The following is a 262,641-nucleotide window of genomic DNA, read 5'->3' as shown; positions in this document are numbered from 1 at the left end:
ATACAGGAAGAAATATGGAAGTGAGACAGAGATTGGGTGAAAAAAGAACAGTGTAAATCAGTGTTGAGGTGAATTGGGCATATGGAAAGGGTGAATGAAAAAAGAATAGCAAAAAATGGCATGGAAGTAGAAATGAAGGGAGTAAACATTCGAGGAAGACCAAGAATGAGGTGGATGAAGAAGGTAAAAGGGACATTGGGGGACAATGTCTGTCAAGTAAATCAGTCAATTGTTGCTTTGAGTTTCACTAAATGGAAAACTGGCAGCCCCATAGTGGCTGGCAACAATCCACAGAACCTCCCACAAATATCTTTGGGAAGAAACGTTGGCTTGTGTTTATCAGTGTATTTACTAATTGTAGCATATAAGAAAGGAGCAGTGTTCATTGGGTCTCATCTCCTATTCTCTAATATGTTGTTATACCTAGCCTCAAATTCATGTACTGTTCCAATTTAATATATGTCCTTGATTTCCAGTTATATTTAGATAATTCATGTATTGTTTGAGCTTGGGCTATATCACTTCCTAAGCTATTCCAAGCATTTATACATCTATATGGAAGACTGTTTCTTCACATCCTTTAGATATGTGGTCTTTCTTAATTTGTTTCCATGACCTCTGAAAGCCCTCCCATCTTTAATCAGGAGATCTCTCTGTCACTGCAATCTATCCCCTTTAGTGACCTGAATACTATAATTATATCACCTCTTTATCTTCAATCCTTTAAAGTAGGCAGACCCAATGCTTTTTATCTTTCCTTTGTATTCTCTCAAATTTGCTTATATCCTTAATTCTGTGTGGGGATCATACTACTGACATATTCCAATCTTGGATGTATCAGGGTTTTGATGAGTTTTTTCATCAGCTTTTCATCCATATAGAGGAATGCCACTGATCTTCTGCAGCAGTCCATACTCTCCCACAATCCTGCTGATATATCTGTCAGGTAACAGGTTGTCTTTTATTAACACTCCCAAATCTTTCTCTTTTGCTTTTGTAATGTGTTCACTTCTCAGAATATCTTAAGGATGGTCTTTTGCCACTACAGTATACCCTCACTTATTCACGATTCACCGTTTGCGGCCCCGCATATTCGCAGAGTTTGCTCTCAAAGTTTTTTTCATAATTTTGGCAATTTTGTGAATTTTTTAGTCCGTTTTTTTAACAGAAAAATGCTCACACTTACCCTAACTGGTAAATAATTTTAAAATAACAATGTCAGTTAATAATTTTAATATAACTATGTCAGTAAATAGAAAATAGAAAATTATAAAAGAGAGATGATACAGTATAACTGGTAAATAACTTTAAAATAACAATGTCAGTAAATATAAAATAAAAAATAGAAAAGAGAGATGATACAGTATAATGTTTTATAATGTTTTTAACTTATCATTACTATGTATATATGCTACATTATTACTGTTTTTACTTTATCATTACATATTACTACATTATTACTGTATTAATGAGTAAGATTGTCTTTAGAATGTGTTTGGGAAGCATATTTTAGCGTATATAACATCATACATAGGTGTTTTAAAACTGCATCAATAATTCGCAGATTTTCGGGATTCGCGGAAGGGGAAGGAACATAACCCCCACGAATAGCAGGGGGATACTGTATTGCCTATTTTCAGTACTCTGTGGTTTTTGGTATTGAACTACATTTCCCATTCTTGGCTTCATGCAAAAATAGTGCCTAAATCATTTTTGCAATAGTCTACATCCCCATTTTTCAATTTCCTCATGATTTTTGTGTCATATGCAAACATATTGGCAACTTGTTCCTTCTACCATGTCATTGACATAGACAAAACAGTGTGGGACTGTTTCATTATTACTGGCTCAAAGTGATAAGGAGAGGAGAACAGTTGCCAGTCGGCAGTTTTCCACATATGAAAAAGTGTAAGAAATGCAGTTAAAGTTGAGAAAGAGCTATCTTGGGTGCCAGCCTGGAGACCCTTGTGCCAGCACCTGATGGAGGTGAGGGGGTTGACAGGTCTTGAAAATGGATTGCTTTGCTGTCCATCTTGCAGGACCACTACATACTGGCACTTGTCTTTGGTCCCTCAGTTGAGTAAAGAAGGGAGAGAGTGCAAAAGAGGAGTGAATAGAGAGAGAGATTGTGAATTTTGTTATTGTCACCACTGTCACTACCCGTTGCAGTAATTCTCTAGAGTTGTTCTTGTGAAAAATAGTTCTTAAGGCCCCATGCCTATTCTTCTCTCAAGCTTGAGGGGTGAATTAAATGAGGGTGATTTTTTATCTCTTCATTTTGCTACTTGGTCTTGTGATCTACACCCAGAGAGTCCCGTTGTAATCCCTCTACAATACGTCAAGCCACCTTCGTTCTGATGTCACTATTTCATTCATCCAATATCCTTTTCTCAAACAAGTGCCACTCCTTAAGGGTGTGACTTTACCTCCCTGCGCCAATAATTTTTCTCCACTTTTTTCTCCAGTCAGAGAGGCTGTTATAACTGTTTCAAACGATACCACCACATAAGCATTATGTCGCAACGGAAATGGCTTGTATGCGTACAATTTTTGCTACATCAGCGTTATTACAATCAGTCACCTCTGTTTATCAATATGCAATCTATATTTAAACACCAGGCGACACTCTCTGTCACTCTGCAACTCAGCATTGTTTATATATACAAGGCGTGAGCAAGCGCGTGGATGACTTAGCCCTTCCTGTCGGCCGTTGTTTTTAAACTTTTAGTCATAATATTAGCATATGTCTCCACCTACCCCTCTACCTACTCAATTGTCTACCTCTATCGGCCTCTTACAGGGCCCGGCAGCTACCTTTGGTCGTCCCGACCAATGATTTCTGTTACCCTCTTACAGGGCTTGCTAGTATAAGAAGCTAATCTACATATAGTACATATTAAAGAAATAAGCAGCCCTCCAAAATGCACAAAAATAATTCAAGCAGATACATGGTTAATGGGGTTTAACAGAGTCAATCTCCGGAATACCACAATTGAAATCAGTGCAGACAATAACATTGAAGAAAAAAGTACACCAAGAATAACTATTGCAGAATAATCATTTGAGGGAGATCTTGACAATGATCTTCTCTTAATTTTCAAAGGAGGTGAGAGTTCAGGCAATGTGAAGTTGAAATATATGAATCTTCAGTTAAATGCATGGTATTAAGGGTATTAGCAATAGTGGAAATAGGACCTCCATGTAATTCACAGGTATCAACAACTGAGATAAGACCTTCAACCACTTCCAATTTAGGACTTAGTCCCTTACAGTTAATTGAAATTTTGGTCTTATTAGGGAAAAATAGATAATGGGATCCTTGTATGTTACTATGAGAAATCTGGTCTACCAAAATTTTCTTATAATGACAATTATTCATCACAGACACATTTCTAACCAGAGAAGCTTCACATGAATTTTTTAAAGCTTCCCGAAACACAAAAAGAGAAGAATGACAAAGATAAAGATTCTTATTAACTCTTTTACAATCATTTAATTTATCATTAGAGATCATGCTCTCTTTTAGATTGTCTACAGAAAGGATGTAGTTGATTGGATCTGCAACTGGAGTATCCACTACATAATATGAATTGTTTACTTTCACAGGGAAGGGTATCAATTTAAATAAGTTAAATCTTAGGTTGGAAGAAAAATGAATTTCTTATCACTAAAGAAATATTTAAATTGGAACTTAATAATGGGTAATATAATGCTACATTAGCTTCCTCAAAGAAAGGTTCAAAGTTCCAATCCTTCTTTGCTGATTGTATTGGCTGCTTGTTATTGTGGCAAAGTAGCATGCAGTTGATACTTTAGGGTCTATATGGGGCGCCCCTACGGACCAGAGCCACACATCATTTTGTCTATGATAGAGGAAAACTCTGTTCATAGAGAAATGATGACACTTTTATACTACAACTGTCCCTCCGTTATGCTGTCCCCCAACCCCTTGTTTACTGTCCTGTACCATTTCTCTGAGTATTCATTTTTCTGTGGTGGGGGAAAAGAATACTGTCAGCAAGTATTCCCACTTGGATTGTAAGAGGCGAGAAGAAAGGGACAGGGATTGGGACTAGGCATCCTTCTCCTTGTAGCCCCACAGGGGACATTCCTAAAAGAAAAAGTGAAGGCATAAGAGGGTCTGGGAGTTTTCGGAGCTGCACCCTAAGGTTTGGGTCTTTTAATGTGCGTGGATGTGGTACAGATGAGAGTAAAAGGGAAGAGATAGGTAGTATGTTTGTGAGAAGAAAGATGGATGTGTTGGCTTTGAGTGAATCTAAGTTGAAAGGGAAGGGTGAGTGTAAGTGGGGGGTTATCAGGAGTGAAGAGAGAATGAGGGAGGGAAGGGGTGGCTATTCTAGTAATTGAAGAGATAGGTAAACGTGTAGTGGAGTGGAAGGAGGTTTCCTCAAGGATAATGTGGATGAAGGTGAAACTGGGAAAGGAGATGTGGGTTTTTGTAAGTGCATATGGGCCTGGCAGTGAGAAGAGTGCAGAAGAAAGGGAGGCCTTTTGGATAGATTTAAATGAATGCATAGAGAATTTAGGGAGAAATGTCAATGTAATAGTACTGGGAGACCTTAATGCAATGGTCCAATTGATGGAGTGGTTTGGAAATGTGGAGTTCCAAGAAAGAATCGTAGTGGAGAGTTGATGGTGGAAATGTGTCTAGAGAGTTGATGATAGCAAATACAGTGTTTCGGAAGAAAGTCAAGCATAAGTACACATGGGAGAGGGTGGTGGATGGAAGGGTGGTAGATAGAGCATTCATGGATTATGTAGTGGTAAATAGGATTATGATAGGAAGAGTTAATGATGTACATGTGCTAAGGGGAGAGGGTGGGGGAATATCAGATAATTTTTTGGTGGAAGGTAAGTTGAGAGTGGAGGATAGATGGAGAAAGAGGAAAGGGGAAAAAGGTAGGGAGGGCTTAGAGTGAACTCTTTAAATGAAAAGGAGGAGTACAAGAAAAAGCTGAAGGAGGAGTGGGAGGGAGTGAAGGATAGAGTAGAGGTAGGTGTGGAGAAGGAATGGGAGTCACAAAGAAGGGAGTCACAAAGTGTGCAAGAATGGTGTGTGGAACAAGAAGGACAGGAGGAAATAGAAGGAAGGGTAGTGAATGGTGGGATGAGGAAACAAAGAAGGTTGTAGAAGAGAAGAAGCGAGCTTTCACAGATTGGTTACAAAATAGGACGAGGGAGTCATATGAGAGGTACAAAGAAAAGAAAAGAGAAGTCAAGCAAAAGGTAAAGGAGGCAAAGAGGAGAGCAGATGTGAAATGGGGTAAGAGTATGACAGAAAATTTTGAAAGTAACAAAAAGATGTTTTGATAAGAAATTAAGAGAGGAAGAGGAGGCGAATCAAGTAGAGAAGAAAAGGTAAAAGGTGCAGATGGAGAGATGATAATGGAAGAGAAGGCAGTAAGGGGAAGATGGACAGAATATTTTAGGGAGTTGCTAAATGTGAAGGAGGATAGGGAGGGAAAGATAGCTGCAGTGGGGAATGCTAAGAAAATGAGAGTGAGGAAAATGGAGGAGAAATAAGGAAGGATGAAGTGAAGACAGTTGTTAAGATGATGAAAGCAGGTAAGGCACCTGGTCTGGATGGATGCCAAGCAGAATGTCTAAAAAAAGGAGATACAGTGATGGTGGACTGGCTGGTGAGGTTATTTAATGTTTGCTGGAGAGAGGGTAGAGTGCCGGAGGAGTGCCTGTATAGTTCCACTTTACAAAGGAAAAGGGGACAAGTGTGAATGTAGTAGTTTCAGAGGGATTAGTTTGTTAAGTGTAGTTGGGAAGGCTTATGGGAGGATCTTGATTGAGAGGATTAGGAGAGGAACAGAGGGAGTAATTGGTGAGGAACAGTGTGGATTTAGGACGGGTAGAGGTTGTGTAGATCAGATTTTTATGGTAAGACAGATATGTGAGAAAGCTATAGGAAAGGGGAAGGATGTTTTTTGGGCTTTTATGGATCTGGAAAAGGCTTACGATAGGGTAGACAGAAAGGCACTGTGGGAGGTTATGCAGATATACGGGATAGGAGGAAAGCTTCTAGGAGCTGTCAAGAGTTTTTATGAGAGTAGTAGAGCTTGTGTCAGTATTAGAAATGGAGAGAGTGAGTGGTTTGAGGTAAAGGTGGGACTTTGTCAAGGATGCATTATGTCACCCTGGCTGTTCAACTTATACATGGATGGGGTAGTGCAAGAGGTAAATGCAAGGGTAGTGGGTCAGGGATTGGAGATGTTTAAAGAAAATGGAGAAAAGTGGGAGGTGAGCCAGCTGTTGTTTGTGGACGATACTGCGCTTGTGGCAGGATCGGAGGAGGGAATGAGGAAGTTGGTGACAGAGTTTGGGAGAGTATGTGATAGAAGAAAGCTAAAGATAAATGTGGGTAAAAGTAAGGTGATGAGATGTAAAAGGGGTGAAAGCGGCAGTAGACTGTAAGTGAGCATAAAGGGAGAACGACTGGAGGAAGTGGATAGTTTTAGATACTTGGGTGCAAATGTGGCAGGAAAAGGTGGAGGTAGAATGTAGATTGAGAGAAGCAAGTAAATGCCTTGGTGGATTGAAGAGAGTAATGAGGAATAGACATTTGGGAATGGATGCTAAAAGGAGACTATATGAAGGAGTGATTGTGCCAACAGCACTGTATGGGGCAGAAACATGGAACATAAGAGAGGAGTAGTTTGAATGTGTTTGAGATGAGTTGTCTGAGAAGTATGATGGGGGTTACTAGACTAGATAGAGTGAGAAATAAGGTGAGGAGGAGAACGGGTGGAAAGGGAGCTGGGAGATAGGGTTGATGAAAGAATATTAGGATGGTTTGGACACATAGAAAGAATGAGTGAAGAAAGACTAGTAAAAGAGGTATGGAAGGCAGATGTGGAGGGAGTGAACATGAGGGGACGTCCTAGGATGAGGTGGATGGATGGGGTGAAGGGGGCTTTGGGGAAGAGGGGAATGTCTGTTGAGGAAGGACGGGAGAGGACAGGGGTGAATGGAGAATGGTTGTATATGGATGATGTTGTGATGCATGAGGTGAAATGGGCAGGGGGATATGAGATGGGGTAGTATGTGTGAGCAAAATTTGACGCAGCCTGAAAGGATTTCTCCCCGTCTCCTTTTATGCAATGGGGGGACGGAGAGGGGGGGTCGCCGATTTAGGGTTGATTCACACTATCGGTCCGGTCGCGCTCCGCTCTCGGTCCGCTCTCGCTCCCGTCATTGCCCCTCCCTCGACACCAGTAGAAGTCTTACCATCAGTTACGAAGGATGTGTGACTTTTCTGACGCCGAGTTGGCAATAATCGCTATTGCACTTGATGAAGAAGAAGGAAAACAAAATAGAAAAAGAAAGATTGTGGGTTCATCCTATGTTGCAAGATAGGAAGACTGAAGGAGAATTTCATACTCTGCATCCTCGTCTTATTGATGAAAGTAAATTCCACAGCTATTTCAGAATGAACAAAGGAACATTTGAGAAAATACTATCCAAAATTGAGGATGACCTGAAATGTACCAGAAGATGCTGCACTTCCTGGCACTGATGTGCTTGCACTATACGTTATAGTGGGAGATGAGGCTTTCCCGGTGAAGAGAAATTTGATGAGGCCCTACCCAGGTTCACAGACTGAACATAAGGTAGAGAAGAGGATTTTTAATTATAGATTATCTAGAGCCAGGAGGATAGTTGAGTGCACATTTGGTATTCTAGTGCAAACCTTCAGAATATATTTAAGGAAACTTAAAGCTATGCCTTCTAACGCTAATGCAATCATTAAAACAACATGCATACTTCACAATCTGATACACCCAAATGCTGTTGCATTACCAGATACTGTTGTCATGCCTCCATCAAACACAGTACGTCCAATGAGAGGAAGAGGGGGAAATGCTACAAAGGAGGCTTTTGGTGTGAGAGAAACACTGAAAGATTATTTCAGCTCCCCAGCTGGTTCATTGCCTTGGCAAAATGATAAAATATAAGTAGACAAACAAACTTGTGTAGGAATATTTGTTGAGCGAGCTAAGGAGATGCATTTCCGCATTGGATAATAGTCTGTTATCATACATATGGAATTTCTTTCTTCGGTTGATAATGTGTATATATATAGATATATATATATATATATATATATATATATATATGTATATATATATATGTATATATATATATGTATATATATATATATATGTACATATATATATATATGTATATATATATGTATATATATATGTATATATATATATATGTATATATATATATATATGTATATATATATATGTATATACATATATATGTATATATATATATATATATCTTTTTTTCTTTCTTTTTTCTCAGTACCTTGGCAATATGATTCAAACTTACATTCCTTTTAAGGACAGACGTCCCCCAAATCAGGCTCGCCCAAAGTGGCTCGACAAAGAAACTGAAAAAAGTATAGATAAAAAGAGACAGGCTTATAAGAAATATAAGTGCTCGGGTGCATCTAATGACTATGAAAGTTATGTATCAATACAGAGAGATTTAAAAAAGACAATAAGAAAAAGAAAACGACAATACGAAATGAACATCGCTGATAAATCCAAAGATAATTCCAAAGAATTCTATAGTTACATTAGAGATAAAAAGGTTCTTAGGAATCACATTGGTCCACTATTATCTGCTGACGGTCAACTTGAATATTCAAATGAAGGAGTGTGTAATATCTTAAACAATTATTTTAGCTCGGTATTCGTAAACGAAACACCTCAAAGTGAATTCCAAACTGAAACCTGTGAAAAGTCTGGGGTAAACTTACTACGGTGAATATAACAAAAGAAAAAATTAAAAGGTGTATAGAAAAACTCAAACACCAGGGCCTGACGGTTGGCATCCAAGAATTTTAAAGGAAATGAAAAATGAGATTGTTGTTCCATTAGAAATTATTTTCAAGAAATCCATCATATCCGGAGATGTCCCAAGAGAATGGAAGCTAGCTAACGTTACTCCCATATTCAAAAAAGGTGACAAAAAGAAGCCAAATAACTATAGGCCTATAAGTTTGACTTCAATCGTAGGAAAAATAATGGAAACTATCATCAGAGATGCTATCGAACATCATTTAGAAAGTAACCGTTTGATAAATGATAGCCAGCATGGTTTCAGACCGAAACGTTCTTGCGTGACTAACTCACTCGAATTCTACAACACAGTTATCTCGAATTATGACAAAAGAAACAATATAGATTTAATATATCTAGACTTTGCAGAAGCTTTTGATACCGTCCCACACGAAAGACTACTTACTAAATTAGCTTTGCATGGAATAAGTGGTAGCCTATTAGGTTGGACTAGTAATTGGTTGAATGGTCGAAAACAGAGAGCTGTTTTAAATGGAAAAACTTCTGGATGGAAAAGTGTTGCAAGTGGAGTTCCTCAGGGTTCCGTTCTTGGGCCACTTCTATTCATAGTATATATAAATGATATAGACCATGGACTAAAATCTACTGTTTCCAAATTTGCTGATGATACAAAACTGTGCGGAGTGGCAAATGATCACTCAAACCAATTAGATATTCAAGAAGATTTAGATCAATTACAGCAATGGTCTGTAAAGTGGCTAATGAAATTTAACACAAGTAAATGCAAGGTAATGCACATAGGTAAAAATAACTGTAAGTACGATTACAAGTTATTTGGAAATTCGTTAACAAAAGTGGACAGTGAAAAAGATCTCGGCGTAATTATCAGTAACGACCTCAAATCATCCAAGCAATGTACTTCAGCCTCTGAGAAAGCAAATAAGATTCTGGGACTGATTGCGCGATCTTTTGATTTCAAAAGTCAATCACTCATTAACAAGCTATATAAATCGTTAGTTCGTCCACATTTGGAATATGCTGTTTCCGTATGGTCACCGAATCTCATTAAAGACATTGACAGACTGGAAAAAGTACAACGGCGAGCCACAAAACTGATTCCAAATATCAAAAATAAATCATACAAAAATCGACTAAAACACATGAATCTATTTTCCCTAAAAAAGCGTAGACTCAGAGGTGACTTGATACAGGTCTTTAAGATTTTAAAGGGAATTGACAACATCAAACAGGGCCGTTTCTAGCTTTGTGGGGGCCCTAGGCAAGAGGCAGTTAGGGGCCCTCAAAATCATCAATGATGTCTTTATTCAACATGTCTTTCCCCACTTCATGGTTGATGCTGATTATTGCAAGACCACTGAGTCGCTCCTGCCCCATAGATGATCTTAAATAGGTCTTGATGAGTTTCAGCTCCGAAAAGCTCCTCTCTGCTGAGGCCACAGTCACAGGCAGAGTACAGGCAATTCTCAGTGCAACCCACAGATTGGGATACAATTCCTCAAAATGTTTTTTGTGGATAAAGGTGAGGAGCTCAAGAGCAGTCATTTCGTCTGAGGGCAAACTTGGTAAGTGTTTAACTTCCATAGCCAGTTCCTTTCCATCAATGTCACTTTCATTTCCAGAGGTTAATGTCTTGCATAGTTTGTCACACTGGTTGTTCAATGACTGATCATCCAGTTTCTGGAAACTGAGCAGCACTCCAAATTGGTCTCTTACTTCACTCAGAGTTTTAAATCTATCAGTTAAGGATTGAATGGTAGTGTCAACAACAACATTAAAGAATGTTATTTCTAGCCTCTTCATTGCATCTGCAATGGGCTCATCTGCGACCTCATAAGCAAAGTGTCTTTTTGTACTTCTTAATCTCTTTTCTTTGAGTACAGCCTCTACATTCATTTCCTCACACATATCCTTAGCAGAGATTTGAGCTGAAGTGAATCCAATTCTTCTGTAGTTAGTCAGAGATGTTTTCGCTTTAGTAAGGAGGTCAACTGCCACATCAAGCTGCATTTTAGGAGACTGCAGGAGCTTACTGACATGGTTCACAATGTGTAGAATGTCATATCATATGACTGTGTAAATGATAAATCGGTATGCCCCCACCTCTTCTGCCAGATTTTGGGCTTCAACCTTGGCTGAGGATCATACACTTCCCTGACCTTCAACAAAGCTTCCCTTATATTAGAGGCCTGATACCGCACAGCTTCTATGCTATTAATACGGCTCTCCCATCTTGTGTCACTCCAGGTCTTGAGTGCAACAGTGACATAATCTTTTAGGATTGCCCATCTTTGTGGTGAGGCTGAAAATAGGTTGTACAGTTTCTGAACAGTGCCGAAATAGCTAGTGGCATCTATTGAAGCTGTTGCTGCATCAGATATCATCAAGTTTAGGGAATGTGCTCCACATGGAACATAGAGTGCACGAGGGTTCTTCTCAAGAAGTCTGGCTTGAACTCCTTTGTTTCTCCCTTTCATGTTGGCACCATTATCATATGATTGTCCTCTGCAATCTTCAAGGAGAATATTCAGTTCCGTCAGTTTCTTTATAATTAGAGGTGACAAACCAAGACCTGTTGTTTCAGAAGCAACAAGGAACCCCATAAAATGTTCCTTAATTTCTGGTTTCTTATCCATTTTGACAGTCCTTATGACGAATGACATCTGTTCTTGATGGCTTACATCGGGAGTACAGTCCAAAATAATTGAATAATATTTGGACTGTTTAACTTCAGTCACCATTGTGTCCATTATTTTAGTACTGATTGAAGCAATAAGTTCATTTTGGATGATATTTCCAAGGTAGCTGGAATGACTGAACTGGCTACTCTCAACACGCTCAATGTGCTGCTTCATGACAGAATCAAATTTAGCAAGCAGCTCCACCTCTTTTAGAAAATTCCCATTATTCTGCTGGTGTAACGTGTTTGATGAACCTCTAAATGCAAGATTTCTCTCGGCTAAGGATTGAATAATGGCGATTAAGCGAGTCAGGACATCTCTCCAGCGCCTCTTTTCAGCCTCCAATAGTGTTCTTTCAGCTTGGTCTATTGTCTTTCCAGTTTGCAAACGGAGTTGTAAATCTTTCCAGGTTGCCATGTGCCTTATGTGTGCTGGACTGCTTTCATGACTTTTCAAAAGTGTGCCTATGTTTTTCCAGTCTGTCAGTCCTTCTGTCACTAACTTTTGTTCTTTGGTTGAAAATAATTTACAACAAAAGCAATAGAGAGCATTTTTTGTTTTTGAGTAGATAAGCCAAGTCCGCTTCATCTTTTCTCCATTAACCAATGTTCTACAAAAATAATGATAATGAAAACTTCTTCTGTCTTCTTTTTTGGGAAATGTGAAATCAGAACTAATCTGAAATGGCCCTCTACCTACTGCATCCGTTCTAAATGCATCAGACAGAATGGTTGGCCAGTTAGTAGCATCTAGTGGTTTAGAATAAATGGGAGGCTGCTCAGAAGTAGATGATGCCTTCTGTGGTTCTGGGGAATGTAGTGGTCTTGGTGGCAGTACAGTTTTCTGGACGATCCTGATGAATGTGATGGCACTGGAGCATCCTGTTCAGGAAGTTCAGAAAATTCCTCTGGCTTGCTGTCTGGAGCTCCAATATATTTTAGAATTGATCCTGCAAAATTACAAATTTCCTTAGATGATTAGGCGTTAGTCTAAAATAATACTCACCATTCAGAAAACATAATAAAACCAAACTTTAATATGTTTCTTTAAATTATTGAATAAATGATAATGAATTACCTTTTTCTTTTGACCATTTTTCTTCGTCAAATTTCTTTTTCTTTCGTTTCTCTGCTCCGCTGAGATAAATTCGTCTTGATGCCATTACGGGAATGATGATTGGCGAGTCTTAGAGTCTAATGTAGGCCTAGCACAGAAATCTGTTAAGTGAAAACCTTATAAATACATGGAATCAATTTTACATACATGATATTCGAGTAGAATAAATATGATTATTTTTATCAGTGTAGGCCTAACACAGATATCTGTAAAGTGTAAACCTTTTAAATACCCCTTAATAAAAATAATTCTACATACACGAAATTCGGGTAGACCTGAAAGGTGAACAGATGGGTGATTGTTGAGCCTGTGGTTATCTTAATATTATATACGAACTAGAGAAACGGACCACACGACAAACGGAATAGAATTCATGTATTTCTGTCACTTCCTTTTGAGCTAACCTCGGTCCTGCCATCTAGTGTTTTTTTTCATTAGGTAGGTGAAGTGAGAAAATAAATAATCATAATTTTGATAATAAAGAAATAAGCGAATAAATGAATAAGGGATTGGATAAAATATCGATACAAAATAAACAAAATTGAACATATGAACATATATGAACATTGAATATTGAAAAAGGTGGAAAAAGTAAACATTCCATAGAATACAAAAATTTCCTATTGTGCATACAAATATAATAAAAGGAATTCCAACTTACAGTCACAGAACACACAAACTTACAAATTTACACTATCAGAAGCTAAGCATGAAGCGACCAAAGAGTAAACAAGAACGCTGGTGATGCCAATTCCAGTGACAAATAAAGCCAAACAATTGGACAAAGAATAGTAAGCTAATGGCCAAAAAGAGTTTGTAATCAACAATTAATAACATCTGTAGCCATAAGCCCTAGCTTAGTGAACACATAAATGAATAAATAAAGCCAATTAATGCTTACCATATTATATCTTTAGATTAAATAAGATGTAGGTGATTTTTAACACGATAGTATTTTTAGTAGACGATCAAAACATTTCAAACAATAACAAACACTGCAAGAGGCGTGTTGTTTATTTGCGTCGGCGGGCGGGAGAGGCACAGGCTCATATTTGACCTTCGGTAGCGTTACCTAGCCATTGGGCCGGCCGGGGGCCCCCTGGTAGGTTGGGGGCCCTAGGCAATCGCCTATACCGCCTATAGCTAGAAACGGCCCTGACATCAAAAGTGACAAAATTTTCACATTGAATGAGAATCAGACAAGAAACAATGGTCTCAAACTGTCCGGAAATAGATTCAATTTGGAAGTAGGTAGAAACAACTTTGCCAACCGTGTAGTTAATGAATGGAATAAACTTCCTGCACAGGTAGTGCAATGTAGTTCAGTTCGAAGCTTTAAGAATCGTTTAGATAAATACCAAAGTAAGATGCTGTAATGATTATAATTTATCTTATTTGTTTTTGTTTTGTTATCATTTGTCTGTCTGATTTTCATTTATTATTAGTTATATGTCAATATATTGTTATTTACTATTTACCTGATTTATTTATGTATTTCATTTGTTATTTACATTATTATAGTTTTTTATTTATTGTTTTATTATTATGCTTTTTTTTCGCATCCGACCTAGATATGGACCAAAAGGTCTCCTGTCGGCATGCCCCGCCTTTGTAATCCTTTGAAAATTGTTTAGTGAGGATATGAAATGCATTTCCCCAGTGGACATTAGGCTATTGTATGGAATTTCTTACATTCACAACCCAGCTGCCTGCTTATTTCAACACAGCTTCTTCTTTTCGCCACGTTATCACTGTAGTGCAGCGAAGTCAGGTCATACAGCTCTGGTTTACCTTTTGACTAATTCTATTAGCATTTCATCTGAATCCACAAAATTAAAGTAAGTTTTGTAGGTTATATTTTATTCAGTTGGTGCTTATGTATATCCTAGCTGTACGCATTGTCATTGTATTAGTGATAAATAAAAAGAAAACGTATTTTCATAATTTTTCTAACTTTCTCATGATCCCATTGTTGTGTTTTCTTTGGATTATCCATGGTTTGGTAGGACAGAAGGTAACACTACTTGCTTATATGAAGGCTGAATCTCGACTGGAGTGGAGCAGAAGGAGCAGGACCGTGGCAACTGAGTTCACACTGGCGCTCACGGGTCGCTCTCGGTCCGCTCTCGCTCCAGTAAAAATATTTTTTTTATGGAACCGTGACCGGAGCGAGAGCGCCAGTGTGAATGCTTCCACTGAAATTAATGAGACAATATTGGACCGGACCGAGAGCGGAGCGGGAGCGGACCGCGACCGGACCGATAGTGTGAATCAAGCCTTAATGAAGCGGCCTTGCTGTGGATGTGCTGTGCCTTGCGGCACTGCTTCTGACCCAGGGCAGTGGACAAGGTGCAGGGATGACCCGTCATCCAGGAGGTGCTAAGATAAGAGGAAGGGTGGAGGGGTGTGGAGTGTATTTAGGGATGGAATGGGTGGGGATGATTTTATGCCTTTTCCTTTTTGGCTACCTCCCTTGTAAGGGAGAAAAAGCCTTGGTATATGTATATGTATGTATAAGTTGAGGTATTGGGAGAAGAGAAGATGTTACTTGACCTGAATTTGCCAGAACTAAATCTTGTACAAAAGATTCCAACTGAACTTGCATCTCAGATAATTTCAAATGCATAGTATTGAGTAATAAGAAAAGTTGCATTGTATTCTCCTGTTCACTTTGTTTTAAACTGAGATTCTCTAAGTTATCTGAAATTTCAGAGATCATTTCCTCAATGTTTTTAATACTTGTTTGTAAATCATCAATTTTTGTAACCTTCTCATTCAATTTATTCATAGAAATTTTTAAATCAGCAAGGAAGGCAAAATTGGATATTCCCAATCCAGCAAGAGCTCCTAAAGCCACTACTAACATACTTCTCTTTTGTCTACCATTTCTTTTGAAATTTGAATCTATGACATCAAGTTTATGTTCTATGTCCTCTATCTTATTTTCAAGTTTCTTTTGAACATTCTTACTGGAAATGCTCTCTTTTAACAATTTCAACTTCACTCTCAAGGAGTCAACATTATCTTTAATTATTGTTACATTCTTGTAATCAAGAACTACCCTTATAAGCTTGTCAACCAATATTAGGTTACCTTGATGTTGTACCAATGCTCCAGGACGAATTGGATTCCAGTCCAGGGCACTCACCAAGCATAGAAAAATTAATATTGCAGCCTTCATCTGTAAAATGCATCAAGATTAATATTCAAATCACAAAGAATATTATTGAACTCTTCTGGTTCATTAAAATTGATACATAGGGTATCACAACAATCATCTTCATAGATCTGCAACCTAACCTTTTTCATGTTATCTAAATAGCCTATCAATTCTTCCTTGTTTTCTATATGGATTAAATAAAATTTATTTCCACCTGCAGAATCAGTTACCCTATATGGACTGGAGTACCTTGGTGAAAGTTTATCATAGGGTGAATGTAGTTTGACCATGACTAAATATCCTATTTTCAAATCTAGTTTATGTGCTATTTTGTGTTGTTGCTTTTTCATCTCTTGTGAATACTCCTGCATATGTTCCTTAACTCTTTGGTGAATACTTTGAAAAGTATTTATTCTGTTTGATATATAATCATCTATATTATACACAGGTTTCTGATCTGCAGTCAAAATTTGATATGGAAGAGTTTTGTCTTCCCCCAAAATTATAAAATGAGGTGTATCTCCTGTTGCTATACTAATTGGGTTGTTCAGATTACACTTAACACAAGGAATCCAAATATCCCAGGTTATACTATGAGGACTTATCATACTTCTAAGACATGTAATTATTTTCTTATTTAACCTTTCTACAACTCCATTACTTTGTGGATGATTCACTAAGATATTGACTTTCTTGATCTTAAATAAACTACATAATTTTTCCAAGATTTTGTTATTAAATTCAGTTTCATTATCTGAAACTAAGATCTTAGGTGTAGTGAAATTACAGATTATCTGATCATAGATTACTGAAGCAATAGTTTCAGCTTTCTTATTTGGAATGGGTTGTAAAATACAAAATCTTGAAAAATAATCAATGGCAACAAATACATATTTATATCCACTCTCAGACATAGGTAACTCCAATGTATCAATGTGAACTCTTTCCCAAGGTTTCTGTGGAATGGGATAGGTAAGTATAGGAGCAGGTTTTGGTGTATTTCCTTTCACCTTAACACATTTCAAACAATTTTCAATATAATTATATATATATCCTTCATACCTGGCCAAAAGTATTTAAGTTGTGCTTGTCTATAAGTTTTATCCTTTCCTGGATTTGAGCTACAATCACTACCATGAAGTAACTTCAATATCTCTTTTACAAGAGTTTGAGGTATTACTAACTGATTTACTGGACCTCTAGAAATATATTTTCCACTTACAATTGTTTTTCTATACAAAAGTCCATTAATCAAATTAAATTCTTCTATCTTATACCCCTTTGGTAGTTTTGGAGGATCTCTTGGGTTCATCAGGTACTTGACTAATGAATCGCATGTCTTATCATCCCTTTGATCTCTTATTAGCATTTCCTCCTCTAAAGTTACTAACTTCTATACTACAAACAAAATCAACCCTGTCATTGGTTGGCTAATATTTCTAGAAAGTGCATCTGCCGCAACATTCTTTCTACCCGGAATATATTCAAATTGAACTTCATAGCACTGAACCATCTAGCAAGATTCTTATGCTTAAATAAGTTCTGAATAGCTGTATGATCAGTCCAAACTCTGATTGGATATCCTAAAATCATATCCCTGAAACTTTCTAAAGAATAAATTACTGCTAAAGTTTCTCTTTCTGTTATAGAGTGGATTCTCTCTGCACTATTACAAAGTCTTGAAGTGTAAGTTATTGGTTTCAAAGTTCCATTTCTCTCTTCCATCAATATGCCTCCTAATCCTATGTCAGATGCATCAGTGCAAAGAATGAATTCTTTTTCATAGTGAACTCGTGAGTTTATCTTTCAACTTGTCAAAAGCTTGCTGTTGTGCAGGTCCCCATATGAACTTTGAGTCCTTCCTCAACAAAGGACTTAATGGATTAGCAATGTCAGCATATCGTTGAATGAATTTTCTATAATATCCTGTCAATCCCAAAAAGCTCCTAACCTTGTCTACATTGGTTGGAACTGGAAAATTCTTCACTGCCGCAACTTTTGAATTCACTGTACTAAGTCCATGTCTATCTATCTTATGAAACTGCCCTTATATGGACACGGTTCTGGTGCGACAAGATATGATGATGATGTCCCAAATAAATAACACTGTCTTGCAAGAACTTACATTTTTCAAGTTTCACTTTCAATCCTGCTTCTACTGGTCTTGAGAATATAAGATCTAATTTCTTAAAGTGCTCAACTGCTGTCTGAGAATTTGTTTTAAAATATTATCTAGAAATACACTGGCAGTTCTTTCCTAACAATCCATCTAGAATTGTATTCATTAATCTCATGTAAGTTAATGGACTATTACATAACCCAAATGGCATTTGCTTGAACTCATAATGTCCCGTTGGAGTAGAAAATGCTGTGAACTCTCTTGAGTCTTCATGCAACTCTATTTGCCAAAAAGCAGATTTGATATCTATTGTGCTAAAATACCTATTCTCAGTTCCCAAACTTCTCAAAATGTCACCGATTACTGGTAATGGTAACCTGTCACGAATGGTGTGCTTATTCAATTCCCTATAATCAATAACTGGGCGCATAGTACCATCTGATTTTGGTACTAAAATCAAAGGAAAGTTCCACTCACTTTTACTATGTTCAATAATATCCTGCGATAACATTTCAGTGACCAGTTTACTATCGCTAATTTAGAGTGAGGAACTCTGTAGGCGGGTATGTAAATAGGTTGTGTTCCTGGTTTTAATTTAATCTGATGTTTTAAAACAGTTGTTTTGCCTAAGGCGTCCCCCGGCAAAGCAATTGCTTTATTGTGCTTCACAAGCAAAGCAACTAAACTTTCATCCAACTCAGGGCAATTTGTAGGCTCTAACAGATCTTTGTATTTTTTTCTTAAATATATTTCTTCTTGAACTGAACAGATTGATGGAATTTGTAATTCTACCTCCTCACTACTCTCATTTAAAATCTTAATGGGTTTTGTACACACCTGAAAACATCCTATTTGTGTACCTTTCCTTAAAACTATATCTTTATTCATAGTGTTAATTATTAATATTTCTACTATGTTCTTATTTGACTTATAAATCCCTGAGTCCAACTTCAAACCTTTTAATCTAATTGATTCTGGGATTGTAATTATTTCAGAGTCTACAATAACTCCCTTCAACTGTACATTCACCCTGTTAATTGCTCTGGGGTGTAATAACGTCGACTTTATTACGCCACCATCCACAATTTGCAAAGCTTTAGTAGTAGTTGATAATTTAGTAATTTCTGGGATTTCCTGAACATCAGAGTTGGGTTCACTACAAGTTGCTTTACTTTCTGTTGGTCTGGACCGCTCGGCCTCGTTATCTAAAGTAAAATTGTTATATTTCTTATATATGTCTAGGGATTCATTGATTCCTGTCACTGGTCTTAAGTCTGGTTGATTTAAAAATGGGATTAACTGTGATTTCACTAAGATCCCTAAGTCAGCAGGACATATGACCATGTTCTCTTTTCTCATAGTTGCAAATCCTATCAATAAGTCTCCTGGAAAAACAGATTCTTCTACAACTATCACTGGAATGTGCAAATGTTCATTTGTATATAAGATAACTTCTAGCTCAACCTTACCTAATGTTTTTAATTGATTTCCAGTTACTCCTTGCAATGAGTAACGGATTGGTTCCAATATTTTCACTCCTGGTTTCAACTTTACTGGTAATTACATTAACTACAGATCCTGTATCAATAAATATTTGAATAGGCTTATTGAACACTCTACCAGCAATGAGAGGTCCTACAGAAGTTCTTCCAATAGTAATTATCAGTTTGTCAGTTTCTTTCACCCTACTCTTATTCCTATATTTAACACAATACCGTCTATCGGTATATATGTGGGGAGTTCTAAAATATTGATTTATTCTGTGTCTGGGGGTTTTCCTCTTAACTCCGGGTGCACACGAAAAATTCTACATTCATGAGTTTTATGGCCTATTCTTTGGTGTCACAACTTTGGGTTGTGACACACACGGCCTACTATTTCTTCTCATTTTCTTACGTCTGCTCTCAAACCAGTTACCAAATACTTTCGCTCAAATGCCTAGCCGACGCAGGCTCCACAGTTTTTCGTCTCCTTTCAGCCCTTTTCGACTATCAATTCCCTCTACTCTTTGGAATAACCGGAACTCTTAAGGCCTCTAGCAACTACTTGATATTTTTCCTTCTCCTTATCCTCATTAACTGTTGCGCCAATTTGGCAGTCAATTACAATGCCTTAACGAATTTGAGAGAGACTTCTAATTGCTCAGGAAAACCCTCCCTTTAGTTCCAGGTGTCTACATATGCCTGCGAGCAAAGACACGAATGTTTAATATTAAGTGTGGGATTCCACAACCTCTCAAGTTTACTGTTCCTTCTTGCAGTTGTAAGTTGCTACTTTATGAATAGAATTAGTGTATTACATCCAAGAGTTACCGTTCGAATTAGTTCTAACGGTTTCACCCCCCCTGCGCGCTTGCCATTTATTGTTTAGGCTAGTTTTAATTAGACTAGTTAGGATCATATCTTCCACTCTCGTGAGTAGTGACTACCCTCAAGGAACAATTAGAACTGTTTCAACTTCCACATAAACATTGCACTGCGCTCCCTTCAAATTAGGGAATGAAAACGAAGAAAAACGGCAAAGGTGTATGCCATACAGTGTATGGGCAGGCAGTTGACCCTTCAGTGACTGACCAGCAGTTCGGCTTGGGTTCACACAGAGTGAGGTGGGACACACGTGTCCTCGGAAGGTCCAAATGTGCATCATTCTCTCGTAGAGTGGCCACTGCGAATTCCACTCATTAATACGAACTGTTTAATCACCGTCAATCATACACGGCTGATTAATTATAAGTGATTAGTGACTGGAGAACTCGTGAATATCAGTGCCACGGCATTCAGTGCCACCGTGACCAGGAACATGGCGGCGAAGAGTGTCGCCTTCAGTGACTACCAAATTTAATCCTTATGCAGTATCGCCGTTAGAAGGTGCAGAATCGCCCCTTCGGGACATTCTGACCGGAAAGGAACTGGCATAATTACGGAGAGACGCCTGCGGAACCGATCTCACCTCCCGCCGTGAAGTGCCACCCCACGAGGACAGTCAGTTCCCGCCGAGCTCAACCACAAAGGCATCCTCACACCCCAGACGCATCCTGCCGGAACGAGGGACCCGCGCCTATTTAAAGACATCCCCGCAACCAGCAGAAGCCCCCTAAGGATGGTAGCAAGTAACGATATTGGTGTTTCACTAAATAGGACCCATAGATAGGCGCGCAGGGAGTTAGAATACTGTAGGAAGAATTTATTATCTTTTAGACCAACCTTTATAGATTTGAGTTGCATGCCAACAAGGTTTGATTGTAGAAATAATCTGGATCATTAAAACTCACAATAGGATGATCTGTTTGATTAGCCTAGGACGGTCTACTAATGAGTTGTCCCACCCCTCTTTGAGTTACATACACGCGCGCCGAGAAGGGAGCGCGCGTGGTCCCGGTCGGTGACTCAAATGTCCTGGACTTCGGCTTCCCACTGCGGCTATCCTTCCCCCTTCATCCCTCACTTAAGGTAGGTATTTCCCACGCCCCCACAACCACCACCTTCTCCTTCCACTGTCCAGGGATTTTGTGACATTTGGTGATGGATACAGAATGGTGGGTTTCTACACTGATATTCATCATGACCCTCATATTTGCAATTTCTACAAATAATTCCATAAAAACAGTCTCGTGCTTTGTGTCCCCAGGTATTACAATTAAAACATAGGGTTCTAGTATTCCTGGATGGACTTCTAACATTCCGTCTATGTCCCATTCCGTACCACAGGGACTTTAAAGTCCCACTTTTTAAAATAATGATATATGTATATCTTTTTCCAGCAATATTGTTTTTGGATTTGGAAAAAGAAAGGTCTAAGCTAATTATTTTTATCTTCCCAGTCAGAACTGACATCATAAAGCTATACACTGCTCTTAGGAATGTCCGAAAAATCAAAGGAATTTGTGAAGAGACTAAAAAGGTAAGTTTTCTAAAATACCAGTCAATATGATTTAAAACTTTTTTAAAGGATTTTAGGCTATTACATCAGGATCAGATATATATAAAAAATGTTGAAGAAAAATTTAGCACAGTGGCCAAAATTTACATTTGAAATTCTTGGGACTTTAAAGTCCCGGTAAATTTCCGAGGGCTTAGATTTTTTTTATTTATTTTTTTTATTTACACGTATTTTTGTTGTTTCAGGTCAAAAAATCTCACTACTAATGAAATTTTGGACCTGCTGGAAACACTGATGATATCTTGGAGGAAAAGAACACAGGAGAGTACCGAGTCTACCTGCAACCACCCGTCGACCAGAAGGGCGACACTGATTGAGACGACGATGTGCACGATGAAGATGAAAATGTTCAGCCAGTTAACCCAGAAATCTTACCTCGTCCTGTTCTGCTTGCTCCTGCCGAGGTGGGCATAAGAGCCACCAAGAATCCACAGATTATCGACATGAGAGGACTCAACGAGGATGATGAAGATAGCACCCGTCTTGGCACATGTTCAGGCACAGAAGACCAAAGGAAGGAGAGTGAAGACAAAGGAAGTGATGATGAGAACAAGACTCATGGGGTTGCTTTCAACAAGCATGAGCACAACTACCTCAACTTTGTGAGGGATCTGGTGGAGGGGCTCATCAAATGCCACGACAAGCATTCATCTACCATCCCAGTGCAGATGTCGGTGTCTGCGCAGTGGCGGATCCAGGATAAGAATTTGGGGGGGGGCTAACCTGAATTCCTTCCTCTGAGTAGTCTGATGTATTAGAAGTCTGGAGTATACTTAATAAGGTTTTTCAGATTTTTCTGTATTTTAGACATATATAATAGAATAAATATTCGTTTTATATTGTTACACGCTTTGCTAGTCAGTGATAAGGCACTGGCACGCGTATACTCTCGCATAGACAGAAATTATTGTAGGACCCGTGTGTAGTGTTAGTGCACATGGACTCATGGAAGTAATAAAAAATAGAAGTAGCTTCAAAAACAGAAATACAAACAAAAACGTGTATGAACTTCTGAACCTGTTAATAAAAGTATTTAAATTACATTAATAACACATAGCATTGTTCATGGGATCTCACACGAACATCAGCCTCCTTTTTTTTTGGGGGGGGGGGCAAATACACTGATTACACTGTCTATTTCTGTCAGAATCTTTCACCAGTTGTGTCGATTCTTGACTGTCCATTCTGGTCATTCTCCCTTCCTCCACTCTTCGCGCTTCGGATTTTGAGTTTCGAAGTTTCGGAGGTTTGAAGCTTCAGAGTTTCCAAGTCTTGGTATTTGATGCTTCAGAGTTTCGAACTTCGATTACGCAAATTGGTGATACTCTCGCAAACCACTTAGTTTCTTCAAACTGTAATTGATGTATTAGTTAATGAGCTGTTTATGTATATGTATAATTCAGCCAAATTTTACGAGTCACAAGTGATCTGTGACACTCGCCCACACAAAAAGATATTGCTCCACGCAATGTCTAACCAATTACTCCAGTAATAATTACATAGAGACACTGATATGTAATTCAATTGAAATCTAACTGCACAACTATAATATTCTATAAAAGTACAATTACTACACTTTTACGTCTTTCTCGAGCAGTCGGGACATCAGGTCAGCTCCAACATTTGAACTTCCTTTGATGTACCGGATGACCACGTTGAACTGCTGGAGGTACAATGCCCACCTCATGATTCGGGCGTTGGCGTTCTTGGAGGTCCTAAGGCTCGAAAGAGGCAAGTGATCAGTCTCTAAAATAAATTTATCTCCGTAGAGGAAATAATAATACTTTTTGATGCCCTCTACAACTGCAAGCAACTCCTTTTCCACCGCACTACAGGTATAGTTCAACTCCGCTGGCTTCAGCTTCCTACTATGATAACTAACAGGAAAAATATCCCCCATCCCTTTCTTGCATCAGGATAGCTCCAATGCCTTCTTGGGACGCATCGGTCCGGAGGATGAAAGGCTGGTTGAAGCCCGGTAGTTGAAGTATCGGCTCCTTGCAGAGGAGGTTCTTAAGTGTCGTAAACGCTTCCTCCTGTTCAGGCCTCCATGTCAACTTATTAGGAGCATTCTTGTTGAGAAGCTCTGTGAGTGGCAAGGCGAGGACAGCAAAATTCGGAATGAACCTGCGGTAGTAGCCCACAAGTCCCAAGAACGATCGGACCTGTTTCTTCGTGGTCGGCCGAGATGCATTCTTGATCTTCATTATCTTGCTATCCTGGCATCCACATCGTCCTTCGCCTAAGGTATGTCCCAGGAACTGTACTTCCTGTTGGAAAAGTTCGCATTTAGACGGCTTGACTGTCATATTCACTGAACTAAGTCTCTTAAGTACCTTCTCCAGGATCTCCAGATGTTCCTCGAAGGTAGAAGAGTGGATGAGTATATCGTCCACAAAAGCTTCCACTCCATGGATGCCGCGCAGAACTTGACGCATGGCACGGTTAAAAACTGCTGGGGAGTTGGTAAGTCCAAAAGGTAGTACTTTGAACTGGTAAAGTCCGTTGGGTATTGCGACTGCCGTGACCTATTTGCTTCTCTCCTCCAGCGGAATCTGGAAGAATCCTTTCGCCAAATCCATCTTGGAAAAGATTTTGGAGTTGGCGGCCTTTGCAAATATTTCCTGCTGATTGCTCATTGGCTCTGCAACCACCTGGGTTACTGCATTTACTCCGCGGTAATCTCCACAGATTCGTACACCTCCATACTTCTTGCGTACAACGACTATAGGACTGCAGTAGGGAGACGATGACTTCTCTATGATGCCTGCAGCTTCCATGTTGTCTATCTCCTTCTTGACCGCATCCACCAGACGAATGGGTATCGGGTATGGCTTCAATCTGACGGGTACGCTGCTCGTCAGCTGTATTTCGTGGCAATCCACCTTGGCGACTCCAGGCTTATCGGAGAACACTGCTGAATGTCGCTGGAGAATAGAATTTATACGTCTCTTCTGCTCTGGACCAAGCCTCGGAGGTACTTGCACATCCTCCACCGTTTCGCCTTGAATAGCTTCACGGGTAAGGGGTGCGCAATCTGTCAATTCCTCAACCTCTGGTATAACCACGGCAGCAGAGACCATCTGCGACTGCTTAAACTGGCCTTCGACAATCTGCAGACACTCGTACTGTTCAGGTGATAGCACACGATCTCCCCTATTCAGCAAACATTCTTGACCAACTGCCGAACATGTAACTTGAGGTGTGTAATATTTCTTCAGCATATTAATGTGGAACCTCTTTTGGTCTGGTCCCACTTGCACCAAGTAGTTCAAATCATTGAGACGTTTGACTACTTCAAAAGGTCCTTGCCATTGCGACAGCAACTTGTTGTGCGCAGTGGGTAGAAGGAGGAGGCACTGGTCTCCTTCCTCGAGGATCCTCAGCTTAGTTTTCTTGTCGTAGTACGCCTTCTGAACTTCCTTAGCTTTCAGTAGCTCTTGCTTTGCTACTTCACAGGTCTCTCGTAGTTGTTCGGCCAAGTCCAGCACATAGGCATAAGTTGTCTTCACTGCGGGGTCAGGCTCTTCTTCGTCCCAGAGTTCTCGCAGTACTTGCAGAGGACCACGAACTGACCTGCCGTAGACTAACTCAAATGGTGAGAACTGTGGTGAAGCTTGGGGTACTTCGCGGTTGGCGAATAGTAGAGGGGCGATAAATCGTGGCCATTCCTTAGGTTGCTCTGCTGCCATCCGCTTCAACATCTTCTTGAGGGTGCCATTGAAACGCTCACAGAGTGGTAAGGGTTAGTCCTGAGCCCTTTTACAGCCAGTAGCCTCAGCAACTCCTCCATCATGACTGAAGTGAACTGGCTCCCCCGGTCGGACAACACTTGCTTAGGAATGCCCACGCGACAAAAGATTTCGCACATTGCTTCGGCGACAGTTATGGTTTCAATATTGCGAAGGGGTACTGCTTCAGACCATCTCGTCGCGAAGCCCACGCAGGTAAGGGTGTATTTGGCTCCGTCAGCTGCCCTTGGAATGATAGGTCCAACGATGTCCACAGCCACTCGCTGGAATGGCTCAGAGATCAGAGTGGTGCAGGCTTCACTCGGCCGCGATCTGTAGTCTTCTGACATACGTCACATGACCTCATCATCCTCACTATCTCTCTGCCTATCCCAGGCCAGAAAAATTGAGACTGAATTCTATCTTGAGTTTTCTGTACTCCCATGTGTCCACCTAGTGCAGCATGATGACCCAGCTTAAACACTGCCAGGCGGTACTTCTCTGGAACGACGAACTGTAGTCTCGAGTCCCCGCTTGGATACACCGTACTGCGATAAAGTCTTCCCCTTTTCTTAAGGAATCTGGTTTCCGTTCCCCGAGAAGTTCTGCAATGTCCCTCTAGAACCTTCTTACAAACCATGGCAAGTGTGGGATCGGTCGTTTGCTCGGCAACTACGTCCTCACTATTTGCAAGATCTGAAACAGATGAAAGTATCAAAGGTTTTACCTGGTTGGTTGCTCTGGCGGCTCCTCTGGTAACCGCCGCTGCACAGGTTTGGGTGGTGTCTTCGTGTGAGCCGTAGCTAAGGGGCAGATCACCCGAGTCCCGTTGATAAGACTCACGGTTACATAATTTCCAGTGTAACTGTCAGGGGTTACAAGCCTCTCCTTGACACAACACACCGTCGATCCGTTGTCCCTTAAGACTTCCGCGGTGACACCATTTACCTTGCCAGGCTGAACCAGGAGCCCTGTACCTCTGAGACTAGAACTCAATGCAGCTGATAAGTACACGTGTTGGGGAGTTGACACGGAACCGGCGGTGACACACTCTTCTTGCGGAATAACCTTTGGGGAAAATTCCTCAGGTGCTCCTCCGTGGTGTACTGCTGCTGCTGCAGCGTGCTGATTCTTCTGACCCTTGTGACCCTTCCAACCACCTTGAGAGTAGGGCTGGTTCCTCACTTGCTGTGGTTGGCTGTGAGGAAAAAAAAGATTGAGTAAATATTTGTGGTTTCGACTGCTGTGGAGATGACTGGTAACTTATTGTGGTGTTGGGCTTGCGTGTTAGACCCTTGTGGTGTCTGAGAATGTACAGGGGGAGGCAACTTCTTGTGAAGTTGTTTCCTCGTGTGGTACCCGTAAGCTGCGAAGTGTGCGTCGGCCAGGTCAGTCATTTGCTGGAGGTCCTTTACTTTCTGTGTCTTGAATTTAGCCACCAGCTCCGTGGGACACGACTTTTCCAGCTGGGTGCGCAGCATCAAGTCGCGCAGACCCTCGACAGTCTGCGGAGTCTCGTCCTTTTCCATCCAATGGTCCAAGTAACTCTTCAATCTAGCGCAGAACTGGGCTACCGTCTCCTTATCCTGCAACATAGCTCGCTGATATTGGTCACGCGCATCCTCCAATGTCTTACCATAAGCTAGAAGTAATGCTTTCTTCATACCTTCATAATCTCGCATTGAGGAGTCAAGACGGTGGATAATGTCGAGAGGTTTCCCGTCGAAGAGGTTCATAAACTCGACCTTCTTAACATCTTCGCTCAATTTGTACGTAGTCGCCACCATCTGGAACCTGTCAATAAAAGGCTCAATCGCTTGACCTACCTCATACTTTGGAATGTTGAGCCGGTGTGTAGAGAACTGGGTGTGAGCAACAGGGTTGACACCTGGCGAGCTGGTACCATCGGTCTGAGGTTGGGAAAGTTTGAGCTGTAGCATCTCCTTCTCATGCAGCCGTTTCTCCTTTTCATGTTCCAACTTTAGTTTCTCGAACTCTCGTTCCTGCGCTCTGTCGTCCCGAAGTTGCTGTTGCCGTTTTCGGACGTACTCCCGGATTTCCTCAGTATCCTTATACCCCAGGGTTTCCGCCTCACTCGTCAATTCCTGCACGGACATGGCTCTCACACTTCTGTAATCAACTTCAATGTTACAATAAAAGTTTTACTGCCAGAGTGTGAATAACGCACAAGAAGGCCCCACGATGGGCGCCATTTATGTCAGAATCTTTCACCAGTTGTGTCGATTCTTGACTGTCCATTCTGGTCATTCTCCCTTCCTCCACTCTTCGCGCTTCGGATTTTGAGTTTCGAAGTTTCGGAGGTTTGAAGCTTCAGAGTTTCCAAGTCTTGGTATTTGATGCTTCAGAGTTTCGAACTTCGATTACGCAAATTGGTGATACTCTCGCAAACCACTTAGTTTCTTCAAACTGTAATTGATGTATTAGTTAATGAGCTGTTTATGTATATGTATAATTCAGCCAAATTTTTACGAGTCACAAGTGATCTGTGACAATTTCAATATTGATTTCATTGTAAACGCCGAGTAGCGCCAGGCCGTTGAGGCTATCTTGACCCATAGTATTCCTTAGGTAGGTCTTCAGTCGCTTCAGGGTTGAAAATGAACGCTCGGCCTCTACGTTCGAGACTGGGAGCGTGATCAAAACTCGGAGGAGCTTGGCCAGGTTCGGATACATTCGGGTCTGGGCGTGGGCAAGGGCATCTCCAATGGATTCGAACTTCATTGTTGTTGAATACCAGCGCTCTGCTTCCACCTTCACGAGGCTCAAGGTCTCGATGTCAGCCTCATAAACCTTTGCCGCTTCCAGTACAGCAGCAACATCTCCGTCAGCGCTGCTGAGCAGATTCTTGATCTTGAAGCCAACAGGAATAGTATCATTCCCGAACCGGGTCTGCAGCTCAGTCAATACATGGTCGAGGAATGGGACATATACACAGTGGCGGCGCTGGGGGGGGGGGGGTTTTGTAAAATTGGCCAGCCCCCCCCCATTAGCCCCCCCCCAAACTGAAATGAGCAAATTGAAATTTTAAAACACTCATTGAAATAATTTTAAGTGGAATTTTTAATTGCCAGGGCTAAAAATTTGTCAGCCATCAGTGCTAGCCCAACCATTAACCTCCTCCCCTTCTGAAATGAGGATAATATATGTGTATTATCATATTACTATTAGCCCCACCAAAAATTTGCTCAGCCCCCCCTTAGCCTCCCCAACTAAAAATTCGTGGCGCCGCCGCTGCATATACAGATCTTCGGTAATACTCCCTCAGCTTCTGGAAGAGTAAATTCGCTCGCTGCGTTTGGCGCTTGCAAACTCGAGGTACATGAATGGTGTCATGACTCGAAACACAATTCTTGAAACACAAAACCACTTCATTTGTGTTCTAATGGGACATAAACTGTTTTGTGTAAAAAAAATTCATTGATCTTGATGCATTATTTCTATGGGTGGTACGGACTGGGTTAAACTCTCTAGAGTTCCTATGTTGGCCCACTGTCATTACATATGGGTTTATTATTCTGGTCTCACTGTACCTTTGAAGAAGATGATCTACTTCCCCTAAATTTAGGTTTGATCTTAAATCCTTATATAGCTTTTCTGCCGTTAAATCATCGGAATTTTTTGTTAACAGTCCAAAAGTGATCAATTTTATTATCCGAGAAACTTCCATTCTATCACTAGAACTTTCTATCCAATCTGAATCTTTCAAGATAGATTTCATGTCTTTTGACCATCTATCTAATCTAGCTAAGTATTCTGTGTTTGATCCACTTGTTCTAACTTCTTTGATCATTTTTACCAAAGACCTGATAAGATCCTGGTCACATTTGGACATAATGCTTTCTTGTAAGCTTCATATTTGCTGGAAATTTATGATAAACCTACCTCTACCTTTCTCAGGATCTATATTTTCCTTTAAAATTTATATTTTCCTTTTTTCATCTGTTACATTTTTGCTCACGATTAAGGTATCCATTTGGGCAAGGAACTTATTAACTCCTTAAGTGTTTACTTCCCATGTGAATTTGGGAATATTAATATTATAGGTATGAACCTCATGCCTAAGTATGGAACTGTTATTCATACCTTCAGTAGTTGATTTGACTTGACTGTCTCCACGTTGTCTTCCTTACGTACGTCAATCTTGAAGTAGTCTCTCGTCAGTGTCGACGACGTTCATCAACCTCGTCGCTCATCAGCCTCGTCGTCTCTCGTCTTGAAGATCGCCTTGAAGGTTGTAGTTGTTCCGTGGTTGTGGTGCGCACTATCTCCAGTCTCTTCGATTGTGGTGTGCACTATCTCCAGTCTCTTCAGTTGTGGTGTGCACCAGCTCCAGTCTCTTCGGTTCGTCCCTCGCTGTCCACCACTGTCGCCCCCGCTGTCCGCTGTCACTGCCCGTTGCAGTAATTCTCTAGTTGTTCTACCCCGTCTGGGGTATTGGCTGCTTGTTATTCATGCAAAGTAGCATGCAGTTGATACTTTAGGGTCTATATGGGGCGCCCCTACGGACCAGAGCCACACATCATTTTGTCCATGATAGAGGAAAACTCTTCATAGAGATATGATGACACTTATACTACGACTGTCCCTCTGTTATGCTGTCCCCCAACCCCTTGCTGCTGTCCTGTACCATTTCTCTGAGTATTCATTTTCTGCTGTGGGGGAATTCCCTGTGGTGGGGGAAAAGAATACTGCCACCAAGTATTTCCACTTGGATCGTAAGAGGCGAGAAGAAAAGGACGGGGATTGGGACTAGGCATCCTTCTCCTTGTAGCCCCACAGGGGACATTCCTAAATGAAAAAGTAAAGTCATAAGAGGGTCTGGGAGTTTTCCGACCAGCACCCTAAGGTTTGGGTCTTTTAATGTGCGTGGATGTGGTACAGATGAGAGTAAAAGGGAAGAGATAGGTAGTATGTTTGTGAGAAGAAAGATGAATGTGTTGGCTTTGAGTGAAACTAAAATGAAAGGGAAGGGTGAGTGTAAGTTTGGGAGTGTAAGTGGGGGGTTATCAGGAGTAAAGAGAGGACGAGGGAGGGAAGGGGTGGCTATTCTAGTAAGTGAAGAGATAGGTAAACGTGTAGTGGAGTGGAAGGAGGTTTCCTCAAGGATAATGTGGATGAAGGTGAAACTGGGAAAGGAGATGTGGGTCTTTGTAAGTGCATATGGGCCTGGCAGTGAGAAGAGTGCAGAAGAAAGGGAGGCATTTTGGATAGATTTGAATGAGTGCATAGAGAATTTAGGGAGAAATGTCAATGTAATAGTACTGGGAGACCTTAATGCAATGGTCCAATTGATGGAGTGGTTGGGAAATATGGAGTTCCAGGAAAGAATCGTAGCGGAGAGTTGATGGTGGAAATGTGTCTAGAAAGAGAGTTGATGATAGCAAATAGAGTGTTTCGGAAGAAAGTCAAGCATAAGTACACATGGGAGAGGGTGGTGGATGGAAGGGTGGTAGATAGAGCGTTGATGGATTATGTAGTGGTAAATAGGACTATGATAGGAAGAGTTAATGATGTACATGTGATAAGGGGAGAGGGTGGGGGAATATCAGATCATTTTTGTGGAAGGTAAGTTGAGAGTGGAGGATATATGGAGAAAGAGGAAAGGGACAAAAGGTAGGGAGGTGCTTAGAATGAACTCTTTAAATGAAAAGGAGAAGGAGTACAAGAAGAAGCTGAAGGAGGAGTGGGAGGGAGTAAAGGATAGAGTAGAGGTAGGAGTGGAGGAGGAATGGGGATGGTTCAAGGAGGGAGTCACAAAGTGTGCAAGGATGGTGTGTGGAACAAGAAGGACAGGAGGAAATAGAAGGAAGGGTAGTGAATGGTGGGGTGAGGAAACAAAGGTTGTAGAAGAGAAGAAGCGAGCTTTCACAGATTGGTTACAAAATAGGACGAGGGAGTCATATGAGAGGTACAAAAAAAAAAGAAAAAAAAAAAAAAGAGAGAGAAGTAAAAAACAAGGTAAAGGAGGCAAAGAAGAGAGCAAATATGAAATGGGGTAACAGTATGACAGAAAAATTTGAAAGTAATAAAAAGATGTTTTGGAAAGAAATTAAGAGAGGAAGAGGAAGCGAATCAAGTAGAGAAGAAAAGGTAAAAGGTCCAGATGGAGAGATGATAATGGAAGAGAAGGCAGTTAGGGGAAGATGGGCTGAATATTTTAGGGAGTTGCTAAATGTGAAGGAGGATAGGGAGGGAAATATAGATGCAGTGGGAAATGCTAAGAAAATGAGAGTGATGAGTGAGGAGAATGGAGGAGAAATAAGGAAGGATGAAGTGAAGGCAGTTGTTAAGATGATGAAAGCAGGTAAGGCACTTGGTCTGGATGGATGCCATGCAGAATGTCTAAAAAAAGGAGGTACAGTGATGGTGGACTGGCTGGTGAGGTTATTTAATGTTTGCTGGAGAGAGGGTAGAGTGCAGGAGGACTGGAGGAGTGCCTGTATAGTGTGAATGTAGTAGTTTCAGAGGGATTAGCTTATTAAGTGTAGTTGGGAAGGCTTATGGGAGGATCTTGATTGAGATGATTAGGAGAGGAACAGAGGGAGTAATTGGTGAGGAACAGTGTGGATTTAGGACGGGTAGAGGTTGTGTAGATCAGATCTTTGTGGTAAGACAGATATATGAGAAAGCTATAGGAAAGGGGAAGGATGTTTTTTGGGCTTTTATGGATCTGGAAAAGGCTTATGATAGGGTAGATAGAAAGGCACTGTGGGAGGTATTGCAGATATATGGGATAGGAGGAAAGCTTCTAGGAACTGTCAAGAGTTTTTATGAGAGTAGTAGAGCATGTGTCAGGATTAGAAATGGAGAGAGTGGGTGGTTCAAGGTAAAGGTGGGACTTCGTCAAGGATGCGTTATGTCACCCTGGCTGTTCAACTTATACATGGATGGGGTAGTGCAAGAGGTAAATGCAAGGGTAGTGGGTCAGGGATTGGAGATGGTTAAAGAAAATGGAGAAAAGTGGGAGGTGAGCCAGCTGTTGTTTGCGGACGACACTGCGCTTGTGGCAGGATCGGAGGAGGGATTGAGGAAGTTGGTGACAGAGTTTGGGAAAGTATGTGATAGAAGAAAGCTAAAGATAAATGTGGGTAAAAGTAAGGTGATGAGATGTACACGGGGTGAAATTGGCAGTAGACTGGAAGTGAGCATTAAGGGAGAGCGACTGGAGGAAGTGGATAGTTTTAGATACTTGGTTGTGAATGTGGCAGGAAAAGGTGGAGTGAAGGTGGAGGTAGAATGTAGATTGAAGAGTGTAATGAGGAATAGACATTTGGGAATGGATGCTAAGAGGAGACTGTATGAAGGAGTGATTGTGCCAACACCACTGTATGGGGCAGAAACATGGAACATAAGTGAGGAAGAGAGAAGGAGTTTGAATGTGTTTGAGATGAGGTGTCTGAGAAGTATGATGGAGGTTACTAAGCTAGATAGAGTGAGAAATGAGGAGGTGAGGAGAAGAACGGGGTTGGAAAGGGAGTTGGGAGATAGGGTGGATGAAAGAGTATTGGGATGGTTTGGACACATGGAAAGAATGAGTGAAGAAAGACTAGTAAAAGAGGTGTGGAAGGCAGATGTGGAGGGAGTGAACATGAGGGGGCGTACTAGGATGAGGTGGATGGATGGGGTGAAAGGGGCTTTGGGGAAGAGGGGAATGTCTGTTGAGGAAGGACGGGAGAGGACAGAAGACAGGAATGAATGGAGAATGGTTGCATGAGGTGGAATGGGTGGGGGGTGGGGGGTGAGGTAGTATGTGTGAGCAAAATTTGACGCAGCCCGAAGGGATTTCTCCCCGTCTTCTCCTTTTATGCATAGGGGGACGGAGAGGGGGGGTCGCCGATTTAATGAACCGGCCTTGCTGTGGATGTGCTGTGTCTTGCGACACTGCTTCTGACCCAAGGCAGTGGACAAGGTGCAGGGATGACCCGTCATCCAGGAGGTGCTAAGATAAGAGGGAGGGTGGAGGGGTGTGGAGTGTATTCAGGGATGGAATGAGTGGGAATTATTTTATGCATTTTCCTTTTTGGCTACCTCCCTTGTAAGGGAGAAAAAGCCTTGGTATATGTATGTATGTATGCTCTTGTGAAAAATAGTTCTTAAGACCCCATGCCTATTCTTCTCTCAAGCTTGAGGGGTGAATTAAATGAGGGTGATTTTTTATCTCTTCATTTTGCTACTTGGTCTTGTGATCTACATCCAGAGAGTCCCGTTGGAATCCCTCTACAATACGTCAAGTCACCTTCGTTCTGATGTCACTATTTCATTCATCCAATATCCTTTTACTTCTCAAACAAGTGCCACTCTTTAAGGGCGTGACTTTACCTCCCTGCGCCAATAATTTTTCTCCTTCTCCACCTTTTCTCCAATCAAAGAGGCTGTTACACTGTTTCAAACGATACCACCACGTAAGCATTATGTCGCAACGGAAATGGCTTTTACGCTTATAATTTTTGCTACATCAGCGTTATTACAATCAGTCACCTCTGTTTATCAATATGCAATCTATATTACAAAACACCAGGCGACACTCTCCGTCACTTTGCTCAGCATTGTTTATATATACAAGGCGCGAGCAAGCGCGTGGATGACTAAGCCCTTCCTGTCGGCCGTTGTTTTTAAACCTTTAGTCATAACATTAGCATACGTCTCCACGTACCCCTCTATCTACTCAATTGTCTACCTCTATCTACCGGCCTCTTACAGTTATGTATTATTATTTGTGATTGTGATTTGGTTTAATGTCTCGAATTCCCCCTATCAGGAAGCTAGGATGGTGTCTATTAGTCTGGTTGAAGCAAACTCTGAGGGAGAAAGTTTTATTTGGCAATGAATTTGGGTGCCAGTGTTATGATAGGGCTGGCTCTAAAGGCAAGAAAAAGTGGGAGGGGATGAGACGGCAAGGGAGGTGATGACTGAGTTACAAGTCATGTACCAACTAGGTCTGCTTGCAGAGGAGGGGAGGAGGAGCTTTATGTACACAGGCAGATCATGACCTATGCTCCTACAAAGGGTATGCGTTCCTCAATAAATCCAGTGTTCATCATCACGTGGATCACATGGCTGGCCAAGGTGCAGGTTAGTCAGCCATTGCTGGTACTGCAATTGTTTCCTCAATGAGGCTTTGTCCCACCCGTAGGCCTCAAGGAAGCTTTGGGTTAAGTCATGCAGCTGAATGGCGTTAGCTTGTCCCATGAGACCACTTGTGGGTCAGTAAGGTCATGGGACGGCCAGAGAAGAGGTGAGGATGGGAGGAGTGAGGACTACTTCCTGACACACCCCCAGGGAAGTTGAGGCTGGAAGTGAAGTCATGTGGAGCCTTGACAAGAAGCCGTCAAGGGTTTTGTCCTCACAATGGGGCCGGAACTTGAAGGCAGGGGGTAGAGGTAGTCATCAGATTGCAGGGGTAGCAGCAAGTGGTGGTCCATTTGCCACAGGGTAGCAACCCTCATGGTGCTCGGCCACTCTCATGGGACTAGAGTTGTCCTGTACATTGTGGATGTAGTCAAAGAGGTTGGTGCATCTCGGGAGGCTGCTGAGGGATCTTGTACTTGGAACACGTCCTGGGATCACGTCGTACTGTGGCATTGGAGCATGGTTGCAACATCTCCCTGAAAAGATAGACAATTGAGAATGGTCATGATTAGTGGGTGGGGCGTTAGGACACCCAGGATATTATGTTTCATCGGCAGACAAGAGGCAGCAGTAGATCTAGCAGACAAGTGACAGCAGTTGATCTGCCAGACAAGTTGCAGCAAACTAGCAGTTGAATGGCGGCAGATACCTGGTGTAGGCAGTCAGGAGACCTGGCAGGCAGTGACAGCAGTCGAGCTAGTGGGCAGGTGAACTGACAGACAAGTGGCGACATATCTGTGGTAGACGAGTGTAGGCAGTCGAACTGGTAGGCAGCAACAGCAGGCAGATTGTCAGTCATGCTGGCAGGCAGCAGAAGCAGGGAATATGGCAGATCAAGTGGCAGCAGTCATGTGGCAGATGATCTGGCAGCTGGCTGCAGTCAAGTGGCAGACAGCAGTGGCAAACAATCTGGCAGATCAAGTGGGAGCTGGCAGCAGTTGAATGGCGTCTGTTGATCTGGTGGTAGTTGAGCAGTAGAGCTGGGGATTGGGGGCCCCAAACGTTGGTCACCCAATATTAGGCTGGTTGAAGCAAACTCTGATGGAGAGAGAGTTGGTTTTATTTAGCAGTTAATTTGGGTGCCATTGTTAAGATATGGTGAGAAAAAGGGGGAGGGGACAAGATGGCAAGAGAGGTGACAACTGTGAGTTCCAAGTCGTGTCCCACCTTGGTCTGTTTATGGGGGAGGAAGTGAGAAAGCAAGGAGCAGTGAACAAGGCTCACTGCTATGCTCCAAGGTGATGTGAATCTTTGATGATTGTACTTACATACATACAAATACCACAGGCTCTTTTCCCCCTTACATGGGGGGTAGCCAAAAAGAAAAAGGCACAGGAACCACTCCCACCCATTACATCCCCTATATATTCCACTCCCCTCCACCCTCCTCCCTCCCTATCATCTTGGCACCTCCCGGATGACGGGTCATCCCTGCATCCTGTCCACTACCCTGGGTCAGAAGCAGTGTTGCAAGACACAGCACATCCACAGCAAGGCCGCTTCATTAATTCGGTGACCCCCCCTCTCCATCCCCTCATGCAGAAAAAGAGAAGACAGGGAGATATCCCTTCGGGCTGCATCAAATTATTTCTCATACATACTTCCTCACCCCCGATCCCCCACCCACTCCCCCTCATGCATCACAGCATTATCCATACACAACCCTTCTCCATTCACCCGTAACTTCTGTCCTCTCCTATCCTTCCTCAACAGACATTCCTCTCTTTTGTAATGCCCCTTTTACCCCATCCATCCATCTCATCCTAGAACACCCCCTCATATGCCTTCCACACCTCCTTCACTAATCTTTTTTCACTCATTCTTTCCATGTCTCCAAACCATCCCAATACTCTTTCATCAACCCTACCTACCAACTCCCTTTCCACCCCTGTTCTCCTCCTCACCTCCTCATTTCTCACTCTATCTAGCCTAGTAACACCTATCATACTTCTCAAACATTTCATCTCAAACACATTCAAATTCCTTCTCTCTTCCTCTCTTATATTCCATGTTTCTGCCCCATACAGTTCTGTTGGCACAATCAATCCTTCATATAACCTCCTCTTAGCATCCATTCTCAGATGTCTGTTTCTCATTACACTTTTTAATCCACCAAAGTATGTACTCGCTTCTCTCAATCTACATTCTACCTCCACCCCCACTCCTCCCTTTCCTACCACATTCACACCCAAGTATCTAAAACTATCCACTTCCTCCAGTCTCTCTCCCTTAATGCTCACTTCCAGCCTGCTGTCACTCTCTCCCCTTGTACATCTCATTACCTTACTTTTGCCCACATATATCTTCAGCTTCCTTATTTCACACACCTCAAACTCTGCCACTAACTTCCTCAATCCCTCCTCTGATCCTGCTACTAGCATAGTGTCCTCAGCAAACAACAACTGGCTTATTTCCCAACTTTCTCAATTTTCTTTAATTATCTCCAACCCCTGACCCACTACACTTGCATTCACCTCTCGCACCACCCCATCTATGTATAGATGGAACAGCCAGGGCGACATAACGCATCCCTGACAAAGTCCCATCTTTACCTCAAACCATTCACTCTCTCCATTTCTAATCCTAACACAAGCTCTACTACTCTCGTAAAAACTCTTGACTGCTCCAAGGTCTATATATACCAGGTCTAACCACTTCCGACCGAATTTCGAGTGTTTTGGCGCAGTGGGCCCGTGACGTCACCTGGCTGCTCAAAGTGGAGTTCGCGCGTCCCGTCGCTGTTAGTTGTAGCTGGTCCGTTGCACGGGCCTGTTGCTGCCTCCGCTCGCACCGCTCCACGCAATTAGTTATATTCTGACAATGAAGATCTATATATACCGGTATATACAGATCTTGAAAATATGGCTTATTGTGCCATTAAGGGCTGTGGCTCAAACCAAAGATGAATTAGGTCAAATGTTAATTTTCATCGTTGCCCTGCAAATACACGCACATGTGAACGTGTACACATATAAGCACACACGACGATATCTCCTCTTCCCGTAAAATACAAGTATATAAACACACACACACACACACACACACACACACACACACACACACACACACACACACATGTGAACGTGTACACATATAAGCACACACGACGATATCTCCCCTTCCCGTAAAATACAAGTATATAAATACACACACACCTCAGGGACAACATACGACTCGGTGGCGCGATTGGTTAAGAGTCAAGCTTATACAACCGAGGTATCGGCTGTACTTAGTTCGAATCCTGCCCACGGTTGATTTTTTTTCAGTATCGCTGCGCTTCGAGTCGTTACTCCAACTCTCGTGGGCGGGGAGTTGGAGATGTGTGTGCGTGTAAGTTCATAGATCGGACATACGAGCTCTGAGCTCTCTTCCGGGAGGGAAATAGCTGTCGATCACGAGTCCAATACGTGATCCAAAAGACCAAGATGAATCATACACACATGTGAACATGTACACATATAAGCACACACGACGATATATCCTCTTCCCGTAAAATACAAGTATATAAATACACACACAAACACACACACACACACGCACACACACACACACACACACACACACACACACACACACACACACACACACACACACACACACACACTTGCAAACCTATCATACGAGGAGAGATTGGCTAAACTGGAGCTACCGACACTGGAGCAAAGAAGAGAGAGAGGAGACCTACTGACCATCTACAGAATCATGAAAGGCACAGAGATACTTGATAGAGAAGAATTACTAAACTGGGACAAGAGAAACACAAGAGGACATGGAAGGAAATTAAGAAAACACAGCTATAGAAGAGAACTGAAGAAAAACAGTTTTCCACATACAGTTTTAGACACTTGGAACAAACTGGATAATGAAATAGTAAGCGCAAAAACCATTCACGAGTTTAAAAGCAAACTAGACACTGAGAGATACAATGGCGGGACAACACGAGCATAGCTCCCCTTCCCGCAAAATACAACTAGGTAAATACAACTAGGTAAATACACACACACACACACACACACACACACACACACACACACACACACACACACACACACACACACACACACACACACACACACTTGCAAACCTATCATACGAGGAGAGATTGGCTAAACTGGAGCTACCGACACTGGAGCAAAGAAGAGAGAGAGGAGACCTACTGACCATCTACAGAATCATGAAAGGCACAGAGATACTTGATAGAGAAGAATTACTAAACTGGGACAAGAGAAACACAAGAGGACATGGAAGGAAATTAAGAAAACACAGCTATAGAAGAGAACTGAAGAAAAACAGTTTTCCACATACAGTTTTAGACACTTGGAACAAACTGGATAATGAAATAGTAAGCGCAAAAACCATTCACGGGTTTAAAAACAAACTAGACACTGAGAGATACAATGGCGGGACAACACGAGCATAGCTCCCCTTCCCGCAAAATACAACTAGGTATATACAACTAGGTAAATACACACACACACACACACACACACACACACACTTTCGTCGAATGGACGGCGAGAATTGGTGTACCGAAGAAAAAGGAAAATCTACGTGGATCTCAACGTCCAGGAAGTGCCTTATTGTATTTATAGGGAAGGGGAGTGCTCGTGGAGTAGTGGGGGAGTGATAAGGAAGGAGAAGGGAAGGGATTATTGAGGAAAATGGAGGGAAATGAAGAAGAGAGGGACATGGTCCAGGAGGCCAGGCGTCTTGTAAACAAGAGGCGGACCGACAATAATGATTTTGGTGACGACGGGATTAGAAGTATAGATAAGAGCAGCACAGTGGAAGGTGATGATAGTAGTTTCCAAGGATTTAAAGAGGGTGGGGGGTGATACCAACCTCCCCCGATTGGCAAGACTAGAGGAGAAACTTGATAAGATGACCGAACATTGGGAAGACAGGTTCAGTAACGTAGCCAAAATTGCGCAAAGAGTTGAAAAATTGGAAGAACTAGAGAAGGCAAACAAAAATTCAACTAATGGAATAGAAGAATTAAAAAGACAGTTAAAAAAAGTAAAAGAGGAGAATGAAGAATTAAAGAGGAATAATAAAGACAATAAAGAGGCCATAGCAAAAGAAGCACAGGCTTGGGAAAAAAATCCAGGAAAGGGGTAAAGTTGCATTTACTGACATAATTAAACAGCAAATGAAAGAACACTATGAAGACTCAGTTATCAAAGTGATGAGACAGAAGGAGAATATAGTAAGATACTTGGTAGACAAAAAGAAATGTATAATTATATTAGGAATGGAAGAGAAACATAACCTAAATAGAACCACAATAATCAATGAGGAAAAAGAAAAAGTAAGCAGTTTACCAGAATTAGTTCAGGAAGATGAACCTGAAATCATGAAACAAATTGAAGAGATGTATAGACTCGAAAAGTATAGTACAGATAAGACCAGACCATTTAAGATTAAATTCAGGCCACAAACGACGTGCAGAGAATATCTTAACAAAAACAGGGAAACTAGAAGCAAGTGAACAATATAAAAAGGTATGGATAGAAAGGGAAAGGAATAAAGATGAAAGAGAGGAGGAAAAAATGAAAAGACATAAAGCTAAGGAAAAAAACGAGAACAGAACAGTCAGAAAAAGAGAAGTTCTATTGGAGAGTAGTGAATATGAAAGTAAGGAAATACAACATACTCGAGAAAAACAAAAGGGAAACAGAGAATACAATGGAAGTGACAGAAAACTAAGAGTGTCTTACACAAATATAGATAGATTAATAACAGAATTGAATGAGCTGAATGATTATCTGAAGGAAAAAGAATCGGACATAATGGAAATTGTAGAAACGAAATTAAAAGGTCCACTACCACCCAACAGTATAGGACATGATGCATATAATTATTGGATTAGAAACAGAGAGACAAAGCAAGGGGGTGGAGTTATGTTCCTGACTAAGAAGGATATAAACGTGAGGTGTGTCACATATGGAAAGAATACAGTAGAGATGATTATGATCGAAGTGGAAGACATAGATAAGAAGAGCAGAAAGCTTGTGATAAATTATGTGCCTCCAAAAACAGTCTCGTGGGAAGAGAGTGAACATAAAAGTATGTTAGAGGACACAAAGATAGCATTAAATAAGATAATGGAAGATGGAGGAAGAATAGTTATGATGGGCGACTTTAATTGCAAAGTCTGCTGGGAAGAGATGACAGTAAAGGGTGGACACGGCTCATGGGGAAATGTTCTACTCGAGATGATTATTGAACATACAATGACACAGTGGATACAGGAGAACACTAGGTATAGAAATGAAGAAGAACCATCGAGACTAGACCTAATAATTACATCTGAACCTAGAATAGTGGACAAGATTGAATATAAAACACCAATAAGTAAAAGTGACCACATATTGATTGAACTGGAACTAAATGAGGAAAAATACATGAAAAGAAATGAACAATATAGAAAAGGAAGAATGATGTATGAAAAAAAAAAACTTTGACAAAATAAGAGAATTCTTTCAAAAAGAAAACTGGGAAGAAATATACAAAGAAGAAACAACAGTGGAAGAGAAATGGAATATTTTGACAAAAAAGAAAAAAACACACACACACACACATATATATATATATATATATATATATATATATATATATATATATATATATATATATATATATATAAAAGGAGTGGAAAAGTATGTCCCAAGACAAAAACAAGAAAAAGAATATGTTAAGTGCTGGTACAACAAAAGTTGTAGGGAGACAATAGACAAAAGAGACAAAGCTTGGACCAAATTGAAGAATTACAAAAGATATGAAAAATGGAAAATATATACTTATTATAGAAATGAATATGTACAAGCGTGCAGGGAGGAAAAGAGAAAATATGAAAAAGATGTCATAGAAAAATGTAAAGATCAACCAAAACTATTCTACAGATTTGTAAACAACAAACTGAAAAACAAACAAGATTTGGAGAAATTAAGACAAGGAGGAGTTGAATACACAGAGGAAATAGAAATGGTGGAAATTATGAACAAGCATTTTAAATCAGTGTTTACAAGGGAGAACATACAAACTGAAGAGATCGAATGGAAAGAGAAAGTCCCTCTTATGAAAGAAATAGAAGTAACAAAGAATGAAATAATGAAACACTTGAGTAATCTTGATGTCAGAAAATCGCATGGATCAGATGAAATAGCAAACTGGATTTTGAAAGAATGCAGGAATGAACTGGCAGACGAAATACATAGCATAATAAACAGTTCCTTCAAAGAAGGAAAAGTTCCAGAAGATTGGAAAAAAGCAAATATAGTACCTATATATAAAGGAGGAAATAAAGAAGACCCTACCAACTATAGACCAGTCTCTCTAACAAGTACAATAGCAAATATTTGTGAAAGAATTATCAAAAGTAAATGGGTAAAATATTTAGAAAAAAAAAACAACGTGTTAAATCCAAGGCAATTTGGATTCAGACAAGGACGATCATGCGTCACCAATTTAATATGTTTCTATTCAAGGCTAATAGATATAATACAAGAAAGAGATGGATGGGCTGATTGTGCATTTCTAGACCTAAAAAAAAGCTTTTGACAAAGTACCACATAAGAAGTTGCTTAAGAAATTAGAAACTGAAGGAGGAATACAGGGCAAACTGCTTAAATGGATGGAAGACTTTTTGCAAGAAAGAAAAATGAGAGTAGTAATAAGAGACAAACACTCAAAATGGGATGAAGTAATAAGCGGTGTTCCACAAGGAACAGTTCTGGCCCCAATAATGTTTGCTATATATATTAATGATATGGATGAAGGAATTGAAAGCTATATGAGCTTCTTTGCAGATGATGCAAAACTACTGAAAAGAGTGAACACGGAAGAAGATTGTGAATCACTACAGAGTGATCTAAATAAAGTACAGGAATGGAGTAGGAAGTGGGAGATGGAGTTCAATACAAAAAAGTGTAGTATAATGGAATTTGGAAAAAGCAAAAACAGAATAACAGGATCATATAAATTGGGAGAAGAAGGAATAAAAAAAAGTAGAAAATGAGAAGGACCTGGGAGTCATTGTTATGAATAATATGTCACCTGAGAAACATATAAATAAGATTTTTGGAGAAACTTATAATTGAATAAGAACAATCAAAGTGGCATTTACATACCTGGATGAAGAAATGGTGAAGAAAATCCTAATCACCCTGATAAGACCAAGATTGGAATATGCAGCAACGATGTGGTCATCAAGTACAAAAAAAAAAAAAAATGTATAAAAAATAATTGAAAGAATACAAAGAGCAATTACAAAATTGGCACCAACACTCTCAAAACTATCATATGAAGAGAGACTAGCAAAACTTGAACTACAGACACTAGAGCAAAGAAGAGAGAGAGGAGATTTGATAGCTATTTACAGAATCATGAAAGGCATAGAAATTACTGATAGAGAGAATCTGATAAAATGGGGTGATAGATATAGAAGAGGACACGGAAAGAAAATAAAAAAAGACAGCTATAGAAGAGATGTGAAAAAGAACAGCTTTCCTCACAGAGTAATAGACAGTTGGAACAAGTTAGATGAGAAAGTGGTGTGTGCAAAAACAATACATGAATTTAAAGATAGTCTAGATAAAATGAGATATGAAGACGGGACACCACGAGCATAGCTCCCCTTCCCGTAAAATACAACTAGGTAAACACACACACATATGTGAACGTGTACACATATAAGCACACACGACGATATCTCCCCTTCCCGTAAAATACAAGTATATAAACACACACACACACACACACACACACACACACACACACACACACACACACACACACATACTCATCGACACGCTCATCGAAGCAACACCGCTCGTCGTCGCTGTCGTCGCGCGACCAAGAAGAAGAGGATTTACGACGAAAAAGGAAAACCTGGTTTGTACTGTAGGGGTGGGGAGTGAACGTGAGTGCCCGAAATGGTATCTATGCAGTGCTAGTTAATTGTGTTAACTCGAAATTAGCAAAAATGAATGAAAACGACTCGAAAGCCAGTTGCGAATCAGAGCCATCTGGCGGCAATCCACTGAACCGCGATGTAAACAATCAACAAAACACGTGTTATGACAATGATTTCTTAGGGTTTGGTAAGTACGAAAGAAAGAACTTAAGTAGATTATTAGAGATAGAGAGAGAGATGAGCAAAAATAGGACTCGGTGGGAAAATGAAATCATGGACTTAAGAAAAGAGGTCATTGGTTTAATTGATTGTTTATCTAAGACTAACCATGAAATTTCTGACCTGAAAAAAGCTAACTTGGATCTTACAAACGAAATTAAAGAAATGAAAAGAGACATAAATGAACTGAAGAATGATAATGAAAAGAAGAAAACTAATTATAATAATAGCGAAAATCTAAAGCAGGAAGTGAACAACAAATTACAAGAATTGACACAAAAGATCGAAGAAAACTTAGGTGGGGACAGTATCCAGGAAATTAAGAAGTGGAAAGAAAATATTGAAAATAAAGAAATTGCTTTCAAAGAAATAGTCAAGCAGCAAATGCAAGATAATGCAAAAGACACAATCATTCAAGTGATTAACGAAAAAGCAAATTGGGTCAGGGACACAGTAGATAGGAAGAAATGTATTGTGGTTTATGGGCTTAAAGAAAAACAAGGATTGGCGAGGTACATGAGAGAAAAAGAAGAAAAAGAGACAGCAGTAGAAATCCTTAATGAAATTCAGGGGGGAGATAGTGATTCAGGCACAGACTTAGAAGAGACTTACAGAATTGGTCGCTATACTAAGGATAGGAATCGACCTCTAAAGATAAAACTAAGGTCACAAGTGGTAGTAGAAGACATATTTGAAAAAGTAGGTAACTTGGCAAAGAGTGAAAAATACAATAAGATATGGATAAAAAGAGAAATGAGTACTGAGGAATTAGAAAAAGAAAGGGCGCTAAGAGAAGAAGCAAAGGAAAAAAACTTGAAAAGATCGGAGACAGAATGCAAAGAATTCCAGTGGAGAGTAATAGACTTGAGATTAAGACAATGGCGCTTCAAAACGAACAAAACAAGGGAAGAAGAAACCAGGGAGAAGGAAGAAAATTAAAAGTGGCCTATACCAACATTGACGGACTAATTTCGGGACTGAACGAACTCAATGATTATCTGTTAGAAGCAAAACCAGACATAATGGGAATTGTAGAGACTAAACTAAGAGGTGAAATACCATCCACTGTGATCGGACAAGGTTTATACAACTACTGGATAAAAAACAGGGACAAGAAACAGGGAGGGGGAATCATGTTCTTGGCCAAGAAAGACCTAAAGGTGACAAAAATTGCAGAGGGCAAAGGTAATGCTGAATTGATCATGATAAAAGTCGAAGGCAAGAATATGAAAAGTAGAAAGTTTGTGGTGACTTATGTGCCTCCAAAAACAAGCGCTTGGAAAGAAATTGAACATACAAAAATGCTAGATGACACAAGAAAATCACTCAATGAGATACTAATGGGTAAGGGTAATCTGGTAGTTATGGGGGACTTCAATTGCAAAGAAATTTGTTGGGACAGCATGACAGTGCAAGGAGGAGATGACTCGTGGGGCAATGTACTGCTAGATATGACCATGGAGTACACAATGACCCAATGGGTCCGTGAAAACACAAGGTACAGAAATAATGAAGAGCCATCGAAACTAGATCTAATATTTACAACAGAGCCTGAAATAGTGCATAAAGTCCAGTATGAGACACCAATTGGAAAGAGTGACCATGTACTCATCGAAACTATACTAAAGGAAGAAATAGACATAGAGAGGAACGAAAAGCATAGGAAAGGAAGACTGAGGTACAACAAAACAGACTTTACAAAACTAAAGACATTCTTCCGGAATGCAAACTGGGAAATATTTTACAGGGAAGAAACAGCAGTGGAAGAGAAATGGAATATATTGATGGAAAACTACAATGAAGGGGTAAACAGGCATGTACCAAGACAAAAGCGAGAGAGAGAGTACATTAAATGTTGGTTCAACAAAAGATGCAGTGAGGCAAAAGACAGAAGGGACAAAGCTTGGAAAAAGTGGAGAAAAGACAAAAAACAAAGCAAATGGCAAATTTATGTTAACTATAGAAATGAGTATGTTAATGTGAGAAGAGAGGAGAAAAGGAACCATGAGAAGGATATTATAGACAAATGCAAAGAGCAACCCAAACTATTCTATCGGTATGTGAATGGTAAACTTAAAAACAAACAGGAATTGGTGAAACTATGCCAAGGAAACATAGAATACACAGAAGATTTAGAGATGGCCGAAGTCATGAACAATCACCAGAGAGAAAATACCGAATTGTGACATAGACAAAAACAAGAAATCTCCCCTCATGAATGAGTTTACAGCATCACTAAAGGAAATATCAGAACATTTATCAAGGCTGGATGTCAGAAAATCACATGGCCCGGACGGTATTGCAAATTGGATTCTAAAGGAGTGCAAAGAAGAACTAACAGACAAAATACACATCTTAATAAACAGCTCACTCAAAGAAGGAAAGATACCCGAGGACTGGAAAAACGCTAACATTGTACCAATACACAAAGGAGGAAACAAAGAAGAACCCACCAACTATAGGCCAGTATCACTAACAAGCACCATTGCCAAAATTTGTGAGAAAATAATCAAGAATAGATGGGTAAAACATCTGGAAGACAATGACATATTAAACCCAAGACAATTCGGATTCAGACAAGGAAGATCATGCTCCACAAACTTAATATGCTTTTACTCAAGACTAATAGACATAGTGCAAGAAAGAAATGGATGGGCTGATTGTGCATTCCTAGACTTGCAAAAAGCCTTTGACAAAGTACCACACAGAAAACTACTAAAAAAACTGGAACACATAGGAGGAATACAGGGAAACCTACTAAAATGGATAGAGGACTTTCTGACTGGTAGAAAGATGAGAGTAGTGCTCAGAGAAAAATATTCAGACTGGAAAGAGGTGATCAGTGGAGTACCGCAAGGATCTGTGCTGGCACCAATAATGTTTGCTATCTATATGAATGACATGGATGAGGACGTGAACTGCTACATGAGCTTCTTTGCCGATGACGCCAAACTGCTAAGGAAAATAGAAACTGATGAGGACTGTGAAGCACTGCAAGAAGACCTAAATAGGGTATGGAACTGGAGTCAGAAATGGGAAGTGGACTTTAATACTAAGAAGTGTAGCATAATGGAGTTTGGAAAAAGCAAAAACAGAATATCAGGAAAATATACAATTGGAACCAAAGAAGTAAAGAAAGTAGGATCCGAAAAAGATTTGGGAGTAATTATCACGAACGACTTGTCCTATGATATACAGATTAACAAAATTGTCGGGGAGACTTACAACTTGCTAAGATCAATAAAAGTGGCGTTTACATACTTGGACGAAGACATGATGAAAAAAATATTGGTTACATTGATAAGGCCTAGATTAGAGTATGCAGCGACATTGTGGTCCCCCAGTACCAAAAAGAATATAAAGAAAATAGAAAGAATCCAAAGAGCAGCTACAAAAATGGCACCTGCACTTGCAAACCTATCATACGAAGAGAGATTGGCTAAACTGGAGTTACCGACACTGGAGCAAAGAAGAGAGAGAGGTGACCTATTGACCATCTACAGAATCATGAAAGGCACAGAGGTACTCGATAGTGAGAACTTACTTAACTGGGACAAAAGAAACACAAGAGGACATGGAAAGAAAATAAAAAACATAGCTATAGAAGAGAACTGAAGAAAAACAGTTTTCCTCATAGAGTTTTGGACACTTGGAACAAACTGGACAATGAAATAGTATGCGCAAAAACCATTCATGAGTTTAAAAACAAACTAGACACTGCAAGATACAAAGGCGGGACAACACGAGCATAGCTCCCCTTCCCGCAAAATACAACTAGGTAAATACAACTAGGTAAATACAACTAGGTAAATACACACTGATAATAGCAATGAGCTAGAGAGAGAGATAACGGGGAGAAATTTATAATAAGTCCAGTCTTCCGTAGCGTTTCACATTTTTCTTCAGTGTTTCACAAAGAGAAAACGGAAGCAGCCAGATGCCGTCAGAAGCTGCGCAGAACGGCTCAAACGGTTAGACCTGATGTATATAGATCTTGGCTCCACCATGACTAACTTGCAATGACGTAGCGTTTCCCTTACGGCGGGAAACTTCTCAGGTCTAGCAACTGAACTTTGTTATACATGCAAATTAAGTACAGATTATACAATAAATCAAATGACAAAATTCTTACTATACATTGCATTGTACATTCAATTAAAAACAACACAAGATGCACAATAACAAATATTTATATTTCAACATTATTGTCGTTTGTGTTGTAAATTATTTAGTTTCAGTTGCTTGGCGCGGTAATCAACAGGCGACATTTATCGGGAACAAATCCTGAGTAAAAAAGCTAGTATTACAAATTAATATAGACATCTGTGGTTGCGGCCTCAGTTAATTTAGTGAATTGATAGCTGTAGAATTAGGATTAAGATTGAAATACAACAATTAAGCATATCAAGCTGGATGAAAATTGTATTCTAAAAGCTTAGTATATGAAAGCATGCATAACAAATTATAGTCTTACTTTTTCCATTTAGATAGAGTGGTCTATCTTTTTTGTTTATGTATACGAAAACATTATATGAAGCATTATGTAAAGGACTCGACACCGTAGTTACACCAAGCTGGTTGACTACCCCCTCTCGGGAATGTCGAGTTACCAACATATCATTTTCATGATTGCTCCTTTTATTTACCACTTGGTGACTTCTCCATCTTGAATATTGGTTCTGGTGCATTACCCATCTCTAGTTCCCATGTATGGGGATTGTATAATATATATATTGTGCAACATTATCACACCAGTTAAGGTGAAATTGTATCCCACATAGACCCTTGGCAACGAGAGGTCAAAGGTCACTAAGCTTTCGGCGCCAAGAGGGGCCCCTATAACGCAGTGCAAGTCAAAGTCCAAGTCCAAGAGATGTAACTGACCAGAAGTGTTAATGATTCGTGACTGGGAAGTGATATGAATTTACTCCAATCACAGACCTCATATATATTTTATCGTGTGTAGTGCTTATACGACGAAGCGTGTGTTAAACCAGTGAGGGGATTCTATGAGAGAACCACTCCCCTCAACACATACCTTTATCCTTCTCCCCATTCCCATACTTATCCCCCATGCCGCGCCCGAAATCGTCGCACACATCACCGTCATGAACCAGAACAAAGGCGAAAAAAAAAAAAAAAATCACCAAGTGGCCCCAAGGCCACGGTAAGTTGCAACTTGACAGTTACATGAAATATCCAAACAAACCTGAATGATTGAAATTATTACATATTCACAAATATACATGATGCTTTGTGATGCCATTGTACTTCTCAGGGTTCGATGAGTCCCTGCCGATTACAGGTATATAGTTTTGTTGTTGCTGAAAGTTGTATATAAGTTCACACAGAGTACCTCAGAATTAATTCGGTGGGACGGTCACCTAGATTAACTTACACCGTCAACATTTCATATTAAAAGGGATGGGAAATCTGTCGGAAGTCATACTATTCTCCACAGCATTCCCACTTTTATAAAAATCGGGTGGAGACTTAAAGAAGTTTGCAGGAGTGACATAGCAGAGGTTGGGGCAGCCGTGCTAGTCACGGAATGGTATGAGGAAGGCATTTTTTCAGCAGTGGGGTCAAAATGGCTGATTGATTGATTGAGAAAATGATCCATATATGCTACCCGACCCCTACCTATTGTTGCGCCACAGGGCGTCGGTCATGAGACTAGCACGTCATCAGACACTAGTGAATCACAGCATCTGCAATGTAATGCGTGTGATCCAACTTATGAACTCTTACGTACAATGCGTCACTGCCATGGTGTTAAAGAACGCCATTAATGTACATGCAATGTGTGTGTGTGTGTGTTCGCGTTTCTACCCTGAAGATGTCTTGATAGAGGTAAACTTTTAGTCTTCCGTCTATTTTACTTCCCAGATGTTCCTCGCACATACACTATATATATATATATATATATATATATATATATATATATATATATATATATATATATATATATATATATATATACACACACACACACACACAACTAGGTAAATACAACTAGGTAAATACATATATATATATATATATATATATATATATATATATATATATATATATATATATATATATATATATATATATATATATATATATATATATATATATATACACACACACACATTTTGAAATAATATCATGCAAGTTGATATTACTATTACAAATAATTTAGGAAAAGTTTGTATTTATTTCCATCCAATTACGGCATGACAATGACAACACATACAAGCAATGCCAACGAAAGTGCCACTATTTCAGATATTACTACTAATGCAAGGATACAAATAATGACAGGCATTAGCCTAATTATTAAGAGTTGAAGAAAAGCAGTATTAGCAGTAATAGGTGTTGCTTGTTATATTGCTAGCACCTCACAATGATATTTTTAATATTACGTTTTAATGCGATAGCTGGTAACATTGTTTATCTTGTACGTTTGGAACATTCGCAAGCGAACAGCCAGGACCTGCAGGAGACAGCAAGATTTTGTGTTTTGCGTAGTTCACTAAGACAGTAAGACCTTTATATTTTTAGGGTTTCGTATATACCTGGGTACTCATAGTAGATATAGTAATAGATGTAGTGTATATTACTTATTGATTTCGTAGTAGAAAGTAATAACAATGTATGTACGTGTTGTGTGTAAAAGTATGTACGTGTTGTAGAATATCTGATAAGATTTGCTTCTCATTATTTTGATCTGTGTTCGTTTTTACAGAACATGATCCAATTTTTTTTCTGATTTTTGTTAAAGTTGAAGAAGGAATTCCCTGTATATAAACATTTCTCGCCATATAGTTCAACAGATTCCGAACTTGGAATGTTGATGTATGGTTACATTACAAGTAGGAAGAGTTCACGTTAGTTCTCATGCCCCCAAGGACAGAATTTTTATTTTACCCCTTTGCTGCATTCTTCAGACCCAGGCAATGGGTGGGGGGCAGGGATAGTTACTCATAAACAAGGAACAAAGATAGACAGGAAAAAAATCGTGATTGGTGGGAATGGGATGGGTACCTTGGCTGGCCACTTCGTATAAGGGCAAAAAAGTAATTTGATATATATTATATAGATTATCTTGAAGGAATGGTGATGGAATACTTAACATATTTGCTGCCTTTGGTAGGTGGTGTTATGGAAGTGATATAGCATGACCCAGTGACAGAATTCTCAGTTGTGTGGTGTACTGGATATAAGGGCAGATCAGGTTGTAGGATGTGTAATGCAGGTGGACTTAGCAAATCTAGGACCCATCCAATTTGGACAATGTCACTCATTTTACCACCATTATGAGTGTAAGGAAAGCTGCTTAGGGATGATCTTGTCATTTAGAATGTGAAAAGGTCCAAACACTAAGATATTTTTGGCATAATTTCCAGAGATCTATACTGTGCCTCATTTTTCTAATTATTTATCAGCTTGGTTCATCAAATACTCCAATTTTTCTTAAATGAAAATCTGTAAATACATGGTTTCCATGGTATAAGTTTCTTGGCTGTAATGTATGTGCTCCCCTTTGACACTCAGCATGATCATCCATGTAAACAGTAATAGTGGAGAGGTAAGGAAAGTGTGTATTGTATATTATTTTAGAAATGAAATAGTGCAGTTATTCCTTTCTGCAGCAATATTGTATCAAAAGGAAATTTGATAGATAAGAAAGTAAAAATACATGTGCACAAAATCAAATCATTGACCTAGGATGGATTGAGTTATGTTAGGTTTGGTTGATTTCTCATGAAAAGATGTCAGAAATCTGTTTTATTCATGCAATTCTACTGTTAATTCTACCAAAATTCACTTCACTAACCCTAAGAGAGAGTGGATTGTCCCCCCCGAGAAAAAAAAATGAAAACGAGTTATCAGGTTCACATGAATCACATTAAACCATTGATTTCTGACATCCTTGTTTTGGTTAAGGAAAGGGGTAGCCCTCTATAAAAATTCTTTACCTTTATATATATTTATTCAGAAAAGTACAAAAATATTGTCAATATTTAATTGTTGCAAATTACATTTTATATCCTTGTAACCATATTTGCCTCTTAAAAAATGTTTACCATGGATGGGAAAAATAAAATCTCATTTGAATTTCCTTTTGTTTTATAGCAAATTATGTCATTTTGTTGTATGATGATGATTTTGTTTGTTGTTTTGTTGGTGTTTTAGGACCTACCTTGTAAATTTCAAGTACTTGTTTAGGTAGAATGTGAAAGTATATGGTTTGTGTATCATGGCTCAACAATAGTATATGGGCTTGGTGGACACCTTGTAAATTTGAGACTAACCTTCAGTTTTTTCTTTAGATATTATGCATATTCCATGTGCATCCCATTTCCCTTTCACATCTGTCTTATTCTTGGTCTTCTATCAAACTCACTCTATCCATTTTGGCTTCTCACAAAATATTTTTACTAGTCTTTCCTCGTTGATTCTTTCCTTGTACCTAAACCACCTCAGCACTCACTGTTCCCAATCCAATAACTTCATTCTTATAACATTGTATATCTTATCACTTCACCTAAAAAATATTCAGTCTATATCTTTTTTGCCACCTTTATATTCCAAGTCTGCTTCATAAAACCCAGTGAGTACAACCATACCTTCATTCAAAGCTTAGACCTGATAGGCTCTCAAACTTGATTGGAAAAAAGACAAATGTGGTACCAATTCACAAAGGTGGTAAGGAACAATTAAGTTATAGGCTGGTATCACTGACCAGCACAATAGTGATATTATGTGAAAGATCAATCAACCAAATATCTTGAAGAGATGAACTCTGACAATCAGATTGGCTCAGATCAAGTAGCTTATGTGTCAAACTTTTTAAGTTCTAGAGAGTGATTGAAGTGGTGCTAGAGAAAGAGTGTACTGGGTGTGGCCAATTAAACCAATTAAGAATGCAAAATACTATATTATTCAGAATTGGATTAAGCACTACAAAGGATAAAGCACTGCAAAGACAAACATGCGGTCGCTTTGTAAGCCAAACCAAGGCTGAATATGATGCCAATTGACACGAACAAGCTCAGACTTGGCGGAAAAAACATACAAGCTTAAGGGGATCGTCCATTAGAAAATCGAACTTTTTTAGTTTGGGGTGAAAGTGGCTGAGATTTTTTCCTAGTAACTGTCTTGTCTCAGAGAAGATACCACCGAGTTTTCAAGTCATTTATGCTTATACTTTTTTTATTGTGACTTTTTATTTTTATTTTCGAGGGGTAATTTTTGAAAATTTTGAAATTGATTCAGAGGATAGACCTTTGACTGGATATTGATTATTTTTTGTCTTTATAATGGGCTAAGATAGATGAAGAAACGGAGGCAGAATTATGATGTTCTGATCAGTCTATTATGAGAAAAAAAAATCCAAAGTTGATGAAAAAAAAAAAAATCAAAATATATATATATGAAAAAATCCTACTAGTCCTTGACAGAAGGACATAAATCTGCCTCCAAATGTTCTCCCAATTATGCTGAATCCGAAAAGGATTTGTAGTTAAAAATCAGTGAAGGCGTTTTGGATTTGAATCAAGTTAAATGTGCAAAAATCAAGTTTTTCAGGAATGAGCGTCATAGTTTTTTTGTTCATGGTTACTGGTCCCCTTTCATCATTTAGGATGTTATGGTGTTGAAAGGGTATCATAGGCACAACCCTACTCTTTGTTGCCAGCTTTTGATTAATTACAGGTTTATATGATGAATCCAGTTAGTATCCACCAGGGTTATATTGCACTTTTCCTTTTCTTGGCGCGATGCATCTTTGGCGACAGACGATCTTTATCTGCCATCCTAAGCTGTTTTATGGCATCACTGGTTGTTGTCCCTCTTGCTGATGGCATATATGCAAGTTCATAACCAAAGATGTGGTTCAAAACTGTAACTTGAGCACAGAATTGAACTCTAGCTGCTGATGCAAACTTCCTCTTTGAACTCAAAGCCCAGATCTTTGCATGGAAGCTTTCACTTTGGTTTTGTGTCCTTTCCTTGAGGCATTTCTCTAAAAGCTCTGTAGAGGAGAGGACTTGATGGATTTCCGCTTCTCAGTGGGAATCTTCGCCAGGAACGGCTTCTTGACTCTGTGAGACTCGGGTTCCTCTTGCCTGGCTAGTGCTCTCTGGAAAAAAAACACCACGAGTCTCCTCCTTAGGACAGTAAGAATGCAATGGCTTCTCATCTGTGCTGACAGAATGCAGGTAGGAGGCCATGATAGCTTTACGCATTGTCTGAACGTCAGTATTCACACAATCACGTATTGCCTTCCCATAATACTGTGTCAACTGTCACACCATCTGTCACAGCATCTGTCAACATATTAGCTCGTATGCTATTATTTATCATACAAAAGCATAAATATTGTGGAAAATACACAGCTTCTTTTGTTAGCAAATATATGTAACAACAGAAAACGTAATATGCAGTACGCAGTGCACACGACCCAGCCACAGTAGGGTGGGGGGTACTGTATTATATTTTTTTTAGATAGTAAAAATCAAGATACAGCTTCCATACTCAGCCACGAGATAGCTTATGAGCAACACTTTTAGAGGAAATATTTTCAGAATTTCGTAATTAAAAAAAAAATGGTGATTTTCTGATGGATGATCCCCTTAAATGAACACTTGGTTCTCACAATATATTAAATGTATAATAATACCCCGTCTGGGGTATTGGCTGCTTGTTATTGTGGCAAAGTAGCATGCAGTTGATACTTAAGGGTCTATATGGGGCGCCCCTACGGACCAGAGTCACACATCATTTTGTCTATGATAGAGGAAAACTCTGTTAATAGAGAAATGATGACACTTTTATACTATGACTGTCCCTCTGTTATGCTGTCTCCCAACCCCTTGTTACTGTCCTGTACCATTTCTCTGAGTATTCATTTTCTGTGGTGGGGGAAAAGAATACTGCCAGCAAATATTTCCATGTGGATCGCAAGAGGCGAGAAGAAAGGGATGGGGATTGGGACTACGCATCCTTCTCCTTGTAGCCCCACAGGGGACATTCCTAAACGAAAAAGTAAAGGCATAAGAGGGTCTGGGAGTTTTCGGACCAGCACCCTAAGGTTTGGGTCTTAATGTGCGTGGATGTGGTACAGATGAGAGTAAAAGGGAAGAGATAGGTAGTATGTTTGTGAGAAGAAAGATGAATGTGTTGGCTTTGAGTGAAACTAAGTTGAAAGGGAAGGATGAGTGTAAGTGGGAGGTTATCAGGAGTAAAGAGAGGGCGAGGGAGGGAAGGGGTGGCTATTCTAGTAAGTGAAGAGATAGGTAAACGGGTAGTGGAGTAGAAGGAGGTTTCCTCAAGGATAATGTGGATGAAGGTGAAACTGGGAAAGGAGATGTGGGTCTTTGTAAATGCATATGGGCCTGGCAGTGAGAAAAGTGTAGAAGAAAGGGAGGCCTTTTGGATAGATTTAAATTAATGTATAGAGAATTTAGGGAGAAATGCAATGTAATAGTATTGGGAGACCTTAATGCTAGGGTAGGAAATGGTCCAATTGATGGAGTGGTTGGGAAATGTGGAGTTCCAAGAAAGAATCGTAGTGTCTATAGAGTTGATGGTGGAAATGTGTCTAGAGAGTTGATGATAGCAAATACAGTGTTTCGGAAGAAAGTCAAGCATAAGTACACTGGGAGAGGGTGGTGGATGGAAGGGTGGTAGGTAGAGCGTTGATGGATTATGTAGTGGTAAATAGGATTATGACAGGAAGAGTTAAGGATGTACATGTGCTAAGGGGAGAGTGGGGGAATATCAGATAATTTTTTGGTGGAAGGTAAGTTGAGAGTGGAGGATAGATGGAGAAAGAGGAAAGGGACAAAAGGTAGGGAGGGCTTAGAGTGAACTCTTTAAATGAAAAGGAGAAGGAGTACAAGAAGAAGCTGAAGGAGTGGGAGGGAGTGAAGGATAGAGTAGAGGTAGGTGTGGAGGAGTAATGGGGATGGTTCAAGGAGGGAGTCACAAAGTGTGCAAAGATGGTGTGTGGAACAAGAAGGACAGAAGGAAGGGTAGTGAATGGTGGGATGAGGAAACAAAGAAGGTTGTAGAAGAGAAGAAGCGAGCTTTCACAGATTGGTTACAAAATAGGACGAGGGAGTCATATGAGAGGTACAAAGAAAAGAAAAGTCAAGCAAAAGGTAAAGGAGGCAAAGAGGAGAGCAGATGTGAAGTGGGGTAAGAGTATGACAGAAATTTTTTAAAGAAATAAAAAGATGTTTTGGAAAGAAATTAAGAGAGGAAGAGGAAGCGAATCAAGTAGAGAAGAAAAGGTAAAAGGTGCAGATGGAGAGATGATAATGGAAGAGAAGGCAGTAAGGGGAAGATGGGCAGAATATTTTAGGGAGTTGCCAAATGTGAAGGAGGATAGGGAGAGAAAGATAGTTGCAGTGGGAAATGCTAAGAAAATGAGAGTGATGAGTGAGGAAAATGGAGGAGAAATAAGGAAGAATGAAGTGAAGGCAGTTGTTAAGATGATGAAAGCAGGTAAGGCGCCTGGTCTGGATGGATGCCATGCAGAATGTCTTAAAAAAAGGAAGTACAGTGATGGTGGACTGGCTGGTGAGGTTATTTAATGTTTGCTGGAGAGAGGGTAGAGTGCCGGAGGACTGGAGGAGTGCCTGTATAGTTCCACTTTACACGGGAAAAGGAGACAAGTGTGAATGTAGTAGTTTCAGAGGGATTAGCCTGTTAAGTGTAGTTGGGAAGGCTTATGGGAGGACTCTTGATTGAGAGGATTAGGAGAGGAACAGAGGGAGTAATTGGTGAAGAACAGTGTGGATTTAGGATGGGTAGTGGTTGTGTAGATCAGATCTTTGTGGTAAGACAAATATGTGAGAAAGCTATAGGGAAAGGTAAGGATGTTTTTTGGGCTTTTATGGATCTGAAAAAGGCTTACGATAGGGTAAACAGAAAGGCACTGTGGGAGGTATTGCAGATATTTGGGATAGGAGGAAAGCTTCTAGGAGCTGTCAAGAGTTTTTATGAGAGTAGTAGAGCTTGTGTCAGTATTAGAAATGGAGAGAGTGAGTGGTTCAAAGTAAAGGTGGGACTTCGTCAAGGATGCGTTATGTCGCCCTGGCTGTTCAACTTATACATGGATGGGTTAGTGCAAGAGGTAAATGCAAGGGTAGTGGGTCAGGGATTAGAGATGGTTAAAGAAAGTGGAGAATAGTGGGAGGTGAGCCAGCTGTTGTTTGTGGACAACACTGCGCTTGTGGCAGGATCGGAGGAGGGAATGAGGAAGTTGGTGACAGAGTATGTGATAGAAGAAAGCTAAAGATAAATGTGGGTAAAAGTAAGGTGATGAAATGTACAAGGGGTGAAAGTGGCAGTAGACTGGAAGTGAGCATTAAGGGAGAGCGACTGGAGGAAGTGGATAGTTTTAGATACTTGGTTGTGAATGTGGCAGGAAAAGGTGGAGTGAAGGTGGAGGTAGAATGTAGATTGAGAGAAGCGAGTAAATGCCTTGGTGGATTGAAGAGTGTAATGAGGAATAGACATTTGGGAATGGATGCTAAGAGGAGACTGTATGAAGGAGTGATTGTGCCAACAGCACTGTATGGGGCAGAAACATGGGACATAAGAGAGGAGTTTGAATGTGTTTGAGATGAGGTGTCTGAGAAGTATGATGGGGGTTACTAGGCTAGATAGTGAGAAATGAGGAGGTGAGGAGAAGAATGGGGGTGGAAAGGGAGTTGGGAGATAGGGTTGATGAAAGAATATTAGGATGGTTTGGACACATGGAAAGAATGAATGAAGAAAGACTAGTAATAGAGGTATGGAAGGCAGATGTGGAGGGAGTGAACATGAGGGATGGGGTGAAGGGGGCTTTGGGGAAGAGGGGAATGTCTGTTGAGGAAGGACGGGAGAGAACAGAAGACAGGGGTGAATGGAGAATGGTTGCATATGGATGATGTTGTGATGCATGAGGTGGAATGGGTGGGGGGATGAGGTAGTATGTGTGAGCAAAATTTGACGCAGCCTGAAGGGATTTCTCCCCGTCTTTTCCTTTTATTATGATTTACTACGACTGTCCCTCCGTTATGCTGTCCCCCAACCCCTTGTTGCTGTCCTGTACCATTTCTCTGAGTATTCTCTTTCTGATTGGGGGAATTCCCTGTGGTGGGGGAAAAGAATACTGCCACCAAGTTTTCCCACTTGGATCGTAAGAGGCGAGAAGAAAGGGACGGGGAGAGGGACTAGGCATCCTTCTCCCTGTAGCCCCACGGGGCACACATCCTAAAGACAAAAGTGAAGGCATAAGGGGTGCTGGCGGGCCTCGGGCCAGCACCCTAAGGTTTGGGTCTTTTAATGTGCGTGGATGTGGTACAGATGAGAGTAAAAGGGAAGAGATAGGTAGTATGTTTGTGAGAAGAAAGTTGGATGTGTTGGCTTTGAGTGAAACTAAGTTGAAAGGGAAGGGTGAGTGTATGTTTGGGAGTGTAAGTGGGAGGTTATCAGGAGTGAAGAGAGGGCGAGGGAGGGAAGGGGTGGCTATTCTTGTAAGTGAGGAGATAGGTAAAGGGGTAGTGGAGTGGAAGGAGGTTTCCTCAAGGATAATGTGGATGAAGGTGAAACTGGGAAAGGAGATGTGGGTCTTTGTAAGTGCATATGGGCCGGGCAGTGAGAAGAGCTTGGAAGAAAGGGAGGCCTTTTGGATAGATTTAAATGAGTGCATAGAGGGTTTAGGAAGGAATGTCAATGTAATAGTACTGGGAGACCTTAATGCTAGAGTGGGAAATGGTCCAATCGATGGAGTGGTTGGGAAGTGTGGAGTTCCAGGAAAGAATCGTAGTGGAGAGTTGATGGTGGAAATGTGTCTAGAAAGAGAGTTGATGATAGCAAATACAGTGTTTCGGAAGAAAGTCAAGCATAAGTACACATGGGAGAGGGTGGTGGAGGGAAGGGTGGTAGATAGAGCGCTAATGGATTATGTAGTGGTAAATAGGATTATGATAGGAAGAGTTAAGGATGTACATGTGCTAAGGGGAGAGGGTGGGGGAATATCAGATCATTTTTTGGTGGAAGGTAAGTTGAGAGTGGAGGATAGATGGAGAAGGAGGAAAGGGACAAAAGGTAGGGAGGTTCTTAGAGTGAACTCCTTGAATGAAAAGGAAAAGGAGAAGGAGTACGAAAAGAAGCTGAAGGAGGAGTGGGAGGGAGGGAGTAAAGGATGGAGCAGAGATGGGGGTGGAGGAGGCATGGGGATGGTTCAAGGAGGGAGTCTTAAAGTGTGCAAGGATGGTGTGTGGAACAAGAAGGACAGGGGGAAATAGAAGACAGGGTAGTGAATGGTGGGATGAGGAAACAAAGAAGGTTGTAGAAGAGAAGAAGCGAGCATTCACAGATTGGTTACAAAAGAGGACAGGGGAGTCATATGAGACGTACAAAGAAAAGAAAAGAGAAGTAAAGCAAAAGGTAAAGGAGGCAAAGAGGAGAGCAGATGTGAAATGGGGTAGGAGTATGACAGAAAATTTTGAAAGTAATAAAAATATGTTTTGGAAAGAAATTAAGAGAGGAAGAGGAGGCGAATCAAGTAGGGAAGAAAAGGTAAAAGGTACAGATGGAGAGTTGATAATGGAAGAGATGGCAGTGAGGGGAAGATGGGCAGAATATTTTAGGGAGTTGCTGAATGTGAAGGAGGATAGGGAAGGAAAGATAGCTGCAGTGGGAAATACGAAGAAAATGAGAGTGATGAGTGAGGAGAATGGAGGAGAAATAAGGAAGGATGAGGTGAAGGCAGTTGTAAAGATGATGAAAGCAGGTAAGGCACCTGGTCTGGATGGATGTCATGCAGAATGTCTGAAAAAGGGAGGTTCAGTGATGGTGGACTGGTTGGTGAGATTATTTAATGTTTGCTGGAGAGAGGGTAGAGTACCGGAGGACTGGAGTAGTGCATGTATAGTTCCTCTTTACAAGGGAAAAGGGGACAAGTGTGAATGTAGTAATTTCAGAGGGATTAGCCTGTTGAGTGTAGTAGGGAAGGCTTATGGGAGAATCTTAATTGAGAGGATTAGGAGAGGAACAGAAGGAGTAATTGGTGAGGAACAGTGTGGATTTAGGATGGGTAGAGGTTGTGTAGATCAGATCTTTGTGGTAAGACAGATATGTGAGAAAGCTATAGGAAAGGGGAAGGATGTTTTTTGGGCTTTTATGGATCTGGAAAAGGCTTATGATAGGGTAGACAGAAAGGCACTGTGGGAGGTTATGCAGATTTATGGGATAGGAGGAAAGCTTTTGGGAGCTGTCAAGAGTTTTTATGTGAGTAGTAGAGCATGTGTTAGGATTGGAAATGGAGAGAGTGAGTGGTTTGAAGTAAAGGTGGGACTTCGTCAAGGATGCGTTATGTCGCCCTGGCTGTTCAACTTATACATGGATGGGGTGGTGCGAGAGGTGAATGCTAGGGTAGTGAGTCAGGGATTGGAGATGGTTAAAGAAAATGGAGAAAAGTGGGAGGTGAGCCAGCTGTTGTTTGCGGACGACACTGCGCTTGTGGCAGGGTCAGAGGAGGGATTGAGGAAGCTGGTGGCAGAGTTTGGGAGAGTATGTGATAGAAGAAAGCTAAAGATAAATGTGGGTAAAAGTAAGGTGATGAGATGTACAAGGGGTGAAAGAGGCAGTAGACTGGAAGTGAACATTAAGGGAGAGCGACTGGAGGAAGTGGATAGTTTTAGATACTTGGGTGCAAGTGTAGCAGGAAAAGGTGGAGTGAAGGTGGAGGTAGAATGTAGATTGAGAGAAGCGAGTAAATGCCTTGGTGGTTTAAAGAGTGTAATGAGAAATAGACATTTGGGAATGGATGCGAAGAGGAGACTGTATGAAGGAGTGATTGTGCCAACAGCACTGTATGGGGCAGAAACGTGGAACATAAGAGAAGAAGAGAGAAGGAGTTTGAATGTGTTTGAGATGAGGTGTCTGAGAAGTATGGTGGGGGTTACTAGGCTAGATAGAGTGAGAAATGAGGAGGTGAGGAGGAGAACAGGGGTGAAAAAGGATTTGGGAGAGAGGGTTGATGAAAGAATATTAGGATGGTTTGGACACATGGAAAGAATGAGTGAAGAAAGACTAGTAAAAGAGGTATGGAAGGCAGATGTGGAGGGAGTGAACATGAGGGGACGTCCTAGGATGAGGTGGATGGATGGGGTGAAGGGGGCTTTGGGGAAGAGGGGAATGTCTGTTGAGGAAGGAAGGGAGAGGACGGAAGACAGAGGTGAGTGGAGAATGGTTGTATATGAATGATGTTGTGACTGCATGAGGAGGAATGGGCGGGGGGGTGGGGTAGTATGTGTGAGTAAATTTTGACGCAGCCCGAAGGGATTTCTCCCCGTCCTCTCCTTATATGCAAAGGGGGACGGAGAGGGGGGGTCGCCGATTAAATGAAGCGGCCTTGCTGTGGATGTGCTGTGTCTTGCGACACTGCTTCTGACCCAGGGCGGTGGGCAGGGTTCAGGGATGACCCGTCATCCAGGAGGTGCTCAGATGAGAGGAAGGGTGGGAGGGGTGTGGAGTGTATTTAGGGATGAAATGGGTGGGAGTGTTTTTATGCCTTTCCCTTTGTGGCTACCTCCCTTGGAAGGGGGAAAAAGCCTTGGTATATGTATGTATGTATGTATGATTTAATGAAGCAGCCTTGCTGTGGATGTGCTGTGTCTTGCGACACTGCTTGTGACCCAGGGCAGTGGACAAGGTGCAGGGATGACCCGTCATCCAGGAGGTGCTAAGATAAGAGGAAGGGTGGAGGGGTGTGGAGTGTATTCAGGGATGGAATGAGTGGGAATGATTTTATGCCTTTTCCTTTTTGGCTACCTCCCTTGTAAGGGGGAAAAATCCCTGGTATATGTATGTATAATAATAAATAAACAATGTTGCAAATAGGTATGTACAACAAACAAGGAATATTATGTCACCATTACATGGCTTGGCCACCACCACTCTGTGACCCCACCGAGCAAACAAGAAAAACAATTGACCACAGCAATACAAAATGGACAACATATACATCTCCACACACACCACAAAGGAATGACAAAAGTGTGGAAAGATATTGGCTCATCAGCACATCCTATACATAAAAATAATATAATTACAAGACATAAGGACAATACATAGGAATACATACACAAAACAAGAAATACACAAAGGAACTGTACACAAACACAAGAAATACACAAAGGAACTGTACACAAACACAAGAAATGCACAAAGGAACTATACACAAACACTAGAAATACACAAAGGAACTGTACACAAATACTAGAAATACACAAAGGAACTGTACACAAACACTAGAAATACACAAAGGAATTGTACACAAACACAAAAAATTAAAAAAAGAACTGCACACAAAACTAGAAATACACAAAGGAACTGGTGCCAGTTAAACACAGGAAAACACCGCAATTGCCGGATGTCTGGGACATTACACTTAATAGCTAAACATTACAAAATGCAATTCAAGACATTACACTTAAGAGCTAAACAATAGTTACACATTATACCTAGGAAAGGGACACAAAAATGGTAAACATCACAAAGAATACAAGACATCGTGAATACATCATAAGCAATACACAAATACAGTTTAACCCCTTCCATACGGTGACGCACACGTAGGCGTCATGGGGAGCGAGTGTATTCGCGAGGCTGCCATATCGGCGTCTTGATTATATTTATTGTAGTCGCCCCTCCATAATGACATTTTTTCTAATTCTTTTGTAATCGCATTTTCTATGGTTATCAAAATTCACGGGTGAAGAGAGAACGATCGATATAAGCGGTGACTATATTTTATGATGTGAGTATTATTACGACACGTACGGCTGCCATTGGCTGCTGCCACCGAGATCTAAGTCCATGACGCCTACGTGTGCGGCACCGTATGGAAGGGGTTAAGTAGATACAAAGATCCTGAACTTACTAGGATGTAATTGTTCTGTTACAAAAAAAGGGACCTGCAAATCTATTGAGCTTAGATTGGCAGTCAGGCATGCTTTTATACACATGACCCCCAATGCTAATTTTAACAGGCTTAGCATGTACGAGGGGTGATCAAAAAGTAATGACAGTGATACCATATATTTTCACGGTACAGAGGTAAATCCAAATAGTGGCCTCTATGCAACGTTCCATCCTCTTTCGCCACTTCATGAAGCACTCACGGTACTCAGAAGCCGATATACCTCGTAGCTCTGAATTGACTGCTCGCGCCAGATCTTGGATGCGATGAAACAGCTTCCCTGCGATCGCACCCTTGATCTTTGGAAACAACCAAAAATCACAGGGAGCAAGGTCAGGCGAGTAGGGTGGGTGGGGGAGAAGTGTGATCCCCTGCTGCTCCAGGAACTGCACAGTGAGGCGAGCTTTGTGGGGGGCAGCATTGTCATGGTGCAGCAAAAGGCGCGATCGGCGACGGGTTGGTGCAGTCTTGGCCTGATATTCCAGGACTCGAGGAAGGACATGATCAGTGTAGTACTGGGCTGTGATAGTACACTGTTGAGGCATTACATCCACACACATTGGTCCTTGTGAATTGAAGAAGATGGTGAAAAGGCGCTTCCTGCTGCAAAATCCTTCCTTCAGAATCTGAGGTCGAGGTTCTTCATCACTCAACCACACCATGTTAGACTGCTTGTCTCTGGTGGTGAAGAAAGAAATCCAACACTCATCTCTGGTAGCTACATCTGAGAACCGTTTCGGACCATTTGGCTCGAATTCAGCCAGCCATAGATGACAAATCCGCACCCGTTCGCTCTTCTGCTCTTCCGTAAGCAAATGAGGTATCCATCGAGCACACTTCTTCCTCAGCCCTAAGTGTTCATGCACGATGTCATGTGCACTCCCATAACTGACACCGAGCTCCAAGGATATGAATCGAAGAGTAACAGTTGGATCTTCGTCAATGATGGCCCGCGCACGGACCGTCGTTGCTTCGGTCACGGATGTCCGAGGGCAGCCAGGACGATGATCATCTTCTAGCTGCAATTTTCCGGCTGCGAAAGCTCGAATCCAGCGGGAAACAGTTTCCAGTGATGGAGTAGACTCGGGAAAAACTTGCAACAATTCCTCTCTGATCTCCGTTGCTTTTTTCCCGAGTTTCCACCTTGTGAAGGTGTAGAATCTGCAGCCTTCTTTCGAAAAATCCATGTTTCCGGTTAGAGAGGCAAACCAACAATGACGCAATCGCACAGCGCAACGATAAAATGTAAGCTAGACAAACAGCGACAAGCTCAAACATGTAACAACAGGCAACACTTGCTGCCCCTTGCTCCCCGCCCCCCCAACACTTATAGTCTCTCAGCTACGAGTCCGACTGTCATTACTTTCTGATCACCCCTAGTAGATGGTGGTTTTTTAACATCTTGGCCTTGGAAACATTAAGTTGACTTCTAACTGAACTATAAATAGAATGCAAAGTGTGGCTTTGGAGTTGGCCATAGTCATCAATATTGTAGAGGGGATGAGAAGGACTATCAAGCACATCATAAGGGAGCCTTTTTTCCACTCCATAGATAACATAATGAGGCGTCTTGCCTGTAGAGACATTAATGGTGCTGTTAATACAAGCACTGACATGGGGAAGCCAATCCTCCCAAGATTCATGAAGGTTACTAGCAACGTGCCTGAGTATGTCTAAAATCTTCCTATTCGTCCTCTCCACAAGACCATTGGATGCAGGATGGTAAGCAGTCACGAATGTTTGCGTGATGCCGTAACGCTCACAAATGTTCGCTAAAACCTCATTCCTAAATTCTGACCCATTGTCACTAAGGAGCACTGAAGGAGTAGTGTATGGACAAAAACATGAGAAGCTAAAGCAAGGGCTACTACTGGAGCAGACTTGTTACGTAAGGGAAGCAATATTACAAAACAACTAAAGTGGTCCACACACACAAGGACGTACATAGAACCTTGAGTACTATGAGGTAGTCGTAAAAGGTCTATAGTCTGAAAAAGGTGAGAAGGAGTAGGGTACTCTATAATAGGAGCAGTATGTGTAGAACCTTTGTTTTGGGCACAAGAGCTACATTGGGCTACATTAGAGGTAATGTCTAGTCGCATTTTTGGCCAATAATACTTCTTACATGCCATAGCCAGGGTTTTGTCACAACATGGGTGACTGGCCTGAGGGCCATCATGAGCAAGGGACAGAACAACAGGAACTAGGGAGTCGGGGATCACTAGTTGTGCCACATCCTGCTCAAACACTTGCACATTACGAATAAGAACCTTGTCTTGCAAGGAAAATTGGGACAGGTTGCATCATCACCAGACTCAAAAGCATAGACAACAGCAGACCAAACAGGGTCCTCATGTCAATTACTGTAACAGCAGCAGCAGGGATATTATGCGAAAGTGTATCAGCAACATTGTTTCGCCCTGGAATATGTTAACCCCTTCCATACGGTGCCGCACACGTAGGCGTCATGGACTTAGATCTCGGTGGCAGCAGCCAATGCCAGCCATACGACGTGTCGTAATAATACTCGCATCATAAAATATAGTCACCGCTTATATCGATCGTTCTCTCTTCACCCGTGAATTTTGATAACCATAGAAAATGCGATTACAAAAGAATTAGAAAGAATGTCATTATGGAGGGGCGACTACAATAAATATAATCAAGATGCCGATATGGCAGCCTCGCGAATACACTCGCTCCCCATGACGCCTACGTGTGCGGCACCGTATGGAAGGGGTTAAAGGGTTGTGTTAAATTCTTCAGAGAAACCATCTGGCTAGGCAACCTGTTAAATTTCTGCCTTGGAAAAGCTAAGTGACAGCAGTGTGGTCCGTGTAGATGGTAACAGGATATCCAAATGCTTTAAAGCCCACACCACTGCCAAGGCCTCCAGATGAGTGACAGAGTACGAGTAGCGAGACTCAGGCTTGTTAAGAATGTGACTAGCATATGCAAGAACATGGGGTCTACAACCATCTACTTGTTGCATGTGGGCGTACTGTGTATCTCGACCTTGAGAAGGCTTTAGATAAAGTACTTCACAGTTGACTTGCATGGAAAACGGAGGATTGAGAGGCAAACTACTTGAATATATGAAAGATTTTTTTGACAGAAAGATACATGACAGTAGTAAAGGATGAGGTGTCAAGATGGAAAGTAGTAACAAGCAGTTTCACAAGGTTCATTGCTTGTACCAGTAATATTTCTTGTCAATATCAATTATATGATGGAAAGTACAAGTTATGCCAACACTTGCAGATGATGCAAAAATCATGAGAAGAGTGAAACTAGGAGGGTTATAAACTATTGCAAAAAAGATCTAAACATTATTTTTGCATGAAACCAAAAATGGAAAATGAAGTTTCAATACCAAAAAATGCAGTGTGTTGGAAATGGGCAATAGTGGCAAAAGACCATCCTTAAACAATTCCTTAGGAAGAACCCATTACAAAAACAAAAGAGGAGAAAGATATGGGAGTGTTGATAGAAGACAACCTGTCACCTGAAAAACATAGCAGGATTGTGGGAGAGACAAATGAATTGCTGCAAAAGATTAGAGTGGTTTTTCACTATATGGAGGAAAAAAAAAAAAACTTGAAACCCTGATCCATCTGAGACTGAAATGTGCATCAGTAATATGGTCCCCAAACAGAGTAAAGTATATAAACAAGGTTGAGAGAATACAAAGGGCAGCAACCAAACTGGTCTCCAGCCAGGCAAATAAATCTTACAAGGAAAGACTAAAAGCACTGGGTCTGCCAGCTTTGAAAGATTGGAGAGAAAGAGGTGATATGATCACAGCATTCAGGTCACTAATGGGGATAGAATGCACTTATAGAGATATCTTGATTAAGGATGGGAGGGCTTTAAGAAGTCATGAGAATAAAGAAAGAATACATATCTAAAGGATGTGAAAGAATACAGTTTTCCATATAGATAGAATAGGTTGGAAGGTGATATAGCTCGAACATAACATGAATTCAAGCCTAAATATGATAACTGGAAATCAGGGATATAAAGTTGGAACAGTGCATGAATTTGAGGCTAGGTATGGTAAATTGGAGAGTAGGAGATGGGACCCAATGAGTGTTGCTTCTTTCCAGTATACTGCAATTAAATGCAGCCTTCTCTTCATTCTAGCCAAGATAACCATTTGTAATAAAAAAAAAAATTCATTCCACCCAGACGTGTAGTTGCATCCTATATATTCACCCTCCACTTTCACCCCATTGCATATGTAATTAGAGGGTACATTTGTATGACATAGTCTCATCACCATGTGATTTGTGAATATTAAATGACATTTATTTTTCTTTTCTTTTTCTATTTTAGGGAAAATTTTGTGAAGCTGCACCTGTGAAAGCGAGACAATGGTAAGATTTATGTGCAATGTGCATTAACCCCTTCCATACGGTGCCGCCTACGTAGGCGGCATGGGGAGCAAGTGGATTCGCGAGGGTGCCATATCGGAGTCTTGATTATGTTTATTGTAGTTGTCCCTGCGTAACTGACATACTCTCTAAACTGGCTTCATCACATTTTCTATGGTTGTCAAAATTCACGGGTGAAAGAGAGAACGATCGATATAAGCGGTGACTATATTTTATGATGCGAGTATTATGACGCAACATCGTACGTCTGGCAGCTAATGCTGCCCGCGAGATTTTGGCCCGGAGTGAAGTGGTTAAAATGTTGATAAGGGATACTGGTATATGTTGTAATATGGCTTTTCAAGTTCAGTTAAAACATGAGCAGTTATTACCACAGGAACAGATGGTGGTGGTGTTGGTAGTAGTATTGTTGGAAGGGATAGGTAAGATTTTGGTCTGTAGTTTCACATTAAGATGATGTGATAAGGATATGCCACATAAGATGGATAAGGTTCCAAAATCACATTTTTAAGAAATACACAGCTGGTGGTTACTTATAATCATTTCCAGTCATATATCTGGCCATAAATACAAAAATACTGGATATTCCAGTATAATAACAATTAGGTTCAGTAGCATTTTTCACATGAAATAGCTGACAGCCAGCGACTGCGTTCCTTTATACAACTTTCAGCCAGTGGAAAGCCCCACACTGATACAACACACCCAGAAAGATCTGTGGGAAGTTCTGAGAACTCCTGCTGTCACATTGGGGCTTTGAGTTTTCCAGTTTGTGAAATTCAAGGCAATGAATGATGATTGATTGTAGCAGTAGTGCTAAAATCATGAAACACTGAACTTCCATAGTAGAATTATAAGTGGGTTCTTTGGCAATGGTTGAAATTGCCTACTTTTAACACTTGGAGATTATTTAGTTGTATAATTCAACTCTTGGTTGTTGATTGAACATTTGAACCTAATCATAGAATAAAAGATGTACAGTAATTGATGGGTGCACGGTAATAATGGCACAGGTAAAAATGGCACGGTAAAAACGGCACAGGTAAAAATGGCACATGAAAAAATAGGTAAAAATGGCACAAGTGAAAACCAGTTTTGAATCAAATATATTTTATTAATATATCACATATAACCTTTTATTTACATTTATTATATTGGTAAAAAAAAGAAAACTGTTTTACCTCCATTTTATAGGTTTATACATTTAAATTTTATGAAAAACAATTATAGTAAAATGAAATATGTTTAGACATGAGAACACTGTTTTGATAACTAGAATCTTATGTTGTGACCAAGTCCACGTAACACTTGATCAAGGTTTTTCCTTCTGTGTAGTCTTTGCATAAATTCTTTAGTCTTTGTTGTAGATCGACATATACTCTCTTTGTTTTCTTCCTGGGTGGTTCACCAACTGAGTTTCTTGCTATCACTGCACTCACAACAGCTTCTTCATTCTTAATTGTTCTTATAAGTTTCCAGATAGATGGGTGCTGGTAGCCTACAAGATGATAAAACTTGTTGTTCCAGCCTTCACATAGGTTGTTGGTTCTTAGACAGTCATTCATGGTAGTTTGATGTATGTTCCAAAGTTCTGTAGGAAATCTTGCTGGAATACGCCGAAGGTTTACTGCTGGAATGCCTGACTGGAAGTTCCGTCTTCTTCTCTGAACATATGTACCAGAAACATAAGTTTGGTCGAAGTACTCTAGCAGGGGAGCTGCTTCATCAGGACATCTAGCATTGAGTAACTGCATTCCCGCTGGAACATCTTCAACTGGTATAAATGCCAATGAGTCGATCTGTCCACAGAAATTATGAAAGTTTTCACTCTCTTTGTAGTGGTTGGTGAGGCCAAGGTCCTGTATTTTTCTCCAGGTACTCTGAGTCAGGTGGTAGAAACAACCTTGTGTGCGTGTTTCCGGTCCAAAAACATTGCTGATAGCTTGGATGATCGCCTGCTCGAAGTCAACAATTATGACTGTTGGGTCTGGGTAGAGCTCAATCTCGTGGCAGTGATCCATGATTGCTTGTAGCAGGGTTTCATATGTATCTTGTGTTTTAGTCTGCAGACAAGCAGAAACTGCAGTATTACCAATTGAGGTGCGTATTACATAAAGCTGTAGAAATCCTAGTGGAGCCATTGCATAATTGCCATGTATCAGCAGAAACAAGTAACCGCAGGGATTCATCAGAACCAAACGCAATGATGCGGTTGCCAGTGTCTGGTCCATTGTCGAGGAACAAAAATGGTTTGGGCTCGGGAGCTGCAGTAGTTGTCCATTCTCCAGTAAGTTTCAGATCCTCGAGTCGTTCTGGTACTTATGGATAGCATTTTGATCTTTGGTTACGCAATGTTCCTTCAGCCGATAAGTTATCCAGGTTATTGCTGTAAATCTGGCTAGGTCTATCTTCTGTTTCTGCTGCTTTTCTCTTCATGTTGTTGATGCATTTTGTGGCTGAAATAGCTCCAGAATCAGGAGCGTGGTTGTGGTCATTAGCTGGTACAGGATCAGTCATATCAAGGCTGGTGGTCATGGTGCCTTTACAAAAATATGTTCTCCTAACACATCTCCATCTGATAGTAGTTGATCTTACAATCTGTTTCGTATACATGTATCCTTGGAAGCAAATCTTCTCTTTTCCTTTGTTACTCACTATGACTTCCATGATGGGGTTGTTGAAGAGCCACTTTTTTGATCAGTGGTGTGTAGTGAACCAGGAGTAAGGTATTTATTTTGTTAAGGATCCACTGGGAGAGCTTGAAGTACAGACGCTCCTCAACTTACGTTTTAGTTACGTTCCGAACGGCCGAACGTAAGTTGAAAATGAACGTAAGTTGTTAATGCACATTCTAGTAATGTATGACCGTTCATACTGTACTATACATCCGTTAATTCTATTACCGTATCTTATAAAACACCCCTAAATCATTAATTATACACATAACATGTAAAATACAGTAAACTTCCACTTATCCGAACTCCAAGGGGGATTAGAAATGTCCGATTAACCGAAATGTTCGGTTAATCCTACTTTGTATGTTTCGTTCCCGTGGAGTTTTATGCGTTAATGTCGGCTGCAATATTCGTACCTGTAAACTTAACATACACATGGAAATGCTTATAATAGTTCATAAACATATTCTATAGAGTATAAACAGACGATCGGGTGTAAACATGGAGTGTACTGCCACCGTGTGAGCACTTAGTGAAGCTCGGGGGTGGCGGAAGAGGCGGCGGGGTGTTTGAATATTCGGTTGAGATCCAAATACGTTCGGTTGAAGCGATGGCTCCCGTATTGAGAAAATGTTCGGTTAATGCGATTATTCGGTTAAAACGCGTTCAGATAAGCGCAAGTTTACTGTAACATTAATTTCAAATCAATTAAATTCAAGCAACATAAATTGAGATGGTGAAGGTGGAGGAGGAGGCAAGGCACGTTCAGTCTGTCGTTTGTGCCATGTAAACAATGGACGCAGCGTCATGTGTAAGTATCGTTTGAACTACGGAGAGCGCACTAAACTAAAAAATTCACTCAAATTTTTTTTTACCATTTCTTTTACAGTCAGTTCAAACGTAAAATAAAAAAAACGTAAAACGAATGAACGTAAGTAGAGGGGCGTCTGTACTTTCCAAAGTTCATCAAGCTGTTCCAATGAATTTCCCAAGTACATCAAGCTGAAAGAAATCTTGTTTGTTACAGGTATATGATATATTATTTTATTTTTTTATTAAAAAATATTAAAAAAAAAATTCTAAACACTTTGCCATTTTTTCGCACAAAAATTCACTTGTGCCATTTTTACCTATTTTTTCACTTGTGCCATTTTTACCTTTGCAATTTTTACTGTGCCATTATTACCTAAATTCTAATTGATGTCAGACTTAATTTCTGTAACAAGGTAGAAATGTAATTTTGCTTATGGTAATTCTATATTTGCATATATATTTGCTAACAGCTATTGTTTCCTGAAAGCCAGAACATATTGATCCTTGTGTAATAATATAATCAACATACATCAATGCATAGTGATACAAAATCTGTAAAAAAAATTAAAAATCGGTAAAATGTTCTTGCCAAACCCAGTGATATTCTTCATAAGTACCCACTCAAATTTCTTGATTGTAGACTGATAATGTATTTGTTACTATGTATATTATATTGAAGGCCTTGATGCTGGATGGAGGGAAAGTAAATAAACCAGAATCAGATGAATCAAGTATTGCTTCAGACTTCAGTATTATTCCTGAGTCCATGAATGTGAGTAAAACATATTTGTTTTAGGTTGTGATTCTGTACATTAAGTGAAAGTGCTAACCTTTGAAACACAGAGGTCTTTTCAGTTATATCTGTAAAGAAATTTTAACATTAGAATATTATTATATTTAGTAATAGCTGTATATTGCATTCTTTGCATAATTTCTTCCCTTACACTTCAGCACTTCACAGCCAGGGAAGGGGTTGATGAACAAAGAGGAAGCAACATTTTTGTAAAGTCAGAGGAAGCTAGATCAGCAATGCAAGGATCAACAACAACATTTGGAAAGGTAGAATATATTTAATTTTGGAAGCTTAAAAGTGCTAGTAGCCATGCACATTAGATGGGGACAATTACAAATATGTGTATAGGGAGTTGTTGTGTTCCTATGATACTTCGTAAATTGATTTTTGGGGTAGATTGGAACCAATCAAAGTAAGCACCAATAGCTCATATCCAAAATTAGTGGGGTTGCTGCTTTAGAAAATTTTTAGCCATTGTTTTAATATGTTAAATGAAACTAACATATAGAAATGCCTTCATAGAGAGGACTTATTAAAGTGGGACAGAGGAAAAACAAGAGGACATGCAATGAAACTTAAAAAGGATAACTACAGAAGAGACCTGAAAAAGAACAGCTTCCCACACATAGTGATAGATATATGGAACAAATTGGATGAAAAAATACATACATATATACATATACCAAAGGCTTTTTCCCCCCTTACAAGGCAGGTAGCCAAAAAGAAAAAGGCATAAAAACCATTCCCACCCATTCAATCCCTAAATACACTCCACTTCCCTCCACCCTCTACCCTCCCTCTCATCTTGGCACCTCCTGGATGACAGGTCATCCCTGCATATTGTCCACTGCCCTGGGTCAGAGGCAGTGTCACAAGACACAGCACATCCACAGCAAGGCCATTTCATTAAATTGGCGACCCTCCCTCTCGATCCCCTCATGCAGAAAAGGAGAAGACGGGGAGAAATCCCTTCAGGCTGCATCAAATTTTTCTCGCACATACTACCTCACCCCCCATCCCCCCACCCACTCCACCTCATGCATCACAACATCATCCATATACAACCATTCTCCATTCACCCCTATCTTCTGTCCTCTCCCGTCCTTCCTCAACAGACATTCCCCTCTTCCCCAAAGCCCCTTTCACCCCATCCATCCATCTCATCCTAGGTTGCCCCCTCATGTTCACTCCTTTCACATCTGCCTTCCATACCTCTTCTCCTACTCTTTCTTCACTCATTCTTTCCATGTGTCCAAACCATCCCAATACTCTTTCATCCACCCTATCTCCCAACTCCCTTACCACCCCTGTTCTCCTCCTCACCTCCTCATTTCTCACTCTGTCCAGCCTAGTAACCCCAATCATACTTCTCAGACACCTCATCTCAAACACATTCAAACTCCTTCTCTCTTCCTCTCTTATGTTCCATGTTTCTGCCCCATACAGTGCTGTTGGCACAATCACTCCTTTGTACAATCTCCTCTTAGCATCCATTCCCAAATGTCTATTCCTCATTACACTTTTTAATCCACCAAGGCATTTACTCATTTCTCTCAATCTACATTCTACCCCCACCACTCCACCCTTTCCTGCCACATTCACACCCAAGTATCTAAAACTATCCACTTCCTCCAGTCGCTCTCCCTAAATGCTCACTTCCAGTCTACTGCCACTTCCACCCCTTGTACATCTCATCACCTTACTTTTACCCACATTTATCTTCAATTTTCTTCTTTCACACACTTTCCCAAACTCTGTCACCAACTTCCTCAATCCCTCCACTGATCCTGCTACAAGTGCAGTGTCGTCAGCAAACAACAGCTGGCTCGCCTCCCACTTTTCTCCATTTTCTTTAAACATCTCTAATCTCTGACCCACCACCCTTGCATTTACCTATCGCACCACCCCAACCATGTATAAGTTGAAAAGCCAGGGCGACATAACACATCCCTGACGAAGTCCCACCTTTACCTCGAACCACTAACACTCTCCATTTCTAACCCTGACGCATGCTCTACTCTCGTAAAAACTCTTGACAGCTCCTAGAAGCTTTCCTCCTATCCCGTATATCTGCAAAACCTCCCACAGTGCCTTCCTGTCTACCCTGTCATAAGCCTTTTCCAGATCCATAAAAGTCCAAAAAACATCCTTACCTTTTCCTATAGCTTTCACACATATCTGTCTTACCACAAATATCTGATCTACGCAACCTCTACCACTCCTTAATCCACCCTTTTCCTTGCCAATTACTCCCTCTGTTCCTCTCCTAATCCTCTCAGTCAAGATCCTCCCATAAGCCTTTCCAACTACGCTTAACAAGCTAATCCCTCTGAAACCACTACACTCACACTTGTCCCCTTTTCCCTTGTAGAGTGTAACTATACAGGCACTCCTCCAGTCCTCCGGCACTCTACCCTCTCTCCAGCAAACATTAAATAACCTTACCAGCCAGTCCACCATCACTGTACTTCCTTTTTTTTAGACATTCTGCATGGCATCCATCCAGACCAGGTGCCTTACCTGCTTTCATCATCTTAACAGCTGCCTTCACTTCATCCTTCCTTATTTCTCATCTATTTTCCTCATTCATCACTCATTTTCTTAGCACTTCCGACTGCAACTATCTGTCCCTATCCTCCTTCACCTTTAGCAACTCCCTAAAATACTCTGCCCATCTTCCCCTTACTGCCTTCTCTTTCATAATCATCTCTCCATCTGCACCTCTTACCTTTTCTTCTCTACTTGATTCGCCTCCTCTTCCTCTCTTAATTTCTTTCCAAAACATCTTTTTTTTACTTTCAAAATTTTCTGTCAAACTCTTACCCCATTTCACATCTGCTCTCCTCTTTGCCTCCTTTACCTTGTGCTTTACTTCTCTTTTCTTTTCTTTGTACCTCTCATATGACTCCCTCGTCCTATTTTGTAACCAATCTGTGAAAGCTCTCTTCTTCTCTTCTACAACCTTCTTTGTTTCCTCATCCCACCATTCACTACCCTTCCTTCTATTTCCTCCCATCCTTCTTGTTCCATACACCATCCTTGCACACTTTGTGACTCCCTCCTTGAACCATCCCCATTCCTCCTACACTCCTAGATCTACTCTATCCTTCACTCCCTCCCACTCCTATCTCAGCTTCTTTTACTCCTTCTCCTTTTCCTTTTCATTTAAAGAATTCACTCTAAGGACCTCTCTACCTTTTGTCCTTTTCCCCTTTCTCCTTTCTCCTTCCACCAAAAAATGATCTGATATTCCCCCACTCTCTCCCCTTAGCACATGTACATCCTTAATTCTTCCTTTTATACTCCTATCTACCACTACATAGTCCATTAATGCTCTATCTACCACCCTTCCATCCATCACCCTCTCCCATGTGTACTTATGCTTGACTTTCTTCCGAAACACTGTATTTGCTATCATCAACTCTCTAGACACATCTCCATCAAAGAGGTGTGGAAGGCAGAGGTGGATGGAGTGAACATGAGGGGGTAACCAAGGATGAGATAGATGGATGGGGTAAAAGGGGCACTTGGAAAGAGGGGAATGTCTGTTGAGGAAGGATGGGAGAAGATAGAAGATAGGGGTGAATGGAGAATGGCTGTCTATGGATGATGCTGTGATGCATAGAAGGGAGTGGTTGTATGCATTAATTATATTTTGATGCAGCCCGAAGGGATTTCTCCCTGTCTTATCTTTTTCTGCATGAGGGGATGGAGAGGGTGGGGGGAATCGCCAATACAATGAAGTGGCCTCTCTGTGGATGTGCTGTGTCTTGCTACATTGGTTCTGACCCAGGTCAGTGAGTGAGATGGAGGGATGACCCATCATCCAGGAGGAGCCCTGAAAAGAGGGAGCGAGGGGTGGGGAATGGGAGTGAAATGTGGCGATGAAATGTGTGAGAGTGGATTTATGCCTTTGACTTTGGCTACCTCCCTAAGGGTGAAAAGCCGTTGGTATACGTATGTTAAAAAAAAAAAAAACTTGGCAGATGTTATTGATCAAATTTAGTGAAAATAGGGGGTACTGCTGTTCTGCAGTGCATATACATAAAAGATGCCTCGGGTAAACATCTACAGTATGTCACACATGCTAATGCTATAGTAATGCAAAATCATAAACTAATATGGGTAGGCAATCTTTGTAAGTGTGTGTGCCATAATTGGCTTATCTTTGATGCTAAGACTTTCTCACATGCCAACCAAAGTTGCTGGGAATGTATTACAGATGAATCCAGAAATACTGGAATGAAAAGGGGGGGGGGCTACTGGTCTGTAGGTTCCATGTGTTGAATAAAACATATATGGATAAAAGGTCATACTAATTACTGACAACAACTGTCAGCTCCACTGATATTATTAGTAATTAGTATTGCCATAAGTAAATTAACATAAAATTATATATGCTGCTTGTCGGTCATTTTGAGTTACTTGTTGGTCCAAATATGTTACTTGTCATTCGACTGCTAAGTCTGCTGTCTGGTACAGGGCTTGTTGGCAAAGAAAAACTTATTTCTTTACTTAATTGTACACATATGATGTAGTAGAGATAATATTCACCACAAAAAACAAGCATTATGATAATGTATATGCTGCTTGTCGGTCATTTTGAGTTGCTTGTTAGACCAAATATGTTACTTGTTGGTCCCGATTGGTCTTTAGTATGACAGCTCTGGATGGTCTGGGCAGCTCTGGACTGTGTACGGATGGCTCTAGCCAGTAACTAGCATGACCTGTTGTGGAAGATGAACTAACGGAATTCTGAGGATGGACCTATTTTGAATGTTTAGTAGGACTAGGATTAAATATATCATCTTTTATGAGCACATTTTGATCTTGCCAAAATTATCTAGGCTAAGGGGTAGTTCTTTTACTGTGATTAATTCCTATCACGTTGTATAGTAATGAGAAATAGACATTTGGGAATGGATACTTAGAGGAGATTGTATGAAGGAGTGATTGTACTGACAACACTGTATGGGGCAGAAACATGGAACATAAGAGAGGAGTAGTTTTAATGTGTTTGAGATGCCTGAGAATTATGATAGGGGTTACTAGGCTGGATAGAGTGAGAAACAAGGAGGTGAGGAGAAGAACAGGGGTGGAAAGGGAGTTGGGAGATAGGATTGATGAAAGAGTATTGGAATGGTCTGGACACATGGAAAGAATGAGTGAAGAAAGATTAATAAAAGAGGTGTGGAAGGAGTGAACATGTGGGAACCTAGGATGAGAAGGATGGATAGGGTAAAAGGGGCATTGGGAAAGAGGGGAATGGCTATTGAGGAAGGATGGGAGAGGACAGAAGATAGAGGTGAATGGAGAATGGTTGTGTATGGATGAGGTGGAGTGGGTGGGGGATGGCGGGTGAGGGAGTGTGAAAAATAAATTGATGCACCCTGAAGGGCCTTCTCCCCCTTTTCTCCATTTCTGCACTAGGGGACAGAGAAGGGGGGGGGGGTTACCAATTTAATGAAGCGGCCTTGCTGTGGATGTGCTGTGTCTTGCGACACTGCTTCTGACCCAGGGCAGAAGGTAAGATGCAGGGATGACCAGTCATCCAGGAGGAGCCAAGAGGGAGGGAAGAGAGTGGATGGGAGTATGTTGGAGATGGAAAGGGTGGAGTGGTTTTTATGCCATTGTTTTTTGGCTCCCTCCCTTGTAAGGGGGAAAAAAGCATTTGGTATATGTATATTCACTTTTTTTTTTTTTTTTTTTTTTACAATTTTCTCAGCCTCATGTCAAGTACTCTTAAAAAAAAGTAAATAAAATAATTCGTTTCAGTCTGTTCTCTCATTGTCTTCATTTGCTTAATTTCTTAGTGTCTTTTCCCTCTTTTCCTCATCACTCATTTCATTTTTCATTAGTTAATTTTTGTCATTTTCACTATTTGCCAGCTTTGTAGTTTTTGATAGCACTGCTATCATTTGAAACTGCTTGATTTTTAGTGGTCTGTATTTTTTCCTCTCCTTTAGAGTAATGTACCATTCTATGTACCTCTTCTATTTCTTTGTCCATTATTTGTCCCTCTTGTATCTCTTTCAGAATATCTTTTGGAATTTCTTTCTCATTTTCTCTTTGGTATCAAGGTACATTATGTTTTTCTTTAGTACTTTAACCCCTTCCATACGGTGCCGCATACGTAGGCGGCATGAGGAGCAAGTGGATACGCGAGGCTGCCATATCGGCGTCTTGATTATATTTATTGTAGTTGCCCCTGCGTAATGACATTCTCTAAACTGTCTTCATCACATTTTCTATGGTTATCAAAATTCACGGGTGAAAGAGAGAATGATCGATATAAGCGGTGACTATATTTTATGATGCGAGTATTATTACGACACCGTACGTCTGACAGCTAATGCTTCCTGTGAGATTTTGGCCTGGAGTGAAGAGGTTAAACTACTATGCACGTTTTTTGTATCCACTGTCTCTATCTCAATTCTTTTTTTCCTTAATTACCATTTCTGTAGCATTTTCTTACACTTGTTGAAGTTGTTGCTGTACTATTTCTTAATTTTTTTTTTTTTCTTGTTCCATTTTCCATTGATTTTTTATTTCTTTGAGAACTGTTTCTTTTATTGTTTCCAACTTTCTTGGTCACCACTTGTATTTGTTCTTTCACTTCTTTTTTCAAAGCCTTTTTTGTTTTTGCCTTCATTTTTCATTCTTTCGTCTTCACATTTGACTATGTTTAATTCCTTTTTTAGATCATTAAGTTCTCTGTTAGTTTTGGCATTAGATTATTTTTAGCTGGTTCACTGCTCTGTACATTGCCCTGTATTCAGCTTTCAGATCAATTAGTTCCTCTATCAATTGTACAATCTCCCGGTTTCTTAGGACAATTTTATACCTAGATTATATTTCCAATTCTAAACCTCTACCTAGTATTCCACTTTCTTTTATAAACCCTTAAAATATATTATCACACAAGACTTCTTTGGTATGACCCCCAACGGTGATTCCACTCTGCTTATATCCAATCTTCTCTTTGTTGGTTCACTTTTTCGTCTTTCTCTTTCATCATTCTCCATTTTGTGTATTTAACAATAATGTTGAATTTACTCTATTTTATCATTTCAGTTACTCGATAAACGCAGCTCTCTATCCCAACTAGTGTGTGAGAATGATTGATTTTAGTAGTTTTAGTGTGATCAGTTTGTTGAGTAGTGTAGTTGGAAAGGCATATGGGTTTTAATTAAGACAAGAACAGATGGAATAATTGGTTAGCAGTGTGGGTTTCAGAAAGGTAGGGGATGCCTCTCTTTCTCTCTATATATATGTATATATATAAATTTATTTATTTATTTATTTTATTTATATTTTTTAACAAGTACAAGGAGGTGAGGTTTTAGAAAAGGAAATAGAGTGTGGGGGATGGATGGAGGATGGGTTGCCCTGGCTATCTACCTCCCTTGGGAGGATGAAGAAGCCTTTTGGTATATGAATAAATAAATTTATTGCAGTAGTTTAAGAGGATTGGATGAAGAGATAAATTATTGAATAAAAGAAACTACAGTATATATGTAGATTTGTATATATATTTTTTATTTAATTTTTTTCTAGGTACTTTTTCAAGATATACAGGCAAGCTACACAGCTGATTCAGATATTGCAGTATGCTATGTGTTAACGAAGGAAGTTGCTGCCAAACCATCTGATCGGGTGGCAGTTTATCGGGTTGGATTTGGCTCTCCGCAGGATTATCTTACTTATGAATGGGCACCTGTTCCCTCAGATGAACATGATAACATCCCTCTTACTGTTATTTTCAAAGGTTTGGTGGTTTATTTTTATACTGACTTGACTTGAAATGTAAAGTTGAGATATATCTTGTGTTGGTTATATATAACATTCTAACTTTTCTTTCAGCACGTAACCTTCCTTTGGAAGCTGGTGAATTTTTCCAATTCTGCTATGTAACTCATGAAGGGCAGATTGTTGGAGTATCAACTCCATTTCAGCTACGTTCTGTAGGAGAAGTTGGAGGCGAAGAAGTTTGTGATGAAGAAGAAGAGGGGATGGTCATGATCCGAACAAATGAAAGTGTACTTCATGATAAAATTGCAAATGTAATTATAAAAGATTTTGGAAGGGGTTCATAATCCAACAGATTTGACAGTTTTTCCTTATATGCTTTTTGGTCATGAAATCACATATCCATGAATATTCATATCCATGAATATTTATATAGATTAAATTTTTCTCCTCTTGGTCATTAAATATACATCTTACATGAGAAGGTGAATGTAAAATATGATATTTCATTAGTGCTGATATCTTAGATTCTTAAGGAGACTACAAACTAGGGTAGCATGCTATTTGCTTTTGCTACATTGTGTAGAAACAACTTTGGTTACAATATTCTAGATTTACATAACATCTCAACAATGTGTTTTAACACTTGTATAGGTACTTCTCTTAGTTTGTCATTCAGTTTCTTAATAGCAAAAGTAATTGGACATTTGGAAATAAAAAAACAAAAGTTTGTAACAAAAGTAATTTTTACTCAAAATTATAAACGCAAGTAGCATGCTAGTGAGAAATGCCTAGTGTGCTGCCACCTTTAGTTTGACAAAAAAATATATATAAAAATTATTCATAAAATTTTGTATAATTTCATATTATTGCAGTTGCACAAGATGAATGAAGCATTACTTAGTAAAACATCTGAGATGAAACAAAAAGTAGCAGATCTTGAACGCTTGCTTGAAGACAAAACAAATCAGTATACAGTTTCCCAGCACCACCTGCAGGTAATAAATAGATTTAATTCTTACATATAGTTATAAGGTGAAGCACTGTATATTTTGCACACACATTCTTGACCAACTGAGTGATCTGAGTTCGAGTCCTATCTAGAGCTGAAAAAATTGTCAGCATTGCTGCACTGTGAAGTGGCACTTCAACTTTGTTTGGCAAAGAGTTGGGTGTGGTCACAGCATTACTCATAGATTGGGCAATATATGAGGTCTGAGCTCTCACCCAGGAGGGTAATAGTTGTTGATCACGAGTCCAACACATGATCCAAGATCATAATGAATCACACACACACACACTTTCATCGGATAGATGGCGAAGATTGGAGTTCTGAAGAAAAAGTGAAATTTTCGCGGATCTCAACTCAAAGGAAGTACCTTATTGTATTTACAGGGAAGGGGAAAGCTTGTGGTGTAGTGGGAAAGTGAAGAGAAGGGGAGGGATTACTGAGGGAAATGGAAGGAAATGAGGAAGGGGAGGACTTGGTCCAGGAGACCAGGCGTCTTGTAAACAAGAGAAGGACCGATGATTTTGGTGAAGGGATTAACAAAAATATAAAGATTAGAAAATACAGATAAGAGCAGCACAATGGAAGGTGAGGATAATAATTTCCAGGGATTTAATGAGGGTGGGGCGGATACCAACCTCCCCGACTAGCAAGACTAAAGGAAAAACTTGAACAAATGACTGAACATTGGGAGAATAGGTTCGGTAACAGCAAAGATTACGCAGAGAGTTGAAAAATTGGAAGAACTAGAGAAATGAACGAAATGAACATCGCTGATAAATCCAAAGAGAATCCCAAAGAATTCTATAGTTACATTAGAGATAAAAAGGTTGTTAGGAATCACATTGGTCCACTATTATCTGCTGACGGTCAACTTGAATATGCAAATGAAGGGATGTGTAATATCTTAAACAATTATTTTAGCTCAGTATTCGTAAACGAAACACCTCAAAATGAACTCCAAACTGAAACCTGTGAAAAGTCTAGGGTAAACTTACTCGCTACGGTAAATAAAAAAAAATTAAAAGGTGTATAGATAAACTCAAAGTTAATAAAACACCAGGGTCTGACGGTTGGCATCCAAGAATCTTAAAGGAAATGAAAAATGAGATCGTTGTTCCATTAAAAATTATTTTCAAGAAATCCATCATATCCGGAGATGTCCCAAGAGAATGGAAGCTAGCTAACGTTACTCCCATATTCAAAAAAGGTGACAAAAAGAAGCCAAATAACTATAGGCCTATAAGTTTGACTTCAATCATAGGAAAAATAATGGAAACTATCATCAGAGATGCTATCGAACATCATTTAGAAAGTAACTGTTTGATAAATGATGGCCAGCATGGTTTCAGACGGAAACGTTCTTGCGTGACTAACTCGAATTCTACAACACAGTTATCTCGAATTATGACAAAAGAAACAATATAGATTTAATATATCTAGACTTTGCAAAAGCTTTTGATACCGTCCCACATGAAAGACTACTTACTAAATTAGCTTTACACGGAATAAGTGGTAGCCTATTAGGTTGGACTAGTAATTGGTTGAATGGTCGAAAACAGAGAGTTGTTTTAAATGGAAAAACTTCTAGATGAAAAAATGTTACAAGTGGAGTTCCTCAGGGTTCCGATCTTGGGCCACTTCTATTCATAGTATATATAAATGATATAGACCATGGACTAGAATCTACTGTTTCCAAGTTTGCTGATGATACAAAACTGTGCGGAGTGGCAGATGATCACTCAAACCAATTAGATATTCAAGAAGGTTTAGATGAATTACAGCAATGGTCTGAAAAGTGGCTAATGAAATTTAACACAAGTAAATGCAAGGTAATGCACATAGGTAAAAATAACAGTAAGTACGATTACAAGTTATTTGGAAATTCGTTAACAAAAGTGGATAGTGAAAAAGATCTCGGCGTAATTATCAGTAACGACCTCAAATCATCCAAGCAGTGTATTTCAGCCTCTGAGAAAGCAAATAAGATTCTAGGACTGATTGCGCGATCTTTTGATTTCAAAAGTCCATCACTCATTAACAAGCTATATAAATCATTAGTTCGTCCACATTTGGAATATGCTGTTTCCGTATGGTCACCGAATCTCATTAAAGACATTGACAGACTGGAAAAAGTACAACGGCGAGCCACAAAACTGATTCCAAATATCAAAAATAAATCATATGAAAATCGACTAAAACATATGAGTCTGTTTTCCTTAAAAAAGCGTAGACTCAGAGGTGACTTGATACAGGTCTTAAAGATTTTAAAGGGAATTGACTACATCAAAAGTGACCAAATTTTCACATTGAATGAGAATCAGACAAGAAACAAAGGTCTCAAACTGTCTGGAAATAGATTCAGTTTGGAAGTAGGTAGAAACAACTTTGCCAACCATGTAGTTAATGAATGGAATTAACTTCCTGCACAGGTAGTGCAATGTAGTTCAGTTGGAAGCTTTAACCCCTTCCATACGGTTCAAAATCTCGCGGGCAGCAGCCAATGCCAGCCGTACGACGTGTCGTAATCATACTCGCATCATAAAATATAGTCACCGCTTATATTTATCATTCTCTCTTTCACCCGTGAATTTTGAAAACCATAGAGAATGCGACTCAGGGCAGATTAAGAGAGAATTTAAAAAATAGGGGCGACTACAATAAATATAATTAAGACGCCGATATGGCATCGTTGCATATTCAATTGCTCCTCATGCCGCCTACGTGTGCGGCACCGTATGGAAGGGGTTAAGAATCATTTAGATAAACACCTAAGCAAGATGCTGTAATGATTATAATTTATCTTATATTATTTGTTTTTGTTTTGTTATCATTTTCTGTCTGATTTTCATTTATTATTAGTTATGTCAATTTATTATTATTTATGTATGTTATTTGTTATTTACATTATTATAGTTTTTATTTACTATTTTATTATTATGATTTTTTTTTGCATCCGACCTAGATATGGACCAAAAGGTCTCCTGTCGGCATGCTCTGCCTTTGTAATCCTTTGTAAGGTGAACAAAAACTTAACTAGAGAAATAGAAGAATTAAAAAGACAGTTAAAAGAAATAAAAGAGGAGAATGAAGAATTAAAGAGGAATAATAAAGGCAATAAAGAGGCCATAGCAAAAGAAGCACAGGGTTGGAAAAAAAATCCAAGAAAACAGTGAAGTTGCATTTACTGACATAATTTACAGCAAATGAAAGAACAAACTGAAGACAGTTATTAAAGTGATGAGACAGAAGGAGAATATAGTAAGAGACTTAGCAGATAAAAAGAAATGTATAATTATATTAGAAATGGAAGAGAAACATAACCTAAATAGAACCACAATAATCAATGAGGAAAAAGAAAAAGTAAACAGTTTACTAGAATAAGTTCAGGAAGATGAACCTGAAATCATGAAACAAATTGAAGAGATGTATAGACTCGAAAAGTATAGTACAGATAAGACCAGACCAATTAAGATTAAATTCAGGTCACAAACGACGGCAGATGATATCTTACAAAAACAGAGAAACTAGCAGCAAGTGAACAATATAAAAAGGTATGGATAAAAAGAGAAACGAATAAAGAGGAAAGAGAGGAAAAAATGAAAAGACATGAAGCTAAGGAAAAAAACGAGAACAGAACAGAGTCAGAAAAAGAGAAGTTCTATTGGAGAGTAATGAATATGAAAGTAAGGAAATACGACATACTAGAGAAAAACAAAAGGGAAACAGAGAATACAATTGAAGTGGCAGAAAACTAAGAGTGTCTTACACAAATATAGATGGATTGATAACAGGATTGAATAAGCTGAATGATTATCTGAAGGAAAAAGAACCGGACATAATGGGAATTGTAGAAACAAAATTAAAAGGTTCACTACCACCCAACATATAATTATAATTATTGGATTAGAAACAGAGAGACAAAACAAGGGGGGTGGAGTTATGTTCCTGACTAAGACAGATATAAACATGAGGTGTGTCACATATGGAAAGAATACAGTAGAGATAATTATGATAGAATTGGAAGACATAGATAAGAAGAGCAGAAAGTTTGTGATAAATTATGTGCCTCCAAAAACAGCCTCGTGGGAAGTGAGTGAACATAAAAGTATGTTAGAAGACACAAAGATAACATTAAATAAGATAATGGAAGATGGAGGAAGAATAGTTATGATGGGCGACTTTAATTGCAAAGAAGTCTGCTGGGAAGAGGGAGACGGCTCATGGGGAAATGTTCTACTCGAGATGATTATTGACCATACAATGACACTGTGGATACAGTAGAACACAAGGTATAGAAATGAAGAAGAACCATCGAGACTAGACCTAATAATCACATCTGAACCTAGAATAGTGGAAAAGATTGAATATAAAACACCAATAAGTAAAAGTGACCACATATTGATTGAACTGGAACTAAATGAGGAAAAATACATGAAAAGAAATGAACAATATAGAAAAGGAAGAATGATGTATGAAAAAACAAACTTTGATAAAATAAGAGAATTCTTTCAAAAAGAAAACTGGGAAGGAATATACAAAGAAACAACAGTGGAAGAGAAATGGAATATTTTGACAAAAAATTATAAAAAAGGAGTGGAAAAGTATGTCCTAAGACAGAAAAAAAAAAAAGAATATGTAAAGTGCTGGTACAACAAAAGTTGTAGGGAGTTAAAAAACAAAAGAGATAGAGCTTGGACCAAATGGGAGAAAGACAAAAGACCTGAAAAATGGAAAATATATACTTGTTATAGAAATGAATGCTTTTACTTGAGATTAATTGAGATAATACAAGAAAGAGATGGCTGGGGAGTGCATATTTTTGTATCTGCTGAAGACATCAGAAAGTTAGAATACAAAGAGCAGCAACAAAGTTGGCGCCTACACTGACAAACCTGACAAACGAACAAAGATTGGAAATATTACATCTGTCATCACAGGAACAGAGAAGAGAAAGAGCGATTTGTTGACCATTTACAGAATTATGAAAGGGATGGAAATTCTCGATAGAGACGACTTATTAAAGTGGGACAGAAGAGAAACGAGGACACGAAAAGAAGCTAAAGAAGGACAGTTACAGAAGAGACCTGAAAAAGAATAACTTCCCACATAGAGTGATTAATGTCTGGAACAAACTAAACAGAGAAACAGTGAGTGCCAAAAGTATACACGATTTTAAGAATAAAGTGGATGTGGAGAGATACGAAAACGGGTCACTATGAGCATAGCTCTCGTCCCGTAAAATACAACTAGATAAATACACATACACACACACACTTTTGTCAGATGGACGGCGAGGATTAGAGTTCTGAAGAAAAAGTGAAATTTTCGTGGACCCCTGTATTGTATTTACAGGGAAGGGGATAACTTGTGGTGTCATGGGAAAGTGAGGGAAAAGGAGAAGGGGAGGGATTACTGAGGGAAATGGAAGGAAATGAGGAAGGGGAAGACTTGGTCCAAGAGGCCAAACGTCTTGTAAACAAACGGAGGACCGATGATTTTGGTGATGAGATTAACAAAAATGTAAAGATTAGAAATATAGATAAGAGCAGCACAATGGAAGGCGAGGATAATTCCAGGGATTTAATGAGGGTGGGGGGGATACCAACCTCCCCCGATTGACAAGACTAGAGGAGAAACTTGATAAGATGATCGAACATTGGGAAGACAGGTTCGGCAACGTAACGAATATTGCGCAGAGTTGAAAGATTGGAAGAATTAGAGAAGGTGAACTAAAATTTAACTAATGAAATAGAAGAATTAAAAAGACAGTTAAAAGAAGTAAAAGAGGAGAATGAAGAATTAAAGAGATAATAAAGACAATAAAGAGGCCATAGCAAAAGAAGCACAGGGTTGGAAAAAAATCCAGGAAAACAGTAAAGTTGCATTTACTGACATAATTAAACAGCAAATGAAAGAACAAACTGAAGACTCAGTTATCAAAGTGATGAGACAGAAGGAGAATATAGTAAGAGACTTAGCAGATAAAAAGAAATGTATAATTATATTGGGAATGGAAGAGAAACATAACCTAGATAGAACTTCAAGAATCAGTGAGGAAAAAGAAAAAGTAAGCAGTTTACTAGAATTAGTTCAGGAAGATGAACCTGAAATAATGAAACAAATTGAAGAGATGTTTAGGCTCGGAAAATATAGTACAGATAAGACCAGACCAATTAAGATTAAATTCAGGTCACAAACAACAGCAGAGAATATCTTAGCAAAAACAGAGGAGTTAGCAGCAAGTGAACAATATAAAAAGGTATGGATAAAAAGAGAAATGAATGAAGAGGAAAGAGGGAAAGAAAAAATGAAAAGGAAAGAAGCTAAAGAAAAAAAAACGAGACCAGAACGGAGTCAGAAAAACAGAATTCTACTGGAGAGTAGTGAATATGAAATTGAGAAAATGGACCCTAACAGAGAGAAACAAAAAAGAAACAGAATACAATGGAATTAACAGAAAGTTAAGAGTGTCCTACACAAATATAGATGGATTAATAACAGGACTGAATGAACTGAACGAGTATCTGAAGGAAAAAGTACCGGACATAATGGGAATTGTAGAGACAAAATTAAAAGGTCCACTACCACCCAACAGCATAGGACACAATGCATATAATTATTGGATTAGAAACAGAGAGATAAAACAAGGGGGTGGAGTTATGTTCCTGACTAAGAAGGATATAAACGTGAAGAGTGTCACATATGGAAAGAATAGAGATGATTATGATAGAAGTAGAAGACAGAGATAAGAAGAGCAGAAAGTTTGTAATAATCTATGTGCCCCCAAAAACAGCCTCGTGGGAAGAGAGTGAACATAAAAGTATGTTAGAAGACACAAGAATAACATTAAACAAGATAATGGAAGATGGAGGAAGAATAGTTATGATGGGCGACTTTAATAGCAAAGAAATCTGCTGGGAAGAGATGACCGTAAAGGGTGGAGAAGATTCATGGGGAAGTGTTCTACTTGAGATGATTATTGACTACACAATGACGCAATGGATTCAAGAGAACACAAGGTATAGAAATGAAGAACCATCGAGACTAGACCTAATAATCACATCAGAACCTGAAATAATGGAAAAGGTAGAATACCAGGCACCAATAAGTAAAAGTGACCACATATTGATAGAACTAGAACTAAATGAGAATAAATACATGAAAAGAAATGAACAATATAGAAAAGGAAGATTGATGTATGATTTTTTTTTTTTTTTTTTTTTTTTTTTTTTTTTTTTATATATAAAATAAGATAATTCTTTTAAAAAGAAAACTGGGAAAGAATACACAAAGATACAACAGTAGAAGAGAAATGGAATATTTTGACAAAAATCTATAAAAAAGGAGTGGAAAAGTATGTCCCAAGACAAAAACAAGAAAAAGAATATGTTAAGTGCTGGTACAACAAAAGTTGTAGGGAGTTAAAAGACAAAAAAGACAAAGCTTGGACCAAATGTAAGAAATGCAAAAGACCTGAAAAATGGAAAATATATACTTGTTATAGAAATGAAGATGTACAAGCGTGCAGAGAGGAAAAGAGAAAATATGAAAAAGATGTCATAGAAAAATGTAAAGATCAACCAAAACTATTCTACAGATTTGTAAACAACAAACTGAAAAACAAACAAGATTTGGAGAAATTAAGACAAGGAGGAGTTGAATACACAGAGGAAATAGAAATGGCAGAAAATATGAACAAGCATTTAAAATCAGTGTTTACAAGGGAGAATATACAACCGGAAGAGATCGAATGGAAAGAGAAAGTCCCCCCTATGAAAGAAATAGAAGTAACAAAGAATGAAATAATGAAACACTTGAGTAATCTTGATGTTAGAAAATCACATGGACCAGATGAAATAGCAAACTGGATTTTGAAAGAATGCAGAAATGAACGGGCAGACAAAATACATAGCATAATAAATAGTTCCTTGAAAGAAGGAAAAGTTCCAGAAGATTGGAAAAAAGCAAATATAGTACCTATATATAAAGGGGGAAATAAAGAAGACCCTACCAACTATAGACCAGTCTCTCTAACAAGTACAATAGCAAAAATTTGTGAAAGAATTATCAAAAGTAAATGGGTAAAATATTTAGAAAAAACAATGTGCTAAATCCAAGGCAATTTGGATTCAAACAAGGACGATCATGTGTCACTAATTTAATATGTATCCATTCAAGGCTAATAGATATAATACAAGAAAGAGATGGATGGGCTGATTGTGCATTTCTAGACCTAAAAAAAAGCTTTTGACAAAGTACCACATAAGAAGTTGCTTAAGAAATTAGAAACTGAAGGAGGAATACAGGGCAAACTGCTTAAATGGATGGAAGACTTTTTGCAAGAAAGAAAAATGAGAGTAGATGAGAGACAAACACTCAAAATGGGATGACGTAATAAGCGGTGTTCCACAAGGAACAGTTCTGGCCCCAATAATGTTTGCTATATATATTAATGATATGGATGAAGAAATTGAAAGTTATATGAGCTTCTTTGCAGATGATGCAAAACTATTAAAAAAAGTGAACACGGAAGAAGATTGTGAGTCACTACAGAGTGATCTAAATAAAGTATGGGAATGGAGTAGGAAGTGGGAGATGGAGTTCAACACTAAAAAGTGTAGTATAATGGAATTTGGAAAAAGCAAAAACAGAATAACAGCATCATATAAATTGGGAGAAGAAGGAATAAAAAAAGTAGAAAATGAGAAGGACCTGGAGACATTGTTATGAATAATATGTCACCTGAGAAACATATAAATAAGATATTTGGAGAAACTTATAATTTGATAAGAACAATCAAAGTGGCATTTACATACCTGGATGAAGAAATGGTGAAGAAAATTGTAATCACCCTGATAAGACCAAGATTGGAATATGCAGCAATGATGTGGTCACCAAGTACAAAAAAATGTATAATTTTTTTTTTTTAAAGAATACAAAGAGCAATTACAAAATTGGCACCAATACTCTCAAAACTATCATATGAAGAGAGACTAGCAAAACTTGAACTACAGACACTAGAGCAAAGAAGAGAGAGAGGAGATTTGATAGCTATTTACAGAATCATGAAAGGCATAGAAATTATTAATAGAGAGAATCTGACAAAATGGGATGATAGAAATACAAGAGGGCACGGAAAGAAAATCAAGAAAGACAGCTATAGAAGAGATGTGAAAAAGAACAGCTTTCCTCACAGAGTAATAGACAGTTGGAACAAGTTAGATGAGAAAGTGGTATGTGCAAAAACAATACATGAATTTAAAAATAGTTTAGATAAGATGAGATATGAAGACGGGACACCACGAGCATAGCTCCCCTTCCCGTAAAATACAACTAAGTAAATACAACTAGGTAAATACACACTCACACACTCACACTCAAGAGAGTAAGAACTGAAGAAGATTGCAGATCGCTGCAAGATGACCTGAATGAAATATGAGAATGGAGTCGGAGATATGAGAAGAACTTAAACATTAAAAAATGTAGCATAATGGAATTTGGAAAAAGTATAGAGTTTCGGGACAATATAAAACTGGAAACAAAGAAATAAAATAAATTCAGAAAGGGACTTAGGAGTAATCATCTCAAGTGACTTGATACCTGACAAATATGTGAAAAAAATTATTTGGAGGGACTTACAACTTCAGATCAATGAAAGTGGCCCTCGACTACATAGATGAGGAGATGGTTAAAAAAATAGTTGTTACGCTGATAAGACCGAAATTAGAATATGCTGTATCAAAGTGGGCACCTAGCACAAAAAAATAACATAAGAAAGTTAGAAAGAATCCAAAGAGCAGCAACAAAAATGGCACCTACACTGTAAAATCTGACATATGAACAAAGATTGGAGAAATTACAGTTGTCAACACTAGAACAGAGAAGGGAAAGAGGCGATTTGTTGACCATTTTCAGAATTATGAAAGGGATGGAAGTTCTCAATAGAGACGACTTATTAAAGTGGGACAGAAGAGAAACAAGACATGAAAAGAAACTAAAGACAGTTACAGAAGAGACCTGAAAAAAAAATAGCTTCCCACATAGAGTGATCAGTGTTTGGAACAATATGAACAGAGAAACAGTGAATGCCAGAACTATACACATTTTTAAGAACAAACTGGATGTGGAGAGATAGCTCTCATCCCGTAAAATACAACTAGGTAAGTACACACACACACAGTGAAACAGTAAATGCCAGAACTATACACGAGTTAAAATCTAAACTGGACATGGAAAGATACGAAAATGGGTCACAACGAGCATAGCTCCCGTCCCGTAAAATACAACTAGGTAAATACATGCATGCACATACATACATACATACATATACCAAGGCTTTTTCCCCCTTACAAGGGAGGTAGCCAAAAAGGGAAAGACATAAAAACACTCCCACCCATTTCATCCCTAAAAACACTCCACACCCCTCCCACCCTCCCTCTCATCTGAGCACCTCCTGGATGACGGGTCCCTGCACCTTGCCCACCGCCCTGGGTCAGATGCAGTGTCGCAAGACACAGCACATCCACAGCAAGGCCGCTTCATTTAATCGGCGACCACTCTCTCCGTCCCCCCTTGCATATAAGGAGGGGACGGGGAGAAATCCCTTCGGGCTGCGTCAAAATTTGCTCACACATACTACCTCACCCCCCACCCCCGCCCATTCCTCCTCATGCAATCACAACATCATCCATATACAACCATTCTCCACTCACCTCTGTCTTCCGTCCTCTCCCTTCCTTCCTCAACAGACATTCCCCTCTTCCCCAAAGCCCCCTTCACCCCATCCATCCACCTCATCCTAGGACGTCCCTTCATGTTCACTCCCTCCACATCTGCCTTCCATACCTCTTTTACTAGTCTTTCTTCACTCATTCTTTCCATGTGTCCAAACCATCCTAATATTCTTTCATCAACCCTATCTCCCAGCTCCTTTTTCACCCCTGTTCTCCTCACCTCCTCATTTCTCACTCTATCCAGCCTAGTAACCCCCACCATACTTCTCAGACACCTCATCTCAAACACATTCAAACTCCTTCTCTCTTCTTCTCTTATGTTCCACGTTTCTGCCCCATACAGTGCTGTTGGCACAATCACTCCTTCATACAGTCTCCTCTTTGCATCCATTCCTAAATGTCTATTCCTCATTACACTACTTAAATGTATATTTGAACTTCCTTATAGGTTTTGGAAACAAAGATGAAGAAAGAAAGCAGTGAAAAATGTGAATTGATGGGGCGTCTTGGACAAGTAGTTGAAGAGAAGGGAAACCTTGAAGAAAAGGCAAAGTTGTTAACCAAACAAGTTAAACAACATGAAGATATTTCAGTACAATTTAACAAGGTAAGTGTATCATTGGTAGATTTATTTTAGATATATCAATCAAAAGAAAAACGATTTGAGTATTTGGATGGGTGTAAGGTTAGTGTATGCTTTGACTCAACCACTTCAGTTATAAAGGGGAAAGAGCTTCTTGGTGTATAGATGTGTATTTCTGTATTATTCAGAGAATAAAAATAAACCTCATGAGGTCAGTGGACAAGATAGACATCAATCTGTTGTCCCAGGTCTCTCTCTCCGAAGATCCTTGACTCCCAAATAACTGGCAACAGCTATGGGATTGGCCCACAAATCACTTAAAGAATAGGTAATGTGTAGTTGTCTTGGTAAGATGAGAATAGGTCAATGTAGGATGTCTTCTTGCTGTGTGTGGTGATTGCATCAGGGATATTTCTCTGGCCAGGCTTCGTCCACAAGGAATTAGAATAAAAGGGGTGGGTGAAAGTTGGGCTCTTAACTTAGCTGGATACCTCCCTTATGAAGGGGTAGAAGTCTTTTGGTATATAGCCATAGATATGAAGGATTTTAACATAACATAAAAATGAAGGAGACTACACGAGACCATAAGGCCTACACTAGGTAGTTCCATGTCCATTGCCACCTGTCATCCCCATCCATAAAGTTGTTTAACCATTTCTTAAAACCACCAATATTTTCAGTGCTCACTACATGGTTACTCAATCTATTCCATTTGTTGACCACCCTATTAGTAAACCAGTTCTTGCCTATTTCCTTCTTAACCCCTTCCATACAGTGCCGCATACGTAGGCGGCATGAGGAGCAAGTGGATACGCGAGGCTGCCATATCAGTGTCTTGATTATATTTATTGTAGTTGCCCCTGCATAATGACACACTCTCTAAACTGTCTTCATCACATTTTCTATGGTTATCAAAATTCACGGGTGAAAGAGAACGATCGATATAAGCGGTGACTATATTTTATGATGCGAGTATTATTACGACACATCGTACGTCTGACAGCTAATGCTGCCCGGGAGATTTTGGCCCGTACTGAAGAGGTTAAATCAAAATTTGTCCAATTTAAATCCATTACTGTGACCCCTGCCCTGTTGTCATAATATGATGACTTTGTGGTGGGGGAAAAGAATACTACCACCAAGTAATTCCACTTGGATCATAAGAGGCGAGAAGAAAGGAACGAGGATTGGGACTAGGCTTCCATCTCCTTGTAGCCCCAAAGGGGACAATCCTAAAAGAAAAAGCAAAGGCATAAGAGGGTCTGGAAGTTTTCCGACCAGCACCCTAAGGTTTGGGTCTTTTAATGTTCGAGGATGTGGTATATATGAGAGTAAAAGGGAAGAGATAGGTAGTATGTTTGTGAGAAGAAAGATGGATGTGTTGGCTTTGAGTGAAACTAAGCTGAAAGGGAAGGGCGAGTATAAGTTTGGGAGTGCAAGTGGGAGGTTATCGGGAGTGAAGAGAGGGCGAGGGAGGGAAGGGGTGGCTATTCTAGTAAGTGAAGAGATAAGTAAACGTGTAGTGGAGTGGAAGAAGGTTTCCTCAAGGATAATGTGGATGAAGGTGAAACTGGGAAAGGAGATGTGGGTTTTTGTAAGTGCATATGGGCCTGGTAGTGAGAAGAGCGTAGAAGAATGGGAGGCTTTTTGGATAGATTTAAATGAGTGTATAGAGGATTTAGGGAGAAATAGCAATGTAATAGTACTGGGAGACCTTGATGGGGTAGGAAATGATCCAATTGATGGAGTGGTTGGGAAAGAATCATAGTGGAGAGTTGATGGTGGAAATGTGTCTAGAAAGAGAGTTGATGATAACAAATACAGTGTTTTGGAAGAAAAGCATAAGTACACATGGGAGAGGGTGGTGGATGGAAGGGTGGTAGATAGAGCGTTAATGGACTATGTAGTGGTAAATAGGACTATGATAGGAAGAGTTAAGGATGTACATGTGCTAAGGGGAGAGAGTGGGGGAATATCAGATAATTTTTTGGTGGAAGGTAAGTTGAGAATGGAGGATAGATGGAGGAAGAGGAAAGGGACAAAAGGTAGGGAGGTGTTTAGAGTGAACTCGTTAAATGAAAAGGAAAAGGAGAAGGAGTACAAGAAGAAGCTGAAAGGAGGAGTGGGAGGGAGTGAAGGATAGAGTAGAGGTAGGTGTGGAGGAGGAATGGGGATGGTTCAAGGAGGGAGTCACAAAGTGTGCAAAAATGGTGTGTGGAACAAGAAGGACAGGAGGAAATAGAAGGAAGGGTAGTGAATGGTGGGATGAGGAAATAAAGAAGGTTGTAGTAGAGAAGAAGCGAGCTTTCACAGATTGATTACAAAATAGGACGAGGGAGTCATATGAGAAGTACAAAGAAAAGAAAAGAGAAGTCAAGCAAAAGGTAAAGGAGGCAAAGAGGAGAGCAGATGTGAAGTGGGGTAAGAGTATGACAGAAAATTTTGAAAGTAATAAAAAGATGTTTTGGAAAGAAATTAAGAGAGGAAGAGGAGGCAAATCAAGTAAAGAAGAAAAGGTAAAAGGTGCAGATGGAGAGATGATAATGGAAGAGAAGGCAGTAAGGGGAAGATGGACAGAATATTTTAGGGAGTTACTAAATGTGAAGGATGATAGGGAGGGAAAGATAGCTGCAGTGGGAAATGCGAAGAAAATGAGAGTGATGAGTGAGGAAAATGGAGGAGAAATAAGGGAGGATGAAGTGAAGGCAGTTGTTAAGATGATGAAAGCAGGTAAGGCACCTGGTCTGGATGGATGCCCTGCAGAATGTCTAAAAAAGGGAGGTACAGTGATGGTGGACTGGCTGGTGAGATTATTTAATGTTCGCTGGGGAGAGGGTAGAGTGCCGGAGGACTTGAGGAGTGCCTGTATAGTTCCACTTTAAAAGAAAAAAGGGGACAAATGTGAATGTAGTAGTTTCAGAGGGATTAGCTTGTTAAGTGTAGTTGGGAAGGCTTATGGGAGGATCTTGATTGAGAGGATTAGGATAGGAACAGGAGTAATTGGTGAGGAACAGTGTGGATTTAAGACGGGTAGAGGTTGTGTAGATCAGATTTTTATGGTAAGACATATGTGAGAAAGCTATAGGAAAGGGGAAGGATGTTTTTTGGGCCTTTATGGACCTAGAAAAGGCTTATGACAGGGTAGACAGAAAGGCACTTTGGGAGATTTTGCGGATATACGGGATAGGAGGAAAGCTTCTAGGAGCTTTCAAGAGTTTTTATGAGAGTAGTAGAGCTTGTGTGAGGATTAGAAATGGAGAGAGTGAGTGGTTCGAGGTAAAGGTGGGACTTCGTCAAGGATGCGTTATGTCACCCTGGCTGTTCAACTTATACATGGATGGGGTAGTGCGAGAGGTAAATGTAAGGGTAGTGGGTCAGGGATTGGAGATGGTTAAAGAAAATGGAGAAAAGTGGGAAGTGAGCCAACTGTTGTTTGCTGACGACACTGCGCTTGTGACAGGATTGGAGGAAGGATTGAGGAAGTTGGTGACAGAGTTTGGGAGAGTGTGTGATAGAAGAAAACTGAAGATAAATGTGGGTAAAAGTAAGGTGATGATATGTACAAGGGGTGAAAGTGGCAGTAGTCTGGAAGTGAGCATTAAGGGAGAGCGACTGGAGGAAGTGGATATTTTTAGATACTTGGGTGCAAATGTGGCAGGAAAAGGTGGAGTAAAGGTGGAGGTAGAATGTAGATTGAGAGAAGCGAGTAAATGCCTTGGTGTATTAAAAAGTGTAATGAGGAATAGACATTTGCGAATGGATGCTAAGAGGAGACTATATGAAGGAGTGATTGTGCCAACAGCACTGTATGGGGCAGAAACATGGAACATAAGAGAGGAAGAACTGTCTAGTTTCTGCAACCGGGATTTATTGATAATGTGTGATTTCAATTTTACTGACATTGATTGGATGACCCTTGAACATGGCCATATAGGTAGTCGCTTGATTGATTTTCTTGGTGACAATTACTTATTTCAGCATGTAAAAGAGCCCACAAGATATGGAAACTTACTCGATCTATTGATCACTAGCCGCGAAAACATGGTAACTGATGTAGAAGTCGGTGAATCTGTTGCAAATAGCAATCACAACTTAGATTCAAACTCCGAAACAATTTTAGAATAGATACTTGTGTTTCTAAAATACCCAATTTCAGTAAAGCTCAGTTCATAGGACTACGTCAGGAGCTTCAGCTTACAGATTGGGAGGCAAAATTAAACGAAAGACCTGTAGATCAGATGTGGGAAATATTTCAAAATACGCTCACTAAGATGATTCAAACTTACATTCCATTTAAGGACAGACGTCCCCCAAATCAGGCTCGCCCAAAGTGGCTCGACAAAGACTGAAAAAAAGTATTGCTAAAAAGAGACAGGCTTATAAGAAATATAAGTGCTCGGGTGCATCTAATGACTATGAAAGTTATGTATCAATACAGAGAGATTTAAAAAAGACAATAAGAAAAAGAAAACAACAATACGAAATGAACATCGCTGATAAATCCAAAGAGAATCCCAAAGAATTCTATAGTTACATTAGAGATAAAAAGGTTGTTAGGAATCACATTGGTCCACTATTATCTGCTGATGGTCAACTTGAATATTCAAATGAAGGAATGTGTAATATCTTAAACAATTCTTTTAGCTCGGTATTCGTAAACGAAACACCTCAAAGTGAACTCCAAACTGAAACCTGTGGAAAGTCTAGGGTAAACTTACTACGATAAATATAACAAAAGAATAAATTAAAAGGTGTATAGACAAACTGAAAGTTAATAAAACACCAGGGCTTGACGGTTGGCATCCAAGAATCTTAAAGGAAATGAAAAATGAGATTGTTCCATTAGAAATTATTTTCAAGAAATCCATCATATCTGGAGATGTCCCAAGAGAATGGAAGCTAGCTAACGTTACTCCCATATTCAAAAAAGGTGACAAAAAGAAACCAAATAACTATAGGCCTATAAGTTTGACTTCAGTCGAAGGAAAAATAATGGAAACTATCATCAGAGATGCTATCGAACATCATTTAGAAAGTAACCGTTTGATAAATTATAGCCAGCATGGTTTCAGACGGAAACGTTCTTGTGTGACTAACTAACTCGAATTCTACAACACAGTTATCTTGAATAATGACAAAAGAAACAATATAGATTTAATATATCTAGACTTTTCTAAAGCTTTTGATACCGTCCCACACGAAAGACTACTTACTAAATTAGCTTTACACGGAATAAGTGGTAGCCTATTAGGTTGGGCTAGTAATTGGTTGAATGATCGAAAACAGAGAGTTGTTTTAAATGGAAAAACTTCTAGATGAAAAAATGTTACAAGTGGAGTTCCTCAGGGTTCTGTTCTTGGGCCACTTCTATTCATAGTATATATAAATGATATAGACCATGGACTAAAGTCAACTGTTGCCAAGTTTGCTGATGATACAAAACTGTGCGGAGTGGCAGATGATCACTCAAACCAATTAGATATTCAAGAAGATTTAGATAAATTACAGCAATGGTCTGAAAAGTGGCTAATGAAATTTAACATAAGTAAATGTATGGTAATGCATATAGGTAAAAATAATAGTAAGTACAATTACAAGTTATTTGGAAATTCGTTAACAAAAGTGGATAGTGAAAAAGATCTCGGCGTAAATATCAGTAATGACCTCAAATCATCCAAGCAATGTATTCAGCCTCTGAGAAAGCAAATAAGATTCTAGGACTGATTGCGCGATCTTTTGATTTCAAAAGTCCATCACTCATTAACAAGCTATATAAATCGTTAGTTCGTCCACATTTGGAATATGCTGTTTCCATGTGGTCACCGAATCTCATTAAAGACATTGACAGACTGGAAAAAGTACAACGGCGAGCCACAAAACTGATTCCAAATATCAAAAATAAATCATACAAAAATCGACTAAAACATATGAGTCTGTTTTCCTTAAAAAAGCGTAGACTCAGAGGTGACTTGATACAGGTCTTAAAGATTTTAAAGGGAATTGACATCAAAAGTGACCAAATTTTCACATTGAATGAGAATCAGACAAGAAACAATGGTCTCAAACTGTCCGGAAATAGATTCAATTTAGAAGTAGGTAGAAACAACTTTGCCAACTGTGTAGTTAATGAATGGAATAAACTTCCTGCACAGGTAGTGCAATGTAGTTCAGTTCAAAGCTTTAAGAATCATTTAGATAAAAGCAAGATGCTGTAATGATTATAATTTATTTTATATTATTTGTTTTTATTTTATCATTTGTCTGTCTGATTTTCATTTATTATTAGTTATATGTCAATTTATTGTTATTTACTATTTACCTGTTTGTTTATTATTTAACTATACCTATGCATTTATTTATGTATTTTATTTGTTATTTACATTATTATAGTTTTTATTTATTGTTTTATTATTATATATATTTTTTTTGCATCCGATCTAGATATGGACCAAAAGGTCTCCTGTCGGCATGCTCTGCCTTTGTAATCCTTTGAATATGTTTGAGATGAGGTGTCTGAGAAGTATGATGGGGGTTACTAGGCTGGATAGAGTGAGAAATGAGGAAGTGAGGAGGAGAACAGGGGTGGAAAGGGGGCTGGGAGATAGGGTTGATGAAAGAGTATTAGGATGGTTTTAACACATGGAAAGAATGAGTGAAGAAAGACTAGTAAAAGAGGTATGGAAGGCAGATGTGGAGGGAGTGAACATGAAGGGATGTCCTAGGATGAGGTGGATGGATGGGGTGAAGGGGGCTTTGGGGAAGAGGGGAATGTCTGTTGAGGAAGGACGAGAGAGGACAGAAGACAGGGGCGAATGGAGAATTGTGTGAGCAAATTTTGATGCAGCCCGAAAGGATTTCTCCCCGTCTTCTCCTTTATGCATGGGGAGACGGAGAGGGTGTTCACCGATTTAATGAAGCGACCTTGCTGTGGATGTGCTGTGTCTTGCGACACTGCTTCTGACCCAGGGCAGTAGACAAGGTGCAGGGATGACCCGTCATTTAGGAGGTGCTAAGATGAGAGGGAGGGTGGAAGGGTGTGGAGTGTATTCAGAGATGGAATGGGTGGGAATGATTTTATGCCTTTTACTTTTTGGCCACCTACCTTGTAAGGGGGAAAAAGCCTTGGTTTATGTATGTATGTTTGCATCACCCTTGTTAAAATCTTTGATCCACTTGAACACCTGTGTTAGATCACCCCACACTCTGTGTCTTTCCAGAGAGTGTAAGTTAAAGTGTCTAAGCCTCTCTTCGTAAGGTAATTTTCTGAGGCCATGTATCATTTTGGTCATTCTCCTCTGTACTGAGTCTAGTGAATTGGTGTCCATTCTATAGGATAGAGACCAAAACTGTACAGCATAGTCAAGGATGGATCTAACACTAGAGTTTGATAATTAAAGGTTGATAACTCGTCTGGGGTATTGGCTGCATGTTATTGTGGTGTTGAAAGCTGTTCAGTAGCATGCAGCTGATATTTAGGGTCTATATGGGGCACCCCTTCAGATCAGAGATGAGAGTAAAAGGGAAGTGATAGGCAGTATGTTTGTTAGAAGAAAGATGGATGTGTTGGCATTGAAAGTTGAAAGGGAGGGGCGAGTTTGAGTTTGGAACTGTAGTTAGGAGGGTGTCAGGAGTGAAGAGAGGATGAGGGAGAGAAAGGGTGGCTATACTAGTAAGTGAAGAGATAGGTAAGCATGTGATGGAATGGAAGGAGGTTTCTTCAAAGTTAATGATGATGAAGGTGAAACTGGGAAGGGAGATGTGGGTTTTTGTAAGTGCAGATGGGCCTGATAGTGAGAAGAATGTAGAGGAAAGGGAGGCTTTTTGGATAGAAAGTTTAGGGAAAAATAACAATGTATTTGTATTAGAAGATCTTAATGCTAGGGTAGGGAATAAACCAATAGAAGGAGTGGTTGGAAAGTGTGGAACTCCAGGAAAAAATTATAGTGGTAAGTAGATGGTGGAAATGTGTCTTGAAAGAGAGTTGATGATAGCAAATACTCATACAATGTTTAGGAAGAAAGTTGAGCATGAGTACACATGGGAGAGAGTGGTGGATGGAAGGATGGTAGATAAGGATTTAATGGACTACATAGTGACCATGAGAAGAGTAGGAAGAGTTTTGGATGTACATGCTCAATGGGGGGAGAGTGGGGGAATGTCGGATCATTTTCTGGTGGAAGGGAAGTTGAGAATGGAGGATAGATGGTGAAACAGGAAAAGGACAGAAGGTAGGGAGGTGCTTAGAGTAAACTGTTTAAATGAGAATGAAAAGGAGGAGTACAAGAAGCTGAGAGAGGAATGGGAGTGAAGGATAGAGTAGAACTAGGAATGGAGGAAGAATAGGGATGGTTCAAATTGGGAGTCACAAGGTGTGCAAAATTGGTGTGTGGAACAAAGAGGATTGGAGGAAGTAGAAGGAAGGGTATTGAGTGGTGGTATGAAGCAAAGAAGGTGGTAGAAGAGAAGCAAGCATTCATAGATTGTTACAAAATAAAACTAGAGAATCATATGAGAGATACAAATAAAAAAAGAGGTGAAGTAAGACATAAGATAAAGGAGGCAAAGAGGAGAGCAGATGTGAAACGGGATAAGAGTGTGACAGTAATAGAAATATGTTTTGGATGGAAATTAAGCGAGAAAGAGGAGGCAAATCAAGTAGAGAGGAAAAGGTAAAAGGTGCAGATGGAAAGATGATGATGGAAGAGTTGGCAGTAAGAGGGAGATGGGCAGAGTATTTTAGGGAGTTGCTAGAAAGGGAGTTGATAGCAAAATACAGTGTTTTGGAAGAAAGTCAAGCATAAGTACACATGGGAGAGGGTGGTGGATGGAAGGGTGGTAGATAGAGCATTAATGGACTATGTTATGGTAGAAAGGAGTATAATAGGAAGAGTTAAGGATGTACATGTGCTAAGGGGAGAGATTGGGGGAATATCAGATAATTTTTTGGTGGAAGGTAATTTGAGAGTGGAGGATAGATGGAGAAAGAGGAAAAGAGCAAAAGGTAGGGAGGTGCTTAGAGTGAACTCTTTACATGAAAAGGAGGAGAAGAAGCTGAGAGAGGAGTGGGTGGGAGTGAAGGATAGAGTAGAGCTAGGAGTGGAGGAGGAATGGGGATGGTTCAAGGAGGGAGTCACAAAGTGTGAAAAGATGTGTGTGGAACAAGAAGGATGGGAGGAAGTAGAAGGAAGGGTAGTGAATGGTGGGATGAGGAAACAAAGAGGAAAAGGGCAAAAGGTAGGGAGGTGCTTAGAGTGAACTCTTTATATGAAAAGGAAAAGGAGAAGGAGTACAAGAAGAAGCTGAGAGAGGAGTGGGAGGGAGTGAAGGATAGAGTAGAGCTAGGAGTGGAGGAGGAATGGGGATGATTCAAGGAGGGAGTCACAAAGTGTGCAAAGATGGTGTGTGGAACAAGAAGGATGGGAGGAAGTAGAAGGAAGAGTAGTGAATGGTGGGATGAGGAAACAAAGAAAGTTATAGAAGAGAAGAAGCGAGCCCATGGCATAGGAGGAAAAGTGTTAGAATGGATTAGAGCTTGGATTAGTAACAGAAAACAGCGGGTCACCATATATGGAGTAAAATCCAGGTGGAGCCATATTATCAGTGGGGTTCCCCAGGGCTTGGTTTTGGGGCCCTTGAAATTCATTATGTACATAAACAACTTAGTCGATGGGATAAATAGGGATGTTAATAAGTTCGTGGATGACACTAAAATAGGACGCCTAATTAGGTCAGGAGATGACGCAGAGATTCTGCAAGATGATCTTAACAAATTGTTCACATGGTCGGTGATATGGCAGATGACCTTCAATATTTCTTAGTGTATTGTGTTAAATATAGGGCTACACAACCCCAAAAATAGATACAGCTTAGATAACACGCTTTTAGAGAAAACTGAGTGCAAGAGAGACTTGGGAGTTCTAGTGAGTCCGGACCTTAAAACCAGAAAACAGTGCATTAGTGCCAGGAATAAAGCTAACAGAGCATTAGGTTTCATTGCTAGGACAGTAACAAATAGAAGTGCAGAGGTAATTATCAAACTCTATCTAGCGATAATTAGACCCATCCTTGACTATGTGGTATAGTTTTGGTCTCCGTCCTACAGAATGGACATCAATTCACTAGAATCAGTACAGAGAAGAATGACCAAAATGATACATGATCTCAGAAATTTGCCTTATGAGGAGAGGCTTAGGCACCTTAACTTGCACTCTTTGGAGAGATGCAGGGTGATCTAATAGAGGTGTTCAAGTGGATCAAAGGTTTTAACAAGGGTGATGCAAACAAGGGCATCATACTAAGACAACAGGGCAGGACTCACAGTAATGGATTTAAACTGGACAAATTTAGATTTAACCCCTTCCATACGGTGCCGCACACGTAGGCGTCATGAGGAGCAAGTGGATTCGCGACGCTGCCATATCGGCGTCTTGATTATATTTATTGTAGTCGCCCCTGTGTTTTTACATTCTCCCAAATGCGCCCTTAATCCCATTCTCTGTGGTTTTCAAAATTCGCGGGTGAAAGAGAGAACGATCGATATAAGCGGCGACTATATTTTATGATGCGAATATTATTTCGTTACGTCGTACGGCTGGCATTGGCTGCTGCCCGCGAGATTTAAGTCCCGTATTGAAGTGGTTAAGAAGGAAATAGGCAAGAATTGGTTTACTAATAGGGTGGTCAACAAATGGAATGGACTTAGTAACCATGTAGTGAGCACTGAAACTATCAGTTGTTTTAAGAAACAGTTAGACAACTTTATGGATATGGAGCTGCCTTGTGTAGGCCTTATGGTCTCTTGCAGTCTCCTTCATTCGTATGTTCTTATGAGATTGTATGGAGTGATTGTGCTGACAGCACTGTATGGGGCAGAAACAGAACAGAAGAGAGGAGGAGTTTGTGTTTGAGATGAAATGCCTGAGAAGTATTGTAGGGGTTACTAGACTGGATAGAGTGAGAAATGAGGAGGTGAGGAGGAGAGTGTGGGTGGAGAGTTGGGAGATGGGGTTGTGAAAGAGTATTGGGATTGTTTTGACACATGGAAAGAATGAGTGAAGAAAGACTAGTAAAAGAGGTGTGGAAGGCAGAGTTGGGAGTGAACTTGAGGGGGCGACCAAGGATGAGATGGATGGACTAGGTAAAAGGGGCATTGGGAATGAGGGGAATGTGTGTTGAGGAAGGGTGAAGACATAAGATAAGGGTGAGTGGAGAATGGTTGTGTATGGATGATGCTGTGATGCATGGGTGCGGGAATGGGCAGGAGTATGTTTGAATGATATTTTGATGCAGCCTGAAGGGATTTCTCCTTGTCTTTTCTTTTTCTGTGAGAGGGGAGAGAGAGGGTGGGGGGTCGCTGATTAAGTGAAGCAGCCTTCCTGTGGATGTACTGTGTCTTGCTACATTGCTTCTGACCCAGGGCAGTGGAAGAGAAGCAGGGATGACCTGTCATCCAGGAGGAGCCAAGGTAAGAGGTAGGGGATGGAATGGGTGTGAGTGGATTTTATGCCTTTGTTTTTTGGCTTCCTCCCTTGTAAGGGGGAAAAACTTGTTATATATATGTATATGATACAAATAATATTCTATCTTGTTTCAGATAAAGAATGAGAAGTTAGCAGTTGAGGAGGAGTTACAACAAGTCAGACAGTCATATAAAGAAGCTAAATGCACTCTTATGAGTTCACAGGACCAATTGCAAAAAAGTGAAGAGAGTATCAAGGTAAGGTTGTTTACATATATACTAGAGGGCCTTTTCTCTTCAGAAGGAGAATGGCCAAGGCAAAACACACTTCCACCATATTCATATTAAAACCTATTAAACAACCCTCCCATTGTAGAACCATATGAATGAAGAGTCTGTACCTCGCCACACTGCTCAGGTCAAGAACAGTGCAGCATGACCTGACAGTTTTAGCTGGTTTACCCTATATTGCTTAATTATCTCTAAATACCAAAGGCCCCTTATATTGGAAGTAGCCAGCCAAAGCATGCACCAATATGTGGGATACAAAATGTTTATTCTATTTATATATCAAGGGTTTCTTCTCCCATATAAAGGAGGTAGCCAGTTTAGGCATGCGCCCACTCCAACCACCACTCTTGTGCCCCCTCCCCTTTCCTCTCATCTTAGCTCCTCTGGAATGAAGGTTCATCCCTGTCTCCTGCCCACTGCTTGGATCAAAAGCAATGCAGCAAGACAGTTCATCTATGGCAGAAAATAGAGAAGATGGAGAGAAGCCCCTTTAGGCTGCATCAAAATATTTGGCACTTACCCTATCCCCTGCCTGCTGCCTTCCTTGCTCAACAGACATTCCCTTCTTGTTCAGAGTCCCTTTCCACCCATCCATTCATCTCATCATCAGTTGTCCCCTCAAGTTCACTATCCACTGCTGCTTTTCACAGCTCGTTCAGTAATCTTTTCCACTCATTCTTTGCATCCCAACATATTACTGAACATTTGGATTCCACATTCGTTTTCATGGATGGCTCAAAAACAGATGCTGGCGTCGGATATGGAGTTTTTAGTGATAATTTTAGCTGCAGAGGAGCACTACCAATTGCAGTATCAAATTTTACAGCAGAGCTATATGGAATTTTAACCGCTTTAGAACACATTATAACTCTCCAGACATCCAACTTCACAAACTATTGTAATTCAAAATGTGCATTACAGGCAATAGAAATCTTCAATGGCGATAATCCTCTAACAATGAAAGTCTCACAGTGGGTGTTTCTACTACAATGTAGAGGGATCACTATATCATTTTGCTGGGTTCCAGCACATGTACATATATATGGAAATGAAAAAGCTGACCAACTAGCAAAGTCAGCAGCAACCAGTCTGATCCCTAAACGGTGCACAATACCATATAGAGATATCCTTCCTAGCATCACGAATATTATCCATAAGTCGTGGAAACAACAGTGGAATGAAGTGGGACATAACAAAATAAAAGAGATCACCACAAATATACAACCTTGGAAATATGAAATTATGCCAAGGAAATGGGAAGTAATTATATGTCGTCTCCGCATAGGACATTCAAGGCTTACCCATGGATATCTCATGAGTGGTGAAAATCAACCATACTGTGAAGATTGCTTAATCCCCATGACTATTAAACATTTGCTGGTTGAATGCCCTAATCACAGAGAACTGAGAGAGTGTCACTTCCCAAATAAGAAAGAGAGAGATGGTAACTATAATTTGGGCAAGCCACTGGGAAAAGAACTGCAGTTTGATTATGAGGGAGTCATTAAATTCTTAAAAGAAGTTGTTGTTGTTGTTGTCGTTCCCTAGACTGTCCGAGCAGTCCCGTCTCCCCAAGGAGCGTATGTTGTGTTGTTTGCGTGCATGATTGTGTATAATGCAGTCTTCCATTATGTGTTGTATGGTATGGGGTGAAGTGTTACATCCTGGGCAGCTGTTCACAACGCGGTCATCCAGCCTCTTCTGGTAGCTTAGAAGTGCTGGGTGGTGACCGCACCGCAGTCTGGCCAAGTGGACTCTGTCCTTTCGTGGGAGAGAGGATTCAGAAGGGTGGATATCAGGGTGTCTGGAATGCAGCAGTGTGTTGTCTTTCAGTGTGTTAATGGAGCGGTGAGTGATATGATTATGAATATGTTTCCGGAGGCTGGTATTTGGTGGTTGTGGAGGAAGAGAAGAGAGTATCTGTGCGTGATAAAGGTCTTTGGGTGTTGTTTTAATGTTTCTTGGTGTGTGTGGGTGTTCTGCTATGTAGTGTAGCGGGTGTGATGTGTTTGTGGTGGCTGCAGCAAGTGTTTGTGTGCCTCTCATGTCGAGGTGGTCCTTGACTTTGAGGACTTTTGTTTCATGGTGTAAATGGTCTGTAGGTGTTGTATTTGTGCAGCCTGTAATTGTTTTTAGGGCTTTGTTTTGTATGATTTGAAAGGTGTTGTGGTGTGTCTCACTGAGATTAGGAGCCCATGCAGGACTCGCATAATTCAACACTGAGCGTATGCATTGTTTGTATATTGTTATATTAATTTCTTTGTTTTGTCCAAATGTTGTTCCAGTGATTGACTTAAGTGCGTTAAGTCTAGGTGTGCATTTGTTTTTTATGTTTGTGATGTGTTGTTTGAAAGACATGGATGTATCGTATGTTACACCAAGAATTTTCGGTGTGTTTGTGTGTGGTATGTTGTTGATGTAGAGATGAGATATGTATTTGTGTTCTTTTGTCCAGTTGGTGAGAAGTGTTGCTGTAGATTTGGTTGGAGCTATTTTGAGTCTGTTTGTGATGAACCATGTGTTGAGTGTGTCAAGGTATGGCTGGATTATTTCTGCAGCTTTGTCTGTGTTACGATGTGTGCATGTGATTGTTATGTCGTCTGCGTAGGAAGAGATTTGTATTTCTGAGTTGTCTGGTGTGGGTAAGTCATGCATGTATAGATTAAATAGTGTGGGGGATAGAACTGAGCTCTGTGGTACTCCGTTCTTAATGTTTCTGATGTGTGATGATTGGCCATTATATGACACGTAAGCATTCCTACCTGCCAGATAATTGGCCTACCATCTTTTGGTGTTATTGTGCATGTCTGTGTTATATATTTTATTTGTTAGGTTGTGGCGGGGGATAGCATCAAAAGCTTTACTAATGTCTAATGTTATAAGAAGTGTTCTTTGGTGGGGCCTATCTGAATTGATGCCAACTAAAATTCTTTGTGTGAGGTTTGTCAGAAGAGTGTTTGTGGAGTGTAGTGGCCTAAAACCGTGTTGTGAGTCAGCAAGGGGAATATGTGGTGTGACAAGTTTAAGTATTAGGCGTTCAATGACTTAAGAGGGGGTGCAGAGAAGTGTGATTGGGCGGTGCGATGTTGGGATTGTTGTGTCTTTGTTCGGTTTTGGAATGGTGATTATTTTACCATGCTTCCAGATGTCGGGTATAGTGTTGTGTGAATAGCTGTAGTTTGTAATGTTTGTGAGTGCGTGTATACCTTGTGGTCCAATGTGTTTTAAGTGGATGTTGCTTATGTTATCAGGGCCACAGGCAGATGAGTGCTTGAGACTATGTATTATGAGTTTTGTCTGACTGTCTATGAAGGGTGTATAATCTGAGTCTGTGGGAAAGTCTTTCTTACGTCGAATGGTGCGTCGGTCGTCAGGGTGAGAAGTGAGATGGCTTGTCTTTGCAAAATGACGTATGAGTGCGTTTGCTTGTTGTCTGTTTGAGGGTAGATTATCTGTTGTTGTGATTATTGCTGCGTGAGAGCGTGTAGTGTTACTGTTGGATAGTGTAATGCTGTTGAGTGTTTTGTACAATTTGCTGGTGTTTGTTTTGTGATCAAGTGTATTGATAAAGTTTTGCCAATTTTGTGTTTTTTGTTCATGTATTTTATTGGCAATCACAGTGTTTAGTGTTTGTATTTGGTCTGCTATGTTTTGAGGGATAGGTGTGGGGGTATCGTGTTTAAGTGTGTCACGTTGTCTGGTGAGGCCTTGGATTTCTGGTGTGAAGTTGGGGTTGTGTGATTTTCTGTTGCCTCTAGGGATGTATCTGTTGTCTGCATTTTGTATGATTGTATTAAAAGTGTGCACAGCATTGTTTATGTTTGTGATTGGTGTACTGTTAAGTGTTTCAAAATGTTGTTCTGTCTCTTCAGTGAAAGCTTCCCAGTTAGCTCTCTTGTAATTGGTGTAAGTGTGTCTGTGGCCAACTGGGGTACATCTTGTTTTAGTGGTGATGATGATTGGAAGGTGGTCAGAGCCAAGGGTTCCGACCACTCTCCATGATGTTGTTGGGGTTAGGCAGGGGGAGCAAAAGGTGATATCAGGAGAGGAGGGAGTGTAGAGGGCTTGGTGTGGGATATGTGTATGATTATGTGTGTTGTTCATATGTCAATGAGTCAAACTGAGTCTGTATATCAAGCCCTCTGTCTGTGTCAGGGTTGTCAACATACCAGGCAGACGACTTGGCGTTGAAGTCTCCACCCATGATCGGGTTGGGGATTGAGGCTAGTTGGCTTAAATGAGGCCTGAAGGTGTCTGGAACTGTGGGGGATGATTGGGGGGGAATGTACATGTTAACTATTGTCAGTGTTGATTTGTTGCCTGTGCGGATTCGAATGGATTGGATTTCTGTTGTGTTATCTGTGGTAGGGAGGAGAATTTTGGTTGTGGCACTTGTGTCCACAAAACAGATGGAGTGGTGGATCAGGGTGATGAGTCCACCGCCATAGCCGTCAGTCCGGTCTTGTCTGATGGTGGTGTAACTATGAAATGATGGTGTTTTGTGTGAGTGTCTTAGTTTTGTTTCTTGTAAAATCGCAATGTGTATGTTGTGTTGTTTAAGAAAGTGTTCAAGTTCATGTTTTTTCGTGTTAATACCGTCAATGTTGTGTTGTAATATGTTGATGTTGTGTGTTTTGTATGTGTTGTATGTTGCCGTTTGGGGTTGAGGTTGGGGTGGTAGTGGGGAAGGTGTAGGATCTGGGTCAGAGGGGGGGAAAGGAGAGATCGGGGACAAAGGAAGGGGAGTACTAATCGGGGGTAAGGGCAAAGGGAAATTGGGAGTGGGTAAGGGTGCTGGCTGTGGTTGGGGAGGTGGGAGTGGGGTTACTGGAGGGCAGGTAGAACATGTCCAAGTGTTTGTGTATTGGTTTGTGTCAGCAAGTGTTGTACAAGTGAGGTGGGCCCAGTTTTTGCACATATTGCACTGAACTGAGCCCTTTGTCTGTCTGCTCGAAGTAATGGGTTTAGAGCATGTTGGGCATGTGTATTTTGTGGTGGGCCCAGGATTGCTCTCTACATCTCCAGCTAAAAGTAGAAGAAGAGGGGTGATCGCCGGAAAATCACCCCTCGGTGCAGAAAAAACATAACATTGCATGTTGGGAAAAAGGATTGTGGTACTCCCCAAGGCAGGCGTAGCTCCTCTTGGGGATCGGTGCCACCTGCGTAGAGCTGATGGCCAGGGGTGGTTGCTGCTGTTTGGCCCACAACTCTTGGGGTTGGGGGGTGGTCCCATGACGTAGACGCTGCAGCTCCAGGACCTCTTAAAAGGAGTAAACCAACTTGATCAAATTTAGTAACAAATACAAATTAATATTGAAATATAATCCTACCACTCTCATTTCATTGGATATACTACATATATGTATTTACTTAATCTTTTCAATTTTTTCCTGACCAACACTAAGGGCCTAGTTAGACTCTTTGGACTGGTTTGTCCTAAAATATGTAATAACAATTATTTACTATATACCTGTTTGTTTATTATCTATACCTATGCATTTATTTATGCGTTTTATTTGATATTTACATTATTATAGTTTTTATCTATTATGATTTTTTTTTTGCATCTGACCTAGATATGGACCAAAAGGTCTCCTGTCGGCATGCTCCGCCTTTGTAATCCTTTGTAAAAACCAAATAGCTTTTAACTCTATTCAGATCTTAACATAATTTAACACCATATATAACCATTACACTATTTGATAACTAATACCTGATACTGAATTCAGATTTATTAATATTTACCTTCATCTATACATAGTAAATCACTATTATTATTATCTATACCCAAAATTGAATCTTAGAACTTAACCCCTTCCATACGGTGCCGCACACGTAGGCGTCATGGACTTAGATCTCGGTGGCAGCAGCCAATGCCAGCCGTACGACGTGTCGCAATAATACTCGCATCATAAAATATAGTCACCGCTTATATCGATCGTTCTCTCTTCACCCGTGAATTTTGATAACCATAGAAAATGCGATTACAAAAGAATTAGAAAGAATGTCATTATGGAGGGGCGACTACAATAAATATAATCAAGACGCCGATATGGCAGCCTCGCGAATACACTCGCTCCCCATGACGCCTACGTGTGCGGCACCGTATGGAAGGGGTTAACAATTCGGCGTCTATGACCTCTGCAGTTATGACGCCAGATAACCTTTAATCAATCAATCAATCTTTACATCCCAATAATCTTTCATCAATCCTATCTGCCAGATCCCTTTCCATCCTTGCTCTCTTTCTCACATCCTTATTTCTCATATTATCCAACCTTGGAATCACTAACATACTTCTCAGATACTTCATCTAAAGCACATTTCAACTTCTCTTTTCTGTCTTTCTTAGATAACAAGTCTCCGCCTTATACAGTGTTGTAGACACAATCACCCCGTCATTAAATCTTCTCTTTGCACTCATTCCCAGATGCCTATTTCTCATGACACTTTTCAATCCCCTAAGACATTTACTTCTCCACCTCCATTTCCTGCCACATGTGACTGAAAATATTTAAAACTATTCACTTCCTCCAGACTCTTTCTTTCAAGACTTACTTCCAACTCACCGAACATCTCGTCACATTTTACCCAAGCTTACCTTCAAATTTCTCTTTTCTCACATACCTACCCATACTATGTCATTAACTGTCTGAATCCCTCCTCTCACCCTGTCACAAACGCAGTGTCATCCGCAAACAACTACTGGCTTACTTCCCACTTCACTCTCTCTAGCCATCTCCCCATGCCCATCACCCTTACATTTCCCTCCCGTACCACCCCATCCATGTACACACTGATTGGCCATGGTGACATGACATAGGCCAGATGCAGCCCCACCTTTATGTCAAGCCACTCACATTCTCCATTTCCAATTCTAACAAGTCTGCTCTCATAAAAAATTTTGACTACCCTTAAGAGCATACCCCCAATCCCATATCTGGATACCCTCCCACAGTGCATTCAGGTCTACCCTGTCATAACCCTTCTCCAAATCTGTAAAGGCTCTAGAAACATCTTACCTTTTGCTAAAACCTCACAAATCTGCCTTACAACTAAAATGTGATCCAGGCATCCACTACCTTTCCTAAACCCACACTGCTTACCAATTATTCCATCAGTTCTTCTGATCCACTTAATTAAAACCCATATGCCTTTCCAGCTACACTCAACAAACTGATAATGCTAAAACTACTACAATTACATTTGTTCCCTTCCTTTTGTAGAGTGGAACTATATAGGTGCTCCTTATAGACACACATTAACATCTTCAATACAATTCAAATTCTTGCATGTAGCATCAGCTGCCTGAGGTATGATGATTGATGCATCACAATATTCACATTATAGAATATAAAGTCACTGATGTATTACTCATTCTCTTTCACTGAGTAACAATAAAAACAGAAAATGTGATCAAGCAAGTTCACAGAATTCAGGGGTCACTTAGCTATGATTACAAATTAAATATAATCAAGATGCTGACACCAGCATCCTTATGTACCCACTCACGCCTCATGCATCATATGGAAGAAGTTAAACAACCTCACAGACCAGTCCACTATAACTGTACCTTCCTTTTTAAAACACTCAGCATGACACCCATCCAACCCAGGTGCCTTACAAGCTCTCATTATTTTCAAGACTCTTTGTACCTCATCTTTTCTTATATCACTTCCATTTTCCTTCCCCATCACTGTTATTCTCATGGCCACTCACTGCCATAATCAGTCCCTCCCCAACCAGATTCAACAACCCTGTAAAATGTTCTACCCATCTTCCCTTTATCACGCTCACATCTGTCCATCTGCACCTTTTATGTTTTTCTGTCTGCCTGACTCAACCCCCATCACTCTCTTTAACTTCCAAAACATGTTTTTATTCTTTAAAAAAATTTCTGTCATACTAATACACCATTTTGCATTTGCTCTCCTCTTTGCCTCCTGTATTTTATGATAATTAATGGAAGAGAAGGCAGTATGGGGAAGATGGGCAGAATATTTTAAGGAGTTGCTAAATGTGAAGGAGGATAGGGAGGGAAAGATAGCTGGAGTGGGAAGTGCTAAGAAAATGAGAGTGATGAGTGATGAAAATGGAGGATAAATAAGGAAGGATGAAGTGAAGGCAGTTGTTAAGATGATGAAAGCAGGTAAGGCACCTGGTCTGGATGGATGTCATACAGAATATCTAAAAAAAAAAAAAAGTAGGTACAGTGATGGTGGACTGGCTGGTGAGGTTATTTAATGTTTGCTGGAGAGAGGGTAGAGTGCCAAAGGACTTGAGGAGTGCATATATAGTTCCACTATACAAAGGAAAAGGGGATAGGTGCGAACGTAGTAGTTTTAGAGGGATTAGCTTGTTAAGTGTAGTTGGGAAGGCTTATGGGAGGATCTTGACTGATAGGATTAGGAGAGGAACAGAGTGAGTAATTGGTCGGAATAATGTGGATTTAGGATGGGTAGAGGTTGTGTAAATCAGATTTTTATGGTAAGACAGATATGTGAGAAAGCTATAGGAAAGGGGAAGGATGCTTTTTTGGGCCTTCATGGACTTGGAAAAAGCATATGACAGGGTAGATAGAATGGCACTGTGGGAGGTTTTGCGGATATACGGGATAGGAGGAAAGCTTCTAGGAGCTGTCAAGAGTTTTTATGAGAGTAGTAGAGCTTGTGTGAGGATTAGAAATGGATAGAGTGAGTGGTTCGAGGTAGAGGTGGGACTTTGTCAAGGATGCATTATGTCGCCCTGGCTGTTCAACTTATACATGGATGGGGTAGTGCAAGAGGTAAATGCAAGGGTAGTGGGTCAGGGATTGGAGATGGTTAAAGAAAATGGAGAAAAGTGGGAGGTGAGCTAACTGTTGTTTGTGGACGACACTGCGCTTGTGACAGGATTGGAGGAGGGATTGAGGAAGTTGGTGACAGAGTTTGGGAGAGTGTGTGATAGAAGAAAGCTGAAGATAAATGTGGGTAAAAGTAAGGTGATGAGATGTACAAGGGGTGAAAGTGGCAGTAGTCTGGAAGTGAGCATTAAGGGAGAACGACTGGAGGAAGTGGATAGTTTTAGATACTTGGGTGCAAATGTGGCAGGAAAAGGTGGAGTGAAGGTGGAGGTAGAATGTAGATTGAGAGAAGCGAGTAAATGCCTTGGTGGATTAAAAAGTGTAATGAGGAATAGACATTTGGGAATGGATGCTAAGAGGAGACTATATGAAGGAGTGATTGTGCCAACAGCACTGTATGGGGCAGAAACATGGAACATAAGAGAGGAGTTTGAATGTGTTTGAGATGAGGTGTCTGAGAAGTATGATGGGGGTTACTAGGCTAGATAGAGTGAGAAATGAGGAGGTGAGGAGGAGAACAGGGGTGGAAAGGGAGTTGGGAGATAGGGTTGATGAAAGAGTATTAGGATGGTTTGAACACATGGAAAGAATGAGTGAAGAAAGACTAGTAAAAGAGGTATGGAAGGCAGATGTGGAGGGAGTGAACATGAGGGGACATCCTAGGATGAGGTGGATGGATGGGGTGAAGGGGGCTTTGGGGAAGAGGGGAATGTCTGTTGAGGAAGGACGGGAGAGGACAGAAGACAGGGGTGAATGGAGAATGGTTGTATATGGATGATGTTGTGATGCATGAGGTGGAATGGGCAGGGGGATGGGGGGTGAGGTAGTATGTGTGAGCAAATTTTGATGCAGCCTGAAGGGATTTCTCCTCGTCTTCTCCTTTATGCATGGTGGGACGGAGAGGGGGGGTCGCCGATTTAATGAAGCAGCCTTGCTGTGGATGTGCTATGTCTTGCGACACTGCTTCTGACCCAGGGCAGTGGACAAGGTGCAGGGATGACCCATCATCCAGGAGGTGCTAAGATGAGAGGGAGGGTGGAGCTTGTGGAGTGTATTCAGGGATGGAATGGGTGGGAATGATTTTATGCCTTTTCCTTTTTGGCTACCTCCCTTGTAAGGGGAAAAAAGCCTTGGTATATGTATGTATATATGTATCTTATGATTTGCTTCCCCTCTCTTTTTCTTGTAAGTTGTCCATTTCCCAAGAGCTTCCTTGCAACCAATATCAAAATGCTATATGAAGGTATGTGACTGGTAAACTAAAAGATCAACACGAAATAGTAAAACTGCATCAAGGGAATAATAAATATGTAGAAGATATAGAAATGGCTAAAATTGTGAACAAACATTTTACATCTGTATTCACAATTGAAAGTACACAAAATTGGGATGAAGGACAGAAAGATCCCCCCCCCAATGAAAGAAATAACTGTGACTCAGAAGGAAATAAGGGACCAAATAAAAAACCTTGATGTCAGAAAATCACATGGTCTGGATGAAGTGAAGGCAGTTGTTAAGATGATGAAAGCAGGTAAGGCACCTGGGCTGGATGGATGCCATGCAGAATGTTTAACCTCTTCAGTACGGGCCAAAATCTCGCAGGCAGCATTAGCTGCCAGACGTACCATGTCTCGTAATAATACACTCATCATAAAATAAAGTCACCACTTATGTCAATTGTTCTCTCTTTCACCCGTGAATTTTGATAACCATAGAAAATGTAATGAAAACAGTTTAGAGAGTGTCATTACGCAGGGGCAACTACAATAAATATAATCAAGACGCCGATATGGCAGCCTCGCGTATACACTTGCTCCTCATGCCGCCTACTTATGCGGCACCGTATGGAAGGGGTTAAAATAAGGAGGTACAGTGATGGTGGACTGGATGGTGAGGTTATTTAATGTTTGCTGGAGAGAGGGTAGAGTGCCGGAGGACTGGAGGAGTGCCTGTATAGTTCCACTTTACAAGGGAAAAGGGGACAAGTGTGAATGTTGTAGTTTCAGAGGGATTAGCTTGTTAAGTGTAGTTGGGAAGGCTTATGGGAGGATCTTGACTGAGAGGATTAGGAGAGGAACAGAGTGAGTAATTGGTGAGGAACAGTGTGGATTTAGGACGGGTAGAGGTTGTGTAGATCAGATCTTTGTGGTAAGACAGATATGTGAGAAAGCTATAGGAAAGGGGAAGGATGTTTTTTGGGCTTTTATGGATCTGGAAAAGGCTTAAGATAGGGTAGACAGAAAGGCACTGTGGGAGGTTATGCAGATATATGGGATAGGAGGAAAGCTTCTAGGTGCTCTCAAGAGTTTTTTTGAGAATAGTTGAGCTTGTGTCATGATTGGAAATGGAGTGATTGAGTGGTTTGAAGTATAGGTGGGACTTCGTCAAGGATGTGTTATGTCGCCCTGGCTGTTCAACTTATACATGGATGGGGTAGTGCGAGAGATAAATGCAAGGGTGGTGGGTCAGCAATTGGAGATGGTTACAGAAAATGGAGAAAAGTGAGAGGTGAGCCAGCTGTTGTTTGCGGACGACACTGCGCTTGTGGCAGGATCAGAGGAGGGATTGAGAAAGTTGGTGACAGTTTAGGAGAGTGTGTGATAGAAGAAAGCTAAAGATAAATGTGGGTAAAAGTAAGGTGATGAGATGTACAAAGGGTGAAAGTGACAGTAGTCTGGAAGTGAGCATTAAGGGAGAGCGACTGGAAGAAGTGGATAGTTTTAGATACTTGAGTGCAAATATGGCAGGAAAAAGGTGGAGTGAAGGTGGAGGTAGAATGTAGATTGAGAGAAGCGAGTAAATGCCTTGGTAGATTGAAGAGTGTAATGAGGAATAGACATTTGGGAATGGATGCTAAGAGGAGACTATATGAAGGAGTGATTGTGCCAACAGCACTGTATGGGGCAGAAACATGGAACATAAGAGAGGAGTTTGAATGTGTTTGAGATGAGGTGTCTGAGAAGTATGATGGGGGTTACTAGGCTAGATAGAGTGAGAAATGAGGAGGTGAGGAGGAGAACAGGGGTGGAAAGGGAGTTGGGAGATAGGGTTGATGAAAGAGTATTGGGATGGTTTGGACACATGGAAAAAATGAGTGAAGAAAGACTAGTAAAAGGTGTGGAAGGCAGATGTGGAGGGAGTGAACATGAGGGGACATCCTAGGATGAGGTGGATGGATGGGGTGAAGGTGGCTTTGGGGAAGAGGGAAATGTCTGTTGAGGAAGGACGAGAGAGGACAGAAGACGGGTGAATGGAGAATGGTTGTATATGGATGTTGTGATGCATGAGGTGGAATGGGCAGGGGGATGGGGGGTGAGGTAGTACACCAACATGAGCATCCTCTTTATGCTCGCTAATCTCTGCCTCCACCCTGCGGCTCATGCTACGAGTAACAGCACATGCAGGGAATATGCCCGGAATGTCTGCCTCTAGTTGGGAAGTATTATTCTCGGCAGAGGGACACGAGGAGACTATGGCATTAGGTAACATCGTGCCCCCAGCGAGGTAATTTCCTATCAGGAGTGAAACTCCTTCTACAGGTAACTTGTCGACTACTCCTACCTGGGCATAACCTGTCCTAACATCTGACCGCAAGTATACTTGGCATATAGGGATACGTGACCCGCCTGTTAAACCGTTCACAAGGACCCAATTCCCAGTATAACATGCATCTATCAAAGCAGCCACATCTTTTGTAATTAGTGATAAGACTGAGCCTGTGTCTCTCAGAAGCTTGATAGATGCGGGTGGGCTATCTTGATCAAGGGCCACTGAACCAGAAGAACAGAATGGTTCAAATGTTGATAACATAGGTGGGGAAGGATTATCTGGGACAACTGATGGGCTAACAGCAGTGAGACAGGGCTCCAAAAAACTTTCTGATTGCTCGGCCACACTGATCGAGAGAGAGGGGGACCCTTGGAGAGGAGCCTTTCTTTGTTGTAGTTTGAAACATTCATCAATATGATGTCCTGGCCTTTTGCAATATTTGCAATATCTCCTGCCTCCAGTAAGGGTAGATCCCCTGGTCTCACTATCAATGGGCTTACCTGAGGTAGATGAAGCAGATGATGAGTGGGCTGGCGGTCGAGGAGGCTGTGGAGGTCCGATTGGCTTGGAGTCCCTAGTGGGGGGGGGGGGGGGGTCTGGGGGGGAAGCTTTGGGGCAAGGTAGGGTGAGACCTGGAATGCATTCTAGGATTAGTTAAATGGTAATAGTCAGCCGCTGGGCCAGCCTCTGCCAAGGTACGAATACCTCGCTGATCCAAGTTGGCTCGCACATCTGGAGGGATATTATTTCTAATATCCTCCATCAATATTAACCCTTTGAGTTTCTCCAGGTCTACGTAAGCCTCCTCGCTCTCCACCCACCGGGTGAACAAGCGGAGCTTTCATTGGAAGTACTCCACGTAGGTCTCCTGGTTGGATTTCCTACATTTCTTGAATTGTTGCCGGTAGGCTTCAGGAACAAGCTGGTATGCTTGTAGAATATTGTATTTAAGTACATAATAATCACTACTCTGACTCGGAAAGTGCAATAAATGTGTCGAGAGCTTTTCCTGAGAGGGCACCATACACCTGCGTCCACTGGCTGAATGGCCATTGGTACATACGTACCTTACCTCTTCAGCTGAAGGCGCCTTTACGAAGTTCTCCAAGTTGAACATGTTGAACTAATATGTTGGAAGACAAGGAATAACAAAATGTTGCTTATTAGCTAGTTGGCAACCAATTGAATTAATGAAATCCGTATAATAGGGATTGGCCACACGTATGGTAATGCAACTGTTAGCTGGTATCGCAAGAGCATGGAATAATGGCAACAATTCAATAGCTTACCACAAAAAATCTCTGCGATGAACCACAACCGTATGGGCATTCTAACAATATAAATGCACTAATGGCTACTATCCCGGTCGTAAGGCCCCCACTTGTTACGCCTCCCATTAATGCCCACTCTTAATTGGAGAAACAATCCTACCTCCAATCGTTGACGAACCAGATTGAGACTAAATGGCAGGGTAACAATATACTGCATATCGAATATAAATCTGTGCAGTACTTTCAAGCACGTATGTCAATAGTTTTAGGTGACCGGTGGATAACTCAAAGGGGCAAGGTTAAGCCAAAACGATGGTGTTCTAACAAATTATTTACATTTCACTTAGCACTACACACACACTTATTTTATGCCTACCCGGACCACTTGTTACCACTAGGGTCCACCTAACACACTTAACCTAGGGATTATAGAGGAGCGGGAAGTGTCCGCTATATACGGGTTCAGAAATCAGAGAGAGAGAGAGGGTAAGAAGTAGTATACCTCGTGACTGCGGTCACCATGGGGGGCCGCAGTTGCCAACTCACAAACCGTTATCATTTATTTTATTACAGGCAGGGTGAGTGGAATAACATAATACACATACAGAGATCATTAACATAATAAGGTACAATATACAATATGAACAATATCCTAGCTAACTAAAATAAAAGGATAACAAAGGAATAATACACACGGAACATAGAATATTGTATTTCATATGATCGGTAATTCAGGAAGACGAAAAAACTAGGGCGTGGCTACAACTACCCGAAACAGGTGGTAACATGGAAAGTACATCTATTACAAAGGAACACAGACTTGCGGCCACGCAACACTCTCCCTTAATGCTCACTTCCAGTCTACTGACACTTTCACCCCTTGTACATCTCATCACTCTTCGTGTGCAACAGAAACGCGGGGGGACGTTTGGAGTCTTTATTAATAAGTGGGTTATGCGTACAGAGGTGAGTCACAATAGGAGAGCCACATGCTCACCGTAGGACGGACAGTTCTAGACTGACTTAGGTGTACGTCGTATTCCCTGCGCAGAGGGAAATCTATGCCACGTCCTACATATCTATCAATGGGGGCCTTGTGCCCAAAGAGTCCTTGTAAACCTATGGTGCCCTGCTCGTCGTGTCGAGCGCCAGGGCCCAGGATAACACTACACCACACCTCCCCACCCTCCGCCCTCGCGGGCGAGCGGCGGAGGCGGAAGTGGGGGGATCTGCGCATGAGGACGGCATGTCCTCCACCAAAGGAACGCGACGGGGCGGCTTCTTTCAAGACCTGTGGTCGCTCCTGGAGATGGCGGGGCGTCAACGCGCCGTCGGACAGCGCCGGGCCTCGTCAGCGGAAGGGGCGGTGCGGATCTTCCAATACGGAGGGATGGAGTTGGGTAGGGCGCGGTAGTCGGACGGAAGCCCGGAGGTCATGCAGGTCAGCGGGTGACCGTAGGCGGGGCTTATCCGTGCCGTGGCGTGGTCTTCAGAGCGCTCCGTCGGTGTCGGCGGCTGGCGACGGGTCGTGGCCGGTATTGCCGGTGACGGAGTTTCTGTCGTGAAGAGGGGGATGAGCGAACGCTGGTCCGTCATCCGCGAGAAGTGGGTCCATCCAAACGGGCATGGCTTGCAATTGGGTGCGGCCCAGATGGCAGCAAGCGTCTCCAGTGCTAGTGGCGTAGGTTTCGGGATCCGTCGGAAACCGTAAGCCACATTGGACGAGGCGGGAGTGCGCGGTATTTCAGTCACGCATAGAAACTGCGTCGGGGGGCGGAACCGAAGGGGGTCCGCGCACGAGGACGACAAATCCTTCGCCGAGCGGAGAGGTCGGCCCGGTGCTCGAAGGGCGCCAGTACGGGCGGTGGCGATAGAGCTCGCCTTACGATGGGCGTGACGATACCTTGATGCACCATTGAGTCAAGTCTTCCTTCGCTTGAACCTGAAATGCGAGCGGTATCTGCCTGGGCGTGCGGGCGGCGTGGGGCGTCGCGTCGGCTTGCAGGTGGGTTCTCACGAAGGGGGGGGGGACCATGGTCTTTCCTAGGGCAGGCGATGCTGGGGTCGTCCTTAGAGACCAGCACGTCACTAAAGTACCGTAGGAAGATGTCGCGAGTGGCGGCCGGGAGCTGTCCATGGGCAATGTCAGCTCGGCGCACCTGTTTGCGTATGTCATCGCCAGAACAGGGTCCGGAAGCGTGCGTTGCGGGGGTTCACGTGAGATACGTCGAGCGCGTCGTCGGCGCCAAGAGCGGCGTCCGTAGGCTGGCTCCGGATATCTCCAACGTGCCTAGGTGCCGAGTGCCTATCCCTGTGATTCCGCACCTGTGTTGTCAGGCATTACGGCACGGGCACTGACAGGTGACGGGGGGCGGTCACCCAGAAGTGTCCTGTTGGGGGGGAGGGGGTCGCGTGAGATACGTCGACCGCATCGTCTGCGTTGAGAGCGGCGGCTGCAGAGCTCTTGATATCTCCAACATGCCTAGGTGCCGAGTGCCAATCCCTGCGATTCCGCACCTGCGTTGTCAGGCGATACGGCACGGGCACTGGCAGGTGACGGAGGGCGGTCACCCAGAAGTGTCCTGTTGGGGGGGAGGGGGTCACGTGAGGTACGTCGACCGCGTGGGCCTATCCCTGTGATTTACACACCTGAGAAGGGCAGCGCATTGCGGGCGCTGACAGGTGGTGGAGGGTGATGGCCCGGAAGGCATTAGGACGGCAGGTGCCAGTCCTCCAGGGAGAAGGGGCGGAGAGTGCGTGCGTCTGGCAGGGGACCCCTTGCATAGTGACACGATGCATGCGTGCAGGTCCTACTGGGCGTCCGAGACGGTCCCCTTCAACGCCTCCGGTGGGTGGCAGTGGTGTCACCTCCTCATGCGGTGACGTAATTACCACAGGTGTGCAGAGGCAACGTAGCGGTTCCTAAGCTGGGTGGGTGTGGCCTGTGCGAGTCAGCTGGGCGAGTGGCACTCGCGGCGAGCACGGCGAAGCAGGACAAAGGCTTCCTTGTTCGCGTGGCCTGCTTTGGCCTGGGGCCCGTGCAGGGTGGAGCAGTGGGACGAAGACCTCTTTGTTCGCCCCACTATGTGTACGAAGGCACGCCACTATCATTATCACACGATTTTGCATGGTCCCGTGCATGCTCACTGTATCGGCACTGCACTCACGGTCCAGCGTGTTCACTGTCGCCTATGGTCTAGTTCCGTCAGTACGCGCCACCGATTCACGTATCATCCCATGTTTCATTGTTGCACATTGCAAGCAATTGCAAGCAATCCTCACTGCGCCATCTTCGTGTGCAACAGAAACGCGGGGGGACATTTGGAGTCTTTATTAATAAGTGGGTTATGCGTACAGAGGTGAGTCACAATAGGAGAGCCACATGCTCACCGTAGGACGGACAGTTCTAGACTGACTTAGGTGTACGTCGTATTCCCTGCGCAGAGGGAAATCTATGCCACGTCCTACATATCTATCAATGGGGGCCTTGTGCCCAAAGAGTCCTTGTAAACCTATGGTGCCCTGCTCGTCGTGTCGAGCGCCAGGGCCCAGGATAACACTACACCACAATCACCTTGCTTTTACCTACATAATTTATCTTTAGCTTTCTTCTATCAATACTCTCCCAAACTCTGTCACCAACTTCCTCAATCCCTCCGCCGATCCTGCCACAAGCGCAGTGTTGTCTGCAAACAACAGCTGTCTCACCTCCCACTTTTCTCCATTTTCTTTAACCATCCATGTATAAGTTGAACAGCCAGTGCGACATAACGCATCCTTGACGAAGTCCCACCTTTACCTCGAACCACTCGCTCTCTCCATTTCTAATCCTGGAGAGAGTGAGTGGTTCGAGGTAAAGGTGAAGAAAGACTAGTAAAAGAGGTGTGGAAAACAGAGGTGGAAGGATTGAATATGAGGGGTCGATCTAGGATGAAATGGATGGATGGGGTAAAGGGGGCATTGGGAAAGAGGGGAATGTCTGATGAGGAAGGATGGGAGAGGACAGAAGATAGGGGTGGATGGAGAATGGTTTGCATGGATGATGCTGTGATGCATGAGGTTGAGTGGGTGGGGGATGGGTGAGGGAGTATGTATGAGAAATAAATTGATGCAGCCCAAAGGGATTTCTCCCCGTCTTCTCCTTTTCTGCATGAGGGAACGGAGAGGGGAGGTCGCTGATTTAATGAAGCTGCCTTGCTGTAGATGTGCTGTGTCTTGCAACACTGCTTCTGACCCAGGGCATTGGGAGAGATGCAGGGATGAGCCATCATCCAGGAGGTACCAAGATAAGATGGAGGGAAGAGAGTGGAGTATGTTAGGGATGGAAAGGGTGGGAGTGATTTTTATGCCTTTGTTTTTTGGCTACCTCTCTTATAGGGGGGGGGGGAAGCCTTTGGTATATGTATGTGGCAGGAAGGGAGGAATAGAGGTGGAGGTAAGTTGTAGATTGAGAAAAGCAAGTAAATGCCTTGGGGGATTAAAAAATGTTATGAGAAATAGGCAACTGGAAATGGATACAAAGAGGAGATTGTATGAAGGGGTGATTGTATGGGGGTAGAGTCTTGGAATGTAAGAGAGGCAAAGAGGAAAAGTTTAGATGTGTTTGATATGAAATGCCTGAGAAATATGCTTGGAGTTACTTGGTTGGATAGAGTGAGAAATGAGGAGAACGAGAATGAAAAAGGAGATGGCAGATAGGGGTGATGAAAGATTATTGGGACTAGGGTGTGCTGGTTCCATTACTATCTGTTTGACCCCAGGAATGTGGGAAATGGCATCAGCATCGGCAAAATATTTTCAATGCTGATACTGAATCCTGTTCTAAAAAAAAAAATCCGGTTCTCACCGATGTCGATTCACCAAAAAAGTGCCAATTCTTGCCAATGTTGATTAATTGGCACACCCCTTAAAAAAAAAAAAAAAAAAAGTAAGGAAGGCAGAGTATAAAGAGTGGAAAGCAGTTGCCAGATGTCCTCCACATGTAAAAATGTGTAGGAAATATAGCTGATGTTGATAGAGATAGATCTTGGGCTCAATCTAGATACTGAGTGTCAGCCCTCAGGGACACCTCTTGAGGGAGATGAGGGAAGTGACAGGTTTTGAAAATGGGCAACTTCACTAACCATCTTTCAGGACCACCACATGTGATATCCATCATTGGTCTTTCCAGAAATTATTGTACTTGAATGTAAGACTGAAATAATTTTTTCTTTCTTTTTTTCAGAGGCTGTCTGAAGAACTTTCTGATGTTAAAATGGATTATGAAGGTGCTAAAAAGGACCTGGAATTCTGGACTAAAAGTGCTGCAAATGACCAGAGTGAGAAGACTTGTCTTGCCCAAAAATATGCTGACGTATGTATTTCATTGGGATAAGCCGTAATGACCTTGTCAGTTTGCAAAAATTGTTCTTATTACCTTATGTAGAAGATTGTAAAATTGGTCATCAACAGACTATCACTTGATAATACTTAATGAATGTTTCATTTTCATAGGCAAATAGAGAGATAGTGCAACTATCAAAAGAGTTGGATACAAGTAGGAAGACAATTGCAGACCTGGAAGACAGATTGTCTTTTACTGTTGTTGAATTGGCAAGTATTTGTTGTATATTTTATGATTGTGATTAACTAGAGACAGGGTTGGTCATCAGGAGATCTTAAGTTTATGCTGATATTTTAAGTCCATCTGCACTCTATACTCCTCTCTACCTGACTTGTCCCCACACTCTTTTTCACTTCCTTCTAAAACATTGTCCATTAATGACCTCACATCCACCCTCACCTCCACTATTCTGTTCCATGTATAATTATGCTTATCTCTCTTAAAAAATGTGTTTCCTATTGGCTCACTTTCCTGACAGATTTCAAACATCTCTCCACTATAGTGCCTATCTAACACCCTGTACCTTGCTATTACTCCATCTGATAGCTCATCTCCTCTAGCATAGGTATCACTAACCACTTCTAAACACCAGAGTTGGATGGGTGTCATGGGAAATGTCTGAAGAAGGGAGTTATAGTTATGTGGATTGGCAAGCGAGGTTTTTTTAATGTGTCTCAGGATGGGGAGAACCTGAGGACTGGAAGAATTGCTTTTACAAAGGAAAAAGGGACAGTGTGATTGTAATGGTTTTAGAGGAATCAGTGTGGTGAATGTAGTTAGGAAAGCTTATGTAAGAGTTTAAATTGAGAGGATTGGGAGAGGAACAGAGGAAGTAATTAGGGAGGAGTAGTGCTGGTTTAGGAAAGGTAGGGGATGTGTGGGTCAGATTTTTGTGGTAAAGTAGAATTGTGAGGAGGCTTTGACAAAATGTAGGGATGTATTTTTGGGGCCTTATGGATTTTAAAAAAGGTTATGACATGGTAAATAGGAAGCCACTTTGGGAGGTATTGTGGATATATTAGGTATGAAAAATGCTGTTAAGGGCAGTCAACTTTTATGGGAGTAGTATTAAGAGGCTGTGTTAGAATTGGAAATGAAGATAGCCAATGTTTTGTAGTCAAGGTTGGGGTGCTGCATTAGGGCTATGTCATGTTACCATGGCTGTTCAGTATGTATATAGATGTGGTATTGAAGATGAATGCAAGGGTAATGGGCAGGGGACAGGAGACATACAAAGGATTACAAAGGCGGAGCATGCCGACAGGAGACCTTTTGATCCATATCTAGGTCGGATGCGAAAAAGAAAATCATATTAATAATAAAACAATAAATAAAAACTATAATAATGTAAATAACAAATAAAATACATAAATAAATGCATAGGTATAGTTAAATAATAAACAAACAGGTAAATAGTAAATAATAATAAATTGACATATAACTAATAATAAATGAAAATCAGACAGACAAATGACAACAAAACAAAAACAAATAATATAAGATAAATTGTAATCATTACAGCATCTTACTTAGGTATTTATCTAAATGATTCTTAAAGCTTCGAACTGAACTACATTGTACTACCTGTGCAGGAAGTTTATTCCATTCATTAACTACACGGTTGGCAAAGTTGTTTCTACCTACTTCCAAATTGAATCTATTTCCGGACAGTTTGAGACCATTGTTTCTTGTCTGATTCTCATTCAATGTGAAAATTTGGTCACTTTTGATGTTGTCAATTCCCTTTAAAATCTTAAAGACCTGTATCAAGTCACCTCTGAGTCTACGCTTTTTTAGGGAAAACAGATTCATGTGTTTTAGTCGATTTTTGTATGATTTATTTTTGATATTTGGAATCAGTTTTGTGTCTCGCCGTTGTACTTTTTCCAGTCTGTCAATGTCTTTACATACATACATGTACCAAATGCTCTTTCCCCCATACATGGAGGGTAGCCAAAAAGAAAAAGGCATAGAAACCACTCCCACCCATTCCATTTCCTATATATTCCACTCCCCTCCACCCTCCTCCCTCTCTCTTATCTTGGCACCTCCTGGATGACAGGTCATCCCTGCATCCTGTCCACTGCCCTGGGTCAGAAGCAATGTCACAAGACACAGCTCATCCACAGCAAGGCCACTTCATAAATTTGGCAACCCCCCCTCTCCCCTCATGCAGAAAAAGAGAAAACGAGGAAAAATTCTTTCGGGCTGCGTCAAATTTTTCTCATACATACTTCCTCACCCTCCCATCCCCCACCCACTCCCCCTCATGCATCACAGCATCATCCATACTCAACCCTTCTCCATTCACCCCTATCTTCTGTCCTCTCCCATCCTTACTCCACAGACATTCCTCTCTTTTGTAAAGCCCCTTTCACTCCATCCATCCATCTCATCCTAGGACGCCCCCTCATATTCACTCCTTCCACCTCTGCCTTCCACACTTCTTTTACTAATCTTTCTTCACTCATTCTTTCCATGTCTCCAAACCATCCCAATACTCTTTCATCAACCCTATCTCCCAGCTCCCTTTCCACCCCTGTTCTCCTCCTCACCTCCTCATTTTTCACTCTATCTAGCCTAGTAACCCCTATCATACTTCTCAGATATATCATCTCAAACACATTCAAACTCCTTCTCTCTTCCTCTCTTATATTCCATGTTTCTGCCCTATACAGTGCTGTTGGCACAACCACTCCTTCATATAACTTCCTCTCAGCATCCATTCCCAGATTATTTCTCATTACACTCCTCCCTTTCCTGCCATGTTTGCACCCAAGTATCTAAAACTATCCACTTCCTCCAGTCTCCCTTAATACTCACTTCCAGTCTGCTGCCACTTTCTCCCCTTGTACATCTCATCACCTTACTTTAACCCACATTTATCTTCAACTTCCTTCTTTCACACACTTTCCCAAACTCTGTCACTAACTTCCTCAATCCCTCCTCAGATCCTGCCACAAGCACAGTGTCATCTGCAAACAACAGCTGGCTTATCTCCCACTTCTCTCCATTTTCTTTAACCATCTCCAATCCCTGACCCATTACCCATGCATTTACCTCTTGCACCACCCCATCCATGTATAAATTGAACAGCCAGGGACACATCCCTGACGAAGTCCCACCTTTACCTGAAACCACTCACTCTCTCCATTTCTTATCCTGACACATGCTCTACTACTCTCGTAAAAAAATGAAATGGGTAAAGAAAATGGAGAAAAGTAGAAGGCGAGCCAGTTGTTGTTAGCTGATGACACTATACTTGGCAGGGTCAGAGGAGGAATTAAAGGAGTTAGTGATGGAGTTTAGGTGGGTATGTGAGAGGAGAAAATTAAAGATATATGTGGGTAAGGTGATGAGATGTACAAGGGAGAGGATGGCAGCAAGTTGGAAGTAAGTCTTAAAGGAGAGAGGTTAGAGAAAATGGATGTCTTTAGATATTTGTGGTTGTGTGTGGCAAGAAAGGGAGGGGTAGAGGTAAACTGTAGACTGAGAAGTAAATATCTTGGGGGATGAAAGAGTTTCTTGAGAAATAGGCATCTGGAAGTGGATGGAATGATTGGGTTGACAGCACTGTATGGGGCTGAGACTTGGAATTCAAGAGAGGCAGAGAGGAAAATTTAAATGTCTGATATGAAATGTCTTTTCCCTGCCTTACTCAACAGACATCCCCCTCTTTCCCATAGGGGTGTTGGGAAAGAGGGGGATGTCTGTTGAGGAAGGAAGGGAAAAGCCAAGATGGGTGAGTGGAGAATGGTTGTGTATGGATGATGCTGTGGGTGGTGGGTGGGGTGGTTAGGGAGTATATGTGAATGGTATTTTGAAGCAGCCCAAAGGGGTTTCTCCCAGTCTTCTCTTTTTCTGCATGACAGGATGGAGAACTGGGTTCACCTATTAAATAAAGCAGCCTTGCTGTGGATGTCCTCTGTCTTGCTGCATTGCTTCTTATCCATCATCCAGAAGGAGCCAAGAAAAAAGGGAGGGAGGGGTGGTGAATGGGAGTGTTGTATGTGGGGATGAAATGGGTGGGATTGGATTAATACCTTTTGACTTTGGCTACCTCCCTTGTAAGGGGGAAAAAGCTCTTGGTGTATGAGATAAAATGAGAAGTATGCTAGGGGTTACAAGGTTGTATAGGGTGAGAAATGAGGAGGTGAGGAGAAGAGCAGGGGTGGAAAAGGAGATGGCAGATAGGCTGATGAAAGATTATTTAGATGATTTGAACACATGGAAAGAGAGTGAGTGAAGAAAGAATAATAAAAAAAGGTGTGGAAAGAAGAGGTGGATGGAGTGAACTTAAGGTGACAACCAAAGATGAGATGGATGGATGGGGTGGAAGGGGCTTTGAGCAAGAGGGTAATGTTTGTTGAACAAGGAAGGGAGAAGGCAAGAAATGGTGGTAAGTGGAGAATGGCTGTGTATAGATGATACTGTGATGCAAGAAAGGAAAGATACAGGGTGGGTAGGGAGTGGTTATGTGTGAATGATATTTTGACACAGCCCGAAAGGATTTCTTACTGTCTTCTCTTTTTTCCCCCGACACCCACTCACCACAGAGGGATCAGGAAGAGGTTGTTATAGAAGTGGTTAAAGACAGGTTCATTGGAACAGCATAAAAGGATAGCAGTAATGCAAATGTATCATCATTTCACTATGAATAATTACTGTTACTGTAGACAAATGATGTGTGACTGGTCCACAGGGGCACCCCAAAGAAATCCTCAAACTATTGCTTACACATTACTATTCAGTCATTAGCACAATATTAAGTTATAAAGCTTGTTGCTTTTTGCTATTAGAAATGTTTGACCTAAGTATTTAGAATTTGTTTGCTATACTTGTACAGAGTGCAGAAATATTTGACTTTTGCTTATTTTGAACAAAGGGCGAATGCTTACAAGACAAAACATTCATGCATGTATATATAAACAGACAAGTTCCAAGGATGAATTGGGGAAAGTAAGTTTGCAAATAACGGATGCAGAAAAGAAGCACAAGATTTCTGAGGAAAGGCAGCTAGTAGTTGAGCAGGACAATGAGCAGCTGAAACAGACCATAGTTGAACTGAGAGAACAAGTTTCTCAGTTCAAAAAGTTGCAGGTCAGTTGATTTAATTTATTTTGTTTATTTATTTCATTTTTTTTTTTTTTTTTTTTTTTTTTTTTATATATATATATATATATATATTTCTCCCCCTCTTGTCAAACCTTTAAAATGGCCATGGTTGTATAATTTATTGCATATTGAATCGGAAAAACTCCACAGACACACACACATTTGATAAGGTACCACACAGAAAATTGCTATAATAACTAGAAACAATAGGAGGCACATGTGGAAAACTATTGAATTGGATGTAGGATTTCCTATACGGAAGAAAAATGAGAGTAGTTCTCAGGGACAAATATTCAAAATGGGAAGAAATGAATAGTGGCATCCCACAGGGGGTCAGTATTAGCTCCGATAATGGTTGCTATATATGAGGAGCCACGTGCTGTAGGGGCTCAAGCGCCAAATTAGGAATTCTGAGTAATTAAGCGTTAAAGTATGGGTACATATTACGGACATTATTTACACGTATTTTTTTTTTTTTTTTTTTTTTTTTTTTTTTTTTTTTTTTTTTTTTTTTTTTTTTTTTTTTTTTTTACAGACAGAGACAAATCGCAATAAATACATGAAATTCACACAATATTAGTCACACTCACCATTCCAGGGAAGATGTTGTGCCCACGTAACTTGAATAAAGGGGGGGGGGATTAGTAATCGAGGAGGTCGTCCGGCCCCTCATGCACGTCTACCTCACTCTCCCTTCCTTCCTGGGACTCGAAGAGGTCGTTGTAGAATGACCTGTATTCACCAGGAACAAACTTCAGAAGATCCTTCAAATCAGATGTCTTATCCTTGGTGAGAGGAACACCACGGGGGTACTTCAGGGGCAGGTCAACGTTGCTTAAGTCAAACCTTGGGTCGTACTCCCCCTTCTTTTTCTGCATGACCCACAGAAAATCATCCTGTTCTTCACAAAACCCCTTCATCACCATGATGCCCCTTCGCTCCTCATTAGAGACAGTGAGGACCTTAGCAGACTTGAACCCGAACTGAGCCTGCTTGGCCTTTGAAACTTGCGCTCCCAGGACGGTGAAGTCGAAGAAGTGGGTGGAGTCCATGGGAATGACGATGAATGGCTTCTTCTCACTCGCTGTCTTCATGATGTCCATGTAGTGTTTGGGGGTGTATATCTGATGTCCATGTAGTTTTAACTCCAAACGCCCAAAGTCACGGTCACATGGCATGTAAGAATGACCTGGTTCCATGTAGCGGTGTTCAATCCTGGTTAGTAGTCTGGAGTGGATGAGCCTGAGGTAGTAGGAGACAAGGTTCACATTCTTGTTCTGGCCGGAACAGTTGTCGGTGAAAACAATAAGCTTCTCAACCCCATCGTCCATGAAGTGAGACAGGTAATACTGAAGACAGCTGCAGACCTCTGATGACCCCCTCTTCGCCTGTCCCTTGTGCCACACAAAAAAGTACCCCTGCTTGGTCTTGAGATTGTGAATCCACAGGTTGTATGTCCATAGCTTCCTCTTCTAGTACTGTGCACCCGATGTAAGTCTAGGGGTAGGGAGGGTCTGCTGAAGTTCAATGGCAATACACGAAATCTTCGGGGTTTTTTCGGCACCGTAGGCCTTGAGAAGTCTCTGGGCGACCTTAGCGTGGGTGTCATGGACGGTCTTCTGAGCCTTGAGTATTTCCTTCTCCGTGAAGTTTTTCTCGTCCATCAGCATCTTGAACTTGATTGCGTACTCATCACAAAAGTTACAGGTGTCTGCTTGGGGTGGAGTAGTGCTGATGTTAAACTCACTGTTGAAAATATCACGAAACATGTGTTCATGTACCACAGAATTAATTAACTGCTTCTCCTCGAGGTCGTCCTTGTAGGCCTTGTACAGCGAGATGAGAGTACTGCCAGGGGGGAGGTACTTCCGGTTGGGGGCCTTTGTACGACTGTAATGCGAAGAACACAGTGGTAAGGCCTTAATAAAGTTATGCACCAGGTCTTTTCTTACATCAGCAACCTGGTTCCACTTTACTATACTTCCCCGTTTGTCTGCTGTAGGAGTTCCTGTAGGCGAGGCTTTGGTCTTCACTGAAACGTTCCTTACACGTTTATCACTGATGCCGTGAATGTTGAGAAAGGCTGTCTTACAAACAGTCACAACCATCCCACTCACTAACACGGAATAGTTGCGTGTGCACTGTCTCTTGGACTCGGTAGACCCATCCTGCTTCTTCCTAGGACGCTTCACAGGTGTCTCAACTACTCGAAAGGCAAGGTAGTTACTCTGGGCATCGTGGTTTGCTAGATCCCAGTAAGCTTTGAAGATTGCTTCCACGTTGTCATCCCCTATCTTGGTGAAACACTTAGCAGGGCAAGAGCAGGGACTCCCAACCCTCCTTTCCCCAACTTTCTTTTTGGTGGTGTGGCTGGTGTACGCCTCACCCCTGTTACATTTCGCCTTATTTTGGTTCTTTATCCACTTATCAGGACACCGTTGCCGCTTGCGTGACTTAGTGGAAGCCTCTTCTTCATGTTCTGATGCACTGGAGCTGTTATCAGACGATAAATCCATGGTAAGAGTGAAAAATAACACAACACTCGCGAAAGCACATGTGGCTTGGCGGGAGCGTGACTAGTACCTCGGAGAACGTGATTGGCCGGGCGAGTGGGTGTGCCTGAATATGGACCGCTCATTGGCCGAGCACTTGAGCCCCTATGCACCGCTACCGACAAAGTCCTCTGCTCAAAAAACAGGTTTCAGTATGCAACTCTAACCCCTCGATACAGTGGGAATAAGGTAGAGAATCCTATCCCAGTCTATTGCCCCATGATCTAGAAGAGATGGAGCACCCAGAACATGCAAAAACCTGAAATCGCGGGAACTGGCACTTGAGCCCCTACAGCACGCGGCTCCTCATATGTTAATGACATGGATGAAGGTATTGAAAGTTACATGAACTGCTTTGCGGATGATGCAAAGTTATTAAAGAGAATAAACTCCGAAATAGACTGTGACTCATTACAGAGTGATCTGAACAAAGTCTCAGAGTGGAGCAAGAGATGGGAGGTAGAATTCAACATCAAGAAGTGCAGTATAATTGAATTTGGGAAAAACAAGAATAGAATATCAGGACAGTATAGGAAAAGAAGTAAAGAAAGTAAATTATGAAAAGGACCTAGGAATAATCATCATGAAAGACATGTCACCAGATAAACATATGAATAAAATAGTCAGAGAAACATACAATTTGTTGAGATAAAAAAAAAAGTGGGAGAATCAATCAGAGACAGATCTCCTTGAAATAGAAAATCAGTGGAAACAGGAACGTGAAAATCAGAAAATACATTAAAAAAAACAGTACAACAGCAGGTAGAGGAAAATTCAAAACAGTAATTAAAGTACTGAAATGGAAAACTGGGTGAGAGATGCAATGGATAAAAAAAAATGTATTGTGGTTTATGGTATCAAAGAACACATATACAAATACCAAAGAGAAAAAGAAGTGAAAGAAATTGTGAAGGAAATTCTGAAAGCAGTTCAGGATGAAGGCCAAGAATTAGATAAAGAAATTGATGAGGTGCATAGAATGGGCACATACTCAAAACTATAGGCCATTGAAAATCAAACTAAGGACTCAAATGATAGCTGAAGAGATACTATAGAAAACAACAAAACTAGCTAGCAGTGAAAATTGCAAAAATGTGTGGATAAAAAAGGAAATGAGCAATGTGGAAACAGAGAAAGAAAAGACACTAAGAAATGAAGCTAATGAAAAAAATGAGAAGAATGGAGACTGACAACAAAACAAACAAAAAAAACAAGTTTTTTGGAGAGTACCGAATCTGAATGGTACATCAGAAAAAAGGAAACATAAAACAAATAAAAGATGAAAATAAAAAATTAAAAATGGCGTACACAAACATGGATGGTATGGTTTCTGGAATAGATGAATTAAACAACTATCTGTTCATAGAGAAACCAGACAATGGGAATTGTGGAAACAAAATTGAAGTGTCCTCTATCATCAAGTATGGGGCATGGAATAGAATGGATATACAGGGCTGAAATGTGACAAAGATAACAGAAGAAAAATATAATATGGAAATGATTATGATTAAAGTTGTGAATAGTAATATGAAAAGTAGAACATTTATATTAGTATATGTGTCCCCAAAAACACAGGCTTGGTCTGATAGTGATCATTCCAAATTACTGGAACACAAAAAATGCATTGAGTTACTGATAGGAGGAAACATGGTAATTATGGGTGACTTTAATCCAAAGGAAATAAATTGGAAAGAATGACAGTAAAAGGTGGAGAGGAACTCTGGGGCAACACTCTACTTGATATGACCATTGATTACACAATGTAACACATGTTTTGTTTATTTGTATTTTTTCAGGTTTATGTATGTATTTCGTGTCACTGAATCCAAATATCACATTAGTTTTGACGTAACATCGATATTTCTTTATTTATTCTTGATTTTATATTTTTTGTTATATACGCAACCTTTCTCTACAGTAGTTAATTGATTCAATCTACTTTAGCATTCTAAGGATAATTATACAACATCTAGTATTTTTTTCATAATATGAAGTGTAAGAGCTACAATATTAGTAAGAACAAAATAAACAACACAACTTTGCACTGCAAGTGTTTTGATGACTCTTCTCATGATTAGAAGTGCTTTGACGATCGAGATTTTCTAGAATGCATGCTTTTGTCTTTTCTGACTAGTGACCATATGTAATCTCCCATCATAGCAGTATTCCATCGTCCTTGATATCTTCTTTCCATAGTTGCGATATCCTGATGAAATCTCTCGCCATGCTCCTCACTGACAGCCCCCAAGTTTTCGGGGAAGAAATCTAGGTGAGAATGCAAGAAATGTATCTTCAAAGACATACGACAACCAAGTTTCCTGAAGTTCTCAATAAGCTTTGCCACTATTTGTTTATAATTAGGGTCCTTGTGATTTCCTAGGAATCCACAAACTACATCACGAAATGAACACCAAGCTTCTCTTTCAACTTTCGTCATCGCTCTTTCCAGTTTCTCCGACTTCAACATTTTGTTTACCTGGGGTCCAACAAATATACCACCCTTGAGCTTAGCCTCAGATAGCTTGGGAAACATGAGACAAATTTCTTGGAAAGTTTCGCCTCCAAAATCCAAAGCCTTCACAAACTGTTTAATTAACCCTAGCTTGATATGAAGTGGGGGTAATAAAACTTTTTTCGAATCTACTAGAGGCTGTCTGAGAACATTTAACATTCCTGGCTGCAGTTCAACTCTTGGGGGCCAATGAACTTTATTATAATGATCATCATCAGCCCTGCTGTCCCATAAACAAAGAAAACAGGAATACTTTGTGTATCCCCCTTGTAAGCCAAGCAAAAAGGCTAGCATCTTGAAATCACCACAAACATCCCATTTGAATTCAGCATAATTTATTTTTTCAAGAAGCTGTTTGACATTATGATAGTTTTCTTTCTTCTGTACTGAGTGTGCAAGAGGCAAAGATGGGTTTTTATTTCCATTGTGGAGCAATACTGCTTTGAGACTTCGTGTTGAGCTATCTATGAACAGTCGCCATTCTGCAGGATCATGTTCGAGTCCAAGGGCTGTAAACAAACCAGTAACATCCTTACAATAACACATATCACTAAAGTCATAGTAAATTTTAAATTCTTCATGTCGTTTCCGGTACACAGATGTCCTGCAGTCTTCTCCTAGTAGATTCCATTCTTTCATCCTTGATGTAAGAAGCTCAGCTCCTGACTTAGTAAGACCTAAGTCTCTGATTAAGTCATCTAGCTCACTCTGACTTGGAAAGTGAGGCTCCGAAGTCGTTCTTGGTGCGAAATCTTCGTCTCCCATTTCATGGCTGCTGCTACCTGCTGACCCTTCAGATGAAATTTCCATTGCATCTTCCATCTGGAAAGAAGCAAATAACTAAATATAGCAACTTCAACAAAGACGAATAGCATTAGTATTCCATATATCTTTAGGAAAGTGAATGTATATTAAGTACTTAATATTGAAGTTAATTAAAAGTAAAGAGAGTATGATAAAAATAAACTTGCATTTTCTGGTGGTTGTGGTACTGGTAAGCTATCATCATGTGGGACAGGTGCTCTAGATGATGGTATGTCTGGATACTGCAGAGCTTGTCTTCCTTTCACTTTTCTGTACTTCGTCACATCAATCATACAAAAGTAGCAGTCGTCGTGATGGTTCTTCGGCTCTCTCCATATTCTAGGAATGGCAAAAGGCATTGCCCTTCCTGTACCTCTCAGCCATCCTTCTAGAGTAGATCCGCAGCTTCCACATATCACATGAGGTGCCCATGGCTTGTCCTGGTCACCCATGGGCATTCCGAAATAGAGTCTGTACACTATCCACACTTTAGCACCTCTCACGATCTTATGTAGTACTTGTATCAGGAGAATTTTCACATCCTCTAGTAGCCATCTTAACAGGTAAATAGTTCAGTCATTGATCTGAAAGAGAAAATTAGATAAACATTTAGTAGCAGACCACATAATAATTCCAAAATATACATGGTAACATTGAAATTATATGTATTTCTATAATGGTCGATGATACAGAAAAAATAATTGCATATTTGAAATCGGCAGGAAAAATGGATTAATAAACAATAACAAAACAATAACAATAACAAAAACTTTTGAAGAAAAATGTTACGTTGTGTTATACATTGACTCAATGGGTCAAGGAAAATATCAGATATAGAAACAATGAAGAACTGTCAAGGCTAGACTTAATATTCACATCTGAGCCTGAAATCATGGACAAAATGAATTACAAGACACCAATTGGGAAAAGTGACCACATACTAATAGAGTTCGAACTAAATGAACAAAATATTGTGAGAAGAAATGAGAAACATAGAGAAGGAAGATTAATGTACAACAAAACAGACTTTGTAAATCTTAGAAAAAAATTACAAAATGCTAACTGGGAAAAAAAATTCAAATGAAGAAACAAAGATGGAAGAGAAATGGAACATAATAAAAGAAAAATACACGGAGGGAACAGATAAATATGTACCAAAGAAGAAACAAAAAAGGGTTTACATAAAATGTTGGTATAACAAAAAGTATAGTTAGGCTAAAGATAGAAGAGACAAAGCCAAATGATGGAAAAAAGACAAAAAATGACTAAATGTTTACATATGTCAAACTGAGAAACGAATATGTAAATATACAAAAAGAAACTATGAAAAAAATATAATAGATAAATGCAAAGACCAACCTAAACTATTTTACAGATATGTAAATGATAAACTAAAAGACAAATATGAAATAGTGAAACTGCTCGAAGGAAATAAAGAATATATAGATGATGTAGAAATAGCTGAAGTTATGATGAGGCAGCTTAGGTCTGTATTTACAATTGAAAGCCCATAAATTTGGGAGGAAGGACAGCGAGAAAGGTCCCCTGAAATGAAAGAAATAACAGTAACACAGAAAGAAATAAGGGACCAAATAAAAAACCTTGATGTCAGAAAGTCACACGTGCTGGATGGAATTGCAACTTGGATATTGAAAGAGTCTATTGAACTAATGGACAAAATACACAAGATAATTGACTTCTCACTCAAAGAAGGAAAAGCACCACAAGATTGGAAAAATGCAAATATTGTACCAATATACAAAGGAGCCAAAGAAAATCCAACAAGCTATAGACCGGTATCCCATACAAGTACAGTAGCAAAAATATGCCAAAGAGTTATTAGGAATAAATGAATTAAACACTTGGAAGAGAACAAAATACTAAATCCTAAACAATTTAGTTTTAGAAATGGAAGATCGTGTACCACAAACGTAATATGGTTTTACTCAAAACTAATAGAAATAATACAAGAAAGAGAAGGATGGACAGATTGTGCTTTCTTGGACTTACAAAAGGCTTTTGACAAAGTACCACATAAAAAGCTACTAAGAAAAATTGAAATAATAGGTGGAATACAAGGAAAGTTATTGGAATGGATGAAAGATTTCTTGAATGTGAGAAAAATGAGGGTGATACTTAAGAGACAAGAACTCAAATTGGGAAGATATGACAAGTGGAGTCCCATAAAGCTCTGCACTGGCTCCGTTAATGTATGCCATTTATATATAAATGGAGTCCCACAAGGCTCTGTACTGGCTCTGTTAATGTTTGCCATTTATATAAATGACATGGATGAAGGTCTGGAATATTATATGAACTTCTTTGCAGATGATGCAAAACTACTAAAGAGAGCAAGTACAGAGAAAGACTGCAAATCAGTTCAAGAAGACCTGGACAAATTCTGGGAATGGAGTCAGAAGTGTGAAGTGAACGTTGACATTAAGAAATGTAGTATAATGGAATTTGGAAAAAGCAAAAATAGAATATCGGGTTAATATAAAATTGGTACAAAGGAAGTTAAAAAAGTCAACATGGAAAGGGACCTAGGAGTAACTATCTCTAATGACATGACACCAGACAAACATGTCAACAAATTATTTGGAGAAACTTTTAATTTATTAAGATCAATGGAAATACCCTTTGACTACATGGATGAAGAAATGGTAAAGAAAATATTAGTTACACTGATAAGACCAAAATTGGAATATACTGCGACACTATGGACACCTAGTACTAAAACAAACATAATGAAACTAGAAAGAATTCTAAGAGCAATGGCAAAGATGGCACCAACACACTCTAATTTGACATATGAACAAAGGTTGGATAAACTAAATCTGCCAACTTTGGAACAAAGAAGAGAAAGAGGTGATTTGCTAACCATCTACAGAATTATGGAAGGGATGGGAATTCTTAATAGAGATGTTTTACTAAAGTGGGACAGAAGAAAAACAAGAGGACACAAAAGAAACTTAAGAAGGACAGTAACAGAAGAGAATCTGAAAAAGAACAGCTTTCCACACAATGATAGATATCTGGAACAAACAGAATGAGGAAACAGTGATTGCTAAAAATACACAAGATTTTAAGAACAAACTGGATGCACAAAAATACAAAAGCGGGTCACTACGAGCATAGCGCTCTCTTCCCGTAAAATACGACGAGGTAAATGGGTAAAAACACATGGATACACTTGTGATGCAGTGGTAGAGTTCCCAGCCTCAACTATGGTGGTCTGGGTTTGAATCCTGCCCAGGGCTGAAATAATTTCAGTATTGCTCCACTGCAAGTTGTTACTCCAACTCTCGTGGGCAGGAAGTTGGGGGTGTGTGTGCATGTAAGGTCACAGCATTACCCATAGAGTGATAATTTCCCATAGAATGGTAATTTCCCTCTTCTGGGAGGGAAATAGCTGTCGATCACGAGTCCAACATGTGATCCAAGACCATGGTGAATCATTGTCAATGTTAGGGACATTTGATTTTATATTTATTTGTTTATCTTTACTTAATTTTATTCTTTTTCTTTTATTGCTCTCTGAACAGGAAAGTGCTGAGAATGGCCGTGAAGCTGCAGAGAGGATTGCATGTGATTTAAGTCAGAGACTACAGTCAGCACAGACTGAGTATCACAACTTAGCCCACACAAACTTAAAACTTGCAAAGAAACTTAAAAAACTTAGGCAAACCTCTTCAGTGCAGGTAAGTTATAGATCTATATAGAACATGACATTAATTAAGAATGGGAAGTACCATAACTTTGCCCTTATACAGTATAGAAGCTTAGTTTGATAGAATAATTCAGCCAAGATTTGTTCTGGTAATGTATATTCTTTGAGGAAGTTGGTGGCAGAGTTTGGGAGAGTACATGATAGAAGAAAGCGAAAGATAAATGTGGGTAAAGGTAAGGTGATGAGATGTAAAAGGGGTGAAAGTGGCAGTAGACTGGAAATGAGCATTAAGGGAGAGCAACTGGAGGAAGTGGATAGTTTTAGATACTTGGGTGCAAATGTGGCAGGAAAAGGTGGAGTGAAGGTGGAGGTAAAATGTAGATTGAGAGTGTAATGAGGAATAGACATTTGGGAATGGATGCTAAGAGGAGACTGTATGAAGGAGTGGTTGTGCCAACAGCACTGTATGGGGCAGAAACATGGAACATAAGAGAAGAAGAGAGAAGGAGTTTGAATGTGTTTGAGATGAGGTGTCTGAGAAGTATGATGGGGGTTACTAGGCTAGATAAAGTGAGAAATGAGGTGAGGAGGAGAACAGGGATGGAAAAGGAGCTGGAAGATAGGGTTGATGAAAGAATATTAGGATGGTTTGGACACATGGAAAGAATGAGTGAAGAAAGACTAGTAAAAGAGGTATGGAAGGCAGATGTGGAGGGAGTGAACATGAGGGGACGTCCTAGGATGAGATGGATGGATGGGGTGAAGGGGGCTTTGGGGAAGAGGGGAATGTCTGTTGAGGAAGGACGGGAGAGGACAGAAGACGGGTGAATGGAGAATGGTTGTATATGGATGATGTTGTGATTGCATGAGGTGGAATGGGCCCCTGCGGGGGTGGGGGGTGAGGTAGTATGTGTGAGCAAAATTTGACACAGCCCGAAGGGATTTCTCCCCGTCCTCTCCTTTTATGCAATGGGAGGACGGAGAGGGGGGGTGACCGATTTAATGAAGCGACCTTGCTGTGGATGTGCTGTGTCTTGCAACACTGCTTCTGACCCAGGTCAGTGGACAAGGTGCAGGGATGACCCGTCATCCAGGAGGTGCTCAGATAAGAGGGAGGGTGGAGGGATGTGGAGTGTATTCAGGGATGGAATGGGTGGAAATGATTTCATGCCTTTCCCTTTGGCTACCTCCCTTGTAAGGGGGAAAAAGCCTTGGTATGTGTATGTATGTAATGTATATTTTCTGGTAAATTGAACTTCTGTTATATGATACCAGATATGGTTTGATACAAGAGACTTTTTTGTAAAATTAGAGCATTTCTGGGCAAATACTTCATGACAATGTGCACTGGTGGTGTATCGGAAGTGTGCTGGTCTTGCATTTGCTTATTTGTGCGTTTGAATCCCTCACTTCTCCCCAGTTCCCAGCAGTGACTGTTATCTCTCCCAACAGTCCAGGTGCATAGCTATAAAATGTCTGCTTTGGCCACAGCTATGCACCTCCTGGCAGAGGCTCCCTGTCTTCATGGGAACATCATGCACGCATGACTTTTTACTCAATATAATCAATGTTTCCTTAAAATTGAGGAGTTTCTGGTAAATTCATTGGGTTAACTATTCACATAATTTTGTTGCATTACCATATTGCTGTGGATGAGCTGTGTCTTGTGATACTGCTTCTGACCCAGGGCAGTGGGCAAGATGCAGGGATGATCAGTAATCCAGGAGGAGCCAAGATAAGAGTGAGGGAGGGGGATGGATGGGAGTGGAGTACGTGGGGATGGAGTGGGTGGGAATGGTTCTTATGCCTTTGTTTTTTGGCTACCTCTCTTGTAAGGGGGAAAAAGCCTTTGGTGTATGTATATTATAATTCTTTACTCCTGTAAATACGGTTATGTTAGATTGAACTTCTATTGTACAGGTTGAGTGTTCTTTATCCAGGATTTCTAACTATTCTAATTATATACGAAGGGTTTTTTCCCCCTTATAAGGGAGGTAGCCATGTCAAAAGGAAAGTATCCACTCCCACCCATGTGACTCCCATCCACCACCCTTTCTTCCCTCTTATCTTAGCTCCTCATGGATGATGGGTCATCTCTGTATTCCACCCATTCCCTTGGGTCAGAAGCAATGTATCAAGACACAGCACATCTACAGCAAGGCCACTTTGCCACTTCACTTAATTGGTGACTCCCCCTCTCTGTCCCCTCATGCAGAAAAAGAAAAGATGGGGAGAAATCACTTTGGGCTGCATCAAAATATCATTCACACAGAACCACTTCCTCCCTTCCTTGCCTCACAGTATCATCTATACACAGCCATTTTCCACTCATCCCTATCTCCAGCCTCCTCCCTTCCTTGCTCAACACCTTTTTCACCCCATTCAACCATCTCATCCTCGGTTGTCCCCCAACTTCACTCCATCCACACCTCTTTTACTTATCTTTCTTCACTCATTCTTTCCATGTGTCCAAAACAAGCCCAGTACTCGTTATTCAACCCAATCTGCCATCTCCTTTTCCACCCCCACTCTCTTCCTCACCCCCTCATTTTATCACTATCCAACCTTGTAACTCCTACTCTACTTCTCAGACATTTCATCTCAAGTGCATTTAAACTTTTCTTATCTGCTTCTCTTTACCTCTTGAATATGGTGATGCCTTTGTATGTGTAATGAGCCATGAGTAGGATATATGAGGATGTTGGCATTGGCTCCCTTTTTATTTTGTAGGTATAGCTGAGTGACCCCCTGTACTTGTATGAGGCTGGCTAATGAAAGAATTCTAACTGTAAAATTTGTATTAATCATTTTAATAAGCACTACAGCAAAAGCATGTATATGCTTAAAGACGTAATAAAAAACAGGCAGACGCCAAGCTTAGGCAGGAAAACTCTTGAATGAACAAGCAGAAAATTTGGTTCTTACATGTTTATTCATAAATACAAACAAAATACACATACATATACCAAAGGCTTTTCCCCCCTTACAAGGGAGGTAGCCAAAAAGAAAAAGACATAAAAACCATTCCCACCCATTCCATTCCTAATGCACTCCCCTCCACCCTCCCTCTTATCTTGGCACCTCCTGGATGACAGGTCATCCCTGCATCTTGTCCACTGCCCTGGGTCAGAGGCAGTGTCGCAAGTCACAGCACATCCACAGCAAGGCCCCTTCATTGACTTGGCGACCCCCCCCTCTCCGTCCCCTCATGCAGAAAAGGAAAAGACGGGGAGAAATCCCTTCAGGCTGCGTCAAATTTTTCTCACACATACCCCACCCCCTATACCCCCGCCCATTCCACCTCATGCATCACATCATCATCCATATACAACCATTCTCCATTCACCCGTCTTCTGTCCTCTCCCATCCTTCCTCAACAGACATTCCCCTCTTCCCCAAATCCCCCTTCACCCCATCCATCCTTCTCATCCTAGGTCGCCCCCTCATGTCCACTCCCTCCACATCTGCCTTCCATACCTCTTACTAGTCTTTCTTCATTCATTCTTTCCATGTGTCCAAACCATCTCAATCCTCTTTCATCAACCCTATCTCCCAACTCCCTTTCCACCCCTAATCTCCTCCTCACCTCCTCATTTCTCACTTTATCTAGCCTAGTAACCCCTATCATACTTCTCAGACACCTCATCTCAAACACATTCAAACTCCTTCTCTCTTCCTCTCTTATGTTCCATGTTTCTGCCCCATACAGTGCTGTTGGCACAATCACTCCTTCATACAATATCCTCTTAGCATCCATTCCCAAATGTCTATTCCTCATTACACTTTGTAATCCACCAAGGCATTTACTTGCTTCTCTCAATCTACATTCTACCTCCACCTCCACTCCACCTTTTCCTGCCACATTCGCACCCAAGTATTTAAAACTATCCACTTCCTCCAGTCGTTCTCCCTTAATGCTCACTTCCAGTCTACTGCCACTTTCACCTCTTGTACATCTCATCACATTTATCTTCAAATTTCTTCTTTCACACACACTCCCAAACTCTGTCACCAACTTCCTCAGTCCCTTCTCTGATCCTGCTACAAGCACAGTGTCATCCACAAACAACAACTGGCTCACTTCCCACTTTTCTCTATTTTCTTTAACCTCTTCACTCCGGGGCACATCGCACGTCTGGCAGCATTAGCTGCCCAACGTGCGATGTTGCGTCATAATAATCGCATTATAAAAAATAGTCAGTGCTCAATCGTTCGTTCTCTTTCACCCGTGTATTTTGATAACCATAGAAAATTGATGAAGCCAGTTTAGAGAGAATGGAAATTAAGTAGGTACTCTATCGTTCACTAGGTACGGGGTACTGGTTTGTGTAAACTCATATTAAGTTTATACCCCTTTATTCAAAGCCTTCAGGTTTCACAGTTATGGTATATACACTGTCAACTGTTAAACAGAACGATACAATATCGGTTACATAGATAACTGTTTATCACACCTCTTGTTGCACAACACCCGTCATCGTCCCAACTGGTGCTCTCGGCCACCTACCCTGGTGGTCATTGGCCGGAAGTGACAATCTCAGCACTTTCTTGTGTTGGGTTTAGTCTTTAGATTTACATTAATTTCGAGAAGGTCTGTTGTCTCACATGGGTGGTGCAACTGCATTGATTATGTATTGTTGTCTATTATCATACATGTTAATTATATATCCAGGGGAGGATCGTTAGTATACGTAATATCGTATGTCAGTACTGGGTGGCTACTAGATTGATCGCGTGTGTTCGTTCGTGTGTTTGGTGGTCGACGGTGTTGTCGCGAAGCCAAAGGATTGACTCAGCGATTTATGGGTTCCACTGAGCCTCGTGATGTTTGACTCAGCGATTAATGCCCGAGGTGGACAGTGAGTTAAGGAGAGGGTTATATGACTGGGGTTATATTACTCGTCGTGTATATGAGCCGTATACATATCGCTCTCCCCCTGGGGTTAGGTGGCTCCCGGCACCTAGGTTACATGGTTTACAAAAGTATTTATATGGGTAATACATCGAAAAAAAATTTCAGACACACAAAATCCTGTGGGATTAAAAATGTGAAGATGGGGGGGTGTTGTTGAAGTGAATCTGAGGTCCCAAGGGGGATCATGAACTGTAATTAAGGGGTAGCAATGTTGTGTCTCAGAAGTGTCTCACCAGATTACATGTTATATTAGATTTCACATGAAAGGTTACACTATATCTTTGATAACCCCTTTTAAATCACTTTCTAAATGTTATGGTTTTTATGGTTTAACACTATCACTGTGGGGGGGGTGTCGTTTTCTAAATAATGTTCTATGGTCAGTTTGGTGTGTCACATCTCTTTCTAACTGTTATGGCGTTCATGTGTTTTAGTACCAACACTGTAGGGAATGTCATTTTCCAACCCAGTTCTATGGGTAGTGTGGTGTAACACATCGCACTTGTTGGTAATCACAATAGATATATATATGTATATAAAGTTTCCCGTGAGGAATATTATGATATTCATGAACGTGGGTGAGACACAGCATAACTTAATCTAGGTTTACAATAATTTGGGTATGGGGGTTGAAAGGTTTTGGAAGGTGTTACTTCGTGCAAGAGAATTTGGTTAATACCACCAGTATAAAGAGAATGATTAAGAGGGAAAGGGCTGTGGAGGTATATGGCAGTACCTCTAGTGTAGGTCAAGTGAGTCCATTTCAAAAGTAGTCGATGTTTAAGGTGGGTAATTAATGATGTATTTAATTTTGGAGGATGAAGGTTATGTCTCAGTGAATGAGGATATGTTTATCTGACTCTCGCTAAGGTTATATTGGTCGGAAGGAAGTAGAGAAGTTTCAATAGATATGCGGAAAGGAGTTCTTATTGGAAATGGGCCATTTTAACCTCCACTGATAGATACATGACGTCCTGCATCTTCAGGGGCGAGAGCTAGAGTGCATGTTTAGTTGCGTCGACGCAGAGTCATGGGATGAGACTTGCGTTTTGGTGATTGGTGTGTGTCTGTGGTAGGTGGGTTGTGGATGGGAGGTGAGATTGGGTCGAGGTTCAGTTTGACCTTTCTCAACTTCTCTCCATGTATGGTGAAGGTGGTGTGATCGGAAGGATCTGTTAGTAGGAAAACATTGTTAGGGAGTGAACTTGTGACTGTGAAGGGGCCTAGGAATTTGGGTTTGAGTTTGTTTGTCCTACTTGAGTCTTTTACCATGACTGAGTCGCCAAGTGCTATGTCAAGTGGAATTGACTGTTTGTGTTGTTTTGTCTTTGTCTTCTCTTGGGCTTCTTTCAGGTTTGCTCTAACTTGTTTGTAAATGGTTTGCATGCCTCTTTTGATGCAGTGTGCGAGGTTATCTAGGTTGTATAAGGGTGGGGGTGGTTGGTTGAATATTTGGTAGGGTAGGCGCATTGGTTTGCTGAAAATGATCTCATGTGGGGACATCTTTGTTGCGGAATTGACTGTGCTATTGATACTGGCTTGTACCTGTGGTAGCCAATCTTCCCAACTGTCCATGAGGTCGCTGACCAAGGGTCTGAGCACCTCTAGGACTTCGCGATTTGTTCGCTCAGTCAGACCATTTCCCTGTGGGTGGTATGCAGTGGCAAATGTTTGGTCAATGTTGTAGAGGTGTGCTATTTTGCGCATCACCTCATTTTTCAATTCTGATCCATTGTCAGATAACATTGTGTGTGGTATGGTGTATCTACAAAAGATATTGTTGACTAGGGCTTTGGCTACAGTCTCTGCTGTTTTGTTTTGGAGTGGTATTAAGATTGTGTATTTAGAGAAATAATCAACTGCTGTGAGTGCATAGTTGGAACCTTGATGGCTCGTTGGCATTTTCAGTAGGTCAATGCCAAGTGTTTCCCATGGCTCAGCAGGGAGTGGGATATCTTTTATGTTGATTTCCCTCGGGTTAGGGCCTCTGAATTGGTTGCAAGTTATACAAGAATCTATGTGTGTGGTTATATCTCTTTTCATGTTAGGCCAGTAATATGTGTGCCTAGCAGTGTTTAGTGTCTTATCTCTGCCCGAGTGGCCTCCCATTGCACTGTCGTGCAATATGTGTAGGACCTTGGGGACTAGGGCTCTGGGGATAACAGTAACCTCTCTTGTATTAATGGTTCTCCTTATGACTCCGTCGACCAGTTTGAGTTCCTCAATAGGGACAGGTGGTCGGGAGTGTAAGGGGGTTTGTGAAATGAGATGTTGTTTTATTGGGGACCATATTGGGTCACTGTCTGTTTCATTCCTAAGTTCTCGCATGGGAATGCATGTGGTTTGGGTGACAGGGTTGATGTGGTTTTGTCTGCTCAAGGAATCTGCCACTACATTAGCTTTTCCAGCTAAGTAGGTTATTTTGGGATCAAAGTCTAGTAAGGTGGTTTTCCATCTAGCAATTCTTCCGTGAAGGTCTTTTGTGTTGAAAAGGTAAACTAGGGGTTGGTGGTCTGTAAAGATGTTTATATTGTACCCTAGAATGAGATGTTTAAAGTGTTTGAGTGCCCAAACGATAGCTAACCCTTCTTTGTGTGTTGTAGAGTAATTATTTTCAGCTTTGTTGAGGACTCTACTTGCGTAGGCTATGGGGTGCTCTTTGCCGTTGTCGTCTTTTTGTTGTAAGACTGCGCCTATTCCTACAGAGGAGGCATCTGTGTAAAGAAGGAATTCCTTCTTCATGTCAGGGAAAACTAGTACAGGGGCTGTGGTGAGTGCGTGTTTGAGAGTGTCGAAACTTTGCTGTTCTGCTTCTGACCATTGAAATGGCTCGCCTTTCCTTGTGAATTTGGTCAGAGGGGAAGCAATATCAGCAAAGTTTCGGATAAAGTGTCTGTAGTATGATGCAAGACCTACGAAGCTTCTAGTTTGGGTTGTGTTTTTGGGTGTTGGGAATTTGTTTATAGCTTCTATCTTGTCTGTGTTGGTATGGATACCTCTGGCATCTACCTTATGTCCTAGGAAGGTGAGTTCCGTCTGTAGGAATTTACACTTTCCTAGTTGGACTTTCAAACCTGTGTTTTTGAATCTTTTTAGGACAATCTCTAGTGTGTGAAGATGTTCTCTTTGTGTGGGGTTGTAAATGATGAGGTCGTCTAAGTAGACAAACAATGAGATTCCTATCATGTCGCTGAAAATGCGGGTCATCAACCTTTGTTGGGTTGAGGGGGCATTCTTAAGGCCAAAGGGCATACGCTCAAAGTGGAAATGCCCTTTATAAGTGGAGAATGCAGTTACGGGTTTTGATTCCTCTGTTAGTTCAACCTGCCAGAAGGCTGACTTAAGGTCTATTGTGGAAAAAACAGAGTTCCCGTTGCCAATGCATTGTAGTACATCTTGCATGGCGGGGAGGGGGTGTGGGTCAGATTGAGTTAGGTTATTGATTTTCCTAAAATCAACAACAGGGCGTAAAGTTCCGTCTTTCTTTGGGACTAGGAAGAGGGGACTGTTCCATGGGGAGTCTGAATGGGAAATGATGCCTTGGTGTATCATCTCTTGGACACTGTCATTGACTTGGGATTTCCTACTGTGAGGTATGCGGTAAGCGGGGGTGTATGAAGGGGGGGTGTTAGGGGGAATTTGGATGTGATGTTTGATAATATCACATTTGCCTAGTGGTTCACCTTCTAAGGCTATAGCTGATCTATTCCTTTGTAGGAGGGTTAACAGTTCACTATGGGTTTCTCCGGTAGCTGATGTCGTGATTTGGTCTGGGTGGATAGGGGGGAAGGGGTTGTGTTGGTCTCACTTGGTTGATGTGTTGTGGCAGTGGTTCCTGGATAGGGGAATTATGGAGATGGACTGCGCAAATGTTTGTATTCTTCCTGATTTTACGGTGTTGGTCTGACATGTTTGTTAACATAGCTAGTGTATGTTTATTGTCTGATATTGTATCCCAGGAGGACTCAATGGCTATGTTGTTAAGCCTGGACGTGTCTGAGTCGATTATGACGTCCTGATGTTCAATTGCACCGGGTATGTATAGTGGGACTGTTATTGAATGTCTAGGGGGTATGATGACTGTGTTAGACATCAGTGCCTTTGAGGTGACATAAGGGGGTGGTCGGAAGGAATAGCTGTTAGTGGGATTTGGAGTATTTAAGGAAGGTAGACATGAGAGAGGTTGTGTGTCTGAGTCGGGTGTCTCAGGAACTGTTGACTCATTATTTACATCTCGGAAGGAGATTTTGTTAGTCTCAAAGTCTATCTTAGTTTTCCAAATCCTCAATGACTGTAATCCTATTATACCTTGTTGATCAAGACTCCATTCATCAGCTATGTGGAAAGGTGTGAAACCTACTTTGGAATCGTTCACTTCTATGCTCAGATCAACCATGTCGTGAAGTGAAATGGTGCTCCCTTCTATTAGGAGTCCTTCCATATTGGAAAATTGAATTTGGGGTGGGTCATTTAATGCTTCGTACAGAGCTCTTGGGATGATGTTCAGGTTTGTTCCTGTATCAACCATCATGTCAACTTTAAGTTGATCTACACTCACTTCTAGGGTGAGGTAGTTGTGTTGTGTATGAGATATTCCTATGGTGGTTTGGTGCGTGAGGCTGGTACACGTTCCCCCAATCGGTGGTGTTGGGTTGTGCGTGTTGTGTGGGAGGGAGCTGTTTGTCGAGGGGTGGTGAATGGTTGGTTAGTTCTCTGATGAGGTTGTTGTTGTGATTTCTGTAGGTAACACTCTTCGTTGGAGTGAGTTGTTGTTTGGTGTAGGTTGCAGTATTTGTTTGGATGTGTTGGTGTAGGTAGGAGTGGGTGTTTAAAGGGGGGTGGAACTTGTTTGTTTTGATTCTGAACTTGACACTGAGCATTCGTATGCGAGGTAGTAGCATGCACTGAGCAAGGGATGGGGTGGTGTTGTACCTGCGGGTGTTGTTTTTGCTGTGTCCAACACTGGGCATCGGTGTGGGAAATGGTTCCATGAACTGAGCGTGGCGTGGTGCCTGTGTTTGTATTTGTTGTTTTTGTATGCAGTCTTTTGTGTTGTGACTGGTTGATGAATGGTAGGAGCACCACTTAGAAGGTTGTCCTTGATTGGTGGGAGGGGGCTGCTGTGAGTGAAGGCTATTTAGTCTGGGGAGATGGTTGGGGGTGTCTAAAGATACATTGCAAGCATTCATGATATCTAAGATATAGGTATAAGCTAGAGGGTTTCTAGTGTCTAGTTCCCTTTTGGAGGCTTCCTTTAAACACTTTGGAGGGAGTTGGGAGAGAGAGGAAGCTATCTCAAGGAATGTTAGTAGGTGTTTTGTTGGCATTACATTTTGACCAAATTGGTCAGTGTGGGTCCAAGGAGAGTTATTCTCTAGGTCCTCTCTGACCTCTTTAATTCCGTTTGCTACGAAATCCATAATGTTCGTAACGGAATGTGGTTGGACTCTAGTGTTATTGAGGAAAGTGATAAGGAAGGATATATTATTTGCTTGTTTATTGTGAAAGACCTTAAGAAGGTGGCGTTTATATTCCTGATATGTGATTCCACATGCAACTAAGCTGTCTAGCATCCTTGCCTTTGAACAGCAAATGTCAGATGGGTCTATTTTCTGACGGCACAAATTTATTTGATCTGTCTCAGAGTATTGTGTGTTCTTTGAGAAGAACAGGTCACATGCTGTCAAGAAGTCTGTAATGGATAGTCCACTATCCTGGGAAAAGGTTGGGATTTCTGTGAGGGGGGTTATGGTTTGATAGTTGTTAATTATTGTTGGTTGAGGTTGTGGGTAAGGATAATATTGTGGGTTTGGAGGAAGGTTAGGTGGTGGTTGGTGGTATGGTGTGGAGTGGGTTTGACCAGATGGGGTATGGGGGGAAGGAAAGGGGAAGTTTTGGTACTGCTGCTGAATGGGAGGGGGGTTATTATGTGTTGGGATATGGGGGTTGGATGGATTATGGTTTATAGGAGGTTTTGTTTGCATATTTGGTTGGATGGGAGGAATGGGTGGTTGTGGTTGTGAGGGGTGAAAGGGGTCTACTTGAGGAGGCTGGTTGAAAGGTATGATATTAGGAGGAGTAATATGAGGATTTGGTTGGGTGGGTTGTTGTGGTTGAGAGGGGTTGGAGGGGTCTACTTGAGGAGGTTGGTTGAAAAAAGGTAGGACATCGTTCTCATAAAGAGGGTCTATTGGGGTATCTGCATTAGGATTAGTTTTGTCAGGATTATTTAACTGGTCATTGGTTAACTGTTTAGAGGTATTGTTAACCTGTGGATATAGGTAAAAATGGTCTGGTTTGTCATTGTCAATTAAGTCTACTGTGTGTATTTCCTCTTTGTCACTGGATATGTCCTGTCGTTGTTTTTCTTCTCTAGATCTTGACAAGACGCTATGTATCCTTTGTAAAACTTTACTTCTGGTGCCAGTGGCCATGTTGCCAAGTCATGTATTAGTTAATAGTTAGTATGTATTAGTTAATAGTTAGGTTTGATTTGTAATCTAAGAAAAAAAGGACTGTTAAAATATGAATAATATAGGTATATAGTAACTAAGGGTAATATGTTATGCTTAGATAAGGGAGGGGGGGATATGGGATGTCAACATTTATATATGGGTTACATATAAGAACATATAATTATAAATGGTAAAAAAGGTAAAAATATTGTAATAATAATAATGGTTAAATATAGTGCACGTTATAGTATAATAATCGCTGGTTAACAGTAGTAATTATGAAGGGTAAGTTACATTTATAAAAATGTCTAAGTTCTATGTAAAATATAAATGGAGTTTAGACAAGAATTACTTAACTGTAAGAATACATATAAATGTGATATTATGTAATAGTCAAATCTAGTAAAGTTATTGGATATCTATAAATATGAAATTGTATTAGGAATATGTGAAATTGGTATTTGATAAGTTGTAGTGGTTGAAAATTAGAATTTACAAAATGCTTGAAGCATGTTATCTTCTTTCAGCCAAATAATGTTATGACTGTTTGGTGAGTGACATTGAGTGCAAGATATTAGATACAATGGATAATATTTAAAGCAAAAATAAAGGTATATAGTGTAAACACAAATTATGTCACTGGAAAAAAAATGCAAATGAACATAATAGTATGTATGCAAAACAGTGGAATAGTCTTACTTGGAATATTATTTGTTAATTGGACACTGCACTCGTAAAATGTAGACAGGTTTGTAGTTATCGCCAGGTGGGGCTGTAACTAGGCGTAGACTTCTTTGTAGTTACGCGTTGAGAGAGGCGTGCGTCACCATAGTAATAGTACGTCACCATAGTAATAGTACGTCATCATAGTAATAGGGTACTGGGTTGAGTGGTGTGTGTAGGTTTACCTCTAGATGAGGGGAGCGCCTCGTTGATATTCTCGTAAAAAAAGGAGAAGCAGTATCAGTGATTCTGGAATGGATAGGTAAGGTAATAGTAGTAATGATACTATTACGTATTTGAAAAAGGTAGTGGTTGGGTTACCTTATTTAGAGGAGGGTAGTTATTGTCGAGTCGGCGGCGATAACGTAGGTGTGCAGGGTGTGGTTTTGCTGCCACCAGGTGGTGAGAAATTTTCACCACCGCTTCTTTTGGAGGAACACAATTGGTGCAGAGGGGTGCGCAGGATGAGTCCTTGATAGTCTTTTTTTCTGGTAGTTAGTTTGTTTCTTTGGAGACGTGGGCGCGGTCACCGCTTGCCAACAGTAATATGTATCGTTCACTAGGTACGGGGTACTGGTTTGTGTAAACTCGTATTAAGTTTATACCCCTTTATTCAAAGCCTTCAGGTTTCACAGTTATGGTATATACACTGTCAACTGTTAAACAGAACGATACAATATCGGTTACATAGATAACTGTTTATCACACCTCTTGTTGCACAACACCCGTCATCGTCCCAACTGGTGCTCTCGGCCACCTACCCTGGTGGTCATTGGCCGGAAGTGACAATCTCAGCACTTTCTTGTGTTGGGTTTAGTCTTTAGATTTATATTAATTTCGAGAAGGTCTGTTGTCTCACATGGGTGGTGCAACTGCATTGATTATGTATTGTTGTCTATTATCATACATGTTAATTATATATCCAGGGGAGGATCGTTAGTATACGTAATATCGTATGTCAGTACTGGGTGGCTACTAGATTGATCGCGTGTGTTTGGTGGTCGACGGTGTTGTCGCGAAGCCAAAGGATTGACTCAGCGATTTATGGGTTCCACTGAGCCTCGTGATGTTTGACTCAGCGATTAATGCCCGAGGTGGACAGTGAGTTAAGGAGAGGGTTATATGACTGGGGTTATATTACTTGTCGTGTATATGAGCCGTATACAGGTACGACTACAATAAATATAATCAAGATGGCAACATTGGTATCATCGAGTACCCACTTGCTCCTCATGCCGCCTACATAGGCATCACTGATGGAAGTGGTTAAACATTTCCAATTCCTGACCCACCACCCTTGCATTTACCTCTTGCACCACCCCATCCATGTATAAGTTGAACAGCCAGGATGACATAACACATCCCTGACTTAGTCCCACCTTTACCTCGAACCATTCACTCTCTCCATTTCTAATCCTGACACTTGCTCTACTACTCTCGTAAATACTCTTGACAGCTCCTAAAAGCTTTCCTCCTATCCCATATATCAGCAAAACCTCCCACAGTGCCTTCCTGTCTACCCTGTCATAAGCCTTTTCCAGATCCATAAAAGCCCAAAAAACATCCTTACCTTTTCCTATAGCTTTCTCACATATATGTCGTACCACAAAAATCTGATCTATGCAACCTCCACCTGTCCTAAATCCACACTGCTCCTCGCCAATCACTCCCCCTGTTCCTCTCCTAATCCTCTCAATCAAGATCCTCCCATAAGCCTTCCCAACTACACTTAACAAGCTAATCCCTCTGAAACTACTACACTCACACTTGTCCCCTTTTCCCTTGTAAAGTGGAACTATGCAGGAACTCCTCCAGTCCTCCGGCACTCTACCCTCTCTCCAGCAAACATTAAATAACCTCACCAGCCAGTCCACTATCACTGTGCCTCCTTTTATTTTAGACATTCTGCATGGCATCCATCCAGACTAGGTGCCTTACCTGCTCTCATCATCTTAACAACTGCCTTGACTTCATCCTTCCTTATTTCTCCTCCATTTTCCTCACTCATCACGGTCATTTTCTTAGCACTTCCCACTGCAGCTATCTTTCCCTCCCTATCCTCCTTCACATTTAGCAACTCCCTAAAATACTCTGCCCATAATACACAAAATACACAATTATAGTACCGTATTTTTCGGACCATAAGGCGCGGGCAAAATCCTTAAAATCGGCCAAAATCGGGTGGTACGCCTTATGTGTGGCTTCAGTGCAAAAAAATGCCTCGGACAGTGACGAATTATTTTGACACGTTTCGTAGCTAGCCTGCCGACGGTGACAGTGCATAGGCCCAGCAAAAGTTACAACCAAATTATAACCAAGATGCATGTATCTTGACAAAAAAATTGCAAAAACTTTGACAGTTTTTGAGTCCATGCCACTGCATTTATTCGCTATCATGGCTATGATATGATAGCATCCACAACACAGACAGCCATTTTGCATTGGTCTAGTCTCACTCCACTCAGACTGTAGTCATTTAGGTATTTTTTTTTAGTTTCGACCATGGGCGCTATATGGCAATATAAAATTAATTATTAATTTTGTAGATTAAACGTATCAACGTAATATGCAATTTTGTGGGCGGAAATGAAAAAAAAAATACCTTGCTATAAGCAAATATGCTAATGAACGAAGTCGGTAGCATAGGATCGGGACGCCAACGTCTCTCACGACGACGACAACGAGGACGAGCCGGATGGCATTTAATTTGCAGGTAATGATTTATTAAACACAGGTTAGGTTAGGTCAGACGAATTTATCACACCTTTCATTTCTTCGAAGTTGGCATCTATCATAAACATGGCGTACCATTCGTCCGACACAACTTCGTTACTTACGACATCAGTTTTCGCACCTTTTTTTTTTATTTCCGCTCACAAAATTGCATATTAAGTTGATACATTATAATTTACAAAAAATTAATAATTAATTTTCTATTGCTCTATTGCGCCCATGGTTGAAACTAAAAATTACCTTCATTTGTAATCTTGTGTTTTTAAGTAAATAGAGAATTCCGGGAATAAAACTGCTAATGTTGGTTTTATTCCCCACAATTCCCGTAACGTGTTTATGTTGTTTTTTAGGGGTATTGGCAGGGCAGACCAAAATAGAAATATATATCATTTTATTTTTGTAATTTTGCTAAATCCCAACTGTCATGCCCTAAGCTCAGTTTTTGTGTGTTACATCAAACTCTAAAACAGAGTTTGAGTAATTCATACAATCCAGTCTCAGAGAAGAATCGCCCCTTTATAGATACATCCAACACGCCAGGATAAAGAAAGAAGATATAAAAAATCACTGAAATATTTACTAACACAACTAGTGAGAATATCTCTTACTTACAAGTACCGATAATGCGCAGAGGTCGAGTGCGGAGGGAGCAGCGTGGGTGACCTCACCCCCTGATTTATACCCCAACCGCACAACACAAGTGCTATTGCCCAATGCCAACTTATCTTAATATACATTTCCTATCCCTATCCACCCAACTCCACACATCCATTACTTCCTTTATTTATGCATGGAGAGGGTTCACAATAATTCCCTAGCTTATACCTTAACCTACAAGACAATGAGGTAGAAAGGAGGGGAGGCACTACTTCGCCTTCTTCTCGATTCACGCGCCCCTTGACCTCAGCTAGCGGGCGGCGTTGGCTTCGTATCACTCCGCCGCTTGCCTACGAGAGCTTTCGCGCGCGTTCCAGGTCAACGGCCTTAGCGGACAAGGAGTCATTGTTCATTCTCACACAAAGGGGTAGCATAACACAGTGTAATTATGCTCAAGGAATAAATATGTCACATCACGAGTATGAACCCAGTGTGACGTGACATACACCCCCTTCACCAAAAAAAAATGTTCAAACCTGCGAAGCGAGGGTTGAACATTTTGTGTCTGGGCGTGATAGGGCATCAGCGATCATGTTACTCTTCCCTGAAATATGTTTAAGATTTAAATCGTGACCCTGGAGTGCTAGTGCCCACCGAGCCAACCTATCACTCTTAGTCTTCCCTTCTATAATGTACTTAAGAGGATTATGATCACTAAGGACTATTACCTTACCATCTAAAAACACCTGGAATTTCTTTAGCGCTAACACGAGGCTGAGGGCCTCCTTCTCAATTGTGGAATACCTAGTCTGATAATCCTTGAGGACTTGAGACATAAAAGAAATAGGTCGCATGGAACCATCCCTTTCCTGAGCCAACATGGCACCTACAGCCACTTGGCTTGCATCGCATAAGATGAAAAAGGTCTTACTATAGTCTTGCACTCATCAATAGCTGCATTTGCGCCTTCATTCCACCTGAAAGGGTTACAAGAGAGCATGCGGGTCAAGGGAGCGGTCACATCAGCGAGGTTTGGACAATACCTTCTATAGTAGTTCACCATACCCAAGAATCTTCGGATCCCCTTCTTCGTCTTTGGGACCTGGAACTCTGCAATGTCCTTCACCTTAGCTTCCACTGGTGAGATGCAATTCTGGCCAACTTGGTGGCCCAAGTACTCAATGGTACTCCTGCCAAAGGAGCTCTTTTTCAAATTTACGGTGAGATGGGCTTGGGCCAACCTGCCAAGCAACTCCTTTAGCCTGTGAAGGTGATCCTCCCAACTGTCAGAGAAAACTACGATGTCATCTGAGTAAGCCTTGACACCGGGTAACCCCTCAACTATCCAATTGACCAGGCGCTGGAAGGATGCTCTGCTATTCCTCATTCCAAAGGGGGTAACTTTATATTGAAAGTGCCCTTGTGGAGTAACAAATGCGGAGACCTCCGATGCTCTACTTGTAAGGGGGATTTGGTGATATCCCTTCATTAGATCCAGCTTGGACAGGAACCTAGCTGCTGCAACCTCCTCAATGAGGTCATCAATTCGTGGAAGGGGGTAGGGGTCTGCCTTGGTCACAGCATTCAGACGGCGGTAGTCAAGACACAATCTCCACTCACCTCCGGGTTTCGGAACCAACACAGCAGGCGAAGCCCAGGGGCTCGTGCTTGGTTCCACCAACCCTTGTTCCATGAGCTGCCTGACTTCCTCCTCCATGATTCGCTTCTTCTGGGGTGACAGTCTATACGGGGCTTGCCTCATGGGTTTCGCTCCATCTTCTAGGACGACGTCGTGGTGTATCGCCTGGGTAACGGTGGGGTATGGGGAAAACACATTGGCATTCTCGCGTAGCAGCGCTCTGACCTCTTCCCGCATTTCTCCCTCTAGTGAGGATAAGGACTTCTCCTCCGCCTCACTAGTGTTTGATCTGTCCAAATCATAAAACAGATTTAGGTTATCAATGTCTGAATCCAGGCTTCCATCATCTCGTCCCATCTCGATTACCCCAATTGCACCCTCTTCTACCATTCCCCTGAACTCTTTAAGGAGGTTAATATGTACTTGTTGGACCCCAGACTTTCTCATTGGATTTATTAAGACATAATTATGGCCCCCTTTCCTTTCAAGTACCTTGAATGGTCCCTCATATTTTGGATGTAATGATCTTTGAGGGGATAGTACAAGCACATAATCCCCTGCCTTGAATTCCCTCTTAACAGCTTTCCTATCATAGTATTCCTTATAATTCCCCTGAGCATTTTCAAGGTTCCTTTTGGCTATTTGTCTAATTTTCCTCAGTTTTTCAAAATTTGCACCCACTAAATTAGCGTATTTGACATCTCTGAAACCCTAGACAAAAGTTGTTCATACAGGGCAGCGAGGGGCTCCCTCGGGGCCCTACCGAACATTAAGTAGAAAGGGGAAATCCCTAGTCCCTCATGTGTGGTTATTCTGGATGCATACAATAAAAGGTCGATACCCTCATCCCAGTCCTTCTCAAATTCCAAGATGAAGGCTCGGATCATACGTTTCAAGGTTCCATGGAACCTTTCAAGGCTCCCCTGACTTTGGGGATGATACGCTGAAGCGACTACATGCTTTATATTGAAGTTCTCCAGAGCACCCTTAAAAATCCCACTTAGAAAATTTGTGCCTCTATCACTTTGAACCTCCCTAGGCATACCCATTTTACTAAAATAAGACATTAGGGCCTTCGTTATTGTCTTGGCCTTAATATTTGACAAAGGGATCGCTTCAGCGTATCGAGTAGCTATGCACATGATGGTGAGGAGGTACTGTTTCCCCGACTTGGTCTTTGGGAGGGGACCTACACAATCGACAACCACCTTGGAGAAAGGTTCCTCAATGACTGGTACTTGGCACATAGGAACCTTTCTCGGAGTATCATTGGGTTTCCCCGTTACTTGGCACACCGCACATTGATTGATTAGTTCCTTGATATCCTCTGACATCCGAGGCCAGAAGAAGTGCGCCGATATGGCCTGTTTGGTTTTTGAGATCCCAAGATGGGCGCATGTGAGTTCATGTGCGATCTCAACTATCTTCCTTCTCATCGCCCGCGGCACTACAATTTGTAATATATTATCCCCTCCTACCTTATCAGGGGTCCTGTGTCTTCTCAGGATCACGCCGTTTTCAACGATGAATGCTCCCCTGCCATTCTTCTCCTCCTTTTCCACACTTCGGCGTATATCTTCTAACCCAGGATCTTCATGTTGGAGTCGGATGAGTTCTTCCTTGCCCATGGCCATCCCATGGATAACTTCCTCGGCCAAGGGTTCCTCTCCCTGGCCTTCCGCTCCTTCCTCATTCGTTGTCAGTCTTACTTCTCTCCTCCTGTGTTGGGATTCTTCTGAGGATGCGTCTTCATGGATATGGTCGAGCAGGGGGTCTAGGTCCAATTCCCCTCGTTGCTCCTCCTCTCGCGCCTTCTTGGCTTGGCTCGGCTCCTGGTGATGAGGGCCACAGGATCTGCCATATCAGCTCTGCTGCCGTCATTCTGGGTGTGCGTCAGTTCGGGTAGGGGTCTATCTACAGTCTTGAGTCGAATAGGGACCGGTTTGCCTATGTCATTTCCTAGTAGTACATCTATTCCCTTCACGGGGATTTCTGCTACTCCTACCTCTACATCTGCTGTCTGACCTTCTAACTCCAATGACATTCTAACTAAGGGCGATGATTTTGTCACTCCTCCTGCTAGTACCATAGAGAATTGACCTATACTCTCCCCTTCTAGATCCGGTATCAAGTTTGGCCTTATGATGGTGCGGGCTGCCCCTGTATCCCGAAGAGCCTTCACAGCGATCTTCTTCTCACTCCTTCCTATTCCTATGTTAGCATCCTTCACATAGGGCAACCACTCCGGGCTTACTTCCCTGCTGCTTGTCTCGTCTATTCTACCCTTTCCTATGGGGTTATATGCTACCTTCCCCTCGGTCCTTTCACCATTCTGCCCTGGTTTCTGGTCTTGTGTATCCTCGCTGTATTTCACCATGGGGCAACTCTCCATCCCTTGATCCAGCTCCTCATGAGGGGGGCACCCTTTTCCCTTTTCCGGGCGTAACTCTCTTTCCTGTACACAGAAAATCCCTTGTTTGGACTGCTTCTCTCCCATCTCTTGCCTGTAGGTTTGCTCAGACCACCTAGCAAAGCATTCCTGTAATCTGTGCCCGTACCTTCCACACCTGGGACACCTTTGTGTCTTCCTCCAATTATGTCCTACCTGAGGTCTAGCATACCTTTGGCTCGGAACCGCATTCGCGCCTCTATATTGTCGAGTGGTACTTCCTTTTTGACCCTGACTTTCGTTAACCCGCAACGAGAAATTCTCAGCAAGCCTAGCCGCATCCATTAAGGTATCACATTTCTGCGTGGTGACATGCAGTCTGGCTTCATTGCTTAGCATGTTTATGAATTGTTCTTTGACAAATACTTCTAATACATCCTCAGCACTGACCGCATTTTCAGCACGCATCCATCTCGCGAGATCGCCCTTTAGTTTCCTGGCCATGGCGACGTAGCCCCTGCTGACATCCTTTTCCTCTTCCCTAAACTTCTTCCTGAAGTACTCCAGGGTAACCTCATATACCTTTGATATTTCATCTTTAATCTGACTATAATTATAGACTCCCTCCCCGTCAAACATATTATACACTGCTAATGCCCTAGGGGGGTGGTTTGATCTTATCATGACTGGCCAAATGTTCCTTCTCCATCCTAATTGTTTAGCCAGGCCTTCAAATGACGAAAAAAACAAATCTGGGTCCTCTTCATTAAATTTAGCTATAATGTGAGAAGCTTTAATGATATTGTCGATGTCATTTCCCCCACTACAGGTCCCCGCTTGTTGGTGAGTGTGATGTCCTGTTCCACACCCACTCGTGTCCCCCCATGTCTCCAGTCCTCTCCTAGGATAATATTCGTTCCCCGATTCTACTCTGGGATCCCTACCTATCCTAAACCTGTCCATATCGTCTATCATGTCGTAGTAGTTTCCCCTCTCTTGTGGGAACCGTTCATAACCAATCCTATCTGACTCCATACTATATCTTCTTCCCATTTTTGGGGTCTCCCTACCTTCCTCTATAATAGTGTCTACCTGTTTCTTGTGGTGTGTCCGGCCTTTGTCTGTATGTATATTCCCTTTCCTTACTGACTAGTCTACCCCCTGATCTAACCTCACTTTTTCTATCTTCTATGTCATAATTTCTGGATTGGGGAACTTCCCCATAATAATGAATTTCTGTCTCTTGCATCCTACGTATGTTCCCTTCTACTTCACCCTCACTAAAATTGCTCCTTGCGTTATAATACCTAATGCTGTCATTTTCGTCTTCCCCCAGTTCGAAGTATCTCTCGCTCCTTAGCCTCCTACTTTGTTCGAATTCTATATCACCAGTGTGAGGGCTCCCTCTCCTGCTTTCTATGTCACTTTCCCCTTCTCTCACCTGTGGGAATCCTTCAAAACTAGGGCTACTCCTAGAACTAGCTGGGGTGTTTGGGTGAGACATCGTATAAAAGAAAGAAAACAACTACAATACCATAGGTAACGCGTTGCTGAAATGTAAACAATGAAGCCAATCTGCTTGCGTTTGTATGATCGATCACGGTTTTGATCGCTTGGCGGCTTGCGTTTTTACTTGAAAATAATTTCTTAATGCTTTTGCATACACTAATTCCTCTATCTGGCGGCGGAGTGTATCCCGGTCATGAGGCCCCCATTTATGTCATGCCCTAAGCTCAGTTTTTGTGTGTTACATCAAACTCTAAAACAGAGTTTGAGTAATTCATACAATCCAGAGTCTCAGAGAAGAATCGCCCCTTTATAGATACATCCAACACGCCAGGATAAAGAAAGAAGATATACAAAATCACTGAAATATTTACTAACACAACTAGTGAGAATATCTCTTACTTACAAGTACCGACAATGCGCAGAGGTCGAGTGCGGAGGGAGCAGCGTGGGTGACCTCACCCCCTGATTTATACCCCAACCACACAACACAAGTGCTATTGCCCAATGCCAACTTATCTTAATATACATTTCCTATCCCTATCCACCCAACTCCACACATCCATTACTTCCTTTATTTATGCATGGAGAGGGTTCACAATAATTCCCTAGCTTATACCTTAACCTACAAGACAATGAGGTAGAAAGGAGGGGAGGCACTACTTCGCCTTCTTCTCGATTCACGCGCCCCTTGACCTCAGCTAGCGGGCGGCGTTGGCTTCGTATCACTCCGCCGCTTGCCTACGAGAGCTTTCGCGCGCGTTCCAGGTCAATGGCCTTAGCGGACAAGGAGTCATTGTTCATTCTCACACAAAGGGGTAGCATAACACAGTGTAATTATGCTCAAGGAATAAATATGTCACATCACGAGTATGAACCCAGTGTGACGTGACACCAACCGATTTTTCTCATTCAACAACGAAAATGTTCAGTTCTGAATGCACTCACATATGCATGATTATCCGATGACGAGACCAGGTGCGCCTTATGTAAGGACGGGGAATAGCAAATTACGGGTGCACCTTATGGTCCGAAAAATACGGTAATATACTTTATACTTTTATGTAAGGGGAAAACAAATATCTCTTGATCTAACTATATACACTCACAATACTCACAATTATATGGTGCTTACATGTACACTATATTGCTCGGTCACCACCACTTGGTGACCCCACTGAGCAAATGAGAAGAAATGACCAGGCAAGACAAAAGCAAATTGTACATAATATATTTCACCTACGCAATAGTGTAATTACAGAAGTGTGGAAAAGAATTATTACAATATATAGCATGCCCTAATACATAAACACACATAATTACATGACATATAAGGACTATACATAGGAATATATACACAAAACAATACAAGAAAAATAATTACTGCATACAGTTACAAGAAACATACATAAGAAATGTACACAAACATAAGGAATATGCAAAAGAACTAGTGCCAGTTAACATGAGATAAAAAGATGGCAATTGCCAAATGTCCGGGACATAACATGAAAGGTAACGTAATACAAATCAATACACTCGGTAGATAAACAAGATATACATATCATACAAACAATACACTTAATAGAGAAACAAGATACAAAATACAGGTCAAGACAAGCATGAACAATAACATATGCAATGCACACATACAATTATGAAGACATAGGATCCCTTGAGTTGAGATTAATTGTGAGGGGTAGATATAGAAGAGAGTTTGTACAGGAGCCTTGGTGTTGAGTAAATGCAGGAATAGGCACTCTTGTCACCTTAAGTCTGTCAACATGCACCAATTTGCTCAGTCCCTGGGAAGGATAAAAAACCCTGAATTTATTTGAATGCAACTTCCCAGTAACTAACAATTGACCTGTAAATTTACAATTAAGTTTTGATTGGCAGTCAGACATGCTCTTATACACATGATCACCAATACTGATGTTAACAGACTTAGCCTGGATATGCTGGTGTTTCAGCATCTTGGCTTTGGAGACTGTAGCACAGAAGCTTCAATGATAGCCGAATCCTGGAAAGCATCAACGTCAACTACTTCATAGGAGCCTAAGTGACTGCTAGGAGAATGACAGGAGCACCCATGACATATAACATAACTGTGGTAACATGATCCTCACGAATAGTGGAGAGTCCCTTCCAAAGCAAAGCGACGAACACAAACAGGCTGAGATAAAACATCAGACCCAGTCGGAGTGCCTGAAATATGCACCGGAACTCAAACTGCACTTGAAGGTCCAATACAATGCTCTCCTATAACAACAGTAGCACAAGAAAAAATAGGAGAGTTAAAGCGAGGAGTTCCTTTCAAAGGCAACTGTATGACCAGATCATGTACAGGAGGGGAGTCACAAATGGAAACTGGTCTATCTGTTGCAAGAGTAACAAAATTACAGAAAGTCACTACACGGTAACTAGGAGATATATCAATGCCATGTGCCATAAGAGCATTGATGCCCAAGAGGCAATCACACATAAGAGTAATACCAACTACAACAACAAAAGTGACGAGGGAAAACTGTAGCATGTGAAAAAAACCTTAAGGGAATGCAAACAGACCCAAGAATAGGCAAGGGGGAAACTTGTACAGAATGCAAACTGTTATTAAAAGTAGATAAAGGGAGGTTGTACAAATCCCAGATACCATAATAAACTTTTCTACTTATTAGACTACATTCTGCACCAGTATCTACAATGACTGAAATAGGTGTATTCTCAGTAAGAAATTGGAAGGTGAGTAACTGAGAACACTCAGCAGCCACCAAGGGAATGATCTGTGACCTAACACTACTGGTCAAACCTTTGGGTTGTGAAATGGGCACATGTGAAAATGGGACGAAGATTGTCTAGGTTGATGAGAGGTCTCACTCTAAGTTTCAAAACCTTGAAACACTGATCAGTCGATTTGTGTACATGACACTTACAATGAAAACAGAAATCACTGGAATGACCTGACTTGTTACAATAGGTACATGTGAGTACATGAGGGGTAAATGTATAGGAATGGGAGCTGTGAGTAGGAACTGAAGACCGAGGGGGTGGGGGAGAACTAGGAACATTGGCATGTTGCTGAGCATTGCTAATACACAAGGAACCCTAAGTTTACATAAAATCCTTGTTGCAAAAGATAGTAGGGTCTCATCTGTCTTATAGCTGAGAGAAGAGGCAGCTGTCCTCACAAAAGGTGCTAAGAAAATTATGTATAAAAGAAACTTCAAAATAAGGCGGAACCTGTCTAAAGGGATAGTGCCATGATCAACCCACTCTGAATGGGAGAGAGAATCTAAGGCTTCAACTACAATTTTACTGGCCTGGGCCTGAGCATGTGTATAGTCAAGAGTGCCTAATCTGGATGTAAGAACATCAGCCAGCTTAAAACACCATTGAAAGGAATTGCCTTCGGGATATCAGAAGAAATTTTAAGGAAATTTGACTCGAATAGATTATAATTGTAATCCAAAGACTGGTCGAGACATGAAGCAGATAAAATCTCAGAAATCAGTGAATGGCACAAGCTGTGACCTCACAAAAGCAATTTTCTCAGACCCCATTGAAACATTAGTGTTTATAATACAATCTTTGCACTGGTGAATAAGATCACTAGATTTATATTGGGGATCACCCAAAAAATTATGAACAGAAGGGTACTGATGTAATAATGTGAAAGTATGAGCCATTGTAGCAGATGGATTTGGGGAATGAAGGATGGTACCTTCTCTTTAGACATATTAAAAGATAACCCACCTCATAGTAACATCAAAGTCAAAACAAAGAAAATACAGTTAATAATGGTGAACTCAATGAATCACACCTTGAATCAAAAGTATGGCCAGAAAGAATGTAAACAATATTCTTTCTGATACACAAAGCAAATGTTATTAATACAACTATTCACAATTTAGGCACATAAATACACTACTGTATGAATCACAATTTCAATATTCACAATGAAAGAATTGTAGAAAATAAAATTTCTAATAAAGAAAAACATGACCAACATGAAGTGACGTCACAATGGAAACAAAGCTACCAAGACAACACACCTGGCCAGAAATGTAATTATATTAATTCACTATAACCAGAATATAATATGGCATTGCATGCAGAAACAATAAAAAAAAAACCATATAAGCCTGAGTACAATGAAAAACACTAAAAAGGGCCAGTCACTGGAGAAAGCAGCGAATGCAATGGAAGAATTAACTGACAAAATATATAATATAATTAAATCATCAATTAAAGAAGGAAAAGTACCATTGGACTGGAAAAAAGCAAACATTGTACCAATTTATAAGGGAGGTGATAAGGAAGATCCATCTAACTACAGACCGGTCTCACTAACAAGCACAATAGCAAAAATTTGTGAAAGAGTGATCAAAAACAGATGGGTTAAGTACCTGGAAGAAAAATCTATACTGAACCCAAATCAATTTGGATTTAGACAAGGGAGATCCTGTACAACAAATATGATTTGCTTTTACTCAAGATTAGTAGACATAATACAAGAAAGAGATGGATGGGCAGACTGTGCTTTTCTGGACCTGCAAAAGGCATTCGATAAGGTACCTCATAGGAAACTAATAAATAAGATAGAGTCAAAAGGTGGCATCAGAGGAAAATTATTGGAATGGATGAAAGACTTTCTGATTGGGAGGAAAATGAGAGTTGTAATTAGAGAAAAATTCTCCAACTGGGAAGAAGTAAAAAGCGGGGTCCCGCAAGGATCAGTACTGGCCCCGATCATGTTCGCTGTATACATTAATGACATGAATGAAGGCGTGGAGTGCTATATAAATTTTTTTGCAGATGATGCAAAATTACTTAAGGTAAAAACGGAAGAGGACTGCAACTCATTGCAACAAGATCTGGACACAATATGGAATTGGACTCAAAAGTGGGAAGTAAAATTCAATATTAAGAAATGCAGCATAATGGAATTTGGCAAGAGTATAAATAGAATATCAAAAGATTACAGAGTTGGGGAAGAAAAAATAAATAAAACAAACTATGAAAAAGATCTTGGAGTGATGATTGGAAAGGACATGAAACCAGATAAGCATATAAACAAGATGTTCGGAGAAACCTACAACTTATTGAGAGCAATCAAAGTGGCATTTACCTATATAGACGAAGAAATGATAAGGAAAATACTTACTACACTAATAAGACCAAAACTCGAGTATGCAGCATCACTTTGGACACCCAGTACCAAAAAGAATATTAAGAAACTAGAAAGATTACAAAGAGCGACAACAAAACTAGCACCGACACTCGCCGCACTAACATATGAGCAAAGACTATCCAAATTGAACCTACCAACTCTGGAACAAAGAAGAGAAAGAGGAGATTTGCTAACTATCTACAGAATAATGAAAGGAATGGAAGTTTTAGACAGGAACGACCTATTAATGTGGGACAACGGTAAAACAAGAGGACACAGAAAAAAATTGAAAAAGGATAGTTATAGAAAAAACTTGAAAAGGAACAGTTTCCCACACAGAGCGATAAATATATGGAACAAATTAGACAACAAAACAGTATGTGCTAACACTATACAAGATTTTAAGATAAAACTTGATGCGGAGAGATACAAAGACGGGTCACCACGAGCATAGCTCCCCTCCCGTATATTACAACTAGGTAAATACTGTCCGATAGGATTGCGTAGAGATTCAGGAATCCTATCCCATCGGGGCTATATGCAGATGATGCACTCTGTAACAAGAGGTGACCCATTGATGAATGGAGATGGATATGATAGAAAGTTCATAGAGCCGATGCACTGTTAAAATGAAAACCACAAGGGACTATAAAAAAAAAAAAAAAAAAAAAAAAAAATCGGTGCATCCAAAGAAAATTGTTCCTGCACTAAGTACGCAAAATTTTGTTTCTATTCATTAGTATGAATTGGTCCAATGGCACTGAATAAAATCTCCTGGGTGACCTGGCTGCAAAAGAAAGGGAGAGAAAACAAACACACAGCACCATGAAATGGGCTAACCAGAGTTCTTGAATGTACAAAGTTTAATGTAGTGTTTCGAAATAAGAAATCACAAAAGAAACTTTTTCAATATTGTTTTATGCTGCCACCAATTGTACAAGTGTAGCTAATGAAAGAATACTAACAATATAAAATATTGTACCACACAAAAAGCTACTAAGAAAAATTGAAATAATAGGTGTACAAGGAAAGTTATTGAAATGTTTGGAAGATTTCTTGAATGGGAGAAAAATGAGGGTGGTGCTTAGAGACAAAACCTCACCTTGGGAAGAAATGATAAGTGGAGTCCTACAAGGTTCTGTATTAGCTCCAATAATGTTTGCCATATATATAAATGGTATGGATGAAGGTGTAGAATGTTATATGAACTTCGTTGCAGATGACACAAAACTACTAAAAAAAAGTACAGAAAAAGACTGAATCACTACAGAGAGACCTGGACAAAGTCTGGGAATGGAACCAAAAGTGGAAAGTGAACTTCAACATCAAGAAATGTATAATGGAGTTTGGAAAAAGGTAAAAATAGAATATCAGGACAATATAAAATTGGTACAAAGGAAATAAAAAATGTTAGCTCAGAAAAGGACCTAGGAGTAATTATGAACAAAGACACCAGACAAGCATATTAATAAAATAGAGAAACCGCGGGACTGCTCGGACAGACAGTCTAGGGAACGACAACAACAACAATAGAGAAACCTACAATTTACTAAAATCAATAAAGGTGGCCATTAACTACTTGGATGAGGTAATGGTAAAGAAAATATTAGTCACACTGATAAGACCAAGATAGGAGTATGCTGCGACACCCAGCACAAAAAAGAATATAAAGAAATTAGAAAGAATCCAGAGAGAAATGACAAAGATGGCACCAACACTTTCTAAATTGACATATGAACAGAGATTGTCCAAACTGGAACTAACAACCCTGGAACAAAGAAGAGAAAGAGGAGATCTATTGGCCATTTACAGAATCATGAAAGGCATGGAAGTCCTTGACAGAGAAGATTTATTAAAGTGGGATAAAAGAAAAACAAGAGGGCATGAAAAGAAACTCAAAAAGGATAGTTATAGAAGAGATCTGAAAAGAATAGTTTTCCACACAGAGTGATGGATGTCTGGAACAAATTGGACAAGGCAACAGTGTTTGCCAATACCATACAAGAATGTAAGAACAAACTAGATGCTGAAAGATATAAAGATGGGTCACACACCCAAATCACAATCTAAGCTTTTCAAAACAGACCACCAATATCATTATTCCACAACACTCCTAACATCAGCCTCCCACAGAAAAATATTTCCCATAAGAACTGAGAGCCACACTAGTACATTTGGGATCAGGACTCGATCCAGCAACAAGATTGTATAATAGCACAGAATAGGGCTTGTCACAGAACAAACTACCCCAGATGCAACCATCACGGAGAAGATGCTGAGCACCTTATCTTAAACTGCATTCACTAACTATTTCTAGATGATAACACAATATTTCTTCCTTGAGTGACCTATGAGCTTGTCCAGTGGCTATTGCTGGTTACTTGGGAGACCTTGGATCTCAGAGATGTCTGGGGGCAACAGATTGATTGATTGAATGACTGTTGGCAACATGATCAGCCATGAGAGTGCACACCAAAGACAAGTATAGACATATGTTCAGTTTACTAATATTTTTGCTCTGGAACTGAGCAGGTGGATTTGCACCATCACCACAGCCAGATAGAACAAGCAAATTTTAAGTATCCACAACTACTATGTGTTTCTGTAAATGCACAGGTGTCTGTACATTTCTTGCAGTTAGTATGCATTGCCTTTACACTTTATGCTTGGGAAAGTTAAACATTGATTACATTTTTTATTCTTTGCAGGATGGTGATACAATGAACCAGTCCTGTATTTCCAGAGCAAGTGACTGGTATAAGGTGTCAGAGATGGCAGATGGATTGCAAGATGAAGATGCTGAGGATAAGAGAAGTAACTTTGATCAGGAGAGGCCTGTAAATACATCTGTCATGCAGCAGTCTTGCTTGTCAAACTCATGTTCTGCAGTCACCCACAGCACATCAACAGATGAAATTAATGAGACGGTCAAACGTAATATGCAAGTTATCCTTCAAGAGCTTACTTGCCAAATAACTTCACTGAAACAACAATTGGAAAGTAAAACTACTAGTTCAGCTTGTAGCTGCCATAATCTCAGCAGTGGTAATGTTAGTGGTGCTGAATATAAATCGGAAGTACCAGGCAGTGGAAAAGAGCAGGAAGGTAAAGACAAACAACAAGGAGTGGAAAAGGAATCTAAAACTTGTATTCCTAAAAGTAATGCCAGTGAACCACAAGTGGCTGCAGCAGACCAGCAGATGCTATATGGAAGTACATTCCTTCCAGCCCAGCGCACAGCTCCAGTTTTTCTCCCTGACAATATCAAAGTTAAAATGGGAACTGGAATATTTAAGAACACCTTGCCACAACAGCAGCAGCATGAAGGGGGACAAGGTGTGAGGGTGAAAACTGTCCTCCCGTCTGCACCTCCCCTGCCATCAAACGTGTGTGCTGCTCAAGGCCAAGATTCAGAGTACCCAAAAATTATCCCAGGTGTCACTGGCACTGCTATGTCTGCATCATTGAAAGTTACTTCACAACCAACTATTACCTCTGCCCCAAGTGCTCTGCTGGCTACTGATGGGGCAGAAAATATGAAGTCTTCAACACTTCCCCCTCCATTGCTTCCAGAGACAACACCAACAGCAAGACAAGCAGCAGTGTTACGTCATCTGCAGCCTCAGCCTCAGACAGCACACCCATCTGGCCCTGAGTCTGATGATGAAGATTTTCATAGTACTGGAGAATCTGCTGATGTTCCTGTCAGTAGCAATGGACCTGATAGGACTACTGGGTAAGATATATGTTTTTGCAAGATGTAGTCATTAATATTACATAGATAATACTGGAAGCCAAGGCTTGTATCCATCCATCACCCATTTCTTTTCCCTATTATCTTAGCACCATTATACATATACCAAGGGCTTTTTCCCCATTACAAGGGAGGTAGCCAAAGTCAAAAGGTATAAATTTACTCCCACCCATTTCATCCCCACACTCCAGTCCAATTCATCACCCCTCCCTCCCTTTTTCTTGGCTCCTCCTGGATGACTGGTCATTCCTGCATCTCGCCCATTGGCCTAGGTTAGAAACAATGTAGCAAGACACAGGACATCCATGCCAAGGCTGCTAAATAATCGGTGACCCCCCCCCCCTCTCCATCCCCTCATGCATAGAAAGAGGAGACGGAGAGAAATCCCTTTTGGCTGCGTCAATATATCATTCACACATAACCACTCCCTAACCACTCCACATCCACCACCCACTCACACCACCCACTCACATCCATGCATCACAGTATCATCCATACACAACCATTCTCCACTTGACCCTATCTTCTGTCCTCTCCCTTCCTCAACAGACATCCCCCCTCTTTCTCAATGCCCTTTTTACCCTGTCCAACCATCTCATCCTTGGTCGCTCCCTCTTGTTCACTCCATCCACCTCTGCTTACCACACTTCTTTTACTAATCTTTCTTCACTTACTCTTTCAATGTGTCCAGTACTACCTTTGAAATATCATAGGCATACATAAACCAAATTGATTTTTCCTTACCACCTAAAGAGGGTTGGGTAAATCAAAATCCACACCACAACACCCATCCTACACCTATTCAAAAACCCATTCATTGTCTCTCCCTCCATAGGTTCTCATGGATGAAGGCATCATAGATCATGTCTTCTTGCACTGCTTCTGAACCAAGCAGTAGACGGAAGACAGGGATAACCTTTCATCCATGAGAAGCTGTGAAGGGAGGTACAATGAATAGATTTTTGGATGGGTGTAAGGATGGGTTATCCATGAGGAGCTAAGATGAAAGGGAAACAAATAGGTGACAGATGGGAGTGGGATGGGTGGGGTGGATCATGCTTTGGTCGACTCCTGTATAAAGATGAAGAAGCCTTTGGTATATAGATATCATATCAATGATTTTGACAAATTAAATGATTTTGAGTAGAGAGATCTCCAGATACTACAAGTGATTATAAAATTATCTATATACCAAAAAGCTTCTTCCCACCTTATAAAGGAGGCAGCCAGCAATGGCATGCACCCACCCCCAGGCCATCATGTAACAATCAATTATGTAATGGTATATCCATAAAAAGATATTGGTGTTCATGGGTTAATTGTTGATAGTTTTTCATGCTATACTTGGCAGTGTGCCTGTGATGTATCAAATGCAGAATATTATAATTCATTCTTTGTGATTATATTTCCTCAAATTTCAGAGAGCCTATGCAGTGCCCTATGTGTTCTCTCACATTTCCGCGTAATGCGTTGCTTCTTCTAGAACAACACATTGGTTCCCATCTTGAATTTGTTTGCCCATTGTGCTCACTTGCCTTTCAACGAAGTAGTCAAAAACAGTAAGTATGATGTAATATACATTGTGAGATTTAAGATGTTGAATTAATGTATTTTACACTCTTGACATTTTAACATTTTTTGTCAACAGTGTAAAATATTAAGTGTGAGAAATAGGCATCTGGGAATGGATACAAAGAGGAGATTGTATCTCTGAAGGCCAAAGAGTTCAAGATGTGATGAGTATTGTTTGTCCTACAATAATTAATAATTTTTTAATTGAATCATGGTTGCAGTAATGAAAATAGAAAAATTAAATCATACTCTATATTTTCTCTCTTTACATTTCATATTCTATATTTTTTCCCATTACATTTAATTTTATCTTATTTTACCTCTCACCATACATTTATTCGCTGTTCAAGAGGTAAATGCAAAGGTAATGGACAAAGGACTTGAGATAGTTAAAGAAAATGGAGAAAAGTTGGAGGCGAGCCAGTTGTCATGTGCAGACGGCACTGCACTTGTGACAGGGTCAGAGAGGGTTAAGAGAATTAGTGATGGAGTTTGGGAAGGTATGCAATAGGAGAAAATTGAAGGTAAATGTAGATAAAAGCAAGGTGATGAGACACGAGGGGAGAGGATGGCAGCAAGTTGGGTAAGTCTTAAAGGAGAGAGGCTGGGGAAAGTGGATAGTTTCACATATTTGGGGTTGCATGTGACAGAAAAGGGAGTGGAGGTGGAGGTAAATTATAGATTGAGAGAAGCAAGTAAATGCCTTGGGGGATTAAAATGTCATGAGAAATAGTCATCTGGGAATGGATCCAAAGAGATTATATGAAGAGGTAATTGTGCCGATGACACTGTATAGGGGGGAGACTTGGAGTTTAAGAGAGGTAGAGAGAAGTTTAAATGTGTTTGAGATGAAATATCTGAGAAGTATGGTAGGGATTACAAGGTTGGATAGAGTGAGAAATGAGGTGAGGAAAGCAGCAGTGAAAAGGAGATCAGGTAGGGCTGATGAGTGAAAGGTGGCTTTGAGCAAGAGGACAAGATTTGTTGAGAAATGAAGGGAGAAGACAGGAGATAGGAGTGAGTGGAGAAAGGCTGTGTATAGATGATACTGTGATGCTAGGATGGGAGGGGCAGGGGATAGGGACGAGTTGGGAGTGGTTATGTGTAAATAATATTTTGACACAGCCTGAAGGGATTTATTCCTGTCTTCTCTATTTTCCTCTATAGGAGACAGAGAGGGGGAGTCGCCCATTAAGGGGGTACGCGACACCTGGGGGGGTGAATTTGGTCAAGATATGGCATTTTTCAAAACTGTGTTCAAAATGTTCGTATACCACTTAGAAATAAATCCCGACAAATAATTTTCCAGCCGCGCGCAATTTAAAGGTCCTGGGTGAGGTTTAAAAGGACAGATTTAAAGGCGCAACCCACACTAGAGGGAGGCGTGCCACTTAGGACCTTCAGGCGCAGCGAATAACGTTGAAATTTGATTGAATTTACACTCGCCCAGTGTATCAACGGCCAATACGATTGTGGAGGGGAAGGAAGGAAGGTGGAGGGAGAATATTTCGCCAACTTTGTGCGAAACTAAGCATTAGTTCCCGGCTAGCTCTGAAAAGGGAAGTTCGCATGTCTCATGAGCTCTCATTGCAATCTATTACTTTAGCTAGTACATATTACTCTTTAGTACAGTCATCATGGGTAGCAAAAAGAACAAAAGAACATCACAATGACAAAAAACAGCAGTTAAAGATGGCAAGCAGTCAAAGACGACTAAAGATCTCACCACCTCTCACTCCACCACCGCCCTCACCTGCACCTCTGTGACGGTGACAGAGGTAAAGGACAACATTAGACTAAACAATTCAAAGAGGAAGATTAAATCCAAAGAAGAAAGCAAGAGGAAAAAGATCAAGGCTATACAGGAAGAAGAAAGAAGAAGGGACATCATATGATGCTGGAGGGGGTGCCCTACCAACATAGATTGGCGAGGGGAATCTGATGAGGAAAGAGAAGGCGCCCACTACTGGAAAATAAACCTCTTTCCAATGATTTAGATACCCTGAAGACCCCCAGCAGAGAGGTTTCATATGAAGAAACCGCCAAAGGTGGAAAAAAGCAAATTATATGATGTTGTCGTCTGTGCGTCGTCACTACTGTGACATACTTATACTTTAGTTTTTCAATATTTAAAGTACTTATAATTAAAATATGTTGATAATTTTTACTGTACTTACTTATTATATAATAAGAATTAAGCCATGAAAAAATCAGTCAAATTGGTGAAACTATAAGCAAGTTACAGATATATTCATATTTCAAGTTGCCATATCTCCGTTCGATATTTTTCTACTTTTTTTTAATCATAAAAAATCTAATATACATTAGATTTAGATGAAACTTACAGGGAATATTACTTTTAGTAACTGCTAGGGCTGATCGTTCCAATATTTTGAATAGGATGAAAGAGTTTGGAGTAATAATGGAAACAAGAGCAAAAAAATTGTATTTTTCACGATTTTTGCCAGACATTAAAATTGAAATGCCTGTATGCAAAAGTATAAAGGAAATTGTTCAATTACTCAATGATCGGCCCTAGGTGTGCCTACTGAATAGCCAAAAAATAAAACAAATTGGTCCACGAATAATGGTGCTGTGCACTTTTAAATGTTGCTACTGGTATACGTACATGTGTACATGTGTACATATGTACATACACCATTCTGCTTCACCTAAAATGTAGGCAATATGGATACCTATTTACCTGAGAAGTTTCAGCTCTTTACTCTAAATATTTTAGAAAATGACCTCCAGGTGTCGCGTACCCCCTTAAGTGAAGCAGCCTTGCTGTGAATGCACTGTGTCTTGCTACATTGCTTCAAACCCAGGGCAGTGGGTGGGATACAGGGATGACCCTTCATACATGATGAGCTAAGAGGAGAGAGAGGAAAGGGTGGTGATGATGGGAGTGGGTATGTGGTTTTTTACTTGGCTACCTCCCTTATAATGGGGAAAAAGCCCTTATTTTATAGATGGACATTTATTTTTGTTTGCAGGTTTGAACAGCATGTTCAAGACCACTTTGCAGATGAAGATGGAAGCAAAGATGATGGTGATGACCCTCTTAGTGATCCCTCCGGACCATGGGGCAAGCACTTCCGTGGACCACGCTTGTTGGAAATAGACTAGATATCACAAAAAATGGATGTTTTCAATGGTCATATACCAGTCTCAGTATAGAGTATTTCATGATCATACCTTTATAGATATTTGTGTATTTATGTGCAAATAACACATTCATAAATTTCCCATATTTAGATTCAGGCTAGGTAGTCAAGGTCTCCTGGACCAAGCATTTGTGGGGTTAGTCTGTCCATATATTTTGCAATGATATTGAAGTGTTGGAAGGGTTTATTTTACTTGGTAGTGTAATGCATAACAGTGGTGGGTCATGTCTAGAAGTCATTCAGAGGATTAACATGGCCCAAGGTGTTGTGGACTAGCTCAGCCAGAATATACATTGTTGATATTGTGCAGGAGAACCAAGATCGAAGTCCTCAAGGACGTGTTGCACATGGAGTTTCAAGTATATGTAGCCTGTGGTTATGAGAAATATGGCTATGGCAAAGATAGTTCTGTCTATATCAAACTAATGCACTCAGAATAGTTGAATGAATATTCTATGCTAACTTTATGTTCATGTGTCAGAATTCAGATAAGTCTGAAGTGGGATGGGTGGGGGGTGCATGCCTTGGTTGGCTACCTCCCATATAAGGAGAAAGAACCCTCTTGGTATATAGACATAATTGTAATTTGATTCATAGTAATAAGCATAAGATTTCAGAAATGCAATGAGATCATTGTAATTCATGAATCAGACTGTTGATGAAACAAAGATATGTAGTATGTTCGTTTCTCAGGAATGGCAGCATGATTTGGAAATATGTGTAAGTAAAAATAGGCATCTCATCAGTGATTATGAGAAGCAGGAGTATTGTGGTTCTATAATAATCTCGGGTGTACTATTATGATTATTTTAACATTGTTAATTGCAAATGTTAAACTATTCCAGTTACCTTTTCAGATTGTTGAAGGTGAACCAGAAGTATCCAAAGGTGATGGTAGTTTCTTCTTATTCTTATTCTTCGAACATAAGTTATGTATATGAGATATGTATATGCAAGGGAAGGGCACCAGTGTAAGCTTTTTTATTTTGAAGGTAATGTTGGCCATCAAAACTACATTCTGGATTACCATTGTGATGATTCCAACATTGTTAATGGTTAATATCAGACCTATTCCCTTTACCTTCCCAGATTGTAGGTTGTTAAAGTTAGTCAGAAACATGCCAAAGATAGAGGCCCCTACAAATAAAATATCCTCCTTATCCTTCCTGTACATATGTCTCCATTTTCTTTTATGATATTTTGATCTTCCTTTTCTTCTCTCCGTTTCCACATTCAGTTCATTTGGTTATTTCTTTAGGACAAGTTTTGAATGAAAGTAGATTACAAAGTTTGAAGTAGATCCAGCAAGGTATATATTGATTTTGTCAGTAGTGTTGAGTTTTGGGGTATTGGCTGCATGTTATTGTGGCAGAGTAGCATGCAGTTGATACTTTAAGGTCTATATGGGGCACCCCTATGGACCAGAGTCACACATCATTTTGTCTGTGATAGAGGAAAACTCTGTTCATAGAGAAATGATGACACTTTCATACTATGACTGTCCCTCCGTTATGCTGACCCCAACCCCTTGTCCTGTACTATTTCTCTGAATATTCATTTCATTTTTTCGCCTACCCTGTGGTGGGGGAAGAGAATGCTACCACTAAGTCTTTTCACTTGAGTCATAAGAGGCGACAAAAAAACGGGATGGGGGATGGGATTAGGAGTCTTGCTACCTGTAGCCCCGAAGGGGACATTCCTATAAAAGTAAAGGCATAAGAGGGTCTGGGAGTTTTCCAACCAGTACCCTAAGGTTTGGGTCTTTTAATGTGCGTGGATGTAGTACAGATGAGAGTAAAAGGGAAGAGATAGGCAGTATGTTTGTGAGAAGATGGATGTGCTGGCTTTGAGTAAAACTAAAATGAAAGGGAAGGGTGAGTGTGAGTTTGGGAGTGTACCTGGGAGGTACTCAGGAGTGAAGAGGGGACGAGGGAGAGAAGGGGTGGTTATACTAGTAAGTGAAGAGATAAGTAAGCCTGTACTGGAGTGGAAGGTTTCATCAAGGTTGATGAAGGTGAAGCTGGGAAGGGAGATGTGGGTTTTTGTAAGTGCATATGGGCCTGGTAGTAAGAAGAGCATAGAGGAAAGGGAGGCTTTTTGGGTATATATAAATGAGTGCATAGAGGGATTAGGGAGAAATGCCAATGTAGTTATGTAAGAGGTGAATGCAAGGGTGGTGGGTCAGAGGTTGGAGATGGTTAAAGAAAATAGAGAAAAATGGGAAATAAGCCAGTTGTTGTTTGCTGACAACACTGCATTTATAGCAGGATCAGAGGAGGGATTGAGGAAGTTAGTGACAGAGTTTGAGAAGGTGTGTGAAAGAAAGCTGAAGATAAATGTGGGCAAAAGTAAGGTGATGAGATGTACAAGGGGAGAGAGTGACAGCAGACTGGAAGTGAGCATTAAGGGTGAGAGACTGGAGGAAGTGGATAGTTTTAGATACTAGGGTGCGAATGTGGCAGGAAAGGGAGGAGTGGGGGTGGGGGTAGAATGTAGATTGAGAGAAGCGAGTAAATGCCTTGGTGGATTAAAAAGTGTAATTAGAAATAGACATTTGGGAATGGATGCTAAGAGGTTATATGAAGGAGTAATTGTGCCATCAGCACTGTATGGGGCAGAAACATGGAACATAAGAGAGGAAGAGAGAAGGAGTTTGAATGTGTTTGAGATGAAATGTCTGAGAAGTATGATAGAGGTTACTAGGATATATAGAGTGAGAAATGAGGAGGTGAGGAGAACAGGGGTGGAAAGGGAGCTGGGAGATAGGGTTGATGAAAGAGTATTAGGATGGTTTGGACACATGGAAAGGATGAGTGAAGAAAGATTAGTGAAAGAGGTGTGGAAGGCGTGAATATGAGGGGGCGTCCTAGGATGAGATGGATGGATGGAGTGAAAGGGGCATTACAAAAGAGAGGAATGTCTGTTGAGGAAGGATGGGAGAGGACAGAAGATAGGGGTGAATGGAGAAGGGTTGTGTATGGATGATGCTGTGATGCATGAAGGAGAGTGGGTGAGGGATGGGGGGTGAGGAAGTATGTTTGAGAAAAAGTTTGACGCAGCCCAAAGGGATTTCTCCCTGTCTTCTTTTCAGCATGAGGGGATGGAGAGGGGTGTGTTGCCGAATTAATGAAGCGGCCTTGCTATGGATGTGCTGTGTCTTGCGACACTGCTTCTGACCCAGGTCAGTGGACAGGGTGCAGGGACCCATCATCCAGGAAGTGCCAAGATAAGAGGGAGGGTGGAGGGGAGTGGAATATGTAGGGAATGGAATATGTGGGAGTAGTTTCTATGCCTTTTTCTTTTTGGCTGCCACCCCCCATGTAAGGTGGGAAAAAGCCTTTGATGTATGCATGTGTATATTATTATTATTTGATTTATTATTTTTTCTGTATAGAGATATATACTGTAGTGTAGAATGTAGAATTGTTAATTCAATCAAGGCAGAGTAATACCAGTAGGTTGTAGAAGGAATATATTCTCATGTTGAAGATAGTCTATAACTTTTATGGAAAGTGGCGATCAAAAGAAATGTGGAGATTACGACTACAAGACCTCTCACTATATGGAAAGCCATGAAGTAACATAGTACACCCATGATACCGAACGCCTGCTGACTTCAGCGGCTGTTTGTTTAAGAGAGATGGGGTTCACTGCTACCATTTATTGGATGTAGGCATTGTGGAGATTGTAGTCCCAAATTGCCCAAAAAGCTGAGAAAATGGACTGCACACCAGGCATTGTTACTTTTGCAAAGCATTCATCCCTGCATGCTGCCCCTATCACTTGCTGGAGTATAGCATGTTGGCTGGCAGGGCTGGTATAGGCCTCTCCTTTGTTCCTCTTGTATTTGGCCACAGAATGCTTGTGGCTTCCTGGTGTTGGGCGGCGTTTGCGACCTTTTGAGGGTCCAGCAACATCAGGGGAGGAAGGTGGTCTATCAATGTCACTATCACTGTTTGAAGAAGCCATTATGGGTGAATAATCCACGGAATATTAGACGTATGATAACTTGTGAGGATGCACTTAGACACTCCGACACTGCACTGTGTGTGGCTAGACTGAGGAGAGTGAGGCAGAAGGGGACTGGGTGAGAGAAAATGCAGCACTCTCATTGGCTCAGCACACTGCTATCTCCCATTGACCAGGTGGAGATAGTAACATTCTGCCTGTGCACATCCCCCCACCGAGTCACCAAGAGTCGCTAAGGAAAACGCACCAACATAAACAATGGGATTTTGGACCTTACAAGATGGTGGAAGAAGGGTACTATCTCCACTATAATGTAGATCGAGATTGAGAGCAGCTGATAAGACGAAAAATGCCATTTTGCCCTCTGTGGCACTTAGCACCCTTCTGCTGCAGGACACTTTATATATATATAAATATGCATATATATATATATATATATATATAATATATATATGCATATTTCAAAAGGCCATTGCCCCCCTTTAATTATGGGTGAGTTAAAGCATATTATCAATCTATATACAAAGAGCTTTGTCCCTTTTACAAGGGAGGTAGCCATGTACCTTACCACCCATTTCATTCCCCTCCACCCCTCCCTTCTCAGCTCCTCTTGGATGTCTGCATCCACCAACTGTCAAAGCTTACATCCACCTTGTACCCATTGTACATCCATACCACACCCATTTCTGGGGTCATTGTGTTAGCTCTATATGGATGAAGGTTCACCCCCCTACTGCTTAGGTTAGGGGTAATGCAGCAAAATACAACACCTCCACAGGCCTGTCAGCCAAAGCTTGTTTACCCCCACCACTTCATTACATGCATTGAATAAATTTGAGGGGAAGACCAAGAATGAAATGGATGGAAAGGGCATAGATGTATGAGGTATGTCTCTCGAGTAAGGAAGGGAGAGGACAAGAGATGGGTGCAAGTAGTGATTGTACATGGAAATTGATGTGGACAAAAGGAATTTATTGTCTGAGATATTTTATTTTAATTTAGTGGCATTTTTATTAACATATATCTTATGACCCAGTAAGGTCATGAAAGGCTCTGTAATTGTTTTTAAGGGCTTATTTTATTTTAGTTTTGTAGAAGGTAATTTGGATGAATAATAATAGTAAATTATTTTTCCCTCAAGTTTCACTAAGTGGAAAACCCACAGCCTCAGAACAGTAAGGATCTGTCTTCAGTCCCTCCCACAGATCTCTCTAGGAAGAAAATTTGGACTGTTGTCTGTGTTGTATTGGTGTGGAACTGTTTCTATTTCATTGGTTGAAAGAATAAAGATAGGAGCAGTCACTGGTTGTCAGTTCTCCGCCTGTGAAAAGGTATAAGAAATACTATTGAAGTTATAGAGATATTGGGCTCAATCTGGAGACAGAGTGTCAGTCCTTCAGAGCTGCATATCCTTATGTAGGTGATTGGGTTTATGTGTTTTGAAAATGGGTAGCTTCGCTATCTGTCTTGCAGGACCACCATATGCAGATACCTATCATTAGTCCCTTAGATAAACAAGAGGGAAAGATGAGACAATTGTGATTAATATTATTAACTATATTTACAGCAAGTAGTTAATGATTTATAAATTCATCAGTGGAAAATTACTGAACTTCATAGATTGATTTTATGTGTGATAACTTTATATACAGGTATATATATATATATGTGTGTGTATATATATATATATAAATCTTTAGAATTATATGAATAAACAATTTGCATATGCATAAGTACACATATGTGTACATGTATATCACCATAGTCCAAAGATATAAAAAAATAAATAGTATAAAGGATCTAGACATATAGTTTTCTTTAAGTCTCCTGGGAAGGAGAGGGGCTGGGGGTGCCCATTGTGCCAGTGTTGCACCTGGTCAGCTTGAGCTGTGGCATGGTGGTCGCACTTCTCCAACCAAGCTTACCATTAGTCCAAGGCAGTGTTTCTCAAACTTTTTTACACCTGGGCGCACCTATGAAATAACCAAGACTTTGGGGCGCATCATTGATTCTACCCCAAAAAAGGAAGTTCATTACAAACTCCCACAAATCATGTAAAATGAAAATATAAAAAATAAAGTATTAAAAGATACGGATTGTCATTCAATAATCAGTTGAGAGAGAGGAGTGGGGGATCAGAAATGACTCGTTTAAATCCCCTAGGAAAGAAAAAGGGAACAGATTATCCATGCCATTGCTTCTATTTTATTAATTAAATCTTCCGTTATCTTGGGGTGCACCTGGCTACCTTCCAGGGCACATTAGTGTGCCCAGGCACATGGTTTGAGAAACACTGATCTGTAGGGACCAATGGTCGACGCCGTCATTATGATGGTACCCCATATATCTATGAGGAATTTCCCAGTTCGCCATCAGGGACATGCCAGTTAGCAGTGGGTCCTGCAACTGTCTGTGTGAGCTGCTCTTTGTTTGATCTTTCTTACAAAACCTGTTCGATATGAGAGACTCTGCAGAGATTTCCTCTCTATCAACATAGCTTTTGTAGTCATTAAGATTCTCAAGCCTATCCACCAGATCAAGGTGTCAACTCTCGGATATATATATATATACATATATACAGTACACACTTAAAACCCACTGTTAATTGGATTTAAGAAAAGAAAGGAAATAACAATTTCTGTATATTTCGATCATTGGCTGTGATCCTCTTCAGCGGAATACAAAGTTAAGAGAAAACACATACTGTATATACAGAGGAAAGGGGTGGGGTGAGGGAACATGGACAAGACATTTCTATGATGTTGCGCGGGCTTTGTGGCAAGTCGTCCGCTTTTACAATAGAAGGAAGTAATTTATTAACTGCCAAGGTGGATGTAATCAGGTGACCATTGTCCATTTGATATATTAAAGTTAGGGAATTGTTTGATCTGGGAAGATTCAATGATTTTCCTTTTAAAACTACATTCAGATTTGAATATGATTTTCGCCACGTCCCAATTTATGCGGTGATTATTGTTGGCGACATGTTGAAATACCGTGGAGTTCTGTTGTGTATATTTGACTGAGTTTTTATGTTCTTTTATTCTTGTTTTCAATTCTCTACCTGTTTGTCACCAATATACTTCTTCACATCCAGAGCAGGGTAATTTATAAACTCCAAGGTTTATGTCTTCTGTTGGTCTATGATGCACATTAACTACTTTTCTGAATAAATTATTGGGGTAACTGAAAATAATATTTGTTATCTTTTGGTAGTATTTGGGAGAAATCATTGATGGATTTATAGTCGAACTTCGAAAGCCTGGACATTGGGGGGAAGGGCGGTCCGGTCATGCCAAAAGTCCGGTCATCGAAAATGTCGCCCTAACACCCGTAGATTTTTGTAGCGGTATACGTATAGGTAATGTATGATATGGCATAGAAACACAAGAATAATACTCTAACACTGTAATAATAACAATACTGTAATAATGCTATAATACTAATAATTCTGTAATAACTGTAATACAGGCATGTAAATGTACTGTACATACAGTGTACTCTACTGTATTTTTTATTACGTACACTGTAAATATCGGAAGGTATGCATGCAGGACAGTGGTAGTGGCCAGGGTTGCTGCGTTTTCTACACTGCCATGTAGAATGGGAGTGTTGCCATACTGGGGCATACATTTGTCTCGGGCGTGTGCAGACTTTCATAGCAAGATATACTTGTCAAACTTTGACAAAATGGTGGTTCTAGTTTTTTTTTTATTCTTGAATGTATATAAGGCCCCCATGCCCTAACATTCAGTAAGATATAAAAATTATATTTTTTTTTATATTATTATTGCTAAAAGAAAGCTGAATCTTTAGCGTAGAATTTTTTTCTACACCGTAAAAATGTATCTTTTGAGGTATAATATTTTATAAGTAACACAATTACCAATAAAAGTCATATTTTGATGTACCATTTATTATTTGATAACTAGTTCTATGATTTTTAAACAAAAGTTTGAGTTTTTTAATGTTTTTAACAGCCAGCTGATATATAGAAAAAATTTCCTCATGTCCTTGTGCAGTTTCCACATGCCGCTATTTTAGTACGTTTTGGTACAAAATTCTACGAAACGGCAGCCCTGGTGCTAAAAGAAAGCTGAAACTTTAGCGTAGAATTTTTTTCTACACCGTAAAAATGTATCTTTTGGGGTATAATATTTTATAAGTAACACAATTACAAATAAAAGTCATATTTTGATGTACAATTTAATATTTGATAACTTTCAATGATTTTTAAACAAAAGTTTGAGTTTTTTCATGTTTTTAACAGCTCACTATGTACAAAAAATTTCCTCATGTCCTTGTGCAGTTGCCACATGCCGCTATTTTACTATGTTTTGGTACAAAATTCTACGAAACAGCAGCCCTGGTGGCGGCTTGACTGGGCCGGTTTGAGTACAAGTGTACGGCCATCGCCACCACCTACCGGACAAATAGGGAACTTTGCTTGAAAAGTCCGCCCTTTGTTCATTTCGACCAGTCATACGAGGGTCTGGGCATTCGGGGTCCGGGCTTTCAAGGTTCGACTGTATTTTAAGGAAGTTTTAGGCAATTTTTTATTCCATTTGTGATGCTGAGATGAGTGGGAAGTGAATTTGTAAACCAGTCTGGGTACCCTAATCTTTTTAACTGATTTCTTATAGTTGAAATTTCTGATTCCAAATATGATGGGCTGCATAGTCTTAGTGCCCTTAGAAAGAGACCCGAGGCAACATTATATTTTATATTATGGGGATGGTTACTATAGATGTGTACATAACTACCAGTGTGTGTGGGCTTTCTGTACACTGTGAAAGATGATCCTGATGTCTCATTACTAAAATATCTAAAAATGGAAATCTATCATCCACTTCCCATTCCACTTCAAATTTCATGTTAGCAGTTAGGTGGTTAAAGTTTGTTAAATCATTGAAGGAACCCCACTCATCATCTCAAATTGTGAAAATGTCATCCACATACATATACCAAGGCCTTTTCCCCCTTACAAGGGAGGTAGCCAAAAAGGAAAAGGCATAAATTCACTCCCACCCATTCCATCCCTGAATACACTCCACACCCCTCCACCCTCCCTCTCATCTTAGCACCTCCTGGATGACGGGCCATCCCTGCACCTTGTCCACTGCTCTGGGTCAGAAGCAGTGTCGCAAAACATTCCGTGGGTTTTTATGTCCTGCAGAAGTACCGTACCATTTATAAGTTTGCTACCACTGGGGTGAGATTAGATCCCATTGAACAGCCAAATTTTTGCTCAAAATATTTATCTTGAAATGAAAAAACATTTGTGGCAGCACATAATTCTCTTAATTTAATAATTTTGTTTACTGGATGGGAAGGTTGTCCTGATAATGCTGTAATTTATTTTCCAGGAATTTCAAAACATCTGCTACATTGATATTAGTAAATAAAGACACTATGTCTAGGCTTAATAATTTACTCCTTCCCTTCACAGAAGGTTGTGACTCTTGATCTTATCTATAAAATCTTCTGAATGTTTTATGTGTGATCCAGAAAAACACCCTACGAACGGTGATAAAATGTTCGTGAGCCATTTTGAAATCTTACTATTACAAGGAGGGAGTCACAAAGTGTGCAAAGATAGTTTGTGGAACAAGAGGAAATGGAAGGAATGGTAGTGAGTGGTGGGATGAGGAAATAAAGAAGGTTGTAGAAGAGAAGCGAGCTTTCACAGATTGGTTACAAAATGGGATGAGGGAGTCATATGAGAGGTACAAAGGAAAGAGAAGTAAAACACAAGGTAAAGGAGGCAAAGAGGAGAGCAGATGTGAAATGGGGTAAGAGTATGATGATAAATATTGAAAGTAATAAAAAGATGTTTTGGAAAGAAATTAAGAGAGGAAGAGGAGGCGAATCAAGTAGAGAAGAAAAGGTAAAAAGTGCAGATGGAGAGATGATAATGGAAAAGACATAAGGGGAAGATGGGCAGAGTATTTTAGGGAGTTGCTAAATGTGAAGGAGGATAGGGAGGGAAAGATAGTTGCAGTGGGAAGTCCTAAGAAAATGAGAGTGATGAGTGAGGAAAATGGAGAAATAAGGAAGGATGAAGTGAAGGTAGCTGATGATGAGAGCAGGTAAGGCACCTGGTCTGGATGGATGCCATGCAGAATGTCTAAAAAAAGTAGGTACAGTGATGATGGACTGGCTGGTGAGGTTATTTAATGTTTGCTGGAGAGAGGGTAGAGTGCCGGAGAACTAGAGGAGTGCCTGTATAGTTCCACTTTACAAGGGAAAACGAAACAAGTGTGAGTGTAGTTTCAGAGGGATTAGCTTGTTGAGTGTAGTTGGGAAGGCTTATGGGAGGATCTTGATTGAGAGGATTAGGAGAGGAACAGAGGGAGTATTGGTGAGGAACAGTATGGATTTAGGACAGGTAGAGGTTGCATAGATCAGATTTTTGTGGTAAGACATATGTGAGAAAGCTATAGGAAAGGGTAAGGATGTTTTTTGGGCTTTTATGGATCTGAAAAAGGCGTATGAAAGGGTAGACAGGAAGGCACTGTGGGAGGTTTTGCAGATATACAGGATAGGAGGAAAGCTTTTGGGAGCTGTCAAGAGTTTTTACAAGAGTAGTAGAGTATGTGTTAGGATTAGAAATGGAGAGCGAGTGGTTCAAGGTAAAGGTGGGATTTCGTCAGGGATGTGTTATGTCGCCCTGGCTGTTCAACATATACATGAATGGGGTGGTGCGAGAGGTAAATACAAGGGTGGTGGGTCAGTGATTGGAGATGGTTAAAGTAAATGGAGATAAGCCAGCTGTTGCCTGCAGACGACACTGCACTTGTGGCATGAACAGAGGAGGGATTGAGGAAGTTAGTGACAGAGTATGGGAGGGTGTGTGAAAGAAGGAAGTTGAAGATAAGTGTGGGTAAAAGGTGATGAGATGTACTAGGGGTGAAAGTGGCAGTAGACTGGAAATGAGTATTAAGGGAGAGAGACTGGAGGAAATAGATATTTTTAGATACTTCGATGCAAACGTGGCAGGAAAGGGAGGAGTGGAGCTGGAGGTAGAATGTAGACATGAGAAGTGAGTAAATGCCTTGGTGAATTAAAAAGTGTAATGAGGAATAGACATTTGGGAATGGATGCTAAGAGATTATATGAAGGAGTTATTGTACCAACAGCACTGTATGGGGCAGAAACATGGAACATATGAGAGGGAAAGAGAAGTTTGAATGTGTTAGAGATGAGGTGTCTGAGAAGTATGATAGGGGTTACTAGGCTGGATAGAGTGAGAAATGAGGAGAACAGGGGTGGAAAGGGAGCTGGGATATAGGGTGGATGAAAGAGTATTGGGATGGTTTGGACACATGGAGAGAATGAGTGAAAAAAGACTAGTTGTTGTTGTTGTCGTTCCCTAGACTGTCTGTCCGAGCAGTCCCGTCTCCCCAAGGAAGGCCACAGCCGAAACTGGGTTTTCCCACAAATCCTTTATAGAGTGTATGTTGTGTTGTTTGCGTGCATGATTGTGTATAATGCAGTCTTCCATTATGTGTTGTATGGTATGGGGTGAAGTGTTACATCCTGGGCAGCTGTTCACAACACGGTCGTCCAGCCTCTTCTGGTAGCTTAGAAGTGCTGGGTGGTGACCGCATCGCAGTCTGGCCAAGTGGACTCTGTCCTTTCGTGGGAGAGAGGATTCAGAAGGGTGGATATCAGGGGGTCTGGCATGCAGCAGTGTGTTGTCTTTCAGTGTGTTAATGGAGCGGTGAGTGATATGATTATGAATATGTTTCCGGAGGCTGGTGTTTGGTGGTTGTGGAGGAAGAGAAGAGAGTATCTGTGCGTGATAAAGGTCTTTGGGTGTTGTTTATACCTTGTGGTCCAATGTGTTTTAGGTGGATTTTGCTTATGTTATCAGGGCCACAGGCAGATGAGTGCTTGAGATTATGCATTATGAGTTTTGTCTGACTGTCTATGAAGGGTGTATAGTCTGAGTCTGTGGGGAAGTCTTTCTTACGTCGAATGGTGCGTCAGTCGTCAGGGTGAGATGTAAGATGGCTCGTCTGTGCAAAATGACGTATGAGTGCGTTTGCTTGTTGTCTGTTTGAGGGTAGATTATCTGTTGTTGTGATTATTGCTGCGTGAGAGCGTGTAGTGTTAGTGTTGGATAGTGTGATGCTGTTGAGTGTTTTGTACAATTTGCTGGTGTTTGTTTTGTGATCAAGTGTATTGATAAAGTTTTGCCAATTTTGTGTTTTTTGTTCATGTATTTTATTGGCAATCACAGTGTTTAGTGTTTGTATTTGGTCTGCTATGTTTTGAGGGATAGGTGTGGGGGTATCGTGTTTAAGTGTGTCACGTTGTCTGATGAGGCCTTGAATTTCTGGTGTGAAGTTGGGGTTGTGTGATTTTCTGTTGCCTCTAGGGATGTATCTCTTGTCTGCGTTTTGTATGATTGTATTAAAAGCGTGCACAGCATTGTTTATGTTTGTGATTGGTGTACTGTTAAGTGTTTCAAAATGTTGTTCTGTCTCTTCAGTAAAAGCTTCCCAGTTAGCTCTCTTGTAATTGGTGTAAGTGTGTCTGTGGCCAGCTGGGGTGCATCTTGTTTTGGTGGTGATGATGATTGGAAGGTGGTCAGAGCCAAGGGCTCCGACCACTCTCCATGATGTTGTTGGGGTTAGGCAGGGGGAGCAAAAGGTGATATCAGGAGAGGAGGGAGTGTAGAGGGCTTGGTATGGGATATGTGTATGATTATGCGTGTTGTTCATGATAGTCAATGAGTCGAATTGAGTCTGTATATCAAGCCCTCTGTCTGTGTCAGGGTTGTCGACATACCAGGCAGACGACTTGGCGTTGAAGTCACCACCCATGATCAGGTTGGGGATTGAGGTTAGTTGGCTAAGTTGAGGTCTGAAGGTGTTTGGAACTGTGGGGAATGTACATGTTAACTATTGTCAGTGTTGAATTGTTGCCTGTGCGGATTCGAATGGATTGGGTTTCTGTTGTGTTATCTGTGGTAGGGAGGAGAATTTTGGTTGTGGCACTTGTGTCCACAAAACAGATGGAGTGGTGGATCAGGGTGATGAGTCCACCGCCATTGCCGTCAGTCCGGTCTTGTCTGATGGTGGTATAATTATGAAATGATGGTGTTTTGTGTGAGTGTCTTAGTTTTGTTTCTTGTAAAATTGCAATGTGTATGTTGTGTTGTTTAAGAAAGTGTTCAAGTTCATGTTTTTTAGTGTTAATACCGTCAATGTTGTGTTGTAATATGTTGATGTTGTGTGTTTTGTATGTGTTGTATGTTGCCGTTTGGGGTTGAGGTTGGGGTGGTAGTGGGGAAGGTGTAGGATCTGGGTCAGAGGGGGGGAAAGGAGAGATCGGGGACAAAGGAAGGGGAGTACTAATCGGGGGTAAGGGCAAAGGGAAATTGGGAGTGGGTAAGGGTGCTGGCTGTGGTTGGGGAGGTGGGAGTGGGGTTACTGGAGGGCAGGTAGAACATGTCCAAGTGTTTGTGTATTGGTTTGTGTCAGCAAGTGTTGTACAAGTGAGGTGGGCCCAGTTTTTGCACATATTGCACTGAACTGAGCCCTTTGTCTGTCTGCTCGAAGTAATGGGTTTAGAGCATGTTGGGCATGTGTATTTTGTGGTGGGCCCAGGATTGCTCTCTACATCTCCGGCTAAAAGTAGAAGAAGAGGGGTGATCGCCGGAAAATCACCCCTCAGTGCAGAAAAAACGTAACATTGTGTGTTGGAAAAAAGGATTGTGGTACTCCCCCAGGTAGGCGTAGCTCCTCCTTGGGGATCGGTGCCATCTGCGTAGAGCTGATGGCCAGGGGTGGTTGCTGCTGATTGGCCCCCAACTCTTGGGGTTGGGGGGTGGTCCCACGATGTAGACGTTGCAGCTCCAGGACCAAAAAGACTAGTAAAAGAGGTGTGTAAGGCAAATGTGGAAGGAGTGAACATGAGGGGGTGACCTAGGATGAGATGGATAGATGGGGTAAAGGGGGCTTAGGGAAAGAGGGGAATGTCTGTTGAGGAAGGACGGGAGAGGACAGAAGATAGGGGTGAATGGAGAATAGTTGTATATGGATGATGTGATCCATGAGGTGGAATGGGGGGGGGGGGATGAGGAAGTATGTGTGAGAAAAAATTGACATAGGCAGAAGGGATTTTTCCCCGTCTTCTCCTTTTCTGCATGAGGAGACAGAGAGTGGGGGTCACCAATTTAATGAAGCGGCCTTGCTGTAGATGTGCTGTGTCTTGCGACACTGCCTCTGACCCAGGGCAGTGGACAAGATGCAGGGATGACCCGTCATCCAGGAGGTGCCAAGAGAAGAGGGTGGAGGGGAGTGGAGTGTGATAGGGATGGAATGGGTATGAGTGGTTTTTATGCCTTTGTTTTTTGGCTACCTCCCTTGAATAGGGGGAAAAAGCCTTTGGTATATGTATGTATTTTGCCTTAATTTCAAATCTGGTGTAAGAAAGTCTCCCAACAAAAGGCATAAACACACCGGTAATTGGATTTATAGAACTGATGAAACCATGGCCAGGTTTGACACAGCAAATCAAAAACATGCCAGATTGTGACACGTACTTTCACCATAGACAACTCACTCTATCTCCAACTGTGACACATGCTCTACTATGTGAAAACTTTTGCCCACCCATAAGAGCTTACCCACTATCCCATATATTTGTAATACCTCCCATTATCTAATTAATTCATTTTCTTCAAAAAGGAAATTGCTATTCTATATACCAAGGGCTACATCCCTTTTAAGGGGGGACCCTTAAAAGGGATGTAGCCAAGTCAAAAGGCTTATAACAACTAACAACCAGCCTTTCCTCTCATCTTAGCTCATCATGTATCCTACCCACTGCCCTGGGTTTGAAGCAATGTAGCAAGGCACAGTACATCCACAGCAAGGCTATTTCACTATTGGCAACCCCCCTTCAGGCTCCATCAGAATATCATTCATACATAACTACTTCCTACTTCCCCAAATCCCCTCCCATCCTTGCATCACAGTATCATTTAAACACAGCCATTCTCCACTCACCCTTCCTTGCTCAATAGAAATTCCCCATCTTGCTCAAAGCTCCTTTCACCCTATCCATCCATTTCATCTTCGGTCATTACCTCAAGTTCATTCCATCCACCTCTGCCTTCCACACCTTTGGAAATTGCTAATGTCGCGGCAAAATGCGACAGACACATCAATACTTCAAAATACCATAGGTTCCGATCAACACTGGTTCAGTTGATAGAGATTGCAACGCTCCCTCCGGGTAAGCGATCATTTTTCCGCTGCTCCTTGTGTCAATGACACAAAACCGAAGGATGAGGGTTGGTACTGGACTGCAGATTAGTCGTCTGGTAGGACATGGGGATTGGGTAGGTGGGTCCTAGTCCACTTTTCCATTCTTGGTTGAAAGGAAACTCGATCTTTTCTCTGTATTCTTCCAGAACTTCCATAAACTTCCCAAACAGGGAAAGGGGGGAGGGTTGCAAACTCGTGTTCCCTTTCAATAGTACATTTTACTCCAGGACTGGTTCCCTTCGTGAAGGGATTATTTCGGATTATGATTTAGCAGCCTGGGTCGGCTGTCTTGAAGAGCTTTTGTGGCTTCTCCAATATGCCACGTAGATAGACTAGTTCAAAACAATGAGCCCGTTCTTTACCTTCCGTGTCCGATAGCGAGATTAGGACTTAATGTTTACGTAGTAACATTTTTTTAACATGTTTGTTAACGAACCCAGTTCCTTTTATGGATTTCTTTATAATTAATTCTAATCATTACAATAGTAAATCAAAAATATTAGAGCTGGATGATGAATCAATTTCTAAGTATTTCCAAAGTTTTAAAGGGGTAACTTTTCCCCCTGACATAGCTTTTCCCTTGGGGAAAAATTGATTCATGTCCACTCTAATATCAAGGCCTTTCCCTTCATGGGCTTGCATAACCTTTACTATGTGTCTGCTCCAGTGGAATACAGATCTTTGTCTAAAAACTCAGTCTAGCACACACAAAAAAAAAATTTTTTTTACTCTTGTAACAACATAAAAACATGGATATATTGGAGCGCTTAAATGTGGACACTACCCTATAGGTGTGCATTCAAACTGCTTTCCTAGTAGCTTTGCCTGGCCTAATGCTGGGGTTGGATTGACTCCACTTACACAGGAGATCACGGCACTCTACCTCAAAAGAGCTCTCCATTTAAGAAGACAAACTTGGCTCCTATTAAGGCGTCCTAATGACTATCCGTCCAGACTTCCTTGCCAGAAACAACTCGTAAAAATTGAGTTTCAAAGGGGTTTGGAAAGGGGCGCACTCCATCCTAAGAAATGTACCAACCAGGTACTACAAGAGCAAGACTTAGACAAGATCCATAAGACCACTAAAACATTCACATTTATGTTAAGCTTCTGTGACACATTACAGAATTCCTATTACAAGTTTCTTTTCCTCCAACTTAAACCTAAAAGAATATCATCTACTTTGACTAATTCTATGGTACTACACAAAAGTTACAAGCAAGTACAAAAGTATAAAAGTATAAGAATAGTAAGTCCTTACAACTAGGGACAGATTGATTCACCATCCTGCTCAGGGATGGTCCTTCACTTCAGTAATATTCATCACCAGCATCTAGATCTCTTCTATTAAACGGGAAGGAGGCACAATATTTCTAGCACCTCTTGTGCGAATTCCTTCACTCACTATGTCAGGCACTGTTTCTGTGTGCTCCTGTAGGTTAAGTAAGTACCGTTCATCACCATGGAACGGCTTAAGTTTATCAGCAGCACGTTCTAGGAAAGTTTCATCAAACAGATTTTGTAGTACATAAGTTGACCCATCATGAACACTTTCAATAACTTTGTAAGGCCCAAGCCATTTCACATTTAGTTTGCGACTTGATCCAGGTAACTGGGTTTCATTTTTCACCCAAACTAAAGAGTTTAGTCCAACACTCTTGTTCCGTCTTTTTCTATTTGCATAATGGATAAAGGTTTTTGACATTTTTGCATGGGTCTTTTGGATGATGTCGTGAGCTCGAGCAATATCAGAGTCCATCACTTCATCATCTATTGAGGGTAATTCACTAAGTATCTCAAAAAAGGCCTCCTACTAAAAAATACATAATGAAGTTGTTCACCTGTTGTTGCATGTATAGCACAATTAAGGGTCCTCTGAGTCTCTCCTAAATATTTTGGCCATTGATAGGGATGACCCTGGCACATGACATTTAGCAAAGTCATCATGGTTCCGTGCATCCTTTCAGAGATACTATTACCTTCAGGATGGTAGGGGGTAATGAAACCAGTGTTTATGTTGTGTGACTTGCAAAGGTCTCTAAACTGCTGGGACGTGAATTCAGCGCCATTGTCAAGGATTACACACTTTGGAATTCCAAAATCATTCAAATATTTCTCAAAGTCTTTACTGACAATTTCTGTAGTCTTGTTCCTAAGTGGGTAAAACTTCACATTTGCCCCAGACACCATGTCGGTCAAATCAATACTGATACACTCCAAGGGTTTGTTTACTGGAGGTAGTTCTTGGAATCTCTGCTGTAAGGAGGGACTGCCTTTGTGGACTTGGCAGGTGATGCATTCTTTGACATATTTAACTACATTAGATCTAAGTGAAGGCCAATAGAAGTATGTTTCCAAAGCATCAATAGTTTTCCTCCTACCTAAGTGACTTGCAACATGTTCATGACCAAATTTTAGTGCTGCCTTCCTAAGCTCTTGAGTTACTACAAGCCTTAACTGAATACTATTATCTTGCCTGTCCGCACTCAGGTATAACAAGCCTTCATATAGTATGAACTGATGAATCAAAGCTCGGGGAAACCTCTTCCTAGGCAATTTTCCTCCTTCTAAATAAGCAATCAGGTCACCCCATCTTGTTTCACTTAGCTGCCTATCCTGGTATTCTTCCTTACTCAAGCCGAGATAATTGTCTTGATTATTGTGAAAGATTGCTCTAACTAGCCTACTTAGCTGATCTGCTACTTCATTGTGTTTTCCTGGCCTATACACAACTTTGAAACGGTAATCCTGCATTTCAATAACCCACCTGTTCATTCTAGGCGACTTTGTCTTCCGTTTGAATACTGATACAAGTGGCTGATGGTCTGTCTGTATTGTGAACATGGTACCCCAAAGAAAATGATGGAAGCGTCTACAGGCCAATACTATGGCTAAAGCTTCACAATCAGTAGTGGAATATCTCTGTTCTACCGGCTTTAATTTCTTTGAAAAATACCCAACTGGCTTCAGAAGACCATCACTCTCTTGCATCAATACTGCACCTATATGATCTAAACTAGCATCTGTAAATAGCTGAAAAGGCTTTGTTATATCTGCTTTAATAAGTACAGGAGCTGTCATCAAAAGTTGCTTTAGCTGTTCAAAACTAGATTGACACTGGTGTCCAACTAAATGGTTCTTTCCCTCTCAGAAGATTGGTTAAGGGGACAGCAACTTTTGCAAAATTGCGTATGTGTTTACGGTAAAATCCACACATACCTAAAAACCTTCTAATTTCCTTGATATTGGTAGGAGCTTTCATATCTCTGATTGCACTCAGGTTGTCAGGACAAGGTCTGCATCCTTCCTTGGATATGATATGGCCAAGGAATTTGATCTCTTCTTGAGCGAACTGGCACTTCTTGATATTCAATTTCACACCCTTTTCACCAAATAATTGGAACAACTCTCCCAATCTCTCAATTAATTCTTCTAAGCTAGGAGCCCATACTACAATGTCATCTAAGTAATTCTTGACCCAACCTTTCTTTAATAAGGGGGCTAAGATATTTCCAATTACTCTCGAGAAAATGGCTGGACTACAACTCAGGCCAAAGGGGAGCCTCCTGAACCGATATAATGTAACTCCATCACTAAAAGTAGTCAAATCTCTACTATCTTCATCTAACTCCACCTGGTAATAAGCATCCTTCATGTCTAAAGAGGCATAAAAATTATTTCCAGATGCAGTTTCAACTAATTCTTCCAATCTAGGTAATGGATGAATATCAGTCTGAAGGTGAGTGTTAACTTTTCTATAGTTCAGACACATCCTTTGAGAGTTATCGGGTTTTCTGACTAGCACTATAGGACTCAACCAGGCAGCTGTGGATGGCTCAATTATATCTTTGGCCTCCATATCCTCCAACAGATCGGAGATAATCTGCTTAGCCTTCTCGGGATATCTATACATTGGGTTCCTAACGGGCTGTGGATCACTAACATTAATATGCCTTTGAACTCCCTGGAATTTCCCTAATTCATTACTTTCTACTGTGAAAATCTGGTGATTCTCCATTATTAGGTCCTTTAATTGGGCTTGTTGTCCCCTATCTAGATGTGACCAATCCTGTTGTTCAATCAGATTCTCTAATTTCTCCTCTCTAGTGCTTCCTCGTCCTGGTGCAACACGCATGCTTTCAGGGATAAGATCATTCTTAATATCAATCTTTCTACAGATGGGAGTTACTGAACTGAAGTCCCTTTCATCAATCTTATTATAAGTACCTATTAATGTTCCTATCTTTAACTTAACTATACCCTTTGTACTGTTTATTAGAGGTATGGGGACTTCCTGATCCTTATTGACTTTAAGGCATAAAGCTTTCATAGCACCACTATGTTTCAATCCCGACTCAAATTCAAGTACACTATCTATATCTTCCTTAACTTTAATGGCATATATCCTTGCCGAGGAAGGAGGTAGGATAATTGGTTTCTTCAACCTAATCTCCCTTACATCAGGGTCTGATGGTTGAACTATCTTGAGACTCTTAATTCTCCTTGTGGAAGGTCTCCGTTTAAGAAGCCGCACCTTGTAGGTAATACTATCCCAAACTAGTATACCCTTCTTATGATCCCAGGTTAGACGGGCACTTCCCAATAAACCTGCACCCAAAAGGACTTCTGTATCTAAAAGAGGGTCTGGCACAACATAAAATAAGTGAGTAACTACTCGATGGCCAATACTAACACCCAAATAAACAGATCCTAATACCGGTACAACTGTGTCTGTGACTCCTGTTAAACTAGGTAAATTTCTCATCTTACCAGGCTTCAAACCTAAACTGTCCACAAAGGATTTCTTGGCTATACTGGCACAACTACCCGTATCAACTAAAGCTGTAACTATGGAATCATTAACCATTAAACTTATACTTGGAGATCTTGCTAGACCTCCCAGTCATTGTGTGTTATTCCTATTTGCCTGTCCTGGGCATCCTGCGTGCCCTCTTCGACTATTGGGTCTATTGCAATCAAAACATACTCCCCTAGGTGGATTACGAGGGCAAGCTGACAGGTTATGGTCAGTTACTCTGCAAAAGGCACAGTAAGTGTTACTATTCTGTGGTGTCCTCATGGATATTTTCTCAACCCTTTTGCTTAATTCCCTTATTTCCTTTGTCAGTTTATCTATTTCACTACTTGGAGTTCCCACTTGAGGAGTACCTGTTACTGGGGTTGGTGACTGGGAACTCCCAGCACCTGAAATGGGCATGGTCCTGTTTCTATTACCTCGGTTCATTCCTTGAGCTCGATAGTATTCCTCTTCAGCATATATCATAAATTTTGTCAAGGGAATATGATCTGCTAGGAAGTCAACTAATTTAGCTTGAGCGTCTGAACTCAATCCCTCATATACAGGTAAACGTCGACTTACGATTGTTCGACTTTACGATGACGACGACGACGACGACGACATGATAATTTAACCCCTTCCATACGGTGCCGCACACGTAGGCGTCATGAGGAGCAAGTGGATTCGCGACGCTGCCATATCGGCGTCTTGATTATATTTATTGTAGTCGCCCCTGTGTCTCTCAAATGTGCCCTGAATCCCATTCTCTGTGGTTTTCAAAATTCGCGGGTGAAAGAGCGAACGATCGATATGAGCGGTGACTATATTTTATGATGCGAGTATTATTACGTCACGTCGTACGGCTGGCATTGGCTGCAGCCCGCGAGATTTAAGTTCCGTACTGAAAATACATATTATAGTGTTTGAATATGGTAAAAAGGATAAAAATAATTAAATAAACTACTGTACATGTTTAATAGGCTATATTCAGTATCTCTGGTGGTTAATATACAGGTAGGCTAGGTACAGTGACCACGGAACAGAGTGGGGATCGACTTACGATGAGATCGTCTTACGATGGCTCTATCGAAACCTAATGCCATCGTAAGTCGACGTTTACCTGTATCTTTGTCTTAAGGAATTTATCTGATGTTGGGATTGGTTCATTGGGGAACTTCAGTGTTAAAGCTGCAATTCTACACTGTAGTTTAGTGACAAAGGAGCTAGGAGGTTCATCAAAATAATAAGCCAGGGCATTTACCTCTTGCCATGCCTGCACCAGTGTAGCCGAACCTAAAAACTGACGTTTCATGATCCTCTTCATCTCATCCCAAGCTAGATTGTTACCCTTCGTGGCTAGCTCCGCTGTTAAGAGCGCAGCTATATCCGGCTCAGATTTGGTTAATGCCACTTCTTTTCTCTCTTCATCTGAGCTGGTGCATGACTCCACCTGCCTGAAGAAAGTATTCAACCTATTATCAGTGCTAACTCCCCTTAGCTCACTAAGTTTGAGGAGACCAACATCCTTTAGCTTGAATACCCTTTCCTGAGGGATTGGCATTGGAATAATGTTTGAATAAAGGAAGGGGTTTGTGTTATTAAGGGGACAATTAGGTGATCCACCAGAGGGACTGGCTATGACAGTCTGATTGCTTTGGTATAGATTGGAAGGGTTTGTCTGATTAACAGGAGGTTGCGGAGGTGGATAGGCTGGGGGTGGATTAGGGAAGGGTGTGGTGATGGTAAGGTTATGTGATGCTGGTCAGGCTCTCATAGGTGTTAGGGATTCTGTACCAATGAATGCAGGTGCACCTTGTGGTGTGTTTTGTGCAATATTATGCGGTGGTACTGGGGGTCTAGATTGTGGTGTCCCTGCTACGGTATTGGGGTGAACACTTGCGGAGGGGTTGTATGGACTGTGAGGTGTATGAAGTGTTGGTGTTACTGGTGGTTGTGTGTTATTATGCATTTGTATTAAGTGTTGTATCGTCCCCTGTAGATGAGACATCTCCCTGTCCATATCGCTAATCTGTTGTTTTAAATCCCTTACTTCTGAACAAACTCCCTGATGGGACTGTGTAAAATTTTGTGTTTCTGTTTCTGTTTGTTGGACTTCCTTTTCCAATTGATTGAACTCCGCAAAGGAGTCATCCACATCATGTTTCCAAGTGTGCTTTAACCACAAAAAAAAATCTTAGAAAGGTGAACATCTAACATAAGACATATCTGTTCAATAACAATACTTGAGACATGCAACGTATAAATCATGACAAAGATCAAGCTCAAGAAAAAAATAAAGAAGTTTCTACTACTACACTATGTGACCATATTTACTGTAATTAGGTCTCGTGGGTAAGATGGAATCAATGGCATAAAGCTAAGGAATCCGAACACGCTGCCACCATTCTGTCGCGGCGAAATGCGACAGACATATCAATACTTCAAAATACCATAGGTTCCGATCAACACTGGTTCAGTTGATAGAGATTGCAACGCTCCCTCCGGGTAAGCGATCATTTTTCCGCTGCTCCTTGTGTCAATGACACACAAACCGAAGGTTGAGGGTTGATACTGGACTGCAGATTAGTCGTCTGGTAGGACATGGGGATTGGGTAGGTGGGTCCTAGTCCACTTTTCCATTCTTGGTTGAAAGGAAACTCGATCTTTTCTCTGTATTTATTCTTCCAGAACTTCCATAAACTTCCCAAACCGGGGAAGGGGGGTTGCAAACTCGTGTTCCCTTTCAATAGTACATTTTACTCCAGGACTGGTTCCCTTCGTGAAGGGATTATTTCGGATTATGATTTAGCAGCCTGGGTCGGATGTCTTGAAGAGCTTTCGTGGCTTCTCCAATATGCCACGTAGATAGACTAGTTCAAAACAATGAGCCCGTTCTTTACCTTCCGTGTCCGATAGCGAGATTAGGACTTAATGTTTACGTAGTAAATTTTTTTTAACATGTTTGTTAACGAATCCAGTTCCTTTTATGGATTTCTTTATAATTAAATCTAATCATTACAATAGTAAATTAAAAATATTAGAGCTGGATGATGAATCAATTTCTAAGTATTTCCAAAATTTTAAAGGGGTAACTTTTCCCCCTGACACTAATGCTATGAAAATGTTCCTGATAGCTAGTAGTATTTAATTCAGCAATATCTGGTACATGAATAAGTACAGCAGAACCAGAACTAATGATAGATATCTGATAGCCTAATTGCAAACTTGAGACACAGGCAACACAGCACAGAGCAAAGGCAGACTTCCTGTTGCTGAATTGAAGTACAGTTTGAACTTCTCTCTCACTTGAAATACTGAGTTAGTACATCTAGAGGCATTTCAAATTAAGAGTTCAATCTACTTCAGTTCAGCAACATCAAGTCTACCTTTGTTCTGTGCTGTTGCCTGCATCTGTGTTTGCACTTAGGTTTAGTGGCGAGTCTGCAAGACAAAGGAGGTAGCACTTATTCTCCATACTGGGCCCAAAATATCTAAACCTCTGTAATTCTTCCTTCACCTTTTCACAAGAACATAGTGACAGCTCTCCCCAACTTCTTATTAGCTGATGATACAGAAACAGACCTGTACTAATAAAACACATATAATAGTCTAGCATTTCTTCTCATGATCTACAAGAGGTCCTAAGTAGCATTGCTGTTTACTGTAAATATATGGATTTGTGCTCCATGAAACTCAGTGCAACAGTTATCATTTTATTACAACTTTTTATAATAATTACAGTACACATATTTGTTTCATTTGTCCAAAAATCCTTTGATCTGCCTCTCTGGTACCCTCTCCTCCTGGAGTAATTTTTCACACAGGCATCGGTCAATCTGTTCCCCCAGCTCGACTGCACTCTGGAAAATAAATAAATAAAATAAAAATAAATTAAAAATAAAAATAATGAACTTGTACACTTTCTTCCACTCACCATACATCTATATACCAAAAGGATTTTTCCCCTTTTATATGGCAGGTACCCAGTCAAGGCATTCACCCATCCAACACCCATTTGTTTCATTTATAATGGCAGACAACTTAACAATTATCTGTGGCAACTTTTATGAAAATCAATTGACTTTTGACTTTGGCTTACCTCCCTGATAAGGGGAACCCTTGGTATAGATAGACGACTCCTAACTTACTTTAAGGCAGGTAACTAATGTCTGTGGACTAAATGTTCCTCCACCTAATAACTGTGTGGCTGCAATGCCACTCCTTGGTGTAACACCCACAACCAGTCTGACTGGACCACAGCATTCTTCTTCGGGAGTTGGGTCAACCACAGTCAAATTTTCACTTATCTGAAACAAAAATCAATCAATCAACCCATTGCCCCAAGTCTCTTTTCCAGGAGACCCATGTGTGAATAACTTTAGCTTGGTATTCATAAACAAAACACACAAAAAAAAAAATCATACATAACTACTTCCTACTTCCCCAAATCCCCTCTCATCCTTGCATCACAGTATCATCTAAACACAGCCATTCTCCACTCACCCTTGCTCAATAGAAATTCCCCATCTTGCTCAAAGCTCCTTTCACCCAAGTTAATAAAACACCAGGGCATGACAGCTGGCATCCAAGAATCTTAAAGGAAATGACAAATTAGATTGTTGTTCCACTAGAAATTATTTTCAAGAAATCCATCATATCCGGAGATGTCCCAAGAGAATGGAAACTAGTTAACGTTACTCCCATATTCAAAAAAGGTGACAAAAAGAAACCAAATAACTACACGCCTATAAGCTTGACTTAAATCGTAGGAAAAATTATGGAAACTATCATCAGAGATGATATGGGGCAGAAACATGGAACATAAGAGAGGAAGAGGGAAGGAGTTTGAATGTGTTTGAGGTGAGGTGTCTGAGAAGTATGATGGGGGTTACTAGGCTAGATAGAGTGAGAAATGAGGAGGTGAGGAGGAGAACAGGGGTGGAAAGGGAGTTGGGAGATAGGGTTGATGAAAGAATATTAAGATGGTTTGGACACATGGAAAGAATGAGTGAAGAAAGACTAGTAAAAGAGGTATGGAAGGCAGATGTGGAGGGAGTGAACATGAGGGGACGTCCTAGGATGAGATGGATGGATGGGGTGAAGGGGGCTTTGGGGAAGAGGGGAATGTCTGTTGAGGAAGGACGGGAGAGGACAGAAGACGGGTGAATGGAGAATGGTTGTATATGGATGATGATGTGATGCATGAGGTGGAAGGGATGGGGGGTGAGGTAGTATGTGTGAGCAAAATTTGATGCAGCCCAAAGAGATTTCTCCTAGTCTTCTCCTTTTATACATGGGGGGACGGAGAGGAGGGGTTGCCAATTTAATGAAGTGGCCTTATTGTGGATGTGCTGTGCCTTGCGACACTGCCTCTAACCCAGGGCAGTGGACAAGGTGCAGGGATGACCCGTCATCCAGGTGCTGAGATAAGAGGGAGGGTGGAGGGGAGTGGAGTGTATTTAGGGATGGAATGGGTGGGAATGATTTTATGCCTTTTTCTTTCTGGCTACCTCCCTTGTCAGGTGGGGTATATGTATCATCAGAGATGTTATCGAACATCATTTAGAAAGTAACTGTTTGACAAATGATAATCAGCATGGATTCAGACAGAAACGTTCTTGCGCGACTTACTCAAATTCTAAAACAGTCATCTTGAATTATGACAGAAGACACAATATCTAATATATCTAGACTTTACAAAAGCTTTTGATACCATCCACCACAAAAGACTACTAAATTAGCTTCACTCAAAATAAGTGGTAGCCTATTAAGGGGGTACGCGACACCTGGGGGGGTGAATTTGGTCAAGATATGGCATTTTTCAAAACTGTGTTCAAAATGTTCGTATACCACTTAGAAATAAATCCCGACATAATTTTCCAGCCGCGCACAATTTAAAGGTCCTGGGTGAGGATTAAAGGGACAGATTTAAAGGCGCAACCCACACTAGAAGGAGGCGTGCCACTTAGGACCTTCAGGCGCAGCGAATAACGTTGAAATTTGATTGAATTTACACTCGCCCAGTGTATCAACGGCCAATACGATTGTGGAGGGGAAGGGAGGAAGGTGGAGGGAGAATATTTCGTCAACTTTGTGCGAAACTAAGCGTTAGTTACCGGCTAGCTCTGAAAAGGGAAGTACGCATGTCTCATGAGCTCTCATTGCAATCTATTACTTTAGCTAGTACATATTACTCTTTAGTACAGTCATCATGGGTAGCAAAAAGAACAAAAGAACATCACAATGACAAAAAACAGCAGTTAAAGATGGCAAGCAGTCAAAGACGACTAAAGATCTCACCACCTCTCACTCCACCACCGCCCTCACCTGCACCTCTGTGACGGTGACAGAGGTAAAGGACAACATTAGACTAAACAATTCAAAGAGGAAGATTAAATCCAAAGAAGAAAGCAAGAGGAAAAAGATCAAGGCTATACAGGAAGAAGAAAGAAGAAGGGACATCATATGATGCTGGAGGGGGTGCCCTACCAACATAGATTGGCGAGGGGAATCTGATGAGGAAAGAGAAGGCGCCCACTACTGGAAAATAAACCTCTTTCCAATTATTTAGATACCCTGAAGACCCCCAGCAGAGAGGTTTCATATGAAGAAACTGCCAAAGGTGCAAAAAAGCAAATTATATGATGTTGTCGTCTGTGCGTCGTCACTACTGTGACATACTTATACTTTAGTTTTTCAGTATTTAAAGTACTTATAATTAAAATATGTTGATAATTTTTACTGTACTTACTTATTATATAATAAGAATTAAGCCATGAAAAAATCAGTCAAATTGGTGAAACTATAAGCAAGTTACAGATATATTCATATTTCAAGTTACCATATCTCCATTCGATATTTTTCTACTTTTTTTTAATCATAAAAAATCTAATATACATTAGATTTAGATGAAACTTACAGGGAATATTACTTTTAGTAACTGCTAGGGCCGATCGTTCGAATATTTTGAATAGAATGAAAGAGTTCGGAGTAATAATGGAAACAATGGCAAAAAAATTGTATTTTTCACGATTTTTGCCAGCCATTAACCCCTTCCATACGGTGCCGCACACGTAGGCGTCATGGGGAGCGAGTGTATTCGCGAGGCTGCCATATCGGCGTCTTGATTATATATATTGTAGTCGCCCCTCCATAATGACATTCTTTCTAATTCTTTTGTAATCGCATTTTCTATGGTTATCAGAATTCACGGGTGAAGAGAGAACGATCAATATAAGCGGTGACGATATTTTATGATGCGAGTATTATTACGACACGTCGTACGGCTGGCATTGGCTGCTGCCACCGAGATCTAAGTCCATGACGCCTACGTGTGCGGCACCGTATGGAAGGGGTTAAAATTGAAATGCCTGTATGCAAAAGTATAAAGGAAATTGTTCAATTACTCAATGACCGGCCCTAGGTGTGCCTACTGACTAATCATAGCCAAAATATAAAACAAATTGGTCCACGTATTATGGTGCTGTGCACGTTTAAATGTCGCTACTGGTATATGTACATATGTACATGTGTACATGTGTACATACATCATTCTGCTTCACCTAAAATGTAGGCAATATGGATACCTATTTACCTGAGAAGTTTCAGCTCTTTACTCTAAATATTTTAGAAAATGACCTCCAGGTGTCGCGTACCCCCTTAAGTTGGACTAGTAATTGGTTGAATGATCAAAAACAGAGAGTTGTTTAAATGGAAAAACTTCTAGATGGAAAAATGTTATGAGTGGAGTTCCTCAGGTTTCCGTTCTTGGGCCACTCCTATTCATACATATGTATACCATACATATATCAAAGGCTTTTTCCCCATTATTAGAGAGATAGCCAAAAAACAAAGGCATAAAAACCAGGGCTGTGGAGTCGGAGTCGGAAGCAATTACAGTGTCACTGGAGTCGGAGTCAGTAAAAATATACCGACTCCGACTCCAGTTAAATTTACACTTTATAAGGCCTTCGTTTAGTCTGTAGAGTTATGCAGTGCACACTCCTTATATTAAAAAAACATAATTTTATCAAATATAATAAATCTCATCATCTTATCTTCGTGGTCATTCCACTAAACCCCCAAAACGTCCTTGTGCAACGCTGGCTTTCAAATTTATACACAGACCAATAAACATCCAAAGTATTACTTGAATAAATTAAACACCTCAATATTACACCTTCTGTTGACACACAGTCATGGGAGCTGTAATATTCCTGTTAAGTTCTATATGCATCGTTTCTACCACTCCATCAGTTTGCTGGTTTCTCCCACTGCTGTGTTGCCAAACAGTAGGATAATTATGATTTCAACTGTAGACTAATGCAATAATACTATCTCTTCTCTCCTTTCCCCTTCTTTTTCCCCTCTACACTTTTTAACAATGAATTATTGGAATAAGAATATTTAAAGTTGAAAATAAAAAATCACGTTTCAAACATGTTCAGCTGTATCTTGTTTTGTACTCGTATCTATAAGATTGGTTCCAGAACCAGAGTAATGTCCACCGCAATGATCACATAGCAGTACCAATATGTAGTTAAACCACGAGGTACTTGTGTCAGTAATTTCAGTACATTAAGAGAAAAGAAGGATAATGATACCAATAAGGGAAAAGGATAATGATACCAAAAAGGGAAAAGGGGACAAGTGTGAATGTAGTAGTTTCAGAGGGATTAGCTTGTTAAGTGTAGTTGGGAAGGCTTATGGGAGGATCTTGATTGAGAGGATTAGGAGAGGAACAGAAGGAGTAATTGGTGAGGAACAGTGTGGATTTAGGACAGGTAGAGGTTGTGTAGATCAGATCTTTGCGGTAAGACAGATATGTGAGAAAGCTATAGGAAAGGGGAAGGATGTTTTTTGGGCTTTTATGGATCTGGAAATGGCTTATGATAGGGTAGACAGGAAGGCACTGTGGGAGGTTATGCAGATATACGGGATAGGAGGAAAGCTTCTGGGAGCTGTCAAGAGTTTTTATGGGAGTAGTAGAGCTTGTGTCAGGATTGGAAATGGAGAGTGAGTGGTTCGAGGTAAAGGTGGGACTTTGTCAAGGATGCATTATGTCGCCCTGGCTGTTCAATTTATACATGGATGGGGTGGTGCGAGAGGTAAACACAAAGGTAGTGGGCAAGGGATTGGAGATGGTTAAAGAAAATGAAGAAAAGTGGGAGGTGAGCCAGCTGTTGTTTGCGGACGACACTGCGCTTGTGGCAGGATCGGAGGAGGGATTGAGGAAGTTGGTGGCAGAGTTTGGGAGAGTATGTGATAGAAGAAAGCTAAAGATAAATGTGGGTAAAAGTAAGGTGATGAGATGTACAAGGGGTGAAAGTGGCAGTAGACTGGAAGTGAGCATTAACCCCTTCCATACGGTGCCGCATACGTAGGCGGCATGAGGAGCAAGTGGATACGCGAGGCTGCCATATCGGCGTCTTGATTATATTTATTGTAGTTGCCCCTGCGTAATGACATACTCTCTAAACTGTCTTCATCACATTTTCTATGGTTATCAAAATTCACGGGTGAAAGAGAGAACGATCGATATAAGTGGTGACTATATTTTATGATGCGAGTATTATTACGACACATCATACGTCTGGCAGCTAATGCTGCCCGCGAGATTTTGTACCGTACTGAAGAGGTTAAGGGAGAGCGACTGGAGGAAGTGGATAGTTTTAGATACTTGGGTGCAAATGTGGCAGGGAAAGGTGGAGTGAAAGTGGAGGTAGAATGTAGACTGAGAGAAGCAAGTAAATGCCTTGGTGGATTAAAGAGTGTAATGAGGAATAGACATTTGGGAATGGATGCTAAGAGGAGACTGTATGAAGGAGTGATTGTGTCAACAGCACTGTATGGGGCAGAAACATGGAACATAAGAGAGGAAGAGAAAGAGTTTGAATGTGTTTGAGATGAGGTGTCTGAGAAATATGATGGGGGTTACTAGGCTAGATAGAGTGAGAAATGAGGAGGTGAGGAGGAGAACAGGGGGTGGAAAAGGAGCTGGGAGATAGGGTTGATGAAAGAATATTAGGATGGTTTGGATACATGGAAAGAATGAGTGAAGAAAGATTAGTAAAAGAGGTATGGAAGGCAGATGTGGAGGGAGTGAACATGAGGGGACATCCTAGGATGAGGTGGAATGTCTGTTGAGGAAGGACGGGAGAGGACAGAAGACGGGTGAATGGAGAATGGTTGTATATGGATGATGTTGTGATTGCATGAGGTGAGGTAGTATGTGTGAGCAAATTTTGACGCAGCCCGAAGGGATTTCTCCCCGTCCTCTCCTTTTATGCAATGGGGGGACGGAGAGGGGGGGTTGCCGATTTAATGAAGCGGCCTTGCTGTGGATGTGCTGTGTCATGTGACACTGCTTCTGACCCAGGGCAGTGGACAAGGTGCAGGGATGACCCGTCATTCAGGAGGTGCTCAGATAAGAGGGAGGGTGGAGGGGTGTGGAGTGTATTCAGGGATGGAATGATTTTGTGCCTTTTTCTTTTTGGCTACCTCCCTGGTAAGGGGGAAAAAGCCTTGGTATATGTATGTATGTGATGTATAATACATATACCTATCAGTATCATACATGTTCAGCAGTAACACTCGACCTTGTACCGCACTCGTATCAATAAGGTTAATGTTATCTATATTTACTGTCTCCTTTCGAGAAATTTACCTAAACTTCTTTTATAAAGTATTTTCATTTTTTTTTCATTTTGTATTTGCAAAACTACTTAAAAAAAATCTTCCATTATATATTCTTTATTATTAGGTTTGTATATCCTTTATAAAGGTTATATTTCAACCTTTGTTATAAAGTACAGTATTTTTGTTTTAGAAATGTACTTATCACTTATTTGCAAAGATGTAAAGCCAAATTTCTTACATTATAGAATCTTTTTTTTTTTTTACTGAATTTTCTTCATATGAGAAGTACAGGGAAAAGAAAAGAGAAGTAAAGAAAAAGGTAAAGGAGGCAAAGAGGAGAGCAGATGTAAAATGGGGTAAGAGTATGACAGAAAATTTTGAAAGTAATAAAAAGATGTTTTGGAAAGAAATTAAGAGAGGAAGAGGAGGCGAATCAAGTAGAGAAGAAAAGGTAAAAGGTGCAGATGGAGAGATGATAAAGGAGGAGAAGGCAGTAAGGGGAAGATGGGCAGAATATTTTAGGGAGTTGCTTAATGTGAAGGAGGATAGGGAGGGAAAGATAGCTGCAGTGGGAAATGCTAAGAAAATGAGAGTGATGAGTGAGGAAAATGGAGGAGAAATAAGGAAGGATGAAGTGAAGGCAGCAGTTAAGATGATGAAAGCAGGTAAGGCACCTGGTCTGGATGGATGCCATGCAGAATGTCTTAAAAAAGGAGGTATAGTGATGGTGGACTGGTTGGTGAGGTTATTTAATGTTTGCTGGAGAGAAGGTAGAGTGCCAGAGGACTGGAGGAGTGCATGTATAGTTCCACTTTACAAGGGAAAGGGGGACAAGTGTGAATGTAGTAGTTTCAGAGGGATTAGCTTGTTAAGTGTAGTTGGGAAGGCTTATGGGAGGATCTTGATTGAGAGGATTAGGAGAGGAACAGAGGGAATTGGTGAGGAACAGTGTGGGTTTAGGACAGGTAGAGGTTGTGTAGATCAGATTTTTGTGGTAAGACAGATATGTGAGAAAGCTATAGGTAAGGGGAAGGATGTTTTCTGGGCCTTTATGGATCTGGAAAAGGCTTACGACAGGGTAGACAGAAAGGCACTGTGGGACGTTATGCGGATATACGGGATAGGAGGAAAGCTTCTGGGAGCTGTCAAGAGTTTTTATGAGAGTAGTAGAGCTTGTGTCAGGATTAGAAATGGAGAGAGTGAGTGGTTTGAGGTAAAGGTGGGACTTCGTCAGGGATGCGTTATGTCGCCCTGGCTGTTCAACTTATACATGGATGGGGTGGTGCGAGAGGTGAATGCTAGGGTAGTGGGTCAGGGATTGGAGATGGTTAAGGAAAATGGAGAAAAGTGGGAGGTGAGCCAGCTGTTGTTTGCGGACAACACTGCGCTTGTGGCAGGATCAGAGGAGGGATTGAGGAAGCTGGTGACAGAGTTTGGGAGAGTGTGTGATAGAAGAAAGCTGAAGATAAATGTGGGTAAAAGTAAGGTGATGAGATGTACAAGGGGTGAAAGTGGCAGTAATCTGGAAATGAGCATTAAGGGAGAGCAACTGGAGGAAGTGGATAGTTTTAGATATTTGGGTGCAAATGTGGCAGGAAAGGGTGGAGTGAAGGTGGAGGTAGAATGTAGATTGAGAGGAGCGAGTAAATGCCTTGGTGGTTTAAAAAGTGTAATGAGGAATAGGAATCTGGGAATGGATGCTAAGAGGAGACTGTATGAAGGAGTGATTGTGCCAACAGCACTGTATAGAGCAGAAACATGGAACATGAGAGAGGAAGAGAGAATGAACTTGAATGTGTTTGAGATGAGGTGTCTGAGAAGTATGATGGGGGTTACTAGGCTAGATAGAGTGAGAAATGAGGAAGTGAGGAGGAGAACAGGGGTGGAAAGGGAGCTGGGAGATAGGGTGGATGGAAGAGTATTAGGATGGTTTGGACACATGGAAAGAATGAGTGAAGAAAGACTAGTAAAGGAGGTATGGAAGGCAGATGTGGAGGGAGTGAACATGAGGGGACGTCCTAGGATGAGATGGATGGATGGGGTGAAGGGGGCTTTGGGGAAGAGGGGAATGTCAGTTGAGGAAGGACAGGAGAGGACAGAAGACAGGGGTGAATGGAGAATGGTTGTATATGGAAAATGTTGTGATGCATGAGGTGGATTGGACGGGGGAATGGGGGTGAGGTAGTGTGTGTGAGCAAAAATTTTGACGCAGCCCGAAGGGATTTCTCCCCGTCCTCTCCTTTATATGGGGGGACGGAGAGGGGGGGGGTCGCCGATTTAATGAAGCGGCCTTGCTGTGGATGTGCTGTGTCCTGCGACACTGCTTCTGACCCAGGGCAGTGGACAGGGTGCAGGGATGACCCGTCATCTAGGAGGTGCTCAGATGGGAGGGAGGGTGGAGGGGTGTGGAGTGTTTTCAGGGATGAAATGGGTGGGAATGTTTTTGTGCCTTGTCCTTTTTGGCTACCCCCCTGGTAAGGGGGAAAAAAGCCTTGGTATATGTATGTATGTATGTATGTATGTATCTTTAAAAAAAAAATTCTCTACTTCACTTATAAAGTATTAATGAAGAGGTCAAACATAGGAAAGCCACACTATAACATATATCTTTATTCTTTGATATAAACCAGTTATAATGATACATGTCTACTCAAGACTGTATGTGTGTTGTATAGACTTAATAAAATATGTAGGCCATAATCAGTTAATTACATGAAGAGGAGTCGGAGTCGGAGGTACCAAAAATAGAGGAGTCGGAGGTTTTGTGTTCCGACTCCACAGCCCTAATAAAAACCACTCCCCATTCCATCCCTATCACACTCCATTCCCTTCCACCCTCTTCCCTTCCTTTTATCTTGGCACCTCCTGGATAACGGGTCATCTCTGCATCTTGTCCACTGCCCTGGGTCAGAAGTAGTGTCGCAAGACACAGCACATTCACAGCAAGGCTACTTCATTAAATTGGCGACCCCCCTCTCCATCCCCTCATGCAGAAAAGGAGAAAACGGGGAGAAATCCCTCTGGGCTGCGTCAAATTTTTCTCACACATACTTCCTCATTCCCCATCCCCCACCCATTCCACCTCATGCATCACATCATCCATATACAACCATTCTCCATTCACCCGTCTTCTGTCCTCTCCCGTCCTTCCTCAACAGACATTCCCCTCTTCCCCAAAGCCCTTTTTACCCCATCCATCCATCTCATCCTAGGTTGACCCTTCATGTTCACTCCTTCCACACCTCTTTTACTGGTCTTTCTTCACTCATCCAGGAGGTGCCAAGATAGGAGTGAGGGTGGAGGGGAGTGGAATATATGGGAAATGAAATGGGTGGGAGTGATTTCTATGCCTTTTTCTTTTTGGCTACCCCCCGGGTAAGGGGGACAAAGCCTTTGGTATATGTATGTATGTATGTCTTCACTCACTCTTTCCATGTGTCCAAACCATCCTAATACTCTTTCATCCACCCTATCTCCCAACTCCCTTTCCACCCCTGTTCTCCTCACTTCTCACTCTTATCCAGCCTAGTAACCCCTATCATACTTCTCAGACACCTCATCTCAAATACATTCAAACTTCTCTCTTCCTCTCTTATGTTCCATGTTTCTGCCCCATACAGTGCTGTCAGTACAATCACTCTTTCATACAATCTCCTCTTAGCATCCATTCCCAAATGTCTATTTCTCATTACACTTTTTAATCCACCAAGGCATTTACTTGCTTCTCTCAATCTACATTCTACCTCCACCACTCCTTTCTTGCCACATTCGCATCCAAGTATCTAAAACTATCCATTTCCTCCAGTCTCCCTTAATACTCACTTCCATTCTGCTGCCACTTTCATCCCTTGTACATCTCAACTTCATTCTTTCACACACTTTCCCTAACTCTGTCACTAACATTCTCAATCCCTCCTCTGATACTGCTACAAGCGCAGTGTCGTCCATTTTCTTTAACCATCTCCAATCCCTGACCCATCACCCTTGGTTTTACCTCTTGCACTACCCCATCCATGTATAAATTGAACAGCCAGGGTGACATAACACATCCCTAATGAAGTCCCACCTTTACCTCGAACCACTCTCTCCATTTCTAATCCTGACACATACTACTCTCATAAAAACTCTTGACAGCTCCTAAAATCTTTCCTCCTATCCCATATATCTGCACTACCACCCACAGTGCCTTCCTGTCTACCCTGTCATAAGCCTTTTCCAGATCCATAAAACCCCCCCCCCCAAAAAAAAAAAAAAAAAAAAAAAAAAAAAATCCTTACCTTTTCCTATAGTTTTCTCACACAAAAATCTGATCTATGCAACCATCTACCTATCCTAAACCCACACTGCTCCTCACCAATTACTTACTCTGTTCCTCTCCTAATCCTCTCAGTCATGACCCTCCCATAAGCCTTCCCAACTACACTTAACAAGCTAATCCCTCTGAAACTACTACATTCACACTTGACCCCTTTTCCCTTGTAGAGTGGAACTATACAGGCAGTCCTCTGGCACTCTACCCTCTCTTAAACAAACATTAAATAACCTCACCAGCCAGTCCTCTTTTTTTCAGACATTCTGCATGACATCCATCCAGACCAGGTGCCTTACCTGCTCTCATCATCTTAACAACTGCCTTCAATTCATTCTTCCTTATTTCTCTTCCATTTTCCTCACTCATCATGGTCATTTTCTTAACACTTCCCACTGCAACTACCTTTCCCTCCCTATCCTCCTTCACATTTAGCAACTCCCTAAAATACTCTGCCCATCTTCCTCTTACTGCCTTCTCTTCCATTATCATCTCTCCATCTGCACCTTTTACCTTTTCTTCTCTACTTGATTTGCCTCTTCCTCTCTTAATTTCTTTCCAAAACATCTTTTTATTACTTTCAACATTTTCTGTCATACTCTTACCCCATTTCACATCCACTCTCCTCTTTGCCTCCTATATCTTATGCTTTACTTCTCTTCTCTTTTCTTTGCACCTCTCATATGATTCCCACATCCCATTTTGTAACCAATCTGTGAAAGCTCACTTTTCTACAACCTTCTTTGCTTCTTCATCCCACCACTCACTACCTTTCCTTCTATTTCCTCCCATCCTCCTTGTTCCACACACCATCTTTGTACACCTTGTGACTCCCTCCTTGAACCATCCCCATTCCTCTGTCACTCCTAGTTCTACTCTGTCCTTCACTCCCTCCCACTCCTCTCTCAGCTTCTTGTACTCCTCATTTTCTTTCTCATTTAAGTAGTTCACTCTAAGCACCTCCCTACCTTTTGTCCTTTTCCTCTTTCTCCATCTATCCCCCACTCTCAACTTACCTTCCACCAAAAAATTATGGGATATTCCCCAACTCTCTCCCCTTAGAACATGTACATCCTTAACTCTCCCTATTATACTCCTATCTACCACTACATAGTCCAATAACACTTTATCTACCACCCTACCATCCACCACCCTCTCCCATGTGTACTTATGCTTGACTTTCTTCCTAAATACTGTATTTTCTATCACCAACTCTTTCTAGACGTACCTCCATCATCAACTCTCCACAATGAATTTTTCCTGGAACTCCACATTTCCCAACCACTCCATCTATTGGTTCATTTCCTACCCTAGCATTAAGGTCTCTCAATACTACTACACTGACTTTTCTCCCTAATCCCTCTATGCACTCATTTAAATCTATTCAAAAAGCCTCCCTTTCTTCACACTTCTCACTACCAGGCCCATATATACTTTTAAAAACCCTCATCTCCTTTCCCAGTTTCACCTTCATCCACATTAACCTTGAAGAAACCTCCTTCCACTCCACTACACATTTACCTATCTCTTCACTTACTAGTATAGCCACCCCTTCTCTCCCTCGCCCACTCTTCACTCCTGAGAACCTCCCTACTACACTCCCAAACTTAAACTCGCCCCTCCCTCTCAACTTAGTTTCACTCAAAGCCAACACATCCATCTTTCTTCTCACAAACATACTGCCTATCTCTTCCCTTTTACTCTCATCTGTACTACATCCATACACACTGAAAGACGCAAACCTTAGGGTGCTGGTTGGAAAAGTCCTAGACCCTCTTATGCCTTTACTTTTTTTAGGGTCCCCTGTGGGGCTACAGGGAGAAGGATGCTTAGTTCTAATCCTCGTCCCGTTTTTCTTGTCTCTTATGATTCAAGTAGGATTACTTGGTGGCAGCATTCTATCCCCACCACAGGGTAGGCAAAAAAGGGAAATGAATATTCAAAGAAATGGTACAGGCCAGCAATGAGGGATTGGGGACAGCATAACGGAGGGACAGTCGCAGTATAATAAAAGTGTCATCATTTCTCTGTGAACAGTCCTCCTCTATCAGACAAAATGATGTGTGGCTCTGGTTTGTAGGAGCGCCCCGTATAGACCCTAAAGTATCAACTGCATGCTACTTTGCCACAATACCATGCAGCCAGTACCCAATAAATTATATAGACCACAGACTGAAATCTATTGTCACCAAATTTGCTGATGATACAAAACTGAGATGAGTGAGGAGAAATAACGAAGGATGAGGTGAAGGCAGTTGTTAAGATGATGAAAGCAGGTAAGGCACCTGGTCTGGATGGATGCCATGCAGAATGTCTGAAAAAGGGAGGTACAGTGATGGTGGACTGGCTGGTGAGGTTATTTAATGTTTGCTGGAGAGAGGGTAGAGTGCCGGAGGACTGGAGGAGTGCCTGTATTCCTCTTTACAAGGGAAAAGGGGACAAGTGTGAATCTAGTAGTTTCAGAGGAATTAGCTTGTTAAGTGTAGTTGGGAAGGCTTATGAGAGGATCTTGATTGAGAGGAACAGGAGTAATTGGTGAGGAACAGTGTGGATTTAGGATGGGTAGAGGTTGTGTAGATCAGATTTTTGTGGTAAGACAGATATGTGAGAAAGCTATAGGAAAGGGGAAGGATGTTTTTTGGGCTTTTATGGATCTGGAAAAGGCTTATGATAGGGTAGACAGAAAGGCACTGTGGGAGGTTATGTAGATATATGGGATAGGAGGAAAGCTTCTGGGAGCTGTCAAGAGTTTTTATGAGAGTAGTAGAGCTTGTGTCAGGATTGGAAATGGAGAGAGTGAGTGGTTCGAGGTAAAGGTGGGACTTCGTCAAGGATGCGTTATGTCGCCCTGGCTGTTCAACTTATACATGGATGGGGTGGTGCGAGAGGTAAATGCAAGGGTAGTGGGCAAGGGACTGGAGATGGTTAACCTCTTCCCTCCGGGGCACATCGCACGTCTGGCAGCATTAGCTGCCCGACGTGCGATGTCTCGAAATGATAATTGCATCATAAAAAATAAAGTCAGTGCTAAATTGTCCGTTCTCTTTCACCCGTGTATTTTGATAACCATAGAAAACTGATGAAGCCAGTTTAGAGAGAATGAAAATTACACAGGTACAACTACAATAAATATAATCAAGATGGCGACTTCGGCATCAGCGAGTACCTACTTGCTCCTCATGCCGCCTACGTAGGCGGCACCGTATGGAAGTGGTTAAAGAAAATGGAGAAAAGTGGGAGGTGAGCCATCTGTTGTTTGCGGACAACACTGCGCTTGTGGCAGGATCAGAGGAGGGATTGAGGAAGTTGGTGGCAGAGTTTGGGAGAGTATGTGATAGAAGAAAGCAAGATAAATGTGGGTAAAAGTAAGGTGATGAAATGTACAAGGGGTGAAAATGGTAGCAGACTGGAAGTGAGCATTAAGGGAGAGCGACTGGAGGAAGTGAATAGTTTTAGATACTTGGGTGCAAATGTGGCAGGAAAAGGTGGAGTGAAGGTGGAGGTAGAATGTAGACTGAGAGAAGCAAGTAAATGCCTTGGTGGATTAAAGAGTGTAATGAGGAATAGACATTTGGGAATGGATGCTAAGAGGAGACTGTATGAAAGAGTGATTGTGCCAACAGCACTGTATGGGGCAGAAACATGGAACATAAGAGAAGAAGAGAGGAGTTTGAATGTGTTTGAGATGAGGTGTCTGAGAAGTATGATAGGGGTTACTAGGCTAGATAAAGTGAGAAATGAGGAGGTGAGGAGGAGAACAGGGGTGGAAAAGGAGCTGGGAGATAGGGTTGATGAAAGAGTATTAGGATGGTTTGGACACATGGAAAGAATGAGTGAAGAAAGACTAGTAAAAGAGGTATGGAAGGCAGATGTGGAGGGAGTGAACATGAGGGGACATCCTAGGATGAGGTGGATGGATGGGGTGAAGGGGGCTTTGGGGAAGAGGGGAATGTCTGTTGAGGAAGGACGGGAGAGGACAGAAGACAGGGGTGAATGGAGAATGGTTGTATATGGATGATGTTGTGATTGCATGAGGTGGAATGGGCGGGGGGATGGGGGGTGAGGTAGTACATGTGAGCAAAAGTTGACGCAGCCCGAAGGGATTTCTCCCCGTCTTCTCCTTTTATGCAATGGGGGGACGGAGAGGGGGGTCGCCAATTTTATGAAGCGGCCTTGCTGTGGATGTGCTGTGTCTTGCGACACTGCGTCTGACCCAGGGCAGTGGACAAGGTGCAGGGATGACCCGTCATCCAGGAGGTGCTCAGATAAGAGGTAGGGTGGAGGGGTGTGGAGTGTATTCAGGGATGGAATGGGTGGAAATGATTTTATGCCTTTCCCTTTTTGGCTACCTCCCTTGTAAGGGGGAAAAAGCCTTGGTATATGTATGTACAAAACTGTGTGGGATGGCAAATTATCACTCAAACCAATTAAATATTCAAGATTTAGATAAACTACAGCAATGGTCAGAAAAATGTCTAATGACATTTAACACAAGTAAATGCAAGGTAATGCACATAGGTAAAAATAACAGTAAGTACAATTACAAGTTCTTTGGAAATTCGTTAACAAAAGTACATATACCAAAGGCTTTTTTCCCCTTTACAAGGGAGGTGGCCAAAAAACAAAGGCATAAAACCACTCCCACCCATTCCTTATAAGGGAGATAGCCAAAAAACAATGGCATAAAAACCACTCCCCATTCCATCCCTATCACACTCCATTCCCCTCCACCCTCTTCCCTCCCTCTCATCTTGGCACCTCCTGGATGACGGGTCATCCCTGCATCTTGTCCACTGCCCTGGGTCAGAAGCAGTGTCGCAAGGCACAGCACATCTACAGCAAGGCCGCTTCATTAAATTGGTGACCCCCCTTTCCGTCCCCTCATGCAGAAAAGGAGAAGACGGGGAGAAATCCCTTTGGGTTCTGTCAAATTTTTCTCACACATACTCCCTCTCCCCCCACCCATTCCACCATCATCCACATACATCCATTCTCCATTCACCCCTGTCTTCTGTCCTCTCCCGTCCTTCCTCAACAGACATTCCCCTCTTCCCCAAAGCCCCTCTCAACATAATTATCTGTAACAATCTCAAACCATCTAAGCAATGTATTTCACCCTCTGAGAAAGTAAATAAGGTTCTAGGACTGATTGCATGTTCTTTTGAATTCACAAGTCCATCTCTCATTAACAAGCTATATAAATTGTTAGTTCGTCCACATTTGGAGTATGCTGTTTCTGTATGATCACCGAATCTCATTAAGGGACCGTCAGGGGCAATTATTCGAAAAAATCTGGTACATGAACGAATTTTAGGAAAACATTTAAAAAGAATCTCTATGATGTTGGCAACACTCCTACAAAGTTATAGAGCAGTATTTCGTTTCTATCTTTTTATACAGAATAAAATAGATAAATTATTGGCAACCTCTGGCAACCCCATTGCATAACAAATATTCTGTATATTGTAATAGCGTTAATTTTTTCTATAGCTATTTTGTTTTTTGCTACGGAATTGTGTTTATGGAGGTATTTAGCAACACCTCCCACAAGCATAGATCAGAAATAGCAGACATCAGGGCATCAGTACCCATCCAAACGTCAAAGTGAGGTCACGTTCTTTTGAAGCTCTCACCGTGCGTCATATTTTTGATTCCTCACTGTAATTTCTTGCGGTAATCATGGCAAGATTGACGAAAAGCCAGCGAGCAAGGAGGAAGAATGCAGTGAAGGCCCTTACGTGCCAGATGAAGAAACGAGAAGAAAAAAACCAACAAACGAAGAGGACAGCATCCAACCCTCTTGCAGCACTTCACGAGCGAACGGCCCCACCCACCTTACTCCACCCACACAAGTTGAACCCGCACCTCACACCTCATCTGCTAAGAAGAGGAAACTGGAGGTATGCTATGCATTGCAACCATCAGAGAAGACCACAGTTGATGACGAGAACTTAATTTTGAAAAAAAAGTTATATCAAAGAATTATTCACACATGTTGCGTGCGCTAAGTGCTATGAGAAACTAAATGTCAGTTTTATAAATAAATACATGGATTATAAGATTGACTTAGAGTGTGCAGAGTGTGGTTCAAAATATAAGAATGCCAACAAGAACATTCTTGAGTACAGTGTCGCCCAAGCGATCCTGGACTACAATGTTGGTTATAAAGAAGGATTTGTTGTTCCTCTTCTTGGAGAACCCTACACCCATATTCATAAGTCTGCCCTCGAAAGAAGAGACAAGAAACGAGAGGAGAAAAAAGTGAAAAGTAAAAGTGGTAAAGTGACCAAAAGCGAGGACTATGGGGCTGGGGCCTTTTAAAAATGTCGCGCAAAATTTAAATGCCTTCTCATGTACATTTAATGTTTTTGTTCTTTTTTTTTGTTATATCTTCGGTTGTTCTTGATGGATTTTTGTCATTTTTGTTTCATTTGAAAGATAAAATTATGCTCTTTATTTCCTATATTAAAAAATAAAAGAATTTTTTTCTTTTTTATTTATGAAACCTGAATTTTGTAGCATCTTTGAAATGTTCAGAAAAGAAAATTCACAAAAAATCAGAGGTGTAAGTTTGGTCAAATGTACAATATAACTTATATTCCCCAGAATCTAAGCTTGCAATATATACCAAGCTTAATTATGTGGAAGGATTTCCATATGATTAATTACAGCTTCATTAAACTTCATTATAACTTCATTATATCTTCACTACACTTTATATATACATGTGAGGAATACAATACCCTGGGGAATTATGGACAAATGTAAATGGTAATTATACCTAAGTTCATCAAAGAGATTCAAAAAGTTTTAGGACATGCTCCCTTACAAAGCAACCTGACGGTCCCTTAAAGACATTGATAGATTGGAAAAAATACGAAAGCGAGCCACAAACCTGATTCCAAACATAAAAAATAAATCATACAAAAATTGACTAAAACATATGAATCATGTTTTTGATACAGGTCTTTACGAATCTAAAGGGAATTGACATCAAGTGACAAAATTTTCACACTGAATGAAAATTCGACAAGAAATAATGGTCTGAAACTGTTAGGAAATAGATTTAATTTGCAAGTGGGTAGAAACAACTTCACCAACCCTGTAGTTAATGAATGGAATAAACTTCCTGCAGAAGCAGTGGAATGTAGTTCAGGTGAAAGCTTTAAGTTTCATTTAGATAAACACCTAAGCAAAATGCTGTAATGCCTGCCATTTATTTTATATTATCTATTGATTTGTTTGTCATTATTTGTCTGTTTGTATCTTGCGACACTGCCTTTGACCCAGGGCAGTGGACAAGATGCAGGGATGACCTGTCATCAGGAGGATGCCAAGATAAGAGGGAGGGTGGAGGGGAGTGGAGTGTATTAGGGATGGAATGGGTGAGAATGGTTTTTATGCCTTTTTCTTTTTGGCTACCTCCATGGTAAGGGGAAAAATCCTTTGGATGTATGTATGTATTATCTATCTGTCAACTTATTTTTTACTATTTACCTGTTTATTATTTAACCTTACCTATTTATTCATTTACCTATTCTGAGAAGTATGATGGGGGTTACTAGGCTGGATAGAGTGAGAAATGAGGAGGTGAGGAGGAGAACAGGGGTGGAAAAGGAGCTGGGAGACAGGGTTGATGAAAGAATATTAGGATGGTTTGGACACATGGAAAGAATGAGTGAAGAAAGACTAGTAAAAGAGGTGTGAAAGGCAGATGTGGAGGGAGTGAACATGAGGGGACATCCTAGGATGAGGTGGATGGATGGGGTGAAGGGGGCTTTGGGGAAGAGGGGAATGTCTGTTGAGGAAGGACGGGAGAGGACAGAAGACAGGGGTGAATGGAGAATGGTTGTATATGGATGATGTTGTGATTGCATGAGGTGGAATGGGCGGGTGGATGGGGGGGTGAGGTAGTATGTGTGAGCAAAATTTGACGCAGCCCGAAGGGATTTCTCCCCGTTTTCTCCTTTTATGTAATGGGGGGACGGAGAGGGGGGGGGTCGCCGATTTAATGAAGCGGCCTTGCTGTGGATGTGCTGTGTCTTGTGACACTGCTTCTGACCCAGGGCAGTGGACAAGGTGCAGGGATGACCTGTCATTCAGGAGGTGCTAAGATAAGAGGGAGGGTGGAGGGGTGTGGAGTGTATTCAGGGATGGAATGGGTGGGAATGATTTTATGCCTTTTTCTTTTTGGCTACCCCCCTTGTAAGGGGGAAAAAGCCTTGGTATATGTATGTATGTATTATCATAATTTTTATTTATGTTTATTTATTTTCTTTCATCCGACCTAGTTATGGACCAAAAGGTCTCCTGTCGGCATGCTCCTCCTTTGTAAGAAATATCTGTACTTTCATGCTTGGTTCACACAATCTAATATGGACAAGATGAAGCAGTTGTATGAGACAGGGACAAAATGTGGTCAAAAAGTTTGCTGTGTTTTGTGCTGCCAATACAGATCTGTCCTACACCTATAGATGTAAAATGTTTGATGCGGCTGTCATATCTGCTCTTCTCTATAGCGCCATGGCTCAACAACTATAAATACTTAATGAACCAGTATAATAAACTAGTCAAATGTTTACTTAAGAGTAAGGGACAACACTAGTATTAATCTGCATCTTGTAGAATCAGGAGTTCATCCTACGTCATATCTTTCGGAAAGAAATAGAAAACAGTTTCTAGAATCAAAGCTTAATGCACCTGACATAGAGGAGCCTTTCCATTTTGTGTATCAGTTATGATGAAGTGCAAAAACCCCTGGTTACAGATTTATGTGTAAAGCCCTTCAATATAACATTGAAATTAATGGCCAACAAACCAGACACTGCTACAAAATATGTAATGTGCAGAAGTGAATTGAATCCTATTTTGAATAAGTATGAGATGTATTGTAGCAGTGTACATTATGGACTACACACAGTAAGCCTTTACACGTGCACAATTAATGTCACACAATCTTTAAGTAGACAGAGAGGTGGAGCTGTATGCTATGGGAACAGCAGCTGTGTAAGTGCAAAAGGGTCATGTTCAAACTGAGCACCATGTGTTATTGGAATGTCCACTTGCCTAAGGGATAGATTTCTTTTTTAGATGTATGTACATTGAACTTATTCAGTGAAGGGGACCATTTGGTCAATTTATATAAACAATTTTATGAAATCATACAGGTTAACAGAAATATGTAATGACAGTACAGTAGCATTATTTTCATGTTATGGAATTAGTCCTCATCTGGAGTATTGGCTGCATGTTATTGTGGGGTTAAAAGCTGCTAAGTAGCATGCAGCTGATACTTTAGGGTGCATATGGGGCACCCCTATGGACCAGAGCCACACATCGTTTTGTCTGTGGTAGAGGAAATTCCTGTTCATAGAGAAATGAGGATACTCTATTATACTGCGACTGACCCTCCATTATGCTGTCCCCCAACTCTTGTTACTGTCCTGTACCATTTCTCTGAATATTCATTTCCTTTCTTTGCCTAACCCTGTGGTGGGGGAAAAGAATACTGCTACCAAGTCTTTCCACTTGAATCATTTGAGGTGACAAAAATGGGATGGGGATAGGACTAGGCATCCGTTTCCCTGTAGCCCCAAAGGGGACATTCCTAAAATAAAGGCATCAGAGGGTCTAGGAGTTTTCCAATCAGTATCCTAAGGTTTGAGTCTTATGTGCATGGATTTGGTACAGATGAGAGTAAAAGGGAAGATATAGTATGTTTGTGAGAAGAAAGATGGATGTGTTGGTATTGAATTAAACTAAACTGAAAGGGAGTGGTGAGTTTGAGTTTGGGAGTATCTCAGGAAAGAAAAGAGGATGAGGGAGAGAAGGGGTGGCTATACTAGTAAGTGAAGATATATGTAAGTGTGTAGTGGGTTTTTGTTAGAGCATATAGGCCTGGTTGTGAGAAGAGTGTAGAGGAAAGGAAGGCTTTTTGGATAGATTTAAACAACTGCATAGAGGGATTAAGGAGATATGTCAATGTAGTGGTATTGGAAGACCTTAACCCCTTCCATACGGTGCCGCACACGTAGGCGTCATGAGGAGCAAGTGGATTCGCAACGCTGCCACATCGGCGTCTTGATTATATTTATTGTAGTCGCCCCTGTGTTTTTACATTCTTCCAAATGGGCCCTGAATCCCATTCTCTGTGGTTTTCAAAATTCGCGGGTGAAAGAGAGAACGATCGATATAAGCGGTGACTATATTTTATGATGCGAGTATTATTACGACACGTCGTACGGCTGGCATTGGCTGCTGCCCGCGAGATTTAAGTCCGGAGTGAAGTGGTTAATGATAGGGTAGGAAATGAACCAATAGATGGAATGGTTGGGAAGTATGGAGTTCCAGGAAAAAATTGTAGTGGAGAGATGATGGTGGAGATGTGTCTAGAGAGTTGATCATAGCAAATAAAGTGTTTAGGAAGAAAGTCAAGCATAAGTACACATGGGAGAGGGTGGTTGATGGAAGGGTAGTAGACACAGCGTTTAAGGACTAAATAGTGCTACCCAGGAGTAGAGTAAGAAGAATTAAGGATGCACATGTTCTAAAAGGAGAAAATAGGGGAAATATCAGATAATTTCTTGGAAGGTAAGTTGAGAGTGGAGGATTGATGGAGATAGAGGAAAAGGACAGAAGGTAGGAAGGTGCTTAAAGTTAACTTCTTAAGTGAAAAAGGTGTGCAAAGATGGTGTGTGGAACAAGGATGGGAGAAAATAGAAGAAAGGATAGTGTGTGGTGGGATGAGGAAACAAAGAAGGTTGTAGAAGAGAAGAAGCGAGCTTTCATAGATTGGTTACAAAATAGGATGAGAAAATCATAAAAGAGATACAAAGGAAAGAGAAGTAAAGCATAAGGTAAAGGAGGCAAAGAGGAGAGCAAATGTGAAATGGGGTAAGAGTATGACAGAAAATTTTGAAAGTAATAAAAAGATGTTTTGGAAGGAAATTAAAAGGAAGAAGAGGCAAATCAAATAGATATGAAAAGGTAAAAGGTGCAGATGGAGAGATGATAATGGAAGAGAAGGCAGTAAGAGTAGGATGGCCAGGGTATTTTAGGGAGGATAGGGAGAGAAAGGTAGTTGCAATGGGAAGCACTAAGAAAACGGCAGTGGTGAGTGAGGAAAATGGAGGAATAATAAGGAAAAATGAAGCAAAGGCAGTTGTTAAGACGATAAGAGCAGGTAAGGCACCTGGGTTGGAATGATGACATGTAGAATGTCTAAAAAAAAAAAAAAGATGGTGGACTGGCTGGCGAGGTTATTTAATGTTTGTCTAAGAGAGGGTAGAGTGCCGGAGGACTGGAGGAGTGCCTGTATAGTTCCACTTTACAAGGGAAAAGGGGACAGGTGTGAGTGTAGTAGTTTCAGAGGGATCAGTTTAACCTCTTCACTCCGGGGCACATCGCACGTCTGGCAGCATTAGCTGCCCGACGTGCGATGTTGCGTCATAATAATCGCATTATAAAAAATAAAGTCAGTGCTCAATCGTTCGTTCTCTTTCACCCGTGTATTTTGATAACCATAGAAAATTGATGAAGCCAGTTTAGAGAGAATGGAAATTACATAGGTACGACTACAATAAATATAATCAAGATGGCGACATCGGCATCATCGAGTACCCACTTGCTCCTCATGCCGCCTACGTAGGCGTCACCGTATGGAAGTGGTTAACTGTAGTTGGAAAGGCTTATGGGAGGATCTTGACTGAGAGGATTAGGAGAGGAATAGAGGGAGTAATTGGTGAGGAACAGTGTGGGTTTAGGATGGGTAGGGGTTGCATGGATCAGATATTTGTAGTATGACATATGTGAGAAAGCTATAGGACGTTTTTTGGGAGCTTTTATGGATTTCGAAAAGGCTTATGACAGGGTAGACAGGAAGGCACTGTGGGAGGTATTCCAGATATATGGAATAGGAGGAAAGCTTTTAGGAGTAGTCAAAAGTTTTTATGAGAGTAGTAGAGCCTGTGTTAGAATCAGAAATGGAGATAGTGGTTTGAGGTAAAGGTGGGACTCCATCAGGGATGTATTATGTCGCCTTGGCTGTTCAATTTATACATGGATAGGGAGGTGCAAGAGATAAATGCAAGGGTAGTGGGTCAGGGATTGGAGATGGTTAAAGAAAATGGAGAAAAGTAGGAGATAAGCCAGTTGTTGTTTGTTGATGACACTGCACTTGTGGCATGATCAGAGGAAGGATGGAAGTTTGTGACAGAATTTGGGAAGGTGTGCAGAAGAAGGAAGTTGAAGATAAATGTGGGTAAAAATAAGGTGATGAGATATACAAGGGGAGAAAGTGGCAGCAGACTGGAGGTTAGTATTAACGGAGAGAGACTAGAGGAAGTCGATAGATTTAGATACTTGGGTGCAAACGTGGCAGGAAAGGGTGGAGTGGTGGAGATAGAATGTAGATTGAAAGAAGCAAGTAAATTCCCTTGAGGGATTAAAAAGTGTAATAATAAATAGACGTTTGGGAATGGACGCTAAGAGGGGATTGTATGAAGTAGTGATTGTGATGGAGCAGAACATGGAACATAAGAAAGGAAGAGAGGAGGAGTTTGAATGTCTTTGAGATGAAGTGCCTGAGAAGTATGATAGAGGTTACTAGGCTGGATAAAGTGAGAAATGAGGGGGTGAGGAGGAGAACAGGGGTGCAAAGGGAGTTGGGAGATAGGGTTGATGAAAGGGTATTGGGATGGTTTGGACACATGGAAAGAATGAGTGAAGAAAGATTAGTAAGAGGTGTGGAAGGCATAGGTAGATGGAGTGAACATGGGGGGGTGACCAAGAATGAGATGGATGGATGGGGTAAAAGGGGCATTGGGAAATAGAGGACTCTCTGTTGAGGAAGAACAGGAGAGGACAGAAGATAGGGGTGAATGGAGAATGTTTGTGTATGGATGATGCTGTGATGAATGAGTTACTGGGGGATGGGGGTGAGGGAGTATGTGTGAAAAATAAATTGATGCAGCCCAAAGGGATTTCTCCCCATCTTCTCCATTTCTGCATGAGGGGACAGAGAGGGGGGTTGCTGATTTAATGAAGCAGCCTTGCTGTGGATGTGCTGTGTCTTGTGACACTGCTTCTGACCCAGGGCAGTGGGTGAGATGCAGGGATGACCTGTCATCCAGGAGGAGCCAAGATAAGAGGGAGGGAAGGGGGTGGATGGGAGTGGAGTATGTGGGGATGGAATGGGTGGGAGTGGTTTTTATGCCTTTGTTTTTTGGCTACCTCCCTTGTAAGGGGGAAAAAGCCTTTGGTATATGCATGGAATTAGTATAATATACTGGCATTTATTATAGAGAGGTATAAAATATCTTGCAGAATGATGGGTATACCTAAGGTGATATTCATGGTATAATTTTTTACATATACCAAAGGTTTTTTCCCCCTTTACAAGGCAGGTAGCCAAAAAACAAAGGCATAAAAAACCATTCCCACCCACTCCATCCCTAATACACTCCACTCCCCTCCACCCTCCATCTTTTCTTGGCACCTCCTGGATGACGGGTCATCCCTGTATCTTGTCCACTGCCTGCATCAGAAGCAGTCTTGCAAGACACAGCACATCCACAGCAAGGCCACTTCATTAAATCGGTGACCCCCCTCTCCATCCCCTCATGCAGAAAAAGGAGAAGATGGGGCGAAATCCCTTCGAGCTGTGTCAATTTTTTCTCACACATACTACCTCACCCCCCATCCCCCTGCCCATTCCACCTCATGCATCACAACATCATCCATATACAACCATTTTCCATTCACCCCTGTCTTCTGTCCTCTCCTGCCCTTCCTTAACAGACATTCCCCTCTTCCCCAAAGCCCCTTTCACCCCATCCATCCATCAATCTCATCCTAGGTCATGTTCACTCCCTCCACATCTGCCTTCCATTCCTCTTTTACTAGTCTTTCTTCACTCATTCTTTCCATGTGTCCAAACCATCCCAATACTCTTTCATCAACCCTATCTCCCAACTCCCTTTCCATCCCCATTCTCCTCCTCACCTCCTCATTTCTCACTCTATCCATCCTAGTAACCTCTATCATACTCCTCAGACACCTCATCTCAAACACATTCAAACTCCTCTCTTCCTCTCTTATATTCCATGTTTCTGCCCCATACAGTGCTGTTGGCACAATCACTCCTTCATATAATCTCCTCTTAGCATCCATTCCTAGATGTCTATTTCTCATTACACTTTTTTATTCCACCAAGGCATTTACTTGCTTCTCTCAGTCTACATTCTACCTCCACCTCCACTCCTCCCTTTCCTGCCCCATTCACACCCAAGTATCTAAAAGTATCCACTTCCTCCAGTCACTCTCCCTTAATGCTCACTTCCAGTCTGCTGCCACTTTCACCCCTTGTATATCTCATCACCTTACTTTTACCCACATTTATCTTCAAATTTCTTCTTTCACACACTCTCCCAAACTGTCACCTTCCTCAATCCCTCCTCTGATCCTGCTACAAGTGCAGTGTCATCTGCAAACAACAGCTGGCTCACTTCCCACTTTTCTACATTTTCTTTAACCATAACCAATCCCTCTGAAACTGCTACACTCACACTTGCCCCCTTTTCCCTTGTAGAGTGGAACTATACAGGCACTCCTCCAGTACTCTACCCTCTATTAACCACTTCAGTACGGAACTTAAATCTCGCGGGCAGCAGCCAATGCCAGCCGTACGACGTGTCGTAATAATACTCGCATCATAAAATATAGTCACCGCTTATATCGATCGTTCTCTCTTTCACCCGCGAATTTTGAAAACCACAGAGAATGGGATTCAGGGCACATTTGAGAGAATGTAAAAACACAGGGGCGACTACAATAAATATAATCAAGACGCCGATATGGCAGCGTCGCGAATCCACTTGCTCCTCATGACGCCTACGTGTGCGGCACCGTATGGAAGGGGTTAAATAAACATTAAATAACCTCACCAGCCAGTCCACCATCACTGTACCAATTTTTTTTTTTTTTTTTTTTTTTTTTGACATTCTGCATGGCATCCATCCAACCCAGGTGCCTTACCTGCTCTCATCATCTTAACAACCTGCTTAACTTCATCCTTCCTTATTTCTCCTCCATTTTCCTCACTCATCATGGTCATTTTCATATAACTTTCCATTGTAACTATCTTTCCCTCCCTATCCTTCACATTTAGTAACTCCCTGAAATACTCTGCCCATCTTCCCCTTAATGCCTTCTCTTCCATTATCATCTCACCATCTGCACCCTTTACCTTTTCTTCTCTATTTGATTTGCCTGAGAACCTCCCAACTACATTCCCAAACTCACATTCTCCCTTCCCTTTCAACTTGGTTTCACTCAAAGCCAATACATCCATCTTTCTTTTCACAAGTACCACATCCATCCACATTAAAAGACCCAAACCTTAGGGTGCTGATTGGAAAACTCCTGGACCCCTTATGCCTTTACTTTTTTTAGGAATGTCCCCTGTGGGGCTACAGGGAGAAGGATGTCTGGTCCCAATCTCCGTCCCGTTTTTCTTGCCTCTTACGATCCAAGTGGGAATACAGTGAGACCTCTCATTAACGGACATTAATTAGCTGTGTTTGCGGTGTTTTGGTGCTGTTGTTTAGTGCGTGCAATCACTATGCCACCCAAAAACCACTCCAAAACACAAAAACACAGCTAATTAACATCCGTTAATGAGAGGGCTCACTGTACCTAGTGGCAGCATTCTTTTCCCCCCACCACAGGGTAGGAGAAACAAGGAAAGGAAATTCAGAGAAATGGTACAGGACAGCAACAAGAGGTTGGGGGACAGCATAACGGAGGGACAGTAGCAGTATAATGAAAGTTTAATCATTTCTCTGTGAGCAGAGTCCTCCTGAATCACAGACAAAATGATGTGTGGCTCTGGTCCGTAGGGGTGCCCCATATAGACCCTAAAGTATCAATTGCATGCTACTTTGCCATAACAACATGCAGCCAATACCCCAGGCATTCATACCTGATATTGTGTTGTTACCATTGCTACTTATAGGATTAAAAAGTGTAATGAGAAATAGACATTTGGGAATGGATGCTAAGAGGAGATTGTATGAAGGAGTGATTGTGCTGACAGTAATGTATGAGGCACAAACAAGGAACATAAGAGAGGAGGAGCGGAGTTTGAATGTGTTTGAGATGAGGTGCCTCAGAAGTATGACAGGGTTGGATAGAGTGAGAAACAAGATGAGTAGGAGAACGGGGGCTGGAAAGGGAGTTATTCAGTGCTGAAATACTAGGGAAACACTAAGCTGGATTAATATCTTCATTTAAGAGCATTGCATTTGGGAATGAATGCAAAGAAGAGGCAATATGAAAGGGTGATTATGCCAATAGCACTGTATGGGGCAGAGACATGGAATTTAAGAGAGGCAGAGAGAAAAAGTTTAACCCCTTCCATACGGTGCCGCACACGTAGGCGTCATGAGGAGCAAGTGGATTCGCGACGCTACCATATCGGCGTCTTGATTATATTTATTGTAGTCGCCCGTGTTTTTACATTCTCCCAAATGCGCCCTGAATCCCATTCTCTGTGGTTTTCAAAATTCGCGGGTGAAAGAGAGAACGATCGATATAAGCAGTGACTATATTTTATGATGCGAGTATTATTACGACACGTCATACGGCTGGCATTGGCTGCTGCCCGCGAGATTTAAGTCCCGTACTGAAGTGGTTAAATATGTTTGAGATTAAATGTCTGAGAAGTATGATAGGGGTTACAAGGTTGAATATAATGAAAAAACAAGGATGTGAGGAGGAGAGTGGAGATTGAAAAAGAGATGGGATATAGGGTTGATGAAAAACTATTGGGATGGTTTGGACACATGGAAAGAATGAATGAAGAAAGATTAGTAAAAGAGGTGTGGAAGGCAGAGGTGGAAGGAGTGAACATGAGGGGGCGATTAACCTCTTCACTCCGGGGCACATCGCACGTCTGGCAGCATTAGCTGCCCGACGTGCGATGTTGCGTCATAATAATTGCATTATAAAAAATAAAGTCAGTGCTCAATTGTTCGTTCTCTTTCACCCGTGTATTTTGGTAACCATAGAAAATTGATGAAGCCAGTTTAGAGAGAATGGAAATTACGTAGGTACGACTACAATATATATAATCAAGATGCCGACGTCGGCATCATCGAGTACCCACTTGCTCCTCATGCCACCTACATAGGCGTCACCATATGGAAGTGGTTAAGGATGAGTTGGATGGATGGGGTGAAAGGGGCATTGGGAAAGAGAGGAATGTTTGTTGAGGAGGGATGGGAGAAGAGAGAAGGTAGGGGTGAATGGAGAATGGTTGTGTATGGATGATGCTGTGCTGCATGGGGGGAGTGGGTGGGGGATGGGGGGTGAGGGAGTATGAAAAATAAATTGATGCAGCCCATAGGGATTTCTCCCTATCTCAATTTCTGCATAAGGGGACCCCCCCCCCACACACACCCCTGGGTGTGTATGTGTGTGCTGATTTAATGAAGTGGTCTTGCTGTAATGTGCTGTATTTTGCAACACTGCTTCTGACCCAGGGCAGTAAGCAAGATGCAGGGATGCCCCATCATCCAAGAGGAGCCAAGATAAGAGGATGGGAGTGGAGTATGTGGGGATGGAATGGGTGGGAGTGGATTTTATGTCTTTGTTTTTTGGCTACCTCCCTTGTAAGGGGAAAAAAGCCTTTGGTATATGTATGTATGAGATGAAACATTTGAGAAGTATGGGTGTTATAGGGATGGATAGTGTAATAAACAGGGTAATGAGGAGAGCAGGGGGGGGTGAAAAGGAGCTGGCATATAGGGTAGATTAATGATGTAAGAACAAAATTAAGAAATTCCTCAAAGCTGCAACTAAAATGGCTCCAAATCTAGCTGAAAAATTACATAAAGTGAGATCCAGCATTATAGAACTGTCAATATTAGAGGAGATGAGAGGCAATTTGATAGTGATGTTAAGAGCTATCAAATATGTGTATACATTGACAAAGAGGATGTAGTGAATGAACAAAGAAAAACCAGAGGCCACTGGGAGAGATATACATGAAGAACATTAAAAAATATATTTTCCTGCATGATTACTGATTAGTGGAATGGTTTGGATGAAGGAACAGCAGTCAAATAAGATGGGAAAATTTAAGGTCAGATTTACCCAATGGTAACACAAGCAATGAAACCCAGCATTGCTCTTATTCTATATACTACAACTAGGTAATTACATACATAGTAAAGAGGCTTTTTCTGCTTTATAAAAGTAGTGGCTAAGTCGAGACATACACTCACACAACACTCATCAAAACACTTTCAATTGACCCTCCCATCTTAGCACCATGGAGGGTCATTTCTGTCCTCCCACAACACTGCTTAGATCAAAAGCAATACAACAAAACACCATGCCTACACAGCGGTGCCCAACAGTCAGAGCTAGTTTACCCTCACTACTTTATTATTTGAAGAACCTTTCTCCTCATTCACTTTGGGCCATGTCACTTCTTCATCCATTCACAATCTCACTCCATTAACTCATCTTTTGAACTTTCTTCCTAACCCAACCTCCCTTAAATTCCAACTTTCTTGCTACAGTGCCATGGGTGCAATCATTCTTTCATGCAACCTTCTCTTTCTGCTTAAACCATCTAAAAACTGCACAATGTTTCTTCTCAAGAAATATGGCCAGTTCATCCCATCCATTACTCTTAGTGCTTTAAAAAATTAAAATATATACATACATATACCAAAGGCTTTCTTCCCCCTTACACAAGAGGTAGCCAAAAAACAAAGGCATAGAAACCACTTCCATCCCCTACATATTCCACTCCCCTCTACTTCTTCCCTCCCTCTTATCTTGGCACCTCCTGGATGACAGGTCATCCCTACATCTTCTCCAATGCCCTGGGTCAGAAGCAGTGTCACAAGACACAGCAAGGCAGTTTCATAATTTGGCAACCCCCTCTCTCCGTCCCCTCATGTAGAAAAGGAGAAGATGGGGAGAAATCCCTTTGGGCTGTGTCAATTTATTTCTCATACATACTCCCTCACCCCCCACCCACTCCCCCTCACAGTATCATCCATACACAACCCTTCTCCATTCACCCCAATCTTTTGTCCCCTCCCGTCCTTCCTCAACAAACATTCCCCTCTTTCCCAATGCCCCTTTTACCCCATCCATCCATCTCCTAGGTCACCTCCTCATGTTCACTTCTTTCGCCTCTGCTTTCCACACCTCTTTTACTAATGAAAAATAAATATAGGCATTCTTTGATACCACAAAATTAAAAATTTACTTACCCTTAAATGAGTTATTAGTATGGGAGCATTTGATATGTTGATTCTGTCCACATCATGAGGATTATCTGAGACTACAAACTCCAGATGACCTCCATCCTCTCCCGTGACATAAATCTGAGGCATTCTTGTTGAGTAGAGGGCAGCTTTAACTCCAAGGCTTGCAGCATCAAACAAATTTCCACCACACTCCAAAATCTATAACAAAGTAAAGAATATTCACTATCTCAAATCCTTGCATTTTAGTATGTACCAATGGCATTTTCTTCCTTGTTGTGGAGATAGCTATGTCAATTATTCCATAATTCCTGGTGGGAGAAAAATACATCCCCTTGCTCTGCCCATCTGGTTATCTTTCAAAATAATGGAAACACATTGTTGGCATTCTTATCCCACCCACTACAGGATCATCAGAAGAGTGAAGTTAAGTGGTAAAAGATTTAAAGATTACAAAAGTATATGCACATGCCAGAAGGTAGTTTTTCCCTATGAGAGAGATGGCCTAGCCAAGGCACACCTATCCTTCAACCATCCCACACCCATTTCCTGCTAAGAAGTGCTAGCCAATTTTTGACACTAAATTGATGGGTGGTGAATGCAATGCTCTTCTATCTATATACCAAAGGTTTCCCCCTTACCAGGGAAGTAGCCAAAGTCAAAAGGCATATACCCACTCCCACCCATTTCATTCTCACCCATTCCACTCCCATCCACCACCTTTTCCTCCTTCTCATCTAAACTCCTCGTGGATGACAGGTCATCCTTGTATCCCATCCACTGCTCTGGGTCAAAAACATTGCAGCAAGACAGCACATCCACAGCAAGGCCACTTCACTTAGAAAAATAAATAAATAAATAAAACAAAATAAATAAATAAATACAAAGAAGGTAGGAAAACATCCCTTTGGGGTGTTTCAAAATCCTTCACTCACAACCACTCCCCAACTACCCCATCCCTCACCCCCTCCATTCCTTACATCACAGTATCCTCTAAACACAGCCATTCTCCACTCACCTCTATCTCCTGCCCTCTCCCTTCCTTGCTCAACAGACATACCCCTTTTGCTCAATGCTCCTTTCACCCTATCCATCCATCTCATCCTCGGTTGTCCCCCCATGTTCACTCTTTCCACCAGTACTTTCCAAACCTTTTTTATCAATCTTTCTTTACTCATTCTTTCCATGTGTCCAAACCATCCCAATACTCTTTCATCAACCCTATATCCCATCTCTTTTTCAATCTCCATTCTCCTCCTCACATCCTTGTTTTTTCATTATATTCAACCTTTTCATCTCAAACATATTTAAACTTTTTCTCTCTGCCTCTCTTAAATTCCATGTCTCTGCCCCATACAGTGCTATTGGCATAATCACCCTTTCATATTACCTCCTCTTTGCATCCATTCCCAAATGCAATGCTCTTACATGAAGATATTAATCCAGCTTAGTGTTTCCCTAGTATTTCAGCACTGAATAACTCAGTCCTAAAATGGCTTATACATATTTACATTTACATATGGCTTATACATATTTACATTTACATTTATATTTACATATATTTGCAGTATACAAATAAACACTACTGAAAGCCTCACCTCAATATCAATGTAGAGGACCCGGACATATTTGCCTGGAACCACACAAAGTTTTGTTTTATCAATGGTGAAAGGGGAAGAGTAGAGGCGTTCTAGCATTCCACTCAAAGTTGTGGCCAGATCTTCTCCACCTCGTCCTTCAAATTCTGGGGCTGCATTGGCTGAACTGTAACACCAATTATGTACTTCCTTAATACCCTCTATATTACATATCATACACATTCATGGCCTACAGATTAGGAGGGGAACAAAGAGGATGACTTAAGAAGAACAGTAGTTTAGAACAGAAAGACAGTAGAGAGATGAAGCATCTGTGGCAAGACAGGCATGTCTGAAGTATTTAGTGAAAGGTAAGGATGTTCAATGTATACATAGATGGGGTGGTGCAAGAGGTAAATGCAAGAGTAATGGGCCAGGGATTGGAGATGATTAAAGAAAATGGAGAAAAATGAGAGATAAGCTAGTTGTTGTTTGCTGATGACACTGTGCTTGTGGCAGGATCAGAGGAGGGATTGAGGAAGTTAGTGACAGAGTTTGGGAAGGTGTGCGAAAGAATGAAGTTGAAGATAAATGTGGGTAAAAATAAGGTGATGAGATATACAAGGGGAGCAAATTGGCAGCAAATTGGAAGCGAGTACTAAGGGAGAGAGACTGGAGGAAGTGGATAGTTTTAGGTATTTGGAGGCTAATGTGGTGGGAAAGGGAGGAGTGGAAGTGGAGGTGGAGGTAGAATGCAGACCGAGAGAGGCAAGTAAATACCTTGGGGCATCAAAAAGTGTAATGAGAAATAGACACTTAGGAATGGATGCTAAGTGGAGATTGTATGAAGGGGTGATTGTGCCAACAGCACTGTATGGGGCAGAAACATGGAACATAAGAGATGAAGAGTTTAAATGTATTTACCTAGTAGTATTATACAGGAGGGGAGCTATGCTCGTGGTGACCCGTCTTTGTATCTTTCAGCATCAAGTTATTTCTTAAAATCTTGTATAGTATTTGCATACACTGTTTATCTAAGTTATTCCAGATATCCAGCACTCTGTGTGGGAAGCTATTCTTTTTCCGATCTCTTCTATAGTTATCCTTTTTTAGTTTCTTTTCATGACCTCTTGTTTTTCCATTGTCATTTTTTAGTAAATCATTCCTATCAAGGATTTCCATTCCTTTCATGATTCTAAATATAGTCAGTAGATCACCCCTTTCTCTTCTCTGCTCCAGTGTTGGTAGTTCCAATTTTGATTATCTTTGTTTGTATGTTAATTTGGAAAGAGCTGGTGCCAACTTTGTCATTGCTCTCTGTATTCTTTCTAGTTTCCTTATATTTTTAGTTCTGGGTGTCCATAGTGTCACTGCGTATTCCAGTTTTGGTCTAATCAATGTAACTAATATTTCTTAATCATTTCTTCATCCAAGTAATCAAATGCCACTTCCATTGACCTTAATAGGTTAAAGGTTTCTCTGACTATTTTGTTTACCGTATTTTTTGGACCATAAGGCACACCCGTAATTTGCTATTCCCCGTCCTTACATAAGGCGCACCTGGTCTTGTCATCGGATAATCATGCATATGTGAATACATTCAGAACAACATTTTTGTTGTTGAATGAGAAAAATCGGTTGGGATTTAGCAAAATTACAAAAATAAATGATACATATTTTTATTTTGGTCAGTGAAATCAGACCACCTCCATGGATGGTCTGCCCTGCCAACACTCCTAAAAAACAACAAACATGTTACGGGAATTGTGGGGAATAAAACCAACATTAGCAGTTTTATTCCCGGAATTCTCTATTCACTTAAAAACACAAGATTACAAATGAAGGTAAATTTTTAGTTTCGACCATGGGCGCAATATAGCAATAAAAAATTAATCATAAATTTTGTAAATTATAATGTATCAACGTAATATGCAATTTTGTGAGCGGGAAAAAAAAAAAAGTGCTGAAACAGATTTTGCAAGTAACAAAGTCGTGTCTGACGAATGGTACGCCATGTTTGTTATGATAGATGCCGACGTCGAAGATATGAAAGGGTGATAAATTTGTCTAACATAACCTAACCTGTGTTTAATAAATCATTACAGGTAAACGTCGACTTACGATGGCCGCAACTTACGATTGTTCGACTTTACGATGACGACGGCGACGACGACGACATGATAATTTAACCCCTTCCATACGGTGCCGCACACGTAGGCGTCATGAGGAGCAAGTGGATTCGCGACGCTGCCATATCGGCGTCTTGATTATATTTATTGTAGTCGCCCCTGTGTTTTTACATTCTCTCAAAGGTGGCCTGAATCCCATTCTCTGTGGTTTTCAAAATTCGCGGGTGAAAGAGAGAACGATCGATATAAGCGGTGACTATATTTTATGATGCGAGTATTATTACGTCACGTCGTACGGCTGGCATTGGCTGCTGCTCGCGAGATTTAAGTTCCGTACTGAAAATACATATAGTGTTTGAATATGGTAAAAAGGATAAAAACAATTAAATAAACTACTGTACATGTTTAATAGGCTATATTCAGTATCTCTGGTGGTTAATATACAAGTAAGCTAGGTACAGTGACCACGGAACAGAGTGATACACAAATTGGGGATCGACTTACGATGAAATCGTCTTACGATGGCTCTATCGAAACCTAATGCCATCGTAAGTCGACGTTTACCTGTACCTGCAAATTAAATGTCATCCGGCTCATCCTCGTTGTCGTCGTCGTGAGAGACGTTGGCGTCCCGATCCTATGCTACCGACTTTGTTCATTAGCATATTTGCTTGTAGCAAGGTATTTTTTATTTTCATTTCCACCCACAAAATTGCACATTACATTAATACATTTTAATTTACAAAATTAATACCTGTAATTAATTTTATATTGCTATATTGCGCCCATGATCGAAACTAAAAAAATACCCAAATGACTACAGTCTGAGTGGAGCGAGACTATACCAATGCAAAATGGCTGTCTATGTTGTGGACGCTATCAAGTCATAGCCATGATAGCGTGAATGAATGCTGTGGCATGGACCCGAAAACTGTCGAAGTTTTCACAATTTTCTTGTCAAGATACATGCATCTTGGTTATAACTTGGTTGTAACTTTTGCTAGGCCTATCATGCACTGTCACCGTCGGCAGGCTAGCTACGAAACGTGTCAAAATAGTACGTCACTATCCGAGGCATTTTTTTGCACTGAAGCCACACATAAGGCGCACTGCACGATAAGGCTCATCACCCAATTTTAAGGATTTTTCCCGCGCCTTATGGTCTGAAAAATACGGTATATGTTTATCCGGTATCATGTCTTTGTTGATTATTACTCCAAGCTCCCTTTCCGAGTGCACCTTTTTATTTCTTCACCAATTTTATAAATTTTTGAAATTCTGTTTTTACTTTTTCTAACCTCCATTATGCTACACTTCTTGATATTGAAGTTCACTTCCCATTTTTGAGTCCATTTCCAGATTCTGTCCAGGTCTGATTGTAATGAATCAGTCCTCTTCTGTTCTTACTTTCTTCAATATTTTTGCGTCCTCTGTGAAGAATTCATATAACATTCAGCTCCTTCATCCATGTCATTTATGTATATGGCAAACATGATTGGAGCCAGCACTGACCCTTGTGGAACACCACTTATCATTTCTTCCCATTTTGAGTATTTGTCTCTAATTACTACCCTCATTTTTCTCCCAGTCAGGAAGTCTTCCATCCATTCTAATAATTTACCTGTGATGCCACCTACTGATTCTAATTTTCTTATTAATTTCTTGTGTGGTACTTTGTCAAATGCCTTTTGTAGGTCTAGATAGGCACAGTCTGCCCATCCATCCATCACTTGTATTATATCTATTAGTCTCGAGTAGAAGCAGATCAGGTTTGTTGTACATGATCTTGTCTAAATCCAAATTGGTTTGGGTTTTGAATAGATTTTACTTCCAGGTGTTTAATCCATCTACTTTTGATCACTTTTTCACATATTTTAGCTACTGTGCTTGTTAGGGAGACCAGTCTGTAGTTAGTTGGATTTTCCTTGTTTCCTCCTTTATAAATTGGTACAATGTTTGCATTTTTCCAGTCTTGTGGTACCTTTCCTTCTTTGAGCGAGCATTTGATTATAGTGTGTATTTTATCTGTTAATTCTTCAACGCATTCTTTCAGTATCCAATTTGCAATTCCATGACCATGTGTTTGAGATGAAATGCCTGAGAAGTATGGTAGGGGTTACTAGGCTGGATAGTGTAACAAATGAGGAGGTGAGGAGGGCAGGGGTGGAAAGGGAGCTGGGAGCTAGGATTGATGAAAGAGTATTAGGATGGTTTGGACACATGGAAAGAATTTGTGAAGAAAGATTAGTATAAGAGGTGTGGAAGGCAGAGGTGCATATGGTGAACATGAAGAATCAACCAAGGATGAGGTAAAATGGGCACAAAAGAACAAGGAAAAACAAACAACAGCAGGCGTGCTGGCCCTAACAAGGCTGTTTGTGTTTACTATACTAAGCTACAGTTAAGAAAACTGGGTAACTAGGTGATAGAAGATGAACTAACACTACTGCTACCACTATCCTATCCAATTACAATTAGTTGCCAGGCTGTCAAATCTTTTATTACAAGGGATAATATTTTATTTGCAGATTAGAGTCTAAGTATTTATCTAGATGATTTTTAAATGTTGTTATTGTGGTACTTTTAATGACAGTGCAAGGTAATGAATTCCACACATTAACAACCCAGTTAAAGAAGAAATGCTTACTTTCATTCGAAGAAAATCTTTTACCAATTACTTTAAAATTGTGACGTTTTCTTGTATTTGATTGGTCTAAAAAGAAATAATTTTCGACATTGATGTTGTCAAAGCCTTTGAACATTTTAAAAACCTCGATTAAATCTCCTTACATTCTCCTTTTTGTGATGCATGGAAGGGAGTGGAAGGGAGTGGGTGGGAGTATGTGTGAATGATATTAGGAAGCAGCCCAAAAGGTCTCCCTGTCCTCTCTTTTTCAGCATGAAGGGCTGGGAGGGGGGTCTACCAATTAAATGAAGTGGCCTTACTGTGTCTTGCTCCATTGTGTCTGACTCAGGGAAGTGGGTGAGATGCAAGGATGACCTGTCATCCAGGAGTAGCTAAGAAAAGAGGGAGGGAGGGGTGATGAATGAGATGAGTATGTGGGGATGAAATGGGAGTGGATTTATGCCTTTGGCTACCTCCCTTGTAAGGGGGAAAAAGCCTTTGGTATATACTCACTGGCCGAGCAGGTTAGGGCGTTGTTACTTGCAGCTTAGGTTGAGATGATGATTCAAACCCTGCTCAGGGCAAGTGCAACTAAAGGCATGGTTAATTAAATTCCATGCTACAAAGTCCACTGTAAGGGGCACTGTCATAGCCTCCCGATAGGGGAGAGTTTGTGACATTAAGCCAAATCATCATCATCATGTATGTAAGGATGTTTCTTAAGCATTCATAGACTTGGAGAAAGTATATGATAGGCTTGAGAGTGAAATACTGTGGAGGATGTACCAGATGTATGCAATCTAGGGAAGTCTAGTGAAAAAGGTACAAATATTTGATATCAGATGTGAGTGAAAAAATATATATATATATATATATATTTTGCTGGTAACCACTAAGGAAATCGGAAGAAAACAGTAATTCCCAAGCGCTTTCGTGTAATTCACATCTTCAGAGGAATACAGAAAAAGTTGTATTACAAAGAGGTTTAAAAGTAACAAGATTATACACGAGGAAAGGAACAGACATAGTACGAGATGTCACAAGATTAAACACTAGGAAAGGAACTGGCATAGTACAAGATGACACGAAATATTACACTAGGAAAGGAACTGGTAAAGCACAAAAAGTCACATATGAAAATAAGAATAAGTCTTGGTACACAAAGTCATCAATGAAAAAGAAATCTAGAGAACAGCACAATTCACCAAATCAATTTTGGTCACATACAACCTGATTACAAATCTTGTTAATGATGAATTTATCGAATTTATATATGCCATTACTGATATTAAGAGTAGAACCTTCAGAATTTTATATAATACTACTTTCTATTATGTTTCTATTGACAAATGAATTACAAGAAATAATAATGGAATGTAAAAGTAGCGTTTAATAACCCTAGTACTTTTAAGAAATTAATAATTAAGAATTCTCCCGCTGATTCTGATGGCTGCATATACAAAATCCCTTGCAGAGATTGTGAAAAGTATTACATTGGACAAACAGGCAAGGAATTATCAACTAGAATTACATACAAACATACATCATACATACATATACCAAGGCTTTTTCCCCCTTACAAGGGGGGTAGCCAAAAAGAAATAGGCATAAAATCATTCCCACCCATTCCATCCCTGAATACACTCCACACCCCTCCACCCTCCCTCTTATCTTAGCACCTCCTGAATGACGGGTCATCCCTGCACCTTGTCCACTGCCCTGGGTCAGAAGCAGTGTCGCAAGTCACAGCACATCCTCACTCATCACTCTCATTTTCTTAGCATTTCCCACTGCAGCTATCTTTCCCTCCCTATCCTCCTTCACATTTAGCAACTCCCTAAAATATTCTGCCCATCTTCCCCTTACTGCCTTCTCTTCCATTATCATCTCTCCATCTGCACCTTTTACCTTTTCTTCTCTACTTGATTCGCCTCCTCTTCCTCTCTTAATTTCTTTCCAAAACATCTTTTTATTACTTTCAAAATTTTCTGTCATACTCTTACCCCATTTTACATCTGCTCTCCTCTTTGCCTCCTTTACCTTTTTCTTTACTTAACTTTTCTTTTCTTTGTACGTCTCATATGACTCCCTCGTCCTATTTTGTAACCAATCTGTGTAAGCTCGCTTCTTCTCTTCTACAACCTTCTTCATTTCCTCATCCCACCATTCACTACCCTTCCTTCTATTTCCTCCTGTCCTTCTTGTTCCACACACCATCTTTGCACACTTTGTGACTCCCTCCTTGAACCATCCCCATTCCTCCTCCACACCTACCTCTACTCTATCCTTCACTCCCTCCCACTCCTCCTTCAGCTTCTTCTTGTACTCCTCCTTTTCCTCTTCATTTAAAGAGTTCACTCTAAGCACCTCCCTACCTTTTGTCCCTTTCCTCTTTCTCCATCTGTCCTCCACTCTCAACTTCCCTTCCACCAGAAAATGATCTGATATTCCCCCACCCTCTCCCCTTAGCACATGTACATCCTTAACTCTTCCTATCATAATCCTATTTACCACTACATAGTCCATTAAAGCTCTATCTACCACCCTTCCCTCCACCACCCTCTCCCATGTGTACTTATGCTTGACTTTCTTCCGAAACACTGTATTTGCTATCATCAACTCTCTAGACACATTTCCACCATCAACTCTCCACTACAATTTTTTCCTGGAACTCCACATTTCCCAACCACTCCATCAATTGGATCCTTTCCTACCCTAGCATTAAGGTCTCCCAGTACTATTACATTTACACTTCTCCCTAAACCCTCTATGCACTAATTTAAATCTATCCAAAAGGCCTCCCTTTCTTCTACACTCTTCTCACTGACCCAGGGCAGTGGACAGGATACATGGATGACCCGTCATCCAGGAGGTGCCAAGATAGGAGGGAGAGAGGAGGGTGGAGGGGAGTGGAATATATGGGAAATGAAATGGGTGGGAGTGATTTCTATGCCTTTTTCTTTTTGGCTACCCCTGTGTAAGGGGGAAAAAGCCTTTGGTAATGTGTGTGTGTGTGTGTGTGTATTTACCTAGTTGTATTTTACAGGGGAGCTATGCTCGTGGGGTCCCGTCTTCATATCTCATTTTATCTCAACTATTTTTAAATTCATGTATTGTTTTTGCACACACCACTTTCTCATCTAACTTGTTCCAACTGTCTATTGCTCTGTGAGGAAAGCTGTTCTTTTTCAAATCTCTTCTATAGCTGTCTTTTTTTATTTTCTTTCCGTGTCCTCTTGTATTTCTGTCATCCCATTTTATCAGATTCTCTCTATCAGTAATTTCTATGCCTTTCATGATTCTGTAAATAGCTATCAAATCTCCTCTCTCTCTTCTTTGCTCTAGTGTCTGTAGTTTAAGTTTTTGTAGTCTCTCTTCATATGATAGTTTTGAGAGTGTTGGTGCCAGTTTTGTAATTGCTCTTTGTATTCTTTCAAGTTTTTTTATACATTTTTTTGTACTTGGTGACCATATCGTTGCTGCATATTCCAATCTTGGTCTTATCAGGGTGATTAGGATTTTCCTCACCATTTCTTCATCCAGGTATGTAAATGCCACTTTGATTGTTCTTATTAAATTATAAGTTTCTCCAAAAATCTTATTTATATGTTTCTCAGGTGACATATTATTCATAACAATGACTCCCAGGTCCTTCTCATTTTCTACTTTTTTTATTCCTTCTTTTCCCAAATTATATGATCCTGTTATTCTGTTTTTGCTTTTTCCAAATTCCATTATACTACACTTTTTTGTATTGAACTCCATCTCCCACTTCCTACTCCATTCTTGTACTTTATTTAGATCTCTCTGTAGTGATTCACAATCTTCTTCAGTTTTCACTCTTTTCAGTAATTTTGCATCATCTGCAAAGAAGCTCATATAGCTTTCAATTCCTTCATCCATATCATTAATATATATAGCAAACATTATTGGGGCCAGAACTGTTCCCTGCGGGACACCGCTTATTACTTCATTCCATTTTGAGTGCTGATCTCTTATCACTACTCTCATTTTTCTTTCTTGCAAAAAGTCTTCCATCCAATTTAGCAATTTACCTTGTATTCCTCCTTCATATTCTAATTTCTTAAGCAACTTCTTATGTGGTACTTTGTCAAAAGCTTTTTTTAGGTCTAGAAATGCACAATCAGCCCATCCATCTCTTTCTTGTATTATATCTATTAGCCTTGAATAGAAACATATTAAATTGGTGACGCATGATCGTCCTTGTCTGAATCCAAATTGTCTTGGATTTAGTACGTTGTTTTTTTCCAAGTATTTTACCCATCTACTTTTGATAATTCTTTCACATATTTTTGCTATTGTACTTGTTAGAGAGACTGGTCTATAGTTGGTAGGTTCTTCTTTATTTCCTCCTTTATATATAGGTACTATATTTGCTTTTTTCCAATCTTCTGGAACTTTTCCTTCTTTTAAGGAACTGCTTATTATGCTATGTATTTTGTCTGCCAGTTCATTCCTGCATTCTTTCAGAATCCAGTTTGCTATTTCATCTGGCCCATGCGATTTTCTGACATCAAAATTACCCAAGTGTGTCAATATTTCATTCTTTGTTACTTCTATTTCTTCCATAGGGGGGACTTTTTCCTTCCACTCAATCTCTTCAGGTTGTATATTTTCCCTTGTAAACACTGATTTAAAATGTTTGTTCATAATTTCTGCCATTTCCATTTCCTCAGTGTATTCAACTCCTCCTTGTCTTAATTTCTCTAAGTCTTGTTTGTTTTTCAGTTTATTGTTTACAAATCTGTAGAATAGTTTTGGTTGATCTTTACACTTTTCTATAACATCTTTTTCATATTTTCTTTTTTCCTCTCTGCACTTTTGTACATATTCATTTCTATAACCAGTATATATTTTCCATTTTTCAGGTCTTCTGTCTTTTTTCCATCTGTTCCAGGCTTTGTCTCTTTTGTCCTTTAACTCCCTACAACTTTTGTTGTACCAGCATTTTACATATTCTTTTTCTTGTTTTTGTCTTGGGACATACTTTTCCACTCCTTTTTTGTAAATTTTTGTCAAAATATTCCATTTCTCTTCCACTGTTGTTTCTTCTTTGTATATTTCTTCCCAGTTTTCTTGTTGGAAGAATTCTCTTATTTTATCAAAGTTTGTTTTTTCATACATCATTCTTCCTTTTCTATATTGTTCATTTCTTTTCATATATTTTTCTTCATTAAGTTCCAGTTCAATCAATATGTGGTCACTTTTACCTATTGGTGTTTTATATTCAATCTTGTCCACTATTCTAGGTTCAGATGTAATTATTAAGTCTAGCCTCGATGGTTCTTCTTCATTTCTATACCTAGTGTTCTCTTGTATCCATTGTGTCATTGAATGGTCAGTAATCATCTCAAGTAGAGCATTTCCCCATGAGTCATCACCACTCTTTACTGTCATTTCTTCCCAGCAGATTTCTTTGCAATTAAAGTCGCCCATCATAACTATTCTTCCTCCGTCTTCCATTATTTTAGTTAATGCTATCTTTGTGTCCTCTAACATACTTTTATGTTCACTCTCCTCCCATGAGGCTGTTTTCGGAGGCACATAATTGATCACAAATTTTCTGCTCTTCTTATCTCGGTCTTCCACTTCTATCATAATCATCTCTACTGTATTCTTTCCATATATGACACCTTTCACGTTTATATCCTTCTTAGTCAGGAACATAACTCCACCCCCTTGTTTTTTCTCTCTGTTTCTAATCCAATAATTGTATGTATCATGTCCTACACTGTTGGGTGGTAGTGGGCCTTTTAATTTTGTTTCTACAATTCCCATTATGTCCGGTTCTTTTTCTTTCAAATAATCATTCAGTTCATTCAATCCTGTTATCAATCCATCTATATTTGTGTAAGACACTCTTAGTTTTCTGCCACTTCCATTGTATTCTCTGTTTCCCTTATGTTTTTCTTTAGTATGTCGAACTGCTTTATTTTCATGTTCACTACTCTCCAATAGAATCTCTCTTTCTCTGACTCCGTTCTTTCCTCGTTTTTTGCCTTAGCTTCAATTCTTTTCTGCTTTTCTGCCTCTCTTTCCTCCTTATTCATTTCTCTTTTTATCCATACCTTTTTATATTGATCATTTGTTGCTAGTTTCCCTGTCTTGGATAGAATTTTCTCTGCTGTTGTTTGTGACCTGAATTTAATCTTAATTGGTCTGGTCTTATCTGTACTATATTTTCCGAGTCTGAATTTTTCCTCAATTTCCTTTATAATTTCTGGTTCATCTTCCTGGACTAATTTTAATAAACTGCTTACTCTTTCATTTTCCTCCTTGATTCTTGCAGTTCTATCTGGGTTATGTTTCTCTTCCATTCCTAATATAATTATACATTTCTTTTTGTCAGCTAATTCTCTTACTATATTCTCCTTCTGTCTCATCACTTTAATAACTGAGTCTTCATTATGTTCTTTCAATTGCTGTTTGACTATGTCAGTGAATGAAACCTTATTCCCTTCTTGAGTTATTCTCCAATTTTTAGCTTCTGTAGCTAGTTTCTCTCTGTTTTCATTACTATTCTTCTTCAATTTCTCATTCTCCTCCTTTACATTTCCTAACTGTCTTTTTAGGTCCTCTATTTCTTCAGTTAAGTTTCTGTTAGCCTTCTCTAGTTGTTCCAACCTTTCAATTCTTTGAAAAATGGAGTCTACGTTACCTAACTTACGCTCCAAGTCCTCGATCACCTTATCAACTCTCTCCTCTAGTCTTATCAGTCGGGGGGGGGGGGGTTGTGTCCCCCCCACCCTCTTTAAATCCCTGGAACATATTCTCGTCACTTTCTTCTGTATTGCTCCTCTCTATACTTCTAATCTTTACATTTTTATTAGACATTTGATCCTCGCTAAGTCTTTTGTTTACCTTCCGCTTGTCTGGCTGGTCAAAGTCTACTCCCTCCTCATTTCCTTCCATTTCCCTCAGTAATCCCTCCCCTTTTCCTCTTTCCCTACGTTCCCACTACTCCACGAGCAATTTCCCCCCCACCCTGCAAAAACACTAGGCACTTCTCTTTGCGTTGGGATCCACAGTCTTCACTTTTCTTCAGAACGTCTTCTAAGCCGTCCATTCGTTGAAGTGTGTGTGTGTGTGTGTTTGTATACATATATATATATATATATATATATTATGTATGTATTGCAGTAATTCACAAGGCACACGTGAAAATAATATGCAGAAAAAACACTGGGAAATAAGAAGCTTATTCCAAACGTTTTCGTCTATTTAAGACATTATCAAGGAATACACAGTTACAGAGACATAGGTGGATATATATAAACATAAAGTAAAAGACCAGCTAGGAACATGGGAAGGACACACAAGATGCTTTATAATCAGGTAGAGACGTATGTTTCCTTATGAGGACGTTTGGTCACATGACGTTACGTCACCCCGGCCTAGTAACACTTGGAGAATTTTTTACAATTTTATCAATAATAAAATCATCAAGTTTAAATAATCCTAAACTTAAATTAATATTATGGTCAAAGGTTTGCTTAATGTGACTGGATTCGATAATGTTTCTTTCTAATAAAGATCTACAAGAAATTATTACATTAGAATTATCCCAGTCAACAGGATGGTTGTGGTCTCTTACATGGATAAAAAGGCCACTGGAACTTTGCCCACTCCTTACATTATATTTGTGTTGATTTATCCTAGTTTTTAAGTCTTTACCAGTTTGGCCGATATAAATTTTGTTACATTTAAGGCATGGAATAGAGTAAACACAACCCTCATTTACTTCAGGTGAATTTTTAATGAGCTTACTCTTTATAGTATTGTTATTTTTGAAAACCAAGTTGATGTTGAATTGTTTGAGAATATTAGGCAGACCAACTAATTTCTCACTGTAAGGAAGAACCAAACGGTTCTTTTTGTCAAATACTTTTCTTTCGTGTGAGGTGTTATGGAAAGTTTTGTAAGCCATTTTATGAGAAGTGTTTTGGATATTTTAATTCAGAAGCTATGCTATATATCTTCCTCAGCTCATTATCCAAAAATTCCGGGCTACATATCCTATAAGCTCTAAGAAACATAGAACTAAAGACAGAAAGTTTTGTCTTCTGATGATGAGCCGAGTAAAAGTGGACATATGATGCAACATGAGTTGGTATTCTATGTCATATTTAAATTGTCTACCATTTCGATGAATTAAAATATCCAAAAATGGTAATTTATTCTCTATTTCTATTTCAAAAGTGAATTTGATTGAAGGGACCATACCATTTAGTTTTTCAAGGAATAAATTTAAGTTACGCTTAACTGGCCAAAGACACAAAATATCAACATATCTTTTCCACACAACTTGTTGGGGAAGAATCCTAGGTAGTAGTTTCATCTCAAAGATTTCCATGTACAGGTTACTAAGTACTGGGGACAGAGGGTTTCCCATTGCCATACCAAATTTTTGTACATAGAATTCACCATTAAAAACAAATTTACAATTTACAATACACAACTTAATGAGTTCAATTATGGTTTTAGCTGGAAGTGGCAAGTCATGTTTTGATAATAATTCTTCTTCAAGATATACCAATAAATCAATTACGGGAACACGGGTGAAGAGCGAAGTTATATCAAAACTAACTAGTTTAAAATCATAACAAATTTCTAGATTATTCAAATAATTAATAAAATCAACATTATTTGAGACGTGGGAAGAAGATATTGTACCCACTAAAGGACTCAAAATAGTAACAAGCCATTTGGATAAATTGTAAGTGACAGATCCTGTGGAACTGATGATAGGTCTAACTGGATAACCAGGTTTATGGGTTTTAATCAATCCGTACATGTGAGGCAAGGAAGGGGACAAAGAAGAAAAATATTTTATCAGATCTTCATGCCCTTTCAGAATCTTTTTAACATTACGATTAAACTCACTATTTACAGATTCAAGCGGGTTTTTAGTAAGTTTTGTATATGTTTCACAATCTCCCAATAATGTTCCCATTTTTTCAATGTTATCTAATTTGTTAAGAATGACAATGCAATTGCTTTTATCAGCTCTAGTGATGTGTAACTGTTCATCTCTTTTTAACTCACGGTAAGACTTAAAAAACCTTTTTGGACAATTTGGAATACCATGTGCTGATAAAGAAGCATATACAAAACCCTTGCTGATGTTGATATTTTGAGTAGACATCACCAAATTTTTCTAAATTGCAAAACCCTTTGGCCACGCAAACATAGTCAACTTCGTGTTGAGTTGTTGCAAAACTAAGACCATATCCTAAAGCACATGTTGTTGCACTATTTAAAGGTTTATCAGATAAATTTATAACAAAATTAGGGTTGGCATGTAGAAATCCAGGAAATGGCACGTGGTATCCATATTTTTCTGCATATTATTTTCACGTGTGCCTTGTGAATTACTGCAAAATATGGATACCACGTGCCATTTCCTGGATTTCTACAACTACTTACCCGGACTTTCTCCTGTCGTCTCATCGTTTTGTTCTTCACTCATCAAATCGCACAAGACTAAACTGATAAAACATTTTTCTTCTTTGTCCCCTTCCTTGCCTCACATGTACGGATTGATTAAAACCCATAAACCTGGTTATCCAGTTAGACCTATCATCAGTTCCACAGGATCCGTCACTTACAATTTTCCAAATGGCTCGTTACTATTTTGAGTCCTTTAGTAGGTACAATATCTTCTTCCCACGTCTCAAATAATGTTGATTTTATTAATTATTTGAATAATCTAGAAATTTGTTATGATTTTAAACTAGTTAGTTTTGATATAACTTCGCTCTTCACCCGTGTTCCCGTAATTGACTTATTGGTATATCTTGAAGAAGAATTATTATCAAAACATGACTTGCCACTTCCAGCTAAAACCATAATTGAACTCATTAAGTTGTGTATTGTAAATTGTAAATTTGTTTTTAATGGTGAATTCTATGTACAAAAATTTGGTATGGCAATGGGAAACCCTCTGTCCCCAGTACTTAGTAACCTGTACATGGAAATCTTTGAGATGAAACTACTACCTAGGATTCTTCCCCAACAAGTTGTGTGGAAAAGATATGTTGATGATATCTTGTGTCTTTGGCCAGTTAAGCGTAACTTAAATTTATTCCTTGAAAAACTAAATGGTATGGTCCCTTCAATCAAATTCACTTTTGAAATAGAAATAGAGAATAAATTACCATTTTTGGATATTTTAATTCATCGAAATGGTAGACAATTTAAATATGACGTTTATAGAATACCAACTCATGTTGCATCATATGTCCACTTTTACTCGGCTCATCATCAGAAGACAAAACTTTCTGTCTTTAGTTCTATGTTTCTTAGAGCTTACAGGATATGTAGCCCGGAATTTTTGGATGATGAGCTGAGGAAGATATATAGCATAGCTTCTGAATTAAAATATCCAAAACACTTAGTAGACACTTCTCATAAAATGGCTTACAAAACTTTCCATAACACCTCACACGAAAGAAAAGTATTTGACAAAAAGAACCGTTTGGTTCTTCCTAACAGTGAGAAATTAGTTGGTCTGCCTAATATTCTCAAACAATTCAACATCAACTTGGTTTTCAAAAATAACAATACTATAAAAAGTAAGCTCATTAAAAATTCACCTGAAGTAAATGAGGGTTGTGTTTACTCTATTCCATGCCTTAAATATAACAAAATTTATATCGGCCAAACTGGTAAAGACTTAAAAACTAGGATAAATCAACACAAATATAGTGTAAGGAGTGGGCAAAGTTCCAGTGGCCTTTTTATCCATGTAAGAGACCACAACCATCCTATTGACTGGGATAATTCTAATGTAATAATTTCTTGTAGATCTTTATTAGAAAGAAATGTTATCGAATCCAATCACATTAAGCAAACCTTTGACCATAATATTAATTTAAGTTTAGGATTATTTAAACTTGATGATTTTATTATTGATAAAATTGTAAAAAATTCTCCAAGTGTTACTAGGCCGGGGTAACGTAACGTCATGTGACCAAACGTCCTCAAAAGGAAACATACGTCTCTACCTGATTATGAAGCATCTTATGTGTCCTTCCCATGTTCCTAGCTGGTCTTTTACTTTATGTTTATATATATCCACCTATGTCTCTGTAGCTGTGTATTCCTTGATAATGTCTTAAATAGACAAAAACGTTCGGACTAAGCTTCTTATTTCCCAGTGGGTTTTTTCTACATACATGTATATATATATATATATATATATATATATATATATATATATATATATATATATATATATATATATACACACATATATATCTGATATAGCTGTATCAGTGGCAGGTATCAGTAATGACAATGCTGCTTAAACACAAACATCGGTATTATTTTAGTTGTGCAAACCTATGCAATATAGCATTAGAAAATTAAATATTAATTTTGTAAATTAAAATACATGAACAATATATGCGATTTTCTTGGCAGAAAAAAAAAAAAAAAAAAACTTGCTACAAGCATATCTACTAACTAACAGCTGTTGTCTGTCCAGTCCAGTCACTGTCATATAGATGACAGATTTCACGTTGTGGACCGAGTATTCTCCAACTACAGGTGACGTTAATAAGTGCTGTAACAGACAACAGGGCTTCCTTGGACTTTATGAGAGAACACAGGGTTCTACTTTCATCTGATAATTGCCTGAGGTATAACGATAATCAGGCCATCAGCATCCGTGATGACGACAACCCAGATGATCTTTATAATTTGGGGTACTAAATTACTAAATATAGGTTAGATTAGAAGATGAATTTATCATCCTTTCAATTCCTTGACCTCAGCATCTTTCAAAACAAACATGGCGTATCATTCAACCACCTTGACTTCACTAATAAATTGGGTAAATTTTTAGTCGTGTACACCTACACAATATAACAATAGAAAATTAATTATTAATTTTGTAAATTATAATAGATCAACATAATATGTAATTTTCTTGGTGGAAATCAATAACAAAAAAGTTGCTAAAACCTATTTTCTAATGAATGAAGTCATGGCAGTTGAATGATACACCATGTTTGTTTTGATAGGTGCCACGGTCGAAGAAATGAAAGGATAAATTAGTCTATTCTGACCAATATATATAACCTAACTAATGTAATTCTGTACCTCAAATTCTAAAGATCATCTGGGTCATCGTTGTTGTCACGGATACTGACGGTCTGATTACTGTACCTCGGGCAGTTAACAGACAACAGCAGAACCCCATGTTCTCTTATAAAGTCCAAGGAAGCTCTACAGTCTTTGTAACAGCGCTTATTAACATCACCTGGAGTTGGAGAGTACCCGGTCCACAACGTGAAAGCAGTCATCTGATAATGTAGGTACGTGCGAATCCACGCGCAGCGCCACTGTCGACCATGTACTGTTTACATCTCCATTTATTGCGGCCAACTAGCTTTTGTTTAGCTTGGTTTGAATGCTTGCTACGTTCAGCGCATGCGCAAGATATTCAAATTACCTTGTTGTTTTGCAAATGTATGCCCAATTCTTAAAATAGAAACAATTTTTCAGTGATTTAAACGGAAATTTGGTTATCAAACTTGGCAACATAGTTTTCCGAGTAAAAATATTAAGATAATGCATCACTAAATATTATTTTAATTTACATAAACATGTTTATCAACTTATTTTCTCCCGGAAATGAGAAGCTTAAGATCGTTGATCACTTGATGTTTGAACTTAGGGTCATCACATGTAGGCATATGGTAACACGCGAAACCATGCACAGCGCCGATATCGCCATCTTTTGCGCCCCGTTGGATTTTGATTTTTGTTTGGCTTAGTTTGAATGCTTGGAGCGTTCAGCACATCCGCAGGGTATTAAAATTATCTTGTTGTTAAACAAGTTTATGCCCAGTTCTTCAAAACTTTACTAATTCTTGCGGGTTTCAACGCAGTTTTTTATATTAGCCTTGGCAAATTAGTTTTCCGAGTAAAAGTGTAAAGGCAAGAAACTAATCATATAATATTGAATGTAATAATGTTGTTTATTAGCCTCTATTCTACCGGATATGAGCAACTTTGAAATCGTTGGTAATAGCGCAGTTGTGCAATCTAAGTTTCTTGAAGCTTAGATGCCTATTCGACATATTGTTGCCATGGCAACGTGATAGGTGTCAGTAAGAACGGTGTAAGAGGAAAGTCCTGCATTGTTTTTGACATGCTCAGGATATTTTTGGACCCATAAAACCTGTGCATGCCAAGTTGCATGTCAGTTGGGCCAGCGGTTTGGATTTTATTGATTATTTCTAAATTGACAACAGTTGCCATGACAACGTGATAGATATTTGTAAGAATGGTGTCAGAAGAAGGTCCTGCAATGTTATTGACATGCTCAGGTGTTTTATTGACCCATAAAACCTAGAAATGCCAAGTTGCATGTCAGTTGGGCCAGGGGTTTGGATTTTATTTATGATAATCTGAAAATTGACAACTTCATGGTTGCCATGAAAAGGCAAATATGGTATGATGGAGATGTCTTGCATTGTTTTTGACATACTCATGTGATTTGTTGATCCTTAGAACCCAAGTATTCCGAATTTTAATAAAATTGGACCAGTGGTTTAGAGTTAACGTGTATTTCTTTACCGAAATCTTTACAAATGACCACCCTTAATTCTAACATTTTGCTATGGTGAAGTCCAGCCAAAAATGCGGGCTAAAATAATAATTCAAAAAATCGTATCTCACATATTTTTTTTAGCTATTTCAAAAATTTAAAAAGCATTTTGTTTCTAATAAAATTGCCTTTCATATGCAACAATAATTTAAGAGTTAAAAAAAATGAAAATTTTGTGCCCATACCTAGATAATGACCAAACTGGCATGGCGTCTGTACCATATCCTAGCGGCTTCGTTCATTAGTAAATTTGCTTGTAACAAGGTTTTTTGTTTTTATTTCCACAAAGAAAATTGCATACTATATTCATGTATTAAATTTACAAAATTTATATTTTAATTTTCTAATGCTATATCGCATAGGTGTGCACAATTAAAATACCATAAATTCGTTTTAGTCATTTTTTGTTATTCATTTCTGCTAAGAAAATCCCATATTACACTGATGTATTATAATTTATAAAATTAATCATCAATTTTTTATTGCTATATCATTAAGTGTGCACAACTAAAAATTTACCCAAACATCTATCTACATGCTTCAATGAAGTAACTAAACTTGCAAAAGCTCTTTTAGACTTATATGATGATACAAACCAGTTCACAAAAAACTGAAGCTTCCCACAAAATGGATTATCAGGATCTGGTGGTTCCATTTCCATTTTTACAGTCACTAAAATATCTGTGCTGGACAATCTTATCCGAGCAGACCCATTTGCAGTGCATACAAGACCTGTCTCCAGTTCTAGTCGTCTGTAATCAAGCCGTTCACGGCCATCAACACGCATACCAAGCTGTGAAATTACCAATATTAATTAGATGGATTAATTCACTCCGATTTAAAGAGTCTTGGGTAAGAGAAGCAAAACTTAATTCATACTATCTATAGTCTATACCATGAATGTGGGTTGTACAGAATATTTTACATCTATTATTTTGCAAAAGTGAAAAACTGTATCAAAACATGGGATCATAAACTGTAACATAATTAAGATATACCTTGACACCATCAATCAAATATTTCTTCTCTGCCTCACTTAACAGTATGTCGGTCATAGTGATTCCTGTCAAGTTTTCTAGAATGGCATACAGAACAAATCATCCAACGACGCTGGAACATGCGCTTATACTTAGTTTTTACTATTGTTTACATACGGTCTCACTAAACGCCGACCAAAGTCGACCAAAGCCGACCAAAACCACACAATGACGGTTTTGCTCAAATGCATAATTTATATATATAAAATAGCATATGGTTGCATTATTTGACCTATTTTCTTTAAAATGTGTGATTTCCATGTAAAATCATCAAAGAGAAGTTACGTTTTTATCCTCTGCAAAATTACCAACCGGCAACCAACGCCGACCAAACCCAAACAATGACGGTTTTTGCTCAAATGTATAATTTTAAATAAAAATTAGCATATGGTTGCATTATTTGACCTATTTTCTTTAAAATGTGTGATTTCCATGTAAAATCATCAGAGAAGTTACGTTTTTATCCTCTGCAAAATTACCAACCGCCGATCAACGTCGACCAAAACCACACAATGACGGTTTTTGCCCAATTGCATAATTTATATATAAAAAATAGCATATGGTTCCATTATTTGACCTATTTTCTTTAAAATGTGTAACTTCCATGTAAAATCATCAAAGAGAATACGTTTTTATCATTTGAGCAAAAGCCGTCACTGTTTGGGTTTGGTCGGCGTTGGTTGCCAGTTGGTAATTTTACAGAGGATAAAAACGTAACTTCTCTTTGATGATTTTACATGGAAATCACACATTTTAAAGAAAATAGGTCAAATAATGCAACCATATGCTATTTCTTATATATAAATTATGCATTTGATCAAAAACCATCATTGGTCGGCTTTGGTCGACTTTGGTCGGCGTTTAGTGAGACCCGTTTACATATATATTCAGTTGAAGTGTTTTCAATTGGTAATTTAAAACGCGCTACATTACTCGAGTATTTTTTTATACAAATTCATGTCACATGTGTAAAATTATCACTGAAAGTGAATACACTTGAACTTATAAAATTCTCAAAGTGGTAATGAGTATTTTGCAAGCAGTTTATTACATTATGAAAATAAATTGTGAGTAAAACTTCTCTGAATGGGACCTTTCGCAGTTAGCGATTTGATACCAGACACCGCCAGATTTTGTAATTCTTGCCGGAAAATAAATTCTTTTTTGGGCAAGTTACAGGTTACAGAGGTGTATCGTTGTACATTATTGTGTCTGAAATTTAAGTAAATTAATTTCATGATTGCAAACGGCATATAGCATTGTTTGAGCCTCTATTTATAATTACAGATGATATTCGTGAAACAGCCAATAATTGTATCAAGCCAAGCAATTTGTCATTTTCTACCGACTTCAATGGACGTATACTGAAATATACTTTCATTTTAATACACCAAGCAATAGGCAAATCCATGTAATGTATCGAAAATATAGTTTTGCATCGAAGACTTAATTTTTCCGGTACGATTACGGTTTGTCTTTCTCTTACTTTTTCTTAAATCTCACGTGCAGTCTGCCACGGCACACGTAAAATTAGTCATATTTACACAAACGTCGCTCACTTCGTACGTTCACCACCAGTGGCGGATCCAGGATAAAAAAAAATTTGGGGGGCGGCTAACCTGAATTCCTTCCTCTGAGTAGTCTGATGTATCAGAAGTCTGAGGTATACTTGACTTAATAATGTTTTTCAGATTTTTCTGTATTTCAGACATATATGATAGAATGTATATTCGTTTTATATTGTTACACGCTTGTACTAGTCAGTGATAAGGCACTGGCACGCGTATACTCTCGCATAGAGAGAAATTATTGCAGGATCCGTGTGTAGTGTTAGTGCACATGGACTCATGGAAGTAATGAAAAATAAAAGTAGCTTTAAAAAACAGAAATACAAACAAAAACGTGTATGAACTTATGAAACTTTTAATAAAAGTATCTAAATTACATTAATAACACACAGCATTGTTCATGGGATCTCACACGAACATCAACCTCCTGTTTTTTGGGGCAAATACATTGATTACACTATCTATTTCAATATTGATTTCATTGTGAACGCCGAGTAGCGCCAGGCCGTTGAGGCGATCTTGACCCATAGTATTCCTAAGGTAGGTCTTCAGTAGCTTCAGGGTTGAAAATGAACGCTCGGCCTCTGCGTTCGAGACTGGGAGCGTGATCAAAACTCGGAGGAGCTTGGCCAGGTTTGGATACATTCGGGTCTGGGCGTGGGCAAGGGCATCTCCAATGGATTCGAACTTCATTGTTGTTGAATACCAGCGCTCTGCTTCCGCCTTCACGAGGCTCAAGGTCTCGATGTCAGCCTCATAAACCTTTGCCGCTTCCAGTACAGCAGCAACATCTCCGTCAGCGCTGCTGAGCAGATTCTTGATCTTGAAGCCAACAGGAATAGTATCATTCCCGAACCGGGTCTGCAGCTCAGTCAATACATGGTCGAGGAATGGGACATATACAGATCTTCGGTAATACTCCTCAGGTGTCTGGAAGGGTAAATTCGCTCGCTGCGTTTGGCGCTTGCAAACTCGAGGTACAGGAATGGTGTCGTGTGATGAACCGATCTCATGGAGGAGCCCCTCTGCCTTCTTGAAGATGTCCTGGAAGCTGGTCAGTGCACCTTCCCGGGTCTTGTTTAGATGCGTCACCACATCACCAATCGTAGCGTACGCTGAGACTAGATCGACCATAGGGGACTGCAGGGCTCGGTTCGGCTCCACAGTGTGAGCTATCACAGACTCAGCGACGGCGAGACCAATCAGAAAGCGCGGCTCTCGGATTGCTATTAGTAGTAGTCCCGCCGTCGCGTCCGAGTTACTCTCGTTCTCCAGAAAGACGGCAATAACTGGCAGGAATTCCATAAACACAATGACTGAGTCGTGTCGCTCAACCCATCTAGTAGCGCAGAGGCTCACCAGCTTCTTCCGCTTCGTGGACGTGTGGTCTTTTACGAGCTCAGTAAACCTCATCGAGCGCATGTTTGAGGAATAGATGTAGTTATACACCTCGCTGAGAGTCTGGAGAGCGAGCTTTACCTCCTTGGTGTCACAGGCCTTGGTCAAGACGAGGTTGAGAGGATGACTGAAACAATGAATCGTCTTTGCGGGCGGGTATTCTCGCACTACCACAGCTGCACACCCGCGAAACTTTCCCATCATGGCACTGGCACCATCAAAACAGAGGCCACGGCAGTTGCTCATGTTGAGGCCGACACTCTTTATTGTGCTAAGCAGGAGGCGAGCCAGGCCTTCCCCAGTCAGATCCTTGGCGTGAACAAAGCCAAGGAAGTTCTCCCTTAGCTGACCTCCGCTGAAGTGACGGACGCAAATGGTGGCCTGTTCTTTCCCTGAAACGTCGGTCGTCTCGTCCATCATGATGTCGAAGACCCCAGAAACTGATGATACCACCTTCTCTTGCACTAATCGCCCTGCAAAGAAGAATATTTAACCCCCGGACCTGGCAAAACATCAGAAAGTACTAAAATTGATTAAATGACATCCTTACAATGATTCATGGAAGAACAAATTGGGGGGGGGGGGCTTCAGCCCCCCCCCCTGGATCCGCGCCTGTCCACCACCACTGTTGTTATCTTTTATCTCACTGATTACCTTCATATACAGGACGTGACAGTGATATCCATTATTTTTCAACACTCTCAGATAAAATGCACAAACCGAAATAAACATCCTCTTATTTTCACTGCTCATACTTACTGCAGTAAAAATAATTACCTATTTTTAGTTTCACCTTATAATTAAATTAACAAAGCCTTATCACACACCAGTAAGTAAAAATTATAACATTAAGAGTCATGTTTTTAATTTTAAATACATTTATGCAACAATTTATGTCATATCTTTTTTTAAATATCGGTTTCCAAATTAGCTAAGTCACCCCTTTGCCTCGTGAAATCCGAGACAATTGAAAATTCTAGCGCTAATAGGAATCTACGAGCCTGACTGCGAAAGGTCCTAATGGGACCTTTCGCAGTCATATGGACCATCCTGTAGTGACGTCATGCATCCTACGACCCGTCACACACTGATCAAAGAAATCTTCAGAACTATCCTTTCCAAGTTTCCGTAGTTGGCAAGCGTAGTTCGCAAGGGTGTCCCTACCAGCCAGCGGTCAGCCAATTAGGAACTTGGAAAGCTCCTCACGTTCCCACCAGCCTCCTTTAAAAGGTCGGCGTTTCGCCGAGATGGGCAGAACAGTATCAACCAGCGCACAAACTACATCTCGTCCAATTTTCTAGCCGTCCCATCAAGCCTCGCCGTCATCATCTGCTACCGCCTCGCTGACGTTAGGCTCCACGTCCAGCTACAACCATAAGCTCCACTAAGCTGAGGCCTTAGTCCGAGCTTCACCTATATTTCTCATGTGACACTTCTAATGTCGCACCTTGTGGCTAATTACAAAGGATTACAAAGGCGGAGCATGCCGACAGGAGACCTTTTGGTCCATATCTAGGTAGGATGCAAAAAAAAAATCATAATAATAATAAAATAATAAATAAAAACTATAATAATATAAATAACAAATAAAATACATAAATAAATGCATAGGTATAGTTAAATAATAAACAGACAGGTAAATAGTAAATAATAATACATTGACATATAACTAATAATAAATGAAAATCAGACAGACAAATGATAACAAAACAAAAACAAATAATATAAAATAAATTATAATCGTTACAGCATCTTGCTTAGGTGTTTATCGAAGTAATTCTTAAAGCTTCGAACTGAACTACATTGTACTATCTGTGCAGGAAGTTTATTCCATTCATTAACTACACGGTTGGCAAAGTTGTTTCTACCTACTTCCAAATTGAATCTATTTCCGGACAGTTTGAGACCATTGTTTCTTGTCTGATTCTCATTCAATGTGAAAATTTGGTCACTTTTGATGTTGTCAATTCCCTTTAAAATCTTAAAGACCTGTATCAAGTCACCTCTGAGTCTACGCTTTTTTAGGGAAAACAGATTCATATGTTTTAGTCGATTAGATATTTTGTGTTGATTTTCATTTGTCCTGCCGTTGTTCCGAACTAAAACTACTACAATCCCACCCTCCACAGTGTTCTTGTATTTCGTCGTCGACCATAATTTCAGATCATAAGGACAGATCATGCTATAACAGGATAGATTGCATTGACAGAAAATATACCTTGATGGATGAGGGCTTTAAGTGGTCATGAGAACAAATTAAGGACCATATGTCTAAAGGATGTGAAGAAATACAGTTTTCCATATAGATGCATTAATACTTGCAATAACTTAGAGGATGATGTAGAGACATACAATACATGAATTCAAATCCAAATATGAGTAGTGAAAATCAAGGATAAGATTAAATTCTAATTGCACATGAATATAGAGGCTAGTTTTGAGCAGTATGATGTTCCCTTTCTGGATTGTTAACACTCCTGAACATTCGTGATAAATTTCTAGTCTATGCGCAGGGAAACCTTCCAGTTGCTGGTAAGAAAAGAGAGCAAAAATGCCAAGAAGTAATTACTGGAGGCCTTAAGACTTCCAGCGTTTCCACAGAGCGAAGGAAAAGTAATAGTCGAAGGGGCTGATAAGAGACGAAAGAAAATGGGAATCACTATAGGCAGTGTGTCACAACGCCAAAGTTGTGACATCTGTCTTTGGAATGTACTATAACCCCATAACCACTAGCGTGCAAGAAAAAAAAAGGTAATTTGTGATAAAAGAACAAAAAATACTTAGCTCTCTTACAAAGATTCGGGAACGTTATAACGAAATTTAGCAAATTCATTTCAAATTCCTCCTTCGCTAGTAAAATAAATAAATAAATAAATAAATCCGAGTAGTTTAGGTTATACAATGATGGGTAATTAAACTTTTCATCTTCAATGAGTTGATTTCTTGGGACATTATATCTTCTGCGTTTTATGGGAAAATGAAATTCATCAAATACTGACGAACAGTGCTCACAAAGTCTTTCATTTTTCGAAGTTATGGGTTGCGTATATCTCCCCCTTGCAATCTGAAGGTTATGATTACTAATGCGAAATTCTGTTAATGAATGCCTACGTCTGTATTTTATCAAGATAACTCATATTTAAAATTATTTTTGAAATGTATATCTACGTTAAAGTTTCATGTATTTAGTTTTAAACTCTGACATCCAGAAATCTACACAATGTTTCTTCAGCTCCTCCAAAATATATTTCGGTAGAACACACACACACACACACACACACTTCAACGAACGGACGGCTTGACGAACGCTCTGAAGAAAAGTGCAGATTGTGGATACCAACGCAAAGAGAAGTGCCTTTTTGTATTTGCAGGGGGGGGGGGAAATTGCTCGTGAGGTAGTGGGAAAGTAAGGAAAGAGGAGAGGGGGAGGGATTGCTGGGGAAATGGAAGGAAATGAGGATGTGGAGGACTTGGCCCAGGCAGACGGGCGTAAGGTCAACATGAAACGACCACCGGACCAGCTCAGTGATGACGAAATGGCAAATAAAAATGTAAAGATTAGAAGTATAGAGAGGAGCAATACAGAAGAAAGTGACGAGAATATGTTCCAGGGATTTAAAGAGGGTGGGGGGGACACAACCCCCCCCCCCGACTGATAAGACTAGAGGAGAGAGTTGATAAGGTGATCGAGGACTTGGAGCGTAAGTTAGGTAACGTAGACTCCATTTTCCAAAGAATTGAAAGGTTGGAACAACTAGAGAAGGCTAACAGAAACTTAACTGAAGAAATAGAGGACCTAAAAAGACAGTTAGGAAATGTAAAGGAGGAGAATGAGAAATTGAAGAAGAATAGTAATGAAAACAGAGAGAAAATAGCTACAGAAGCTAAAAATTGGAGAATAACTCAAGAAGGGAATAAGGTTTCATTCACTGACATAGTCAAACAGCAATTGAAAGAACATAATGAAGACTCAGTTATTAAAGTGATGAGACAGAAGGAGAATATAGTAAGAGAATTAGCTGACAAAAAGAAATGTATAATTATATTAGGAATGGAAGAGAAACATAACCCAGATAGAACCGCAAGAATCAAGGAGGAAAATGAAAGAGTAAGCAGTTTATTAAAATTAGTCCAGGAAGATGACCCAGAAATTATAAAGGAAATTGAGGAAAAATTCAGACTCGGAAAATATAGTACAGATAAGACCAGACCAATTAAGATTAAATTCAGGTCACAAACAACAGCAGAGAAAATTCTATCCAAGACAGGGAAACTAGCAACAAATGATCAATATAAAAAGGTATGGATAAAAAGAGAAATGAATAAGGAGGAAAGAGAGGCAGAAAAGCAGAAAAGAATTGAAGCTAAGGCAAAAAACGAGGAAAGAACGGAGTCAGAGAAAGAGAGATTCTATTGGAGAGTAGTGAACATGAAAATAAAGCAGTTCGACATACTAAAGAAAAACATAAGGGAAACAGAGAATACAATGGAAGTGGCAGAAAACTAAGAGTGTCTTACACAAATATAGATGGATTGATAACAGGATTGAATGAACTGAATGATTATTTGAAAGAAAAAGAACCGGACATAATGGGAATTGTAGAAACAAAATTAAAAGGCCCACTACCACCCAACAGTGTAGGACATGATACATACAATTATTGGATTAGAAACAGAGAGAAAAAACAAGGGGGTGGAGTTATGTTCCTGACTAAGAAGGATATAAACGTGAAAGGTGTCATATATGGAAAGAATACAGTAGAGATGATTATGATAGAAGTGGAAGACCGAGATAAGAAGAGCAGAAAATTTGTGATCAATTATGTGCCTCCGAAAACAGCCTCATGGGAGGAGAGTGAACATAAAGGTATGTTAGAGGACACAAAGATAGCATTAACTAAAATAATGGAAGACGGAGGAAGAATAGTTATGATGGGCGACTTTAATTGCAAAGAAATCTGCTGGGAAGAAATGACAGTAAAGAGTGGTGATGACTCATGGGGAAATGCTCTACTTGAGATGATTACTGACCATTCAATGACACAATGGATACAAGAGAACACTAGGTATAGAAATGAAGAAGAACCATCGAGGCTAGACTTAATAATTACATCTGAACCTAGAATAGTAGACAAGATTGAATATAAAACACCAATAGGTAAAAGTGACCACATATTGATTGAACTGGAACTTAATGAAGAAAAATATATGAAAAGAAATGAACAATATAGAAAAGGAAGAATGATGTATGAAAAAACAAACTTTGATAAAATAAGAGAATTCTTCCAACAAGAAAACTGGGAAGAAATATACAAAGAAGAAACAACAGTGGAAGAGAAATGGAATATTTTGACAAAAATTTACAAAAAAGGAGTGGAAAAGTATGTCCCAAGACAAAAACAAGAAAAAGAATATGTAAAATGCTGGTACAACAAAAGTTGTAGGGAGTTAAAGGACAAAAGAGACAAAGCCTGGAACAGATGGAAAAAAGACAGAAGACCTGAAAAATGGAAAATATATACTGGTTATAGAAATGAATATGTACAAAAGTGCAGAGAGGAAAAAAGAAAATATGAAAAAGATGTTATAGAAAAGTGTAAAGATCAACCAAAACTATTCTACAGATTTGTAAACAATAAACTGAAAAACAAACAAGACTTGGAGAAATTAAGACAAGGAGGAGTTGAATACACTGAGGAAATGGAAATGGCAGAAATTATGAACAAACATTTTAAATCAGTGTTTACAAGGGAAAATATACAACCTGAAGAGATTGAGTGGAAGAAAAAAGTCCCCCCTATGGAAGAAATAGAAGTAACAAAGAATGAAATATTGACACACTTGGGTAATTTTGATGTCAGAAAATCGCATGGGCCAGATGAAATAGCAAACTGGATTCTGAAAGAATGCAGGAATGAACTGGCAGACAAAATACATAGCATAATAAGCAGTTCCTTAAAAGAAGGAAAAGTTCCAGAAGATTGGAAAAAAGCAAATATAGTACCTATATATAAAGGAGGAAATAAAGAAGACCCTACCAACTATAGACCAGTCTCTCTAACAAGTACAATAGCGAAAATATGTGAAAGAATTATCAAAAGTAGATGGGTAAAATACTTGGAAAAAAACAACGTACTAAATCCAAGGCAATTTGGATTCAGACAAGGACGATCATGCGTCACCAATTTAATATGTTTCTATTCAAGGCTAATAGATATAATACAAGAAAGAGATGGATGGGCTGATTGTGCATTTCTAGACCTAAAAAAAGCTTTTGACAAAGTACCACATAAGAAGTTGCTTAAGAAATTAGAATATGAAGGAGGAATACAAGGTAAATTGCTAAATTGGATGGAAGACTTTTTGCAAGAAAGAAAAATGAGAGTAGTGATAAGAGATCAGCACTCAAAATGGAATGAAGTAATAAGCGGTGTCCCGCAGGGAACAGTTCTGGCCCCAATAATGTTTGCTATATATATTAATGATATGGATGAAGGAATTGAAAGCTATATGAGCTTCTTTGCAGATGATGCAAAATTACTGAAAAGAGTGAAAACTGAAGAAGATTGTGAATCACTACAGAGAGATCTAAATAAAGTACAAGAATGGAGTAGGAAGTGGGAGATGGAGTTCAATACAAAAAAGTGTAGTATAATGGAATTTGGAAAAAGCAAAAACAGAATAACAGGATCATATAATTTGGGAGAAGAAGGAATAAAAAAAGTAGAAAATGAGAAGGACCTGGGAGTCATTGTTATGAATAATATGTCACCTGAGAAACATATAAATAAGATTTTTGGAGAAACTTATAATTTAATAAGAACAATCAAAGTGGCATTTACATACCTGGATGAAGAAATGGTGAGGAAAATCCTAATCACCCTGATAAGACCAAGATTGGAATATGCAGCAACGATATGGTCACCAAGTACAAAAAAATGTATAAAAAAACTTGAAAGAATACAAAGAGCAATTACAAAACTGGCACCAACACTCTCAAAACTATCATATGAAGAGAGACTACAAAAACTTAAACTACAGACACTAGAGCAAAGAAGAGAGAGAGGAGATTTGATAGCTATTTACAGAATCATGAAAGGCATAGAAATTACTGATAGAGAGAATCTGATAAAATGGGATGACAGAAATACAAGAGGACACGGAAAGAAAATAAAAAAAGACAGCTATAGAAGAGATTTTAAAAAGAACAGCTTTCCTCACAGAGCAATAGACAGTTGGAACAAGTTAGATGAGAAAGTGGTGTGTGCAAAATCAATACATGAATTTAAAAATAGTTTAGATAAAATGAGATATGAAGACGGGACCCCACGAGCATAGCTCCCCTTCCCGTAAAATACAACTAGGTAAATACAACTAGGTAAATACACACACACACACTTCAACGAACGGACGGCTTAGAAGACGTTCTGAAGAAAATTGAAGTTTCGTGTATCCCAACGCAGAGAGAAGTGCCTATTGTATTTACAGGGTGGGGGGGAAATTGCTCGTGGGGTAGTAGGAAAGTAGGGAAAGAGGAGAAGGGGAGGAATTGCTGAGGCAAATGGAAGGAACTGAGGAAGGAGAGGACTTGGCCCAGGCAGACAGGCGAAAGGTAAACAAAAGGCCCCCCGACCAGCTGAGCGACGATGAAATGTCTAATAAAAATGTAAAGATTAGAAGTATAGATAAGAGCAATACAGTAGAAAGTGATGAGAATATTTTCCAGGGATTTAAAGAGGGTGGGGGGGACAACCCCCCCCCCCGACTGACAAGACTAGAAGAGAAGGTCGATAAGATGTTCGAGGACTTGGAGCGTAGGTTCGGTCATGTTAACAACATTATACGGAGAGTTGAAAAGTTGGAAGAACTAGAGAAGGCGAACAAAAACTTAACTAAGGAAATTGAAGAATTAAAAAAACAGTTAAAAGAAGTAAAAGGAGAACAAGGAGGGTTGGAAAAAAATCCAAGAAAATAGCAAAGTTGCATTCACTGACATAATCAGACAGCAAATGAATGAACAAACTGAAAACTCAGTTATTAAAGTGATGAGACAGAAGGAGAATATAGTAAGAGACTTAGCAGACAGAAATAAATGTATAATTATATTAGGAATGGAAGAGAAACATAACCCAGATAGAACCACAAGAACCAAGGAGGAAAATGAAAAGGTAAGAAATTTACTAGAATTAGTTCAGGAAGATGAACCAGAAATAATGAAACAAATCGAAGAGAAATTCAGGCTCGGGAAATATAGTACAGACAAAACCAGACCAATTAAGATTAAATTCAGGTCACAAACTACGGCTGAGAATATCTTATCCAAAACAGGGAAACTAGCAACAAGTGAACAATATAAAACGGTATGGATAAAAAAAGGAAATGAATAAAGAGGAAAGAGGAAGAAAAACAGAAAAGACTTGAAGCTAAGGAAAAAAAACGAGATAAGAACGGAGTCAGAAAAAGAGAGATTCTATTGGAGAGTAGTGAATATGTAACTAAAGAAAGTCGACATACAAGAGAAAAACAAAAGGGAAACAGAGAACACAATGGAAGTGGCAGAAAACTAAGAGTGTCTTACAGATGGACTAATAACAGGATTGAATGAGCTGAATGATTATTTGAAAGAAAAAGAACCAGACATAATGGGAATTGTAGAAACAAAATTAAAAGGTCCACTACCACCCAACAGTGTAGGACATGATGCATATAATTATTGGATTAGAAACAGAGTGAAAAAGGAAGGGGGTGGAGTTATGTTCCTGACTAAGAAGGAAATAAACGTGAAGTGTGTCACATATGGAAAGAATACAGTAGAGATGATAATGATGGAAGTAGAAGAGAGAGATAAGAAGAGCAGAAAGTTTGTGATAAATTATGTGCCCCCGAAAACAACCTCATGGGAAGAGAGTGAACATAAAAGTATGTTAGAGGACACAAAGATAACATTAAACAAGATAATGGAAGAGGGAGGAAGAATAGTTATGATGGGCGACTATAATTGCAAAGAAATCTGCTGGGAAGAAATGACAGTAAAGGGTGGAGACGGCTCATGGGGAAACGCTCTACTTGAGATGGTTACTGACCATACAATGACACAATGGATACAGGAGAACACTAGGTATAGAAATGAAGAAGAGCCATCGAGACTAGACCTAATAATTACATCCGAACCTAGAATAGTGGACAAAATTGAATATAAAACACCAATAAGTAAAGGTGACCACATATTGATTGAACTGGAACTTAATGAAGAAAAATATATGAAAAGGAATGAACAATATAGAAAAGGAAGAATGATGTATGAAAAAACAAACTTTGATAAAATAAGAGAATTCTTTCAAAAGGAAAAATGGGAAGAAATATACAAAGAAGAAACAACAGTAGAAGAGAAATGGAATATTTTGAGAATTTTTTTTACAAAAAAGGAGTGGAAAAGTATGTCCCAAGACAAAAACAAGAAAAAGAATATGTAAAATGCTGGTACAACAAAAGTTGTAGGGAGTTAAAAGACAAAAGAGACAAAGACTGGACCAGATGGAATAAAGACAGAAGACCTGAAAAATGAAAAATATATACCTGTTATAGACATGAATATGTACAAACGTGCAGAGAGGAAAAGAGAAAATATGAAAAAGATATCATAGAAAAATGTAAAGATCAACCAAAACTATTCTACAGATTTGTAAACAATAAACTGAAAAACAAACAAGACTTGGAGAAATTAAGACAAGAGGGAGTTGAATACACTGAGGAAATGGAAATGGCGGAAATTATGAACAAACATTTTAAATCAGTGTTTACAAGGGAGAACATACAACCTGAAGAGATCGAATGGAAAGAGAAAGTCCCCCCTATGGAAGAAATAGACGTAACAAAGAATTAAATATTAACACACTTGAGTAATCTTGATGTCAGAAAATCGCATGGACCAGATGAAATAGCAAACTGGATACTGAAAGAATGCAGGAATGAACTGGAAGACAAAATACATAGCATACTAAACAGTTCCTTGAAAGAAGGAGAAGTTCCAGAAGATTGGAAAAAAGCAAATATAGTACCTATATATAAAGGAGGAAATAAAGAAGACCCTACCAACTATAGACCAGTCTCTCTAACAAGTACAATAGCAAAAATTTGTGAAAGAATTATCAAAAGTAGATGGGTAAGATATTTAGAAAAAAACAAAGTGTTAAATCCAAGGCAATTTGGATTCAGACAAGGACGATCATGCGTCACCAATTTAATATGTTTCTATTCAAGACTAATAGATATAATACAAGAAAGAGATGGATGGGCGGACTGCATTTCTAGACCTAAAGAAAGCTTTTGACAAAGTACCACATAAGAAGTTGCTTAAGAAATTAGAAACTGAAGGAGGAATACAGGGCAAACTGCTAAATTGGATGGAAGACTTTTTGCAAGAAAGAAAAATGAGAGTAGTGATAAGAAACCAGCACTCAAAATGGGATGAAGTAATAAGCGGTGTTCCGCAGGGAACAGTTCTGGCCCCAATAATGTTTGCTATATACATTAATGATATGGATGAAGGAATTGAAAGCTATATGAGCTTCTTTGCAGATGATGCAAAACTACTGAAAAGAGTGAAAACTGAAGAAGATTGTGAATCACTACAGAGAGATCTAAATAAAGTACAAGAATGGAGTAGGAAGTGGGAGATGGAGTTCAATACAAAAAAGTGTAGTATAATGGAATTTGGAAAAAGCAAAAACAGAATAACAAGAGCATATAAATTGGGAGAAGAAGGAATAAAAAAAGTAGAAAATGAGAAGGACCTGGGAGTCATTGTTATGAATAATATATCACCGGAGAAACATATAAATAAGATTTTTGGAGAAACTTATAATTTAATAAGAACAATCAAAGTTGCATTTACATACCTGGATGAAGAAATGGTGAAGAAAATCCTAATCACCCTGATAAGACCAAGATTGGAATATGCAGCAACGATATGGTCACCAAGTACAAAAAATGTATAAAAAAACTTGAAAGAATACAAAGAGCAATTACAAAATTGGCACCAACACTCTCAAAACTATCATATGAAGAGAGACTAGAAAAACTTGAACTACAGACACTAGAGCAAAGAAGAGAGAGAGGAGATTTGATAGCTATTTACAGAACCATGAAAGGCATAGAAATTACTGAAAGAGAGAATCTGATAAAATGGGATGACAGAAATACTAGAGGTCACGGAAAGAAAATAAAAAAAGACAGCTATAGAAGAGATTTGAAAAAGAACAGTTTTCCTCACAGAGTAATAGACAGTTGGAACAAGTTAGATGAGAAAGTGGTGTGTGCAAAAACAATACATGAATTTAAAAATAGTTTAGATAAAATGAGATATGAAGACGGGACCCCACGAGCATAGCTCCCCTTCCCGTAAAATACAACTAGGTAAATACACACACACACTTCAACGAACGGACGGCATAGACGATGTTCCTGAAGAAAAAGTGAAATTTCGTGGATCCCGAAGCAAAGGAAGTACCTATTGTATTTACAGGGTGGGGGAAATTGCTCGTGGTGTAGGGGAAAGTGAGGAAAAAGGAGAAGGGGAGGGATTACTGAGGGAAATGGAAGGAAATGAGGAAGGTGAGGACTTGGCCCAGGCAGGCAGACGCCATCTAAACAAAAGAGGTCAGGACCAATTTAGCGACGACGATATGTCTAAAAAAAATGTAAAGATCAGAAGTATAGATAAGAGCAATACAACAGAAGGTGATGAGAATATTTTCCAGGGTTTCAAAGAGGGTGGGGGGACACAACCCCCCCCCCCCCCCGATTAACAGGACTAGAAGAGAAACTCGATAGTATGATCAACATTGTGCAGAGGGTTGAAAAATTTGAAGAACTAGAGAAGGCGAACAAAAACTTAACTAAGGAAATTGAATAATTAAAAAAACAGTTAAAAGAAGTAAAAGATGAGAATAAAGTCTTAAAAGAGAATAATAAGGACAACAAGGAGGGTTGGAAAAAAAATCAAGAAAACAGTAAAGTTGCATTTACTGACATAATCAAACAGCAAATGAATGAACAAACTGAAGACTCAGTTATTAAAGTGATGAGACAGAAAGAGAATATAGTAAGAGACTTAGCAGACAAAAAGAAATGTATAATTATATTAGGAATGGAAGAGAAACATAACCCTGATATAACCACAAGAACCAAAGAGGAAAATGAAAAAGTAAGAAATTTACTAGAATTAGTTCAGGAAGATGAGCCAGAACTTCAGGCTCGGGAAATATAGTACAGACAAGACCAGACCAATTAAGATTAAATTCAGGTCACAAACGACGGCAGAGAATATATTATCCAAAACAGGGAAACTAGCAACAAGTGAACAATATAAAAAGGTATGGATAAAAAGGGAAATGAATAAAGAGGAAAGAGAGGAGGAAATAAGGAATAGACATGAAGCTAAGAAAAAAAAACGAGACCAGAACGGAGACAGAAAAACAAGAATTCTACTGGAGAGTAGTGAATATGAAATTGAAGAAATGGAACATAAAAGAGAGAAACAGAGAATACAATGGAAATAACAGAAAGTTAAGAGTATCCTACACAAATATAGATGGATTAATAACAGGACTGAATGAACTGAACAAATATCTGAAAGAAAAAGATCCAGACATAATGGGAATTGTTGAGACAAAATTAAAAGGCCCACTACCACCCAACAGCATAG

The 262,641-nt window shown here is 40.4% G+C and overlaps 4 protein-coding genes across 8 annotated transcripts; 1 reads left to right on the top strand and 3 right to left on the bottom strand.

The window, feature by feature from the left end:
* Positions 1-10,906: 10,906 nt before the first annotated feature.
* Positions 10,907-15,049, bottom strand: LOC143041538 (zinc finger MYM-type protein 1-like). Its single transcript, XM_076213530.1, has 2 exons — positions 12,623-15,049; positions 10,907-12,494 (listed from the first exon to the last, which is right to left on the bottom strand). The coding sequence occupies exon 2, from the start codon at positions 12,131-12,133 to the stop codon at positions 10,907-10,909; it is 1,227 nt and encodes a 408-aa protein (XP_076069645.1). The 5' UTR covers positions 12,134-12,494; positions 12,623-15,049.
* A 35,218-nt stretch (positions 15,050-50,267) lies between these two features.
* LOC143041536 (uncharacterized) lies at positions 50,268-177,456 on the top strand. 4 transcript variants are annotated; one of them, XM_076213524.1, is made up of 16 exons: positions 50,268-50,421; positions 67,202-67,242; positions 71,428-71,520; positions 71,700-71,807; positions 79,099-79,309; positions 79,405-79,604; positions 80,166-80,288; positions 91,484-91,642; positions 103,212-103,334; positions 122,254-122,382; positions 122,523-122,621; positions 127,345-127,512; positions 136,941-137,096; positions 165,898-166,925; positions 168,365-168,502; positions 171,512-177,456. In XM_076213524.1, exons 2-16 carry the CDS (start codon positions 67,240-67,242, stop codon positions 171,642-171,644), a joined length of 2,871 nt encoding a protein of 956 aa, XP_076069639.1. In that variant the 5' UTR covers positions 50,268-50,421; positions 67,202-67,239; the 3' UTR covers positions 171,645-177,456. The 4 variants fall into 4 exon arrangements, with proteins under 4 accessions (XP_076069639.1, XP_076069641.1, XP_076069640.1 ...); XM_076213525.1 differs by lacking the exon at positions 50,268-50,421 and adding an exon at positions 51,451-51,469; XM_076213526.1 differs by lacking the exon at positions 67,202-67,242 and having other exon boundaries at positions 50,398-50,421.
* LOC143041537 (uncharacterized) lies at positions 128,985-130,076 on the bottom strand. Its single transcript, XM_076213529.1, has one exon. The coding sequence runs from the start codon at positions 130,041-130,043 to the stop codon at positions 129,000-129,002; it is 1,044 nt and encodes a 347-aa protein (XP_076069644.1). The 5' UTR covers positions 130,044-130,076; the 3' UTR covers positions 128,985-128,999.
* A 17,975-nt stretch (positions 177,457-195,431) lies between the features above and the next one.
* LOC143041534 (exosome complex exonuclease RRP42-like) lies at positions 195,432-247,102 on the bottom strand. Of its 2 annotated transcripts, XM_076213522.1 has the most exons (6): positions 246,931-247,102; positions 246,529-246,725; positions 227,560-227,725; positions 225,968-226,162; positions 195,880-196,038; positions 195,432-195,591 (listed from the first exon to the last, which is right to left on the bottom strand). In XM_076213522.1, exons 1-6 carry the CDS (start codon positions 246,985-246,987, stop codon positions 195,487-195,489), a joined length of 879 nt encoding a protein of 292 aa, XP_076069637.1. In that variant the 5' UTR covers positions 246,988-247,102; the 3' UTR covers positions 195,432-195,486. The 2 variants fall into 2 exon arrangements, with proteins under 2 accessions (XP_076069637.1, XP_076069638.1); XM_076213523.1 differs by lacking the exon at positions 195,880-196,038.
* Between the last annotated feature and the right edge of the window lie 15,539 nt (positions 247,103-262,641).

This window comes from Oratosquilla oratoria, chromosome 31 (genome assembly GCF_046742065.1).
Source record: "Oratosquilla oratoria isolate Oo_2021 chromosome 31, ASM4674206v1, whole genome shotgun sequence".
NCBI classification, from domain to species: Eukaryota; Metazoa; Arthropoda; class Malacostraca; order Stomatopoda; family Squillidae; genus Oratosquilla; species Oratosquilla oratoria.
The sequence above is the reverse complement of the archived record's forward strand: the minus strand, read 5'-3'. Positions and strand labels throughout refer to the sequence as shown.

Coding starts and splice junctions, on each gene's coding strand:
- LOC143041537 (XM_076213529.1), bottom strand. CDS start 130,043: ATGGATTTATCGTCTGATAACAGCTCCAGTGCATCAGAACATGAAGAA.
- LOC143041536 (XM_076213524.1), top strand. Junction 127,513..136,940: donor CTCAGTTCAAAAAGTTGCAG/GTCAGTTGATTT, acceptor CTCTCTGAACAG/GAAAGTGCTGAGAATGGCCG. Junction 137,097..165,897: donor GGCAAACCTCTTCAGTGCAG/GTAAGTTATAGA, acceptor TATTCTTTGCAG/GATGGTGATACAATGAACCA.
- LOC143041534 (XM_076213522.1), bottom strand. CDS start 246,987: ATGACCGACATACTGTTAAGTGAGGCAGAGAAGAAATATTTGATTGAT. Junction 196,039..225,967: donor TACTAATAACTCATTTAAGG/GTAAGTAAATTT, acceptor TTTTTGTTTCAG/ATAAGTGAAAATTTGACTGT. Junction 195,592..195,879: donor CATTAGTTACCTGCCTTAAA/GTAAGTTAGGAG, acceptor TTTATTTTCCAG/AGTGCAGTCGAGCTGGGGGA.
- LOC143041538 (XM_076213530.1), bottom strand. CDS start 12,133: ATGAAGCGGACTTGGCTTATCTACTCAAAAACAAAAAATGCTCTCTAT.